Source organism: Emys orbicularis, chromosome 3, assembly GCF_028017835.1.
Source record: "Emys orbicularis isolate rEmyOrb1 chromosome 3, rEmyOrb1.hap1, whole genome shotgun sequence".
Lineage (NCBI taxonomy): Eukaryota > Metazoa > Chordata > Testudines > Emydidae > Emys > Emys orbicularis.
Window position 1 is genome coordinate 215,722,007 of NC_088685.1, and position 207,411 is coordinate 215,929,417.

A 207,411-nucleotide genomic window follows, 5' to 3' on the forward strand; every position below is an offset into this window, starting at 1 on the left:
CACAAATGAAGACAAGTATAAGGATCTGAAAACGAAGTTATAAGAAAAACATAAGAACAAGCTATAGCCTAGACTCATTACCAAGTTACTTTCCTGTCTAATAAAGTACGTCTCCCCCAAAAGCCAGTTCTTGCAGTGCTTGACCAATCCAAAGAGCTTTTCCCCTCCCCCAGGACAGAGAGTCCCCTCCTGGGTCATTTTTTGTGCTCCTAAACAGTCACAGACTATTGTCTCTTAGTCCAGAGGTCCCCACTTCCGAGAATTCTCCTGGGGTCCATTTACCTTTGTAAATCTCCAGCCTGCATCTAATCCAGACAGTAAACATGGGCTGTCTCCATGGATGTCCATCGTTCTCCCTGGGAACGGACACAGTTTAGAGGCCTGCCTTGCCTCAGGTGACAAGGTTAATTCAAGAGTTTCGAAACCCAATATCCTAAATGTTCCAGAACTGAGATTATTTCCCGTACAAACATCTCACAATAGCCAGGGTAATCAGCTCCTGCGTAGCTTTTGGCAGAACCCACGCACCGCCCCCTCCAGTGAAATATCGAGAAGACGATGGTCTGACACAGGGGTAAGATGCCTGCCTGGGTACACCTGGGGATACCTCTGACCCAGGTCTGGTCTGGTCTGACACATGGCCGATGGAAGTGCCTGCAGCATTTCAGGACATTTTTCATCTCCTCCCTGTTCAGCTAAACAAAGAAAGCGAGAGCAAGATATTGACAAGTTTCTTGTCTATTCTGCAGGCAGAATAACCACACTGCAAATAACCAAGAATTATTGACACAGAGCTGGAGTCAGATTCTCTCTGTGGCTGAAGGGGGAATAGTGACATACTCTTCTCGTTTCTTTCTCCATTAGGTTCCTGATGATTCCTGCAAAGTTATTGCTGGATCTCCTGGCCGGGAGCTCTCTATTTGCCCACAGGACAGAGTCAAGGGTTATTTATTCACCAACCAGGAACTATATTAACATAAGCAATTGCCATACTTCCCCTCAGAGAAACATGGTGCTTCTGTCAGAGACCACTGCGACCAAACCCTCGGGATCCAAGGGAACAGGCAATTCAATGCGTTCCAAGAGAGGTATTTCCACATCCAAAAATATCATTCTTGGGTTCCTGAGCTACCTGGGCTCTGAACCGTTCAAGATCGTTTTCCAAGGGTGGCTTATGCATTTATCGTTGCCAGTTTGACACTTTCCAGACGAGCCGACCCAGCCTCACGCTAGCCCGTGCGGGGGCCCGACACACAGCAGCGTCTCAGCCGCTAATAATCATCACTTGCTCTTCTGCAGCACCCAGCTTTGGCCTCTCCAGCTAGCTACATTTGGATCATCCTTCAAGTCCCACTCGTGACGCAGTGCTAAGGGAGTGCTGTGCTGACAGAGACCCTGGCCCTGGTGGTTAAAATCCCGGGGGACTTTTGTCCTGCCAGATCCTAGCCCCTTTCCGCCGCCAGTCGCTTTGCACTGTCGTCTCCCTTAATGCCAGCATCACGCCTGGGCCCCACCAGCCTTATGTGGCTGTACACCTTGTCAGACCAGTCATGCTTCACTAGTGTCCCAGTTCTGAACAGGGATCCAGCACTGACCCCAGCGCCCCGGCCCATGGGTCTGTCTTTACTCCTGCAGCCCCTGACCACGCTCCGCACACCACAGCACGTGTCCTCACAGCCCTTCTGCGAGCAGAACAGAGCCAACATTTTTGACCGAAATAAGTTTCCTGCCGACAAATTGGGCTGGATTGAAAGTGATGTTTTTTGGTGGGACAATGTTGCTTCTGTTCACATTGTTTGATGGGAGATTTCAAATCAAACAGGAAAGTCCATTTTGATCTGAACTTTTTATTTCATTTTGGTTTTGACAACTGTTCAAAAATTTCAGATTTGGGGGTTATTTTTCTTTGTTTTGTTTCCTATTTCTCCCTCTTTTTTTTTTTTTTGCCATTGTCTGCAATCAAATGAGTGATGTTTGAGGGGCTATTTTTCTGCTATTTTTCCATTTTCCGCCCCATGTAACTTTTCCAAACTTCCCCGACTTTGTAAGAGTGACGAGTTGGCGAAAGGCTCCATGAAGTTCTGTAACACAGCCGCCGTTCTGGCGCTTTCCTGAAGGGAAGGTTTGAAAAGTCAGAGAGTGAAAAAAAGAAACAGGAAAAGGGGAGAAAGACCCCAACACCTCTGGATGTTAATCACTTTACTGCACTCAGTGGCCAGGAAAGGGGGGAAATGAAATTTCAAAATCTCAAAAATTCAAAATTGTTTGGAAAAAAAAAAATCATATATTTTTTTAAATTAAAAATTGTTCTTCTTCAAACCCTACAAACTGGAAACATTTCCATTTGTTTCCACGCAGCTCTACCTGTGAGGTAGCCGAGTATTTCATCCCCGTTTTCCAGAGCGGGAGGCCGATATGCACCTGGCCCAAGGTCACACAGCAAGACTGTGGTAGACCTGGGAGTCGAACCCAGCTACCCTGAATCCCTGTCTAGTGCGTTAATGACAAGCCCAGGAGCTGTTCCCCAGCTGGGGGGTCAGCGGAATTACTGACCCCTGAGCCTTACAGAGGCCGCTGGGTGAGGGGCTCGGTCAGCAGAAGCCCACGTCGTTCTTATGAAGCAGTTTTCCGCTCCCTGCTCTCCCTGTATCCCCACGCTGTGTGTTCGGTGCGCTCTGCATCCCGATCATGCTGCACCAGTGGGGCTGAATGCCAATGAGATCAAAGCTGGCCCTGCCTCCAGGGATGTGCTCTTTGGAAAACCCTGCTATGCACCGTCCTCTAGGATACCCATCACACAGCCCCTGTGCAGGGCTAGAAAGTTCAGTACCACACCCCCGCTCTCAAACTAACCCGCAGGGTATTTTACAAGAGCTGTAGCCCTCCCTGGAATATTAAGTGCAGAAAGCACAAGCTACTCTACACTGATTCTTCCCGCTGTTCCATCTTCTCTGCTCTAGAGATCTCCCATCTGTTTGCTGCTATAAATCCTCACTCCGAACGCTCAGTCATTATTATCATTTACTCTATCTGGTTCTGCAAGCCTCTTATTTTTCCCCCCCCAACTGTGTGGTTTGATTGTGAGCAGTTCAGAGGTATTTAGTGTTCACCACCCGCTTTCCTTGCTGAGAAACCCCTGCCTGGGGGAGCACAGCAGTTATAACCAGGGAGGGCAGGGCTACTGGAAGCCAATGGGGCTTTGAATCTCTCAGAGGGAGGGAGAGGGAACAAATAAGGAAGATCAGAGACGTTTTCATCCTGGTCTGCCCCTGGCCAAGGCGCTGTGCCCAGACACACAGGGCTCCTGAGAGATTTATTGGCTGGCACAGAGTTCACATTTAATTTTCTCTTGTCACATGCAGCACAAAGTCATTGCTTGCCTGGTCCTAGTTGCAAAGGACGCGATTGGATTCTTGCCTGGCTCATTCACTCACCATGTGGCTGTCGGACGGGGGGACCCAGCCTCCCCCGCTTCACCCAGTAGCGAATGCACCACAGCCAAGTTTAACATTGACGCCTCATGACAGCTCATGTGGGCAGCTTAATCTGCCCTTTCCGCCAGCACCTGCACAGGGAAGTCAGCCGGAGTACGAAGACCCCCTCCCCTCTTCATCCCTACACAGTTTGTTTGGGCCGTGAGTGTAGCGTGGGGCAGTAAGCAAAGGGCTGCCCACTCACTCACGACTTCCTCAGTCCATGAGGGTGGGGAATGGCTCACCCCCCACTCACTCCCCGGCACAGCTGTGGCAATTTCCAGCTGGTGCAGGCCTGCAGCAAATTCCTACCTCTCCACCGGGGGGGGGGGGGCAAGCAAGGGAGACAGGGCGACTCAGAGGGGTGTCTCTGGAGCTCTGGCTCCTGGGACGGTGTAACTTATTTGCCTCCCGTTGCGGAGGGCTGGGTATAAGGGCATCATCTCTCCCCAGATGCAACCGGATACTGGTCAAAATGTTTATGCTGCCCGGAACTGGTGAAACTGAGTAAATCCCTCAAGACAAGGCCTCCTGGGATTTCTGAGCGGGAAACACCACGTTACTTTGATTGCCAGCTCTTAAACTCTGCCTTTCATTCACTAGATCCCATCAGCATTGTCCGAGCCTTCGCCATTCAAAGAACCCTTCACAAACCAGCCCTCCCGCACTCACACTGCGTCTTCCATTTAAATTCACCAGAAGATGCTAGAACATTACGTTGGCTTACATGTGCCAGAGAAAATCCTCTGGGTTACTGACCTCGGCTTCCCTGTGGGTCTCCGGTGTTGCAGCCCAAGGCATCCTCGCCACTCAGACACATGGCACTACTGATGGTGATTTACGGTCTGGCGTTAATTTGCTATCACGGCAGCTTTGCAGTAAAACCTGCAGTTATGTTAGCAGGAGAGTCACAATTTGCTCAGAATCCCAGCAGTTCTCCTTCACTGCTGGGATTCCAAAGCAAACTGCCATCCCAAGGAAAAGGGGCCGGGGGCCTTCAGGTCAATTAGTGACAGATAGCAGCACGCTTCTATCACCAGACCTCCCTCAGCACCACGTAGTGGGATCTAGTGTTTGACAAGTATTTACCATCTTCCACTTCTGCAGAGAGACCCCCGCTTGTGGGTCCATCCAAGCTACAATTTCAACCATAGGCACTGGAGATGGAGGGGCCAAACAGCCACCCCCCCCCCATTTTTAAACATGGGGGCCAGACCCCCTTTTTGAGAACCTGAATTCAGAAGGGGCACAATGTGGGGGAAGGTGGGTCTTACAGAGACGAAGATGATACAGGGAGAAGAAAATATACTGAGGAGAACGTCTACCCTCCCTTTGCCTGCCAGAGTGCACGTGGGAGAAGTTAGTGAGGAGATGAATTTGGGACTCTCAGTCAGATCAGCTGGAGCGCACATGTGGACATGTGGCAAGAATGGGAGAAGGTGACCAGCAAAGAAAGCATGGGAGGAAAAGGACAGCAAGAAAGGAGGTGGAAGACCAAGGACATAATGGAAAGACCATCAAGAGAAGTTTGAAGGGAAAAGAACCGGAACGCCAAGACCTATGAGCCTGTGCTGTGGGCTAGAAGGAGTGGGGAAGAAACGTGGGCACCTCCAACCCCAGGTAAATGGGAAAAGGAATTGAGAAGTGAAGTTGAAATTAAATGTTCCATTTTGAATAGTTTTTAAACTTTTCATTGAAAAATTAGTCAAAACCGGCACGTTCCTGTGAAACATTCGTTTTCAATGGCACCGCAGTTTGTGAGGGAAAGCTGTTACACCGGAAAATTTTCAACCAGCTCTACTGAGAATCAATTGGTGGAGGAAGCAAACCCAGCACAGGGAAAGCTTTTTAATCTGCAGCAGTTTCTTCATTAGCTCAATAGGATTAAGGGCTGCCCATATGGCTTCCCACAGCCTGGCACTTTCCATCGAGGAAATTTTTGGATTATGCAACATTATTTCACTTCCTTGTGAGCTCCCACAGTGCATCAGGGGAGTCTGTGACTGCAATGCATCATGGGAAATGGGGTCCAGCCCATAGTGGAGAATGTCTGCATGAGGTACCTAAACTACAGTTCCCATTAGGCACCGCGGCAGCTCAGGGATGCAGAGATTAGGGTTGAATCTATTCTATATAAGTTTTTATACCACACTCATCACCACAGTATGTGAGAACAAAAATGTTTTGTTTATTTTCCCAAAGGAAAACTGAAATTTTTTGGCAAAATCTGAGGATTCTGATCTTGCATAAACCACATTTTCCATCAAAAAATAAATCCAACAGTAAATTTCCAACTAACTCTGGAACACAGGAGCAGTCAGACTGGCTCAGACTCCTGATCCAGCTAGTCCAGGATTCTGTCTCCGGCAGTGGCCATCACCGGCAGCTTCAGAGGAAGGTGAAGAAATCCTGCAAGAAGCCATGATGGAGTAAGCTGCCCCGAGAGAAAATTCCTTCCTGACCTCCATTAGCTAGAGGTTAGTTTAGGCCCTGAAGCATGTGAGTTTATATAATACTACCTAGCTCTTATAAAGTGTTTGCTATCAGTAGATCTCAAAGTACTTCCCAATCAATAATGTATTTATCCTCACAACACCCTTCGGAGGCAGGGCATTATTCCCATTTTACTAATAGGAAGCAGAGGCACAGAGAGACTAAGTGACATGCCCAAGGTCACTCAAGAAGTCTGTGGTTCAGCTGGAAATTGAATTCAAGTCTTCCAAGTCCTAGGCACGTGCCCTAGCTACTGGACCAGGCTTCTAGAACTTCTGAATTATTTTTTAATTCTTATTATTATAACTCTTGATGATCCTCTTATCAATATAAATACCCAGTCTGTTCTGGAGGATTTTCCTTCTCTTGCTAAAACGTTTTATTTACCAGACAGACATTTTAAAAAGCAGGTTCCTTCTACAACTGACATGATGTGAGGAGCTACATGTTTTGAGGGATGGTGTCTCTTGTCTCTAAAAGCTCTTCATGAAAGGAACCCCCCCTAGTCATCCTTGTCTCTTCCTTGGGTAGACACTGGATCTTAAAGGCTGGTTTCAGCAATGCCACAAGAGGGATGTTTTTTGTTTGTTTGTTTTTTCCAATGAAAAGCTGTTAATACCCCCTGCTAGCTGCATAACAGAACAGCCACAAGCACAGAACTGGCAGCTTTGCTATACACGTGATTTTTTTTTTATTTATTTAATCTCCATGCAAAATTGCCCCTATTATGGCTGTGTAAAGTTTTGAGGCAATATATTTATTCCTTGTTATGCCGATCAATTGTTGCTGAAGGAAAAAGACCAAACGCAGTTAGAAGATTCATCTACTCCCTCCAAAGGGAAACTAGTATTGACAATCACATGGAAGATAATTAAGTACAGATTGATTCTTTAAACTCTTCTCTATAGAATGCATTTAATTAAATTTCTTTGGTGATGTATTTCAGCAGCTAGCGTTTTGCTTTATGAACTTGGGGCTGTGCTGTGGCTTCTAAGCCACAGCCTGAATTGTTGGCAGTGCAGAGGGACTATGTAGCAGCTGGTGCCCTGGGTTTGGGGTGCATATACTGGCGTGGGTCCAGCAATGCCCTTTAAAGAAGAGCCACCGGCCATTATGACACCCACGGCCCCAGCTGTGCGGATGCTACTGGCAGTACATCATGCAGCCACGAGGTGTCTCTGTGGGAGGCTGCAGTACATCATTCTAAATGAAACCCGCTTCCTGACTGAATGCACCTGGAGGGCATGTGCATGGGATCCAAAGCTGCCACGTTCGGGATGTCTGGAGCCAGAATTTCTAGACCCTCTCCATTGGTTAGATCCCAGTTACCCTCTCCAGCAAAACACACACCCAGGCCCAGCTCAGTTGTTTACTGACACGCTGCTGCTGCTCCGTGAAGTCCAAAGAAGGCATAGGGAAAGGGAACCCGTGAGGTGACCATCTGTTTTGTACAGCCTCTATTGCTATAGTATCCAAACACCTCACCATCGCTAATGTATATCCCCTCACAACACCCTGGGAGGTGGGACAGGGCTATGATCCCCTTGTACAGATGGGGAAACTGAGGCACAGAGCGGATAAGTGACTTGCCAATGGTCACACAGGAAATCTGTGGCAGAGCAGGGAGTTGAACCCCACTCTCTAATGCCGTGGTAGCACCCTAACCACGGGACCCTTCTGCCTCTCTCTAATCTGAATATAAAACTCAAACATGACCCTGACGTGGCAGAGCAGCGAGACGTGTGAGTCACTGCTCCAATCCCAGGCCATCAGAAAGATGTTGCACATGATGCCCACAACACTAATAAATCCTGGGGGAGGCGTGGCAGGCTGGCTTCTGGAACGCATGCATGCGGCATGAAGAATTCCCTACAACCTTCTGGTGAGACTCCAGCTTGTTCCACGAGAGAGAGGACAGCAAGAAAGCTGCCTTTTGTATCGTCTTAGCTGGCCACTGTCCCTTGTTCAATTGCTGCCGTGGAGAGCTTGTGCATAGCCAGACTACTCGCTGGCTAGGTCAGTTATCTTAGCTCTTTGCTTCATCATCCTGGTTATTAGTGCGCTAAGAATACGAGCTTAGGGGAATGTCCCTCTACAGCATCTGTTCGGTGAGAGTGAATAGTTCCTCCCCCTGAATGTCTCCTAGATACAGACCCTCAGCCTGTGTAGACTGGGCTGACTGACTCCAGCTGGCCCAGCATCCTAGCTATGCAGTCTCCAGAGCTCCTGATGGGGTGGCCGGGGTACCCCGCCAGTGTAACCTAGTTCTAAGCCAGCCTGGAGAGGACAGCGTGAGGCTGGTCCTACAGGGGCATAGAGCTGACGTAGCGCACTCTGCCGCTGGCCTAGCAGGGGGACGAGGCAGTGGCTGGGGGAAAGGAGGCATGACAGGACGCTGATCTCCACTTGCACTTTCGGCTCCCTGTGGCTGTTGAAGCCCAACTGAAACTAGAGCAGCCCTTGGGCTACTCTAACATAGCACAGGGGGACTGGCCCCACCCCTCCTCCCCCCAGACAGGATGAAAGGGGAGTGCAAAGCTGCTGTGCTACGTTTCCTTTGTGCGTCCCCGCAGTCCCCCCATCTACTGTTCAGCTGTAATTGAGGAGCTGTCCCCAGCAGCAGAGCGTTACAGGGTGGGATTCTCAAAGTCAGTTAGTGTTGGTCTATCTCCCCCAGCTAGGCAGGTGGTGAGATGTCCCTGCGGCTCCTGACAGGCTAAGAATGGTGCTCATCCCATGATCCTGTTTCTCCCACCCCATCCCACTTACTCGTCTCAGCCTAAAAAGTTACCCCAAGCTCAATTGTGAAAAGTATGTGAAAGTTCATAAGACGTTGCAACCAGCCTGAAAAATAGGTCAAGTTTTTGACAAGGATCAATGTTATCACAGGTGCAAGGAAACCAGACAGAGAAACTGCACTAGTCCAAACAGAGGGTTACTGACATAATTCAAGGACCAGATGAGCTCATACTCGGTAAATAAGAAAATGTGGGAACTAAGTCACCTCTGCCAAATTTGGCCTTCCAGAACTGGATTTAATTGGTGAGCAAAATGATGCGGGGATGGACTATCCCACCCCAACCCCTTTGGGGGTTCTTAGAAAGGAAACTTTGAAAAACCCTGGCTTCTGACCCATCAGCTTCTCATCCCAGCTCAACTCATCACAGCCCAGCTTCGTTCATCTTCCCCGAGCCCTAAACGGAAGAGCAGGTGGAGGCTACTGGGGTGAGTTTCACCACCATGGCTGCCATCCTCCCCATCTCCTGGGTCCCCAGACCTTCTCCGTCCTAACCCTGAGGGATGGCCTGACCAGAACGGGCCAAAGAGGGGACCCAGACGACATCTAAATCCCAACCACCACCTGAAATAAAACAGGATCAGACTTTAACAGCAGCAACAGATCCAGCCCAACTCAATTCACTTCTGCTCTTTTCCCCAGAGGACAGTTATGACCGTCTTTGATACCAGCTAAGAGACTGTCAGACAAGGGGGGTTTTCCTCCTAAAAACGCTCTCCAGCTAAAGAGAAAGGGAGTCAGGGACACTGTTCAAATGAAAGCCTGACTACACACCTCACATTTCAAAGGCTTGAACTGTTTTTGTTGAAGATACAGGAAAGAAGGAAAAAGTTCAAAGGCTGCTGAGTGGCGTTTGTGCCAAGCGCTGAGCAGGTGGAGGTCTCTGGATACCAACAGCCCGGCCCTGGCTTTACACGGTTTAACGCTGGACAGTGACTGGGTTCTGTTAACACCTTTGGCCCATGTATTCCATCTAAATTAACATGACAGGTCTCGGCCCAACTTGTGGAGAGTTGGCCATGTCACCACGTGCCCCGGCCAGGCCTCTGGGTAGATAATGGAGGCGCCGGAGGTGGAAGCTCCTGCAGAAACTGCTGAGAGACTCGAGGAGACAGCCCAGGAGAAAGGACAGAAGTGGTGTCCTGGGGAGGGAGGCTGGGAGACTGCACCACAGCAGAGACCTGGGAGCAAGGGCAATGGCGAGGAAAGTTTTGTTCTGGTTGCCAGCCTGAGTGGAACTGCTGGAGGGAAACGGGAGGGACCAGAGAGTAGCACAGCACCAGAGCCACTTGGAGGGCTGTGGGATCCCAGATCCAAGAGGGAAGAGCCACTGGAATTGGTGCGTAAAGACTCAGTACGTTAGACCCAGAAGGGGAATCTTATTTTCAATGCTTTGCACTGTGGAAAGTGACAGGGAGAGCCAGGGGACTGAGGGTGGGACGGCCACGTCTGGAGATGGCATCCCAGTCACACCAACAGACTGTTTCTGAAAATCCCACCCGCAGACGACCTTCATTTCCAGAGAGATGAAGGGACTGTCTCTGGAACTAGAACAGCTCTCTGACATCTGATCCCTTCCTCTCCGAACCACCTGCTTCTCTACACACCGTCTGATGCGTTCGGTTGTGTAGATCTTCTTTAAAGGAGTTGGTGTTTCCCAGTCACGTACTGTACTGAATGTACCAGTGAACTGACATCACATCTCTCCAGACTCATGCTCTCTGCTGTATCTATTTCTATATCCCAGCCGGAAGATCCCTCCATCTCCACCCTGTCAACAACAGCACCAAATAATCCCAACTGTCAGCTGGGCTCGATAGCCGGTCGTTTCAAGCAATGCGCCCATCAGAGCACAGCCCTGCCCTTCCCGCTCACGTGGCATTATCTTGGCCTCGCCTCTCAAGCGCCGAGGGAGGTACACTCAGTGAACGTGTGGTGTGGAAGGAAGGTGGGTGGGACGAACACAGCAATGTCTCAGGGTCAGCAATGCCGGCTGACAGCTAGGCCAGCCCATGTGCTGACCACCCTGCTGAGGAGCATGTAACAATGGGGCTGCTCGTCTATCTAAAGGCTGAGGGATGAGGCTCTCAGGACAGGCTGTTCCCATGGAGGTGGCCATAGGCACTGAGAAGAGAGCACTAAGCAGCTGCCATGGGGTTAGCGCCATCCAGAGATGCCAGGGGACTGGGATGCCCAGAGAACTGTCTGTGGTGACTGAGACTTGGTTCACCTAAGGCGATGCTTCCTAAATCACTCCACACCCCCTCCCCAAGGAGCAGGTGCTGGTCCAAGCCAGCCAGCCCAAGGCACAGCATGCTGACAACGCCCCTTTATAACTGAGCAAGCAAATCACAAGCCCTGGGTCCATGGGAATTAGATGCTATTTAGCTTTCACTTTTCACACCCTTTATGAACATCTGCTGCCTTGTGGGGACAGTCCTCGGAAGGATGCACAGCTGGTCTCTGTCAGAGATGGGATGCCAGGCGTGGTGGACATCAGGTCTGATCTAGTCTGGCAAACCCTCTGCTCTTGTGTCTTGTCCAGAGGCTGAACTGGGGGCCTAGGAGGAGATTTCAAAGGCACAAATGGGAGTCAGCTGGTGCCTTTGAAAAATCTCCCCATAGCTGTAACAATCCACCCATCTGCATCAGACCTGGGCTCACCTCCCAGACTGAGTCCCTCGTTCCTCAGGACGAGCGGTGACCCTGGGTGTGGGAGTAGCTCACAAGCACGGTGCTGCTCAAAAGTGACCCCCTGCTGGATGTCCCCCAGGCTCTAAAGACAGCAGCACCTTTCAGTCTTCCCGTCAGAGGTCAATCGCTGGTGAGCGTGCAGGACCATCTGGGGGAACGGCTGAAAGGAGGTGAAAACAGAATGGGGCAAATCTTTGGTTCTGAAGCCGTCTCTGTTCTCTGTGCTTTCGCCTGTACTCATCTGGAACTGGAAGCTCCAGAGCACTGCTTGGCCACAGACGTGTGGCATTGATATACTGTTATTGGTTAGATGCTTATTTTTATACTGTCACTTCTGAGATTATGGGAATGGCTGAGCCATCTCCCCTTGTAAGTATTCTCACACTTGCTTCTTATCAAACTGTCTGTACTGAGCCATCTTGATTATCACTTCAAAAGTTTTTTTTCCTCTTACTTAATTGGCCTCTCAGAGTTGGTAAGACAACTCCCACCTGTTCATGCTCTCTGTATGTGTGTGTATATATATATCTCCTCAATATATGTTCCACTCTATATGCATCCGAAAAAGTGGGTTGTAGCCCACGAAAGCTTATGCTCTAATAAATGTGTTAGTCTCTAAGGTGCCACAAGTACTCCTGTTCTTTTTGCGGATACAGACTAACACGGCTGCTACTCTGAAACTTCTGAGATTGTAACTAAGGCACTAGGCTCAGACTTGGGAGGTCTGGCTTCTATTGCAGCTCTTCCTCAGAGTCCCTGCATCACCTTGGCCAAGTAATTTAACCCCTCTGTGCTGCTATCATTTCTATGCAGATTGTAACCTCTGGGGCAGGTACTGTCTCTTACATTGTGTGTGTGTGTGTGTGTGTGTGTGTGTGTGTGTGTGTGTGTGTGTGTGTGTGTGTGTGTGTGTGTGTGTGTGTGTGTGTGTGTGTGTGTGGCTGGTGCTCAGTGGATGGAAACCCATGGCTGTTGTATGTGTCCCATGCCATTAAAATGTACTGCTATTAACTACTTGCACTCTATTAATTTGCATTCATGATAAAGGATTTGCATTGATTTGCTCAGATTTACATTTTGCCTAATTAAATCCAGCACGGAGTCCTTCAATTGCAATGCCCATGTTGGACATGTACTGGATTGGCTAATTGGCTAGAATGTGAACTTACTGAAGTGTGGGGTGTTTATTCAAATGAACGGGAAATTGAGCTATGGCTCTTAATGGAAATCTCTTTGCTGATTCAGAGAAACCCCTTAACTGATGGAAGCCTGGTAAAAGTAACTAAACCCAGTACGCTAGAATACACGTACACAAGAACTGATCAGATAAGAATATACCTGATGTAGGAACACAGTCCCTCATTAGACCTGGGTGAACTATGGTTTTAAATTGCATTGGTCTATTAGCATGAGCAATAGGCCCAAAGCACATGTCCAAAAAGAATGAGCTCATAGGAAAGAGGAGCTGTTGTGTTAAACTTGTAGTGGTCCTTCAAAATACCTGTGCTTTTTTATTTACAGTGTGGGCTAAAGTAGTGGAAACAAAACATAGTTAACTGGGCACCAGGCAGGGTCAATAACTGGCTATGTAAGTTGGTTTCATGTATTATAAAAAGTTGCTTCATCCAGACTTCGCTAAGGTTTGATAATTGGCAATGACATCACTTGTTTGTTAAAGGGTATAAAAAATAAACTCTGAAAAGGTTCATTGCCTGACCATGCAGGAACTGAGCAGTTGGCTCTAAGCACTCCTGGGGTTAGCCTGTTTGTAAGTATCTTGATCAAATGCTTATAAATGTTTTGTCAATATTTGGATGTAGTAAATTCCTTCTTATTTAGGCCTTTTCAGCTTGTTTATAGCAACTGTATAAATATCATTGGGCCTTTGGATTTAATAAAGGAATTCCTGGTTAAATTAGTGTCATGGCAGTACACAAATAGTGCTAATTCCAGCACTTGAATTAGTTAAAACTAAAAGCTACATCACACAATTCAGCTGCAGTTGAAGTCAATGGAAAGACTCCTGCAGATTGCAATGGGAGTTTGACTGGACTGGTTGAGCACGCAGGGTGCCCATATGCTACAGCAGGGGTAGGCAACCTATGGCACGCGTGCCGAAGGCGGCACGCAAGCTGATTTTCAGTGGCACTCACACTGCCCGGATCCTGGCCACCAGTCCGGGGGGCTCTGCATTTTAATTTAATTTTAAATGAAGCTTCTTAAACATTTTAAAAACCTTATTTACTTTACATACAACAATAGTTTAGTTATATATTATAGACTTATAGAAAGAGACCTTCTAAAAACGTTAAAATGTATTACTGGCACGCCAAACCTTAAATTAGAGTGAATAAAGGAAGACTCAGCACACCACTTCTGAAAGGTTGCCGACCCCTGTGCTACAGCATTAATAACTTACTGTAATGAGTCTTGCTAGTTTGGAAATGTAGTCAGATTCGTAGCAATGTGGGGCTGGAAGAGACCTTAAGAGGTCACCAAGTCCAGCCCCCAGCCCTGAGGCAGGACCAATAACCCTAAACCATCCCTGACAGGGGTTTGTCCAACCGGTTCTTAAAACCCTCCAGTGACGGGGATTCCACAACCTCCCTTGGAAGCCTGTTCCAGAGCGTAACTGCCCTGAGGGTTAGAAAGCTTTTCCTAATAGCTCACCTAAATCTGCCTTGCTGCAGATCAAACCCATTTCCTCTTGACCTTCCCTTGGTGGCCATGGAGAACAACTGATCCCTGTTTTCTTTAGAACAGCCCTTCACATATCTGAAGACTGGAATCAGGTCCCCCCTCGCTCTTCTTTTCTCAAAACTAAAAAAACTGGACTTGTTTACCTTTCCTCACAGCTCAGGTTTCCTAAACCTTTGATCATTTGCTCTCCTCTGGACTCTCTCCAGTTTGACCTTTCCTGGAGTGCGATGCCCAGAACTGCACACAGTGCTCCAGCTGGGACCTCACCAGTGCTGAGTAGAGCAGAACAATTACCACACCCCTGTTAATGCATCCCAAATTATTATTCTTTTTTGCAGCTGAATCACATTGTTGACTCATTCATCCACCAGACCCCTCAGATCCTGTTCAGCAGTATGACTGCCTAGCCAGTTAGCCCCCATTTCATAGCTGTGCATTTGATTTTTTCTTCCTAAGTGGAGTACTTTGCCCTTGTCTTTATTGAATTTCATCTTGTTAATTTCAGACCAATTCTCCAATTTGTCAAGGCTGTTTTGATTTCTAATCCTGTCTCCAAAGTGCCTGCAACCCCTCCCAGCTGGGTGTCATCCGGAAATTTTATAAGCGTACTTGCCACTCCATCATTCAAGCCATTAATGAAAATGTGGATAGTATTGTTAGACCATGCACAGTATCTACCATTCCTTGGTATTTCACACTAACCCACTGATCCTGCAGACACTTGCCCACATAAGTTTGGGGCAGGTCTCATGTATAAAGTTACTTATGTGCATAAGCATTTGCAGGACCAGGGCCTTAACGAATCTCACTCCGAGATCTACTCTGAATTCGTAGTAAAACTCCCAACCTTCACATTCTGAGCAGAGAGACTGGGTGTGGCAGTGAACAGAGCACTGGACTAGAAGTCAGGAAACGTTCTGCACTCTGGTTTCTGCCCCCGACTCGCACTGTATCCTTGGGTAAGTCACTTCACCTGTCTGTCCCCCCTCTAAAAGAAGTATAATGAAACTTACCCACATTGTTTCAGTGCTTTTCACACACAAAAGCTCCAGGAGAGGTCAGGAATCCATGGTGCTGGGCACTGCACTGATGCATTGTAAAAACGGTCTCTGCCCCCAAAGCGTTTACAATCCAAACAGCCAAGAGAAAGGCTGGGAGTGGAAACAGAGGCTCAGAGAGAGGAAGTGATTTATCCAAGGCCGCCCAGCAAGTCAGTGGCAGAGTTGGGAATAAAATCCAGGTCTCCTGAGTGCCCAATTCACTGTTCAGTGACCTCTGATCTAGTCTAATCCCCCTCATTAAAAAGGGATCCACAGATGGAATTCAATACAAATTGCTAATTTACATTTAAGATATCCTTCGGGAGGGAGCAGATGGCGCTGAGGGTTATTAATGGGCTGAGAAGTTTCCTAAAAGTGGAACGCTTCATCTCACCGAGCTGCTAAAAGTGAACATCGGGATGAAATGAGTAATAGGTGAACCCAGGTGCTACTGTAAAACCAAAACCCGCACCTCAATAAAATAAATGTTTCCTTTTTAATGCCACCACTGTGGCTGGAGACAAACTGACTGTCACTGTAGTATACATTTAAAATGCCTGGGAGAGGGAGTGCAGGGGATGTGCAGTCATATAAAGAAGATAAAAGGGGCAAGCCAGGAGTGAAATCTGTGTATCCTACAGCCCCATAGAGGGGAAACAGCAACACAGTAGCAAACAGTTGAGGGGCCCTGCTTCCCGCCGTCCCCACACACAGATGTGATTTCGCTGCAGAAAAGCTGTGGGGGTTTTACATCAAGGCAGGTGGGGGGACAGGGCTGGCTTGGATATAGTTACATCAGTGACCTGTGCCTGGGCTCCAGGAGGATTCACGGGTATGTCTGCAGAGCCATGCGAGAGCAATTGCACGACCCCTGGGGACTCAGGCAGCTAGCCTGGGCTGCAGCAGGGGCCGCCACGGCCACCCTGTTATTTCTAGCCGGCTCTCTCAAGCAGTCCCCACGCCAGGACTCGCACCGCCCAGCTGTTACGCAGACATACGCCTAGATCGATACCTGGAGGGAGAGAGCTCCAGACCAGGCAGCAAAGACAGAGCCCGAGTGTTTGCTCTTGCAGGGCCCGGCGCTGCTGCTGTGGGAGACAGGGAACAACGTCTCCCGTGGAGCCACCCCTCCTACTTCAGGGCTGGAATGTCTCCACCGCAGTCGCTCCGGCTCCAGCTCCCGGGGCTGAGGGATGGAGTGAGAGCAGGAGGAAGCAGCTCTAAGCGGACAGGACTAGGGGTAGGCGAGAGGGGTGGCTCCTGGCAAAGGAAAGTGGGGACAATCATCTCCGGACCCAGTTCCTTCTCCCAGAGGCCCTGGACTTTCCTTCCTCCCCAGCACAGAGCACGCAGGTGGCCCCACCAAACTGCTGAGTCTTAGCCAGTCCTATGGTGCCAGAGGATGTTGTGACGGCCAAGACTATAACAGGGTTCAAAAAATAACTAGATAAGTTCATGGAAGACAGGTCCATCAATGGCTATTAGCCAGGAGGGGCAGGGATGGTGTCCCTAGCCTCTGTTTGCCAGAAGCGGGGAATGGGCGACAGGGGATGGATCACTTGAGGATTCCCTCTTCTGTTCATTCCCTCTGGGGCACCTGGCTTTGGCCACTGTCGGAAGACAGGATACTGGGCTAGATGGACCCTTTTTGGTCTGATCCAGTATGGCCGTTCTTATGTTCTAAGGCTGTCTACACTGCAATCAGAGGTGTGATTGCAGCAGGTGTCGACACACCCCAGCTAACTTTGATCTAGCTCGCTTATGTACCCTGAGCCCAGGGCGGGCGGGCCTAGCCCGTGCTGCCGCAGCTTCACTGCCAGTGTTACTTGAGCTACGTGTCTACACCTGCTGCCATCACCCCTCTGACTGCAGTGCAGACGTATCCTGGGTGCAAAGGGTGAGAACTTGTCCCTTCCTAGCACTCTGCTGAACCAATACATGCTTTTTAAGGAATAAGTCTGCCAAACACTGAAATTCAGCGACTTCTACATTGAAGCCGGTAACCTAATCCTCTACACCGTCCAGATCCTTCATTAAAACAAACCCATCTGAAGCAGTCACCCTGGGGACCCCCGTGAAGGCTTGGTAATGTGAAAAAGATTAAAAACAAAAAAACTATTGACACTGGCAAATGTGTCTTAATTAAAACTTTTCTAAGAGTACAAGTGCATCCACTAGCTCCTTTCACTCTCCAAATGCATGCAAAAATTAATGAAATGTATTATTCTTGCAGTCCCTATTGTTCCATTAATGCAGTCGGAACATCTAACATCACAAATGAAAAATGAGTTAATTGTCTATACGGGACCAAACTCTGGTCTCATTTACACCGGTGTGAATGTGGAGTAACTCCCCTGATGTCAACAGGCATCATTCTAGATTTACTTTGGCAGCTGAGAATCGGAGCTGGGCTGAGTTCTTCAAAACCACATTCTACCTGCATGCAAAACGGCATGAAAAATCAGACTTATGTACTGCATGCTTTGCTTCTTCAACAGAAAAACAAGATGAAGATAAGTGCATCGTTAGATCAGTCCTGCATAGATAATAAGGAGAGTGGTTATTTTTTTTAATTATCAGATGCTACTGTGAATCCTCGCATCCAACAATCCATATCAGTAGAGACAATCGCATAGGGCTTGTGATAAATATCAGTTGTTCAAAGGGAAGTAAACAAGATGATTCTGTAGTGCTAGTAATTCACCTCTATTTAATCTAGCCCAATGCAGAAGACTCGTAAGTTAGTTTTAGAGTAGGTCAGAGAGAACAGTTTGTTTATACCAGATACAATGTTTGTCTACGGATAATAGGTTCACCTTTCTTTTTCAGTTAATATTCAGCCCTGTGTCGGAGAAATAACCTGGAAGAGCTGTCTCTCACAGAGATGGATGTGAGAAAAAACTATTTACTCCACTGAAAAATGCCCATTTGTGGAAACCAAAACTGCTCATAAAAAAAGGTCAGTTCTGACAAATCTCCTGACTTGAAATATTTCTGGAGGAAAAAACGTTTTGAAATTGACAGAACATCCTCTTTTGACATTTTCAAAATAAAAAGCTTTGTTTTTCAAGTCAAAGTGACTTTTCCTTTTGAAATTTTAGCTAAGGCAGACACACACAAATAAACATTTGTAAAAAAAGAAAGAAAGAAAAAAGGTCAAAATTGAAACAAAACATTTTGATTGACCCCCAAACCGAAAACTTTTCTGAAGCAACAACAACGCAGTTCAGTTTCTTGTCCTGATTTGGGACAGGAAAAATATTTGTACTCTTGAAAATTCTCACAGGGCAGGAAGAGAATTTCCCACCCAGCCCGGGTCCCATTCAAGGGATCCCTGCACCTAAAGAAACTATTACAGAATGTGATATTATGGAGCAGAAAACACCCCTTGGGGCACCCTGTGTGCTTCATAGAAATCATAGAACCATAGAAATGTCAGGCTGGAAGGGACCTTGAGAGGTCATCTAGTGCATCCCTCTGCGATGAGACAAGACCAAGTGAACCTAGACCATCCCTGACAAGTGTTTGTCCAACCTGTTCTTCAAAACCTCCAGTGACGGGGATAGGGGATTCATGTTTATCTACAGGAGACCTTTTGCACTGGTTTCAGCAGTTAATATTTCCAGAGAAGGTGGGCCAGATCAATGTTAATGGTGCCAGAGGGGTTGAAATAAGAAGAGAACCTGACTCACTATTTGAAATTGGTCTTACCTGACATTAGGGTGACCAGATGTCCCAATTTTATAGGGACAGTCCCAATATTTGGGGCTTTTTCTTATATAGGCGCCTATTACCCCCCATCCTCGTCCCGATTTTTCACACTTGCTATCTGGTCACCCTACCTGACACGTACGCTCAGATCAGGGACAATACTGTTGCACTTTGCATTCCAAAATGAGAATGCCACATGGAAACAGTTGGAGTATTTCCTTAGAATACTATAGGCCAAATTCCACCCTTGGGTACATGCTTGTTACTTCCAGTGGAACCAGTATGAGTTGCAAAATGCCTCAGAGAGCAAAATATGGGTCCAGCTGTGATCAAATACATGATTATTGTTGTTGTTACGCTGTGCGTCGGTCAGTCACACTGCCTCATTGAGTCTGTTGACCATAGTGGCTGTCATCCATTCAGGCTAAATGAAGGAACAATTAAATGTCTCTATGGTTAGTACTAGCGGATACAATGGGAAACCACTGCCCAAGGACCAGACCATATACAAACCTGGACAGTGGCAGGGCCATGAACTCCAAGGGATTTCCTGGGTTCTGATAACAAGCACAGGGGCAGGAGATATTTTGTACTGCAGCTGTGTGAGAGAGAAGCAGGGCTGCAGAAAGCCAAAGAGACAGCCAGAACAAGCACTGGCAGCGTGGCCCTGAGAAAAAGCCTAGGTATAGAGTTTTGGGCAGAGTACTAGCTGGAAGAGGCTTGGAACTGTGAGCAAAAAAACTAGCTCCTGTTGTTCGATATAATCCTGGTCATTTACAAAGAATGTACAAAGTCCTTTTTCTCTGAACACAGTAGGCATCAATGAAATACCTGAGTCCTCATCAACTTTGCCTACTAACACACACAAAAAACCTCAACCCTAACGCCGCCTTGAATATGGCTAATCCTTAGGCCTAAACACTCTGATTATAATGATTACTGTAACTCTTCTACCAGGTATTGTCAGCAGCAAAAACAGCCAGGTCCAGCTTTCTAGGAGCGCTTTCTCAAAAACCTTAAACAACAAGTCACACCCCCATCCAGAAACCTGCAGGCCCTTGAGAGACAAACTTCCCCATGCACAAGCACTGAGTCCAGGGGCTTAAAACAAATAATGTTATTGAGAGGAAAGGAAAAGGGGGGGGGGGGACAACAGACTAAATTTGGGGAAACCAGAGGCAATTAATAAATTAACATTATTAGGCAAGACTCTGCCCTGCCCCAGGCTGTCTTAACACTAGCCCCAATCTCAGTTGTCTTCTGGTGCTTGTGAGTGGCTAGTGCATTACAGCCATGTCCCTCCCCCCCAGTTCCCCACTCACAGTTTGTACTCTTGGGTTGGTGGAGTCCAAGGACGCTGGAAGGTCAGGGCTGCTCTGAAGGCTCTACCCAGCCGGCGTGATTTCAGCTTTCAGCGCCAGATACATAGACCGGTGCTCTCTCTACACCACGGCTCACCTGGAAGCTCCCTCGGACATGCTGTTTGCTAGCAGTCTCAGCAAAGCGTACACAGCAACATCTAAGACCCTTTTCTCTTTCTTCTCTTAGCCTTAGCCAGACTCCCTTACCCACCTCTTCCTGACGTTAGTCTCGGTCAGGGTGACCCCGGCACATGTGGTGTGTGCCTCTTGTCCCTTCACTTCCTACTGGGGTCAGTAACAGTTTATAAGCCCCAAACTCAAAACTTCCCTGGATTTTAACCAAAATGCCCCAAACTGTTCCATAACTGAAATGCAAATGAGGCCTGGCCCACTCAGTCACCTCCCCTTGCTCTCCGGCAGAAGGAAGCAGAGAGTTCCCCTTTGGAGTCCCGGCCCCTCTGCAATTCTCAAGCAGCTCTGGGCCACTCTTCTTCCTGTTCACCAGCAGTGTCCACAGAGCTCCCTGTTCTCCAGGGCTTCAGGCCCATGGCCTACATGACAGCAGCACCTGAAGCACTGTACCTACATAGCACACAAGACAGTGCCTGCTAGGAAGAGCTCGCAGTCTAAACAGCCAAGACAGACAGAGAGCAGGAGACACAAAGTATTGCCTCCGTTTCACAGGTGAGGAACTGACACACACAGGAATGAAGTGACTTGTCCAAGGGACACATGGAGTCAGTCGATGGCAGATCCAGGAACGGAAGGAACCCAGGAGTTCTGGGCCCAATGCCAAAGTCCCAACCACAGACCCGTCCTTCTGGTGTCACTTAAGCAAAAGCTGCCCAATAAAAGAGAAAGAACAGGTGGGTGAGTCTGGGGGTGAGATTAACACGTTATCTGCAAAATTAATGCTAGCACTGGTTGATTTGGCTGTTGCTTCCCGGGGACAAGCACTGGAGAGACTGATTCAGCGCAGTAATAAACAGGTCACTTGGATGAGATGATCATCATCATAAACTGTAAACTAGCAATCTTTATGTAAAGAGAAGAAAAGCCATGTGTCGGGGGCTCTTCGTAAGCACACCAACTCTGCTTCTTTATATCCTATGGAAAGAAAGTCCTTATAAGGAACGATGGAGACCTCACTCCACAGTGTAAGGATAGAGAGGGGTTCCGGTGCCATACCAGACCAAGAACGCAGACCAAGAAGTTGGTTCATATCACCAGCCCTTGGGTATGGCCAGCACGGACGGCAGGGTCTTCTATAGATAACCAGCCCAACCTGCCAGTAGAGTGAAACAGTTCAAAAATCTCTGCTCCACTCAAAGTTTGCTCTTGATTCTACATGGAAGGCGAATGGAGGCTACGGTGAAGGGCATCAGTGTAAAATTCTAAAGAGAGGGACTCAAAGCCTGGAGCACGACAGGTTTACAGCATCACAAGGCGTCCTCCCTCTCTAAACACAAACCTCATCATTAAATCCGACCGTCTGTAGTAAATTGCCCTCTAGCTCCCTCAAGTGGGTCATTACTCGAGACAGTTTATTTCTAGCTCTATAACAAAGAGAAATCAAAAGGAAAAAGGTCTGGTTGCTTCAAACTTCCTGCTCCTCCTCTGGACCCAAACCAGACCTGTTTTGGCTTCATTGTTCTGTAGGGATGTTCTCCCCCGGCAAAAGCCTGAGAAAAAAGATGAGCTATAAACTGTGCCTCAGAAGTCTAAGAAACAGACTCAGGCTCTCCGCGGAGAATGCCTGGCCCCGGCTCCCTGAGTCCCAGTCCTGTGCACGGGCCACTAGGCTGCACTCCCTCACCTGGCAACTGATTTCCAGCCGCCAGTTTAAAATGAATGTACACTCAGAAGTAGTGTTGCCAGTTCCAAGCACTCAGAAATAAGGCCTCCAGCCCCAAAATATCATGAGATGAGCTTAAAAATCATTTAGTTTTTTAAAAATAATTTTGTGGGGCTTTTCATGTTTTTTCCACAACCACGAGGACTAGAAACTTTAGATATATATAAATGGAAACTGGGATTCTCATGTCATCCTCAGACTCCAGCAGCTGGAGCTTTAAGGAAAACTCCAAGTATCATGAGATTTGTGATAAAATCACAAGAGTTAGCAACACTCCATAGCCCCCCGATCCTACGGCTTACCCTGCGTCAGCAGGCCTTGGCATGGACTGACTCTCAGGACGGGAGCTATATTACCCACTGACTTTGGAGACAACTCCCAGAACCTCACAGCCCTGACTCTACTGGTTCTCTGCTGAGAAGTGCCCAGTTAACTCATTTCCCATTCCCCCACCCCAGCTGGCATGCTGCCTCCTTCCTTTGTGCCTCACACCCCTTCCAGCTCCCCAGACACCCCCGTGAATGTGGGGAACTCCATACTCCCTGTCAGCTGCAAGTCTCCTCTGCGGCTGCTGGCTCAGCTGTGTGTGATGGGGCTCAGGACACCCTGTCAGTTCCTGCCCCGCCTGCTCTTCACTTCTACTGAGAGCAGTTTTACTTTTTCCATATGCTCACATGGATATAGGGTTTATACCCTCTGTGCATTTGTACCAGGTGAAGGTTCAAAGTAACTACCTCTCATCCCCTGGGGGCAGCCGTGCTGCCCAGGAGTCACGGATACAGCTTGACAATTGCCATTCAAAGTGTCAAGTCATCAACAGCAGATAAAGTTAATGATAGACCTGTGGTCAATTTGTGTGTGTGTGTGTGTGTGTGTTCCTCTAGCAGCCAATGGGAGCTCTCAGACAGGCAGATCTTCCTCCTGGGGGGAGCAACCAGTTCTCTGACTGAAATACTCTTCACTTGCATCTCTGCTGAGCTGGGAGCAATGAGTTTTGGCTGGGGCTTGGCTCTGTTTTGCTATTTAAGTCTCTGGGACTTAGCCAGGACCTCTAATGGTAAGATCAGAAAATAACTTCAGTCTTCTTTAAGCTTAAGGTTTGCTGACCTTGTGTGTGCATCTACATATATGTGATGTGTGTGTGAATAACAGCTGCGAGCCAAGTCTTTCTCTTTCTGAACTCCAGTGTGTCGCAGCTATGGTCTGAGTGCAGGTTTCCATAAGTAACTTCCACCGCTCCATAGCATTTCCCTACCTATATCAAACAGTGTGAGCTGGGGAGACTTGTCTACTAATTCTAAAGTCAACTTGTGATTTTAATTTATATCTGAGTCTAAACTCTCCACGACCTTGACTATTAACTGTAAAGACAGCATGTAACAATTACAGGCTGGCAGTGGAGTGATTAGCAGACTCTAATGAAGCATTCCTTTGGCTCCTTGCATACTCTGCTGATCCAGGAAACTCTCTTGATTACCGCTAGCCTTAAATCTTTAGAGTGGTAACTTCAAAGGCGCTTTGTTTTTTAGGACTTGTATTTTTATGTTGATATTAATGCAGAGAAAAGGCGACTGGGGCTCCTATGGTTTCTGGTAACGTGTTGCTAGATGACTTGATAGCTCTCTGCTTCAGCTGTGGTTTCCTTCTGGGGTTGAAGAGGGCTGCAAAGAGGTCTGCTTCTTTTTAAGCGTCTGAATAAAACGTGGCCTTGTTCCTCAAAGTGAGAGGGGAATGTTGAAAATTGGCTGCTTCTTACAAATCTACCTCTGCCCAGATCTTCCCCAGCGAGGAACACATTTAATGTCTATCTGAGTTTGCGCCTCTGTTCTTGTCACCAGTGCACAAAGCTTAGTAAGGTTAGCTTCATCTACCAGCCTCTCTCCACCAAATAAGAAACCACATCTGGGCCTCAGCTGCAGAATTTGGATCTGAATTTTATGAGGCCTGACGTTTAGGGTGCAAGGATCTGATGGCCTCATTCTCAGTCTGTGGAAACAGCCCCTGAGGATGACCTCTGTACAGAGGGAGGCCCCTGCTGGCACCAGGGCTTTGTGCTGGCTCTGCTCTTGGGATATGAGTGGGGCTGCAGAGCACTGGACCCCTTTTCTGTATTTCTCAGGGCCTGTGGGGAGGAGAGCACCAGTCAGGGTAGCCCCAGGGCTGCTCTAACTTACCATGGTGGACAAGGCCCACACCGTCCCTGACTACGGAGAGCACAAGGCTACTTCAGGCCGTTTCAATGCACCCAGTCAGGCCCTGAGCACTTATAGAGATGGGCTATCTGTGGCTTAGTACGGGGTGGTTGTGTTTAACTCTGGCAAAGGAAAAGTGGCGACCTTACAGCTCGTACCCTCTAGCTTTTGTCTTTGAACAACAGGTGTTTAGGGGGTAGGGACTGAGGAAGGCAAGATACAGTCACTCTCTTCCTGCTCTCCCATCTGGGAAGTAAAAGCTGACATGGATAGAAGATGGAGACTGAAATACAAGCATTTGATTGCTCAGGTAGGGCGACCACCTGTCTGTTCTAGCCTATGTAGGTTTTTCTACCATGCTCATCACTGCAGTATCTGAGTGCTTTCCGGTCGTTAAGCACCGTGATTAACATCTGCCACATATCTGTTCTCTGTTCCTCTCCCCAGGGCGAGAAGTGGGGCTAGAACAGTCAACTAGTTCCAGCCAGAGTGTCATGTGTCTCGCTAACGCCTAGGAACAGAGGTGTCCGTTGCTTTGGGGGAAGAGGGACAGTTGCCTGACCCCAGATTGTGTCCCCTCCCCTCAACTTCTCATAGGTCTGTGTGTCTTCCACTCTCCCCTTGCCACCGCCCCATCCCAGCTGTGCAGGATGTAACAGAATCACACAGCATGTTCTATATGCAAACTCCACTTTATCCCCCCCGAATCTTTCTGCAATGACACCCCTGCCCAGGACAGGCGGGACCGGGATTACACTTTCCCCCTGCAGCCATCAGTGAGGCTATAACCTTTCCATTAAAACTGCCGTGGAGCCTGTCACAGCTAGCCAGCAGCCACAGGGCTACACAGGAAAGACGTGGCTATGTGTGTAGAACCTATCAAGATGTCTTTAGCCTGTTGGCTAAAATCCGACTGGGCTGCAATCAGCTCCAGTACACAGCCCTTGTAACTCTCGTATCTGAGCTGCACCTCACGATACTCCTGGGAGCTTATTTCCCTTTCACAGGCTGAGAGAGACTGATCATGTGGGCTGACCTCCAGGTCTCCCAGAGAGTCTGTGGTACAGCAGAGACTGGAAGTGGGGTCTCCTGAGCCCCACCCTAGCGCCCCAGCCACTGAGTCATCCTGCCTCTGACCTGTGACTTGGTATTTTAGGGAACGCAGCTTCAGTTGTGCATCGATGAACAATCCAGGCCATCGGGAGGACCTCCCCGGTCCCGCACGCCCCCTCTGCACAAAGGAGAGGAGACTCCGCTTGGGACTGACCTTGCCAGGAAGGTTGTTGTGTGGGACTCATAGCTATGGCTGCATCGCTTGACATGAATTATGGGCTTTGGGCTGGGCAAACTGGTTCCGATGGAATAACTGGCCTGCTGGGTGACCTTGGGCAAGTCACTTCACCAGCCTCTGCCTCAGTTTCCCCATCTGTAAGGTGGGGATAATGATACTGACCTCCTTCATGACGTGCTTTGAAATCTATGGATGAAAAGTGCTATATAAGAGCTAGGGATGACGACGACTATTATTATTAGTGCAATTAACTCTGCAGTTGCCCTGTGCCTTGGGTTGAGATATTTATGACACACACACCAGCCTGCTCTAGTGAGACTCCCAAGAGATCTGATCAGAATCAGTCTGCTTGAGGTTTGCCCACCATCACTGGCAAACCATAAACTTTTAGTACAAATCACTTTTGAATCATATGAAGATACAATCTCTCTGCGTCCGTCCCACCATGCACCAAGGTTACTTATGTGTTTCTAATGTGCCCACTGCTTGGGGTATCCGGGCATCCTTCCTTCATCTGAAAGGAAACTTAATCTGTCCAATATGATCAGTTAGAAGCTGGAGTCATAGTTGAGAGACTTCTTCTGACACTGGCCTCCCCTTTTTTCAAGGCAGGACATTTAAAGCTCTTCACATGCCTTTTGTGTGATTCCCTAGCCAGGCAGAGAGCTGTTTCACCACTCTTACAAGAGGCTGTGACTCAATAGGTGTTAGTGAGCGTTAAGCCACAATGGGGTCGCTAGCTATGAACAAGAGGAAGAGGTTATCAGGTTCCTCCTACAGACACAGGGCTAATATTAGCTACACCAGCCCTGAACAGCATCAGATTTTCCATGCAGAACTTACCAAATAACTGTAGCAACCACCCAGGGCCAGTGACGTTTTGCCAAAACAGCTCAGAGCATTGCTCCTGCCTCCAGCCTTGGGCAGTGGCCTAGAAATGATGCCTCCAGGGACCGTTAATTCACATACCCCATTGGTGGCGCTAGTTAACTCTGCAATGCTGTGTCCGGGAAGAGCATTGCTGCCTTAATAGCGTGAAGGGGAGGAAGAGTGGCCTAGTAGCTAGGGCACAAGCCAAGTCTTGTCAGACCTGGGTTCAAGGCTCTGCTCTGCCATGGATTTCCTGTATCCCGTTGTCTCCCTGTGCTTCAGCTCCCCATCTGTAAAAATGGGGATAATGCATTGCCTGAACTCACAGGGGTGGCATGAGGTCCAGTAAAAACTGTGAGGTGTTCAGATACCATTATACTGGGGGGCTATTAAGTAGCTTGGATAGATCCTTCTACTCCTTGAAGGTGAGATTACCCTTATTTTAACATGTATTAAGAGCTGCAGCAGCAGTTTTACAGTTAAGGGCTTAATCCTGCAAATACTTATTATATAATAAGTTTACTCATATACATAAAAGTTACTCACATAAGATGTTCCCAAGGCTGGGGCCCCAGATTATAAATCTGTTTCCATTTGAATCTGGATTTCTTCTGAAAAATGGAAAGGTGTAGAAGGAGTTCTTCCCAAATTTGAAACAGCTGCCTGCAGACCGGGTACTTGGCTGGTGGCAGATGAGAAATAGTCTCATGAGGGGGCACTGGCAGTTAATTGGACAAACAATCTAGAAGTTATGAGGTGTAGCAAAAAGGTGGAGTTTTTCATCCTTTTTAATAAAAGTTTGGTCTGCTCATAACTCAGACGGCTGCAAGCTTGTTTCACGTCTTGATCCCCAGCAAAAAAAAAAAAAAAAAATTTATTTATTTATTTTGGCATCCCTCAATTCTTTTGTTATGTCCCCATCAGCAGCATAAACTCATGCTTGATTGGAAGAAGGGGAAGGTAAATTGTGCCAAGAATCTTAAGAGCTGGGTAGGCAGATAAAGGAGAATTCGGTGTCCTCTTTCATATGCATTTTATGTGCATTCTAACGAGTGCATGTTCACTTCACGTGCATTGTCTCTTATGCTTCACAGCAATGTGATCTAATTGCGTTCTCAGTGTAAACTGTTTTAATAACACTTATTTTGCTCTGTGGCTTGGTGCTGATGAGAGACTTGGGTGTGAAAGATAAATTGGAGACCCAGACTTAATTTTTACAGTAAATCAGCACAAGCTGTGTATAAGAGCAACTTACAGAGCCAGATCCTCAGCTGGGGTAAATCAGCATAATCAATAGAATTGTGGTGATTTACACCAATTAAGGATCTGGCCCTTAATTTCTTTCTCTCGCCCTTGCTCATGCTACAAAACTCTCAGGAGCCCTGGCAAACAACTGGAAATGTTGCATTTTCCCATATTTTAGAAATAAGTGTTAGTTTTGCAGATACACTATCATAAAGGACTCTTCGGCAGAGAGCTGTTAGTTTATTTGTACAATAACCTCTCACTCACATGCATCCATCTGTCTGCTTTGAACAGTGGATGTTACCAAGTGTAAATGCCTCTAAAATTGCTTCAAAAAAAGCACCCTCCCATTAAATCCACGGTGAGACAACTGACCTGGGATCTTAGATAAGTGTTTTGAACATGGAGCTAAGTAGGATATTTCATAAGCTTCTAGAAACCAAGTATGATGAAACAGCACCTTTCAGCCGGCATCTGCAAGCTAGCAGCCCCGGTACAAGAAAAGTGCCCCCTCTGAGAAGGTTTAGTTTAATCTAAGGGGGCAGATGTCCCACTGGAGTAGTGGCAGAGTGGTGTTAACCTGGAGACATACTGTATTCTCTGACCCTGCACAGTGTTTGTAATGGAGCATGTTTCTGGCATTCTAGTTCTCTACCTGGAGAAGCCGAATTCAACCACCAGACCTGGATTCCCCAGACCCATGAACACCAATGACCCCGGAGTTCGCAGAGCCGCTCGCTTTGGGGTTTATCGCTATAACAACAGCTCAAACGACATTTTTCTATTCAAAGAGTCTCGTATAACCAAAGCAATGGTGCAGGTAAGCACAGCTTGGTCATATAGAAAATGTTTCTGACTCAGCCCAAATAAGCGAAGAGTAATGAGCTCTTCTTCTGCTCTTGCCAATACAAGCGGGAGCATTCCTATTCCTCACTCAGCAACTGTAACTCGGTGCAGTGTAGCTCTGCTGCCTTCAGTCAGAGGTCTGGCCCCTCAGGCCTAGCAGCGAAATAGCTCATTCTCACGTCAACAGTTAGAAGTATTTTGACTCTTTAAAAGGGGATTTTCCCCCCACCCCTGGGGGACAGATAACAAAGCAAAGTTGATTCGCCAGGACTGCTGCACTGAGTTTCCTCCACGGCAGTCAGTGAAAGAAGCCACAGGACCAGGTGCTGGCCTGTAACTCAGGCTAGATCCCACAGTGTTGACAAATAAAATCTTGTTTTCCACCTCGCTCCCAGCAGACACTTCCCCAATCCCATTGCAGTGATCAGTTTGTCCTAAGCACCTGCTTTTCAATGCTGTATTTAGACAGTGTAAGCTCTCTGGGACAGGGCCTCAGACCTATGTTTGTACAGCACCTAGCACCATGGGCTCTGGCCCCAGGTTCCCCCTCAACCCCAAAGCCGCCGAGTAACAGCTTATTCTCCCAAGGGGCATTGTTTGACACACCTAGAACACACTGTGTAGTTGATTTAGATCAAGTACCCAGTTCTTGTTCCATAGCCCAATGCTCTGACTCCTTTTGGATACATCTGATCTCTTCTCCCTGCCCTGCCCCTTCTCCCCTCTATTAACTAACCTGGAAACTGCTTCCTCTAGGTTGTCAGAGGGCTGAAATACATGCTCAATGTGGAAATTGGCCGGACGGTGTGTGACAAGAGGGGACACTCCAACTTGGACAGCTGCGACTTTCAGAAGAAGAAAAAGCTGGAACAAGTAGAATGAGTTTCATTTTCTCTTTCCCTCTCCCTTGGGGTTGCTTAGTAGCTACATTTTTAAGTTCATGGGAGTACAGGGCCTGAAATCAAGGGGAGTCTTTTGACTGGATTCAACAGGCATTAGATCACAATCAATAAGGCCCCAAGCCTGCAAACATGCCTGTGCATCACTCTTGATTTGCAGTGGGACGACTCTCACCCGTTCATTTATATACACACGATAGCCATTTCCATTTCACACCCTTCACAAAACTCAAGTCGACAAGTTTTCGAGACACCGTGTTTTATCAGTTATGAGAGGGATTTTTCATTGACTTCAATGGGAGCAGAGCTGGCCCACTGTGGAGCACTCTGGAAAGTTCCACCCAAAATCTGTAGGGAGGAGGTTTCGTGGAGGACAGATGCAATTTTATTATGCATGCATCCTTCCCCAGCCCTCCTGGAGAGCCATTCATGGTACACAGACTTCACCAGCAGCAGGGGAAAGAATTGCTACATGCTTATAAGCAAGGATTCTGTACCCCCTCATATACTCCTGCTAGGATACTGGTTAAATGGTCTGCTGAAAGGCTAATGACCATTTTGTAAGGCCAGGAACCTGGCTCAGCAGATGCTTTAACCATCACTTAGGGCACAGATCCTCAACACGGGGCCCAGGGGTCATGTCTACCCTTCCTTTCCTTATAGCTAGAGGGGAGGAAAGTCCCCAAATTTTTCTGCTGTAACATGGGGCCACAGCCTGAAAAAGGCTGAGAGTCAGTGACACATGGGTTGAATTTGGAAGCCTTACGTGTTCTTTTCTGCTTGCAGATGTTCAGATGCTATTTTGAGGTCTGGACTGTCCCCTGGCTACAGCGAGTCCACGTGCTGCTTGCTCTCTGTCACTGATCCAACTTCCCCGGCCACAGCCACACCTGGCCTCAATGCACTCGCAGTGAGGATTTCGGTACTGTCTGTTTTCTGTTGGCAGCAGAGACCAGTGAAGAATTGCTGCAAAGAGATCATTCCAATGAATGGCTGTTTTTCAAGTATGACTCTTTGGGAAGATAGTTGAAAAGTCTACACCACAAAACCCACCAAGCGACAGGATCTTAACGAATCAGGTTATTGTTTACTGCTGTCCAGCCTAGGCATTTTGACAAATTAGCTAACCTGTAGAGGACAGCTTTATTTCTCCAATCAACACTGGCCCACCAGTCAGATGGAAAGTAAACTAGATTCTTGCTGCATTAGCTGAAACATTCACATACAGTCTAAATGGACCATGGTGGCCAGCTATCTATGATTTCAGCTGCTGTATGGCAGAAGTGACACAAACTAGGCAGCACTTATACATTATCAACAAATAACCTATCCATGCACATGCTGAGAGATCTTAGGGAAAATGTTGTTTGCAATTCTAAGAGGAATAAATTGTCAATCATTCTGTATAAAGACGTGCAGAGTTTTATTTTACTGAACTCGGTTACTTGATTTTTTTTTTTTTTTAATTCATCTGGGAATTAAGCTACACTCTGTTCAAGGTCCAGTTATTCACCTTTTCCACTTTAAATGTTGGTTGACAAGAGCTCAAGTCTAAGAGAGTGAATCAGCTCCCAATGGCACTCAATAGCCCTTCATAGCTGACTCTCTTCTCACCTGCACTTCACTATAAATGGCCAAACCCACTTGGGCCTTCAGCCGGAGTCAGACCCCACACCGCATACACTGATCCCATGAGTCTCTGATGCCTGAGGTAAGGGACTAAGGCAGAGGTCAAAGGTATTTAGGTGCCTAACTCCCCTTGAACTCAATAGGAGATAGGTGCCTAAACACCTTTGGAGGAGCTCAGCCCTATATCCTCTAGCTGTAGCAGCCTCCAATCTTATCTAGACCAGGCACAAGAGGGGGGGGACAAAGACCCACTCTCCCCTAGTGTGACGTTCTTCCTTCTTTCAAACACTTCCCTGCATCCCTAGGGCAGCCTGTGGCACTCATACCCCTTTCAGGCCGCAGCAGGAGCGCCTGTCTTGGCAAACAGCTGCACTTTGACAAGGGCCTCTGCCTCCAGCCACTTCTACAGCCACCACTTAGACCTGGCAGACCCCACAAAGCCAGTGGAGACTGAGTAGGGACAGGAGGGAACCCACATCATGGCAGCCTGCCCCTAGTGTAGTTCAAAGGCCTCTGTTCCCATTAAGCCCTCGTGAGCCCTGTGGCAGGATGCCCACCCTAAGCTGGTCACAAGTGACCACCAGACATGCTTCTCTCAGTAGCAGAAGATGCATGGTGCAGCCCAGATAATAGCCAGTAAGAGCTGCAGGTCACCAGCTGCCTACATCCCTTGTCTCTTGTAGTTGGAAAGGAGCCTCATGCTTATTTCCCATTAGCTGGTACTTTGCATGGAGGTAGGGCTCAAGCTATGGTGTTTCATGCCTGGCTGTGATCTTGGGAGGAGGTGGCTAGAGTGGTCTGGCACTCACCCAGATGTCTAGCTTCCTCCTCCAGCTTACTGGCTGGGTGATATAATAGATTGCACCCAATTAAGTTAAACACCAATCAGCACTGTGTGATGTTGTTCCTAGAAGGAACATATGGAAATTGGTCATGGCTGTGACACAGATTCAAGTGTGCAGCTAAGCATGTCAGTAGAACAAGATTTCTCAGCTGTCAGCTTTCCACAGCCTGTAATCAGAGTTTAAAAGCTTTGTCTCTCAGCCTTGTCAGTATGAGTTAGTACCTCATTTGTTAGAGAAATAGCTGTTACATGCAAAGGCCCATGCAATTGCCAGAGAGTTCTGATTCAAATCTAATACACATTTGGTGTGTCTTTGCTCTCTCTACAACATTAGGAATACAAGGCACAGTCAGGTTCCAATAATCAGGGTTACTGACTATATACACACACACACACACACAGCTTCTCTGGCAGGGGGCTGGCGGCTTCTGCAGCAGAAGACAGGGCCCATTCCTAGAGGGCTCCTAAGCTATTTAAAGGGATATCACCCTATTCCTATATACCACAGCATTCTACCATGCCAGGCTATGCCTGCAACTATTGTCTGGTGTAGGTATCAATACACAGACATGGAGACCAGTCTCCCACTCAGACAGCAGGGAAATCCTCTCTCTTTTACAAAAAACATTAAGATCTGTTTCAGAGTAGCAGCCGTGTTAGTCTGTATCCGCAAAAAGAACAGGAGTACTTGTGGCACCTTAGACACTAACAAATTTATTTGAGCATAAGCTTTCGTGCGCTACAGCCCACTTCATCGGATGCATGCAGTGGAAAATACAGTAGGAAGATTATACACACACACACACACACACACACAGAATGTGAAACAATGGGTGTTACCATACACACTATAAGGAGAGTGATCAGTTAAGGTGAGCTATTATCAGCAGGAGAGAAAAAGAACGGTTTGTAGTGGTAATGAAAATGGCCCATTTCCGGCAATTGACAAGGAGATACGAGGAACTGAGGGGGGGAATAAGCATGGGGAAATAGTTTTACTTTGGGTAATGGCCCATCCACTCCCAGTCTTTATTCAAGCCTAATTTAATGGTGTCCAATTTGCAAATTAATTCCAATTCAGCAGTCTCTCGTTGGAGTCTGTTTTTGAAGTTTGTTTTGTTGTAATATTGTGACTTTTAGGTGGCCACTCGATTATAGACCTAAAAGTCACAATATTACAACAACAAAAACTTCAAAAACAGACTCCAACGAGAGACTGCTGAATTGGAATTAATTTGCAAATTGGACACCATTAAATTAGGCTTGAATAAAGACTGGGAGTGGATGGGCCATTACCCAAAGTAAAACTATTTCCCCATGCTTATTCCCCCCCTCAGTTCCTGGTATCTCCTTATCAATTGCCAGAAATGGGCCATTTTCATTACCACTACAAACAGTTCTTTTTCTCTCCTGCTGATAATAGCTCACCTTAACTGATCACTCTCCTTATAGTGTGTATGGTAACACCCATTGTTTCACATTCTGTGTGTGTGTGTGTGTGTGTGTATATAATCTTCCTACTGTATTTTCCACTGCATGCATCCGATGAAGTGGGCTGTAGCCCACGAAAGCTTATGCTCAAATAAATTTGTTAGTGTCTAAGGTGCCACAAGTACTCCTGTTTATTAAGATCCGTTGTAACCCTGGGGAACCAACGGTTCACCATTATTCACTTAAACTGATGTAATGTGAAATAGGCAGCATGTGTCTTCTCAAATAGATTCCATTGTTCCCCAAAACAAAGCAGAAATGAGCAGCCCCTAAGGTAGCTACCACTATGTGGCGGAGCAGAGGTCATCTTTCCACACAATGGGAGGGCAGGTTAGTGTAATTAAAAGCCTTGCAGTGAGAGGAGATGTACAAATGTTGGCCCTAATAAATGCTACATGGAGTTTCCTTAACATTTGAGTCATGCAGTGTCACTAAGAGTGCTCCGCCCAGGGATGGGTCAGACACCACCCACGGCCGGGGAGTGTATGTCTGCCCAAGAGGTGTTAGCACAAGCTTAACGGTTGCCAGTTCACTCGGGCTAGTTACTATCGTTGTACAGCTGGTCTGGATACTCCCCAGACGTCTGTTCCACGCTACGATCGTGTGGATTTCACCCTAGGGATCAAAAAATAACTTGAAGAAAACCTTTAAAGACAAAGCATAGGGCAGGAGGCAAATTGGCCTTGCCCCAGCTGCAAGACACCAAGGCAGCCGCTAAAGATGGAACATTCCACTGCGCAGCAAAAGTTTCTGGGGCAATCGGAGCTGCTATTTCCCACACCTCACCTCCCCCGGAGTGTGTGAATCAGTAGGTGGAGGAGGGTTTGGAGTGGCACATTTTTTTCTTTGCTCATTTTCCATATCCCCCTTGTTTCCCAATTGAAAATGTGTTAGGCATCAGTGGTGCTACGCAGCCCCTGCACACAGCCCATTCCCCACTTGGCTGGCCTAGGGCATGGCTCAGCCAAGTGCAGCAGGCCCTGTAGCCTGCCAGGGAGGGAACTTCTGAACCTGGCAGAGGCTGGAAGAACTGAAACTGGGAGGTGGTGGAGCGCCGCCCCTTGTGCTGATGGGGTGTGTGGGGTGGATGTATCTGCAAAGGCAGAGGGGCGAGGCAGCCTCCGCCTGTTTCACAACAGTAATGGTGTCCAAATATCCCTCAGCCTAGGCGCCTACAAACCCAGCCCCCCACAGTACAGAGAGCAATTAGAAAGCCACACACGTGGTGCCCCTTATCTCCCAATACTGCCTCCCCCTGAATCAGCTCCGCTGATGTCATCTCCAGGGATTGGGACTCTCTGAAGAGGTCCTGTCCTATGATCTCAGGGATCTCTGGCATCCTTGTCTCAGCTGGGGCCCGTGTGCGGGTTTCCCCCTCCGGCTGTTCCAGGGCCATGACGTTGAGCGCCTCTGTTCTGTGGAGCAGCGTCGTGGCTTGTACAGAAGTGCGAGGGCTGGGAATCGGGTCTGGTTCACCACAGAATGGGCAGGTTCTCCTCCCTCTCCTGAGCTGGCTGCGCGCATCGTAGGCCTTGTTACATCACACCTTGAGACCTTTAACCATTCCCCAGGGGACCAAGTGATGCTCTGCAGACACCTGCCTGGATCTCCTCAGCAGCCCAGATGCCAGTGCCAGCACATCTGCCTCTGGCCACTCCTAGGAAGCCTTCTTCTGGGACATGCTCTCACTCAGCTATGCACCATTAAGCAGCCAGTATGGAATAGGTAGGCCAGGCTGCTGCCAGGGCAGGAGAAGAGCAGCAGAACCCAGTGCAAGTGACTCGAGCTCTGAACAGGGTGAGACCACATCATGGTAGAATCACCTGTATCCCGTGTACTTTAGCACTTCTACTACTGATGGAATGTACCTGCCACCGCTGGGAGACATGCTGGGGATGCTCCATGAGGATAAATGAGCTACACCTCTGCAGGGAGAAATCGAGTGTGATAAGACTCAATTGCAAAGAGCTGCCCCAGGATTTACACCTGGATCCAAAGGCCATCCAAGACAATGGGATTTCAGTGGGCTTCAGATTATAGACACCCAAGCATACCATGGGAGTGACAGTGTGTTTCAGCACAGAAAAGCCATGAGGAAAATGAAGCAATTGTATGATACAAACTAGCCCTCAGTCACAGCTGAGAAAGAGACCTAGGTGGTCTGAAAAAAAGCATGAACAGCAGCAGTGCAACTAGCAAAGGCTGCGTATACTCTGTGCTGGCCTCAGAAAGATTTATGAGGGAGCCCTCCCCTCATCAGATCAAGCCACCTGTTTTAACAGACGTTATGTTTCTGTGCAAGGTCCTGCCATGCAATCTTGATCCCAATCCCACCCACGATGAGCAAATGGACTAGGGGGGGCACAGGTCCTGATTCTCCATTGTGCAGTCATTTAACACAGTGCAAAATGGGTGCAGAAACACCATCAACCCACTTTGCAGGGCAGTCAATGACTGCACAATAAAGAATCAAGCCCACACAGCACCAGACCAGTCAAGAAATAACAGCTGCTTAGCAGCAGTCTCATTTTCTCATGGCTGGTCATGATGATCTGCAAACTCTTACACCTGTAGCATTAAGATCGAGATTTGCGTTTGCCCAGTGTAATGATTTTTTTTGGTGTGCTGTAAATTTCTCAGATAGAAGCAGCTCATAGTGTAGTAGCTGAACCCCATCCAAAATGAATGACGACATAGTTATGACATCAGATAGCAGTGCTATTTCCTGACTATGTATGCCCTGTGGTTCCAATTTGCACAGGAGTCAATCTAGGTGCAATCAAAACAACTGTGGTCTTTCGTTCTACTTCAGGACAGCATCACCACCTAGTATTTAATGTCCCTACATGGCAATCACCTCAAGATGAAGAACGTGGCTGGAAGTAATTTATAAGCCCTTGTGCAATCCGAGTTAAATCCATGGTCTCGCCAGGTAACGCATGAACAGTCTGGGGCATGGTGCATGTGGCTACATGTTTTGATTCTTGGCAGCAACCAGATGAAAGACATGACTTTGTTCATTAATGAGGCATAGCTACTGCATGTGTATGGGTTCTTGTGCCCATTTGTTGATAAAACTACATAAAAAAAAATCTTCAGTCCACTTGAGTCCTGGTTTAAAATTCTTCATCAGCTACAGGACACATAGCAGCAGTATTGTTTGTGAGACACTAAGTCTCCTACTTGATGCTTTGGGGGTGGGGGATTGGGTATCAGCCACAAGTAAAGGTGGTTGGGAACGGGATTGACCATGTTGGGGAAAAAGTCCATGATTTCAAAAAATCTGTTCCAAAGCAGAACAAACCCAAAAAATGTGTTTCCTACAAAACAAAATTCCTCCTCCTCCCCACAAAAAGTTGATTGATACAATCAAAATGTTTCTAAATGAAACATTTCATTCAGATTTTGATTGAAAAGGAGAAGGGTTGACATCCGGGTGGCAGCCGACCATAAAACTTTGGCAAAGAAATCCAAAGAACACAGTCCTTCAGTGAACTAGGGTGCTCCCCGGAAGCGATGGGTAGCGCCCTCATCTGAGTGCATATTGCAAAGGCTACTGCATCACTTTGGATGCATGCAGTCAAAGAAGAGAGTCCAGAAAATAAGATTGGTGTGACAGAATATAGGGACATTAACTGGAAAAAGTGAAGAGCTGTCTGAGTCATTGATGAAAGGAAAGTGCAGACTGCCTGCATTCAGGAGACCACCTGGAAACGAGCAAAGGCCAGATACACTAAGGAAGGCTACAAGCTACTATACTATGGCATGTCAAATAAGAGAAAGAGAGCTGGTATAGGTTTAGACAGTGATGCAGGAATGTGTGGTGGCTGTGGATAGGGTGTGGCAGGATAATTTCAGTTAAGCTCCCTCTTGAAAATGGCCCCTTAAACATTATATGTGCATATGCATTCCAAGTGGGATATGACGAACAAGAAAAAAAACTGAGTTCCATATTGACCAACCTATTCACCTTCAGATTTTCCACCCTAAACCTCACCTAAGCAAAGAAGAGGCACTGTTACACACACCATGTCAGGAGAATCCTGGCTTTCTATCTTGACAGGAAAAAACCTTTCAGAAAGACTCCCAAATTATTTTGTCTCTGTGGCAGATAGATCAGAAGGGTCCACAGTATCTAAACAAAGACTTTCCAAGCAGATATCTGGCTGCATTAGTTGTTGTTACCACTCCTGTAATCTCCAAACACCTTCAGACATACAAACTCACTCTCTGAGGTCTATTTCCACCTCTACAGCCTTCCTCAAAAATGTTCCCATCATTGAAATATGTAGAGCCACGGCTTGGACCGCTCTACATACGTTTGCTGAGCACTATGCAATAATCATGACTCTGCTTCCAACTCAGCTGCACTTTATATTTTTCCACAGGCAATTTTAATGCAAAGATAGCATCCATTCTTGACTTGCCTAGCACAAATCCAAACTGACTGTCCCTGACCTTTACTTCTCTTCACAGTCTCTTATCAATAACTTTCTCCCAGATCTTCATGTGGCTTATGATTTTAATGCCATGGATGTCTCTTCTCTTAAATATCAGTACTAATGTATTCTCCAGACCTCTTCTCAGTCCTCATTATGAAATTAAACTTATGTGGATATGTTCCTGCCTACTTGCCCCAGGCATTTCCATACTTCTGCTGGTATGTCATCCGAACCAAAAGCTTTAAGATTTTTCATGTTGCCCAATGCTGCTTCAATTTCTTCTAGAACTAGTGCCACCAGCCCAGCCCCTCTGGTTATTTTCTCGAGGGTCTTTGCCAGTCTATATTTTTCTCTCTCACCTTCCTTCGTTTCAAGATGGACAGATAAGCCTTCCATGGCTTTAGGCTTAACAGCTGCCACCTCATTCTTTGCTATGTTTTTGGCTTTTTTATACTCCTGAAGATGTTGCGGTTTAGGTGTCATTTGCCAGAATTTTAAAATGCTTTTTCTTTTCCTTCATGGTCTCTCAAACTTTCTCATTCCACCTCCAGCTCTCATGGGGGAAATAGACTCTTGCTTTTGTTTCACCAAGCAGGCTCTTTGCACATTCTTATATTTTGCTTGCAATATGATCCCACCATTAATTCATATTTTCTTTAAACCCTTCTAAAGAGATCTTCTTCACTACTTTCATTTTAAACTCTTACAGTAGAACCTTACGAACTAACCGGTCAACCACACACCTCATTTGGAACTGGAAGTACACAATCAGGCAGCAGCAGAATCACACACCACCCATTCCTGCGCTCACTGGGCTGCGCCCTTCCCTGACAAAGGGGTCTTGCTCAGCTCGTCCCAGGGCTTTCTTCCCAGGCAGCAGCCAGGGGGGAAGCGATGGACTCTGCTGAGCACCAGCCACAGGCAGGTTTGCAGCCTGTGAAGGCATGTACCCGCACTTACTTCCTTAACGGCAGCCCCACAAAGCTCCCTGGTGCTCACTGGCAACTTTTGAATACCGCATATACTCGTTCATTAGCCCATTTGTTTATAAGCCGATCCCCCAAGATGGGTAGGTAAAAATAGCAAAAACTATATGACCCTTTCATAAGCCAAGGGGTTGGCAGACTTTGGCTCCCGGCCCGTCAGGGTAAGACGCTAGCAGGCCTGGACGTTTTGATTACCTGGAGCGTCTGCAGGCACGGAGCCCCTCAGTTCCCAGTGTCCGCGGTTTGCCGTTCCCAGCCAATGAGAGTTGCGGGAAGTGGCGCCACTTCCCGCAGCTCCCATTGGCTGGGAACGGCAAACCGCGGACACAGGGAGCTGAGGGGCTCCGTGCCTGCAGACGCTCCAGGTAAACAAAACGACAATGTATTAGATATTCAATTCAATGATTCCATAGAGTTTAAAATCATCAAATTTTGGTGTAGACCCGTTTATAAGCCGACCCCCGCTCTTTGATGCGTCACTTTTTTATCAAAAATATTCAGCTTATGAATGAGTATATACAGTACGTTTTTGCTAAGCAGAATGCACTGTATTCCCATTTTTAAGACTATCCAAGCTCCTGAAGTTCTGACCTAGACACTTCTCTTGCCAGAGGAGCCAGCTGGGTTAACGCTTTGCTAAGCGAAGAAGGGGACAGCTTCTGTAAGATGAGCAGTACTTATTAAAGGCATAAGGCCAAGAGTTTGAAATCCATGTAACAGACTATCATCATTCCACTGGGTAACAAACGATGTAAACAACTGACACCTTAATATCCATTGGAGGATTAGAGTATCTCCTTTGGTTAGCAGAACTTTAGACATGGCCTACATAGCTGGTAACAGAGATAAGTTATTCTCTACTTCATTTCCTAAAAAACACAATTGCAGGGTGCTGCTGTAGGTGTCTGCCTTTCAGGAGTGGTCAACAGTAGCAGGAGAAGTGACATTACATAGAGAGAGGAAAGAGGGCCTTATTGTTAAGGCCGTGGACAGGGACCCAGGAGATCTGAGTTCTATTCCTAGCTATCAGACTCCCTGTGTGACCTTGGCCAATCTTCACATGGGGCTAATAACTCTTCCTTTGTCCGTCTGGTCTATATGGATTGTAGGATCTTCAGGGCAAGGACTGCCCATTACTATGTGTATGTACAGCACCTAGGCCAATGGGGCCCTGATCTCCGCTCAATAAAAAACAGAATACATGATGGCTTGGTGAGATAAGCAATGCGTCAGATGACCACAGTCTATTACATTAATACCATACCATAATGTGATCCATACTTTACACATCAAATTTTGATGCGTTTGAACAGTCTTTAAAAAATTAATCTGTATTATACTTGCTCTCAGAGGCTAGACAGGCAGATTTTACACCATGTAAGTAAATTGTGCAAGATTATGCGCTCATGACTTTAGTTTCCTTGCCAAGCTAAAGCATAAAGGCTTAATATCTATATCTGAAGAACTCTGTGTATTTCAAAAGCTTGTCCCCTCCGTCAACAGAAGTTGGTCCAATAAAAGATATTACTTCACCTACCCTGTTTCTCAGTATAGAGAAGGATCACCCTAGTCCATTAGCTCCACTGCATGAATAGCCGTTTCTCTGGGACAGAGCCCAGACACACCACCTCCACAAGCCTGATCTGATATGGCAATTCTGTTTCTAGTCCTGCTATATTTAATCTCTCCTTCCCATCTACACTTCTCTATATTCCAATCCCTTGCCCAAAAAACAGCACAGGAGATGGGGTAAGTGTTAACTTTGAAACTACTGTGTTTCATACACAGCTCAGAGAGAACCAAGATGTTGCCAGGAAGTTCAAATCACTTCCATTGGAACCGAGAACTCTAGGGAGATTTGTGCAGCTATCAATTCTGCCCCGTCCCTGCCCCTTCTGAACAGACCAGGGGGCCTGGAGAGAACAAAGTGAAGAGTCAGAGCTCACAACTACAGAGCACAGCTCCTAGACCCATTCCCCTGGTAGCCAATCAGGATATGTCCTACTCTTTGAGCTGGAGGTGTGACTCTTAGTTGAAGGACACACAGCATGCTAGCTTGATCAGAGCTTGTATGGGTAAAAGTAATGGCAAGGTGAGCCGCTCGCCACCCCAACTACATGCCCATGGTTTTCAATGGGTCTGTCCTTGGAGTGGCTAGCCCCTTCCACTGCTTCTCTACTGTTCGCATGTTACCTTGATCAGAGCTAGCACAGGTATGTCTCCTTGAGCTGGGAGTCGCACCTCCAGCTCAATACACAGACGTACTCTGGGTCTGCACAGCATGCTTGAGTGGCTACGAGTCAAGCTCAGCACACAACAATCCAGCGGTTGCTCTATAAAGCCAAAAGGAAACTATTTTTTTTATTTTAGGCTTTAATCTTGGTGCCGGACACAATCACCCTGCAGGGATACCCGTGATCCACGTTTTACGTGGATCCTCCCTTCCACCGCCAATCCCCCATCTGCCCAAGCAATTGTTGAGAATTTTGGAGTTTCAAGAAAGGTCTTTCTTTGGGGAGATGTGTCTCAGGAAACCCTTGAGTATACAACCTCACAAATTTGCACCAAACTGTACCCTGGGCCATGATCTGGAATACTAGTGTTCAAGCCAATCACAACATACATGTGGATATGTCGGATGGACTGAAAATTTGACTTTAAACAGAAACTCTGGGCTTGCCTACACTGTTCCATCATGCGGACCACGTGGTGTAAATTCCAAAGCACACCGAAATGTTGAACTCTAACTGCCACATGTGAATACTATTGGCGTGAGCTAAAAGATACTTAGGTTTTGTTAACTCAGCCCTGTCAAACCAGAGTGAAAGGCAAGCACAATGAAATAATTTGCAGTATATGCCTGTGATATTGTACCTCTCAGTAGAACAATCAAGTAAATACATTATTTCATCCTTTGTTTGGGAAGTGCAGCAGAGCACATAAAAGGCACTACCTCCATATAAGTAATGAACAGTAATTTAAATACACTATTTAAAACCTAGTTGAACCAATCTTCTGTTTAATAGTGTATAAAATGTAACTACCAGTCATTGTCAAGTAACTACAATACTATAAGAAAGAGCATTCATGGACAAAATATCACAGGTAAAATATTTTATGTCACTTAACAGTCAAGTATAGTTTCATATTCTCATTATATAGATTGAATTGAAGAAATCTAACTGATGTGACTAGATTTCTAGGCATGTTCTGGTGGTTACTGCATCTACCACTGAAGTATGGTATGACATGTGAACGTGCATAATTTTTTTTAAACCATGCCTACAGAGTAGGATCTAAATTGGACGTAAACACATGCAAGACATCCTCTCTTCAATATGGTTATTATTTCACTAAAACCATTTACCTATTTCCAGTGTAATATTTTGAACTCAACACCTATTAAAGTTGACAGATGCCTTTAAGACAGCTCAAAATTAAGAGAAGCAGCTCTGTGATTGTAATGAGTGCAATAGGTTTTGTTTAACAAAAGCGTTTGGTTGTATTTACTTGTCTCTTTACTCCCTACAGACATTAATTTTATGCATGCCATTTTAAAGACATGAAGTAGTTAAACCAAGAGGACAAATACAGCAAACCATACACATTTTCCTATAGCAATACAGTAGCATAGGATTTCCCTGCTGCACATAATGGATGCATTTCCATCTCTCTTCCTTGGTCAAACATTGCCGCAAGTGTCCTTTTTACAATTCTAGAATCTTTCAGGATAACAATGGTATTTCATTCTGTATGGACAGTTAAACATGCTCAAGGTTAAGTCTGCAAATAAACGGAGACCGGAAGGAGCCCAGGTAAAGATACCCATTGTGTTCATGTGCCTCGCTAACATAAGTTACCACCATTCCATTGGGATCATGAAGGCTTCTTTTGTAAGATCCAGTTTCGCTAAGTTCTACGACAAGGCTATACTTGGGTACAAACTTCATCACCGTTTCTTGACTTAGCAACTAAAGAAAGAAAAACAGCAAGAGTAAGTTGTCGTATACAGTTATTTAACCATGAATTACATAAACTGATCGTATATTTCAAAGCAATCAAGGATCATGCCAAACCTTGGCAGTAATCAGTGAACAAAATAAGTCTTCAGATTTCAGGTGAAAGTTAACTGCATAGATTTAACATCTTAAGAACACTGAAAAGTCAACTTTAAAAGCATGTTTGATAGAAAATTCACTCCAATGTGGAGCTCTGGGATTTACTCAGCATGACGCTGATGCACAAAGCACTAGTGTTCTCACACACTTTCATGATGTGGTTGATGCCAGTGGCCAAAAATCAAACAGATTTTGTATAGCGCTCAACAGTGCTGCTTATTTGTGGTCCCCAAGCATGGCTTCCTCTGTTGATATTCTTTTACCACACCCAGAAATTTAAAAAAAAAGTTGTAACGCATCATGGCAACAGAGTTTAACTGAGCTGGTATTTCTATCTTAAATGCCTATTGTTAGTCAAGATTGATGTTTTTCTGAGAGATAAATTTGGGGCTAAAAAAAATTTTTTTTTTTTTTTAAAGAACATCTGTTAAAATGTCTGAGGATCAAGAATTCTTAAAGTCATGTTGACAAAATATTTTGTACTTTCTTTTAATTTGATTTTAATAAAAGGCAATCAAATGCCAACACCTTATGCTGACGCACCAGTGAGGCTGAGAGTTTGATAATACCAAAGAAAATATATGTACAGTTAAAAGAGACAGTGGATTTGAAAGACTGACTTTTCATTTGAAAATTGTGTACTTACTATTGGTAAGAGCAAGCCTTAGTTTTGCTAACTATAAAAAATGTGGATGATGCCTCCAACTAGCATCACGTGGCTTACCTGTAGCTTTAATCAGAGCACCATGATATCTTCCAGTGAAAAAGAGCGAAAACAAAGTATTTTCTTTACCTTAATTAAAGTAGTAAACTGTTTTTCCCTTTATCTTAAATACATTTACCTTAAATATTATTCTTTTAATCCATGGTTTTTCAGATATAAAATCCACCATAGAAAATCCAGGATTGGGTCGAACAGCTGACATGGCTACCCAGTATCCCCCAGAGCTGCTTAACCGGATATTATCTGGAAAGCCAGGCATATTTTCTACAAACATATCTGCTCCACCTTTCATTAATCCAGAGACATAGTATCTGTAAAATCACAACAGGATAATCAGGACAGCCTCTTAACCTAAACAAAGTTCATACAATAAACAAATTCAATGCATTTTCTACTAAAAACAGCTTTTCTTACTGCTAGCAGAGTGAAGTACAATATGACCACATTCTTCTGTCTGATATGCGCCTAGCAATGACTACAGCTTGTGCCACCATGTACAAGGATCCAGCTGATGAAAGGAAGAGACTGTAAACCAGATGTCTCCAGTGAAGGAAAAAACTGAGTAGAATAGGAGTTTTTCGCCTTGCTGCTGAAAACCTCAGAGAGGAAGATTTAATCTCTCTGAAAGATATTAGCTAACCTTTATGGTGTAGACAGAGATCAAAGTAAAGCCATAAGTGGATTATGAGTCTGGTTTGGGAAGCCAAATATGCAATGATTTAGCTGAAATACCAAGATTTCAGATTGTCAGTGTAACACAGCTGCAATATCACTGACATTGTAAGAGTTAGTGGGACATATTCTGATGGCTAACATAAAATCAGAGTAACTCCATTGCCTTCTATGGAGTTATTGCTGATCTCTGGTATAGCAGCAGAATTTGCCCCACATCATTTATATAAATTGTGGGATTGAGCAATTCAACTCAGTTTACCCATAAAAAACAAGATAAAGATATGGTGCTACAGTCTGTCACATCTACCCTATGAACTATGGTAGAGGAAAAGATGTGGTGAGAGCACCGAGTAGAGTGAAGAATTAATTGACTCAAGTTTTACAGTCCCCCTTAACTTGTATGAGCCTTTCCTCCCAACTGGGGTCAACTAAGTTTTAATTTCAAAAGAAATAAAGCCTATTTGAATTTCAGCTGCTTGTGTAAGTAAAGCAGAGATGCTCTGTGGCTAACTGGAAGTCAGGTTAAATAGTCTGAAGCCTGAAAAACCTCTGAAACCTCTATCAAGCACACTTTTTGAACCCTGCATTCCCTTTTTCCACCAGTGTCACAATAGTTTTGACTTTAGCTCACACTTTATTGCGACCAGAAGGCAAGAATATTAATCTTTTCTTCTTAATGCTTAAAAAACAACAACACACAAAACAGAGACCAGTCCCTGCTGACTGGAGGGCAGAGAGACACAATGATATTGTTGTATGTCCATTTTGGAGAGTGGCAGGGATGTTCTGCTGAATCACACTGTTAACAGGTATTCAGACTCTGCAGAGAGCTACTGAAATCCTACCAGTTCCTACCCTGTTCACACTAGGGAGATTTTAAAGTTCCCCACCCTTACTGTTTATCCCACCAGTGTTGACAGCCTTAATGGAGATGGACCACCAGCTGCAGGCACTGTTTTAAACACCACATTGATTAGCTTTGCTCTGAGCAGGCCAAATTAATTGATATGGTGCATAGAAAGTGTCAGCAGCTGTTGACCCATTTCCACTGACTTCCCTCCAGAACCCCAGTGGACCTGGACCAGAGAAAGCTGCACCAGGGTTAACAACTGCAGGAAATTTTTCAAAAATGTCTCTAATGTAGGCAGGGCCATTGCACGACACAGAGCTTGTTAACTCCAGCTCGATTAAAAACTAAGTGGGGGCGGCTGCCTAAAGAGAAGCAAGGACCAAGAACAGAAGAGGCTCTGGATGGAAACCCTAACGACAGCCAGACACAGGGAGAAGGGCTACGGCTAAGGTTTGTGTTGGGTTATTATGCTTTGAGTTACCAACACAGCTAAACTGGGGTGAATTTGGATACTAATGCAGTGTTTGTGCACTTTGAAGTCAGGGTAGGGATTCGGCCTATTCCCTTAATGACTGAGAGGCACCCCTATGCCACAGCGATGGGAATCAAATACCTAGATAGGTCCATGAACAAGACTAAAATCTGCCTTGATTACACCCTGTGGAGCCCTACTTGAAATCAATAGGGTTGCATGAGTTGTAAGTCAGGGAAGTATTTGGCCCAAGATTTTCTTTTATGCTGTGTAGTCACATTGCTTAATGCTCTACTGGAAAGGGCTCAGATAGTGATGAGGCTGGTATAAAAACCTATATAGAATAGAAGAGAAATCAATTTAAAGTCATTTGATAAAGTAATGTATCCCCAAATGTCACACTCACCTCCTTATTCTAGCTAAGGTTGTTTCTGCTACCAACACAAAATCTTCAGCAGGAGAGAGCTGGACTCCATTGGGAAACCTCAGTCCTACCATTAAGACTTTCACTTCTTTTGTCACAGTGTCATATTCAAGCAGGCTAAAGACAGAACATTACATATGTACTTAAGTGAAGTGGGATAAGACAGTTTGCTCAATTGCATTTTGCTTTGCCAGGCATTTCCCTTCCTCTTATTCCTCCAGGTTTTATACGCAAAGAATATGAGGAAAAGCGGAGCACTCAGGGCACATTTAAGTTTATTTATTTATGACCTGGCGAGTGGGGCAGAAAGACACCAGCTTTTTAAGGTTGCTAGACAATTGTCCATGACAGAATTTGGGTAAAAAACGTTAATTCCTTTAATTTTAAAAAGCACATTCCACTAGAGAAGATTTACACAAATAGGCTTTTTGAAAGAGAAGGAAATCTCTTACATCTGTTTCATTTCTGCACATGCCAGCTTCTTCCACACATTCTCCCCTTGCCCTTTTCAGAGCAGCATTATTTGCATGGTCAATAAAGACTCAAAGGTTTAGTATTAAACACAACTAAGTTATCCTGACTATTCCTATTGGTTTGATCTGCTGTAGGGTAGATGGATTGCTGTACGTAGATACTTGCCGTCCATCATCTGTGCCTTCCATAACCAAGAGTGAATAATCCCTTCTTTGCCATTTACTGCTGGAGTCTGTGAAGAAGATTTTCCTCCCATCCCGAGTCAATGTGAGGTCATTCAAAAAGGACATTTTCTGACCCTCAACTGGTTCACTAGTTGATAATAGCATTTTCACGTCACCTGATTACAAAAATAAATAAATAAATAAATCTGCCCATCTTTTATCCTGCCATTCCAATAATCTGAATCTTAACACAGTCAGGTAGGTGTTAAATTGGCCCAGTATCTTTTCTATCCTCAGAAGAGCAGCTGTCAATGTTATACACCATTTTGTATGTGTAAAATTTTAAGGTATCAATCCACATCCATGGCGTGCATAGAAATGGTAATGATGAAAAGTGTTAATGGTTGTGTTTGCCTTTTTAAAAATTAGCTTATGCATGAGATTTTGTTTAGCTCTAAATGTACTTAAAACATAGCCATTTTTACATTAAAGGGATCAGATACCACTGACCAAGTTTCACAAAGGAGTAGGTTTTCAAATCCACTGAACCCCTAATCTACTCAATATATTTACTTGTAAATTTCCAAAATGAATAGGATAAATTTGGCTGTGATCAACATTTCTGGTGGAGTGTAACAAAGGGAATATAAATCTTACCTTGACTAAAAAGCCAAAAACACAACCTTAACTTTGAAGTCACTGCTGACATACCTAAAATATGCTCTTATTTTGCAAGAGAGCTATATATTTCATATATGTAAATCAAATTACAAAAAGTCCCAACTGACAGCAGATTGAAATCTGTTTCTTTCCAGAAATTCCCTCCTCCCTCTCCACTAAAAACGTAGAGATGTGTTACTGTAGATCACGTGTTGGGTTTTGGAAGCTTTTCCCATATAACTTTCACAGCTCTTACTTTAAAAAAGGTTTCAGGTTTTGGATATGATACATAAGGGAGTTTATTTTAGTACTTGTGCTATTTAGAGACGGGACAGTTTATTCAGAGTGGAATAACTGTACTTAGGCTGAGGCACCCTGTGCAGAATGTCAACACAGAACAAAAACTTAGTAACAGTTTTGTATCCCCAGGGGGAGGAGGAGGGTTGTTGTTTTTCGGTTGTTTTGGGGGGGGGGGGGATATTGACTGAAATACAGGGTAAAACTAGTATCACTACAAAACCTTTACACAGAAGAAGCTTCATATTGTACAGAGCCATACACTGTAAAAGCTTTTAAAATGTATTTTCATTTAAAGTATAAACTCAGGCCCTGATCCTGCAATTGGATCCATGCAAGCAGACCACTGCGCCATCCTGCAGTTGGCTCTATAGGGGAGAAGAACTGTCTAATACTTAGGGCACTGGCCTGGAACTTGGAAGACCTAGGTTCAAGACCCTGTTCTGCCATATACTCCCAGTGTAACCTTGGGCAAGTTACTTTGCCTCTCTGCCTCAGGTCCCCATCTGTAAAATGTGACTAATAGCACTTCCCTATCTCATGTTGGGGGCAAGGGGGATGCAAGGATAAATACATTAAGGATTGTGAAATGCTCAGATACTATGGTAATGGGGGGGTATAGCAGTACTTCAGCTAAATAGGCTTTTGTTTGGACAAATAAAGCACTTAGCTCTATGGATAAAGAGCACTGGGTAGAAGTTAAGTGCTTTCCAAAAGTTAAGCATTGGTAGCCCTCTTTATGGCGACGGAAACACAGAGGCAGGCAATGGCAAAGTGACTGGGCCAAAGCCACAACTCAGTGCCCAAAGCCGGGGGGGGGGGGGGGGGGGGGGGGGGGGGGGCGGCGCGGCGGGCGCGCGGCGCAGGGGGAACCATACCTGTGACAGGATCAATTTCATATAGTCCGCAATATGCATCTGCCACAAACAGGGTATTATTTGGCCCAGCTCTGATGCCAAGGGGTCTCCCGCAGGTGGGCTCATCTTCCCTGGTTCCTTTTGAGACAATTTTACAGCTGTTTTATAGGCAGAGCAGTTTGTATATAAAGGTATTGAAGCCACTCCAGAAAAGAAAGCTCAAATATAACAAGACTATATTGCCAGCTCCCCACCACCACCACCACCCTTATAAATATATCATGCTCTCATTTTTCCAACGGGAAATGAATTTTAATGATCAATGAATCAGAGCTGCTCGAAGGTTAGCGTTAACACTGCCCTCTATTGACTGGCCTAGCAAAAAGCATACCTACCCTAGTTAGGGGTGATGAATATTTTCCGAATTTTTTGTTTTGACAGAAGTTTAGAATTTTGATTAAACAAATATTGACACAGAAAGTGGCTGTTCTCAAAAGTGTTTGACTTTTTTTAGTCAGAAAACCCCAAACCAAAAATACTCTGGTTTTCTGATAAAAAGTCAAAAATTTCTGCTGAAAATAATAAAAAACAAAAGACTTTCCCCCAACCAGCCCTAACCTCAATACTTCCAACAGCTAACAGAAATCCTAGTTTAGAACAGGGAGTAAAGAGCTGTGTTTTCAAGCCAGATATTTAGCACTACTGCCTTTGCTGTATCTACATGGCTTAGCCCAGGGGTCGGCAACCTTTCAGAAGCGGTGTGCCGAGTCTTCATTTATTCACTCTAATTTAAGGTTTCGCGTGCCGGTAATACATTTTAATATTTTTTAGAAGATCTCTCTCTACAAGTCTATATATTATATAACTAAACTAGTGTTGTATTGTAAAATAAACAAGGTTTTACAAATGTTTAAGAAGCTTCATTTAAAATGAAATTAAAATGTTGATCTTATGCCGCTGGCCCGCTCAGCCCGCTGCAGGTCTGGGGTTCTGTTCACCTAGGCCGGCAGCGGGCTGAGCGAGGCCTGCGGCCAGGACCCCGGCTGGCAAGGGTCTGGCAGCCAGAACCCCAGACCAGCAGCGGGCTGTGTGGGGCCGACGGCCAGGACCCCAGACCGGCAGCGAACTGAGCGGCTCAGCTCACTGCCGCTCAGGGGTTCCATCCGCCGGCTCCTGCCAGCCGGGATCCTGGCTGCCGGATCCACTCAGCCCGCTGCCAGTCTGGGGTCCCGGCCCTCCCCACATACATTGGGTACCTACCTTCTCCCTGGTTCTGGCCATTCTCTTCCTCTCTCTGCACTGAGCTGAGGGTGGCAGTGCACTGAGCACAGGGCTGGGGGTGTAGGGTCTGGCCAGGAGCTAAAATGAGGGAGGGGGCTCAGGGTTGGGGCAGGAGGTTCGGGTGTGGGGCACTTACCTGGGCAGCTCCCATTTGATGCGAGGGGTGCAGATGGGAATGTTGGGGGGGGGTGCAGGAGCTCCCGTTTGGTGCTCCGGGTGGAGGTGGGGAGGTGGCGGGTGCATGGGGTGGGGGGTGGGGGCTGGAGATGTGGGGCGGTGCAGGTGTCAGGGCAGAGGGGGGGCTGGGGATGTGTGGGGGTGCCAGAGTCAGGGCTAGGGTTGTGGAGGTGGGATGAAGGAGTCAAGCAGAGGGCTGGGTGTGTATGAGGGAGGTACAGGGCTCAGGGCAGGGGTCTGGGGTGTGTGCGGGGCTCAGGGAGGAGGGCAGGGTGTGTGTGTGGGGGGGTCAGGGGAGAGGGCTGGGTGACTGCCCCCCTAAGAACTCCCAACCCCCCAGCTCCTTGTTCCCTGACCACCCCCTCCAGAGACCCCCCCACCCTAACTGCCCCCCCCCCCAGGACCCTTCTGGCTCCCTGTCCCCTGACTGCCCTGACCCCTATCCACCCCCCGCCCCCTGACAGACCCCGGGACTCCCATGCCCCATCCAACCCCCCCTGCTCCCTGACCGCCCCCTCCAGAGACCCCCCCATCCAACCCACCCTGTCCCCTGACTGCCCCCATGCCCACCCCTTATCCAACCCCCCCGGCCCCGGACCCCTTACCATGAGGCTCCACGCAGAGCCTGATAAGCTGCCCCGCAGGAGCGCGCAGCCTCGGCCCCCAGAGCTCTGTGCGCGCGGCAGCAGGGCTCCGGGTGAGCGGGGAACGTCTTTCACTCCCCGCGGAGCTAAACACTGCCCCGCGGGAGCGCGCAGCCCCAACCCCCCGAGCGCTGCGCGCGCGGCGCCAGAGCTCCAGGGGAGGGGAGAAGGCGCGGGAGGGGCCGGCAGCTTGCTGCGCTCCGGCCCAGGAGCGCGGACCCCGCGGCTTGCCGTGCCGGGAGAGTGGGGTCATTTGCCCACCCCGTGCGCACGGCTATGCTTCTGCTCCCTGCCCCCGCGGGGGGAGCGGAGGGCAGAGGAAAGCGGGCCGGGCTGGGTAGGATTTTTAATGGCACGCTGGAGTCCCGGCAGGCTCCAGCGTGCCATTAAAAATCGGCTCGCGTGCCGGCTTTGGCACGCGTGCCATAGGTTGCCGACCCCTGGCTTAGCCATTGACTATAGTGATTTCATATGCATATACAGTTGAAATCATTGCAGTTACCATTATAAATTCTACTAACTCAACTACTATATTAGCTGACAAATAACAAAGACAAGCATGGCACTAGTATTGTGTTAGTAATAAATGGCATTTACTTAGTCACCTTCAAACAACACTGAAAAGGTTGTGGACAAAGAAGGAGTGTGCCAGAGGATACTTGGCACATGCCTCAAGTTTCCCTTCTAATAAAAGATGGAGGAAAACTATTACAAGCAAGTAACACTATCTATTTTATTAAATTTGTTTTTCAAAAATGTCCACAAGGTGGTTGCTGCTGTTTAATGTTTATCCTGGGACCTCTTCTACTTATTTACTCTAACAGCAATGCTAATATCTCAATCACTGTTTGAGTCATCTCTCCATCTACTGCAGAAGTAACATTTGTTTGCTAAAACTCCATAGATAATGTCAACTAGATAGTAGCACAACAGTAATAGTTAAGGATCTATGCAGAGATTCCATTAAGATTAACAGTGGGTATTGAGCTTTGGGAGAGTTTAAATGCACTTCGAAACATCCCCCAACTTCCTGGCACAGGCTGGAAAACAGCTGCCTGACTATTCTTTGGGGTGTGTTTTTAGTCCTTAGTTTTACTATGAAAGGAAATTACATATTGGGCCAGATCCTTATGTGGTATAAACTGACAACTCTATTGATGTATATCGACATACACCTCTACCCCGATATAACGCGACCCGATATAACACGAATTCGGATATAATGCAATAAAGCAGTGCTCCGGGGGGTGGCGGGGCTGCGCACTCCAGTGGATCAAAGCAAGTTCATTATAACGCAGTTTCACCTATAACGTGGTAAGATTTTTTGGCTCCCGAGGACAGCGTTATATCGGGGTAGAGGTGTAGCTTCACTGACAGCAATGGAGCTGTGCCATTTACACCAGCTGAGGATCTGGCCTGATGCATGATAAAGTGATGTAGAAAGGCTAAACCAAACAAATTAAGCACTTTAAAGTAGGCACTACAGTACATTTAGGTAACATGCAACTAGTCCAATTACCAAAAAAAAAGGGGGGGGGGATTTTAAATTCACAAATGCATGCCTCACCCAACATGTAATTGTGCAATTATATGCCTTACTGAACATGCAATTGTATGCCTCTAATCTGGGTCTATTTTATATGATGGGTATCAGATTTTTAATAAATACAGGGAAAAGGTAACAAGGAAAAAATAATTACAGTAATTACATGCTGATCACCGTCATCTTGCTTAATATATAGCAATTCTAATTTATGCAACTCTTTCTGCATTCCTCCTTCAAACAATGTGTCCTATCCACCCAAAAGAAGGGAAAAACGATGATAGCTTGTTTAACTGATGGAGACAAGATATCTTAGCTACACCTAAATATTTTTTTGTCTCCAAATCTCAAAATCTCAAAAAAATCTCATCTATAAAACTCTGAAATAGTTAACATTCACAGTATAAAGTTCCTTTAATCCTGAAGACTATCTAAGTTCTTCACAAACTGCATGCAGCATTACTGAGATGCAAACACATTTGGGAAGGATGACAGCAAGCAGGTGGATAACCAGCAAAGCATAGCCTTCATAACAGAGTAGAGAAGAAACTCTGGCCAAGGGAGCCAGGGCAAGCTGTTATTTGTTTTTACACAAACGATCTTTATAAAAGAATTAACACATATAATCTCTAATGGTAAAAAAGGCCAACCAGGACCTGCATCTTTCATATAGCTTCTGAAATAGCCACAAATTAAGCTGTATGGAACTCCCACTTCTCTGCTTGAATGATAGAAGAACTGAACCTTTTGCCTATAGTTCCAAGATATTTTCTCTCTTCTCAAGTTTCTATAGATTGAGAGCTAGCTCATGCCACTTTGGTATATCCCAGAGTAAGGGGAGGAGCTCCAATGCCCCAAGGGAGCACAGTGAGGCATCTCCCCCCCTGAAAATCACTGGTATACAGGTGAGCATGCTCACTACACCACCCTCAAGGGGCACAACCCACTCTCCCAAATGGGGCAGAGGGTTTAAGAGCATGGTCCAACCTCCTCGCTGCCTCTTTTGCTGTCATACCCCCCAGGGAGATGGAACAGTGCAATCCTTCAGTTTCCCCAACCACAAAGAATGCAGCACTGCCTGGGCTACACACAGGCTGCATGAAGTTGAGCAGATGAGCAGGGCAAAGGGATAACCCATGCTCCTGGTATTCCCCCAGCCCACACCCCTACTCAAGAGCCACATGCCATCTTGTCTTGTATTAAAGAAGGGCAGATCTAATTTGTCATCATAGTCAAAGCTCTCTCACCAGGTGTTATAGAAGCATTCGAATGCTCTTAAATAAGTCTTACTGTAACTATGCAAGCAGCTACATGTGGACATGAAATCTGACAGCCAAACCATAAATGCATGTGAAACCAGGAAAGCATAGCCCCAAGCTTGCCTAGGCCAGCTGTGCTCTCTCTGGCTATGTCTATACAGGCAAAAATCAGAAGTGAAATATACTATTGATGCAGGGCTACAGCAATACTATACTAATGCTTTCACTATGCTGCAGCTGCATTACTGTTGTAAACAAGTATCGACAGGTGCAAGGGATGTTAGCCAAGATTTTCAGACCTAGAAACCTAAAGTTAGGCTTTTGAACTGAAGAGGCCTCACTAACAAAGGTTATAAATATATACAGCTTCCACTAACTTTGTGAAAGATCATGAGAGAGGCATATTGTCATGTACATATTGTTAATATTCTCATGAACATTAGTTTAACATGTTGGGGTACATGACATTCAATGAGAAATCATCAGCTTTGCATAGGTACAACATAGCCTATGAAATCAAGGAAATATTGAGCATACATGTCAACTAAGCATGGACATGTTACTGTCGTCTAAAATCCAGCTACTGCACACGTGCACTATGCTGTGAAATATGTGAAGATGTGCACCTGCAAAAGAGAGCAAGATTGAATGCTAACTTATTAATCATTACAAAATTATCCCATGGATTTTCAACTGAATGATAAAAGTGTGTAATGGTCAAGAATCATTATTTACTTACTGCATGGACCATGGCCAAGTATGGCTAACGTTTTTATTTCCCCATCTTCAATTTTTAGAATCTTTCCATCAGCTGTACCAGTAAACAGCACATCTGCATAAACAAATAGTATGATTAGCTTGGCTACAAAACTGCCGTAATATACAAAATCTTTTTATAAAGATGTAGCACAAATGTCAGCATTGAGCCCACATTCCTCCCACACAAAACTAATGCACTTCGAACACATTTAGTTAAAGATAAATTCTTCCCTATTTATTCTTGCACTTCAACTGAAGTGAGTGGAGAGAGTGTCCAGGCAATTAAATCATTCAACTAGTTAAGTTGGATTCATTCAGATAAAAAGGAGGAGTTGAGTCTCAGACCAGGTCGCTGGTTTGAATCTGACCATGGACATTAGTGATGGTTCTGTGGCCTCATCTCAGTGAGCAGATTTCCACATCACCAAAAAAAGAATCAGACACCACCATATAAGTCACCCTTGTTATTCGTTTCAACAGGGATGCCACCAACTGAATTATCCTCTCATGCTAGAAATGGTTCCTTCAGGTCTGAAACACTCAAACAGGGATGTTTATTATACTAATACTGCTTAGGCTGTACCTGATCTGTGAAAAGATTACTTCAGTTCAAGGGATGAATCCAGCACTAAGTCATCCAAAACCAAAAATGTTGCCAAGTCAACATTTTGATGCCAAGTCACATGACAGCAATGGGACAAATTAGTTCTTAATACGCCATGATGAGCTCAAGCCCCTCTCTGAACTTTGCCATCGTTCTTAAGAAGTACATAGATGGTGGGTTAGAAGAATTACTAAACTGTTTGGGCTTTTAAACCTCCAGTTTAGGTGCTTGAAAGTGTAATGGTTTACTCCACAACTGTAAGAGGAAAAACTATTTTGATCTTCAAGGAAGGAACAGCTTCTATTTCCTAGAAAAGTTCTAAACTTCCAGCCAGGTCAGAGGTTTCAGCCATCTGAAATCCAGTAATCTTCCTGCAACCACCACCTAGAGAATAGAATCTGAAAGACTAACTAATTGAGAAGCAGCAGACAGCATCCATACTTTGACTAAACACTTCAACACACATTTGTGGAGACAGGCAGTAGTAGCAGAAATTAGAGAATGAAGGACTGGGGAGGGATAGCTCAGTGGTTTGAGCATTGGCCTGCTAAACCCAGGGTTGTGAGTTCAATCCTTGAGGGGGCCACTTAGGGATCTGGGGCAAAATCACTACTTGGTCCTGCTAGTGAAGGCAGGGGGCTGGACTTGATGACCTTTCAGGGTCCCTTCCAGTTCTATGAGATAGGTATATCTAGGACTTTGGTAATGATTTACTGGGCACTTTCCTGATAAGGTTAAAGATAACTAGGGCTTTAATAGATCTTTCTAGTTAACCAGGAAACATGGCAGCAAGAACTGAGCTAAACATACTGTTACTAATCAATTCCCGTCTTTAAATGAAACTGCAGAGAGACTGTCTCGGATAGAAAACTGCAGCTCCAGCTCTTTGTTTACCGTTAGCATTGAAACACACAAAGATCTGATTCTATGGCTAGGCCTGAATCTCACCACTTTCAGGGCACACTGCAAAAATCCACCTGTCACAAAGGTACTTTCGTAAGAAATGGGCACAGTGCCACCAACTCCACTTGAGTCTGGCCCTTCTGATAAGAAGCTGCTCAGTAGGAGACAGTGTGGAGCTAGTAGGGGCTTTCTATGTAATGGGACAAATTTATTTAAAAGCACCTCCAACGGTTGTATACAGCAATAATAAAATTCAATGTTTAGGCATCTGATTTCCCATTAAATACAATTTATTGACAGTACGTTTTATCTTATTTAAATAAAGCTTCATACTCTGAGAAACTCAATTACATAATCATACGGGTGGATATTTAAAAAGGCTCTCTAACCACTGAGACCTAGTTAAAAAATTACTACAAGTGAATGGCGGAACAATAGTTTCTACAGTTAGGACCTTGACGTCATTAAAGGCCATGTTTCAGAAGGGTATGGATTTCTTGTGAGACCTAAATGACTTACTCCTGGGAAAGGGGCTACATGGAGATATGTAGCTCTGAGTTGGTGGTTGCTGACCCAAGACAATGTTAAATTGCAGACACATGGAAGCCTGCACAATTTGGTATCCAAGAGATATGTGGCTGAATCAAACTCTTAGCAAAGAAGCAATAGTGAAAAAGCCACCCTAAATCCCTACAGTTTTCCAGTGCTTACCACCAATATTGGCAATGGATTCAGGTCCAATAAGTTGGTTTTCAAATATCCTCTCTGCTTGTCGCAACTTAATATTTGGCTCTAACACACCGGTCAGGAGGGGAGGTTCTTTGAAGCTGTAAAATCAAAATGCAGGTCTCATGATTTTATCACAGAATAGGTACAAAGTCAAATGCTCTTGAGCAAAAAGTTGAGCAATTGTTCCAGGTTGCCAACTAGACTGCAAACATGACAGCCGTTTTTGAAACAGTATATTTCATTTTCCTGGACATCAACAGACTTTTCTGATGCAATATATCAGCTCTAGCCTGCATCAAGTCTTAGGAAATAAGAGAGTTTTACAACACTAGCGTCTTGATGTTCATTTAAATACAAGTCAGTTTCAAAGATGTGGTTCAGCAGTCTTAAATAGCTGAAATAAAATTCAATTCAATGTTGCTACTTAGCTAGTTGATAAACTACTGTCCCAGTTATTATGGCCCAAAACCTTCAACTGGATCCATGCGGATGGATGCTTGAGCCCAAACAGATCTGATTGTAGGTTTGATGCCAGTAGGAGAGAGAATTCATCCTAGAGAATTATATTCTATACTCCTGAAAGAGCCTTAATAATTGTGACAAACACCTCACTTCAACCCTGATTCTGTGCTTATTTACACATGTGAGTAGTCTCCCCACTGAACGTACATGCGTAGTTACGTAACAGCTGCAATTTTGGCTTAACCAGGATCTCCACAGCTAAAAGTCTCTGAGCTAAAGAGCTATGCTTTCTGCCTGGGACCATAACAGACTCTCAGCCTCTGTAGATTGGGAACAGAGGGGGCCAAGTAACACACAGTGACCAGTAGGTTACATTTACTTACATGAATAAGCTTTGAAGCATTGGAGCCTATAAGCCTGACTGATGTGACTAGTAGCAACTGGGAAGGTAGAGAATTCCAATTTCTGTTAAAATAACCTAGATTCATGCAAGTACAGCATTAGTAGAGCAGTGATAATTAGTTTGGCTTTGAGGGTGTTTTTTTAAAAATCTAGTAAACAAGTTTGCAGAATATGAGCCTAAGAATATTGCTATCTGATCCATGGGGGGGGGGGAGGGGGGTCTGTGTTCAATGTGGTTCCCCACTGACTTCAGTAAAACTCCATGCAGGCATAAGGGTTCCCTGCAGCAGATCCAACTGCTGGACTACAGCCTTGGATTGTAGCACTTTGCGACAGAGACTGTGGCCTTTGTATGTATTTATATAGTGCTTACAACAATGGGACCCCCCAACCCTGCTTCTGCACACTACTGCTTGATATTAAACAAAATATATAAAAACTCTGTGAAATTGAGTCCTGCCCCAGTCTGTCACCTTCAGGCACGGGGTGAGGGGAGAACGGCTGCAGCTGTGAGCCCTGCGTGGCTGTCGGTGCCCCCACTTCAGTTGGTGCAAGCGCTCCTGGTGAGGACACACACCACCGACAGAAGAAGGATAGTGCGGACACCAACAGCTGATTGAATTACTGTGGTGGCTGTAGGTCGACCTAAATTTAGTCTACCTAATTTTAAGTGTAAATTAACCCTCAGTAACTTCATAAAAGTTGACTAAATTTTATCCACCAACATAAAATCAGCATTAAAAAAGTTACCTTGCAATAAAATTCAGTTAAAACAAAACACAGCTCACCTCAGAGGTTGAGGGTCTATTGGACATTCCAGGAAAACTATTGCTCCAAGCAAGGGAATAATTAGAGAGACAGCCAAAATCATGAAGGTCACACGGAACACCTTGCTGCTGTAAGTACTGCCACCACACAAAAACAAACAAGTTAGGATTACAGCATAAACACAACTTTAAGATTTTAAGAATTCTCATTACAAAATTTTGTTTTTGAAAAGTCCACTTCTTTCTGCTTTCACCCGCACTACACACACACTTCTCTTCATGCTCAACCACCTGCTAAATCATGTAGTCAGCATAAAATCAGGTCTGTCATCTGTTTGACTACAGTAGTTATGATACATTGTATATGTATAATAGAGTATCCATGCATTAGAAATACATATGGATAGACTACTGTCTACCTTCTAAATTAACTTTGAGTCCAGTCTGGAAACTCCCATTCCAGTAGCTAATATTGCTGCCAAGAATAAGTTACCTCAAGTAACTGGAACAAAAGAGATATTGAAGTACTTTAAAGAAACACTTCCTTAATTTAAGGAGACTTATCTTGAAATTCATAACATAGGGGTGTGACGTTCTCCTCTGGTGTTACCTGGACTGGTGATCTGCTAGGTCACTCCAATCTTTGACTCTGGGACCCAGTCTTACCCTGCTCTGCTGTGAGAACCCCCACTCCTGGGCTGTTCACGCACAGCCTCTGGCATGTAAGCTGCTCCCAGCTACTTGCAACCGAATGACACTAGCCAATATCTCCAGTCCCAGACACAACCCTAGGAACTTCCATCTTGCAGTGTCCAGTTATGACTGCTGGACACTGCAAGTTTATATGAGTTCATCAATTTAACAAAGAAATTGATATGTACCAGGCTTGTTTTCCCAAGGGGAGTCTCTGCCAGGCTTCAAACCAAACGCACTACTTCAGGTAGAATAAACAAAGAGATTTATTAACTATGAAAGATTTTAAGTGATTATAAGCCAAAGCATAACAAGTCAGATTTGTTCAGATGAAATAAAAGCAAAACGCATTCTAAGCTGAGCTTAACACTTTCAGTGCCCTTACAAACTTAGATGCTTCTCACCACAGACTGGCTGGTTGCTCTTCAGCCAGGCTCTCCCCTTAGATCAGCACTTCAGTCGCTTGGTGTAGTGTCTGTAGATGTAGGTGGGAGAGAGCATGGAAAACGTCTTTCGCTTTTATCATGTCCTTTCTTCCCTCTTGGCTTTGTCCCCCCCTTCCCTTTCAGAGTCCGGTGAGCATTGCCTCATTGCAGTTCCAAACTGACCAAAGGAAGGGGGTGACTCACTTGAGAGTCTAACAGATTCTTTTGTTGCTGCCTAGGCCAGCGTCTTTTGTTCCTGTGAGGCTGGGCTGGGTTTGTCCCATATCTGCCCTGATGAGGTGTGAACTACCTCTTTGCTCTTGGAGAGTTTTTGCCTGGGCTTATTTTAAACCAGGAGGATACGTTTTCAGCCTCATAACTACATACATGAAATTATAACCTATAATATTACTATAACAACCATGCTCAGTGCATCATGAGCCTTCTGAAGACACCCAACATGACAAACTTTGCACTGGATACCACACAATCATTTTATAAAGATGAACATGGGGGTGTAGGGTGTTCCCCCAAGGTACAGAGTGTCACAAGGGTGACTACGAATAAACCCTTCAATTCACCCATACAGGACACAATATCCATCAAAACATGAAACAAGACACTGAACTCTAAAGTAACAAGTCTAAAACTGAGAATGTGTGAACAGCAAGCTGATCATGCCACTCAGAAAACAATACAGATATAGTACCTTCCCAAACCCGGTTGCAGAATTTCACCCTGGGAGTACAACAGACTTTCGGTAGATATAGTATAGTAAGGCAGCCCATCTGCGGATAGTAGCCTGTGTTCTCCATATTTACCATGAGAACCGTGTTCCTCACTCTTGAAAAAGATCATGATCGTGACAGTCTGTTGCTCTCTGAAGTTGGCCAGAACTCTTCCTTGGAGTTCAAAGGTGTAAAAGCAAAGAATTATCCCCAAGTGTCAACCGAGAAAATTCAAGACTGAGTACAATGACCCTGACAGGTCCCTCAAGTCCTGAAATGGATTAGATGTTACACATTTACATGGTCCAGCTAGGAAGGAAAACATATACTGCTTTTCTGTGGAGGCACACCAGGCACAACCTTCCTCGATGCAAACAGGGTCATCTTTTGGGAATGGTTCTTGCATACATTGTTTTTGACTGTAACAAGCCCAAAGAGACAGACTGAGCTTCCAGAGAAGAGAAATGCAAGGATTTTTGGAACATTTATGGTTTGAATTGGAAAGGCAGCCACTGAGACTTTCAGCTGCTCTCTAAAACATCCATTGGCATACCCGATCTCCTTGCAGTATCAATTAAACCAACAGCAATAGTACCTTGTGATGGCATGCATTAATCCTTGGAACCTTTCCAAGGTATTGTCCTTGATCAGCCAATCATCCAAATAGGGGAGAAATGTGTGTTGCCGCCCTGTGTACAAATATCACTGTGACCACTACGCAGTTAGCACGTACACAAGGTGCTGACACCAGGTAATCTTTGGGGTTATTAATGCTGTTCCCTATGTGAAAAATCTAAGTAGAACTGGATTTGTTCCTATTTGTGTGTAAGCATTCACAAATTTGAGCAGGCAGCTGGTCATGTTCCTTTTGCAGAGGCATGATTGTTGGCAACCCAGTTCTGACTGCAACTGACAGGATCTATTGTTGTGTTGAGCCTGGCCACTCTAGGCAGGCGCTGCCTAGTAGCTGCTCATTCAGAATGGGCACAGCACATAGCAGGCCTTTCCAGGAGGTGTTGCACATACTGAACTGTAGGCAGCAGACTACTTGTGGTAGCGCTGAGCCAGACTGAGTCCATGATACTTGGCACAAGGCTGCCCCAAGGCAGCAGACCGAGATCAGGCCAAATGTGCCATTATCACTTCTTTGGTTGTTGCCATGAAGATCAACCCTTTAGTGCTCTTCCACAGTTCAGATGCTTTCCAAGAGGACCACCCTATGGGTGTCCCCCTCCTGCCAGTTATCGTCTGAATTTTAAAACCATTCATCTGAAGCTGTGTGTTATTGGTAGCAATTGCTCCGCTCCCCCCTCCTGTGCACTACCTGCACCAGGCCCCTCATGCTTCTGGGTAACTCAGGGAGTTACAATGGCATTCCCCTTACCAGCTCCTCCATCTTCCTCAGCTGCACTACAGCAGCAAGCCCCATATCCAATCAACACCACCTAAACTGAGCCATTCTGGGAGCTGCCTTAAACCAATTCCTTCATCTCCTCCAAGTCAAGCATCTGCTGGCCCTGCAACAATCACCATGTTTAGAACTTGCACCTCAGAAGCTCCAACACCAGCAGCCTTGGAATTGAAAGCTGGGAGCAGAGAATAAGAGGGAGGCAGGGGTCCTGATTAAAGTTGGCCTCTTAACTCTACATCTCTATACACCAGTTAACCAAGTTTCACATCTCTTATCTACTGCGTCTCAAAAGATAAAGGCTCAATATCTTCAGAACTGTCAGAAATTATTCTAAGAGCTTCAACCAAAACCTCTTTATAACAGCTGAAAACTACTTAAAAAAAGTGAGCATCAGAGCGAACTGAAACTCAGCTGCTGAAGCCCGCTTAAACTTCAGTTAAATCTTGCTTTCCAGGGTAAAGGTTACATTTCTGACCCCAACTAAACAATGGACAAAAGACAAAGAAAGGGTGCAAAAAGGACTTGAAACCTCACATTCCAAGCCAGCAAACTACCGGCCCTGTGCAGCCTTTTTCTGTTCCTCGAGCTGCCAGGAGCTGCTAAAAATCCCTTTAAAAAAAAAAAAAAGATAAAAAGACAGAATACAGACAACTTCCTATATACCAAACAGTGGGCAATAAGGTGAATCACTGGAGTTAAAATTTACTAATTTTGATAAGCAAGATGTGAATCCTTAGATAAGATTGGACCTCAAGAAGCCAACATATCTGGAATCCAGCTCTAGAATCCTAAAGGACAGATAAGGTTTCCAGCAAGCAGCACAGTAATGGCCCCTCTTTCTGACTGAAGAGGCAGAGAGATACTTCTAGAAGCAGGAAAAAAAGATCAGACAGAATCTGATGGGTGCAAGATTCTGCTGTGTCCTAACCTCCAATGCTGCCTAGCCAGATAGGTGCTGAATGGGACTGGAAATGATTTTGCTAAAGGCAGTGCAGCTTCACTCCTTTTTCCAACAAAACTCTCAGTTGTCTACTAATTTAAAAAAACTACTTGTTTTGGGAGGTGAGCTAATTTACACTTGCCATCTAAGATAAAAGCAAAATACAAAAAACACACCGTAAATGAATCACACCCCTTTTGTAATTGGTGGGCAGAGTACATATCCACAAACATCCCAGGCTATTCAAGCTAGATCTACAACTCAGAGGTTGGAAAAAAATACATGTAACTCTCTATAGTTGCTTTTTTGTTAGACATTGTTGGTTGAAAGAAATCAGTGTGTCTGTTTTTCTTTATATTAAGATCACTTGAGCTCAAGAGCACTCCATAAGTGTATCCTATCACATTACTGAAAACAGTAAATTTTATTTTAAAATAAGGAAGGAGAGCCCTGGCAGATGGCTGTACCAAGCCAGGAAGAGGGGGCTGCTGAAGCTGGCTCATTATGTTGGTGCAGGAAGTATCAAGACAGGTTACCAAAGCAACCATCCCTAATATTTCTTCCACAGTGTCAAGACAGGAGGAGGGAGATTGGTGCAACAAGTGGTCCCAGCCACTGGACTAGTGCAGGACATATCAAGGCAGGAAAAAGAAGTTGTCAAAGTAACTGAGCCTGGCTGGCACCTCCCGATACCTGGAAAAACTGGTAGAACCACCAGTCCTTGCAGCCACAGCCTCTTCAGCCAGGAAGTGTTGAGGCAGCAAGAGGCAAGTTACCGAGGCAGGAAAGCTTGCTGAACCTCTCTGACAGAAGATGTGCCATATGTACCTTAGAGGTGTACATCCTCAAGCTGAAGGATCAGAGCTCCTAATTAGAGAAGCATGGCGGCCAGGTATACTATTGGGCAATACACAAACAAAGCCACCAGTGGCAACTACTTCCTTCTGATGAACCTGAATGACGAAGGAAAGAGGAAAAATAATTTGCAAGACATCAGAATGAAAAGAAACAGAAAACAAATATAATCCAAGGCTGTGCAAATCACCAACTGCCGAATCCAAGACAAAAAACAATTAAAAAGGTAGAAAGTAAAAATGGCCACAATCACATTAATCAATTATAACTATTACCATTAGAAATGTGCAGTTTATTCCATGGTTATGCAGATTTACATGAAGCTTACTGAATTAAAAAAAGAGGATAGTTTAAAATGAAATCCTTTAATCTAATTGTGTTGAAGTAACAGTTTAAAGCTATTGCATTATATAGCCTAAACTTAAGTATGAACTGTAAATTTACACTGCTGCAAAACAGAAATCCAGTACAGAGCACCAAAGAATTGAATATATCTGTGCAACCTCAAAACAGTCAATAGGACAACACAAGTACAACCAAAAGCAGAACTTGGCCCACAGAAATGCATGAGTAACTCTGGCCTGGTTAATGTGTATTTGTGTTGTTTCAAACATAGGTTTTGGCATAAAAGTCTCAAAAGCACAAAATAGTACAGTTCAATTAAAAACCTCTTCTGCCAGAGAAATCTGTTAGATGTATAAAATACGGGAAAAGCCCACCACCTTTAGACTCTGATTATCCAATCCAAATATAGAGTGAAAGTCTGATGTTCCCTGGTCCCTAAAGCAAGTGCGATGTTGACCAAGAAAAACACCAACAAGAGATGTTGCAAAAAGGGGAATAGCTGTAGCATAAATACTATTTACTCCAGAAGGGATCTGGGGATGAAGTGCCACGAGAGGCCTAAGAAACAAGAGATCTGAAATACTCCACCAGGCCAATGCCGCCTGTACCCCCCAGATATATCTCTTCAGTGTCCAGCCACCCCTTTTCATGTAAAGACCCCAGACACCCAAGCATGAGCACCCCACAGTGTACCCCAAGCACCTCCTCCCTCCCACTACTGCCCCCAGTCACTAACCCCACGCAGAGAGTGCCCCAACCCCCCTTTCCAGTGCACTAAAACTAAACCATGCCCCACTCACCCCTCCCCACCCTCAGCAAGGTCAGCTCTTCCTCCCTCCCCACCATTCACCCCCCCCTACTCACTCCCAGCCCTCAGCAAGGTCAGCTCTTCCTCCCTCCTCCTCCCCTCACCTCTTCCTCCTTCCCCTCCCCCCCACCTACTCACCTCAGCTCTTCCTCCCTCCCCACCATTCTCCCCCCCTACTCACTCCCTGCCCTCAGTAAGGTCAGCTCTTCCTCCCTCCTCCTCCCCTCAGCTCTTCCTCCCTCCCCCCCACCTACTCACCTCAGCTCTTCCTCCCTCCCCACCATGCGCCCCCTCCTACTCACCTCCCAGCCCTCAGCAAGGTCAGCTCTTCCTCCCTCCCCTCCTCCTCCTCACCTCACCTCAGTTCTCCCTCCCCCCTTCCCTCAGCAAGGTCAGCTCTTCCTCCCCAGCCCAGCTCATTTCCCCCCTCCCTCTCAGCGAGGGCAGCTCGCTCTCCCCCCACCCAGGGGTGCTGGGTGCGGCCCACACCTGCCATCCTTGGCCGCCTGGGCCGGGGTGTCCTCCGTGATGACCTGGGGTCGCACAGCGCGGCGCTGCCGCAGGCCCTCAGCCTCATTCATGCTGGTCAGCGCCTCAGCCCGCCCCGGGCCCACACAGGCGCGCCGCGCCCCGCCCCCCACTCAGTCCCACCCCACAGCGTCGCGCGCTCCGCTCAGCCCTGCCCCACAGCACCGCGCACACTCCAGGGCCCCGCTTAGCCCCGCCCCCTCGCTCAAACCCGACACCTGAGCAGCCGTAGGCCCCACCCACTTTCTCGGCTCCTCCCCACAGGCAATCACAGGCCAGGCCCCGCCCCTCCCTTGCGTGTTGTTCGGCCAACTGGCGGACACAAAGCCCCGCCCCCTTCTCCCACAGACACCCGCGCACCCCGCCCTTTCAAATCCAAGCCCGCCGCCTCACAAGCCACGCCCACCGTCCTGGGAGTGGGAACGGCCATGTCGCCGCCCGCGCAGAAAGATGACGTATGCGGCAATTAGCCAATAGCCGCCGCCGGCTTTTGGCGCGAGATGACGCGCGCCGCTATTTGAATCTCAGTCTCAGGGCCCCCGCGGTCGCCAAAAACCCCTAACCGCCAACGAAAAGGGGATTGATCTGAGGGAAATGGGAGGGGTGAGGGCAAAGCCAAACTGCTGTGTCCCCACGTGCTCTCAGGGGCAGTGCCACACCCTGCTCTCCATGGCTTTGCCCCTGCGCATCATAGGAAATAACTGTGGGAGCTGACCTCGCTCTCTGGCGTAATGACTATTTACATATTTATCCCCAGGCCCTAGTCACTGGGCCAGAGAAAGAGAGCGAATGGGGGCACCCACCTGGGAGGTGGGAGAGCGAGGGTCTAGCCCCCTGTTCTAATCACTTTGTCATTTAGCCTCCGGGAACAGCTTCAACAGGTGACACTAAGGGAGCCCCACATCAGAATATCCTACAGCTTGGTTGTTCGAGCCCTCTCCTGAGAGGTAGGATTTGAACAGGGGTCTTCCTTCTCCCCTGCTAGCAGAGAAAGGGGAATTAAACTTGGGTCCTCCACATTCCAGGTAAAAGATATAAGGTGGGTGCTGTTCCTTCCTCCTCCACAGTGCCGTAACAAGGGCGAGGGGCGCAGAAAAAAGATGGCAGTGCGTTTGTCTGCAGACACAACAAGTCATTCGAGTAATCGAGTTCTAGTATTCCCAGTGAGCACACACTTATTATATATTAGGACTTCTCGGATCCGCTTAAGACCCACCAAATGGTGAGTGCCTTTGTTTATCATTCCTTATTTCTTATGGAGATCACAGATTGGGAATCTGCGATTTCTATAATATATTAATTTTGTTTAATTTTTAGACCAATTCAATACATTTATTTATGTATTTTTAATTTTTATTCCAGTCTATTGAACAAGACCCTGCATTATGAATAGTATGAATTCTAAACGTCTGAGTGGGGCAGAATACCGTAAACGACAAAAACACGCTACAGTAGAAAATGAAAAAATGATAATGGGGAAATGGCTAGTGAAAAATGCATCAAACGATGGGAATACGCCAATAGCTGAAGTCTCTGATGTCATAAGTTCGGCACCGCTATCTAATAGTAACAGAGAATTATACAACTTCAGAAAATATTGTTGCTATCGACCAGCAATTGGATCGTGAGGTTACAACGTCACCTTCAGTATCGATTACTGACAGTGATGAGACACTAGACACCTTCGATATCATGACTAAAACTAATGTGAATGGCCGCGATCAGCAACATAATTCCTCTGCAAGCCAAATCATTGAAATCAATTTTAACGACCCACCATCTTGGCCCTGTATAAACAATAAAATAAGATGCCACCTTATTGAACATGGACCTGACCAGGGAAAATCTGCAGATTTCCGTGAATCAACATCGGAAGAGGGAAGAAAATTTTCAGGAGACTGGTTTTTTAAAAAGCTTTTTAATGGTGAAACCGTAGAGCGTAATTGGCTTATTTACTCGGAAACTAGTAAGTCCATTTTTTGTTTTCCATGCATGTTATTCGATCAGCGCTTTACCAAACCTAATATTGCAAATCAGAAAGTAGGATTTAATGATTGGTTGAATTTTCATGTTCCACAACACAGTTTAAATTTTTCCAATCGTGAAAATTTCTGTAAATGGAAATCCTTACAAAGAGATTACTAAGCGGAGAATGTCGATGATGCACTACAAAAAGCTATTGAAACTGATAAACAAAAATGGAGACAAATTCTAAAAATAATTCTTGATGCCGTGATGTTTTGTGCCAAAAACAATTTACCACTTAGAGGATCGTGTAGCAGTATAGAAAACCCTAATTCAGGAATATTTCTTAATCTAATAATTTTTAAGTCATTATGATCAACTAAAACAGCATATCATAACTCTCAAAAAAGGTTCAGTGAGTTATTTTTCACCGGCTATACAAAATGAATTTATTGGCTTACTAGCAAACCAAGTTCGTAATGAAATTATATCCAATATTTTAAAAGCTAAATACTATTCTATCCTTCTGGACTGCACATCAGACATCTCATCGAGAGCAAATGTCCCAGATTGTGAGATACGTGAGAATCGATAACGGAATTGTATCTATAGAAGAAAGTTTCATAGACTTCATTGAAATCAAAGAAAAAATGGGAAGTGGATTAGCTGAAGAAATAATAAAGAAGCTTGAAAATGATGGGCTTGATCTTCAAAACGCAAGAGGCCAAGGCTATGATAATGGCGCAGATATGTCAGGTGTGTACAAAGGCATCAAAGCTGTCATTTTGCAAAAAAATAGATTAGCGAATTTTGTACCATGTTCAGCCCACTGTCTAAATTTAGTCTGAGTATGTGCGGCTTCCATAAATTCTTCTATGGTTTCATTCTTTGCCACTGTACAAAAGTTATACACTTTTTTTTTCTCATTCAACCAGTCACTGGGATATTTTAATGGGTATGTTAAAAGTATCACTAAATGGTCATGCTGATACTAGATGGTCATCAAGAGCTAATGCAATTGAAGCCTTAAATTCGCAGATTACAGAAGTGACCAAGGCTCTAAAAAATGTCGCTGTTGCATCGAAATGTCCAGAAGAAGTATCAACAGCTAATAGCCTTCTTAAAAATATTAATTATGAATTTTTGTGCATGTTATCCATATGGCACAATATCCTAACTCATATGGACAGAGTGAATAAAGCCCTACAAGCAAAAGGTGTCACTGTTTCTCAGGCTTGTAAAATGATCAACGGATTACAAAATATTTTACAAGAGATACGTGAAAGCGATAACGATATGGTCAATATTTTTACAGATTGTAAAAAAAGGCTGAAAATATAGAAATACCAGCAGAATTTTTATTGAATCCAGAAAGCGAAAAGTAAAAAGGCAGCAACTTTGAGTGTGCAGATGTATCTTCTAATTTATCAGCTGAACAATCTTTCAAAGTACAAATAAAAAACGTATTTGACACCATAATAGTTGAGTTAAATTGGAGATATGAAACTTTAAATGAGATATTCTGATTTCGATTTTCTTTCGGGTGATTCACTTGTTAAAATGGACACTACTAATCTTCAAAAAGTAGCAGTAGATTTAAGTCTCAAATATGACAGCGATTTGAATGCCTCCGAAATTTCGTCAGATTCAGAGTTTTAAACATCAGGCGTTAGCGTTGTTTCCAGATGTTTCATGCGCAACTGGTTTGGACCTTCTCCAGTTAATTCATGAATATAATTTGGCCGAATCTTATCCAAATTTAGAAATTGCATTAAGAATATTTCTCTGCTTGCCAGTAACTGTGGCTTCTTGCGAAAGAAGCTTCAGTAAGCTCAAATTAATTAAAAACTACCTTCGAGCAACCACGGGTCAGGAGAGATTAACAAATATGTCCATCTTGTCAATAGAACATGAAATAGTGAATAATAATTTTGATGCAATTATCGATGAATTTGCCTCATTAAAAGCGAAAAAGTACAATTTTGAAAAATCGTTAATCGTATCTGATATGGTTCTACAGCTAAATTTTATTTGTGATTATTTAAATAGTATGTTACATGCACTATGATGCACACCTTGTATGTATTAGTTGATTTTGTACGCTGAACTTATGATTAAAATGTTCTATTATCGTTATTATTCTTGTTATTTATGTATTTTTCTGGTTTTTACAAAGTAACTACTATAAAATTATATGGAGGGGGTAGGGCACAATTTTATATTCTTGCCTCGGGCGCAAAAATAGCTAGTTACGGCTCTGCTCCTCCATGTGGATTTTGGGTGGGACTTGAGCTAGTAGGTGTGCTCAGAGGCTCAAGCTCTAGGGTGCCTAAGTTTCATGCAATGCCTATCTTCCCTTGGTTAGTGAATCACTCTGAGGCTTAGGGAGGCAGTAGTGTGAAAGCCCCAGGAAACTTTTACAGCCGAAAGTTAGGTGCCGAGTGAGATTTAGGTGCCTACAGGTGCAGGGAGCAGCCAAGCAGGAGTTTTGTGGCTTGCAGTGGTGTGTAAAACTGGGACTTAGGTGCCTAAACTCCAGAGCTAGGTGCTTAAATTGCTTTGATCACACCCAATAATTGTCAGGACAACTATGGCCCTGATCCTACACCTTTACAGTCCATGAGAACTTTGCCATTGACTTCACTGAGCAGAGGCTCAAGCTGTTAGTGAGAGAAACCTGGTTAATGGAGAACTTTTGTACAGACATTCTGGTCAGGTGTCAACTGTGAACCGTGCAAATGAATCTCAAAAAGCTGGCTGGCACATAAAGAAAGACTTTATTCAAGAGATCTTCACTGTATTGTGAAACTTTTTGTACCCACTAGATGGCACTAATAAGCTGTACTGATGGGATAAAATAACCCTGTCAAGCCATTGGCTGGTTTCTTGGCTACAAAGGAATACTCGGTATAAAGGATCACAGTTTATAGAGGAGGACTGAAATTCTGGCTGTGTTTAAGCCAATGGGAAAAGTCCCATTCACTTCAAGGAGGGGGACTGAATTTCACCCCATGTGAGTTAGATGAATAAGACCTGGGCAAGAGGATCCCTCACTTTTTCAAATAAAGGCAGACAACATTTGTAAATTTCTGCACCAAAAGTCTTATTGGACTTTGGTGGTACCCTCATTTATAAATGAACTGCTTATGGCCCTTGGCAAGTACCTGAACTTTCACCTGGTGCCTTTGGTACACAGTGCTTGCTGCAGAAGGGTGGATTTATGAGCACTGGGTCTACTGATGACCTCCAATGCCTGTAGTTTCCCATTAGTGTGGCCAACCTGTTGCAGATTGAGATCTGAGTTAAAGACCTCTTACCAGGTGTTTCAGCAAAAAGATGCAAACAATGCTCACCAAAAGCCTGGCATAGCAGTTTGCAAGATATAGAGGCACTACAAAACTCAAGGGAGGTAGGCAATGCCCTTTCACCTAATGTAGACAAGGCCTCAACTTAGCTCGTTAGTCTCCCAACACACAGTGCATGCTCAAAAAGCTGACTGACAATATAGCACAACACAAGCTCCCTTTCTATTCTGTAACTTTATCTAATTCCTGGGGCCTGATTTCCCACTGCCTAGCACAGCAGTTCTCAAACGGGGGGGGGTGGGACCCCTCGGGATCACAAGGTTATTATGTGGGGGGTCGTGAGCTGTCAGCCTCCACCGCAAACCCGCTTCACCTCCAGCATTTATAATAGTGTTAAATATTTTAAGTGTTTTTAATTTATAAGTGGGGGTTGCACTCAGAGGCTTGCTGTGTGAAAGGGGTCAACAGTACAAAAGTTTGAGAACCACTGGCCTAGCACCATGAGTTGTCATTCGCACCAGTGCAAATACATGGGAAAAGCCCCTCTGAGGTAGTAGCATTTTACACCCATGCTATGCTTGCTTTGCACAGATGTAAATGATGACCCAAAGTGCAAGGCAGGAGGGAGGCAGGCCTCTTGTGTCCTTTTTCTCTCTCCCTTTCCACCGCATTTTGTTTCTCATAGACTCATAGACTTTAAGGTCAGAAGGGACCAATATGGTCATCTAGTCTGACCTCCCGCATGATGCAGGCCACAAAAGCTGACCCACCCACAACAGAATATTCCAGCCTGCGAGCCCTGCCCTATGCTGCGGAGGAAGGCGAAAAACCTCCAGGGCCTCTGCCAATCTACCCTGGAGGAAAATTCCTTCCCGACCCCAAATATGGCGATCAGCAGTACCCCGAGCATACAGGCAAGATTCTACAGCCGGACCCTCATTTTACCCGCGATGGCACGTTAATGCCTAATTGACTAAAATCACGTTATCCCTTCAAACCATTCCCTCCATAAACTTATCAAGCCTAATCTTGAAGTCAGAAAGGTCTTTCGCCTCCACCGTTTCCCTCGGAAGGCTGTTCCAAAATTTCACCCCTCTGACTGTTAGAAACCTTCTTCTAATTTCAAGCCTAAACTTCCCCACGGCCAGTTTATATCCATTCGTTCTCGTGTCCACATTACTACTGAGCTGAAATAATTTCCTTCCATTCTTCCCCGGTTCCTCCTGGCTACTTTGTTCACAAGCTGCCTTTGTTTCCTCACTACTCATGTGTTGATTTCCTCTTGCACCTTCTTACACCATTGCAAGCACTGAGCTACAGAAGATTAAGAATGGAAAGCCCCTTTACTCCCCCTGCCATGTGACTGCAAGGTCCTGCTTTTCAGCAGACATTCCTAGTAAGGTTGCTCTAAGGCTGTGCATTTCTAGTATTTCATTACCCTGGGTGGGGATGGATGGCAGGAGAGAGATCACTTGATCATTACTTGTTAGGTTCACTCCCTCTGGGGCACCTGGCATTGGCCACTGTCAGAAGACCGGATACTGGGCTGGATGGACCTTTGGTCTGACCCAGTATGGACAATTATGTACCCTACGGAGGGAAGATTGGAGATGTCTACACTGGAGCTGGATGTGTAATCTACAGCTGAGGCACACATAACGGTGCTAGCTCTGATTGAGCTAGCATGCTAAAAATTAAAAAGGACCCATGGTGATGGGAGAAGCTAACTGCTCCAAATACCTTCCTGTCTGAGCAGTGGGTAGTCCAGCCAGCTGCTTGTGCTGCCGCAGCTACACTTCTATTTTTAGTGTGTTAGCTCGATCAGCACCATGCAGGTATGTCTGCCTGAGCTGGCAATTACACCTCCAGCCCCCGTGTAAACGTATCCTTAGTTTCCTGCTTTCTTTCAGCTTTCTCAATTCCCTTAGAAGCCCTCAATCTGACCAAGAGGTTTTACGACTGCTAAAGTGTTAAAACTTCATTGGCTCCTTCTCCGTCCTTGGGAATGAGGTGGTGATTTCTATAAAAAATAGAATGCAGGGGTGTGGTGGTAGCCAAGGCATTGTTAATCATCCTGAAGCAAAGTTTAACTTTTAGATGTTTAGATCAATAGGAAAGCAAGCGCCAGAAAGGTGAAAGGTCCATACCAACCAGGTTTTAGCATGTATTGACAAAGAATCTATTAACATACTTCTGAACACTATAATTTTGATAATGTTCAAGGAGAAGGGACTTTGCTCAGGAGAATGCAAATGCGATGTGGAGCCTTTCACCATTTTTGGTTTGAATTCAGTCAGCATTGGATAGTGACTGTAGGTTGACTGAGTTATGGGATTTCAGCCTAGTTCCTAGTAAACATCTGTCCACAGAAATAAACACCACAGCAAGTGGCAGATCCTTTCTTTCTTGTACTAACCTGGCTCCCATTACATCTCACAATCTTTAGTATATTTATCCTCACAGCACCCCTGTGAGGTAGGGAAGTACTATAAGCCCCATTTTATAGATGGGAAACTGAGGCACAGAGAGACCAAGTGCCTGTGTCCCAGCCTGAGTGGTAGTTACTTGGAAACTGTAATCTATACAAATCATTTATTAATAGCTCCAAAAGTCACCTATTATATACCCCTGATTAGTGCTTCTCAAAAGTAGTACTAGATTACAGGCTGCTTAGAGATGCCTTTTGCCTTGTGTGTTTACACTGCATGGTGATACCAAGGCCGTGCCCAGGACTGTGACTAACATCCTCACACTCAAGAGAGGACTGGCAAGAAAAAAACTGACTTTTTGAACCTGAAAAGTTAAGTTACTTCTCAGGGTTACAGTTAAATAACAGAAATTCATTGCTGAAACCAGGATGTAACTTGCTACTACACCCATAATTGCTACTGTAATAACCCAGAATAGCAGGGGAGGTGTGAGCTGAAGACACATCCACTCACCCATTATACTATACTGAGAAATTGTGCCAGGAAATGAATCACCAGGTCAGCTAAAGCACAAAACACAGTAAGGAGGGGAAATACATTTTAACTCTTGAGAGCAGTTCACATTTTCAAGGCGATGCTTGTCAGAATGGATGTAGGAGCATTCATGAGCTGCAAATGTGTTTGGATGCTTGTCCAAGTGAGTTTGCTGAGGGGGCAGTTGCATTCTTGGGGGGGCCAGTTAACAAACATGCTACATACTCATCTGTATTAGCTGAATGGTGTTATTAATCTGGTAGTCTAAGGCTTAAATAAAATCTTCACTGGACTTTAGGAGACAAGGAAGGCCCTTTGCAGAGATGTGCTATCCGTACTCTTGACATTTGCAGATAGTACTCAGCACCTGGCAAAATACTACCTCACTTTCATCTGCTAAAGCAGGGGTTCTCAAACTGTGGGTCAGGACCCCCTCAGGGGGTCGTGAGCTGTCAGCCTCCACCCCAAACCCCGCTTTGCCTCCAGCATTTATAATGGTGTTAAATATATTTAAAAGTGTTTTTAATTTATCCGGGGGGTCGCACTCAGAGGCTTGCTATGTGAAAGTTTGTACAAAAGTTTGAGAACCACTGTGCTAAAGCATGACTTTTGGATAGATGCAAATTCTCTTGAGATTGAACATTCCCTCCCATTCTCCAAAAAGTCAGTTTTCGTCTTTTTCATTTGTGCATCTCACTTTGCAACTTGTGATACCATCTGGGCTCACAGTGATGCAGCTCTATGGCTGAGTTGCCCGAAGAAATTAACAATGAAAACTGCCTAGAAATTTCATTGAAGAGACAAGTGGGTAAAAAAAATCTCAGAAATAGGATTCAAACTAGTTTGCTCTTTGTAATGTGTTGTACCTGCCCAGGGGGCCACTATCGAAATAATTCAGTTTGTTTCTTCATTAGGAAGAAACAGTGCAACCCAGAACCCCCCCTTCTGTAGCTCTGTTTTGTGGTGGGAGTTTTACAATGCAAATGCAGTGCTCCTTAATGGGTTATTGTTCAGTGAGAAGAGTCTTAAGTAAACCTGAACAATTTTGGCACTGTGTTTGAATCCAAGAGTGAGATTTAACTCATCTTGATCTAGGAAATTCCTTTGATTTTGAAAAGTAAACCATATGTAAACAAATCACAATAATCAGTAAAGGCAGATTTGAGTCTACGGAGCTGAATAAACCCATACCTCAAAAACTTTAAGGGATAGGTGGTTTATGTCAAGGCTAAGGTGCATAAGCTATGCCTGGCATTGAAAAGAAGACACACTGTATATAGGGACAAGGATTTCTTTTAATGAAAATCTGAATACATATATTATTCCAGAGTCCAGTTTTAAGGCACTTGTGCCCAGATCTTCAAAGGTATATAGGCTCTGGTGCCTAAATACCTGTGAGGATCTGGATCCTGGTCAAAAAACAAGTTTTTACTTAAACCATATGATTACAAGAAAACAATAAAATAGAAGTTCAAGGTGCTTTGTTAATTTGTTCTATATTTATATCCCACATCTACAAAACAATGACCTTAAATAAAATTAAGAGAATCATGGCCTATGTCCACAATATTTAACAAACATGCATATCCACAGAGGGGGGGAAAGGCAATATGGCTAAAAGTCATAGGTGGGGACAAGTGGAGTAATGAAACAATGTGCATGTTAGACATGTACACAAATCTATACAGAAAGCATTTGGTTCACTACAAGACTGTGGCAATAGACAAAGAGAATTTGTAGTCAATGCAAAATCTTATTTCCCTTTTTAAAATTTTCTAGTAGCCCTTCAGTTAAAAAAAGAGTATAAAGGTAATTCAGGATGCTATATCAGCTGCAGGAAAGGCAAATGTGATCTGGAAAATACAATTTCACAAGCTAATGTTGGCCAATAAGATGTTTGGAAGATTCCATTACCTTTGCTTTTGTTCTTCATTAATGAAGCCAACGTCAGTAAATCTGTTCCGCCCCCCCTCTTTCAAATGTTTTGCATATCTCTAGCTCCTACGTGACCAGCTTGGGTGAGGAGCAATTTCAAGAGGAGGAAGGCCTATGGCTATTTGGAAGCTACATACCCTCCAACGTTCCAAGGAAAGAAATAAGTACATTTTAAGGCCAGCCCTGCAAGCCGAGCCACACAGCCAGGTCCCTATGAACCCGTAATGATTTCAGTGGGGCTTGTGAATGTGCCTGCCTGCAAAGAACAGCTTTCAGAGCGGAGCCTCAAGAGTGTTCAGTGAGTGACTCTACTTGGGAGGACTATGGTCCCTCATCCTTGAAGATGTTTCATTAATGTCTTACTACATGAGTGCCTGCAAGCTAGAATGTACATTTTTAATTAGGCACCAAGATAATGGTGAAGTACATAGTATTAAGTGCAAAACACAATTCAACCTTACTTTGGGGCTGCAGCCAGTGCCTCCATAATCTAATAGGAGATCAGAAAAAAATATTGGTACTTTACCTATTATTTGGAAAGTTTCATCTTGGCAAAGTCATCTATGAGCATATTTCATTTCTTGCACGATGCAAAAGTAGCAGTCCTGGCCCTGCCAAACTGAGGTTCCCTCAAAGCAGCAATACCTACTTAAGGACACGTTTTCAACAGCTTGACTAACTTATGGAAATCATTGCAAGGAAGAAGAAGCGCTGAGGATTCACAGTTAATTGCAATACTCACTGGGCATGAAGTCTTCTGATCTTGCTTAATGGGTTACTTTTTAAAATGGTTTTAGTAGAGTTGTTTACGTGACTTTAGAAATTCACAAGGTTTCTGGCTCATTATGGCTGAAATACGAGAGTATGTACATACTTTGTATGCTACCACTACATAAGGGTTATTGCTATGAATTTGGCCCCTTCTGGACTGAACAGTTACCTGAATAAATCTGTATCCTTTCTATCAGCTAAGTTCCCTTAGTACTTTTATGTTAAGACACACATTCTATACGAACAGAAGATATGGCTTTGCCCCACTCACTCACCAGAGCAGATGATGAATGAAGAGACTGTAGCCCCAAACCATCAAACCCTTACCCACACACTTAACTTTACTCACGTGTGTCATCTCAGACAGACTGCTCAGGTGAGCAAAGAAGTGCGTGTGAGAGTGTTTACAGTATCAACGCTCATGTTGGAAAGTTGAGGTTACTCCAATACAAAAAGTCCATTATTTCCACAACATAGTAAATAGTTTCATTGCTTTTATGTGACTTGTGCAGTCCTCATAAAAGGTTGTTTTTCTTTCCCAACATCAATCTTCATTACTATGGAGGCAATTTTACAATTGTTTGAACAAGTGAGTCTGTCCCCTCTGTAAAAAGCATTTCTGAATGTTTTCTGTTTGAAGAGCACTTTAATGGTTTTGTTTAATGGTGGTGGAAGAAAAATAGGATGGGCATCTCGTGGAGTTTTAATAGCCTAACTACAAATTTGTAAGGGAGAGAACTTCTGGATCTATGGTCCTGGGACACCACAGGACCCCCGCCTGGATCTAAGGGGATTACAAGGGAATGGGGGGGGGGGGCTCACACTGCTATTTTTGCACAGGAATGTGCAATGCACTGGAGCGATATGGAGGAAGCTCTGAGGATTTTCCATGGAAGAGGAGGATCCTGCCTATTGTATTTCATTAATACTGCAGCCCCTAGTGACAATAAAAATGACAGATTAATCTAATATACATATGTACAAAGGTCACTCTCCTCTGTAAAGAATGCAACACAGGCAAAGTGTGATCTAAGAACGCATATGTCTGAGGAGTCAGATTATACACAAACAGTTTGAGATTTGCTTCCATGTTTAGTGACCTGGCATCAGACTCTTATGGCTCAAGAGCTCATAGCTACCCTCTGTCTAGGCTATTGCTTTAATACAGACAGATAAAATATGCAATTGTGCCTGCAACTCAGGTTCTGATTAGTTACTCTGATCCTGGGCCAAATCCTGCAGCTCTCTGAAGCCCATAAAGTTTAGCCTGAGTTTGGTTTGCAGTAGGATTGCAAGTTTTGGCTCAATGACTCCAAATGGTGCACAGTAGTGTAGAAATTACTGTGGCAATCACTTAACTATTTGATGTAGCTACTGCTTGTGAAGCACTGACCCATGCCCATAGAGAGGATGATCAGGCCCAATTACGGTACCAATAGAGTATATTCTAACCTCCTAATACCCAAAAAGCAGCAGGGAAATCTTTTTGTACCAATCAGTCCACTTCCAGGTTAACACTCCTGAATGCCTGTGGCCAAGGTAACATACAAATTAAACAGTAATAATGTAAACTTTAAATCGTTATAAAAGACAATGAATATTTTTCTACAACTATTTTCTGTTCCCCTTATTTTTTTCCTATCCTATCCTAATTATTTTCCTTAAGTAGTTTAAAAGTGATTTTCCTTCCCCTTGTTCCCAGTGCAACAAAGCTCTAATCACACACCTTGCCGAGAATTCTTTCAATGGGAGTAGAATGGAAAGACAATTTAGCATCACTGTAGCATTAGAAAGGGAGGGGTACTCCTAAAGCATGATTTTAATTAGACAAGCTTTCATGCTACACAGAGCTCTCTCTCTGTCTGTTTGACTCTGTCTCTTCCACCAACAGATGTTGGTCCAATAAAAGATATTGCCTCTTTCATATCCTGGGACCAACATAGCTACAACACCACTGCGGACAAGGAAAATTATTGTCTATTCAGGAAGCCCATGCATGGAGTCTGCATCCCCTGCCAGTAAAATTCAGCAGGGGCGGGCCCTGTGTCCACATGTGAAGAGGATATTTGGAAGTGGGGAAGCCATTCCCTCCCTGCAGAAAAAAAGGCGGGGATGCTTAGCAAGTCATGTCAGCACCGAGATGGCAGCAAGAGAATTACACCTCTCACATCGCCCCCATTGCTGCCATACCTGAGCCCCTGTGAGGCAGGGAAGCACAATCGTCCCCGTTTTGCAGATGAGGCTCTGGGTCACAGGGCGGTGAAGTGCCTCACCCAAGATCACACAGAATTCATTACAGTGCAACAACTCCCAGATGTCGCTCACTTTTTCTGTTCTTCAAAAGTGAGAAACCCTCAGTGCTGATGAGCTGTCGTGGGGCTGTTCACCCCACACCACTTTGAAGGGATTAAGGTGGCTACTTAACCAAGTAAGCTGCACCTGAGAGGAGACCCGGGTTTGACTGACAAGCACTCATTGAATATGGAGTCCACCTAGGCAGGAGTGTGCGGGGGGCTTGTATAAAGCCAGGAAATGAGGGCAGAAGGTGCCGCAGTGTGGAGGTCTGCAGTCACTCTCTGGGAGCAGAGAGGTGGTGAGGAGGAAACCCAGGGGTGGAGCAGAAGCCCTGGGATCCTTATCCTGACCCTGAAGGAAGGGCTTACCCAGAGAATGAAGAAGAAAGCCTGTGGAAGGTGAGTAGGAAACGGCAGCAGGGGATGGGGCTGTGCAGACCTTGGCTGCTGCTGATAGGGTTCCTGGCTGGAACCTGGAGTATCACCCAGGTTCCCCTACCAGCCACTGGGAAAGTGACAGTCTGGAATGGGAAGACTGCCTGGAATGGCATCCAGACAGCTGGTCCAGTGAGACTTTGTTACCCCACAAGGAGAAAACTAGTGCCCTGAGCAGAGCACCAAGCAACAAAGAGGAAGCACTGCTACAACTCGAGAGCAAGAGGGGCTGCAGCGCGAAGGAAGGAAGGAAGGGGAGGTCAGACCAGGCAGAGCTACTCCACAGATGCAGCCACAAGGAGACACCCCAGCGGTGAGTGAACCCTGGTACAAGCCTGTTCCCTAAGGGTTTCAAAAGATCCTAGGGCTGTTTCAATGTTACGTCCCTGCTCCATTAGGGAACAGGCTTGTTTAAAGTTGTGCAATGCTCCCTTATGATGTCGTTTGGCTGCCTGCTCTGTCTACTGCTTGTAGGATTCTCTGGAAGAGCAGCGCCTTTACAAGGGAGCATTGCACAACTTCCTCTTCTCCACTTCCTCCCCCTCCCTCCCAGAGCTTCCCCTGCCGCCAACCAGCTGTTAGGACTGTCTGGAGGGTGGGGGAGGAGCAGGGACACCGCGCTCAGGGGAAGGAGGCGGCGTGACAGGGGGAGCTTCGCTGCTGGTGGGTGCAGAGCACCTGTTAATTTTTCACGGTCAACCGGGACTGAACTCTGCCAGCATTCAGGAGGCTGGAGGGGAGGGGAGAAGAGTTTCACAAACATCATTGCTGAGTATAGTATTAAATTGTTTGTTTAAAACTTATACCTGTATTAAATTGCTTGTTTAAAATTGTTTAAAACGTATACTGTTTATGTATATAATGCCTTTTATCTGGCAAAAAAAAATGTCCTTGGAGCCTAACCCCCCATTTACATTAAATCTTATGGGAAAATTGGATTTGTTTAACATCGTTTTGCTTAGTCGCATTTTTCAGGAACATAACTACAACGCTAAGTGAGGAGTTACTGTACTGGATTTCAAGTCCTGCCTCAGCCACAGACTCCTTGTGTGATCTTGCTTCTGTTCTTTCCTTTTCCCCAGTTGCAAGGTGCTGGACTGAGGGCCTGAGGGGCATTGGTGGAAAGAGAGATGTAGTTGCTGTAAAATGTAGTATAAGTGACAGCTGCAGGCACCATCCCTATCCAGCTGGGACATGAGGCAACATGGGCTTAGAGGTGGCTAATCAGCTCCAGGTTCAGATGGGTGCTGAGACCCATGTTACCTAGAAGGGAGTAGGTGCTGATCTTCAGAGGTATTTAGGTGCTTCAATGCCACTGATTTCAATGGGAGTTAGGGACCTAAAGACCATTGAGGATCTGGGCCTAGGTTCGTTGAGTTTGGGGAAGGAAAGGGAAAGGCTGGGATCCTTTGGACCCCAGATTGACTGTTTTGAGCCAAGTGTGGTGAGGCCTAAAACCATGATCAGGCACCAAAGCAACTGTAATGAAAAGAATATGGCTACTTGATCTGTGATCCATTTCACACATAGTGCACATGCAATATACACTGCAGTATATAGCATTGCTAAAAAGACACCACTGTTGCAGCTACCTGAACTGGGATAACCAAGTTAGATTTAAGTTGTGGCTTCCCCATCATTGGATGTGTTTAAGAACAGGTTGGACAAACCCCTATCAGGGATGGTCTAGCATGGTCCTGCCTCAGGGCAGGGGGCTGGACTTGATGACTCCTCCAGGTCCCTTCCAGCCCATTTCTATGATTCTAAGTGAAATGAAAAATTGAAGATATGGGTTCTCTGACTATTCTCCAAAATGGCAAAATGTATTATAAAATCTCTCCCCATGAGTGTCTGGGAGCAGAGGGGGGAAAAGTATTGCTTCAAGCATTAAAAACATCACCTACCTCAACAGTCATAAACAGTTTACTAGCTGTTTATTTTTAATGCAGCTAGTGGAAACCTAAAAAGGCAGCTATACACTTTCCCTAAAAATAGTGTGAAAACACTTAGTTTTGGCAAATTCAGTCAGGCACTTGTTCAGAAGGTTCTTAACATACGATGCTTCACAGTGTGTATTCCATGGTTTCCAAGGAAAGAGAAGGCAGCTGTATACCATGGTCTATGATAGATTATAGTATGTTGTGAGAGGAAGCATAATTTTGTTCTCTTAGGAGTGAGCAGAATTTGATGATAGTCCATGAAAGAGCAAAGTTATCTGAATGGTTGTTTATGTTCCTCTGAATTTCTTTTGGAAAGAGACTCAAGACCTTCCTATGAAGATGCAGACTGCTCGGTTTTGTATTTCTGGTAGGCATCTAGTATTTCTGCGACGATGCTTGGATCATCCAGCGTGGTGACATCTCCCAAATCACTGGATTGGTCAGCAACAATTTTCTTCAGCACCCTTCTCATAATTTTCCCGGATCGCGTTTTAGGAAGGCGTTTCACTACCTGAAGAGAAGGACAAATACACTTGCCTTAGAACTTTGATCCTGATGAAACTGTTTGAGTGAACCCAGCCTTGAAATGATCCCACTGCATATCCCCAGTGAGATTCCTGGGAACTGTTTAAGAGCAAGGCATGGTGGTCACAGTCCAGGAAGAAGGAATATGGTGATGTTTATTTTTTTATTAGTTTTTAACTGACTTTTCTCCTTTCTTTTTCCAGTTTTGGCCCAATGGGAGATGCTAGGTGCTCAGCACTTTTGAAAATCAGGCTATTTATTCAGGTGCTAAACTACAGAATTAGAAGCCTACCCATAGGCACCTGTGTCTAGAAACCTTGGCCTCAGCACTCACATAAATCTCAACGTGGCTTACAAAAGCGGGTAGGTATCATCATCCCTATTTATAGATGTGGAATCTAATGCCCGGAACAGTTAACACCTGTTAACTGTTAACACCTGCTCAGGGTCACATAATACTGTAAGTCAGTGGCAGAGCCAGAAATACATCTCAGGTCTCCTAATTCCCAGTCCCATGTCCTATCCACTGTAGTCCGCTACCTCCTATGTACAGGCAAGGGTTAATGTTAACTGATAAGGTCATAGGGAAGGCCATAGCAATGGACCTGAAGGGTTACTATTTGTCTACACTGGCAATTGAACGACAAAACTTTTGTCTTTCAGAGGTGTTAAAAAAAAAAAATCCCCAAAGACAAAAGTTTTGCCGGCGACAAGTGCCAGTGTGAACAGCGCTTTGTTGGCATGGCGCAAACGCCGCTCTTTGGGGGTGGAAGTTTTAGGTCAGCAAGAGGGCCGACAAACAGCGGCTACACTGCGTGACTTTTAGTGGCACAGCCATGTCGCTAAAAGCTGTGTAGTGTAGACATAGCCTTTGTCTGGCTTCTGTAGGATAGCTCCTTTGCACAGACAGGCCACGCAACCTGCCATACGACTGCTCTGTTTTTGGATATATATGCTGAAAACAGGCCAGTGGGTAAGAAAACTGAAGAGCATTAACTGCTAATCTGTAGGGAAAGGGAGCAGTATGATCAGCCATGGACTTTACTCTGGGACTATCTGGGAATCCTGGGAACACCTGATGGCTCTGGGAGTAAGTCTTTCAATGCCTGGGTGAGATGAGCATCAGTTGGTGGTGCAAAGTATGCGTTACTTCATCTTGGGTTGTACTACAACCATAGCTTTGCTCTTGTATGTTCCAACCTTTCCCTTAAATTTTGATATTTTTTTTAAAACACGGGGATATTCCATATACCTCTGTATTCCCATCAGTGCACCCTCATTCTGATGAACTGTACTGTGGGTCTAGCAGACACAGAGGCATATGAACGCAGCAGGGATGCTGTATTAAGATGGAGGCAGAAAACATCAGACATTTTAAGCAACTTGGCTGATTGTACATGCTTTAAACAGGATGGGCCAGATCCCCCCTGTGCGAGAACTCTGCTTAATGTGGTTTGGAGGCGGAAGTAGAAAAGCTGGTTTCTTTGTACGCTCCAAATTCCTAGGGTTGGTTCAGTCCTTGGCATAAGTAGAACAGCCTCAGGGCTACTCTAAATTGTACACCGCTGCAGTAGCCCCCCAGGAGGATGCTTTGCAACCAAGGATTCCCAGGTGCACTAGCACTCCAGCCATCCCCCTTTTCCTGCAGCCATGCCTTTGGTATACTCCCGAAACCAGAGCCTGGAGGAGTGGCTTAGGGCTTCTATGCCAGTTCTGCACTACAGAGGAATTCCTCATCTATCTGGTGAACCTGGCTTTAAGGCTGCTCTGCCAGGGAGGAACAAAGCAGCGTTACTGGGGGCAGGATCAGGCCTGTTAAGTGGGTTATAGACAAGATGTCTTGCAATGGTAGCCCCCAGACACCTACCAGAACGTGATCAGGCACAGCATACTTTGCAATCTTGGAAGCAACTATAGATCTGAGCTCTTCTTTAACACGTTCTGTATGAGCTGTGTCTTCTTTTAACACTATGAAAGCAAAGGCACCTGGAAGGGAAGTAAACAGAGGGCATGTACTGTACATTAAATCATTGTTGGGAAAGGCATTCATTTCAGTTGGACTGCGTGCATAGGTGCTGTTTCAAATGCCTGTAGCAACTGTCAGGGTTAGGGTCTACCTTGCTCATTCTGAGTAATACCTCACACTGCAGGTGCTTCCAAGAATACCAGCAGCTTATTTACACAGTAGTGGTGAGTAAGGATGGCAGAATCAGGTCCTTAACGATTAATGTGCCTTGTTCTGGAGTCCCTGGACCAGATTCTGATCTCAGTTACAGTGATGGTAAATCTGGAGTAACTCCACTGAAGTCACCAAGCATAACTGAGATTAGAATCTGGCCCATGGAGGTCAGGGTTCTGGATCCTGTTTCAAATTATTTTCTTGAGAACAAACCTTTATTTTCATTTACTAAAATGGAGTCAAACACCACAGTAAAACACTATCCCCTTATAATGATAAGGGTTTAAGGGCTTGTCTACACAGGGACAGCCAGGAAAATTAATCCAAATTAACTAAAGATGTGAATTTGAACTAGATTACTTAAACCGAATTAAATCCCTCTGTGAACACCCTCATTTGGAATAAAAGTGGCCTTAATTTGGTTTAGCTTAATTCAATTACAAAGTGAATTAAGCAAAACCAAGTTAAAGTCACTTTAATTTTGAATAACAGCATCCACACAGCGATTTAATGTAATTTAATTAACCTACTTCAAATTCACACCTCTAGTTGTTTCAGATTAATTTTCCTAAATGTTCCTGTGTAGACAAGCTCTTAGATAATTTCTCCCTCCCCACAAACTAGGAAATTAATGCACAGTGAAGTTCCTTCACTTAATCCTTAACTCATCTTTCTGTGTCTCGGTGTATGGGACATAAGACCCATAAGGGGAATCTGGTATCTAAGATCCCTGCACCCTATAAGCATGAGTTACGGAAGCATTGCTATTCTACTGGCCCAGATTTAGTTTCACTTACAGGGATGCAGCTCCCATTAACTTTAAGGAAGAGTATGACTTAGGTCTGGGTCCATGCTACAGACCTATATCAGTATCACTATGTCACTCAGGGGTGTGAAAAATCCACACCCCCAAGCGACGTAGTTATACCGACCTAACCCCTTAGCTTCATTAGCGGGGGTAGGGAAAACTGAAGAAAGAGATTTGAAGGTGGCAAGATTCAGGGTCTGGTGCTTGTCAGTTCTAGAGCCCCCCACTGAGAATGCCTATCCCTACGCCTTCTGCAGGCTTCCCTCTGGAGACTTCAAACTTTAATGTCTCTGTTGACATCAGCTGTCCCAGTGAGGTGCTGAGAGAAAGCTGGCCTTTGATTAGCTAGGTTCTTCCCATTAAGGGCTTTAAGTATCAAGAGCGGATCGTTGAAATGGATCCAGAAGTGCACAGGGAGTGAGCAGAGAACAAAGTATCAGTGTGATGTATTGAACTAGCCAATCTCCCTTTCAAACTGCCTGCTGCTCTGTGTACTGGCTTGGCAGAAAGTTGAGGGAAAGGTTACAAAGGAAATTAGCCATCTGTATATTTCCATTAAGGACACTATTTTACACACTTACCTTCTCCTTTGATCTCATGGGGGTAACCAATCACAGCTGTTTCAGGTACAGCGGGATGTTCATCCTTTAAAAAAAAATGTAGCAAAATATAACAGCCCCCTATTTCAGGCCATGTTAGGTATGTCTACACTGTAATTAGACACCTGCGGCTGGCCCATGCCAGCTGACTCAAGCTCAAGGGGCTGAGGCTAAGGGGCTGTTTAATTCTGGTGTGGACATTCAGGCTCAGCTCCCCGCACATCGCAGGACCCGAGCCCAAATGTCTACACCACAATTAAACAGCCCCTTAGCCCAAGCCTGAGTCAGTTGGCACATACCAGCTGCGGGTTTTTAATTGCAGTGTAGACATACCCGTAGTGTACAAGAGCCTATGCTAGCTCTTCTAGGAATTGTAACAAGTTGCTAACTGTGTGTGAAGTTCTTAATACCTTTCCTACTTTTCTGAGCCTTCGGTAAGTGCACAGTACCAAAAGGTCAACTTCTGCATAAGAACAGCCACACTGGGTCAGACCAAAGGTCTTCCGACACTGGCCAATGCCAGGTGCCCCAGAGGGAGTGAATAGAACAGGGTATCATCAAGTGATCCGCCCCCTGTCTCCCATTCCTAGCTTCTGGCAAACAAAGGCAAGGGACACCATCCCTGCCAATAGCCATTGATGGACCTATCCTCCATGAATTTATCTAGTTCTTTTTTTAACCCTATTATAGACTTGCCACATTACTGCTGTGCTTAATGAAATTAACAGGAACCATGTGTGCCTGTCTCAAAGCAGCATTTAACCCATTAGTTCTGGTTCAAAAGGGCCCTGTTTTTAAACAGCTGAATAGTATTTTCTGACATCCCTTTTGGCTAATAAGAATAAATCCAGAAAAAAATGCATTCTGTCTATACTTGGGATTAGCCCCTCTGCAGCCAACCACTACCAGTGACTGGAGCAGCTGCCCTGCTACAAACCCCAAGTACAGACGACGCTGTGGTTTGCACTAACTGAGCCTCTCCTTGCTGGAAATGAGCTTTTCTTGCCTACATCTGGATTGATGCAGCCCCACTCACTGCTGATCCGCAAGTACAGTCAAGGCCTTGAGCTTCATTCTCCACCGCTGTGCACTTTGGGTAGTCGTCTACACCAAACCAAGTGCAAAGCATCTTTCTTATATCCACTTTTCACTGGTGTAAATCTGTGCAAGGTACAGGACAAGGCAGTGGAGAAGTGGGCCTCAATCTTCCAACAGATGGAAGAGGCACTGCCAGGCTGAATATAGATCTTTATTATTTATTATATGGCTTCATAATACTGACTTATTCTGCCCATGATTCGTAGTTAATATTGACAGTCTTTCTACACTGATAGAGCAGATCATGTGTACAGGCGGATAGAGCATATATTCATCGTAAACCAAAAATGGGTTATGCTATTTTAAATCTGATTAAAATATGGAAGAAATCTTTCTCTTAGCTGGGCTTCTCTGAAAAGGAACCTACATGACAATATATAGTTGTAATCATATTAGGTCTTCAAAAAGCTATCATCAAAAGTTTGCACTAATGTCGCTAGGAGAGTTATTTGTAGATATGATATTACAATCATTCCTGCAATGTAAAGATGATTTTGGTTTATCAAATTTCACATCTGATTAATGTTTGCAAGTGAGGCACATAACATGCAAATAAACGCTCAGGTCAAGCTGTATATAGAACTGCTTTGAGAGACGGTCTGTTCAGTTCTGTGGCTACCATGACCTCTCATCTAGATGATGGGCCAGATCCTCAGCTGTTGTAAATTGCCTTTACTCCATATTCAATGTTGGAGAAGGTTACAAAACATGCTCAAGTAGTATAGATAGGCCTGAGCCACAAAGCTGGGGAAAAAAACATTAACTCCATCAAAGCTACTGGTGGGAGAAGCTAGAGGGAAGTTTTGAAGCCCCCACCATCCAAAAGTAAAACTGCAACGGTATGAAGTCACAGATGTATCTTGAAGAGATGAAATACGATTTAGATCTTATCAGTTCAAACAAAGGAATTGCATGTAGCCCTTCACTTTGATATCCTCCATAAAAACTATCTTACCCCTGAATGAGCTTCATCCATATGCCCTTCCATGGTTTACATAACAAGATTGTTTTCTTCAGCATAATTACTGCCTTGTGTACTTAGTATCAAGGGTGTGTAGGTGAAACACATACGAGAAAGATTCAGTGGCAGCAATGTTAACTCTTACACATAAACCGATGGGCTAGATCCTCCGGCGATGTACAGTGCCACAGCTCCTTTCAAGTACTTGGAACACGTCTGATTTTTACCAACTGAGGATCTGGCCCCATGCATGAAAAGCTTTTCTGGGGTATTGAAAATTACCATGGCATCTTCAATCTCTGCAGTTCCAAGCCTGTGACCGCTGATATTTATGACATCATCCATCCGCCCTGTTATTTGGTAATACCCCTCTGAGGATCTATAGGCACCATCCCCTGTGAAATAATAACCTGTAGCAACAAAGAACACCATCCCCTGTGATCAACAGCAGTTAGTATAATAATTCATTATCAGTATTTGTGGTTATTATTTTTATTATTACTGTATACTTTTAGCCCCTTTCAATCACAGATCTCAAAGCACTGTACAGGCACCAGTTAACTGAGCCACACACCACTCCGGAGGGCAAGGTTTTGTTACACCCACTCCACAGATGGTAATAGGAGGGCAAGGTTTTGTTACACCCACTCCACAGATGGTAATAGCCACCCACTTCTAATTAGGAATTTGTATCTTGGATGAGGCACTGGACTGGAATGCAGGAGATCTGGGCTCTATACCCAGCCCTGCCACAGCCTCCCTGTATGACCTGAAGCAAATCACTTATTCTCTCTGTGCCTCAGTTCTCGGATGTAAAATGAGGATAACACTCCTTCTTTTCTCCCAGTGAGTGATCTGTCTGGTCTGCTTAGGCTGTGGGCTTCAGCACCACGGGAATACAAACAATAATGATAATCAAGCATTCTGACAAAATCCAAGGACTCCTGCTGTCTCTCCAAAGGAGAAGTGAACGGCCCCCTCGCCAGCATCCTCCTCCCAGGGCCCCACAAGGCACTGACACCCTTAGCACTCTGCACACACTTGGCTTCCCTTCACACACACTCCTACAGGGGATCACAGTTTAAGAGCCAGGAGTTAGCCCTTAAACCCTGCTTAGGTGTTAAACATACATGGGATGTCCATGACATCATGACATGATGTCCATGATACCAGGATTTAGCTCCAGGAGGGGCCACATGGTTCAGTGGATAGAGCACTTGAGTGGGACTCAAGACACCTGGGGCTTATCTACATGGCAAATCAATGTGTGGCCAGCCAGGGAGTGAATCTATAGCACACTAGTTTGACACACATTAACTGGCCATGTAGACAAGCCCCACGTTTCATAACACCCTTGAGAGGTAAGAAAGTATTATCAGTAAAGGGGATTGATCTACTCCAGGTCACACGGTGAGGTAATGACAGAGCTGGGAAAAGAATCCAATAATCTAGAGTTCCAGTTCAGTGTTCTACCTGTTAGGTCGCACTGACTTCCTGATGGTTACTTTGAATTATTAAAAAAAAAAACACTTGTAAGATTGTTTGAACACACAACCTGTGCCTATCATAATGCACACAAACAGGTTTGCTTGGGTGTAAAACCCCCCAGCTTCAGAACTCTGATCAGTGGCAGAAAGACTGTCAGAGGAATCTTTTCATCTTTATGTATTAAAAGAAATACTACTTTCAAGGGAAGTGATTTTGAGGACGTGGAATTCTGACACTTGGAAACTGTCTGCTGAAGAGAAAAAGGTTAGCTGGTTCTGACAAATTCAGGTATTGCCGAACACATGAGTTTTCGGACACGTGCTGTGGAGATGGGTTTTTTCCCCTGCTCCACTACCAATCCATCAATGCTTCTCCACATTTCTTTGGGTCATTCCTGCAATCGTTTCTAGGCATTACAAGGCAGCACTGGAAATGATGGGTGAAATTAGATGGTAGTGTTTGCCAGGATGAATTAACTCCCAGCAAGACAATGCAAGATGATCACAGAACAAAGATATTTTTGGTGGCACGATAATAAGAGGATATTTTTGGTCAGTCTTATTTTTGCAACAGAGAAAAACAACTTTCTAAGCAAAACAAGTTGGTTTGTAACAAATTCATCCCTCCCTAAGTCTTCATTATTATAATTGTGCTGCAACCCATGGTCACTGGAACCTCATTGCACCAGCTGGAAGAAGACCAAATCCTCTGGCTCTAAGAGTACGTCTACACTGCAGAGAAAAACCCACGGCTGGCCTATGCCAGCCGACTCAGGCTCATGGGGCTCAGGCTGTGGGACTGTTTCATTACTGGGTAGATGTCTGGGCTTGGGCTGGAGCCCAGGCTGTAGGACTGTGGGGTGGGAGGGTCCCAGAGCTTGGGCTACAGCCTGATCCCAGACAGCTACCCAGCAATGAAACAGCCCTGCAGCCTGAGCGCCAGCCACGGGTTTTTCTTTGCTGTGTAGACAGACCTGTAAAGCACAACTGCATTTAAGCAGTTTTGATTCAATCCAGTAGAGGGCGGCTGTAAAGATACACAGTAGCCAATTCACTAGAACAATATCTTGTATAGCACTGCTGAAAACCTGCTGGGTACTAATATTGTAGTCCCTCATTCTTCCCTGACACCGTCCTTACCTGGATACAGTTTGAAATAAGTATCTATAAATCTCTGATGATCTCCATAGATGGTTTTCGCCAGGCCAGGCCAGGGCTGTGCAATGCACAAAGCACCAGAGACGTCATTTCCCTCTATAACTCTTCCCTGTTGGTCCAAGCACAGGAAGGATCATCAGACCAGATGGGAAACATCCCAGATTAAAGGAAAGTAGCTAGTTAGTACGATCTAGCTATGTGGAGCCGGATTCTGATTTTACCCCAGTTTTACATTGACTTCAAAGGTGTCACTCCTGTTTCACACCAGGGCAAGTGAGAGCCCTTCACATTCTGCAGATTCGCAGACTCGGTGTCTATTATTGCAATGGTTAATTCTTAATGTTTCCCACTCACATTTTGGCAGCAATTGAACATGGGGAGGGGGGGAGAAACGTACCGGCTAGAGGAATGACTGTGCATTGTCTGTGTCATGCTTTCATCATTCGTGTACACAAATAACAGAGCATGTGATTCTATGACTAATACGCTATTCAGACAAAAGGAAAGACAGGTGACCCCTTGGAGTGCAAAGAACAATACAAGATTCACAGAATCCCACTCTTCAGCATTATGGTCCATATGCTGGATTCAAACTGGTGCCAGAGCAGAGCCCAGCTCAGTGGCAGAAAGGCTGGCACCTTCTTGATCCCAGAGCTGCCACGGCTGACTCTGTGCCCAGTACAGGCACGAGGCAGCCCTGAGTGTCCTTGCAACAGCACCACATCACCACTCTCCATCCCACCCTCCCAACTCGCACCAACACGTCCCTGGGCCACAGCCTCCTGTGGGAGGGCAGCGTCCTTCCTAAGCCACCTGACAGCCAGGCTGAGAGGACTGCTAATAGCTCCAGAACAGCTGTTGGCTAGAGAGGCCAAGGCCCCTCAGAGCAAAGATACCGCCAAGCAATATGAAGAAAGGGACACAGCATCAGTAACTCCCACGACCCAAACCACAGTAGTGAACTTGATTCCCTTCCTCTCCCTCACTTAGGAAGTTACTGCAGCTGTCACATCACCAATTATCTGCCTGCCTCAGACAGACATTGTGAAGAGGAGTTAAGTATTATTCTTCCTATTTGATAGCTCAGGAAACTGAGGCAGAGGCTAAGGGTTAGGTTTTCAAAGGTATTTACATGCCCAAGATACAAATAGGTGCCTAGCAGGATTTGTGAAAGCATCCAAGCAGGTTTAGTGCCTAAGTCTTGTTGATTTTAATGGGCGTTAGGTGCCTAACATGCTTAGGTGCTTTGGAAAATCCGATTAGGCATCAAAACACCTTTGAAAACCCGGTCCTAAGCAACTTGCCTAAGGCTACACAGCAAGGCCCCAAGTTTTCAATCAGGCCTGTGTGGGTGGGCCCCTCAGCCCATGCCAAAATCCACTGCAGCCTATGGGGCACTGCCCATACAGATCAGGCCCCAAATCAACAATACAGACTGGCCTGGAGCTCATACGTTTTGGGTCTTCACCCTGTGCCCAAGGTATTAGACAACACTGCCTCACCACTGGGCAATGAAAATATTCTCCCTGTGGGAAAAGGGGCCGCTAACAACGGAAACATTTTGTCTAAGGTCATGTACCCAACTTTCAGAATATATATTTCTCAGCTGCATCAATGAATGACCACAAACAGACACGCCGAGCCTGACTCTAGTGGAGACTGCGTAGGGCACTGGTTATACGGAGATCACAGGGGGGTTTCATTGGCTACAATGCACATTCAGCAAACATTGTTAAGGAGAACAATTCCCTACAAAGCTGTAAGTTGGCTGTGTTCCCAGTGCACTTCACTCACGCCAGTCCCGTTGGCTCCAGCGAGACTATGTGTGAGTAAAGTTACACACCTGTATGAGTGTCTGCAGCACTGGCACTTAGGCCTGGTCTACACTAACCCCCCCAATTCGAACTAAGGTACGCAACTTCAGCTACGTGAATAACGTAGCTGAAGTCGACGTACCTTAGTTCGAACTTACCGCGGTCCAGACGCGGCAGGCAGGCTCCCCCGTCGACTCCGCGTACTCCTCGCGCCGAGCAGGATTACCGGAGTCGACGGCGAGCACTTCTGGGTTCGATTTATCGCGTCCAGACAAGACGCGATAAATCGAACCCAGAAGTTCGATTGCCTGCCGCTGAACCAGCGCGTAAGTATAGACAAGCCCTTACATTACACAATCACCACTATCACTATCATAGAAGCCAGTCCAAAAACATTACCTTGCTACTCGCCGTTGGCTTTCTAACTAGAATATTTAAATATGCATGAATATGGCTTGATTCCCTACTGTATCATTGGAACAGATGAGGCACAAAACATTTTCCTAAATGCTTTTGGCATGAAATAGGGGAATTAGCCGGACAACCCCAGGGCAGCATCTCCGGCAGCTCTTTTCCTGCCTTTGCACCATTGCCCCCAGTGGCAGAGCACAGTCCCAACTCACGTTCTCATCCATCAGTGCCGGTATAATCCCAAAGAACGGTCTCATTGCCATAGCAGGAATGATGTCAGCTCCTTCCTCCGAGGGCCGGGGAGCAATGCAGATGCCGCCTGTTTCTGGAAGAACAATGGGAAAGTTAAAGAGGCTGGGACACATTGGAATGGCAGGTGAGGCTGGATAAAAGCAAGCACCTACTTTTCTCAGCTACACAAGACCAGCAAATTACAGACACCCTCCCAACTAATAACACTTGGATTGTTGTAGTGAATGTGATGGTCCCAGGATATTAGAGAGACAAGGCAGGGGAGGTAATACCTTTTATTGGACCAACTTTTGTCGGTGAGAGAGACAAGCTGACACCGAGCTGACCTGAAGAAGAGCTCTGTGTAGCTCGAAAGCTTGCCTCTCTCGCCAACCGAAGTTGGTCCAATAAAAGATGTTACCTCACCCACCTTGCCTCTATAGCACTTTGAGGCAGAGATACTGCTTTGCCAAATGCTACCTACAGTATACACCAGGGGTCGGCAACCGGTGTGCCGAGTCTTCATTTATTCACTCTAATTTAAGGTTTCACGTGCCAGTAATACATTTTAACGTTTTTAGAAGGTCTCTTTCTATAAGTCTATAACATATAACTAAACTGTTGTTGTATCTAAAGTAAATAAGGTTTTCAAAATGTTTAAGAAGCTTCATTTAAAATTAAATTAAAATGCAGAGCCCCCCGGACCGGTGGCCAGGACCCAGGCAGTGTGAGTGCCACTGAAAATCAGCTCGCGTGCCGCCTTCGGCACGCATGCCATAGGTTGCCTTCCCCTGGTATATACAATACATTTCCTCTCCATCTGCTGGATAGTGCAGTGTACGAAGTCGGGAAAGATCTGAGCTCAGAAATGATTTTGAGAATCCAAACAACAGCTGCTACATTATCATATTCTCCTTTAAACCTCTCCTTTAAACCCACCTGTGCCATGATGCCTACAAAACACTTGGCAATGGTTAGCCACTGGTGAGCTGTGACTACTGCTTGTCACACTGTTCATACCTGTATCACTGTTACCTTGTGCTCACCCCATCTGCCATCCACCTGTTTGTAGCTCAACAAACTTCGATTGTAAGCTCTTTTGGACAGCGACCACCTTTCTGTTCTGGTTGTGTAGAGCCTAGTAGAGTGGGGTTCTGGTCTCTAGGTGATGCCATAACAACAAGACTGGAAGAATAATTAATATATGCATTCCTTTCCTCCTCTTTTCTCTTTGACTTTCTTTCTGAACATTATTTTCTAAACACTTCACCACTAAGTTTGCTCTCCTCTGAACTCGCTTCACATCTATGTCTTTTGAACACCAGGGTGCCCAAAACCATGAACTGAAGGTTGGCTGACATATCAGTGCAAAACATCTGGATGTCTTGGCCCTCATAAGCCACACAAAACCAGACGTCCATCTTTATAAAGAGACGACAGTCAGAGATAATGCGGCCCAGGTAAGCAGCTGGCTTCAGGCGCAGGGCAGCATCACAGTGCACTGCATCGGGGTAACTGACTCCCAGGGCTTGGTCCTGTGCTCGCTGACACCAATGGCAAAGCTCCCATTGACTTTAAAGCTGCAGGAGCAGAGGAGCGTGGCCAAAGCACCATGCAGGAAAGGAAGCAGTGGCCCATATACTTTGTAGTAGCAGCTGTGGTCTGGATGCACACCAGCATTACAAATGGGGGTAAGGACTGCATGCCTTAGTCTTGCACCTAGCGAATACACTTCTAAGAAGGAGCAGCCCATTGATTCAGCCTATGCACTCTCTTCCTAGAGTGTGATCCTAAATTAACACACACACTCCTAGAGTTATCCAGGGACTAAATTAATTCCATGGAAATCAACAAGAGCTGAATGTAGTGAGCACTAATGTGGCACTTACACATTTTCAGATTCTTTTCTTATACATGATGCTACCTGGAAAATGCTGTTCAGCCCCATTTCCTACCCCACAAGGGATTGTAGCAGTGGGGATATAAGCACAAAATATTAGGGGATTTATTTCCTTGTGCTGTTTTTACAGCACTTTGAGGAATTTGTATGCAAAGCGCTTTGTGAGACTAAATTACTATTATTACACAGTATTAGAATAGCCCACCCATTAGGGGCATCCTGAGATTATTTTCCATTCTGAACTGAGCCTCTTAATCATTCTTTCCTCATTTCTGCTGGGATGAATGTTAAATCAGATCAGAGATTTCAACCTTAATCAGATCTTTTATATCCTGACACTAATTCAGATGCACAAAACAGAAGCAAAGGGACAGGAATGTTAGGCTTTAAAAATATACGAGCTATGTTCTTGACTGGTGTAAATCCGCATTGCTCCACTGGCTTCAGTGACTACATAGACAGAACCTATGATTTTGCCTCTAGTCTCTTCTCTATAACTAGGAGGAGAAGAAGTATCTCTAGGTGGAACCATAGAGCTGAAGTATCACTCCACTGAAAACAGGCCTCAGAGCTGGCTTATATATCAAATGGAAAATGATTTGGGAATTCTCTTCCTTCAGGGACAGTGTACACATCAGAAACTTCTGTGCAATGTGCCATGATTGTCTTAAGGCTTGCCAGCACTTTCCTATTTCAGAAAGCATACACCATCCTCTACTAGCACAGATAGAATCCAGGAAGAACTGCATCTAATATGTCACGGTAATGAAGGTGACAGAGTACGAAGCTCATGCTGCATGTACAATATGTCTGTTTAGCTGCGTTGTAGTGGATGTTCTTTACAAGTGAACATTAATTAAAATCACAGTACTGTAAAACAACATTTAAATTACAGGCCATGCCATCTGCTACACAGCACAATGACTGACTACATAACAGCCAGTAGAGCAGTGCAGATCCAAGGGGGAGATGCACGGTGGTAGTGGGCTGAATGGGGCAAAATCCCTGAAGAAAGTAAAAAGATAAAACAAAGGCAAGACAATGCAAAGAGTGGGAGGAAAATACAACTTTCCACCCTTATTCACAGTGGGCAGTACCTTAGGCAGAGCCGACGCTCCAACTTGCACTGATGTAATTAAAGGGATGTTTTTTTCCATTGATCTAGTTAAACCAGTGCACATTTCTGTGTGGACACTATTAAACTCAGCAATTTAGCTTATCGTGGTAAAGAGTCAACTTCAGCTAAGTTGACACAAGCCAGATTTAAATCAATGTCAGCGTGTCCATGCAGGGGTTTTACAGCAGTTTAACTAATTTGGTCTTTAATTAAGAGAAGGCAAAGAACTCCAGAAAGAGGAAGAATCCACTCCAAAGTGGCACATTGCACAAACTAAATCTATTCAAAGCTGAGAAAGTCAGGTACCCTGGTGTGTGGGGACTTTGAATGTGCACACCTTGCATTTGCTTGTCACATAGTCCAAGCTGACAATGACCTTGATAGAATCTCTCAGCAATTGTCACTCAAGTCTTTGAATACCTCTGCAATGTGTTAAGCACAAACAGGCTTTTGCTTAAATATCACACATGCATGCTTCTTGTTTCACCTATTTCCTTAAATATTTCCTGTTGACAGTCACCAAAACCTTCTCTCCTCCCCCACCCATTTTGAGTGCTCCTACACTCCTCCGACAGAGTTTGTAGCACTGCAATGAAGTCAAAGCCACAGCTGTTCTATTCTGTACTGCCCAGTAAATTCAGTACTTTGGAGACCAACACAGATGTTCTTGGTCTTAGAAACAAAGTGTGCTCCTTATCTACTTTCTGCTTCTGTCTTTCCATTCAATAAATCTAGTAACTTGTGGAGCAACTCACAATCCATTCTTGGGTCAAACTTTACTTACAAATTAGTAGAAAAGAGTTAACTTTTCTGGGTCACTACTTTTTGTTAACACATGATTCAATGTGAATATGTCTAGCTACCTGGCAAACATTCATAATCTTATTGCAACTGAAGCTGATGAGAGTTTTGCTGGGTTTTTTTAATGGGAGCAGGAGCAAGTCCATAAGCAGAAGCCATATACCCTTTGTGTGACTGAGAAAGAAGAATCTAAGCACTGAAATGCCCTATTAAGAGATGTGTTTCTAAGAACAGCCCTTATTTATTCTATAAAAAAATTTAGTGCCTCTAGAATCATTTACAACAGTTTACCTTTGGTGTCACTCTAATTCAAAAGCTAAACAGTCTAGTCTCTATTCTACATCATTTAAAACTAGACCGAAAATCACACCAGCTTTGAATCATATTATCACTCACAGCACAGACACCACTGCCTAATATTAACACTAAGGCCATGCCTCCACTACGACTTACGTCACTCAGGGCTGTGAAAATAACACACACACACCCCCCCAAGCGACATAAGTTTTGCCAGCATAAGTGGTCGTGTGCACTGCGCTATGTTGGTGGGAGAGTTTCTCCTGCTGACGCAGCTACCACCACTCACTGGGGCTGGTTTAGGTATGTCGACGGGAGAGCTCTCTACCGTCAGCATAGAGCAGCTACACAAGAGATCTTACAGCGGCATCGGTACAGCTGTGCCACTAATGTAGACATGGCCTAAGAGCTACCTTAATTTCTCTCTCTCACACACGCACACACATACACACACACACACAAATTCTCACTCATAATCCCTCTCTCACCTTATCTACTCACCCAAATACTTTCAAATGGATTCTTAAAGTATGGTTTGCTAATTTTTATGCCCGTTCAGTTTTATTCTCTGGTGACATACCGCTGCTTCCAAAGACAATGTTCCATAGAGGACAAAGGCCAATTAATAATGTAAATTACATTGATTGCGAAAGGTGAAATGTAGCTGACACTATGGTCATCAATTCACCTGCTGCATCGGCAGTGGATGGGAGGCTAGGGAAGTGGGAGGGGTCTCCTTTGGCAGAGGAGAGGGAGAGGGCCGTGTGAGGATATGTGGACTATTTCTTTAAGTCTGTAGCAAACAGTCAGGCAGGAAGGGAGCTGGGGAAGGTTCAAGGCCGAAGCTGTAAATCTTTGTGAAGCACAGAAAGGGAGCCAGAACGAACGCTGGCTTCCTCACTGTAACGGAATTCCTTGTTCAGTGAGAGAAGAAAGTGATTCTTTCCCACCATCACATGACGGGGAAGAACAGGAGCCGGTTGTTGGGGTAGGAGCAGGGAAGGGTCTAAAGGAGGATTTACTTCAGTGAAGTCCTTCAGTAAGAACAGTCAAGATTACTGCGTTTTTCTTTAGTGACCTCAGGGTATGTCTATATTGCAATTAAATGCCTGCGGCTGGCCCATGTCAGCTGACTCAGGCTCACGGGACTTGGGCTTGCAGGGCTGCTTAATTGGGGTATAGATGTTTGGGCTCGGGCTGGACACCGCAAGGGGGAGAGTCCTAGAGCCTGGGCTCCATCCCAGATGCAAACGTCTACACCTCAACTAAAAAGCCCCTTGGGCTCGCGGGGCTCAGGCTGAGTCAGCTGGCACGGGCCAGCCACAAGTTTAGATATACCCTCTGGGACTACACATAGCCAATCCAGGCAACAGATTAACAATATGGGCCTGACTGTCACTCACACTAAACCCACCCTAAACCACTCTGATCATGTAAAGACACCTAAGGAGCAGATTATATTTACATCCAAGTTAAGGCACCTTTCCATTACTAGAGCATTGCAAATTGGCCTTAGTGCAGAGGTGGGCAACCTACGGCCTGCAAGCCACATCCAGCCCACGGGCCCATCCTGCCCAGCCCTTGAGCTCCCGGCCGGGGAAGCTAGCCCCCCTCCCCCGCAGCCTCACCTTGCCGTGCCGCCAGCGCTCTGGGCAGCGCTCTGGGCAGCGCGGCGGCGTGGCTGGCTCCGGCCGGGCAGCGCGGCTCAAGGGCGGATTTACCAGTGAACACAGGGTGCACTGGCATGGGGCCCCCCAACAACAGGGGGCCCCAGGGACCGGCACTCAGGCAGCTCAGCACCGGCGACCCCCCATGGGGGGGGGCTGCACTGTGGGGGCAGTGGAGCAGGGAGGGAGACTCACCTGCAGCCTCAGGGGAGCAGGTGGGTGGTGTGGGTGGCGGGAGCGCGGGGAACGTAGCCGGAGGTCTCAGGAGGACACCGGGTGGCGGCGTAGCCGGCTGGAGAGAAGCGGCGCTTTGAAGGGGAAACTGCTGCTTCTCTCCGGCTGCGCGGCTGCCCCTGCTCCTCCTGAGTCCTCCGCCCATCTTCGCAGGGCCACATTCCGAAAGGGGCTTTAGAGGGGTGGTTGGATAGGGGGTGGGGTCCCGGGGTGGGCGGTTGGGGGTGGGGGGTCCTGGGAGGGGTCGGTCAGGGGACCAGGAGCAGGGGGGGTTGGATAGGCGTAGGAGTCCCGGGGGGGGGGGCATGTCAGGGGGCGGGGGTGTGGATAGGGGGCAGGGCAGTTAGGGGACAGGGAGCAGGGGGGGTTGGATAGGGGTGGGGGTCCCGGGAGGGAGCGGTCAGGGGACAAGGAGCAGGGGGGTTGGATGGGTCGGGGGTTCTGAGGGCGGGAAGTGACGGATAGGGGGCGGGGGCCAGGCTGTTTGGGGAGGCACAGCCTTCCCTACCCGGCCCTCTGTACTGTTTTGGAACCCCGATGTGGCCCTCAGGCCAAAAAGTTTGCCCCCCCCGGCCTTAGTGTAACTGAGAGACAAGCCTCACTTCATTAAGATGGGACGCACAAGAACCAGCCTAAGCCCACTGACGAATAACAGACGTGCACTCCTGCTTTCTGCGAGATGGCTCCGTGCAAAAGCCCCATTAAGTCGCAACATGGCCACCCTTCCGTTACTGTCAAATAAAGCTACTTCATTCACACGGGGAGGGCTGCAGACAGCAAACTGCAAAACAGCATAACAACTTCTCCCCACATCCCTCCTGAAACAAAACAAAGCACTTTTAACTGTCTTCTCCTATGAACTCTAGTAGCAAAACAAATACCCTTGGCTACACAGTTCTATTTTCCATAGGGAAAAAGGACAAACAAATACCTAGGCACAATCTGTGATTCAATCTTATAGTTTGCTGTACCTTAAGTTGTTTTTCATGATAAAAAATGTTCAGTTTCAGTTCAATTCTCAAAATAACTACTGTGTGGTTTCCATTTCAGACAGCAGCCTTTCAGTTTCAACTGAACAATGAAAATTGTTTTCTGCTTCTAGAGCTGGTCAAAACTTTCAAATGTTCAAAATTTCAATGAAAATGTTTCATGAAAAAACATTGCTGGGTTTCAGCCAGTTTAAAGAGCAGATCATAATTTGCTGAAAACTCAAAATGTTAACAAAATGTGTTCAGGAAAAAAAATCTCCGAAAGGTGGCAAAGTTGTCACCACTTTCTAACCATTCCATGATAATTCCTCGTGAACATGTTTTTCCTCCCGATCAGTGCTTTTTACCTGTTTGCCACCAGGTGTCAACAAGGCTGCACCGGCTGTCTCCCACTACATTGTAGAACCATTGCCAAGCTTCATGGTTAATTGGTTCTCCCACTAAATCCAAAACAGTAAAGAAATAAGGGTGAATTCTGGTGAAAGGATTTGTATGCAGTGTTCTTTCCCTTCAATATATTTAGGCTTGGAAGAATTAGATTTTATTGGTAAATGTCGGTAGGTGTCAATATCACCATAAACACCAAACCATCCAAAAATATTTCCATTGATCATAATTGAAATTACAGATAGGCAAAGTAAGAAAAATGCTGCTTGAGAACTTATTACAGTTTGATTTAAGAATATTTGCTTTGCATATTTTGACATGTGATTTTGACAATTTGTGTTTAACTTTTTAAATCTCAAAGTCTGTCACTTAATAATTATTGTCTAATTCCCTCCTTAATTTCCCTCAACTATGAAAAAGTAAATTGATAAAAATTGGAAAAAAATGCTTAAAGCCCATAGTTTCGTGCAACTTTGAAAATTTAAATAGATAAAAAAAATTAAAATGCTTAAAAATAATCAATATTATCCATTGAAATTATAAAAAAAAAAGGAAAATCGAGTTCTGCCAAGCCTAAATCCATTGCATGCCTACTGCATGATCTCAGGCATTTCTGAACATAAATAATTTGTCTACACCTACTAACTACTGATAGCATTTTGCTGAGACATGAGAAGAAGCTTAATGTACCTGTGTAATATGATTAGGGCCCTACCAAATTCACGGTCCATTTTGGTCAATTTCACGATGATAGGATTTTAAAAATTATAAATTTCATGATTTCAGCTATTTAAATCTGAAATTTCACAATGTTGTAACTGTAGGGGTCCTGACCCAAAAGAGGGTTGTTGGGGGGGGGGGTCACAAGATTATTGTAGGGGGCTCACGGTATTGCCACCCTTACTTCTGTGCTACTGCTGGCAGCAGTGCTGCCTTCAGAGCTCGGCTGCCAGAGAGCGGCAGCTGCTGAAAGCAGAACTGCCGCCAGCAGGAGCTCAGAAGTAAGGATGGGATGGGATGGTATTGCCACCATTACTTCTGTGCTGCTGCCTGCAGAGCTGGGCCCTCAGTCAGCAGCTGCCGCTCTCCGAACGCCCAGCTCCGAAGGCAGCAGCGCAAAAGTAAGGGTGCCCTGGTATGGTATTGCCACCCTTTCCTTCGGCGCTGCTGCTGACGGGGCGCTGCCTTCAGACCTGGGCACCTGGCCTGCAGCTGCTGCTCTCTGGCCACCCAGCTCTGAAGGCAGCGTAGAAGTAAGGGTGGCAATGCCACGACCCCCCCTACAATAACCTTGCGACCCCCCTGCACCTCCCTTTTGGGTTGGGACCCCCAGTTTGAGAAAAGCTGGGGTCTCCCCCATGAAATCTGTATAGTATAGGGGAAAAGTACACACAAGACTAGATTTCACGGGAGAGACCAGATTTCATGGTCCGTGACACCTTTTTCATGGCTGTGAATTTGGTAGGGCCCTAAATATGATGAACCTCACAATTTAAGACATTCCTTTCCTAGGACTGGTGAAAAGCAAAAAGGAATCTAAGGGAAGGTAAGTACTAACTGGAGGTAATTTGGGGGGTATTTAGAAAATCGAAATGATGCTGATGCAAGGGCTGTCTAAGCATCCCAAGCCTTAGAATTATTAATGCTCTATGATGCCACAAGCACAACTGAATTTCTTTGGCATCTTTTTCTGGAGAATGTTATTCTCATAAAGGAATCTAGGAAATGGGGGATAATTCCAAGATATTTATTCAATTGCCCTGGCATTGGGCTCTTCATTTTTTCTACATAAATAGTAACTAAACAACTGTATGTGAAACCTGTATTTGAAAGAACATCCATTCTTAGCCATTCCAAGCCAATCCTCCACTGGTGTAAATTGGCATAGCACAACTGACTTCAACTGAGCAACACAGATTTCCATGTTTCAGAGTAGCAGCCGTGTTAGTCTGTATCCGCAAAAAGAACAGGAGTACTTGTGGCACCTTAGAGACTAAGGTTAGTCTCTAAGGTGCCACAAGTACTCCTGTTCTTTTTACAGATTTCAATCTGTAGAGAACCTGTCCCTACAATTCCCTTCATAAGAACGTTTAGTTCCTCTCACCTGATCCCAGGGTTTTTAAGGAAGATCTGTCATACTTCTTCACCCACTTATCTCCATACTTCAGCAGCAGGCGTACAGCAGTAGGTGCACCGTAAAACTGATTAATTTTTAACCTCTGTACAGTTTCCCAATAACGACCTGCAAAATCCCAAATATTCTTCTTTAGTCTGTCTGGTTACGGAACAAAGCTACTGTTACAAATGCTGCACACTTAAGTAAACAGTAAGAAAAAACTCTACAGCAACTATTTGCTGTATCTATAGTATAATACTGATGGCACCTTTATTACCCTGGGTACATACACATTCCTGGTTTGTATAATCACATCCTCAAAAGAAATGGGACCGGTGATAATAGGAAAGAGAATACATCCCCTAAGGTAGCCAGGTCACACTTGATAGGCTCCTAAGCCATATACATGTGCAATTAAAACTGCGACCATCACTCCCTCACCTGGGTCAGGATACAGCGGAGTGCTTTCAAACAGCACAGAGGTGCCTCCATTACAGAGTGGTCCATATACAACATAGCTATGTCCCGTGATCCAGCCAATATCAGCCACACAACCAAAAACATCGCCTTGCTGGTAGTCAAACACATGCTGCAAAGATAAACAGTGAGGCTGTTTTCGTAATGCTGAAAGAACCAATCTATGCTGCACGGGATGAATTATTTCATTCAGCCATGTAAAGCTGATACACGAAGTAAGCCTAAACAGACAGAGGAGATATAAGTGCACGGAGGCAAGGCTGGCCTAAGGACTGGAGGCTACAATACCTCTCATACCCAAGGAGTGGGCCAGATCCTGTGCTTCTCAGTCCTTAAATCGGACGAACTCCCGTTGGTGACAGTGTAAACCAATTGCAGAGTAAACACGAAGGACGTGACCCCACACTGTGTAGGAAGCCGCCTGTGCCTGCACGGTGTCCCACCAATGCCAATGGGCTCCCCAGAGAGGCAGAGCTCATGGCAGGTTGCTCCTCAGGATTTAACCAACGCTACAGTTACAAAGTGTTCTGTTTACTTCCCGTTTAATACCCTGGGTATTAATGAAGGAAACGAGGTATCCGTAGGAGACTCACTGACGTTCAGCTTGCCCTAGGAACTCCTCACTCCAGTCACACACATACAGCCTTTCACATTATATTTTAGATAAAAGCATCTGGGGCTGATTATACTTCCTCAGCTATCAAAAATGTTCTGCCTAGGAAATCTACCTTCTTGCACCAGCTGATGCATGTTATCAGAGCGGGAAAGTTACAGCTAGATTTACCTTTTAAATAAAAAAACCTGAGAGTTCCACAAAAATCCAACACTCTACTCTGAAATCAAAATCAAAGGGTCAGAGAATGGAGCGGCAGGAAAGATCTCATCAGTCAGCCAGTCAATGTCCCTACCAGTGCTGGATTATTCCTACTGTACACTTTCTAGTGCTTGAAAGGCAGTACATTTAAGAGGAAAGCATCTGTGTAGGAAGCAAGACTCTCTGAATGCCTAGACCAAAGTTGGGAACCTTCTTCTTGGACTGAGAAGCAAACAGATTCGTGGGCCCCACCTTGCTGCTGTTTGAAGAATAAAAAAAGCTGACTGGTGTGACTCCACCCCATTGGAGAAAGGTTTAACAGCTCACCCCATCGTCTTGAATGGATAATCCTCAAATGTTCTAAAATTCACCTCTGAGCTGAGATTAACCCAAAGACGAGTATCTCAGAAAATTACAAGTGAGTGAGAGGCTGGGACTAGAATTGAAATCTCATCTAGAAACTTCAGTATAATATATGGATTTCTATTACACTCTTCGGGAGGGGATCTCAAAGCAGAAACTGCAAGAAGTTAAGCCTCACAACACCGCTTTGGGATGGTCGCGTTAGCCCCATTTTGCTTATGGGGAAATGAAGGTCCAGTGAGGCTAACGGGCTTGCCCAACATCACATCACAAATCAGTGGCAGAGGCAGAAATACTGAGTGTTAATACAATTTGTTTGCTCTTCAACAGACAAGCGTCACAAAAGGAGGTCCCTTGTTCGGAATCCAGCACCTCTCTGCAGTAAGAGCAATCAGTGCAGTACTGGAGTGCAAAACTAAACCAGTAAGTGACCAATGAATTCAAAACGCTCAGGTGGAATCACTGCATCATTTGGATTCTTTACAACCCCCGGGATCTGATTCTCCTACTAGTGTACTTCCTGAAATCAAATTGATGCTATTTAATTATTAAGATGCTCTTGTGTACTTTTCAACTCGATTACACAGAATATGCCACATAATTTGCAAACACTGATGGAAGCAGCCTTGTTAAACAAACAAATGTCCCACATTAATACTGATAAAGCACCAGTGGTCATTTTCTGCAAGTAACATTGCTGAAGTACCTTGTGTGTCACAGCAGCATAAAGCAGATACCCAGCCTGAGTGTGAACAATCCCTTTGGGTTTTCCTGTGCTCCCGGAGGTGTAAAGCATGAAGAGCATGTCTTCACTGTCCATGCTTTCAGGAGCACACACAGGGGCCTCCTTGGCCATCTCCTAAGACGAGAGAAGTTGCAAAAGAAACACGTTAGCCTCACACAGCAAATCCTTTCATAACACTTCAGTGTTTCACCAGGGTCCTAGCTACGTACAGAAGAACTGTCATTTCTTCAGCTGATGCCATCTTTTTCTGCAGAGAGACTGGCAAGAGCTGAGTATTTACTAAAAGAAAGGCAACGAAGCAGATGAAGAATGACCTGGCATGGATGCTCAAATGACAGGCACCCTCTGTTCCCCTGACTCAGAAACAAAAGAATGTGTGCAGCACACCCCACATAAGCGTTCATGTGGCATGTATGCAGCACCCATTCTCTAGATCCACACTTCTGAGAGTCTCAGGCGTTAGAAGGAAGTGGGTTAATAAAGCCATCTATAAAAACAGCAGGGACTCTCATAGGTTTCAAGACCTTGGGAGGATAAAAGTTGCAGAAAATAGAAGTGTGGTTCCCATAATGAGCCACACTTTGCAATAATAGAAAGGTCTTTAGGGGACAAGTTCCATTAGGGAGTCTTCTTTTTCTAATTTACACTTCTCAGTTTAATTTTAAGTCACATTTAGGATTTCCCAATGCCTGCCTCCACTTCCTGGCTAGAGAAGGAGCTGAGAGCCACTGCTGATGACACATGGCATAGACTTGACTTTTTTTTTTTTTTTTAAAGAGAAAATCCACGTTTTATTTTTCCCTCTCCAAACACAGACCCAGCTAACTTCCTAGCAAGAATCCTTTGCTCCCTACTGGACAATGTAACCCACAAGGCACAGCTATCGGTAGAACTCCCAGCAGGGCGCATTCAGGATGCTATGGGCTCAATTCTGACACAGTGCAGGTGCCAACAAAAGGGAGTGAGGGGAATAAGCTCCTTATATCCCTACTCAAGTTACCCTGACCGTGGGCCTGGCATGCAGGAGTATGTGGGGTTCCTGGCCTGCTTATTCCCTCCCTAGCACAAGTGACTGGAGAGAGGGTGAAGGCTCAGCTTCAACCCTCACCCCTCCAGTGGGGGAGAGTAGCTGGTCCAATGGTGGGCAGTAGCAATTTGCTGCCAGTATAGGTCAGCAGTAACTCAATACCCCAGCTCACCTCTGGAATATGGAGAGAATAAGGGTGGAATTAGGCCTCAGCAGGGGTATCTGAGTCACAGTGCCTCCTAGAGCTACTCCCGGGATGATGCAGTTTACACACCACTCCTTGCTCAGGCCTGGGCCTATATTCAAAATACAGCCCCATGAGGCTGACTCCCTATTGCCTTCCACCCAGTGGTGTCATTTACGCCTGTGCAAAGTGGGTGTGAAAACATCTGCTTTAACAGTCTTACATCCCCTGGGCCCAGGTGCACCGGCCCAAGGTGCAAGGCAGAGGGGAGTGGGGTCACTGTGCACATATCAGCACTTTATGCACCACCCTCTGAAATCAGAAGTCCATTCCGGTGGGAGGCTGATGAATTAGTCCTGGCTACAATCTTTCATCCTCAGCAGACTCCTTCCCTCTTTCATCTTCGAGTTCACCCAGAGCAGCAATCAGATTTTCAGGTTCATTCAGCACTACTTTCCTGCCAGCCTTGTTTACGTTGAGGAGTACCTTACTCACACAAGTAGTCTCATTGACAGTAATTAGACTATTCACACGGAACTTGATGGGACACTGAAGACAATGGGAATTTTCCACTGACTTCAACAGGCTTTGATCAGGTTCCGAGTGCGGTACAACTCAGCATGCCGAAGGGCGGCAGAACCTGGCCCTGGGTTAACAGAATCCAGAGGCTGGCTAGTCACTTCCCTGGATACTGAGTTGGTAACAGCTGGCTCTGTGGTAGGTGAAAATGGAACTTCCATAACCTCAGAGCATTAATATAATATAATTAGGGGTGTCAAGCAATTAAAAATATTAATCGTGATTAATCGCGTGATTGAAAAAATTAATTGCGATTAATCGCACTGTTAAACAATAGAATACCATTTCTTTAAATATTTGTAGATGTTTTCTAAATTTTCAAATATATTGATTTCAATTATAACACAGAATACAAAGATTTCAGAGTGGTAGCCGTGTTAGTCTGTAGCAGCAAAAACAACAAGGAGTCCTTGTGGCACCTTAGAGACTAGCAAATTTATTTGGGCATTTGCTAGGCTCTAAGGTGCCCCAAGGACTCCTTGTTGTTTTTACAGAATACAAAGTGTACAGTGCTCACTTTATATTTATTTTTGATTACAAATATTTGCACGGTAAAAAACAAAACAAAAAATCGGATTTTTCGATTCACCTAATACAAGTACTGTAATGAAATCTCTTTATCATGAAAGTTGAACTTACAAATGTGGAATTATGTACAAAAAAACCTGCATTCAAAAATAAAACAATCTAAAACTTTTAGAGCCTACAAGTCCACTCGGTCCTATTTCTTGTTCAGCCAATCACTCAGACAAACAAGTTTGTTTACATTTTCCCACTTCTTGTTCACAATGTCACATGAAAAGTGTTCTCCTGGCACTGTTGTAGCCGGCGTCACAAGATATTTACATGTCAGATGTGCTAAAGCTTCATATATCCCTTCATGCTTCAACCACCATTCCAGAGGACATGCGTCCATGCTGATGATGGGTTCTGCTTGATAACAATCCAAAGCAGCGTGGACCAACGCATGTTCATTTTCATCAGATGCCACCAGAAGGTTGATTTTCTTTTTTGGGGTTCGGGTTCAGTAGTTTCCACATCAGAGTGTTGCTCTTTTAAGACTTCTGAAAGCATGCTCCATACCTCGTCCCTCTCAGATTTTGGAAGGCACTTCAGATTCTTAAACCTTGGGTCAAGTGCTATAGCTATCTTTGGAAATCTCACATTGGTACCTTCTTTGTGTTTTGTCAAATCTGCAGCGAAAGTGTTCTTTAAATGAATATGTGCTAAATCATCATGCGAGACTACTATAACATGAAATATATGGCAGAATGTGGGTAAAACACAGAGCAGGAGACATACAATTTTCTCCCAAAGAGTTTAATTTAATTAACGTATTATTTTTTTAACGAGCATCATCAGAATGGAAGCATGTCCTCTGGAATGGTGGCCGAAGCATGAAGCATATGAATGTTTAGCAGATCTGGCAGGTAAATACTTTGAAATGCCGGCTAAAAAAGTGCCATGCAAATGCCTGTTTTTTTAATCACGATTAATATTTTTGAGTTAATCGCGTGAGTTAACTGCGATTAATCGACAGCCCTTAATATAATACAACGTGCTGCTCACAGTCCAACTAGTTCTGAAGAATGTTTACCCTGAAATGTCATTAGATGGTCAAAATGTACTTTACATATTCCAGATCCAATAAAAACTAGATGTATTAAAAGACTCAGCCTCTTTCTGCTGGTTCTAATTTCCTAATTCTTTTCCTCTCCTGGAACAATCGTACCGTCACTTTCTCACTGATTTTTACTTCTGAATTATTATACCATACCCTAGGCTTCTTGTCTCTCTTGCTTTGTTTATACTGATTTGAGCAGATTAAGTTTGAGAAGAGTAAATCTGTTTCTTAACCATCATTTCAGAAATAATTCAGCAGCTGAGCATCCAGTAAGTGTCCAGAGTGAACTGGTACATGAGAAATAATTTGCGGATCAGGCTGTAAGCATATGTTCTGATGAGTCATCATGTTATCAAGCACCTGAACCCTGCATGAAAGTGTAATGAAATAACTGCTGGTTCATACTAGCAGGTGGATTCAGTTAGTTCAGCTGGGATATGGGAGAGGTTGAGGTCTCTCTTAAGGGCAGAGATCTGGAACAGATGTCCTCCAAAAACAACTCCTCTAGGAACAGCTCTTCTTGGAGAGAAAGTTTAGACTGAAATGTATGTTGTTGTAACTTAAATGACCAGTTAAGTCAAACCCTAGGAAGGGGATAAGCTTGGACTATATCTAGCGTGTGTAAACTCTGTTCAGAACAGGGTACCTGTTACAGGATCATTTCATTTTTACTGGCTCAGTACTTAGCGCTTGTTTCTTCAGTGCCCATACTGATCTCTCTATTACTGTTTCTTTCCATCTGAAGAGGAGGGATGTTTTAATTTTCTTCTATATAAATTGCTGGAGTTCTTCAGTAGTTACTTATGGTCCATTATCAAGCACCATCTTCCCAGGGAGTATATATAATGCAAATAAACTCCTTAGTGGTTTTTGCTAAGGCTGTTGTGGATGCTGAAGTTACTTCTTACTGCTGCTGACCTATACAAGGAAACATCATTTATCTTTCTCAGGAAAATTAATATGAAGGCACTGCCATACTCAAGTCAGCCATTTGCCCAGATGCACAGGTGCTAAGGTTAGAGTGTTCGTTACTATCATATGCAAACTCCACTGCCTTTTGCTCAATCTTAATCAAATCCTGAACACAGAAATAGCGTCTCACTTCAGCCACCATGTGACATGTCCCAGAATGCTCTCTGTGCAGATCCTGTCGCATTCTTGCTCCATAGCATGGAGAGATTATCAAATACATTCCCCTGAGGTAAACCACCTTGTTCAGTTGGGAGACTATCCTTTCTCACTAGTGTTCCAAAGCCTCCTCTGCCACAACATTTGACTGACCATTTATTGTACACCTACTCATTTGGGAGGGAACAGGGTCTTTCCAAGCCTCTTCAGCAGTATTCTCCAAGGACACAAAGCAGTTAATCAGTGTATGAACCAGAGAAAATGTCCTTTTTTCCTATGGAACTCTCCCAAAAATTCAATGCAACTTTAGTAAACCATTGCCATTACTAAGTCCTGCTGATTTCTGGCCTTCAGTATTGTAACAATAAATACATAAGATCAATGCCCAGTGTTGCATGTTCAGTCATCCAGTGTTGGTACAGCTGACTCAAGGGGCTGGGTACTGTAACTAAGCAAAATTTTCAATTACAGTGATATTAGTGGAATTGTATCATAATAAAAGGTTCATTGTTATAAACAGAGATTCTTTTCTTATTTAGGTCTCCCATTGCTCCCTCTAGAACAGTGGTTCTCAACCACAGTTACACGCATACCCCTGGGGATATGCAGAGGTCTTCCAGGGGTACATCAACTCATCTAGATATTCGCCTAGTTTTACAACAGGCTCCATAAAAAGCATTAGCAAAGTCAGTACAAACTAACATTTCATACAATGACTTGTTTATACTGCTCTATATACTATACACTGAAATGTAAGGACAATATTTATATTCCAATTGATTTATTTTATAATTATATGGTAAAAATGAGAAAGTAAGCAAATTTTCAGTAATAGTGTGCTGTGACACCTTTGTATTTTTATGTCTGATTTTGTAAACAAGTAGTTTTTAGGTGAGGTGAAACTTGGGGGTGTGCAAGACAAATCACATTCCTGAAAGAGGTAGAGTAGTCTGGAAAGGTTGAGTGCCACTGTTCTAGAACAGTGTGTTTCCACACTGCCTGCAGCATAGGGTTGTGTCTAATTGGGATGGTAAAGACCAGGCAGGGTGGGGACAAATCCTTTTAAATCTCTGTAAAGTGCCATGCAAAGTTAGGGCACTGTATAGACCACAAATAAAGGGGGGGGGAGGAAATGGGGACACTTTGCCAGGATACGGTCCCAGCCAGAAGGCCACAAGCTCATCACCATGAAAAATAAATTCAGACTAAACTGTGGACATTTGAATTTGATTAAATGTTATTTATACAATCTCCGTGAGTATGTTTATCTCTATGCATCTATCCATGTGGGATGGGACGGGGGCCCAGGTTACGAGTGTGCCCCGGGTCCAGTGCCATGTTCCTTGGGGGTCTGCTTTTATGTAAAAAAATATTTAAAATATAATACATTAATAATTAATAAAGACAAACCATCTTTTCTTGCCATTTTCAGCCATGTGCAATATCACAACTCCTACTCTTTATGGTGATACATCTAAGACTCTGTGGAGTGGAGTGTGTCATAATACCCCAAGGCATTGATTGTTCTTGCTTTTGTTTTCATTTTTTTGAAGTACCATCACACTTCTCTAACTATTTCCATGGCTTGTCACTCTGCAACAACTCATGTGAAGATCTTAACATGGCTGAAAGATCTCCCCAAAAGGGTCGTAGAAATGTAGTAGACTTGAAGATGATCATTCTTCAGAAAACATTTCTGAGCCTGGCTGCCAGGACTACAACTGCAAGCTCTTCCTCAGGTGCATCAAATCTGTGGCACAGAGCATATTCCAGATACTCCACATGGGGCTGGAAAACTGACAGGTAGCCTGCTTCCCTCCTTAAACACTGTAAGGAGACCTGTATTTACAAGCAAATATGCCTCAGAGCCTGCATCTAGTTCCAGTCACTTCTAAGCATTTGACAAATCAATCTTACCAAAACAAGCGCCCAATAGGGTCAGAAATAAATTTTACACATCAGGCAAATGATAGATCTCATCATGTCATGTATTTATTGTGACCTTTAGTCAATGCATATTCCGACGGTCATATACCCAAACCAGGCAAGACAAAGTTCCCACGTGCTGCACAGCAAGATGGACTTAAATTTTACAGCACAACCAACTGGTACCTGTGACACTCCAATGCAGCAGCGTAGGTTCCGTTCAAATTTGGAGTAATATTAGTGAATTAAATATGAAAATGAATAATTTAGTCTGTGTCAGGATCTTGGGCAAAGGTAGGTAGGACCTTGAGAGCCAGGAACCGAAGCCAAGAGTCAGAGCCGGAGTCAGAGTCAGAGACAGGCTGAGGGTCAATCCCAGGCATCAGGGTCAGTGTTGAGGTTCCAGGGGTCGACTGGGAATCAGAATCCAAGTCAGAGCCAACATCAATCCCAGGAGTTCAGAAGCAGGGCAGTCATAGCGACCTCTGTGGACTGTGGGTCGCAGGGGGCAGCCAGGTTACAATTGCCACCAAATGACAGTGTGGGGATGTTGGTTGCCTGCAGGCCTGGGTTCAAGTCCTGCTGATCCGTACGGTATCCCTGTGTCATTTATTTTAACACAGAGTTCAATTTCTTTCACACTGTCCCCCTATTTTCAATGTGTCTCAGATTTCTGTATTAAAAACACACAACTACACCACAAAAAAGAGAAGCTGGAAGTTTTTGTCAACTACTAGAGAAAGGAATAGTTAGGGCTTTCGGTACCTTGGATTGCATGGAAGGCAGTTTGGGATTGTGGGATAAACACAGTACCTGAATGTTTCTACTAAAATGATCAACAAGGAAAGACTTAATACCACTGATAATTATGATGATATTAAGCTTCAGGATTAACTGATGCCTGGTCGGTTTACATCTCTCAGACCAATAGTTTCAGGTTATCTGCAGACTCAGGGAGACATCACTGCCCCAGTTTATACAGGTTCATGGACTAAGATAGTTTCTGACCAACAAGGCAGGCTTGTTCTTGCTAGTGTTTATTATTAGCTGTACCTCCTATTTAACTGGGACATACTTGGCCCAGTACATGTATTTTCACTCCTGAGTAGTTTTTTAGCTGCAAAGTAGGGATTTCCAGTGGCAAAAGTGCCAAAGTTGTTTATTGCTTCTGGCAAACTGACACAGCTACTCTGCATCAAGCTGCATGTTCCCGGTGTAACATCTAAACCACATTTTAATGGTCACTCCTTTCTCCCCCAGGCCATGTAAACTGTAAATATTCCCAAACAATCATTCTCAGTAGAGATGGGACAATTACACTGTCCTTTCCATATATTAAGGCCTCTCCTGTGTCTTGTTTATTCCTTCAGCTCCATACAGTACGTCCAGTTTTGGGAGATAAATGACGTTCTACAGAGCCTGACAGAACCATCCTGGCATGTCCAAACACAGCATGGCTACGACTGTAGTAGTAACGATATATTCTGGAATTCCTGAAGCACTTACTCCTTGATGCTTAGCACTGTTGCAGGGAGAGAGGATTTGGGGTAATTTCCAAGCACCAGGCATTGCAGTCCACTGTGGAATGGAATTCAAAGGGCCATCTTCTCAATTGATGCAGCTGCAACATTTAAGGTTCCTGTCCACACTGGGGAGAATCTGTTGTAGTCTGCTCTGGTTCCCTCAACGAAAGACATTGTTCTGGTCATTGCAATTAACTAGTACGGTCAGTGCCTGTTAAACATCTAGGACACCTGTTGTGTGTAAATGCAAGGCTTTCTACAGGCAGCAGAAACTCCAGACACTGTAAGTAACACCGGGCCAGGACCGGCTCTAGGCACCAGCAAAACAAGCACCTGCTTGGGGCAGCACATTCCCAGGGGTGGCACAACAGCTGGTAGCAGTTGTGGAGGCGCAGCTGGGCCCGCATGGCCTCAGCCGCACAGTGCAGGGCGCAGGACATCTGCAGCACGCGGGTGCCGCTCACCACCTTGGCCAGGTTGTCGTGGCGCACGTCGCCCATGCCGGCCCTGTCGATGAGCAGGCGCAGCGCCCCGTAGCTCACCCCCTTCACCCGCAGGATGTCCGGGGACTTGGCTGCCAGCAGCGACTTGTGGGCTCGGATCCACTGGCGGGACACTTCAATCACCAGGTCCGGCTCCTCCGAGACCAGCTGCTGCGGACTCCAGGGCTGCGCTCCAGCCTGTGGACAGTAAGTGCCAGGCGGCGGCCGGGCGATGTCGCCTCCTCCCGCCTCAGACTCGGACTTTGTTGTTAATCTCCCGCTGGCTCTTCCCCACCCGGCTGCAGGAGGAGGCTGCTCCGGGATCCTGCTGCGGGGCTTTGTCCCCCGCCCCGGGCGACGTGAAGCACAAGGAGGAGCTGAAACCGCTGGGAACTTGCAAAGGGAGCGCGGCGCTTTCCCCACCCCCGCTCTCCTCTTCCCCAGCTGATGCGCTCCCTTCCATGGAGCCGGGCTGCTGCTGGCTGCCCTTGCTTCTCTCCGCTTCCCCCAGAGCTTTCCCCGGTGGCCCTAACTGCTGCTCCGCTTCTCCCGCAGAGCCTTTCTGGACAGGTCTTTGCCTCGCTGATATTCCCATCACCCAGACAAAGGACACAGGATAGGACTGGGCTCTCCATGGCTCTAGCAGAGGCTGGACCTGGCTAGTGTCCACACACACACTCCCAGCTCAGCAGTACAGTCAGCCACCCCTTCGCCTTCCTCTTCTCCCCCCTCCCTTTTTACTTTTTCTTCCTTTGCGGTATAAGGTTGAACGTTACTGTGGGTTTTCCTTGCTCAACTCTCCTTCTTGGCACATGGTCAATTTCAGCCTTGTTTCCAAGCCTGGCCTCCTCTCACATGCTGACAGCAGAAAGAGGTGTGGCAGCCATCCCTGCAACCACTCGCTGCTGAACTTTTCAACTCCACTAATTTCAACATCGGTTAGATATCTGTAACCATCATGTGTTTGCTGCAGCTTGATTGCTCAGACTTTCCGTGAGTGGCATTGACAGATCAATGTATAGTAACAAAGTATCTCACTTCCTGTTCCTTGGGGGAGTTTGATTTTTTTTCCTGGCACAATTTAATTTTCTATGAGCCATTTTCCTATTTTTTTTTCTTCAGAGTAAGCGACACATGTTCTTTAACAAGTGAAAGATCACTGAGTTTTAACAGTTTTGATTTACCTAGATGTTCGTATCAGCCTGCATGCATCTCCCAAGATCAGTTTGACTAATTGTACTGTTTTATTTCAGCTCAAAGAGGAGCTAAAGATTTTCCTTGGACTTCCTGCTCTGAAATTTGCAGCAGCAGAGTCAACTAAACATGCTGATGTGTGATTATATCCTGCGATTATTGCCCCAATATGCAAACATGTGTAAAAGCCAAAAAAAGGGGGGGGGGGGGCGGCCAAAATTTGTTTTGCTTGGGGCGGCAGAAAACCTAGAGCCGGCCCTGCTTAGGGCCCAGATTAGGAGAAGGGTGCCGTAACCACTACTCTGATCTGGGGGAGGAGGTTAAGTCTAGGACGGTAGAGGGAGCCTTGGAGTAGGGATGTAAAATATTAACCGGTTAGCCAGTAAGCATTTGTCTTACCGGTTAACCCGCCTTAACCGTTAACCCCCGGGCCAGCCAACTGGCCGGCCCCAGCGGCCCCGCCGGGAGCAGCCCCAGACTCACCAGCCCCGGCCACAGTGGCTCCAGCCCCAGCCGCGCTGGCCAGATCGGCCCCAGCCACACCAGCTGGCCCTTTAATTGGTTAACCGTTTAAACAAAATATTTCTTAATCGTTTAAACAGTTAACTTTTTATGGTATTTACATCCCTACCTTGGAGTAAGCAAAATTGGTGATTTAGGATTGAGGGTACACGTCTACAGTGGATAAAAGCCCAATGGCATAGCTGCGGCTGGCTTGGGTCAGCTGACTTGGGCTCAGGCTGCAGGGCTAATAATTGCTGTGTAGACATTCAGGTTCGGACTGGAGCCTGAACTCTGGGACCCTCAAGCCGTAGTCCGAATGTCTACACAGCAATTTTTCAGCCCCAGAGCCCAAGCCCCAGGAGCCTGAGTCAGCTGATCCAGGCCAACCATGGGTTTTTTATCCCTGTGTAGACATACCCTTTGTTACATGTGTCAGAGAGGACAGACTGAAGCCAGCAGTCTGCATTTGTAGCAACCAGATCAAAGAAAAAAACACTGAGGTTTAAAATACTAAAAGGAGAGAAAAGAAAATACGTAATTGCTTCAAATTCTTTTAATCTACCACATTTATAAAATGAGAATACACAGACCATATAGATATTCCTTGTCAGGATAATGCACAGAGACTACATAGCAACAAAGGCCAATATAGAATAGTCTGAGTTATTTACAAGTGTGTCCATTCTAGATTAAGCTGATTGTACTTTCTCCTTAGCTCTGCCAGCAGGGCCCTTACATAGGCATTTTAATAATACAGGTTCTAGCCCTGCCTCTGACTTTCCCTGAAAATGTGTTTGTTAATTGGCATGGGGACCTGCTGAGATATAAACCATCACACCCTGTAGGAAATAGCTAGATAAAAGGGCTACATTTAACAAAGTCAACATACTTCTTCAAGAGGAATGTCACGATTACCCATGTGGACTGTGCTGTCTGTTCTCTGAGCCACGAAGACATGCTTGACACTTGGACAATTCTTTACAGCTTCATCCACAGTCTTCTTCAGCTCTACAACTCGTCCTCCCCTGACTCCCTGGTTGTAGGTAATGACAGCTTTGCAGCCAGCTAACAAGAGAGAGATTTTGCAGACCTATCAGTTTGTTTTTCACTACTGTCACCCTGTGTCACACATAGGGATGTTAAGTAGCATATTACAATGGAGAAATTCTATCAGACGGTAACAGCCGACATCACTGACAAACGCTCCTTGTAATCCTGATACACTGAAGGCAGGATGGCCTTTGCAATCTCTAAGGTAGAGGAGGACAATTAGGGCCTGATCCGAAGCCTACTAAAATCAATGAATCTTTTCACTGATTTGAACAGGAACTGGATCAGGTCTCTTAGTGAGTAAACACCATCTTCTTCCACACAGCTCTCATACCTTTTCTATGGAGTAGATATTACAGCCCCTTCAAATCTTCCATTAAACCCCAATCCCAAGCAAATTCAGTGTCCTTTGTTTTGTTTGTTGTTTTTAGAGATGCCAGTGGATTTCTAGCACCCAGTTAGCTCATGTGGGGTTTTCAGGATTTCCGGATTTTCCTGGGAGCCATATCACAACTGTACCAATTCAAAATAGCACTTCAAATTGCAACACACATTTCATGCTATGTTATTTATGGAGCAGATATATAGCTGTATAATAAAAGAATGTTTACCCATAACCCCTACACTAGTTACCAGAGATAAGAGAGAAGCCAAAACCTTTACTTGCCCCTCCTAGATTACCTTCCATTCAAAATACTCTGAGACTTAATTCCTCGTGCTAGCCATACAGAAAGATGACTTTTTAAAAGATGTATTTGTAATAATCATAGCACCTAATGTTATGTATTAAACCTCTGCCTTTCGATACTTTGTTTCTGTGTTGTCTATCACTGGTTTATCGAATTATATTATAAGCTCTTTGGGGTAGCAACTGTCTCTATATGTTTATACCGTGATTAGCACAATGGGGCCCTGCTCTTTAATTGGGGCCGTTAGGCACTTCAAAAATACAAATAAATAATTATACGCTGCAGAGTTAGCACTTCACAAGAATGCACTAGGAAACTGTCACTTCACTGTAAGAGAACATAACCAGCCTCCCCTTCCCCCCCAAGAGGTCTCAGTTTTCCCTACGGTGTAAACATTATTTGACAGCAATTTAAAACTGATTGAATGTTACAGTGATTTTAAAGCTTATTAAACCCACAGGCGTTCATGCCAATCAGGAACACAGAGAGTCAATGCAGTGATAGTACTCTGATGCTTCTGCTAAGGAGAGAACTGAACTTCCCAGTAAGATGACAATAAGCCAGCCATATTCTGGGTGTGCCTTTCTTTGAAAGCTGAATGTTGAATCTGGATCAAAGGCTCAAACCTCCAAGGAGCAGTGCACTTTCCTAATATGCTTGTTCATCATTTTAAAACTACTTACAATCAATGATCCTCCCAGCTAAAGATTCTGCACTGAATCCAGCAAAGACCACTGTATGAATAGCACCAATTCTGGCACAAGCCAACATGGCAGCCACAGCCAGTGGAGTCACAGGCATATAGATTGCAACTCTGTCCCCTTTTTGTACTCCATATTTCTTCAGTGTGTTGGCAAGACGGCAGGTCATGGCCAGAAGTTCCCTGCAGCATAGAAAGAGAGTTTCTTGTCATTTTCACCTGCAAGCTGCTTTACATTCATTTACTCATAATGAAAGATTTAGGTCTACACAGAACAAACGTATGAACCTGAACCCAGAGGGTCATGATGGGCAACTGCTCATCCACCTTCAAAGCTCTTATCTGTATAGTCCCACAAAGTTCAATCTTCTCCACCATACTTTCCAACTTCTCTGGGGATGGCTATGCCACATGGTAAGACGTGATTGTATCATGGGTAGGCATACCCAAGCTACCTTTATATCTAGCTAGCCCAGGTAATAACAGTCATAAAGGTGGTGGCATGGACTTCAGCGGAGGCTAGCAACCCCACCGAGTAGGTACCCAGGGTCCCCGGCTGGCTTGTACTCGGGCAGCCAGCCTGTGCTGAAGCCCATGCCACCCTGTCTTCACTCCTATTGTTACCTGTGCTATCTGGATTAACACCAGGAGAGGTATGCCTACCTGTGCCACAATCACATCTTTGCTTGCAGTGTACATATACCCTATATGAGGCCACTGGGGAGCTGGTGAGATAGCACAGGCTGAAGTGCCAGCAGTTCTCAGTCCATGCCCAGATCTGTATCTCCTTTATATTTGATGTAAACAGTGCAATCTCCCAGCTTTCTCAGCTCCTAGCCAAAATCAACACTTGCACATAACCAATGCAGCACTCAGAAGAGAAGCTGAGGAGACAGCCACAAAATAATGAAGAGGAGGCTATTCAGAGATATGTGGAGGCAAGAAATGGATTGGTCTTGTGATCACAGGGTTCATACGGACACAGATTATCTTTAAGGATAGGGTAACATATTTAGACTTACAGATTTTAAGGCCAGAAGGGACCATCATGATCATCTTAGTCTGACCCCCTGCACATCAAGCTACTAGAATTTTAATCAAGCTCATATGTTTTTATATGAATTTTGGTTTATGCTAGTTCACTTTTCCAAGCTGCCCACTCATTTCTCAATCCAATTCACCATCTGGGTAAGATAATGATTTTTTTTAAAAAAACAATTGTTTGCCGAGCAGCTAAATTTAGTCCCCACTAGCATCTGCTCTTCTCACAAACACCTTCCATTTTCTGCAGAGGCAGAACCCCTGGCCATGTGACTTAGGAGAGACACTCCCAGAACAAGCTGCCTTGGTCTGCAACAGTTCAGGCTGCCTCCATCTCTCTAGAGAGCGCACAGCAGCCCTTCAATGAAGTTCACTGGACATGCTGTCATCAGAGAAAGCATTATTGTATACTGTCTTTAATCCAGGTGGGCATCTGTACTGATGATAAACAGGGCCGGCTCCATTTTTTTTGCCGCCTCAAACGGCGAAGCAAAAAAAAGATAAAGCCGCGATAGGCAGGACTTCAGCGGCAGCTCCACCATGCCGCTTCATTCTTTGGTGGCAATTTGGCGGCGGGTCCTTCGCTCCGAGAGCGACTCGCCGCAGAATTGCCGCCAAAGACCCGGACATGCTGCCCCTTTCCATTGGCCGCCCCAAGCACCTGCTTCCTTACCTGGTGCCTGGAGCCGGCCCTGGTGATAAAGTCAATGGGAGCTGCATATGCAGATTAAGTATATGGTCCTAAGCATCCAAACTGCATTAAGAGACAACAGACTGTGAGTAGTTTTCAAAATCACCTCAGGGAAGCAGAGACTTAATTGGGACAAAAACAAAAGTTGAAACTCCTCTGTCTGTATAGGGTAGCACACTGCTAACGTAGAGACGCTTCAGAGAAGAGCCATGAGAATGATTAAAGGATTAGAGAACATGCCTATAGTGACAGACTCAAAGAGCTCAATCTGTTTATCTTAACAAAGAGAAGATTAAGGGATGACTTGATTGCTGTCTATATGGAGCTACCTGGGGAACAAATATTTAATAATGGGCTCTTCAATCTACCAGAGAAAGTTCTAATGTGATTCAATGGCTGGAAGTTGAAGCTAGACACATTCAGAGTGGAAATAAGGAATACATTTTTAATGGTGAGAGTAACAGTGGAGTGGACAGTGAGTAACAGTGGAACAATTTACCCAGGGTTGTGGTGGATTCTCCATCACTGACAATTTTTAAAAGACTGAATGATTTTTTCTAAAAGATCTGCTCTAGTGATTATTTTGGTGCAGTTCTCTGGCCTGTGTTATACAAGAGGTGAGACTAGATGATCACAATGGTCCCTTCTGGCCTTGGAATAGATGAATGAACCTATGAATAACGTTAGTGGAACAATGTAGGTGGCAGTAGAATGGACAGTAATGTGTCTTTGTGTTTTGCCAGGTTGCCTAAGCCAGTGGTCTCCAAAGTGGGGTGCGGAAGAGGATCCTTGGGGGTGCGCGGCAGCAGGAGCACTTTTTTTTTTTTTTTTTGCTTCAGCACGGCAGGGGGTGCGTGCTCAAAAATTTTTACTGATGGGGTGCGCGATCAAAAAAGTTTGGAGACCACTGGCCTAAGCAATGCATCAATTGCAGTAGCCGCATGCCTATTACTATATTTGTCTCCTCATATTAATGGCCTGATTTTCAGAGCTGCTGAGCAGCACAGCTCTCATTTACTTCAGTGGAAGCTCTGGCTGCTCAAAACCTCTGAAAATCAGGCCATACGTTCACTGAAACAAAACAACTTTGGCATCTTGGAGCAGAACTGCAGTAACTACTTGATGTTTCAGCAATGTCTAAGCTGCAAGGATAAACACTGCATTTATTTTACATGTATGAGAGCAGAGGCAGAGTGAAATATGCCCGAGAGACTAGTCTGAACAGTATATTTTACAAGAATGTGATCAACAACTGGGTCATGCTCCTTACGATGTATAATTTCATTACAGTATGACATTATTTGGAATGGTGTTACAGGGAGTCATTGTCACAAGAACAAAACCACAATCCAGTTCCTTGTAGAAAGAAACCCAAAAGCACTGAATAAGAACAAATGGACTATTCACACTGCTTGTCCATGTGACACATTGGGTTAATGGCAGAAATGTTCCTCTAACAAACAAAAAAAGACAGCACTGTGCACTTCACAGATTGCAATTTCTCGTACATTTCCTTCAACATCTGTATTGTGGAAAACAGACCAGAACTGCCACACCATGGGGCAAGATATTGTCACGTTTCACAAACAAAACAGGTCTAAGCATGGTTTAGTGCTTGGACTGAAGAACTCCAAGAGCAACCCAGATTGCTCCAGGATATGGTATTGGTAAAGGAGCTAGCATGAGCCAAGTAGCCAGAGGGGTAGGGAAAGCTCTGGGGCCCCGTGAAGGCAGCAGGAGCTTCAAGCTGCTGATGCCACCACAGCCCTGGGGCATGGCAGGGAGATCACATGTGAGGAAAACTCTCTCCTAGGTTCTGAAATTCATTGGATCTTGGTGTCTGTGGGTGTAAAATATCTTATCTCCCCTAGCACCACACTGGTACATTGGGGTCAGTACTGACTCAGACAGGAAAATACCCTCTAGTAACTCACCCACCCCCATCTCTGCAGCACAGTGCCCCCTATCACCACATTAGGTCCAGGGATGGCTTCAGGATTTTTTTGACAGAAGCTCATGATATTTTGCATCCAACCATTAAAAAGAAAAATTGACTCTGTCCTACTCTCCCTTGCCACTCTTCCACTCGCCAGCAAAAACTAACTCACTCTTGTCTACACAGACCACACCGCATTATGAATTAATATGGCCGAACCACACAACCTTGCTAAGGGTAGGTCTATACTATGGAGACTATGCCAGCCCAGTCCAGTAGTGCAGTTGCAGCCTACACCTGCTCACACAGCCTTCAGCATGCAAATTCGCTCCCAGCTAAACACATGAGCACTCTGATCAGTCATTCATGAATTATACACGGGGAGACACCTGCAAATTCTTGATCCCAGGCTTGTCCCCCCAGAAATGTGCGTCTTGTTCAGCAGTGTGCTGGACAGGGCAAGCTCATAGAAAGTCCCTCATTTCATCAAAGGAAAATGCTACATGCACCACCCTTGTTATTCCAAATGGAGTTTCCCACACTAGTCCAAACACGCTGGTTAAGATAAAACAATAAGATAAGTTAATTAACTACAGAAAGGTAGATTTTAAGTGATTGCAAGTGATGATGCATACAAGTCAGGATTGGTTACAAAAGAAAATAAAAGAGTAAAATGGAGCTAATATTTAACTGAACAAGCTATGTGAACTTAAAAGCAAAGGTTTTATCTCACCATATGCTGCAATAAATTTCACAGGCTGGGTCTCCTTTCAGCCTGGGACCCCTCCCCCTTAGTTCAGTTATTTGAGAGTCGTTGATGTCATGAGCAGAGATGAAGGAGGAGAGAGGTCATTTGTGTTGTGTGTCCTCCATTCTTATACCCCTCCCCCCACCTTGAGGATTACCCCTCCCCACACTGGGGTGCAAGCAACGAGTAGTCTCTTGTGAATGTGAGGGTTGAACTGTCCCTGTGGTTAAATGTAAATTTCTTATTCACACCTTCCCGTTACTGGAGAATGGCAGCTTAAGCAAGTGATAGCTCTTTAACACCTGGCCGGGGTGTCAGTGTGTCTTTGTCTCTGAAAAACTGGTTTGGGCCTGCTTTTCTTAACGTTGGAGCATGTTATAACAATGCTACACAGCAGAATCTTATAACTTTACATACAATGTTGATACACGTATTTTACCAGGACAATAATGTTCAGCAGATTATGAATTTTCAAATGATACCTCACAAGGCATACTTTGTACAAAAATATATCCTAGTCTTGTAAAAGTGGTCAACATAACAGTATAGACCAGCAGATGTGGGGTAATCTGCCCCTTACATTAGGTCTCATCCTGATCTCTAATAGCTAGAGATTGCAAATAGCAGCTGGCTTAAATCTGAAAGCATGTTTAATATCCCTTCCAATATTTTTGATAGCAATAAGTTTTCTAACTCAGAATATTCTTGTTATCCATATGAATGTCCAACTTTTTCCCCCCTTAATCTTGCTATATTCTTACTAAACCTCATTGACTTCCTGTGCAATGAGCTCCCATATTCTTTTTACTTCTTGTTCTACAAGGTAACATAACAGGAATAAATAATCCTATCTATAGTTCACTTTATGATGCTCTACGCCAGTGGTCACCAACCGGTCGATCGCAATCGACTGGTCGATCCTGGGGACTCTCCCAGTCGATCGTGATCTTCGGTGCTGCTGCTGGGCTGCCAGTAAGGCAGGCTCCCTGCATGCCAAGGCCTCACACTGCTCCCGGAAGCAGCCAGCGTGGCCCCGTGAAGGAGGGCAGGGGTCTCAGCGTGCTGCTCCTGCGTGCAAGCACTGCCCCCGCAGCTCCCATTGGCCAGGAACGGGGAGCTGTGCCAATGGGAGCTGAGGGGGTGGTGCCGGCAGAGAAGGGACACAGTGGTGCATTGTCCCCTTCCAGGAGCAGCGTGGGGCCGGGACAGGTAGGGAGTCTGCCTTAGCCTCGCTGCGCCACCGACCGGGAGCCACCCGCAGTAAGTGTCGCCCAGCGGGAGGCTGCACCCCAACCTCCAGCCCCCTCCCGGAGCCAGCATCCCATACCCCCTCCTGTACCCCAAATCCCCTCCTGCACCCCAAGCCCCAGCCCTGAACCCCCTCCCAGTCAGCACCCCAAACCCCCTCCTACACCCCAAGCCCCTGCCCCAGCCCAGAGCCCCCTCCCAGAGCCAGCACCCCATACCCCCTCTTGCACCCCAAGCACCAGCCCTGAGCCCCCTCCCAGAGCCAGCACCCCACACCCCCTCCTGTACCCCAACACTCTGCCCCAGCCCGGAGCCCCCTGGTGTACCCCAATCCTCTGCCCCAGGCTCAGCCCAGAGCCCCCTCCCACACTGTGAACCTCTTGGCCCCAGCCCAGAGCCCACACCCCCTCCCAAAATCCAGTCCCAGCCCAGTGAAAGTGAGTGAGGGTGGGGGAGAGCGAGCGACGGGGGGGTGGGGGGGAAATGGGATGGATGAGCGAGGCAGGGCCTCAGGGAAGGGGCGGGGTAGATCCTGGGTTGCCCTTAAATTCAAAAAGTGATCTTGGGCATAAAAAGGTTGGAGACCACTGCTCTACGCAGAAAGGCCCCATAGAAATGAGAGCTATATAGGCATACAGTGCTGTGTGCAGGTGTGCCCATGTGGACACAGAATGCAACCAGTGTGCAGTTTGTTTAGTCAAATCATTTGGTTTCAGAGTCTTTGTTTCAATGTAATTTTTAAATAAACACAATCATCAGGACTCATGGCACAACTTACTGTTACTCTAACATTACGTCAAAACATCACCTCAGGCTTCCAGGTACAGTTCAGATCTTCTTTAACACTTGAGAGTTATGATAATGAATCAAACATAAAATGTAGCAAGACAAACAGAAATTGTTTTTGCCGATCAGCTGGGCTGTACAGGAGGAAATTAGTCTCAAGCAGATGGTTGTGAGCAAGCAGGATGACAACCACTTAACCACAATGGAAAATGAAAATAAAAATATGTCTGTGCTTTTTAGTACACTACCTGCTTGTCCTGGATAGAAATGCCAAACAAAGCCCTAATTCAGAAGTTATACTCTAGTTGTTTAAATGCTTGTTTATTTACTTCGCTCTCAGGAACAGCATTTGTAGAAACACACAGGAACTCTCATGTCTGACCTTGAGTTATGTGCTCAGTGACTGAGCTTGAATGAGTTAATAAGCATTAAGACACAGTTACAGAACCTTAGGCTCTTTTTTCCATTGACCTATTAACTTTACATCCCCTTTGCACCTTAAAAGCACAGCAGAGGAGGACAGACCCATGGCTGCTAAGCCACTTGGACGTGGGGTCCATGATGGAAGAGACCTGGAGGGGAGGTGGCTATTAGAAGGTGGGGCAGCTGGAATCTACAAGGAAGAAACTTAAATAAAATCCCTGTCCGGCAGGAAGCTACTTCTGCAAGTCTTGTGTTTCCCACCTAGGCTACACAGCACCTGCCTCTTCCCACAAGCAGACATCCTCTGTGGGACTGAAAAATCATGGAAGGGGAATAACTTACACTGTAAACCCCAAAGGACTTAAAGGCGGAAAAAAAGCTGAGTAAAGTAGCTATTTCCGTTGCTGGCAACGTCAACCTGCTCCCTCAGGCTGTGCAGACCAGAGTTCCATCACAACAGCCCTGGAGAGGAAAGAGGCATCTATATGGGAGAGTGGCTTTTACCCCAGAGCTGCTTTTTCCCATCTGCACACAACAGGAGTACGGGAACCAAACAAGAACCACCCAAAGCTAAATAAAGTATGAAGGTTATGAGGAAGTGGGCATAACGGAACCCCAGTAGGAAGAGTCTCGTAAGGAAATGTCCATACAGATGGGTATGATATTTATAGAGGAAGAAGGGAGGGAGGGGGTGGAGTTTTACATCAAAAACTTTTACACTGCAAGGGAGATAACTGACAATGCAGGGTGTGGTGGGGACACTGTAAGATCTACTATAAACCACCAGAACCAGAGGAGAATGAACAATCTTGGAGCAACTCGCAAGGTTTTCTCATCTGCAAGACAGTGTATTTGTAGGGGAATTTGACTCTCCATCGGCCAGTCAAACATCTAAAATATTCCTATGCAGAGGGAAGGCAAGAGAAGCTGTCTAGATCTATGGAGGAAGTGACAAAATAATACGGAAGCTTGGGACTCGTGATCACAAGCGCCTTGAATTCAGGACATCAAAGAATGGGTTTATGAAGAAAGGGTGTTAGATTTTGGGGAAAGTCAAACATTTAGTGAGTATGGTGTAAAAAGTGGAAGCATTAATATTCACCAATCTTAGAGAAAGCTGGGGAAACCCCCCTTAAAGACACTCCAGTTTATGGGACAACAGACTGCAGTTCCTCTGAAAAAGCCAATTCCAAGAGTTAAGAGCTGGACAATGAGGCTTCATAATAGGGCTGCTCAAAGCTCGGTAGTTAATAAAAAAACCCTGTACTAGAAATGAGAAAGGGGGAGGCAACCAAATTCACAGAGTCAGTTGCAGTCTGCAGAGCGAAGATAAGGACAGCAAAGGCAAATGAACTCCTGCTAGCAAAACGGGCTAAGGGGAATATGAAGGGCTTTTACCGATGTAAAAAGGAGAAGACCTGGGAGACAACAGGTCCATTAATACATGAAGATGGAGATAAAATTAATGATGACCCTAAAAGGAATGAGATTCTGAACTCTCTTTTCAAAAATTTGTCTTTAGCAAGAAAAATAGAGACAAGAAGTTTGAAAAATCAGTTGAAATGAAGGATTGACACCAGCACAAAACTGGAATAACGGTCTCACAAAATGTTACTTGAAAAATGAATTGCTACTAGCCTGGATAACAGCATGGCTAACTGGCCATAAACAAACGGTTACATGTCCGTTTGGGGGAGGGTATCGCTAGTGGCTTACCTCAGGAACCCGGGCTATGTCTGGTCTTATCTAATATCTGCAATAACGATCTGGGAGAGGAAGTAAGCAACTTCTTACCCCAACCACTGTCTCTAGTCTCAGGCTCCTTCTAAACCACACATACACTGTTCAGTCTCTGGCAGAGGTGAAGGAATTGGGGGGAAATCAATTCAATTTAAAAAAAATTAAAAATGGACCCTGTCGGAGTTGAATCTATAACTGAAGAGCCACGCTAGCAACACTCTGATGCTCTCCGCCAGGGTGCTGCATGGCTAGCCTATTCTTCCGTTGAATTTGACATGGCACTATTAGGAATATTAGCAGGAGGGAGCTAACGTGCACATTCCTGCCTGCTAAGAAGCAACAGCACTGCTCTTGCAGCTGGCTCCGTGGCCATGGGCCTGGTCTAAAGCCCACTGAAATCAATGGACTTCCGAGTTTTTCCATTGATTTCAAAGGGCTTTGGTTCAGGCTTCATGTGTGGAAGCACCATGCCAGAAGGAAGCAGGGTGCTGGGATAATTGTCACTTTCTTCTTTGAAAAGTTATTGTTTGCTTTCCTTTTCTTCTGAATGCTTGACGAACGCTGTGCAAGCTCTCCGAGCTGGCCCTATTAATCACAGCAACATCTGCTGGCAAAAGCACAGAAAACTGTTGAACTCAGCCAGCAAGTCATTATCTGAGCCAATGCTCCTGCTAAAATCATAACCTAATGAATGCAAACGTTTTTCCTCTTCTCTCTATGGTACCTCTATTAAAAGCTCCTGAATCACATTTTTCCATTCCTTCCCCTCCCAAAGACAGAAGCAACAAGGTCCTCAAAACCCACCGCCCAATACCTGGAACAAACGGCTGACAGAGCCACCAGTGCTAAGGGCTCCTGGAAAAGCTGGCTGTTATCAGCATGCGGCTGTGTTCTCACCATGGCTATGAATGTTCTCCTATCTTACTGAAACATTTCCCAGTAACTCTGGTGTTATCTTTAACTACAGCAAGATCATCTACAGTTCTCTAAAGGAAAGAGGCTAGTTATTTTCACATAAGAGACCACATCAAATACTCTTTCCGGATGTGGTATCTTGCAAAATAAATGTATTTAGATCATTTTCCTAATAAATCTGATCCCATATATAGTCACATTACTGTAGTTTGGAATGTTATAACACTAACTTGTTAGTCTGAATCATCTTTAGGCACAAGCTACACAAGCCACCTTCTTGGGACCTGAACTTTTGAACCCAAACTGGCTCAACATCTCACATGCTGACCCCATCTTTCCATGCAGCAGCAGGATTTGAGCTGAAGGAAATTCACCACCCAGCCAGTTCCTCCACTTTGAAATAGGACATGGATGGGAATGTAATACACAGCCCAATGTCCCCATTCAGGATCTAAAGGCTGCCAGTACTTGCCTGAGGATCCACAGATTATAGTCTTGGTTTGAGTCCCAGGTACAAAGTTAATAAAAGGAAAAGCAACCTGTTAAATCTTTGACAGGTTTCAGAGTAGCAGCCGTGTTAGTCTGTATCCGCAAAAAGAACAGGCGTTACTTGTGGCACCTTAGAGACTAACAAATTTATTTGAGCATAAGCTTTCGTGGGCTACAGCCCACTTCATCGGATGCATAGAATGGAACATAAATTGAGGAGATATATATATACACATACAGAGAGCTTGAACAGGTGGGAGTTGTCTTACCAACTCTGAGAGGCCAATTAAGACAACTCCCACCTGTTCATGCTCTCTGTATGTGTATATATATCTCCTCAATATATGTTCCATTCTATGCATCCGAAGAAGTGGGCTGTAGCCCACGAAAGCTTATGCTCTAATAAATTTGTTAGTCTCTAAGGTGCCACAAGTACTCCTGTTCTTTTTGTTAAATCTTTGTTTTAGGAGGGTAATTCTGGTTCCTAACCAACTGCCCTCTGCCACTGTTTTTCTTTTACCTGTAAAAGTTTGTAATTGGTTATAAATCTTTTTTTCTTAGACACTAAAAATGTAATACTCCCAAACATCACGGCATTTGTCAAAGGCAGGTGTCATTATAAGCAAAGTGCTGCAGAATTATCCCACATCTGTTCTTAGGAACATTACAATAAGTTTTGGGCCCTACCAGGGAAAAATTCTGATTTCACATGTGAGTGAATTCAGCAGAAGCAATGTGTGCAGAGCTTTACCCTAAATGATCAAACTTTGCAAATGCAATTGGTCAGGTGAATACATTTTTAGTACAACATCAACTGTTGCGTATTTTCAAGTTAGATCACTTGAAATAATGCCCCCAAATTTGCCAGTACAGAATGGCACCACAAATTAGCCTTCATTTGTTTTAGAGTCACTACAGTGAAGCTAAAATGCCTTCAATTTTTAATAATGCATAATAGCTCTGCGTTACTGACCTTTGTGATCAGCAAAGACAAACTGAAATGGAAATAAAACTCAGTAACAAGACATACTACTGTTTTAAATCTGACTTTTTGGAATGACAGCCTCAATCTAAGAACCTAATTTAAAAAATAGGTATGTAGTGCATTTTCACTTTAAATCTTTATGGATTTCGCTTTAAAGATGAAAACTGCCATAACACTCTCTAATGCCAACTCATAGAGAATGTAAAGAGTTCCATAATTTGTTCAGTGACGAGATTGGTACCAGGTCTCTAAAGTGACACTTTTCACAGTAGCAGCCGTGTTAGTCTGTATCCGCAAAAAGAACAGGAGTACTTGTGGCACCTTAGAGACTAACAAATTTATTAGAGCATAAGCTTTCGTGGGCAACAACCCACTTCTTCGGATGCATATAGAGTGAAACATATATTGAGGAGATATATATACACACATACAGAGAGCATGAACAGGTGGGAGTTGTCTTACCAACTCTGAGAGGCCAATTAAGTATGAGAAAAAAAACTTTTGAAGTGATAATCAAGATAGCTCAGTACAGACAGTTTGATAAGAAGCAAGTGTGAAAATACTTACAAGGGGAGATAGATTCAATGTTTGTAATGGCTCAGCCATTCCCAGTCCTTATTTAATCCTGAGTTGATTGTGTCTAGTTTGCATATCAATTCCAGCTCAGCAGTCTCTCGTTGGAGTCTGTTTTTGAAGTTTTTCTGTTTTAAGATAGCCACCCGCAGGTCTGTCATAGACAAGACACTGTGAGGCTAAAATACTTATTTATTAAAAAAAAAACTCCTTTACTTGGGTTACTACTACTATGTTAGATAATTAAAACTGAAAGTTTTGTAAAATGCTATTTACTTTTGTGCTATTAATCCTGTTTATTTGTCTTACTCATTCTGGTCAATGAATATAAACTAGAGAGTTTCACTTTCATTTCTAGTTAGTTTCAAGTCAATTCAGCCCAACAAGGAAGTGCTCAGTCATAAACACCACAAGAAAATTAACCTTTAAATACAAAACAAAATGTTTGTTTTAATTTTTATGTTAACATGAAAAAAATCTGGTAATACTAGATTTTGTAAACCTTTTTTGTTTTAAGCAAAAGTTCATTTTTGGCCCAAATTAGCTGAAAGTATCCCTTTAATCTCTGTAATGTGATATGTTTCTTTGTACATCCTGTGTAAAAAGAGAATCTTTTTATACCATTTTTAAGCGAGACCTTTCCAGGAGGACACTACAAAGCTTAATCTGATGTATTACAAATGTGTGTTTCTGTTTCCACCTTTCTGTATTCTTGCATAAAACAGAATGCCCCTGACTATACATGCAAAAGGCAGTGCAGCAAGTCAACAGGCCACTCTTAGCTGCATCCGACCACTACAATAGGGATCCTGCTCTGTTGCTGTACAGAATTCCATGTCGGCCAGCCAGCATGCTGCAGAAATGCTTACTGCAACTGATCTCAGGAACAACTTGTTCACTACTATTGCTGGCTACTTCTCCTTGTTTTGAAAAGCTGAACGTGTACTAGCAAAGTTTCTGTTGATTGCATTTTTTTTCATGAAGCCACACCCCTTCCAGTGAATTGGCTGGCCTGTGACTTTAGCCAGACCCTTTTTCACTGTGTTAAGATTCCATCATTACTTAAATACGATGCACACTGCAGGGCCACACAAATACGATGAACCCCGACTCCCCTTGGTGAGTGGTTACTCAAACAAGTAGTCCCATTCAAATCAATGGTACTACTCAGGTGAGCAACTCTGCACTAGTGAGTAAAGTCTCCACAATCTGACCCCAAATTTGTGAATTGTAAGTGTTTTTATTTCTCTACCTTACAGACCTCCCTAGGGACATATTTTTATTTACTTAGAACTAACTAGGTTGTGACTCAGACTACATAACCACACAAAGTGAGCAGGAGGGAATGAGAACAAATGCTGACATCTGTTTTCAAACTTTTTCCATAAACATTTGAGCCAATACACAAGAATGTTCTAATGTTTCCCCACCACAAAAGGGATATAAACATGGCCTAAGAAGTGGATTCATTTAGAAGTTCTAACGAGTATTCACAGATATTTTTTGTAAAAGCAGCAAAGAGTCCTGTGGCACCTTATAGACTAACAGACGTATAGGAGCATGAGCTTTCGTGGGTGAATACCCACTTCTTCAGATGCATGTAGTGGAAATTTCCAGGGGCAGGTATAAATATGCAAGCAACAGTGAGTAAGGCTAGAGATAACGAGGTTAGTTCAATCAGGGAGGATCAGGCCCTCTTCTAGCAGTTGAGGTGTTGAGATATTTTTTGGTCAGCTCTACTCCCTTTTACTCTGTATGAAGAACAAAACCAAAAACCCCAGTTTTACTGAAGTGTCACCAGGAGGCTTTGCTCTAAATTTACAAGTTAGGAGAAAAGCAGTTAAACTTATGACTCATCCCAATGGTTGACAAAAGGATTCAGCCAATTAGCAAAGTAATGTTTGTTAGACATGCATCATCAGTGAGCTGGTCATTCTGACCTCATGTAGATGGGATTTAAAGGTGTGAAGTTAATATATTTGAGCTAATTCATTTTAGAAGTCTAGTGTAAACAAGGACCCCTATGGGAAATTCTGGCCCCATTTGAGCCAATGGGAGTTTTACCATTGACTTCAATGGGGCCAGGATTCCACCCTCTGCCGTTAACCTATGCTGAGCTAGTCGAGTTAACAAGACATTGATTCAACCTACTTAGCATGTGTTAAAGGCAGTGTGCCTTCCCTACTCTAGACTTTTATAACCTGTTTGCTAACACATGCTAACATCACATCTTTAAAACCTAATCTATACAAGGCCTTTGAAAATGAACATGCAAGGTGCTGAGCGCTCTCTGTACCCAATGATCTCCATGGGAGCTGAGGGCGAAAAGCACCTGACCGGATTGAGTGCCTTACCACAAACATGCAGTTGGACAGCTGACAGCTGGCTCTCACTACACTGGCTTCCCTCCCCAGCGAACATCAAGCTGTCTCTCTCTTGCTCCTGATGCCTTGTCTCACTCTAACAGCCGGCTTCCTCAGACAGGCTATTGCCTCTGACAACCAGCTTCAGACATGTCCCAACAACGCTTAGCTCCTTTACAGCACTTTCCATCCATCTACCTAAAAGTGCTTCAAAAAAGACAAATCTCATTATCCCCATTTTACAGATGGGGAAGCTGAGGCACAGAGCAGCTTAGTGACAGTGCAAGGACTAAAACCCAGGTCTCCTAACATTCAGTCCAGTGCCTTGTCTACTGCACCACACTGCTTCCCCGAGGAAGCAATGCTCTCCAGTGGCCTATAGGACAGGACATGCTCACCACTGAGAGATCACTTATAATTCCCGTCCTCTGTTTCAAATTCATCACTCTGTCTTTTGTCCCCACTCTCCTAAGTTATCTTGCTTGTCACCTGCTATCTCCGGTAGCTCAACAGTGACAGCTTGTCCCTCCTAGCAACAGTTGGGCATGGGCTAAGGTCCCTCTTCAGAGGAGTCAATTCATCTTTATGGCAGTTAGTTTTATTAGATGATATAGGACTATTTAAATCTAGCTGGTAAGGGCAGAGATGAAAGTCTGCACAAAGCTGTTTGTTTTAGCCAATTCCTTCATCGATCTTTTTGGATAAAGAAACATTTCAACTAACTTCCAAGAAAAAAGTACTTACCTCCATTGTTATAAATACAATCCACTTTGCTGATAACACTCCCTTTTGCATGCCTGACTCTGTATGTCCTCATGCTAACTGGAATGCAGGCTGCAAGCAACAGCCACAGTAGAGGGACCACGTGTGCTGTGGGGCCTTAGTTCAAAGTAGGATGAGGAATTGGTAACGTCAGGCTGGATTGGCACATTGCAATCCAGCCTGAGTAAAGGCCAGCGTGTCACTGCACTGCTCCAAGAGCAGAGCCGGGAACAAACTGTGATTCTGAGAACCCCAATTCAGTCCCTTGCTCCACAGGGAAAGTAATCTGTGTCAGCCCTTTTCCTGGTGCAATTTACTTCCCTCTCTGTGCTGGCCAGCATATCGGGGTGGGAGTAGAGCCAAAGCTGTGCCCACCCCTCCCCTCCGCCCACCCATTCCCTGCCCACCTGAGTGAAGAAAAAGTAGTGTCCTTCCCTCCCAGGCACAGACTGGCAATCCAGATAGGTGCTTATACTATGTCCAGGCGGCTTATGCAACTCATGACTGAGCCCAATAATCCTTCTATCCTATAATACACCTCTACCCCGATATAACGTGGTCCTCGGGAGCCAAAAAATGTCACCGTGTTATAGGTGAGGCCGCGTTATATCAGGGTAGAGAGAGGAACCGCTCCCCGCCCCAGCTCACCTCCTCTCTGCCTCCGCCTCCTCCCTGAGCGCGCCGCCGCCACTCCACTTCTCCCTCCCTCCTTCCCTCCCAGGCTTGCTGCGCCAATCAGCTGATTGGCGTGGCAAGCCTGGAAGGGAGGGGGGAAACGGAGCTGCAGCGTGCTCGTGGGAGGAGGCAAAGCGGAGATGAGCTGGGGCGGGAGGGCCCCGGGGAGGGTCGCAGCAAGTAACGGGGGGCGCAGAGGAACCGCTTCAGCTCATCTCCGCCTCCTCCCCTGAGCGCGCCGCCGCCGCTCCGAAGGCAAAGCCTAAGGGGGTGACTAAGACAGCCTAAAGCTATGTTTGTGCCCTCCAAATTCTGGGCCAGCACTCAACCTCTGGGGCTGCTCTAACTTAGAGAAGCTTCCCAGAGCCCTTTATAAGCTGCTTTTCTGGCTAGCACACAGAGTTGCACAGGAATACGTATGCTATCCTATGCCACCCAAGGAACATCTCCACTCTGGGAGAATACCTGTCACAAGGCAGGGGGAGGTCTCCCTGGGTTCTGGCACAAAGGGATGGAACATGGCCCAGAATCAAGGTCAATGTGTCTAGCAAAAATCAGTCAAGGTTTCCTTAACATATCGTCCTTGTGCTACAGTTACTCACTAATCATATCAGAAAGATGATAATGCACCTGCACAACTGATCGTTTAGTAATTCCATGATCCAAACTAATCTACTTCTTCAGCAATTTTGTAGATGCTATAACTGCCTCATTATGATTACTGTTGAACAGCACTATAATTCTGCATTGCCATAAAAATGTATTCAGTTGCAAGTCCTGTTTTTTCTACTGACCAGCTCACCCACTTGAACCAGCCCTCTTTTAAAGCAACACTAACAAATCCTGAAGTTAAGAAAGACTATAGGAACCTACAGGTGTGCAAATAAATTCAAGGAATCCCAATCATCCATACCTTGTAAAGAATATTCTGTAGACATAAAGGTCAGATTCCAGCACACACCATGTGCCCTACACACTACTCAAGAGAACAAGCAAACTTAAAGCTGCCTTGAGTGGGTTGCTGAGGATTGCCCAAAGGTGGGGGAATCCTTAGCTATCATAGAGACAGTGTAGCCCTCACCCCTCCCTGCATGTAGGGTCATGCCAGCCATGAGAAGGGGCGTGGCTGAAGTTTACAGTGCTCCACCAATCCCCAGCTGATGTAACTGTCCCTAGGGTCATTACAAACTGGTATGGTTTAGAGCACCCTTGAAGCTACTCTAAACTACACTGGGACAGTGTAGGTGTAGACAGGGAGCAGCAAATGGTTCTTTTGAGATTCCCCATTTCAGATGCACCCAACTGGGTGTGCCTTGAGTGCAGCTGACGGTTCAGCCCACGGCTACATTTTGAATACACAAACAGCTCAATATTGTTTTGCATATTTAGATAACCAACACATTTGCTACTGTTCTGAAAAATTACATGTAAAATTCAAGGTTTGCCATCAGTGAAGAAGATTGCTTTTTTTCCCTGTCATTATTATTCACAGTACAACTGTGCTGGAAAAACTGGAAAATAAAAGCTCTCTGTAACAGTGGGTTAGCATCATTAGTCCAATTCTAAAATGGGGAAAGTGAGGCACAGTGAGGCTAAGGGAATAAAACCAATTTTCCCAGCTCCCAGCCTGACGTGGGATGTCATCACAGTTTCACAGGACAGAAGTGGGTAATCTGACAGCATCTCCACATTTTAATTGACTGAAAGCCTCCACTTCTAGTACTGTTCATGTTAGAAGGGGTACTTAGAGTGCCCAAGTTTTGCATTCTTCCCACAAGTCCCAGCTTTTTCTAAAGGGCAAAAAGGAAAATTGACAGATTTGAAAATAAGCTGGATAAAAGAAAAACACTGAGCCTTTCAGTCCTGAAAGTTTCCACTCAGGCTAGGTCTACACTGCAGCGGGGTTCCGACCTAAGATACGCAACTTCAGCTACGTGAATACCGTAGCTGAAGTTGCGTATTTTAGGTCGGCTTACCTAGCGGTGAGGACGCGGGAAAGTCGACCGCTGCCGCGCTGCCGCCGACTCCGCTGCCGCCTCCTGCCGAGGTGGATTTCCGGAGTCGACGGCAGAGCGATCAGGGATCGATTTTACCGCGTCTTCACTAGACGCGGTAAGTCGATCCCCGAAAAACCGATTGCTACCCGCCGGATCGGCGGGTAGTGAAGACAAAGCCTCAGATTATGGGCAGTTCTAGCTAAAAATGTAACAGAAATTTAGAGCCAGATTCTCATCTAGTGTAAATTGGCAGAATTCCTTTGACAGCAACGAGGCTATGCTTGTTTATACCAGCAAAGAGCTTGCCCTTAATATTCATGTTAAAATATGCTCATTCATGGGTGTGTGAAAGCAGGGAACCTCGCCCATCCCCATGCAAGAGAGAGAAATAATTGCCTGCCAGGACCCCGAGTGCAAAGGAAAAGGGGCACATAGTTCTGTCCAGAGCTCTGACAAGCCCCAGGCAGGGCCTCATTTCTGGACAGGGGCATGGCTCCACTTCCCATGCAACAGAATGACTGAAGGAAACATGCCACACCTGTTAAATGTAGGATAATGCATCCAGGTAACAGTGCTCCTGCAGTGTGTCCATTCCCATCCCCAACACTGCTCTGCCTCTAGAGGAGGCAGAAGATTTAATATAGATAGAATAATATTTCAGTGCAACAGCTCTGTAACTAGCCAGTACAACTGCCATATTGGTATGCAAGACCCATTTTACAGCAATCCAAGAGAATGTGCCATACCTGTATGTGATGTTCACTTCAGTGCCAGGCTCATCTTTCTCCCAGATCAAAGCCACTCTGTCTGGAGATTGATGGACATGTTGGTCTAAACAGTTTACTGTATGAAAAGAAATATTTAAGAAAGCATTTTATTTGTTTTGTATTAAAGTCAAAGATGTTTGCAATTTGGCTAACTTAGCTCCCTGGTCATACATGCATGGAAATGAGTATGAGATGAAATATCAGAAGTTAGCTAAATAGACATGCAATCATCTACATTATTTGGAAAGTTTTTATTTAAGCTATTCACAGTGATGCACTGGTCGTCATACCTCAATTTGATCAGTAAACAGCCTTATAGAAGGGCACCCACATGAAAATCCTTGAGCCAGATCCTTGGCTGGTTTAGATCAGTGTAGCTGCACTAATTTCAAAGGAGCTATGCCAACATAAACCTGCTGAGGTTCTGGCCTGCTGTGTATGCAAACAGAAGAACCGAAATTGCCTGGTGCCACTGATGCCACTATTGTCTTTTTTGACCCAGAGAGGAGTGTTTTATTGGACAGCATCTTCACGCTCTAACTGGCCAACAGACTCCACTTCTGGTATAAGGACAAGTGCAGAGTCCTGCACTTAGGACGGAAGAATCCCATTCACTGTTACAGACTAGGGACCGAGGGGCTAGGCAGCAGTTCTGCAGAAAAGGACCTAGGCGTTACAGTGGACGAGAAGCTGGATATGAGTCAACAGTGTGCCCTTGTTGCCAAGAAGGCTAATGGCATTTTGGGCTGTATAAGCAGGGGCATTGCCAGCAGATCTAGGGACGTGATCGTTCCCCTCTATTCGACATTGGTGAGGCCTCACCTGGAGTACTGTGTCCAGTTTTGGGCCCCACACTACAAGAAGGATGTGGAAAAGTTGGAAAGAGTCCAGCGGAGGGCAACAAAAATGATTAGGGGGCTGGAGCACATGAGTTATGAGGAGAGGCTGAGGGAACTGGGATTGTTTAGTCTGCAGAAGAGAAGAATGAGGAGGGATTTGATAGCTGCTTTCAACTACCTGAAAGGGGGTTCCAAAGAGGATGGATATAGACTGTTCTCAGTGGTGGCAGATGACAGAACAAGGAGTAATGGTCTCAAGTTGCAGTGGGGGAGGTTTATGTTGGATATTAGGAAAAACTTTTTCACTAGGAGGGTGGTGAAGCACTGGAATGGGTTACCTAGGGAGGTGGTGGAATCTCCTTCCTTAGAGGTTTTTAAGGTCAGGCTTGACAAAGCCCTGGCTGGGATGATTTAGTTGGGATTAGGTCCTGCTTTGAGCAGGGGGTTGGACTAGATGACCTCCTGAGGTCCCTTCCAACCCTGATATTCTATGATTCTAAGGTTCCTGTTTACACTGAATGTGAAAGGAAAGTTCCTGTTTCGTGGTGATGTGGTTCTTTAGCCAACCTTAATACTGATTTTCTATTAATTTTACCATATGGCTCACAAGGACTTACAATTCTCAGTGGCAGGGCTGTTAGGTGTACCTTAAAAACCATCTGCACTTTTGGCGTATCTGAAAATTATGCAGTGGTTATTCAACTCCACTGCTTTGGGTGTTTCACATGACATAGCCCTTTAATACACCCAGCCTGCCTTTGAAAAACAATCCAAATGTTTGTATGCTCTCTAGTTCAGCAACATAGGCTCAAAGAGTTGGATACTTTTCATATTTTCTGCTGCTGTGCCCCAGCCACACTCATCGAGAGCTGATTTTGTTTGTATAAAGACCAATGCTTAAAATTACTTTCAAACTTTTATAAACATTATCTGATAAGTTATATGGCAGTGGGAACTGGCTGGGTCCCTTCACTGTGCATTTCCGGACTTTTCAACATTTGAAGTATGTAACTTAGGTATGTAGCATAAGCTACATATTTTTCTTAAAATTCAATATAACTTCTGACAAAATGTAGTATACCTGAGGTGTCCGAGCGCCAACGGATACTTTCAGCATAAAAGTAGTTGTCCATATGCTCCCTCCCCACTCCTGTTGCATAGTGCAGAGAGGAGCAAATTTGACAGAGAAAACCACAAGAAGATGCTGGCCAGGGGAAAGTCACATGTGGGATGCTCTCTCCCAAATAACTGCGTGAGCCACATGTAAAACCAGTCAAGAATTAATGCTAGTAGACCCCGATTCAGCAGTCCATTCCTATTCAGCAAAGCACTTAAGAGCATGCTTTGGTCAGTTGGAGTCTGAAGGTATGTCTACGCTGCAATGAAAATCCCTCAGGCTCAGGCTGTGGGGCTGTTCGGTTGCAGTGTAGACTTCCAGGCTCTGGCTGCAGTCCAAGCTCTGGGATCCTCCCACCCTGCAGTGACTTAGAGCCTGGGCTCCAGCCCAAGCTCGGAAATCTACATTACAGTTAAACAGCCCGGCAGCCTGAGCCCCTGGAGCCTGAGTCAGCTGGCACAGGCCAGCCGCTGGTGTCTAATTACAGTGTAGATGATATACCCTGGGGCAGCAGTAACTCCCACTGAGTGCTCCATTACCCCCATCTGTGAGTCAAAATGTTGCTGGGGCAGTGAGTCAATGTCAGCATGACCTTCTGGTGCTGCCGTGCTCCATGGCTGCATGTGAATGGGTGCTGCAAGGTACCCGAGCACAATGCACAGATTTGGGGGCAGCGATTCCCACAGGTCCCTGTCCCTCCACTTCCCCCTAGTCCTGTCCCCTCCCCCTCTGCATGCTTGCAGATTTTTGGCTCACTTCTAGAAGAGTTTATAAAAAGAATTCTCTGTACTCGAATAAATGGTGAATGATCTCTGAGCCAAGTTTAGACTCAGAGTGCTTTTTCTCAGCAGGCTTAACTGTGTGCAAATAATAATAATAATCATACCTAGCTCTTATATAATGCTTTTCTTCAGTAGATCTCAAAGCACCCCACAGTCTTTTAACCTGCCTTTGAGGGAGGGAAGTACTATCATCCCCATCTTTCAGATGGGAAACTGAGGCACAGAGAAGTTAAGTGACTTGCCCAAGTTCATATAGGAAGTCTATGGTGGAGCAAGGAATGAACCTGGGAATTGAATGTCTACAACAGAAGTTCTCAATCTTTTTCTTTCTGAGCCCCCCAACGTGATATAAAAACTCCATGGCCCAGCTGTGCCACAACAGCTGTTTTTCTGCAGATAAAAGCCAGGACCGGCATTAGCGGGTAGCAAGGAGAGCAATTGACCGGGGCCCCACACCACAGGGGGCACCACAAAGCTAAGTTGCTCAGGTTTCAGCTTCAGGCCCTGGTGGTAAGGCTCGGGGGCCCAGGCTGCAGTCCCATGTGGTGGGGCTTTGACTTTCTGCCCTGGGCCCTAGCAAGTTTGATTCCAGCCATGCTTGGCGGCCCCCCTGAAACCTGCTTTTGGCCCCCCAAGGGGCCTCGGACCCCAGGTTGAGAACCATTGATCTATAGCATCCCTGGCATATAATGAGTTAAGCTATAAGAAAGTTAGGGCATAAGAAGATAAGTTGAGATTTCTTTGGTTCAAAAGTTGTGTCCACTGTTTGTTACATTTGCGGCTTTGGTGCAGTCAGTTAAATACCATAAAAAAACCAAAACACACTAATTTGAGTGAGTGATGCTGTGAACTGGCACCACTCAAATTTGGCAAGGCTACGCCTCTGTCATGACAGGCAGGTGCAGGTGTGTGTAGAGGTGTCCCCAAAACAGAGGTGTGAGGGCGTTGCAGGGCAAGGGGGCCTTCAGGACAGAGGTATGGGTTCCCTCTGGGCAGAGATGTGGGGAGTGGAGACCTAAACTCTTGTTTTGTAATTGACAAGATGTGGAGTTGGCAGCAGAGTCCTTTACCCTTCAACAGGGGCTGGAAACCTGCCCCCCATTCCTCCAATCTGCAGGGCAGGGCAAGCCCTTGAGCCAGCCCCAGAGACCCATGGAGGCCTTGTGCGGGACAAGCATCACCAGGGCTCCCTTGTCCCAGCCCTGTGGGATGCACAAGCCCCAGCCCTTACTCAGACACACTCACTGGGGCCTCCCTGAGCTCCTCCCTGTAGTAAGCGAAGGCCCTAATAAAGGCCCAGTATGAGGCCTAAGGCCTGAACTAAAGTAATGGTCAAGACTTGGCTAAGAAGCAAAGTCAGGCTGTGAGCTGAAGGCCGGCTCGGTTCACAGAAGCTGGCAGGAAAAGGACTGATGTTACATAAATATATTTACCTAGCAAAGTTAAAGTACAAACATGGTACCAAAACACACTATACTGGAACATTCCACAGATAACATGCAACAGGCCAACCCATCCCAATGACAGGGACAAAAGGGTAAAATGATGGATGGAGTTGTTTTGATCGAACCAATCTGTACAAGGTGAGAGGCGGCACCTTACTACGTAGTGGGGTTGTACCTTGCTGCGTAGAGGGGTTGCACCTCAGTACGTCAGGAGTGATGTGTAACTTGTTTGTACCTGTGTATAAGAATGTATCCCTGGGGTGGTGTCTTTGTCCGGCCGAGGGGGCAGTGGAAAGTCCCGCCACTGACTGAGCCCCTTTATAAAGCAGCGCACAAACGACCAGGGGCTGCTAACAGGGAGTTTCGCAAGGGAGTTTGGAAGTGGAGTGGGAAGGGGGCGAGGGTCCCTTGCCGGTTCTATCTGTTTTCCCTTTATTCCCCTTAAAACCTAAACTTCTTGCTTAAACAACCCTTTCAGCGGACAGGGGGCTGCAGACGGGAGTTTGACAGAGGGAGGCTTACGATGGTTAGGAAGACCCGCTACACCTGTGCCAGCACTGTTTCTGTCTCCTCCACCTGTGCCTGTAGCCAGACAGAGCGCCTGAGCATGGATGCTTCTACCCAGATCCTGGTGTGGTTTTGCAGAGACTGTAACTTGCAATTTCCACTTACTGATATCCAGGCTGGGGGGACCATCCAATGTGAAAGGTGCCTGCTGATGGAATCTCTCAGGCAGCAGGTGGGAGAGCTACAGGAGGAGGTGGCTAGGTTGAGGACCATCCGAATCCACGAGCAATTCCTGGACAGTGTCCATGTGGAGACAGCTGAGGTAGCTGTCCCAGTACACAGGACTGCTGATACACCACTGGTGGAGGAGGAGATGGCTCAGGGTGGACACTGACAGCTGGTTACTTCTGGCAGCAGGCAGTGCTCCACCCCTGCTCCGAACCCTCCCGCCGTGGTAATAGGTAACCGTTATGCTCTTCTTGATACAGGAAAGAAGGAATCACCCCCTACAGTAAAGGAGGAGAAGCCTCGTACCCCTAAGGCTGGGAGGTCTGCTGCCACCACTGCGAATAGGAAACGTAGGGTAGTGGTGGTCGGAGACTCTCTGCTGAGGGGGACGGAGGCGCCCATCTGTCGCCCTGACATTTCATCTCGGGAGGTATGCTGCCTGCCGGGAGCCCGTATCCGAAATGTTACAGAGGCATTGTCGAGGATTATCCAGCCCTCTGACTACTACCCCATGCTACTCATCCATGTGGGCACAAATGATACTGCGCGGTGTGACACTGAGCGGATCAAGAGTGACTACAGGGCTCTGGGAGTACGGGTGAAGGAGTTTGGAGCACAGGTGGTATTCTCTTCAATTCTTCCTGTCAAAGGTAGGGGCCCGGGCAGAGACAGATGCATCATGGAGGTGAATGCCTGGCTGCGAAGATGGTGTCGCCAGGAGGGCTTTGGCTTCCTAGACCACAGGATGCTATTCGAGGAAGGACTGCTAGGCAGAGATGGCGTTCACCTTTCGAGGAGGGGAAAGACCCTATTTGGACACAGACTGGCTAACCTAGTGAGGAGGGCTTTAAACTAGGTTCGACGGGGACAGGTGAGCAAAGCCCACAGGTAAGTGGGGAACATGGAGACCTGGGAGATGGGTCGGAAACGAGAGGGAGTGTGGGCTATATTGGCAGAGAGAAAGGAGGGTCAGGACAAAACTGGGAGGAAAGATCAAACCAGTATCTTAGATGCCTATATACAAATGCGAGAAGTATGGGTAATAAGCAGGAAGAACTGGAAGTGCTAATAAATAAATACAACTATGACATTGTTGGCATCACTGAAACTTGGTGGGATAATACACATGATTGGAATGTTGGTGTGAATGGGTACAGCTTGCTCAGGAAGGATAGACAGGGGAAAAAGGGAGGAGGTGTTGCCTTATATATTAAAAATGTACACACTTGGACTGAGGTAGAGATGGACATAGGAGATGGAAGTGTTGAGAGTCTCTGGGTTAGGCTAAATGGGGTAAAAAACAAGGGTGATGTCATGCTAGGAGTCGACTACAGGCCACCTAACCAGGTGGAAGAGGTGGATGAGGCTTTTTTTAAACAACTAACAAAATCATCCAAAGCCCAAGATTTGGTGGTGATGGGGGACTTCAACTATCCGGATATATGTTGGGAAAATAACAGAGCGGGGCACAGACTAGCCAACAAATTCTTGGACTGCATTGCAGACAACTTTTTATTTCAGAAGGTTGAAAAAGCTACTAGGGGGGAAGCTGTTCTAGACTTGATTTTAACAAATAGGGAGGAACTGGTTGAGAATTTGAAAGTAGAAGACAGCTTGGGTGAAAGTGATCATGAAATCATAGAGTTTGCAATTCTAAGGAAGGGTAGAAGGGAGAACAGCAAAATAGAGACAATGGATTTCAGGAAGGCGGATTTTGGTAAGCTCAGAGAGCTGATAGGTAAGGTCCCATGGGAATCAAGACTGAGGGGAAAAACAACTGAGGAGAGTTGGCAGTTTTTCAAAGGGACACTATTAAGGGCCCAAAAGCAAGCTATTCCGCTGGTTAGGAAAGATAGAAAATGTGGCAAAAGACCACCTTGGCTTAACCACGAGATCTTGCATGATCTAAAAAATAAAAAGGAGTCATATAAAAAATGGAAACTAGGCCAGATTACAAAGGATGAATATAGGCAAACAACACAGGAATGCAGGGGCAAGATTAGAAAGGCAAAGGCACAAAATGAGCTCAAACTAGCTACAGGAATAAAGGGAAACAAGAAGACTTTTTATCAATACATTAGAAGCAAGAGGAAGACAAAAGACAGGGTAGGCCCACTGCTTAGTGAAGAGGGAGAAACAGTAACAGGAAACTTGGAAATGGCAGAGATGCTTAATGACTTCTTTGTTTCGGTCTTCACCGAGAAGTCTGAAGGAATGCCTAACATAGTGAATGCTAATGGGAAGGGGGTAGGTTTAGCAGTTAAAATAAAAAAAGAACAAGTTAAAAATCACTTAGAAAAGTTAGATGCCTGCAAGTCACCAGGGCATGATGAAATGCATCCTAGAATACTCAAGGAGCTAATAGAGGAGGTATCTGAGCCTCTAGCTATTATCTTTGGAAAATCATGGGAGACGGGAGAGATTCCAGAAGACTGGAAAAGGGCAAATATAGTGCCCATCTATAAAAAGGGAAATAAAAACAACCCAGGAAACTACAGACCAGTTAGTTTAACTTCTGTGCCAGGGAAGATAATGGAGCAAGTAATTAAGGAAATCATCTGCAAACACTTGGAAGGTGGTAAGGTGATAGGGAACAGCCAGCATGGATTTGTAAAGAACAAATCATGTCAAACCAATCTGACAGCTTTCTTTGATAGGATAACGAGTCTTGTGGATAAGGGAGAAGCTGTGGATGTGGTATACCTAGACTTTAGTAAGGCATTTGATACGGTCTCGCATGATATTCTTATCAACAAACGAGGCAAATACAATTTAGATGGGGCTACTATAAGGTGGGTGCATAACTGGCTGGATAACCGTACTCAGAGAGTTGTTATTAATGGTTCCCAATCCTGCTGGAAAGGCATAACGAGTGGGGTTCCGCAGGGGTCTGTTTTGGGACCGGCTCTGTTCAATATCTTCATTAACGACTTAGATATTGGCATAGAAAGTACGCTTATTAAGTTTGCGGATGATACCAAACTGGGAGGGATTGCAACTGCTTTGGAGGACAGGGTCATAATTCAAAATGATCTGGACAAATTGGAGAAATGGTCTGAGTTAAACAGGATGAAGTTTAACAAAGACAAATGCAAAGTGCTCCACTTAGGAAGAAAAAATCAGTTTCACACATACAGAATGGGAAGAGACTGTCTAGGAAGGAGTACGGCAGAAAGGGATCTAGGGGTTATAGTGGACCACAAGCTAAATATGAGTCAACAGTGTGATGCTGTTGCAAAAAAAGCAAACATGATTCTGGGATGTATTAACAGGTGTGTTGTGAGCAAGATACGAGAAGTCATTCTTCCGCTCTACTCTGCTCTGGTTAGGCCTCAGCTGGAGTATTGTGTCCAGTTCTGGGCACCGCATTTCAAAAAAGATGTGGAGAAATTGGAAAGGGTCCAGAGAAGAGCAACAAGAATGATTAAAGGTCTTGAGAACATGACCTATGAAGGAAGGCTGAAAGAACTGGGTTTGTTTAGTTTGGAAAAGAGAAGACTGAGAGGGGACATGATAGCAGTTTTCAGGTATTTAAAAGGGTGTCATAAGGAGGAGGGAGAAAACTTGTTCACCTTAGCCTCTGAGGATAGAACAAGAAGCAATGGGTTTAAACTGCAGCAAGGGAGGTCTAGGTTGGACATTAGGAAAAAGTTCCTAACTGTCAGGGTGGTTAAACACTGGAATAAATTGCCTAGGGAGGTTGTGGAATCTCCATCTCTGGAGATATTTAAGAGCAGGTTAGATAAATGTCTATCAGGGATGGTCTAGACAGTATTTGGTCCTGCCATGCGGGCAGGGGACTGGACTCGATGACCTCTCGAGGTCCCTTCCAGTCCTAGAATCTATGAATCTATGAAAACATACAGAGCATGAAGTACAGACATCTAAAGAAATCATCACTTTCCTATGGCTAGATTGAGAAACTCTTACTCCAAGAGTGGTGCCACTGAAGTCACCGGGACTACTTGTGGAGTAAGGACTACTTGTCATGCATAAGGGGGTCTATAGTTATTAAAATGTCAGGGTCTGCGGGACGATGCCAGGAGAGCATACGTCTCCCTTACATGGGCAGTTTTTTGCTTTCCACTCACTGGTACTCAGAACAATCATGACAAAGTATTTTCTTTTTAAAATGTTAACAAAGCTGAGTGAAGAGACCAGCAATCAGCATCTCATTTGAAACAGAAAACAGAGTGATGATGCCTACATTCTTTATCACTTTTTCATTTTCCTCAAGAATTTAACAATAATATTTTACATGAGTAATAGGTTGCCCTCGTGCAGATATTGCAGAGCCCTTTACATCACCAAAGTGCAGCCATCTACGAACTAGCGTACAGCATGCTGCACAACAATGGTCAGAAGAGAAATTATGGTCAAGAATTATGGTCATGGCAAACTGTACAATTACGACAAGCAATATAGTATCCCTTAATGTCATTGTGCCTGTAAAATATACAGCGAATCTGAATGCACCCACCCAACAACCTCTCTCTAATAACTATCTGAAAAGGACTCCAGTATCTTTTTAAGAACAGCTTTCCTTAATTAGAAAATTATATATATATATATCTGACATCTAAGGTTTTATTTCTAAAGGTGTGTGACCAGGTAGTAAAACATTACCTCAATAATGCCTATGCAAGAGAGGGCAGAGGTAAAGTCACTGAGGCAGCCTTAACTTCGCCACTTCTTGATTCTGAGTATTAACCTTCATAGTCTTATAGTGTTTTCTTAATTGAATTTCTTAGTCTTTAGAGGAATAAAGATAAAAAAAATTCCAAGATGTACAACTATTTGCTCAGCAGCGTTGGAATGCTCTGTTCAATAAGGGCAAGCATGATCCCTGCACATCTATGTTAAGGACCTCTATAAGTGGCCCTTCGTAGACCCTGCACAGAAGGCTGTGACAGGTTAAACCATGGCAGCGCTAGAAGTGAAGAAAAGAAATCTGTTTTTTCATGGTTCCAGTGACCCAGTTCTACATGCTATTGGTATAGAGTGGCTGCAAAGGAACTCAGCTGACATAAATAAAACATCTGTGATAATACTTTTAAATGAAAATGGACAAACATTTTCATCTATAAGTCTCAAAAGCAATTTGCATAGATGTAATCTTATATTACAGATGGGGCTACTGGAGCAAAGAGTTTTACAAGTTCACAAAGCAAATTAGTGTCAGATTAAGGACTTGAAACAGGTATTTTGGCTATAGACACCAAGGGCTATCCCAATACTACACAAATGTTCTGCCTCCAATTTTTTTAATTTGTCAAATATGCCTAATAATGAGAACTTTTTCATGAAAACCCCCAATGCATTTTGCAAAGCTAAGCACAAATTAGAAGCCCTGGTTGGCAGATGGATTGACCAAGGCACCAAAAAAATTAAGTGATTTACCCAAGTTCACACGTACATTTTATAAAGTGAAACTTACTTTATTCACTGTGCACTTTAAGAGAGACATACATTAACTATGCAGCTAACTTTGACACCCACACATGTGCTTCAGAGCCAGCCTGCACTATGAAAACTGGTCCGATGTGCCAAAAATAAAACAAAAGATGGTGTCTGCAGCAGCAGTAGGAAGAGTGCCACCTACTTAATGACCATTACCTATTCCTGCAGCACCTGTTTTCTGTGCAGGTCTCTCATCCAAATACTAGCAACTTCACACCTGCTTAGCTCAAATTACACCCCAGGTGAGAGAACATCCCAAATAGCAAGGCTATTATAAACTATATCATTTCTGAGACATATAAAAGTAGATTAAAAACAGACACTTGAAGCGTCCCAGCCTGTCTCCCTTCTCGCTAAGAGCAGGGGAAGTTTCCAGCATTTGTTTATGTGGCATGGGCTGGGCTTTGTGGTGAGACAATGCCTCCTTCTCCACCAATCAGCCCACCAGCATGAGCCCATCCCACGTGCTGCTTGTGAATGGAGAAGTTGAGGAAACAGAAGCAGCAGACACAGGCAAAATAATTAAGAACAAGCACCAATAGAGAGGGTTGGTGGGAGACTTCTCAAGGGGCCGGAGGTCAGGTTGACTGGGAGTTAGAAAAAGGATATGTGGGTACAGGGAAGCTAGAAGACTGGAGGGTATAGGACTTGGGTGGATGGCCAGGAGGTTACAGGGACTTGGGAGGATATGGGATTTGGGGAAGATAGAGGTTTAAGGGGTTGGATTTCAAGGGATAATAGAGAGGGACCAGGGATTGAAAGTGCCTGGAGATGATATAGGGAGATTGATGCAGGGTTGAGGTGATGGGAGACTGATGAGAGAAAGTGGATGTGGAATTGGGGGGACTGGTATGATGAGAGTGTAGGGAAGAGTGGTGTGATGGGAGTTATATAGTGGATTATATGGAGTTGGGAGGGTTGGGGACAGCAATGATGGGAATGGGAGATAACATTGGTGTGCAGGTGATGGAGGGATTATGAAGGGGTATGACCAAGGATTATATGATGTTTGGGAGATAACGGATGCAGGGGGGTTGGGATGGGCTATGGGGAGTGACAAGGATTTGGAGGTGAAAAGGGATTGGGGATGATGGAGGATTGGGGGAGAGGGTATATAGAGAGAGATCTAGAATGCTGGGGCATTAGGGATGCTACGGGGGTTGGAGATGCCTGGGAGTGGGGGGGATGAGGAGTGGGGGTGAAAGAGGAGGTGGATGGGGATGACTGGGGGAGTGAGGGTGCCCAGGGCAATTGCCTGTGAGCAGGGAGCCTGGGGAAGGATGATGGGGAGCCTAGGAAAAGTCCCAGGGATGCCCTAGGGTCCAGCAGAAGGTTGGGGGGTCCTGGCAGTCCAGTAGGGAATGCCTGGGGGTGGTTGAGGGTCTGAAGATGCTGGGGGTGGAGGTTGGCAGGGGTCAGATGAGAGATTGGGGTTCTGGGGGTCCAGCTGGGGATGTGCAGGAGTAAGGTAGAAGGCTGGAGGTTAGCTGGGGATCCAGGAGTGGAGGTCTGGGTGTGAAGCCCAGAGATCCAGGGTGGAGGCTGTGGGAGGGGGTTCCAGGTTCCAGTTGTGGGTTTGGGGAGGCTGGGGGTGCCCGGGGGGGGTCCAGCTGTCAGAAACGCAAATCTGGGGGGGCCCAGGGGAGGTTGGGGTTCTCAGGGAGAAGGCTGGGGGGCCTGGGGTCTCAAGGCTGGGGGGACCAGGGGGAGGTTGGGGGGCCTGGGAAAAGATTGGGGGGCCAGGGGCCCAAGGCTGGGGGGGCCTGAGGGGAGGCTGGGGGCCCGAGGGGAGGTTGGGGGGCTCAGGGAGAAGGCAGGGCAGGTCCAGGGGAGGTTGGGGTTAGCGGGGAGAAGGCTGGGGGGGCCTGGGATCCCGAGGTTGGGGGGCCCAGGGAGAAGGCTGGGGGGGTGGCGGGGAGGTTTAGGGGCCCAGGGAGAAGGCTGGGTTGCCTGAGGGGAGATTGGAGGCCCGGGGAGAAGGGTTGGGGGGCCCAGGGAGAAGGCGGGGGGGGGGGGCGGGGGAGGTTGCGGGGCCTGGGGGAGGCTGGGAGAGTGCCCGGGAACACAAGGCTGGGGGACCCGAGCTGAGGTCGGGGGTCCCAGGGAGAAGGTTGGGGGGGCCCGAGGGGAGGTTGGGGGGCCCGAGATCCCGAGGTTGGGGGGCCCGGGGGAGGTTGGGGGGCCCGGGGCCCGCCCCCCGCTTACCGGACACGTTCAGGCGGCCGCCGGGGAACCAGCGGACGCGGTCCGGGCCGAGCTGGCTGTCGCAGGCCGTGTGGTAGGGGCTGTCCCAGTGCAGCGCCTCGCGGGCCAGCGCCCCCCAGAAGGCGGCGGGCTCCTGGGCCGCCCGCTCCCGCAACTCCTGGTAGCTCGCGGCCGGCAGGGCGGCGCCAGCCCGCTCCCGGGGCCCGCCGGGGCTGCCGCTGGCCGGGCGCGCCGGGGGCTGCCGCAGGGGGGCGCCGCTCCGGGCCCAGGGGCTTCGCCGGCTGAGGGCGCGCAGCGCCCGGCCCCACGCTGCGGCCGCTGCCATGCTCCTGTCAGCCCGAGCGCCCGCCCGCCCGCCGAGCGCCGCTGGCCCCGCTCCGGGGCGGGAGCTGGGGGCGGTGCGGGGCGAGGCTCCCGCCCCGCGCGGGCCCAACGGCGCCGCCTGCTGCCAGCGCCGCCCGCCCGGGACCCCCGAGCGCGGCCCGGCCCCTGCGGACCCCTGTGCCCCACACACCCCACAGCCCCGTCCGTGTCCCGCCCGCCCTCAGCCCCTCCGTGCCCCACACACCCCACAGCCCCGTCCGTGTCCCGCCCGCCCTCAGCCCCTCCGGGCCCCACACACCCCACAGCCCCGTCCGTGTCCCGCCCGCCCTCAGCCCCTCCGTGCCCCACACACCCCTCAGTCCTGTCCGTGTCCCGCCTGCCCTCAGCCCCTCCGTGCCCCACACACCCCACAGTGCCCCACACACCCCACAGCGCCCCTCAGCCCTGTCCGTGCCCCTCACACCCCACAGCGCCCCACACCTTCCCTCCCTCAGTCCCTCCGTGCCCCACACACCCCACAGTGCCCCACAACCACCCTCCCTCCCTCCCTCAGCCCCTGTGTGCCCCACACACTCCACAGCCCTGTCCGTGTCCCACCCGCCCTCAGCCCCTCCGTGCCCCACACACCCTTCAGCCCTGTCCGTGTCCCGCCCGCCCTCAGCCCCTATGTGCCCCACACACCCCACAGCGCTGTCCGTGCCCCACAGCGCCCCTCAGCCCTGTCCGTGTCCCACCCGCCCTCAGCCCCTCCGTGCCCCACACACCCTTCAGCCCTGTCCGTGTCCCGCCCGCCCTCAGCCCCTCTGTGCCCCACACACCCCACAGCGCTGTCCGTGCCCCACAGCGCCCCTCAGCCCTGTCCGTGTCCCACCCGCCCTCAGCCCCTCCGTGCCCCCCACGCCCCTCAGCCCCTCTGTGCCCCACACACCCCACAGCGCCCCCCACACCCCTCAGCCCTGTCCATGTCCCGCCCTCCATGCCCCACACCGCCCTAACGCCTTACACACTCCCTGGCAGCCTTGTGACCTGTGCCCCGTACATTCCTTTGTAATCCCCCAACCACCCATACACCCCCTAAAGCCCTCAACACCCCCACATACATCCCCTAAACTCCTCTATATGCCCTGTACACTCCCCTGTACACCCCCTAAACCTATATACATCCTGTGTACTCCATCTACACACCCTAAACCTCTGTACGCCCTGTGCACTTCCCCCATATACCCCCAAGTCCTATATGCACCAAACACTCCCCCATACCCTCCCTATATACCCCCTAAACCCTCTCTTCCCTGATACACTCCAGATATACTTCCTAAACCCCTATGGGCCCCATACACTCTTCCATATGCCTTCTAATCCTCCTTCTAACCTCCCATGCCCTCCCCGATACACCCAATATATTCCCCCATAACCCACTAAACCCCACACCCTCCCTTAGGATCCCCTAAATCCCTATCCAATTCATAAACTCCACCATATGCCACCTAAACCTCTACACCCTGTACTACCCCTGAAACCTCCATACCATCCCCTATACAGCCCCTAAACCCCCATATAACCCCTAAACTCCTGCACACTCCCCTATACCTTTGCTAAGGCCCCAAACACTCCCCCATCACTTTCACAGCGCTCCCGGTATACTCTCCATAGCCCCTATATACACCTCTTACACTCCTCATTAGCCCCATACATTCTCTTGAACCCCTGTGCACTCCACCATCCTCCTTACAGCCTTCCCAATCGTCCCCCACCCAATCCCCTATACACTACACATCTTCCTCACAGCCCTTCCTATACCCTGCACATCACCCTCCCCAACTCCCACACACTTCTTCCTCACCTGACCCTATCCCTAATACCCCATATAAACATCCCTCCTGCGAGCCGTCAAACATTTGGCATTGCCCAAGGTGCAACTTATTCTCTGGACAACCGTTTCTTTTCCAGAGATGGTTTAGAAGATTATTTTTTTAAGCTGACTTTTTTTCCCTAACATCCAAGGGGAGGTTGAAAAGACAGAGTCCAACCAGACAGGTAGTAGATTCTGCACTAAATTACGCCAGTGTTAATTTCTTCTGTCAGTGAGGTTACACTGTTATATTACCAGTGTGAGAAGATAATCAGGCCCAAGAAGTCATTTCATACATAGAGAAGACATTACACTGTGGCAGATTAGCACAGGCAATATTTACACTGCAGGACCATTCGTGTGACAGTATACCACAGGCAGTAGTTTTGACACATATCTTGCATCTGTGCCCTCCTTTTTCTTATCTGCATTGTTCTGATGCACCCTCACCATGGTATCTGGGCACATTTCAGACATGCAGACAAACGAAAGAAAGGTACATGTATTGTAGTGGAGGAGAGCGCTGTAGATGATAAAATTCTCAGATCACTTCTGTCTAATAAACATAGTTACTGTTTGTCCTCACTGAAGAGCATCTTGGTTAACATAAAGAATGGATAACTACAGCTTTGATATCTAGAGCTGTACAAAACATCTTTATTTGCTTGTGTGGTCTATATCCATGCCCACTCTCCTGCCCCTCAACAAACACACTTACAGAAATGGCTGCATTACTGGTTTCTGATATCTCAACAGCACCATTCACAAACAAAAACGAGCTGTTTATAGAGGCAGTTTACCTCTGATGTCATAATCCCACCACTCAACACTGACCGGTTCATGGGGCAGGGTGCCGAAGGGGAATACACCAGACATTTTGGAAGCAATGACTTATGAGTAACAGTTTGTTTTAAGCACACATTTGGCCTGACAGGGCTGTATAGTCTGTGGGGTTCATGTGCATCAATAAGCAGTGCAAAAGCATTGGAGTGATACTCAAATTCGGTTTACTCTTAGAACATTTACTATTAAAAGCGGCTAATTTATCTTCTCAGAGTAACAGGCTCTAGTCCTCACCTCCCGGATTCAAGTCGAGACTTTCTCGGGTAGTAGTAACAGCAAATATAATTTTATTTAAATTTTCCCATTCTAGAAATGTTCCCAAACAAATAAATTTTAGTTTGATGATTAACCTGGCTTTTCTCAGGGACCTGCAAAGTAGCTACAACATCAACACCTTTGAATTCCTGACACAGTAGGAATCTTCGCCTGTATGACAGGACTGATGTCTGAGAACAAATACACTTTTACATTATATATATATATATATAAAAAAACAAAGTCTGTTTCTGCAGTGCTAATGTAATTCTCTATACCCTTCCTGAGCACTAGAATATTAATATTTCTTTTGGGTTAGTTACTAAGTTATTCCCTTTCACAGCAGCCTGAGGGATCTTTCCACCTGTGTGGTGTTACAGGAACGCTATGTGCTATCTATATGTATTTGTATATGTAGATAGTTAATAGAATGAGTGCCACCTACTGGCATATAAGAATATGTGTCGTTCATAAATTAGGAGGTTCAGTTAGGATTGGTCAGAACTTTCCCATCAAAACTATTTTTAATGAAAAATTGGGTTTCCAACTAAGCAACATTTTCTGAGAAAAGTGTCTGCTTTCCCTGGAAAAATTCTATTTTTGTAGGAAAAAAACCCCAAACATCTGAAAACTGAAATACTTTGGCTGAGAACCAAATATGTTGATTTGGCTATGCTGTCACAATACCTCATGGGAGTTGTAGTTCAGTTGCCTCATGTCCCATTCTGCTTTATGAGCTGGGTTTCCTGGCCAGACTATATTTCCCATGATGCACCCTGGGCAGGGACTTCCATGATGTACCACCTCCCTTCTTCAAGAGCAAAGACCTTGGTGCATCAAGGGAACTATAGGAAACCCAGCCTACAGAAGAGACTGGAATCACAGAACACCCAAACTACAACTCCCATGAGGCACCGTGACAGTATTTTCTAGTCAAAATATTTTGGTTTTAATCTGAAATATTTTGGTATTTGAAGTTTCAACAAAAAAAATTTTCCATGGAAAAAGACTCCATTTTCAGACCAACTCTAGGTTCAATAAAATTGCTTTCCTTATGCACTGGTCATGGTTTCCTGCTTGAGCAGGTGGTTTGTTTCATCGTTTATCTTCAAATTCAGAGCTTTGGAGATCCAAAGTTCAGTGAAGGAAGCTGGGTCAGATGCTTTGATGTCCTTCTGTACAATAATTTTAATCTTTTCATTTAGCTCTGGTTTCCCATCTTTTCCAAGACAAACGGAGTTTTGTTTTCCTTTATCCGGAAAGGCTTGAGACTTTTATTCCTGTTAGATCTTGTGCTTGCTGCTTTACCTCTGCCCCCAGGGCCAAAGCTAACCTGTCTGATTTACTCCATTTTTTATTAGCGGTTCATACATTTTCATAAAGTCACAGATTTCAAGGCCACATGGGACTATTATGACCATCTAGTCTGACCTCCTTCTTAACACAGGTTGGAGAACTTGGTTCCTGATTCAAATCCATGGGGTGCTGTCACCCAGCCATCCTAGACCCTGAAACCAGGGCTTCTGACCCCCCTAGCTGTTCACACATGCCAACCCCTGTACCCCAGGGCTCTGCTGAGGTTGTGGGCACTCGGCTTCTAGTGTAGGGACAATGCAGTGGAAGGCAAGTACTCGAGAGCTACAGAAAACAACAGAAGTCCTGAGACTCATCCTCCCCTGGTCTGATCTCTCCCCTGTTGATTCTGCTTTTGTCAGCCTTTCTGGCAGGGCGGCGTCCCTGCTGTGCTCTCTCCTACTAATCCTGACAGGTGAGTCTCTGTCTCCCTGACACTGGGAAACTCCAACCCCCTCCAGCCACACACTCCTCCTCCTTGTGGGCGCCCATGTGGAGAGACCCTTGTTCCAGGGGCCGGTCGCTGGGAGATAATCAAAACTGAGGGGCCCAGATTGCAGTCTTGATGGCTCCTCTGTGATGTCCGTTCAATGAGGTGACAAGACCCTTTCCTGGCCAAGGCAGCTGTCTGTGGGTACATCTGCACTGCAGCAGGGAGGGGGGATTCCCAGCTCAGGTAGATGTACACGTGCTGGAGCTAGCACCTGAAAATAGCAGTGTCTCCATGCGCATGGGCTGTCAGCCCAGGGACGTACTCAGGGAGTTGGGGGACACTGCACTCTGGCAGCTAGTCTGTGCCACCACAGCCAACCCACCCCCCGCCTGCAGCTGGAAAAGTGCCTGTCCATCTACCCAGGCTGGGAATTACAGCTCCCCGCTGCTGTGTTGACTTACTCTGGAATGCAATCCAATAGGCTGCCCACAAGCAAGTTAAGACATATTACAAATGGAGTTTACAATTTGCTACAGGCTTATCCTATTCTGCCATATATTCAGCCTCTGTTTATTTCTGATGAACACAGCTGTTCTCAAAGCAAAACACCAAGTGGGGAAGGAGTTTTGCAAATCGATGCAATCTGCACCCAAATACTCACATAGTCCCTAGCAAAATACAAACACCGAGCTTCACTCAGCTTTAACTGCAGGCTCTGTAGAAGTTCTGTTGGCACCTTGCCTCCCTGTTACAACTGCTCTCCGCAGACTGACTGAAGCATCACAAGCAGCTACAGAAAACAATAGCTAACTGGGTGGGTCCTCGGGATGTGCTGACCATGGTTCTTAGTAACCACAAGCAAAATTGGCAGGTGTTCAGTGCTAGCAGCACACCTTCCAACTGCCCTCTCTTCAGCATTACAACTTAGCTCTGTCCCTTGTTTAACTAGTAGGGCCAAATTCTGCTTTCCGTTAACTCTTGTGCAATCCCATGGAAGTCACCTAGCCTGACTCGCCTCTCACCGTCCCCAGTATCAATCAGGAATTCGTGCACTGAACTCAATGGCGCTTCATCAGCATGAGTGAGGTGAACCCATCATGCTTGCAGACTTGCTTTGTGGCCCCTCCTCCCTAGCAGCCAACCTGGCCCCTATTCACTGTGGCCCAGCACATGTCGCCATCAGCCCCAATGACGAGTGGAGGTAAAACATATACCAGCAAATGACTACACCCATTTGTCCCCCAGAGCAAGGGGCTAAGCAGGAAGGTAACTGTAGGGCCCAGAATCTGCTCTGTGCTTCTCCTGGGAGATCACAGCTATGCACTGCCGAGGCTTGTGGTAAAGCCGCAGCCTGTCCCCTCGGTGTTTGTCTTCTGGAGCTGGAATGTTCTTGCTGGCTTCTTTGACTACTGGCAGCCTTTGTGCCTTTCCTTTGTTCTAACATCAGGCAGGTCCCTTCTGTGGCTTGGCAGGAACAACAAGTGGGAACAAATAGTCCTATGAATCAGCTGTCTTTGTCTGCTTTGTTCACACTCCTTCCTGCTTCCCCACGAGGGGACTTTTCTTGGGAAGAAAACAAGTTCTCAAGTGCTGTCCCAGATCTTTTCCATGTAGCCCTTCAGCATGCAGAGCCAGCTGGAGCTGTGCTTAGAACAAATGGGCCAGATCCTCTGCTGGCCTAAATCGCCATCGCCCTGGGGAAGCCAATAAAGCTACATCACTTTGCCTGGCCCAAGAGAATTCGCTCTTTGGTTCCTGGAAACCTTGCCCCGGAGTTACCTCTAGAGTCCAACATGGCTCCAAAGTATTACGGTGAGGAAAATATTCCCACTCTAGAGGCTCCAGTTCTTTGCTTCATCTTATTCTCTGTTCCGTTTTATATAACTTCCCTTGTGTTCATTTCTTTTTCTCCTGCACGTGGTGCTCCCCTTCTGCAAATTAGCTTTAATGATAACATCACTTCTCTAGAGCGGTACGGTTACATCTCCAAAGCACTTCTCAAACAGGAAGTCACAGCATGCATAGGAGGCACCAGAAACTATCCTTGAGCAGAGTTAGCTCACCCTGACTGTCCAAGGGCTGCTGAGCTCCATTGCTTCACTCTCTGGGCATGTCTACACTGCGATCAGAAGCCTCGGGTCAGCTGACTGGGGCTCCTGGGGCTTGGAGAGCAGGGCTATAGAATTGCAGTGTAGGTGTTTGGGCTCAGGCTGGATCCCGGACTCAGGGACCCTCCCCCTTGTGGGGTCTCAGTGCCCAGGCTCCAGCCTGAGCCTGGACCTCTACACTGCCATTTTATAGCCCCGCAAGCCCGGGTCAGCTGCCCCAAGCCATCTGCGGCCGTGCTGCAGGTCTTTTCTCGCAGTGTAGACATACCTTCTGAGGCTCAGATTGGCACCTCGCTCCCTAGCCTGGCTTTGGCTCTTCGTAGATTACTAGGCCGGCAGTTTTAGCAGCCTGGCTCTAGCACATCTCTTCTGTCTGCAGCAGGAAGAGCTCCCTCCTGCTGGTCCCGCCATCTCTGATCCCTTTACTGCTGAGGATCTGGTGCTGAACATAAAGAAGCGGTGTGGATCAGCTCCCAAAGGAGCCCTTTCCAATCTTCCAGGCACAGAACAATGGTGGCCACAAAGTTATCCCTTAGGCTAGGGGGATAAAGAAGAGAAAAAGGGGGAGCTTCAGCCGTGACCTGGAGGATTCCCCCTGGGATCAGGGGAGGGGATTCTGTTCTGCCTTTTGTGTTTTGGTAGAAGGGGGGATGAGGTGGGGATAGACACCAGCCAACTCAGCAGCATAGACTCTGCGCCCGGTTAAATCCCCTTTGTGCTGGTCCCATCCTTGCACACCCTCCTTCTCAGCCCACCCTCGCAGAGGGAGGGGTACCAAGGATGGGGGGGGGGGGCTGGCCAGCCTGCCCTGTGAGCTGGCAATCCGTGAGTGGGGTTGCAGCCCCTTTAGACTGCTCTGAATGACGCCAGGGGCTAGGTAGGTCTGGAGTCAGAGCTAGGCATAGGGTGAGCAGGAAGGTGGCATACGTTATTAATCACGGGGTTACGGTAAAGCCTCCTGGCCAACCAGAAATATTTTTTCCACACAACGCAGAGTCAACCTGTGGAACTCCCTGCCAGATGATGTTGTGAAGGCCAAGACTATAACAGGGTTCAAAAAAGAACTAGATAAGTTCATGGAGGATAGATCCATCAATGGCTATTAGCCAGGATGGGCAGGGACGGTGTCCCTAGCCTCTGTTTGCTAGAAGCTGGGAATGGGCGACAGGGGGTGGATCACTTGGTGATTACCGGTTCTGTTCATTCCCTCTGGGGCACCTGGCACTGGCCACTGTCGGCAGACAGGATACTGGGCTAGACGGACCTTTGGGACATTCTTATACCCCATCCTATTCCAGTGCAACAGTCCCAGTTTCAGCTGCTCCTGGCAGCTTCTGTCTCTCGTTGGCTGGCTGCTCCCTGCCCCTTCTCTTCCTGCCCCTCAGACGAGCCAAGACCAGCTCCCACACATCTGAGGATAAACGGGGGGGGAGGGGGTTTCAGAAGCAGCTAAGTGACTTAGGAGCACGCATTCCCTGGACTTTAAGCAGGACTATATAATACTGTATCCCATTGACATCCAATGGGACGTGTGCTCCAAAGTCACAATGGGCTAGACCCACAAAGAGACTTAGACACTTAACTCCCGTTGATCTGGGCCTTCGACTTTTATGAAAAGCTCATCCTCAGCCCATTCATTCACACGTTACAAACGTAAAAAGTTTGATAACCAAAAAGAGGCTCTTTGATTTTTCTGCACAAGGTCTGTGCTCCAGTGCGTCAGCCCCCAGAGCCCTAACCCTGCCAAGGGTTAACAGCAAAGCTGAAAGGTGTTGAACTACACCAACCCCAACACTCAGGTGTGTGCACATGGGGGCGTGGGGGACTCGACATCATTTCTTCAGCAAACTCTCTGTCCGCTCTGGGGCTGTGGTAATGAAAAGAAAGGAACATTGCCACCTTGTGTTCTGTAGTAGTGCCTAGCACTGCTTTTTAGGCAACAGTGCTGAAGTCCTTGTGAGCTGCCGTATTCACCACAGTCCATGCCCCACCTGTTCCTTGGTGAGAAAATGCGGCGATCATGGCCAGGATTTTCAGGGAGGGCTAGTGATTTGAGGGGCCTCGATTTTTAGATGTCCAACTTGAATTGTGTTCGAGGGGCCGGACTTTCAGAAACGGCTGAGCAGCTTCTCTCTGAAAATTAGGCCTCGTTAAGGTGTCTCAAATGCACCACCCACAACCACTAGTCATGTCTGAAAATCTCGGCCCATGATCCAGACTGTACCCTGAGGTGAGAAATGAACGGAAGAGGAGCCGTGTGTGCAGCTGAGGGCGGTGTGCAGCCCTGTACATCCACGATAGGGGCTGGAATAAAGCAATGGGAACTTGGGCCCAGATCCTCAAAGGTATTTAGGTGCCTAACTCCCATTGATTTTAATCGGAATTAGGGGCCTAAAAACCTTTGAGGATCTGGACCAGAGAGCCCAGTTCTGAAACATCTGTGCACTGAGCCCCTCCAGTAATGTGTATTGAGTTGGGTGAGGGCTGCAGGGCCAACCCACCAAGCAAAGGAAGAGACAAAAAGAAGCAAAGATAAGTGGGAGACTAATAGAATGATGAATCCCCCTTTATCCCTGCGTGTGCTAGGCACACAGAGCCTGGTAAATGGGCGCTGGGAGCTTGCTCACTCCGTGTGCCCCCGGAGCAGGTGGGAGTGGGCAGGGAGAGATGAGGAACAGGCAGGGGCTTGGTTCTGCCCTGTCAGGATTCCCTCCCCACTCTGAACTCTGGGGTACAGACGTGGGGACCCACATGAAAGACCCCCTAAGCTTATTTCTACCAGCTTAGGTTAAAACTTCCCCAAGGCACAAATCCTTTTCTTGTCCTTGGATGGTATTGCTGCCACCACCAAGTGATTTAGACAAAAATCCAGGGAAAAGGGCCACTTGGAGTCCCTGTTTCCCCAAAATATTCCCCCAAACCCCTTTACCCCCTTTCCTGGGGAGGCTTGAGAATAATATCTTAACCAACTGGTTACAAAGTGAGCACAGACCAAACCCCTGGGTTTTTAGGACACTGAAAAACAATCAGGTTCTTAAAAGAAGAATTTTATTAAAAAAAAGTTAAAGAATCACACCTGCAAAATCAGGATGGAAGGTAACTTTATAGGGTGAATAAAAAGATTTAAAACACAGAGGATTCCCCTCTAGGCTCAGCTTCAAAGTTACAAAAAACAGGAATAAAACTCCCTCTTAGCACAGGGAAAATTCACAAGCTAAAACAAAAGATAAGCTAACGCATTTCCTTGCCTTTACTTACAATTTCTGTAATTTTAGATGTATCATTTCAGGTATATTTTCAGGAGATGGGTTACCTGCTTGGTCTCTCTCTCTCTGTCCAGAGAGGGAACAACACAAAGAGCACAAACAAAACCTCTCTCTCCTCCCCCCCCCCCGATCCCCGATTTGAAAGTATCTTCTTTCCTTATTGGTCCTTTTGGTCAGGTGCCAACCAGGTTATTTGAGCTTCTTAACCCCTTAAGGTAAAGTGATTCTGTACCTCTGGCCAGGAGGGATTTTATGTTACTGCATACATAAAGGTTGTTACCCTTCCCTTTATATTTATGACATGCCCCAACCCCCAATGCACAGCCCAGTACAGCTCAGTTGGCATGGCTGTTGTTGTACTATACTGCTGGTAATGACCAGTGGCAAACTACAAGCGCCCCCTCACCCCGAGCAAGGGGCAAATCGGGGGAGGGGGGAGACTGTGCCTCCGAGGTGTGTCTGGGATGCTGATGACAGCACCACCCAGGGCTTACCCAGGCTAGCCCTGGTTGTTTGGCTTTCTCCGTATTCATGCATGTGCTGTTCTGTGGGACCTTCGGTGGCAGGAAAACTGAAGGGTCTGCATGTGCAATGATTCCTGGTGTCACACATAAAGCCAGGGCATGGGGCTGATCAATAAACATTGTAATCTTCTGTGCTGTCTAATTATCAACAGCCATGTGATTATATGGAGTCAGGGGGCTGGAGCAGTGTGTACAGTGGGGGTGCTGAGAGCCATTGGACCAAACTGTAAACCCTGGACATGATGGAAACCACTTCAAGCCAGGGGGTGCAGCAGCCCCCCGGCCCCCAGTTCCCGCACCTATGTATGGATTGTAGGACTAAGTGGAGGATGGGAACATGGGCCCATTGAAAGTGATGGAAAGACACGCTGACTTCCGTGGACTCTGGATCAGGCTAGATCAGCACTTTCTGGAACCTCACAGAAAATAACAGCATCTGTTTCTGACCGGTGCTGCCGTACGAATGACACATTTTCTCCGCTGTCCAGTCACCTCCGTTTTACAGTGGGGGGCGCTCTGTTAAAATCTTCACATTTGCTTAATCTTCCAATCTAAAAGTCCATCAAGCAGCTTGACAGGATAAGCCTAGATAAAATGCCAGTTAAAAATGAATATTACTAAGCCATCCAGTGACGGCAGAATGCAGATGTTGCTACAAACAAAACCCAACTGCCTTCATTTTACAAAGTCTGGTTTTGGTCCATTCCAAGAAGACCCCTCTGTCTCTGTATAAATACTCAAAAAACATTCTCCACAGTCAGTCTCCGGGACCCAACCTGAAATAAGCTCATTTTGTTCACTTTTCTTTTTTTTTCTTTTTTGCGCATCCCCCTCTTTGATGATTAGTTCAGCAGATTGTTTTAAATCCCAGGATAGAGCTGTACATCTGGCACAGAGAAAAGATGTAAATGTGGCAGGAAATGTTGCAACCTAGATCTATGAAAGAGATGTTGTGGAATTTGTGTCATTCTATACCTTGGGGGAGCGCCCTGTCACCCCTATATTCCTCACTTATATATCATTGTGATATTGCATATAAAGCAGGCCGTGTGAGGTATCAGGGGAAAGGTTATGATCTGCTGAAAGTCACTGTTCTATCTAAATATGTATATCATTAATGCATATGAAATTATGAGAATTGTGTTGTGTGGTTGTCTGCTTCCCCAGGCCACTTGCACAGTGTGTTGGGAGACATTAGATCCACAGGGATGTGGATCCCACGGCCCCGCTGCCCTGCCTCCATCATTGCTTTCTGTCTATCAGGGGCCAGCCAGGGACCCTCTCTGTGGCATGGAGGCAGTGTACAGGGAACTCTTCCTGCTGCTGTACCGACTCACCCCAATGTGAGCCTAAAGAGGCATATGGAGGCCTTTCTGCTTGGTCCCCACTCCAAAGGGAATCTTACCCTGAGAGACCACATCCCTGAGACATGCTTTGTACTGCTGGCTAAGGCAGAAGCCCCTTGGTGGTGTATTGGCAGCACCTCACTGCTTTACAGTACGAAATACCTGAGGTCAATAGGAAGAGAGCCCCTCTATTACCAGACGTCCCCCACAAGGGCAGTTTCTCAGCGGGTGTACAGCTCAGGCTCAGACAGGCTGTTATCCTACAGGATTGTCAGTGAGCCAGATACAGCCCGCATGGCACCTGCAGTCCATTTCAAGTCATCGAGGACAATCTCTGAGCATGCGCAGTGAAGACACTCTTGCCCATGCCATCAGTAATAGCCCCACTGTTGCCATATGTGTCAGTAACCAAGATCCACCATCTGCATCCGTTCCAAACACGGGGACATAAATATAGGAAAATCCCAGTGCCAGCACTCCACAGCCCAGCTCAACCGTTTGCAATTGCTGCCGAATCAGGATTAGGCACCGAATGTGCCAAGTCTCAGCTATCATAGTCCTTAATCGTGGATGGAATGACCCCTCCCCCGTCATTGCGGGGCACTATTTCAGCTGTACAGTTTTCTTGTACAAAGTCCGTATCTGAGACACTTACTCTCAGTGCCACTACTCCCCTGACCCTATCGCCTTTTCTCCCTCCTCCCAGGTAGGCATGGCCATCCTGACAGTGTTCAAAAACATATTCGTCTAGAAACCCTGGAGAGCTGTTGCTGCCAGTTTCCTAGTGCCCCTATGGCCAGGGACAGGTAAACCATAATTACAGGGCCATTTATATGCTGATCTGTATTAGGAATGTTTCCAGACTGGAATTACCCAGATTTTAATAAAGCCTTTTGATCATTTTCTGTTACATTTTGGCAAGCAGATAAAACTGGAAATGTTTCAATACTGCTGTTACAACATACATGTGGGCCAATTCTGCCTTATGCACAAGCAGGAGCGTGCTAGGTGGCATATGTACAAAGGGTATAAATTACAGACAAAAGTCAATTTTGGTGACATGGTTTTAATATCTGGCTTCCTCCCATATTTCAGAAGAACACATTTCACCATCAGTTTAGGGTCTTTGGCCCTGTAATTAAAGGGGAGTTTTGAGTAATGACACCATTCTGACCCCTTAGTACTTTATGACTGCCATCCTGGATACTCTGATGGTTAGAACTATGAAGCGGGTTTGGGTCTGATCTTTCACCCTAAAGAAGTATGAGATGATAGCATTCATGTGCCAAGGAGACAGGGCAGTGCATCCACTGATATCGCACTATTATTTGGGGGGAGGGGAGAATTTGAAATACATTTGGCTTTGTACATTACCATTTGTTTCTCATGTTCTATCTACAGAGGCACTCAGACAAAGGGCCCAAAGCTGCCCCACTGAAAACACCAGGAATGGGTGCAGGCCTAAATGAGGCCATTACATCAATACCACAGCAAGTTATTGGCCCTCTACCTGCCATTGATCTGCTCACAAAATCCCCTGCAAGTTCAGTGGAGTTTCCTGTACAAAATAATTAATGGCAGGATAACTTAATCAATACCTATCCCTTATAAAGTGGGCCCTTATCTCCCTGTGACTTTCAATGGGAGTTGGGTGCCTTTCTCCTTAAGGCACTTCTGAAAGCCCCCTCTTCAAAACGACTTACAACATTAATTACCCAGGATGCCCCCTGCCGAGTCTGTTTAGGCCCCAACCTCTCAAAGACCTATGCATGTGTTTAACTTTATGCCCTAGAGTAGTCCCATGGATTTCAGTAAAACTGCTCACAAACCACTATTCTAGGCAGGATCAGAGCCATAACACTTTCTGAAGACATATCCAAGCAAAGCTACTATGAAAAATACAGATGGAAAAGCAAAGATACCCAAAACTTTTATTTAACAATGCATAATAAATAAATGACAAAACAGGAAGAGCAACATTCAGAAAATTCAGATAACTAAAGTGCTTTTAGACAAAAATATAAAAAGACCAAGAAACAGATCTGACATTAACACTGTTTTACGGACATTTAAGAATTACAAAATAGTCTCCTATGTCAATTCACAAAATAGCATAAAATTTCTTAGGGGAGCTATGGCTTGATTTTCATAAAGGTGTGAGTTCTTTTATGCATAGTATATCAAATAACATTCAAAAGCGTACAAAATTATTGCATAAAATATCCCCCCACCCCCACCCCCACGCACAGATACAAGTTCTAAGTAAGATACACAGTGTAATTCATTTATAAGGCTGTATTGACTGATACACAGCTCCTCTGCTGGTGTAAACTGGCCTGGCTCTCTTGAAGTCAATGGCACGATGTCAACTTACAAGAGCTGAATAACCCGTCCACAGCTTAAGACCTTCTGCTTCTTCTTGAGGCCGAACAGTTGCATATTTTGAACACTGAGAATTGCCACGTTGGTGCTTACCCAGTACATCACAGTAAACGTTGGAATGTAACTTTGGAAATAAGGTTTCTGTTAAGTCCGGCACCATCTTTGCACCCAACAGGTTCCAGAAGGAATAACTCCACTCCTGTTTAGCTGGCAGAAGTGTCTTTCCGTTGCTTGTGTGACAGAATGAAAGGGAGGTTTTCCTGATTTATCACTAGAGCTGCCCCAAAACCAGGGACATTTTCACACCATTTTAAAACCTTCCCCTCAGCCCTGTTTATTATAAACAAACAGCTTTAAAGTTGGGGGGGAGGGAATCTTGGCTGGATCCAGTTTTAAAATGTCTCAAATTCATGTAAAATTGTGTATTAATTGTTTGAAAAAATAATTAATAAATAGTCCTATCTTTCCAAAGTGTTAAGGGGGCTCATTTTCCTAACATCCCACCCTCCCCTGCTCCCTGAGTTTAGTGGCCATTGTCCTTCCCATCTGTCTGGAGGTCTCCTTTGAGACATTGCCTCAAAGCACTCCTGTTCTCTTGCTTTGCTGTGCTAGAGAGGTCAATCGCTGTATCTTCTGAATTGTCCATAGAGCTGAGTTTGTCACCAGAGCTTCTCTGGTGTTCTGCTGGCTTCATTTTTAATTCCTCCTCAGGACCTTCCAATCTCCAGCTGCCTGTCATCTTCTCCTCGCTCTCTGGCTTTCTTGTAACATCCATGGATTTTTTATGCATCCCTTCAAGAATGAAGAAGAGTAAGTAAATATAATGCATTGCTTAAATCCACCTGGGACAACTGAGAGCATTGTGCCTACTAATTAATTCAAACACACCCAGCTCAGCTGTTACCTTGTCCTCGTCTCCCCTCATTTGTCCATGTCTTCCCTTAGGGACAGATCCAAAGCCCAGTGAAGTCAGCAGAAAGATTCCATCTGACCGCAAAGAGTTTGGGTACCTCAGTTGCCTATTGTCTAAATCCTAGATTGTGAGTTCTCTGGGGTCTAGAATCTATATTATTTGCATGTACGTATGTAGCAAGATAGAGCTCTATTCCCTACCTGCGGCTCTACGACACTATAATAAATTAAGCACCTATTCAAACATGCACTTAAGCATGTGCTTAACTTTAAGTGACACTTAAGTTAACTTTAAATTAAATATGTGCATAAGTATTTTCCTGACTGGGGGCTAAAATCATAACAAATAATAATAACACAATATATTATTACTGTATAGCAATAAAAGGGTCGCCCACCCTAATCCGTTCTTTAACACACCCTTTTCGAAACACTTTAACACAAACTCTGAAAATTACCACCTAAGGATTTGTTGTTTACTTTAAATCCCACCGCTCCCCCAAAAAGACTGGCATGTTTGTAAGGAAGGGAAAGGCTGAGATTTGTAACAGATTTAAATATAAAGCAAGCCAGGCTCTCCCTAGCTACCTGGCTGTTCCCTCAGCATTGCTTAGCAGGACGTACCCCATCCTGGACTATGTGCTGTCTTACCAAGCAGCCAAGGAGCACAGGAGCCCACCAGCCCACTTTTGGCTGAGTTGATGATTGACTCAGGTAGAGGGATGGAGTGCCTCACCATGGCCCCATAGAGACCGTACTCGGCCATGACACTGCTCCTGCCCCAGCACTTCTCACGCTTCCTCCACTTGGCTCTTCGGTTCTGAAACCAGACCTTTGGGGGGATAGGGGGGGGGGGATCCGGGGGCAGGGGTGAGTGCATGTGTCCAGGGGTGTGTGGGTGGGGGTTTATATGTGTTCATGTGTGATTATGTCCAGAAGGTGTTCAGGGGGGTGTCCCCAGGTGTGCGTATGTGTGAATGTGTGTGTTGGAGGGGGTGTTGTGGGGTGGGGGGTGTTGAGAGAGAGAGAGAGAGAGAGAGAGAGAGAGAGAGCATTACATGAGGTTTATCATGACTGGACGGGATCTTTAGTTCTAGGCCTGTGCTGGGGATCCCTATTCAGATGTTTCCCCAGTGGATGTCCAGAGGGAGTCAGGGAACACGAACCCCCTAGGAACAGCTGCCTGCATGGCCATCTCCTCTGTGCTGGGCGCACTGGAAACCTTTTACATTCCCCGGAAAAGGCTGCCCCCTCCCCCCAGTCATTGTGCACAAACGAGGGCTCTTGGGCAGTGAGCACCTGGTCCCCCATAACCTTGTGTTTGCAGCCCCAAAGGGCTTGTTATAACTAGTCCTGGCTCCTGTCCGTCTGTCCTGCTCTTAAGGAAGTCAGTAGCAAAAGCTCAGGGCCCCACTCTAGCCATTTTGGTTGCTGAAGTAACTGGGCCACTTGAGGATAGGCAGGAAGATTTGGCCCAATCGCTATTGAATTAGGGTCCTACACAGTGGACTCCTGCACAGAGCCTAGACTGGTGTCTAGGGGAGGGAGACTGGAGCAGCCCCAGTGCCCCAGGCGGTGCCATTGTGCATCTCCGCGGGCAGCAGGCTCCTTCCTGACGTGCTGTGCTGTGCCTGCGGCCAGCTGGGCGCAGGAGTGTATTAGCATTGTGCACGTTCACTCTTGGGGTGTGTAGGTGACAGCGGAGACAGCCAAGACAGCCTGGCTCTGGGCATGACAACCTACCTGGATCCTGTCCTCGGGCAGCTCTGTTTTCATAGCTAGCATTTCCCGGGCATACACGTCTGGGTAATGAGCTTCATTGAACGCCTTTTCTAACTCCTCCAGCTGGTGAGCAGTAAACACCGTCCTGGGGAAGGAACAAACAGTTACTGGCCACCTGGGGAGCCCCATTAGGCCTGCAGGGCCCCCAAGCACTCCCCCAGGCCGGGGTCTACAATGACTCTGGCCTGCAATCAGGTCTGTTTACACAGGATTTGCCCCTGAGCCGCACTAGAGTTTTATTCCTGGTCAGGGCAGCTTTGCTCCTGTCTCTCAGGACAGCCCCCTTTGGCTGCCCCTGCCCATTACTGACACTGCTTCATTCCCACCCCTGCGGCCACATCAGTTACTGTGGTGTAGACATGCTCTAGCCCTGAACCAGCCCTAGGCTGCCGTGCGGGAGGACAGGCAAGCCCAGGCAATGCCACGGTCCCGGGGATCCCTGCTGGGAAGAGCGGAGCCAGGGCTCCCCCAAGGCCCGGCCCGCTGCTCCTAGCTGGGCTGGTACCTGTGCCGGCGCTTCTTCCTCTTGATCTGGGCAGTCGATGTCTTCAGCTCGCCCCTGTCCCCGGACAGGCTGTCCTCGTCTGTGCGCAGGGGGAGGGAAAGGACGTTCAGCGAGCGCGGGGGGAGGCTGGCCCCGCGCCCCGAGCCTCAGAGGGAAGTAGCCGGGGTGACTCGGGCTACGAAGCTGGCTGGGACCGAGGGGCCTTCCCCCGGGAGCCAGGGCCAGGCTGAGCTCAGCCCCGGGGACAGGGGCGCGTCTCCCCCCCGCGGGCGGCGGCCCGGGCCGGGCGGTTCAGCACCACGCGGGCGGACAGAGCCGAGAGACAGCGCGGGGCCGGGGTTACATCGGGTGCGTCGCGGCCGCTCAGGGCTCCGGCGCTGGGGCTGGCTGGGGGGAGCCCGGGGCAGGGCCCGGCTGGAGGTGGGATCCCGGGGCAGGGCCGGGCCCGGCTGGAGGGGGGAGCCCGGGGCAGGGCGCGCCCCGGGGGCTGCGGGGCAGGGCAGGGCCCTTACCCGAGACGTTGTCCTGGCGCCCGCCGGCGGGAGGTCCGGGGGGCCGGTGCAGCTCCGGCCGGGGCTGCAGGAACGGGACGTGCGCCGGCAGCAGGCAGGGGGCTCCGGCCGGGGGCGGCGCCGCGAAGCCGCAGAGGAAGCCCAAGCCCAGGGGCAAGGAGCCGCCGCTCAGAGACACCCCCCCAAGTCCGGCCCCGGCGCCCTCGCATCCCGCGCCGGCCACGGGGGCGGCCGGCGGCTGCAGCTCCGCCTCCAGCCCCAGCAGGTCGGTGATGGCGAAGCCCTTGGAGCGCAGGGCCGGGGCGCCCAGCCGGGCCGCCTTCTCGCTGGCCTCGCTGGGCACCAGCGCCTTCCCCTTGGCTCTGCCCTCGGCGGGCTCCTCCCGGCCCGTCATGCTGGCCGCTGCCTCCCCGGGATGGACGGGGGCAGAGCCGCCCCGGAGCCTTTTATCCCGCTGCCCGGCTCCAATCAGCTCCGGGCAGGGCCCCGCCGCCGCAGGGGGGCCGAGGAGGGGGCGGGCCTGGCTCCCAATCCCAGGGGATTAATTGCCACCGAGCCCCCCCCCCCAGCCCCGGCGGACACGTTTCACTGCGCCCAGCCGCGGCCCCGGGGGCTCGCTCCGCGCAGCGCTTAGCGCAGCCTGGCCCGTGCGCCCCGGGAGCGCAGGGCACTGGCCAGGTTCGGCTAGCGGAGCGCCCCGGCCCGGCCCGGGAGCTTGTGCCCCCCGGGGGCTGCCCAGGCTGCGCCCTAGCGCCTCGCCCCGCCAGGTGCCGTCACAAGCTACCTGGCGAGCGACTGGATCTGCAAAGCTCGCTCCGGCCCGCCTCGCTTTCCGGGCCCCGTCGGACAAGGGGGATCCAGAGCCAGGGAGTTTCACACCCCCTGCGGAAGCGCCCCAGACTGGGGGATTCTGGGAGGCGGGGGGAGGGAGGAATCGGGTTAGCAAGGAAAGTTTTGTTCCGTCCTTTCCCGTGGAGAACTGAGCTCGGGCACGCGGGCCCTTCCAAGGAGCAAGGTGCAGCTCGGTTTAGCGGAGATGGACTCGCGTCCTGCCCTTGGCGCTGGCAGGGGCTCTGGGGCGTTACAGGAGAAAAGGCGGCTCCTTCTTCAGCTTCGCGGCTGGGTACAAGACAGACAGCACTTTCCTTGGCCTTGTAAAGGCCAGACACTGAGCCCAGTTCACCCCCCGACCCCAGGGCAACGTCATTGTTTAGCAGCATTGAACCTGGCCCTGCTAAAATCGTGTGGGGCTGTTCCTCGCCCTAAAAGAACTGGGGGAATTCCTGTGTCTCCCCGGAGCCACGCTCTGAACGGGGGATTCAGTCATTTGTTCGTCTGAGTCCAGATCTTGCACCTGGATTGCAATTCCTTGCTTCAGCTGTTTATGCAAACGATTTACAAACAGCTTACAGCAAGTGCTTTAAAGCAGATCTCTTTTTGATTTGGTCCTTTTCTGCTAAACATGCAGATTAAACAAGGGTCTTCTGATAAAGATAATTACAAGGGGACTACGTATTAACTTTACATTATTAAAGAAAGACCCAAATCTCCCTTTGCAAGCTGTTCCTGGGATTAGCAAAACAATAACTTTCATTTAGGATAATTGTAGTTTGAATTGCTGGGGCTTTCTGGTTTTGCTTTGGGCGATTAGGAGGTTTTCCCCTGGGACCGAAAGGAATCCCGACATTTCTTAGAAACCGGGTGAGTCAGGTGTGAAGAGAGGACAGGAAGTGTTTCCCTCACGCGGGCTTCTGACCAACAAGTAGAGCCGTCTATCGTTTTATTAACAGCTTGTCCACACAGACACCCCCATCCCCACCCCAATCAGGCAGAAATTAAATGCAGTACAATTGTGTCTTGTGTTTAAACAGTCGGGTACCATGGTAATGGGCGACTTTATAAAACCCTGGCCAGACAAGGCAGGGAGGTGGGTCGGTAGAGGCTGAGGCCCGGTGGGTCGGAGATCCCATACACCATTATTCCCATTAAACGAAATCTCAGTGACCTGGCTTCCGAGAACACAGAATTTGCCCCCGACTTGTTTGTTTTGAGCTGCGTTTCGCACCTGAGTCAGCTCCGTGTGCTGGGGCATTTCTAACCCGGGTCCCTGTCCGGTGCGCGCCCACCAGAGTACGGCAGCGCTGTCACTCTTCAATTCGAATCGATCGCTGCTCCAGCCCCAGAGCCGCACCTCTAGGTCAGAACCCAGGGGACTTACACTCCTCGCCTTCACTTTCCCAGGTTTGCTGCAGTTTTGCTGAACCAAGAGACTTTCACTGCGAGGCAGGGAGCAGATCTGCCGGAGTAATTAGACGCGGTAATCCGGCCTCCGCCCACAGCAAATTTCCTGTCCCACCAGCTATTAGTGGATAAAACCCTAATTTTTGACGTCGCCCCCGAATCAGTTTAATTTCAGCAGTTTAGGGGAGGCTGAGCGGCTGCTGGGGATGATGAAGCCTTAAATATGCATATGGCCAAGTCATTTGGAAAGTTGGGGGATAACGCGGAGATAATTGCTCCTAATCAGTTTATGAACCATAAAAGCTCCAGCCCGAGAGAAAGCCGCTAGATGGAGGAATAGAAATAGAGTTTAAATCTCCGGCTCTCTGGAGAGCGGCCATTACCCCCCTCCACACACAGGGGTGGGGGGTCCTGCCCGCTGGCCACGCGGCACTGGGGGCGAGAAACAGCAATGGCGCAGGCAGTCACTGGCACTGTGAGTCTACAGCTCTGCCGCGCTATGCGCTATGCGCACCTAACACCCGCGCGCTTTGCGCACCTAACACCCGCGCGCTTTGCACACCTAACACCCGTGCGCCTTGCACACCTAATATCCGCGTGCTCTGCAGTCCTAATATCTGCGCGCTTTGCACACCTAACACCTGCGTGCTGTGCACACCTAATATCCGCGTGCTGTGCACTCCTAATATCCGCGCGCCTTGCACTCCTAACACCCGCATGCTGTGCACTCCTAATATCCGCGTGCTGTGCACTCCTAATATCCGCGCTCCTTGCACACCTAACACCCGCATGCTGTGCACTCCTAATATCCCCGTGCTGTGCGCACCTAACACCCGTGCGCTGTGCACACCTAACACCCGTGCGCTGTGCACACCTAACACACGCAAGTCTTGCACATTGCACTGTGCACACCTAACATCCACGCGATTTGCACACCTAACACCAGCGCATTGTGCACACCTAACACCCGTGCAGTTTGCACACCTAACACCGCGCGCTTTGCACACCCACATGCATTATGTGCACCCACGCCCTCTATGCAGAGCAGAAATCTAGGGTTCCCGACTGAGCCTTTTGACAATAAATCAGTTAAAGGATATCTCGATATATGCTCATCAGAGAGGATGATCCGGGATTAAACTAATCAGTAAATGTTTCTCTGCTCATTATTTTCCAGGGAAGATTTCCAGGCGATTCTCCGACGCCAAAAGATTATTAATCCCGTAAAGAGCAGAACATCAAACATCGCTCCTGGCCTCCGGTGCAAAGGCAGAGCCCCTGGGCAGCTCGCGTGTCTGCGGGGCCCAGGCCCCGGGGGCAGCCCCATGTGTCATTGGGCGCCAGGATCCAGAGCGCTCTGGCCCCCCTCCTCCCACCAGTGCCCTGCCCCCCCGGCCCTGGCCCGCTCACACCTGCCTAGCAGCCCCCAGCCAGCGACCCCCAGCTCCGCTCAGCCCCGGGACACGGTCCCTGGCATCGGCTTAACCCCGACCTGGGGGACAGAGCCTTGGATCCCCGCCGGAGGGAGGGACCTGCCTTGGCTGGGACCCCGGGACTGCAGCGCGGCTAAGGCAACATCCCCTCGCCGGTCTCTGTCCTGCCCCCCAGGCTCAGGCAGGGGGGTCCCTCGCTGCCCTTTGGAGGAGACGGGGCTGGTGTGACTCTCCATCGCCGCCTGGGGCCAGCGGGAGGTGCCTCTCGGAGCCTCTCCTCGGCGCCCTGACCATGCTCTTTGTTATCCATATACACGCCGGCCAATCCCCCTTGGATCTGGCTGAACACTTAGGCGGGCTGACGTCTTGTGGCAGTGAGTTCCAGAGTCCAATTCCACGTAGTTCGAAAAAGCGTCGGGAGAAGAAGTGCTGGGGTTGCGCATTCTTCCTCCAGACCGTCACCACCGCCAGGGCCAGTCCGTCTGTTAGTGGGACCCTTGGCTCCATTTGGGAGAGGCCCGTGAGGACACGGGACAGGCCTCTCTTACTAAAGGTGCAGAACAGCGCAGGTAACTGGCTGACTGGCTGACTGGCCAGCCGAGCAGGTTGAATATTTCTCTTTCGAGGGGGAGGAGGGATTTCAGCAAGGGGGGGGCAAGTTTTATGAGTTTTCATTTCATTTTATTTTGCAAAATTCCCCTCCCTCCCCCCCCCACACACACACACACATAATTTGTGGACTAGCCCTTGAGGTCAGGCTGACAATCTGACTATGCTCCTACCTCACCTGTTCGCCATAAGATGGCCGACTGACGTTCAATGGAAATTTAAATCAGCACATATGATTCTAGTTCCTATTTTCTTTGGCTTGCAAACATCTTGGTAACATCAAGCACTGACTTCCAGCGTCTCTTATTTTTAAATCTGTTTCCTTGTTTCCAGTCTCAGTTAAATACCACTTGCCTTCCCACAAATATAAAAATATATTTATAACCTTGGAAATATCTTCACTTGCCTGGAAATTACCTTATGCGTGAATCAGAGAGGCTGGATAAGAGAATACATAGATATTGGGCGGGGTGGTTTAGGGGATTAGTAATAGGATAAGGAAGCTTTCACCTCCAAGACAGTGGTTTAGATCTGAACCAGGTCAGCACCAACTGATAGCTCCTTGTTGGCCGGTGTGAAATGAGCTGGTGGGACTAGCTGAAGTCCTTGTGAAGAGACAGCCACCTAAATAGCCACCATTCTCAGCAGAGAAGGCAAAGCCTGGATCCACAGGAGTTCCCCCCGCTCCCTCCAGGCATGAGCTGTGAATCTTTTCTGCACCATTGCTGCAGACAGGACTGCCATGGAGAAGTTTGAGATTAAGCCAGAGACAGGAAAGGATGTGCATTATGGTCTAACAAAGCCATGCCTTGGTGGCTGATAGGTACCAGGTGATGGACAGCTGACTATCACGAGTGGCCATGGCCCATCACCCCCAGACCATGATCTGAACCCTAGAGCATCTTGGTGAACTCAGATAATGATCCTTACTGCAGAAAAAAGTGTAATAGGAGAGGGGATCATCGCTGACCTGTAATTCTGCTTCCCTGAGGACACTATGATGTCTGCGTCCCTGCTCTTGGATCTCAGCTCCCCTGGCAAAAGACCCACCCTCCCCTCATCGTCGGTGCTTTGGGGATCTTTAGGGCACCCGCATTTCAGCCCCATTCTGAAATCAGCTGCCATCGCCTTCGAGTCCTCTCCTGAAACTCCTTGGTGAGTGGGAAACACAGAGCTTCCCACGTTCTCCATGGGGGATCCGGACCAGCACCCCGGAAGAAGGAGCTGGGCCACACGGGGATCTCTGCCTTACCAAAAAGTCCATAATTTAAGAGCCATCAAAGTTAAGTGAAGTGAGTCGAGGGGAGCCAACGCTGCAGACTGGCGAGCCATCGAGAACTCTGGGCCCAGCACACACTGCAAAGCTTTGAGACGCTGGCTGCATGAAGCTTTGAGAGGTGATGGGGTCCAGTGGAGAGGGTACTAGCCTGAGACTCAGGTTACCTTGTTCTTGTCCCAGCTCTACCACTGACTTGCGGTGTGACCTTGGGCAAATCACTTCGCTGCTCTGTGCCTCAGTTTCCCCATCTGTAAAACAAGGATGATAAGAAGGTTCCTTTTCTCCCACCCTCTGTCTGTTTAGCATGTAAGATCTTTGGGGCAGGGACTGTCTCTTGCTATGTGCACATACAGCATCGAGCGCCATGGACTCAGATCTTGGATGGGACTTTTAGGTCCTACTGCTACTAAGGTTTCATTGTCCCTCGCTGAAGCATTTCTTCACTCTCCTATCAATGCTCTTTGTTTATTGTATTTATTGACTGTTCCATTCTAGTTGGTTTATTTCTGATACGTGATGGCCTAGCCCGCACTCGGGGCCCGGGCACAGGCAATTTTATTAAAACAGTGACGCACACACAATACAATCCCTCCTGGACTCTTGTAGCACACACCATCCCCAGCTCACTAACACCAGTGGGAGGGAAGAGGAAATTCTTCCATTGCCAACCTGCTCACACCCACCTCTGACTTCAGCCCTGCCTCCACTAACTCCAGGGACAATAGCTGAGCCATGCCCCAAAAGCCAGTGCATCCAAACGCTGTCAAACAAGGGGCAGGAGGAGGGAATTCCAGAGGCAAGGATTATTTACTGCGCATGTCCTTGAGATGCACAGGTGGGGGGAATTTGCCATCCGTGCATCTGGCCACCATCTCCCCGGATCTCTGGACCGTTCTAACACAGCCTGCAAGGCGCCCAGCTGAGCAGCAGCGGTGGGTGAGCCCCGTCAGCAGAGGAAGCGTCTAGAGTAAGGGAGAGAAGGATATTTACTTATTGTCCTGAAGCCATTGTTCTCGGGGTTTTATCATCACGACTTCTCTCCACTGCAAATATACTTGGGGTGGGGGGTCCAGAACTGAGCAATAATAATAATACACCTCTACCTCGCTATAACGCTGTCCTCGGGAGCCAAAAAATCTTACCGCGTTATAGGTGAAACCGCGTTATATCGAACTTGCTTTGATCTGCCGGAGTGCGCAGCCCCGCCCCCCCAGAGCACTGCTTTACCGCGTTATATCCGAATTTGTGTTATATCGGGTCGCGTTATATCGGGGTAGAGGTGTAATAATAAAATACTGCAACTAAATAGCAGCCCATCAAAGAACTTATTACTAATGTTAATGCTCAAAAGTACGGTGCTGCTGTGTTAATAAATGCTAGTGTAGTAGGGCCAGCCAACCAGTGCTAAGGACAGCTGGGGATGGCCATGCCAAGGGGATTTTAAGTGAATCCAGGACTATTTGGAAACAAATCTGGTTTCCACCCACACCATCCAGTACAAGTATTTGACAAACCTGTCAGGGATGGTTCCGGTACACTCAGCCCTGCCCCAGTGCCGAGGGATGGACTAGATGCCTCACACGGTCCCTTCCAGCCCTAAATTTCTAGGATTCGTTGACTCTAAGTTAGAGCAGCCTTCTGGCTGCTCTAATGTGTGACACTGTCAGCAGCTCCAAAGAGCTGTGGTAGGATCCAGGGATCAGCCATGCTGCCGTTCCCGAGCCACACTCCCTATGCAAGGAGTAAGCTGTCCCCAGGGCAACTTTCACTGGTGAAGCAGCATACGACTGCCGTGAGTTAACCAGAAGCTACAGGCCACAGCCTGGGCTAAGGTCAAAGGTTATAGGACAGCCGTGTGTGTGCAAGGGTGCATGTGAGTGAGTGTGTGTAAAATGTGCAGGGTTGGTAGCCACAAAGAGACCATTAACAATCCTGTGTCCTCTAGTTCTATGATAAAATTCTTTGTAATGTCCTACCAAGCCAGCAATTCTTGGCCACGTTGTTACTGCTTCTGTAGCGTTCAGTGTTGGAGCTCACAGCTCGTAACTGACCGGAGATGAGCTGTGCACTACGCGGTGCACTAGCCACAAATAGCAACAGAGAAAGCTCAGCTCTAGTCTTTTTATGACAGCAAAACTCCCTCCCTGACTGCAGCCCAGTGCCTGTTCCACCATTACTAGCTTTGTTCCTTAAAGCAGACAACTGGCTCTTGAGGACGGACAGACAAGCAGACACAGAAGAGCAAGTGTGGAATTTTCAGAGGTGCTCAGCATTGGCCTAGCTCTGCTCCCACTGTAGACAATGGGAGGGCAATTTAATTTCAGCTATTATAGAAGATGAAACATGGGTGATACTTAAATACATGGCAAAAAGGCTTCACTCCAAACACCACTCTGCAAGTGTTGCAGAGGGTTCCACTTAAAGTTCATTCCCATGATGCAAAAACACATCTGTCTCATATTAAATGTTAGCTGTAAACACATTAAATTGGTCTTGATAAAAATCTAGTGGGAGTCCTAATTCTGCATCAGCGAGTTATTTTCCCCCTTACATTCAGCATGCCCACTAGACATCCCTGCTAATTCCTGATAATAGATTTCTTTCTTAAGACGTTTGATTAAAAACAGAAGAGCAGTCATGATTTAAATGGACTTTAAGAGCAAACCATGTGTTGATACACAGGACTTTTACATCTGGAGTGTCACAGATTAATCAAACTCCTGGAAAGTGCAGTAACAAGACAGCTGTCACAGCAGTCCTGAGTAGATCTCCTAATTAATTCCTAGCGGAAAACAGGGCAAACAAATGAACATCCAGCCATCACACCTAACCTGGAAAAGAAAAAAAGAACCCAAAGAATGATATTTATTTATTTAGATGTATAAAGACAAGAAATAGGTATCTATTTCACACTCTGGATGTTGCTAACAATTATTTGTAATCACAAGAGGAACTGGATGCAATCCAGCTGGGTGACAATGTGGTCCAGTGCTATTAAATCAATAGGACTGCTCCCTGTGCACAAAGGTAAGTATGTGCATAAGCTTTTGCAGGAAAACGCAGCATTGGCTGAAGCGTTAAATGCCTTTTTTGTTTCAAATTTCACAAAAAGGTTAGCAGTGATCGGATGACTAAGATAGCAAACATCAGTGTAAATGGGGTAGGATTTGAAGCTAAAATAGGAAAAGAACATGTTAAGAATTACTTAGACAAATCATCAGGGCCTGATGCAATACCTTCTAGAATATTTAAGGAACTGGCTGAACAGATCCCTGAGCCATTAGGGATTATCTTTGAGAACTCGTGGAGGACAGGAGAGATCCCAGAGGACTGGAAAAGGGCAAATATAATACCTGTCTAAGGACAACCCAGGGAATTATAGACCAGTCATCTTAACTTTGGTGCCCAGAAAGATAATGGAGCAAATCAAACAATCAATTTGTCAGCACTTAGAAGAAAATAAGGTAATAAGTAACAATCAACATGGACAAATCATGTCAAATCAACCTAATATCCTTCTTTGACAGGCTACCAAGCTTTGTGGGTGGGGGGAAGCAGTAGATGCGCTATAGCTTGACTTTAGTAAGGCTTTTGATATTGTCTCACATGACCTTCTCATAAACAAACTAGGGAAATATAGCCTAGACCTAGATGAACCTTCGATAAGGTAGGTGCACAACTGGCTAAAAAAACATACTCAGAGAGTAGTTATCAATGGTTCACAATCAGATTGGAAGGGCGTGTTGAGTAGGGTCCTGCTGGGATCTGCCTTGGGTCCAGTTCTGTTCCATATCTTCATCAATGACCTGGATAATGGCACAGAGAGCACACTTATAACGTTTGCAGATAACATCAAGCTGGGAGGAGTTGCAAGTGCTTTGGAGGATAGGATTAAAATTCAAAATGAAGCTGCAAACTGGATAAATGGTCTGAATTAAATAGGATGAAATTTAGTGAGGACAAATGCAAAGTATTACACTTAAGAAGACATAATCAGTTGCACACATACAAAATGGGCAATGACTGCCTAGGAAGGAGTCCTGCGGAAAGGGATCTGGGGGTCATAGTGGATCACAAACTAAATATGAATCAACAGCGTAACGCTGTTGCAAAGAAAGCAAACACCATTCTGGGATGTATTAGCAGGAGTGTTGTAAGCAAGACACGAAAAGTAATTCTTCTGCTCTACTCTGCGCTGATTAGGCCGCAACTGGAGTATTGAGTCCAGTTCTGAGCGCCACATTTCAGGAAAGATGTGGACAAATTGGAGAAAGTCCAAAGGAAAGCAACAAAAATGAAGAAAGGTCTAGAAAACATGATCTACAAGGAAAGATTGAAAAAAGTGGGTTTGTTTAGTCTGGAGAAGAGAAGAGAGATGGCGGGGGCAGTGGGGGAATGATAACAGTCTTCAAGTACGTAAAAGATTGTTATAAAGAGGAGGGTGATAAATTGTTCTTAACAACTGAGGACAGGACAAAAGTAATGGGCTTAAATTGCAGCAAGGGCGGTTTAGGTTGGACATTAGGAAAAACTTCCTGTCAGGGTGGTTAAGTAGTGAAACAAATTACCCAGGGAGGTTGTGAAATCTCCATCACTGGAAGATTTTAAGAGCAGGCTAGACAAACACCTCTCAGGGCTGGTCTAGATAATACTTAGGGAATGTCTACGTATAAGCCACTACAGTGGCCCAGCCGCACTGCTGTAGCACGTCATTGAAGACACTACCTATACCGATAGGAGAGATTCTCCACCTCCCCGAGAGGTGGTAGTCAGGTTGGCGGGAGATTTCTCTCTAGCACTGTCTGCCCTGGGGATTAGGCTGGTTTAACAGTGTCGCTCGGGGTGTGGTTTTCACTCCACCTAGCTCACCTACAGGGCCTGACCTGGCAGGTGTTCTTAGAACACACCTGTGTGGCTGCAGCCCTTAGTTTTTTTGCTCAAGCAGCAGAGGCTTGTGCTTTTAATGCTGTAGATCCCAGCTTCAAATCCCGCATCCCTAAGCTTACACTTGTGTTTTAGGCTGCTTGGGTATTTCACTAGCATCCATGCTTAGAACCTAAGGCAGAGCTACTCAGAGTCAGTGTCACCGCGAGCTGTGGCGCTAGCCCAGGCTTATGGAGGAGCGAGATTCAAATTCAGCAGTTCGTTTTCCATCGCAGAGTCTGTGCTAGCCGATAAGTTACAGACGTGACATGGCACCGACCACCCTAACAGATTGCACTCTTCCCTGCCTTCTAAAAAACACACGCATTTCCCTCCTAATGTAACCAACAGTTACTGGGGACCTGATCCCGAGCTCTCTGAAGTCAGTGCACAGACTCCACTGACTTCCGTAGGCTTTGGATCAGGCCCTAAAGCTCTTGCAAATATAGTTAGTGGAAAAACTAGCTCGCTTCAGACTTAGTTATCATTTGTGCTAGCTTACAGCTCATTAGAGCTAATTGCAGTGAGTGCTTGGAAAGTCTGGGGCACAAGGCAGAACTGGGCTGAGGATATCCAACTGTGAGCAGCCGCAAACTAGCTGCAAGACTGTCCACTTCAATTACCTCCACAACAGAGCTATTCTTTTACTGCAATATGCTTGTCCGATTACCTTATTTTATTATTTTTGATCACTCCTCCAAAATGTGCTAATTAAACAGAAATCATCAAGTCAATTAGAGAAACTCTCATTAAAGCAAAAAAAGAGAGAGAAAAAACAAGCAGGAGAGATATGGCTGTGAGGCTCCCAGCCACATACAATAGCTGCCAAATTCATTAAATCAACAGCCTAGGAAGAAGCAATGTACATCTTCCCTTTGCAGATTCCTAAAATACAACTTTCTAAGCACCAGAGTCACATTTCTTCCATCTAAAGATAAAATAAAAACTAACCAATCATCTCGAGAATGAGGGGAACACACAGTAGCCAGGCCTGACTCTCAGAGCACCTTTTCCACTTGCGAGAGCCGAGATTTTCTTGTTTGTCCCAAAAAGGGCTTGATCCAAAGTGCATTTTAATCAATAGAAAGATTCCCATTGATTTCAGTGGGCTTTGAATCAGGCCCAAGACAGCACAGTCCTATTTCTTTTCACTGGTATTTTAAAGATCTTAGGCCAGTTTATTTACACCAATTGGGGACCTATTTGGATAATGGATGGGCTTCAAAACCGTTAGACTCTTTCGGAGCATGAACCCAAGTCCATTGCAGTCTCTAGCAATTGATTGGAATGGACTTTGGTTCGGGCCCTTAGGTTTTCCTTACACTCACTTGTGTTATTATTTTAATATAACAACTCAGCAATGGATGGCTGAGAAGTTTAACTGGTAACAGAGCCTGTCAGCCTGAGGTCTCTGCTCTGAACTGGTCTCCACTGAAAGGCTGTGCAGTGGTCCAGGAGAAATGAGCGGCTAGGAGGGAGAACAAAGATGTGATGTGACTTTCCCGAGCTCACATCCCAGGTCAATCGTAGAGCCGGAGTTTCTTGGGTCCTACAGCAGGACCCAATCCCCTGGTCCCCGAGATGGCATTGTGACAGACTGACAATGTCCTGCACTATCTTGGACACACCTTATGGACTAAGATAAACTTTACTGAACAAAGTTAAACCTGATGGAGTGAGGTTTACTACCTTTGGGGTCCAAGGTATTAACAATACAGTGGTATGTGTTGTTGAGGGATTGTATATATTTCTCTAGAAAGGTAAACAGGAGAACAGCAGGGCGTGATTAGGCAAATTCACGCAGGTTGCGACACCTCCAGAGAAACACTCCGCCCGGAGAGATCCACATATCCTGGTTCAGATGGGATTCTCCAGGCACCAGCCGACAAAGAAAGGATTTTTGGATAAACAGCCTGGTTTTTAAACTGTCTTGGGGCTTCTTCCTGATCCAGCCCACAGCCCGGACCCCGGGTTGGAAGGACGGGGCTTATTGAAGCCCCATATGACTGGGAACTTGTTCTGAGCTGAAGCTGTGATGAACTTGAAACCACAAGGAAACCCCGTGGGTGGGGACTGAAGGACTGCTCCTGCCAGAACCCATAGGGGTGATCTCTGGCAAGCTTGTTAGCAGCTGTGTCGGTTCTTTGCTTGGGTTTAATGTGGTTTCTCTGTAACGCTTTTCACCCTAAAAATGAAGTAGGCTGGCTTGGAAAGAGCCGTGTGTCCCGTACACTATGTGTGTACCGGGAGCACCGTAGGTCGGTGCCGGGGCATTGCTGTTTGCACCCGGGAGCTGTTGTCTGAACAGCGCAGGATTTGCTGGGGGTCCGTTCAGCGTCCTCCTCGCTAGCAGGCCGTTCGTCTGTCGTTTCCTGTTCCTGACAAACAAAACAAGAGAGTTCATTGTTGCTGCTGACTGTGAGTGACCACACATCTTCCTCCCCACACCAGTACAGCAACTTCCCTCTGTGGGCAGTCAGACTGTGAGCCGTCTCTGGAAAGAAAGCAGCAGGTGCGCGGGGCAGCCTGGAATACCCCAGTCAGAAGGGAGAGAGATGCGTATCTCCACCCAGGAAAGGCAACAGCTGGGCTGCTGGAAGCCTGAGGGGAAATACAGATACAAGTAACTTCTGAGCTACCTTGTGATTTAACACAAGATACTTTGAGTACAGTTAAAGAGATATCGAATAGAGCGGGTTAATAATTTATAAGGAATAATTTAGTCAGCAAATGTCACCTCTTTTTCTGTCTGTGGTCAAATATATTGGTTATTCACAATTATTTACCAGTTTATTCGCTGGTCTGTAGATTGTTCATGAGCAGTTCACAGCTGAAATTTAAGATCTTCGTTTTGATTGGTCATAAAAGCTCACATGGCATGTTTATGCTCCCTGACTGGATAAGCTTACCAGATTTCTTGTGAAAATACTCATGTTCACTCATTCAGAATTCAATAGTTGTTTAAAGTTTGCGGCGTCTGTGACTATCTCTGCCATTGCATTCATTGGCTGGTATGTCTGCAGAAAGGAGACACTAAAAAGGCACAAAAAGAATCCATGTGAATTGGTTAAAAAATTCAAGCCAATATTCATGGTAGGTTTTTAACAGTATTCACCCATCTCAAGTGCTGAGTTTAACAGACCCTGTGTGGTCCAACTTGCTACAGTATCCCTGGTGTTCCTGTATGGCAGTCCAGGGCACACGTTCACGTCACTTTATGCAGCAGAATTACTGCAGTGAGTGACATCGTGTGACAAGACCGCAGCTTGAAAGTTAACGTGTCTCACCACTGTCATTAAAAACGAGCTAGCTGCTGTGAAAACAATACCTTCGTGACAAAATCAGCTGCTCACATGAGAGACGCAGCATCAATTCCAACCTATCCAAAAGTTGGTGAATTCAGCAAAAATGTCCCGGGGAGACTGATTTCCAGGCTGGTAGAAGAAGTGTTGCATTGGGGACGCATGGTTATTTTTCTGGTAGCCGAGTCACTGACTGAGAAGGCAGTTTTATGTTTTCTTTTTGACCAAAGAGTGTTTTGGGGAGTGTTTGTTCCTGGTGACTCCGCGTCGGAATCACTGGCTTTGATCATTCTTTGTCTCATTCAGATTGGCAACCCCCTGTCAAATTGCAGCAGGTTGTAAAGAGTTCAGGCCTTCCCTATTGCACTGTGACATGATCACATGTCTGAACCGTTCACTACCCCTGCCTGATACATACTGGACATACACTGCATGCACACTGGAAGTATTCATCTAATGACATTCAACAATGTCAAGTAACCAGTTAATGGAAAATTAGGGGAAAACACCGTGTTGGGTTTTGCAATAACATTACCCTCCCCGTATGAATCAGACTGAACCTAAAATAAATGAGCAACGTCTAAGCTGTGCCAGTGTAAGTGATGGAGAACTTCTGGTGGTTTGGATGTTCACTTCGCATAAACCCTGAACCAACTGGATACGTCTCCGATGCTTATGAGGTCTCTTTTCTGCTGCCTTCTCTTCTTCTCTCTCTCCCCACTCCCAACCCAGCCACCCAACCACCTGTCTTTCTAGGTACTTACATAGGGGGACCAGATGTCCCGATTTTATAGGGACGGTCCTGATTTTTGGGTCTTTTTCTTATATAGGCTCCTTACCCCCACCCCCGTCCCGATTTTTCACACTTGCTGTCTGGTCACCCTATACTTACATTGCCTCATCACTGTAGCATCTGAGCATCTTTCCTGAAACACCCCCCTCTGCATCCCTCTGACCCCTCCGACTTCCTTTCTCAGCCTCCCATCTGGATGATATTCCACTGGTAGGGCAGGTCTCAGGTCCGACCCTTTCTCCAATGGACTCTGGCTGCCTGCTTCACCTCTATTCATATGTTGTGTGTCTCTAAGCTTCTCTAGGGGAAAGGTGACCCAGAATGCATTACCCCCTCAAGCAAGCTTGCAAAGTTTGAACAAGCAGCTGGCCCTGTAGATAGTGTAAAACATGTTGAGAGCCCAAGACCGATTTCAGCCTCCATAACAACACTCTCCTTATTCAAACCTAGAAATGGTAGAGAATTCAGTGAGGTGTGCTCGAGTTCTTACATTTCCAAACCAGTTCATCCATCTCTAATCAGCAGGCAGAGTATTCTGAGACCGAACAGAATTATTTCTCCTTTAATTAGTCTCTCCGTTTGATATCTGTGTAACACACCATATGGTATTGATTTTTCAGAGGGATGACCCTACAAGACTACACTTGAAGTGAAAAAAGCTAACCTAATTAAAAACTGAAATAGACATAAGCATATAGGCTATTCTAGCTCTCTCGCGAATTCACCCATACAGATCATGTCTTCTAAATGCAAAGTGATACTGGGATAAGAACAACACTTATTGTTTAATTGTCTTTAAAGGACTAAATGCCTCCAAGTAAGGGCAGCTTTGATATGTTTCCTTTTTGAATGTAAATGAAAAATGGCTTTTCTATTTGTAGGAGACTGAGGACAAGGACTCCTGGGTTTATCCTCATCTCTGCCACAGACTTACTGTCTGGCCTTGGGGAAGTCTCTTAACCAAGCTGTGCCTCAGCTGACCCATCTATTGCATCACATCCCTTTCCCTGCGGACCTTAAGAGTTCCATGGGGGCTGGGGAGTGTCTGAGCTCTGCCCTTTGCAGTTGACAGTGTCTAGGTCTAGCCATCAAACACCTTGGAGACTGGGGCTGGTCTGAGACACTCCATGGCAGCGGGAGTGGACTTCACAATCTCTACAGCACTACGCGTGGGGACTCTGAGCGCCAGGGTCACCCCTGGAGGGCGCTTGCATACGATGTGCAGAGGGGAGAGTGGTTGACCTTCACAGGTGCTGTGCAAGAAGGAGGAAGTGGGGGACACCATCAGAAGTGGGGTTCAGGGGAAAGCTGAGGGGGCTGGCAGCACACACCTGGAGGGGCTGCTTGGGAAGCTTCAAAACTCCCTAAAATCTTCTGAGCTCCATCCCAGTCCATGCAGAGTTTACAGCTTCTGCGGTAATCAGGACCTGGATTACAAGCCCCACAGACACCGGGGCAGGGGTCCCGTGATCAGCAGCTGCCTCAGTGCCAGTTCTGGTACAGTTTACCGTCTCTGCTGTGGTCCACCTGGGAAGTGCAAATTGTGCCTGGACGGAGCGTGCATTCTCCGTAGCTGAGCAGGAGGGCGCCCTTGCAGGGGCTCTGCTGGGGAACTTGCAGGACACGACAGCAAAGGCTCCTTTGGAGGTGTTGTAAGTACTGCAGGGACTGGGGAGACTGTGGAGCTTCTGGGGGCTCTGGGAAATTACTGAATGGGATTCACAAGCTGCTCCCCCAGGGTGTCTCTTGCTCCAGCTCCCAGGCGAGCAGCCTGGAGAGTTGACTCAAGGCCCATTGAAGCCAATAGAAAAACTCCCGTTGACTCCAAATGGCTTTGGATCAGGCCCTTAATCTGTTTACGAGAGACAAGAAGCCGTCCGCCAAGACGTCATTATACAGCTTCTACTCGGCTAATATTTTTACTCTGCAGCAAGTAGCTCTCTGCTCATCACTGAATTTCCATCTACAGAAACCCAGAACGTGAGAGGAATTGGGCCGTCCAGTAACACTTCGCGTTCAGGTAGTGCCTTGCATCCAATGAGCTCAAGGACTTACCAACATTTTTATGGAGCCACACTAGACTCTTCATAGTGCAGGTGGAATAGAGACTTCCGTTGCAAGCCTGATTCTGATGCTTCCTGCTTCCACTCCCAGTTCCATCAAAGCGACGCCAATCTGGCTGAAATTCCAGAGACATGCGTTTATGGCAGGATACAGTTTTTCTGCATATTTTGAGGCAAATCAGATAAGCCATTAAAGAGATTCTCAAACAAAAAACATAGGGCTCAATTCTCCGGGATTGTAAATCCAAGTCTGACCCTTACCGGAAAAGCCTGAAGGTTGAAAATGTGTTTCAATGGAGTCCAACTAACGCCACAACAATAACTATTACACCTCTTTTTACAAAACTGCTACACCTCTTAGAGACACCAAACTTCAGAATGCCTGAAATAAAAACTGAAGGTGGCCATTATGATAACTGGGCCTAACTCTTTACCTTCACTGTGAGCTCAACTGTAAAAAGTGTGTGAAAGTTCATAAGATATCACAATAACCTATAGGCCTGGTCTACACTATGAGTTTAATTCGAATTTAGCAGCGTTAAATCGAATTAACCCTGCACCCGTCCACACAACGAAGCCATTTATTTAGGAATAAAGGGCTCTTAAAATCGATTTCTGTACTCCTCTCCGACGAGCGGAGTAGTGCCAACATCGATATTGTCATTTCGAATTAGGGTTAGTGTGGCCGGAATTCGATGGTATTGGCCTCCGGGAGCTATCCCACAGTGCACCATTGTGACCGCTCTGGACAGCAATCTGAACTCGGATTCACTGGCCAGGTAGATAGGAAAAGCCACGCGAACATTTGAATTTTATTTCCTGTTTGCCCAGCACAGGAGAGCACAGGTGACCACAGAAAGCTCATCAGCACAGATAACCATGCAGGCCGATAATCGAAAAAGAGCACCAGCATGGACCGCACGGGAGGTACTGGATTTGATCGCTATATGGGGAGAGGATTCAGTGCTAGCAGAACTTCGTTCGAAAAGACGAAATGCCAAAACTTTTGAAAAAATCTCCAAGGGCATGATGGAGAGAGGCCACAATAGGGACTCAGATCAGTGCCACGTGAAAGTCAAGGAGCTCAGAGAAGCCTATCAGAAAACAAAGGAGGCAAACGGTCGCTCCGGGTCAGAGCCGCAGACATACCGCTTCTACGCTGAGCTGCATGCAATTCTAGGGGGGGCCGCCACCACTACCCCACCTCTGACCGTGGATTCCGAGGTGGGGATAATCTCATCAGCCACACCTGAGGATTCTGCGGATGGGGAAGAGGAGGAGGATGAGCTTGCAGAGAGCACACAGCTCTCCGTTCTCCCCAACAGCCAGGATCTTTTTCTCAGCCTGACTGAAGTACCCCGCCAAGCCTCCCAAGCCAGTACCCAAGACCATGACCCCATGGAAGGGACCTCAGGTGAGTTTACCTTTTAAAATATAAAACATGGTTTAAAAGCAAGTGTTTTTTAATGATTAATTTGCCCTGAGGACTTGGGATGCATTCGCGGCCAGTACAGCTACTGGAAAAGTCTGTTAACGTGTCTGGGGATGGAGCGGAAATCCTCCAGGGACATCTCCATGAAGCTCTCCTGGAGGTACTCCAAAAACCTTTGCAGAAGGTTTCTGGGCAGTGCAGCCTTATTCCGTCCTCCATGGTAGGACACTTGACCACGCCATGCTAGTAGCAAGTAATCTGGTATCATTGCATGACAAAGCCTGGCAGCGTATGGTCCCGGTGTTTGCTGGCATTCAAGCAACATCCGTTCTTTATCTCGCTGTGTAATCCTCAGGAGAGTGATATCGCTCATGGTAACCTGGTTGAAATATGGGAATTTAATTAAGGGGACAGAGGTGGCCGTTCCTACTGGGCTGTTTGCCTGTGGCTGAAAAGAAATCCTTCCCTGCAGTTAGCCAAGGGGGGGGGGGGGGGAATTGGCGCTGAGATTTTCGCCTTTGGCTAGCAGGGATCTTCCCTGATACCAGCCACGCGGTGGGGGGAGGGGTACAGCGATCATCCCAGATAATTCATGGCGGGGGGGGGCAGGGGGTTAGTTTGGTTTCTGCAGGGATCTTCTCTGATACCAGCCACGCGGTGGGGGGAGGGATAAAGCAATCATCCCAGAGAATTGGATGGGGGGCGGGTTTTAGTTTGTTTTCTGCTGCTGAAGGTTAACAGGAAAACCGCAGCAGTCAACGGGCTTTGCTTGGTATGTGGGAAAGGAGGGCGCAGAAGCCGAAAGACAATTGCTTACCATGGCCGCATGCAAGCTGAATTCTGTTGCCCAGACCTGCGTCTGTGATCTCTAACACCAAAGCCACAGGCACTCAATATTAAGATGGAAAATGCGACCTTGTACTGAAATCACATGTGCTATGTAATGTGAATTGTGTTTTTCACTGTGAAAGAGTATAAGCATTGTTCTGTAAAATGTATCTTTTTAAAAACTTCTCTCCTTTTTTCCATCCCTCCAGCAGCTGCAAATTTTTCAAGCCTCCCTCCCCCTTCCCGAAGGCTATCTCAGATAAGGCGGTGGAGAAAGAGGACGCGAGATGAGATGTTCTCGGAAATAATAGAATGCACCCGCAATGAAAGAGCTCATTTGAATGAGTGGAAGGACACGGTATCTAAGTACAGGAAAGATGCCAGTGAACGTGAGGTCATGAGGGACGCTCGAGATGAGAGGTGGCAGGCTGCAACGCTGGGGCTGCTGCGTGATCAAACGGACATGCTCCGGCGTCTGGTGGAGCTTCAGGAACGGCTGCTGGAGAACAGAGTGCCGCTGCAGCTTCTGTAAAACCTCCCTCCCCCCTCACCATGTTCCATAGCCTCCTCACCCAGACGTGTAAGAACGCGGGGCGGGGAGGCTCCGTGCACCCTCCCACTCCACCCCAGTGGACAGCCCAACCAAAAGGCTGTCATTATATTGAATTTTTTCAGTGGCCTTTTACTTCCCTCCTATCCTCCTCACAAACCTCATCCGGGTTACCTTGTCGGTTCTCTCCCTATGTTTATAATCAATTAATAAAGAATACATGATTTTTAAACGATAGTGACTTTATTTTCTTTAAAAGCAAGCTGTGATTTAAGGGGGGAGGGTGGTTTGCTTACAGGGAATGAGTCAATCAAGGGGGCGGGTTTTCAACAAACAGAACTTTCACACCGTAGCCTGGCCAGTCATGAAACTGGTTTTCAAAGCTTCTCTGATGCGTAGTGCTTCCTGGTGTGATCTTCTAATCGCCCTGGTGTCTGGCTGAGCATAATCAGCAGCCAGGCGATTTGCCTCAGCCTCCCACCCTGCCATAAAGGTCTCCCCCTTACTCTCATAGAGATTGTGGAGCACACAGCAAGCAGCAATAACAATGGGGATATTGGTTTGGCTGAGGTCTGACCGAGTCAGTAACGAGCGCCAGCGACCTTTTAAACGGCCAAATGCACATTCTACCACCATTCTGCACTTGCTCAGCCTGTAGTTGAACAGCTCCTGACTCCTGTCCAGGCTGCCTGTGTATGGCTTCATGAGCCATGGCATTAAGGGGTAGGCTGGGTCCCCAAGGATAACTATAGGCATTTCAACATCCCCAATAGTTATTTTCTGGTCCGGGAAGTAAGTCCCTTGCTGCAGCCGTTTAAATAGATTAGTGTTCCTGAAGACACAAGCGTCATGAACCCTTCCCGGCCAGCCCACGTTGATGTTGGTGAAACGTCCCTTGTGATCCACAAGTGCTTGCAGCACCATTGAAAAGTACCCCTTGCGGTTTATGTACTGGGTACCCTGGTGCTCCGGTGCCAAGATAGGGATATGGGTTCCATCTATCGCCCCACCACAGTTAGGGAATCCCATTGCAGCAAAGCCATCCACTATGACCTGCACATTTCCCAGAGTCACTACCTTTCGTAGCAGCAGCTCAGTGATTGCTTTGGCTACTTGCATCACAGCAGCCCCCACAGTAGATTTGCCCACTCCAAATTGATTCCCAACTGACCGGTAGCTGTCTGGCGTTGCAAGCTTCCACAGGGCTATCGCCACTCGCTTCTCAACTGTGAGGGCTGCTCTCATCTTGGTATTCTGGCGCTTCAGGGCAGGGGAAAGCAAGTCACAAAGTTCCAAGAAAGTGCCCTTACGCATGCGAAAGTTTCGCAGCCACTGGGAATCGTCCCACACCTGCAACACTATGCGGTCCCACCAGTCTGTGCTTGTTTCCCGGGCCCAGAATCGGCGTTCCACGGCTATAACCTGCACCATTAACAGCATGATCTCCAAAGCGCTGGGGCCCGCGGTTTGATAGAATTCCATGTCCAGGTCCTCATCACTCATGCCGTCGCGCTGCCGTAGCCTACTCCTCGCCGCCTGGTTTTGCAAGTTCTGGTTCAGCATAAACTGCACGATAACGCGCGAGGTGTTTACAATGTTCATGACTGCTGTATTGAGCTGAGCGGGCTCCATGCTTGCCGTGGTATGGCGTCTGCACTGTTCACCCAGGAAAAAGGCGCGAAACGGTTGTCTGCCATTGCTTCCCTGGAGAGGGGGGAGGATGTACCCAGAACCACCCGCGACAATGTTTTTGGCCCCATCAGGCATTGGGATCTCAACCCAGAATTCCAATGGGCGGAGGAGCCTGCGGGAACTATGGGATAGCTATGGGATAGCTACCCACAGTGCAACGCTCTGGAAATCGACGCTAACTCTGGTACATGGACGCACACCGCCGAATTAATGTGCTTAGTGTGGCCGCATACATTCGACTTTATACAATCTGTTTCCAAAATTCGAATTATATAAATTCGGATTAATCCCATAGTGTAGACATACCCATAGTAACAATTGTTGCTGGGAAAAGGTACAAAAAGGAGCCAGACTAAACTAGTCTAAACAAAAGGCCTCCTGCTATAACTCAAGAACTGTGTTAAGTTCATGCTTGGAAAACAAGAAAATGTGGGTCTGGAAATTAATGAACCAAAATTAGTGTGTCAGATATTAGGCCTAATTAGTGGATAAAATAATGAAGGGATGGGCTATTCCACCCTTTTGACCCTTAAGATCAATACAGCAAACCCAACCTGTTCCTTATTGCTGTATCATCCTTCACCATTCACTCCCAGCCCAGCTGATTTACCCCTCTCACACACCCTTCACTGAGCCCCCGGATTTCTATAATGGACATATGCTGATGAATATATACTGTCATTTCATATGTCGCTTACTAACGCCCCAAACTTGAAAAGACTTATGCACATGCCTAACTGTGAGTGGTCACAAGAGACCAAGTACACTACTCAAAGCATGTAAAGTTAAGCACGTGTGTCTTTGCAGGATCGGGGCCTAAATCTAAAGTAAAGATTTTGAAAGGAATGTGTTCTCAGGGTACAACCCTTTATGTCAGAGTCTGCTAACATCTGATGATGTAACATGTTGTTAGAGCAAGAGACTATTTTTATGAATCATTATGAATACTTTGTGGTGGGACAGAGTGACTTTGTTATCCACTGTATGTAGACCTGGTTGGAAAAAAGAACTATCACTTAATGAAAAAATGTTGATTTTCTTTTTAAAAAATCCAAAATTCCCAAATTTTCACATTTTCAAAATCCAAAGCATTTCAACCAGAACTGTAGATGGTCAAAAAAATGGGGAAATCAGAGGGAAATGTGTCAAAATGTCATTGAACATTTTTTTTAAATCACCCAACTAGAATGTATTTCTAGGTGTAAGTATATGTAGTGCTTGCAACTTTGTATCTTTAACTGTACAAATTATATGGTGTTGCAAGTAACGTACGTCGGGATTGTCTGTAGTGAGTAATAGTTTCGTATATGTTAGTATTATAGTGTATTGGAAATGGAACCCTTGAACAGGAAATCAGTTTTTAGCATCTCCTAGTCATTCGTTACGTCGGCTCAGGAACAGAAAGGCTCTGTAACTCCTCTGAATCATTTCTTGATTTTGTCCTTGTGTGATTCCAGTTCTCGGTGGTTAATTTGATCAAGCCAATTAGCCAGTAGTGTCATCAGCATGTAATCTTCCACAGCTTCCTTCAATTGCTTCCAGAAAGCTAGTGCCTCTCTGCACAATCCGCTGTGGTGCAAAATATGCGTGCTGTGTTTTGATCAATGTACTCCTCATACGCTGGGCAAAATCCGCTTATGTCATTGGATGCAAATGTAGAGAAGCAATCTTCTTGAGTATTCCATTGAGTGGCATGGGGAAGCCAAGGTATCAATCCTCCTTTTTCTATCAACCGACCCTGGGGCTAATGGCAACTGTGGGAGAATGTTTGAACTTGCACAATATGCTTTAGGGCTGTTTTAGGTTTTACTCTTTTCCCAGTGAGGTTTAAGCAGAGGGCTGCCTACCTGAACTGTCTCTCAACTTAGGATGACTTCACCTGAGACATTCTGCCATTTTTTCCATTGTATTTTCACCGTCTGAGCAAATGACAAAGACCCCCATGTTCAATTTTCTCTTCATTCCTGGATTGCATCCTCAACCACCGGACATGGTATTCTGCAGCCTCTTTTCCAGATGCAGAAATAATAGCATGAAGTGTGCATGTGCTTTTCCCTTTGTGGATGTTGGTAGCCATTATCAGGGCATTTCTCATGTTCAACCAACCATCTTGCATTAATGTCAATCCTGATTCATTTAGTTCTTCCTTTAATGTTTCCTCTGTTTCTTCACTTGCAGTATCTAATGGTGGGACCTGTGACTTTAAATTTGTCTGGAGGAGCATATCCAGGGCAAAGGGCTTCTCAATTATTTCTTCAGACTGTTCATTTTTTCCTACATTGAAGTCCACATATTTAGTGCAAAAGAAGGTTGCAACTTTCCTATCAAGCTCAAGTCTTTGCTTTGGCTACTATTTTTATGGGATAATCGCCAGCTGATCTTTGCCATTTTTGGTTGCTGAAAATGAACAGAGTTGAATAGTGCTGATGTGGAAGAGCAGCTAGAAGACCTGGAATGGGAACTTAAATTATTAGCACCATGATGATGCTGTTGCTGCTGTTGCTGATGGTGATGATGACATAGAAAATGTTTCATGTTCAGATCATCAGATTCATCAGTGTTCCGCTCTTTCACTTCAGCAAAGTTCCATTCAGTGACACGTGATTTTGAAGAATCTGAAGAAACAGATTTTCTCTACATTTGGAGATGAGCACAGATCCTTTCTGTCTCCATTTTACTTTAGAAGAATTATCTATTTTCTTTATTTCAGTCCACTCGGTTGCTTGTTTCTTACCTCTTCCTTTAACGTTAGGCACGTTGAGTCAGATAAATTCCACCCCAGGTATTCGGTAATCATTAAACACCAGTCACCCATTTGTAGTATTGGTCAGCAGCTTTCACATTCATCACAGTCAATATGGCAAACACACATCTAGAGAATCCAGTGCTTTGAAAACTGAGAAATAAATGAGCTAGCCACGTATATAACCACCATGTTATCAGATGCTCTGGCCAACTTCCTAAAGCTTCTAGAGTCTAGCAAAGGAAGCCCTCCTAACAGTTTACTCCTCTACCTACTCTTCTCTCTTCAGCATCCAATGACAACTGACTCCACCCACTAGCCATCCATCCCCTCTCTCCAATCACCAGTGATTTCACCCATTCCCGTTCTCCTCTCAGCTTCCTGATTTTCTATAACTTTCTAATTATTACCTCGCAGGCATAACAAGACACTTAATAGTTAATATGAACAGAGAAATTGAAAGAGCCAAAGAACACCATTGAAACCCCGTGGGTTGGGGATGGAGTTTCTGATAAACAGGCTGGGGAGGCCAGGGCAGAAGGGGGAGAGATGAGAACAGTGATCACAGAAAAATATCAGGGACTTACAATCCTCATCCTTGGAGTCTTCACTCAGGCAAAATGCCCACCTGCTGCCTGGAAGCTGTGTGTAACCCGGACTCCATAGCTACTGAGGTAAAAGAGGGTAAGGAAGCATTTGTTCTTAACAGCCGCATCACACTGGACTGCTCTGTGGTGTCACTGTCTCAGGCCTCTCATGTCAGATCGTAAAAAATGTCCTGACTGCACCGTCGGGGGGACAACGGTTATCCCTGTTCCTCTGGTGTGTGACAGACAGTGCAGTCACACGGGGCCTGGGTTACCTCCGTTAGACCAGTGACACTCACACCTGAGTGGTTCAGGAGCCAAATTAGCGATCAGCATTACCCACAGCAGCATGGATTCATTGTTTCAGTTACTACAGTGCTAGCGATTCATATTTAAACAGTATGTCAGGGGAAATCTTTAGTTTTTATGTATTTATTATCCTCACAGCAAAATGACTGACCAAGTATTGTTATTTTATCAACTACAATTGGTTAATAACATAGTAAAAGCCTCCTGATTGGTTAATAGATGGGTTAATAATTAAATCTCACCGGGTTTTAATATCATGTGCTGTAAAGAGCTGCATTGAAGAGCCACTTGTGGGTCATGAGCCTCAGTCTGGGTACCCACGCACTGGATGGTCGATAGCTCCACCTTACTCTAGTTGTCACGACCCACAGATCTTGGACCCAGGTCCACAGGGACACTGGGAGCAATCACGCTCCAACCCTCTGCCTGGCAGCCTACTGGCTAGGACTTACCTGGACCCCACGAAGCCCAGCCTGTGATAGAGCTCCGCCCATGAGGTATGATTGGCGGAGTCCCCGACTCCCGGAGCAGGTGATTGGCCCACTGGCCCTACTTAAGCCAGCAGCAGGAACAGGACAACCCAGCTCCACCCTGCTCTGGACTGTGTGTCTTGTGCCTCCTGCCCCTGCTGCTTGGTTTCCTGGCCTCCTGACCCTTCTCGACTCCTGCATCTGACTTGTGCTTCCAAGGCTCCAGTCTATTTCCTGCCTCTGACCCCTGCTATCCTGGCTCTGGTTCCTGACTCCTGGTTCTGATCTCCCTATACCTGACTCCTGTCTCAGGATTGTGGGCTCCGACTCTGGCTACTAGGCCTGGCTGCCCATTATCTGGCTGTGACATAGTGTTGTGGAGAGTAACCACCCTTGGATCATTTCAGAGAGTGTCCAGGAAAGTGCCCGAGAACTCCAGGGCCCTTCTCTCAATGGCAATGAATAATCCAATGAAGAATGTTTTTGCGTTGCCCAGAGTTGGGTGTTAGTACACTGTGTGCATTCCCTTTCACAGAGAAACTGTGTTTTATACAAAACCACTATAGCATGAGTATAGATCCACAGCCTGTAAGTCCTCAGGGACCGTTATAACCATCTAGCCTGACCTCCTGTGTAACACAGCCCAGAGAACTTCCCCCGTAATCCGGCATCGAGCCCATCACTTCTGGTTGAGCTACAGAATCTCTTTTAGACAGACATCCAGTCTTGGTCTAAAAACTCCAAGTGATGAACGCACCACTTCCCTGTGTAAATTGTCCCGCAGGTTCACCACCCTCTCTTAAGAATTTGTACCTTGTATCTATACACAAGTATTGCTGCCCTTGACATATGAGCAGCAGCGTCTCAAGAATGGACTGGGGGCTATGAGGGTTACTTAGGTTTCTCCCTTCTAGGTGGCCGCCCACACCCCATTATTTCCTCCCTTTTTAAATGATCCCTTCTCTGTTTCTTTAACCCGCAAAGGAAGGTATAATGAGGAACCCTATGTCACCAGTGCAGTCATGGAGTGCTCATTTGTGCAGCAAAGAAAATGTTGATGTTGGGGGGAGGGGAAACACAAGAAGAGCACAAAGTATGTGCCGCATGCAGTGTGTCGCAGAGCGGGGTAATGCTAGGGAGGCACCCTCCAGATATAACGTGAGAAAGAAGGCAATTATCCAACCCTCCCCCAACGCACCAGGAGCAGTTCCAGGGGAAAGAATGGCTGAGCCCTGGTGGTAATGAGGTTTTTCCACATGGGTAGATGCATTGATCGATAACAAACAATACCAGGCATCGCTTCTGAGCAGAGTGGGTTTTTTTCTCCCTGCAAAACAACAATTTCCCGCAAACTCTCTCATGCTAAGTAAGTGTCTGGGTGGTTGCAGAGCGCCAGGCCCTGAATTAGTATCAGCCTTTCTGTGACTACAGTTCACAAGCCTGTTTCTGCTACAGCTTCTTCATAGAGGTGTCCTCTAGAGAGTTCAGCTAGACCAGTGCTGCAGTGTCCCCTCACCCAGCAAAGCCCTATCAGTGAATGAACTACAGCAGCAGCACCGCGCAGAGATGGAGTAGCGGCTAAGGCTCCCTCAGTCCCAGTGACACAGCTGGGGTGGCATCGATATCCCTCATCTTGAAGGTTGGCAGACCTGGGCTCTTCCCTGCCCACACAACACACCCAGCTTCTCCCAGTCAGTGATTTCACCTGAGGCCCAGGCTCTCCTCTGGTGTGAGCCGGCAGAGCTCCGTTGAGCAGCTGACACCAGCTCAGGGGGCTGGATCCCAGAGCTCCAAAGCCTTGCTTCCTACATGAGCATTACCAGAGAGGTCAACTTTGTGCAGCCCAAGTCTGAGTCTGCTGAAGAAGGGCTCTCCCATGCTCTTCACAGAAGGGCCCTGACCCTAGTAGCAAGCTAGTCCGCAGGGTTTAATACATATGCCTCTGACAGTGTATTTGTCTATTTAATATTCACTTTATGGCCCAGATCTTCAGTCGGTGTAAGCTGGCACAGCCTTGCTGAAGTTAACAGAACATGCTTCACTATTGAAGTCGGAGAGCGGGATGCAGAAAGAAAGATGTTCCCGTGTTTAAGGCAGTAGATGACTGGGGCTCAGGAGAGCTGGCTCTGCCATGGACTTCCCCAGTGACCTTGGGCAAGATGCTTACTCTCTCTGTACCTCTGCTTCCCACCTGCGAAATGAAGAGAATAGTGCTTCCCTCCCCTGCAGGGATGTACTGAGGAGAAACTCATTGACAGCTATGAGGTGCTCAGACAGGAGCCGGATAAGAACTTAGATAGAATGTACACGAGGGTGGAAAAAGAACACTAGGTGACACGTTCTGGAGTCAGAATGTTTCTAACACAGAACAGCAGTTTTAATCATCATAAAATAATTTTTTAAAAATGATAACATCTTTTCACAACTAGCAAAAAGTGTATTGCAGCAGACCTAGGAGCAACTGACGTAATCTCCTCTGTCCCTAGTCAAAAAACAGCCAGGGACTGAGAACGCTTGTGCCTTTTATGTTTGCAGTGTTGTAGCTGTGCTGGTCCCAGGATATTAGCGAGATAAGGTGGGTGGGGTAATATCTCTTACTAGACCAATTTCTGTTGGAAAGAGAGACAAGCTTTCCAACTGCTTCAGGGCTGGGAAAGGTACGCTGAGTGTCACAGCTAAATAATACAAGGTGGAACAGATTGTGTAGCATAAGTATTGTGACAAAGTTCTGTCCTTGACTCTGTGGGTCCTGCGTTTCCTGACGGATTTTGCTAACCTCAGAGGCTCACTGTGACCCTCCACATAGCCCTTCTCTCTCTAGAGGCAAGGGTCACAGTCTACTGAGCCATTTTCATCATAAGCCAGCAAGGGAGGTGAGGAGAAACAACCCTCCCTCTCACAGTCTCTGTTGTCTCCCAGTATCAGTGATTAATCAGGGAGGGGAGGGGGGAGCCCGGGCCCGCCCTCTACTCCAGGCTCTAGCCCAGGGACCCTAAACTTAGCAGCTATGGAAGCTGACTTTTTGGAAATAGGACGTGTACAATTCCCTGGGCTACTTCCCCACAGCAGCCCGCACCCAATATCTCCTTCACCGTTACCTCAGGGCCTCCTTCCTTGCACCTGATATGGATTCGTACTACTTCGTTCCTCCTATAGCTCCTGACACCCACCCCGCACTGACTAACTGGGAGGTTTTTAACTAGTTCCAGCCAGTCCTTGATTGGCTTCAGGTGTCCCAATCAATCTAGCTATCTCCACTGCCTTCTAGAAGGATCTTAATTGGCCCCAGGTGTCTTGATTAACCTGGAGCAACTGCCATTTGGTTACCATGGTACCAGGGATTTGTTTAGCCTGGGGCTAACATACCTGTTCCTCACTACTTTACTGTAGCCATCTGGCCTTGCCCCATCACAGTAGTTAACACATATCTGCAGTCATAGGACAGAAGAGCGGGGTTAGCGGGTCACTGATTGTTGTAATAAACCATAAATCCAATGTCTTTATCAAGACCATGATTTTTAGTGTCCAGCAAAATTATGAATTTAAGCTCTCAGACTCGTCTTTCAAAGGTGTTGTGCTGGTTTCCTTTCAGGATGAGGCCTGAGAGGTCAGTTAGGGAATGATCCTTTTGTGAAGATTGTTTGCCCATGGGTGACAGGGTGTTTTTTGTCTTTTATTATTTTTCTGTGTGAGTTCATTTGAGAGCGCAGTGATTGTCTGGTTTCACCCATATAGTTGTTACTGGGGCATTTAGAGCACTGGAAGAGGCACGCTACAAGTTGTGATAGGCATGTGTAGGATCCACTGACCTTGAAAGGTGTGTTGAGGTCGGGGGGTGGGGGGGACTGATCATTGTACCAAGATATGTCTGCGGGTTTTGCATCTGTTGTTCTGACAGGGTCTGGTGCTGCTTTGAGTTGGTGTGTGCTGATCTATAGGGAGCTTGCTTCTGATAATGAGCTTAATGAGGTTGAAGGGTTGTTTGAAGGCCAGAAGAGGGGGTTCAGGGACAATTACTTTCAGGATGTGGTTCCCATCAAGTGTGGGTTGTAATTATTTAATGATACCCCATATGGGCTCCAGTGTGGGGTGATAGGTGACAAGTAGGGGTGTGTGGTCAGAGGGTTGTTTTTTTCCTGTATTGAAGCAAGTTCTCTCAGGGTATTTGGATGGTCCGTGCCATGATCTGCTTCTCTGGTGGAATGTCCTTGTTTAGTGAAGGTGGTTTTAAGTGTGTTAAGATGCGTATCCTGGACTTTCTCCTTGGAGCATGTTCTGTGGTTCTTAAAGACCTGGCAGTAGATAACAGACTTCTTAGTGTGTTTGGGGTGGCTACTAGATCTGTGAAGATAAATGTGATGATCCATAGCTTTCTTGTATATAGTCGTCTGTAGGGTTCCATTGTTGAAGCTAATCATGGTGACCAGGAAGTTGATGCTGGTGCGGGAGGTGGTTGTTGAAGTTCTGGTGGAAATCTATGAGGGAGTGTAGGTCGTCTGTCCAGAGGATGAAATATCATCGAAGCATCTCAGGTATATCATTAGTTTTGTGGTGCCTTTGTCCAGAAATTCTTCCTCAGAGTGGCCCATGAAGAGGTTGGCGTATTGGGGAGCCATTCTAGTACCCTTGGCTGTTTGCGTGGTTGGACAAAGTGTTTGTTGTGGAATCTAAAGTTCTGGGTGAGGATGAAATGGATGAGTCTGGCAATGTGTTTGGGGTGGAGAGATCTGAGGGTTGTCTATTGCCTTGTCCATGCTTGAGACAGGCAGTGATGCCGTCATTGTGAGGATGTTGGTGTGTAGGGAGGTGACATACAAGGTGGCCAGGGTGGTGGTCTGAGGGAGATCGTTAATGTCGTGGGGTTTCTGGAGGAAGCCAGTTGTGTCCTGGAGGCAGTCGGCCCTTTGTGTGGTGAGTGGTTTGAAGTTGGCTTCTAGGAGTCCTGACATTCCTTCAGTCAGTGCCATGGCCAGATACGATGGGTCTGCCTGGGCTCCCTCGCTTGTGTATCTTGGGAAGCACGTAGAAGATCCCTGGGATGGGTCATGGGGGATGAGCTTGTAGTGTTTCTCCTGGAGTTTGGGGAAGGATTTGGTGACATCCTTAAATTCCTGGGTGAATTGTAATGTGGGGTCTTCTGTGAGTTCTTCATAGTAGGTGGTATCAGAGAGTTGTCAGTTGCCTTCGCTGACATAGTCATCATGGTTGAGAACTACTCTGGCACCCCTTTTGTCTGCTGGTTTGATCGCTCTCTGGTGGTTGGATTTTAGGGAGTGTATGGCTGTCCTCTCGGCGGTGGAGAGATTGCAGTGGATGAGATGTGTGTTAAGGATTTCACAGTCAATTCTTTTCCTGAAGCAATCGATGTAACGATCAAGTGTATGGTTTGGCCGCCCCACAGTGGACAAATCAGATGATTCTTTTTTCTTATGACTGTCGGTGGGGATGTGGTAATTGTGGGTGGTGTCGTCATTGTTGTGAAACAATTCTTTGAGGTGGAGTCACAGAAAGAATTCTTCACATGTTAGTTCTGTGGTGGGACAGAAGCTCAATCCCTTGGGGAGTGCAGATAATTCTGCTCCAGTTAGGGGTACTCTTGATAAATTGATGGTGTTGGGGTATAGTGCAGTGTCCATGTGAGGGGCCTAGCACCAGGGTTTCTCCCGGAGGTGGTGTTCTGTGAGACCTCTGTGCAACTGTTCCCATTGGGAAAAAAAGGACTCAAAAATCCAGGTTTTCTTTGCATTGACCTAGAACATACTTTCCCAAAGAAGCTGAAAAGAGGAAAAGAAAACTCCTCAATACAGAATGATCATAGAAAGCCTACCAAAGGATGCCAACCATTCATACAAAATAGGGTCTGTTCTCAGATGAGTTACAGCAGCTGAAGATCTGGCCCATCTTTTCTAGTAACCTTGCCAAAGGGTATGACAGAGGTTTGGATATGAGCCATATAAGTCTCTGTCACATCAATTAGACATGCTCCAGGTGTCCTTAAAAACTCTGGGTCCATGAGCATGTCCTCCCAGCTCTTTTCCAGGGTCCCTGCATTTCCACGCTCTGGAACCCTGTGGAAGTGGGGTATCTGGAATGCAGTTCTTTCTATGTTAATTACATGAAAGCAGCCTGGCCATTTATGGATACTCGATCTGACAGCAGAGATTTTCCTTCATGTGTCATGAAGAATTGGCTATTTTAAATGGAATTCTAATATCCCGCCTGCATGATCCTTGCCAGGGTTTATACTCTCTCAGACCAGCTGTCATTTTGGTCATTGTACACAGTGGCTGAGGAGTGTGAGCTGTTGCAGAACACTGCTACCCCAAGCCAGGGAGAGCAGGGGGCAAGTTCCCCCTCCTTCAACCCCCAGCGTGTAGGAGTAAATTCCTCTGTACTAGAAACTTGTACTCTAGGGCCCAATTCACCACTGGATAACTAGAGTCTTATACTGGTGGGACTCCACCAAAGTCAAGGCAGCTATTCCGATGTAAGGGGTAATCGGACCCTTAAGCTTGTCTGGGCAATGCATATGTAAGAACAGCTCTGGGAAATTCTTGCTCCCCATTATTATCTGGGGGGATGAGCCATGTCATGGAGGTGCAGGAGGGTTGCTCTCTCAGGGTTCCATTGCTAGCATTCTCAAGGCCCTTAGGCTCTGATCCAAAAGCCACTGAAGTCAATGGAAAGAGACTCATTAATTTCAGTTGGTTTGAGATCTAGTTTCTAACCAAGTGAGGTGTTATGTTCATGGCATACACACAGAGAACTTGGTAGAAACACAAAATACTCTTGTTGGAAGCTGCAGGGTAACACGACTATATTTCTTAGAATTCGGACCGATAACGCACAAGAACGCAAAACACAGAGAGACAAAACAGGCTGCTCCCTAAAACAGCGAGCCACAGCTCAACACACATTGCTTTAGGCTGGCTCGTTGCAGACTGACTGCTGATAGACATGATTTTTTCCCTTAAACAGGTGCACACTCCACCCTTCAACATGTATTACTGTGAATACAGCCAGTCTGATTTTTCTTTCGAAATGTGTGTTCTTGTTGTTGTTTCAGGCTTTTTTGTCAAAACAGACATTTCTGATTTCAATTAAATTTTGGGGTTTTCAAATTTTGCATTTTTGGGCTTTCAACAAAATCCCAAAAACTTTGTAAGAAAAATGTTAATTAAAACTTTTGTTTTCATTGAAATTTTTCACAGGAACAAACCAACAAGCTCTAATTCGGAGCCCGTATCCATCTAACCTTGTTATTTATTATTTGTGATACAGTAGCACCTGGGAGTCCTGGTCATGGACCAGAACCTCACTGTGCGAGGTGCTGTAGAAACAGAGCAAAAAGACCGTCCCTGCTCCAGAGAGCTTGCAGGCCTTTCACCCAATGCCAATCTTCCGCCCCGACTGCAGACTATTCCTTCTGTAGAGATGGGAGGCAATTGCACTAAAAATGCACTGACTGTGACCCGTCTCATCATGATTTCCTTCCTGCCTGCCTCTTTCCCAGCTCAAAGATGGGCAGAAAAGTATACTGCTGAAAATATAATTGAGCCGTTGCAAAAAACCCCAAACCCCCAACCCCCACAGCCATGTTTTTAAATAATAATAAAAAGCTTTAAGTATTTACTTTGACTGCTTGTTCTTACTGTTCGGGATCAGCCTGATTATTCAGGGATTCATTTTTATTTCTGAGTGTTATTTTTTTTTCATTTAACAGCTGCACATTAATAAAAACTCCATTTATTGCAGGATTTGGTTGGGATTGCTATAATAAAATATAAGGATTTGTGCCAGCCACTAAAAGAACTCTCTGCAAAAGTAGTGTTTTGGAAGTGATTAGGAGCTCCCGAACATATTGTTTTGCAATGTAGCCTCATCACTGCTGAGTATGGTGACAGATGTCTTGTGTTAATGTTGAATGATTAAATGTCATCTCTGAAGCCACTCCCCATCTATGTGGCACTGGGCTGCTTCAGCCACACAATCTGTCTTCAATCTGTTCTTTTTGCTGAAAGCCTCTAGTGTCACTGATTGTCAAGAAACCCACATCACAGCCCAATCTGCGGGCTATGTCCTAAGGCCAGCCTACGTCCAAACAATACTTCCAATTAAGGGAAAGGCACCATCACTTTCACATGGAAAAAGCATCTGACAACATCTTTACATGGCTTTTAAAGCAGGGAGCGTGTGATACCTCTGTGAATAAGTGAAGTTGCAATGTCTGCAATGGATTTTATTAACCACTGTTTAGAAGCAGTATTACAGTCGAGCCTCAGCGCCCACACTGAGCTCAGGACCCATGGCACTAAGCACTGCAAGAGCACTCACCCCGGGCATGTCCACACTGCAACCAGAGCACAGGAATGGGTTCCCTAGGGAGGTGGTGGAATCTCCTTCCTTGGAGGTTTTTAAGGCCCGGCTTGACAAAGCCCTGGCTGGGATGATTTAGTTGGGGATTGGTCCTGCTTTGAGCAGGGGGTTGGACTAGATACCTCCTGAGGTCCCTTCCAACCCTGATATTCTAGGATTCTATGAGAGGTGTGACTGCAGCATGTGTGGACAGCCGGAGTGAGCTCTGATCTAGCCAGCCGCAGCAGCATGGGCTGCATAAGCCCACCTGGGTCCCTGGTATGTACTCAAGTGGTTAGCTTGTCCTACCACAGCTTCACTGCTATTGTTATTGGTGCTAGCTGAATCACAGCCAGCTGAGGGTGTCTATGCGTGCTGCACTCACACCTCTGACTGCAGTGTAGACACACCCATAGTAACAGACAGTCCCTGCCCCAACTGGTTTAGTGTCCAAACAGACAAAGTGACTTGCCTGAGGTCACCCAGCAGGTTGGTAGCAGAGCTGGGAATAAAATCCGCATCTCTGGATTCATTGGACCATACCAATGGTTCTTGTCGATTCATTGTGTGGCAGACTCAGACCAGACGAATATAAGAGAGTGGTCCTTTTGAGCACCGGGACGTGGGCCTTCGGAATGAGCAGGATAGCCAAACAAAGGCTACTCCAATTAACTAGTTAAGGCCGTTAGGCTAATGGAGACAGCTGGAACCAATCAAGGTCCCACTTATACTGTTTAAAAGCTCTCCTTCCAGTTCCCTCCGGGAAGCCCTGGTGAAAGGAGCTGGAGGAGAGGAAGCGTTGCTGAAGCCTGAGGTAAGGGTGAAGCTAGAAAAAGGGGACCACGGGGAAGTGGCCCAGGGAATCGAAGCAGCTCCAGCGGTGAAGGGGAAGCCACCAACAGCTGCTACCATTAGGGTCCCTGGGCTGGAACCCGGAGTAGAGGGTGGGCCCGGGTTTCCTCCCCCCCAATGCTCTACAGAGACCCCCTGGAGAGGGGAAGCAGGCCTCGGTCCGGGCGGGAGGCTGAACTGCGCCTACTAAGCTCAAAGGAGTAACAGAGACTGTGGGGTATCCCCCTCCTCACCTCCCATACTGGCCAGTGATGAAAGTAGCTCGGTAGGCTGTGACCCTTGTCGCGACACTGAGAAATGGAGGTCACATTGAGGGCCTTAGCGAGTTTCTGAGGCCATTGAATCCGCCCGGATGCGTGGGACCCACCAACACAGGCTCGGAATTTTGTCACAATTGTTATTAGTGACACTCATTATGTCATTATTACTCAGTCGACTTTTAATGGTGCTTTTTGTGTAGCTGACAATTATTCAAACTGTGGCAATTTATGTGAGACTTTCACATGGTCATCCACACCCTGCCTTGCAACAAGGAGCAATATTGTTGTAGCCACTTTTCTTTCGTCTCCACAAGTTTCCAGAAGGGCTCTTGCTTTGTACCTCAGGCTTCTTCATTTCTTGACATTCCCTGTCTTCATCCTCTTTCGCCTGGTACAGACACTGGGGTTACACCACGGTAAATCTGGAGCAACTCCACTCAAGCCAATGGAATTCCTCTGGATTTGCACTGCTGTAGTGAGATCAGGACCTGGCCCCGTGCTACAGCTGGAATGCATTAGCCACAGCTAGGTCATCCTGCTGTAAGTCACTTTCATGCATGGTTTGTCCTTATTTCTAGCAGAAGCTTTAGAAAATAGTAATGTTCCTTTTACACCCACCCGCCCCTTCCTCTGCAGGCACAGCCCTCCCCTGCCCAGAACAGCTGTATTATCCAGAAGTATATGGTTCTCAGACCCATTATCTGCTTGGCATCTGTTGCAATGACCTATTCCAATGACAAGTCACACGCACAAGTACTTCTAGCGCACACACATATAAGACCATATGCAGCGCAGAGGTCACATGAGTTGGTTTCCCCAGCGAGGGGTGCCGTGGCCAGGGGAGGGGAAGGTGGCTGGTGAAGATGTGACAGTTCACATGCTTTTGCACATATCCATTCAATGCCTATAAATGAAGAAGGAATCATAATAGAGGGCACTTAAGTGAGTAGGATGCAGGCCACATTGTAGCAAGGGGTTTGCCAGTTAACACACTCTTCTATGAGCCTCCACCTGACACAGCATGACTCTTCCCCCGTGGGCGCAGTGCCTTTGCCAGAACCCTTTTACCTTTCCCAGGCACACGCGTAACGGGAAGTAATGTCCCCTTCCCAGGGCCTTCACCCTCGCCCTGTGTTATAGAAACACGTCAACACAAGGCCTGGCCCTTACTCAAAGCCTTGGGAAGTCATTGTCAGCCCAGAAGTTAAAACCAAGGGAGAACGCCTAATGGAGTCAAGAGGACGTACAATAGGCTGAAATTGACTTAGTTACACAGCCACTTTAAAAAAAAATAGAACTCTATTGTCACCGGTTAATCCATTGGCCCAACAGGTCAAGTAAAAGCAGGTTCCCCACTTGCTTTCACTTTTCCTGTGTACTAAATTACAAGCTGATAACGGGTTCCCATTAATTATTGATTTTTCAGATAATACTTGTTAAAGTAGAATTAACGCTATTGTTTCTGAACAAATACTGCCCAAACACTGTGTTTGGCGGGCTTGTAATCAGCTTTACCCACTTCTCTGCTAATCTGATTGAAACAGATTTCCTACCAAATCTTTTTTATTATTTTGTTGATATTAAAAGGTCACATATTTGTGCCTGCCCGAAACTTTAATTTAAGTTGCTGAGATCGATTTATCGTGTTGCGTTCGCAGATGAACAGCAAAGTCCCAATCGCCGCACTTTTAATTAAAAACTGAAAATGAAGAAGGGAGGGGAGAAAAGCAGTGCATCTCTAATGGAATTCATGGGGTGATATTAGGTACTGTATTGCTGAATACATTTTAGCCTATTTTCCCAAGCCCTATATTATGAGTCTGTTCATCATAATGCCTTTTGACCCTCTGCATTTACTCCATCATAATTATCCTTTAATACTCTTATAAATGAACTTTTAGCTTATCTTCCATTAATTCTCAGAACAAGCAAAGCACCAACGTAACGAACAAAGCCATCTAAATAAAGTGTTTAACCCTTTTGGGGACTTTCTCTGATTATTCAAAAGAGGGACATATTTCGAAAAGGTAGGATGCTTACAAAGTTAGATGGCTTAACTACGCTCACTACTCAGGAGGCTTATAAAGAGTGATGGAATTTCAGCCAGCTCCAACCATGAATTCCTATGCTGAGAATTTTGTGCAGAAAAACCCAGGCAAATAAAAAATAAATACATAAAGAAACAAAAAGGGTTCCAAAATTCAATGTGAAGCGAATCTGGTATTTCTGTGGTTTTGTGAGCAGCAGCAGATCTGTAGAAAGATCAGATAAAGTGCCTAGCTAGGTAGAAAGAGAGGAAGGATGGTTCTCGGTGAAGGCCTGGACTGCGATTTAGGAGAACTGGGTTTGATTCCCAGATCAGCCAGAGGCTTCTGCCGAGAGCTTGGATGTCACTTATCTCTCCAGGCCTCAGTACCCATCTGTAAAATGGAGCTAGCGCTTCCTTTGTCTGTTTAGAGGGCAGGCCCTTTGGGACAAGGACTGTCTCTTACTACATGTCCGTCCAGCACCCAGCACAATGGGATCCTGCTCTTGGCCGAGGCCATTGGGCAGACTGTTATACGAATAATAACTGGAAAGATTTATCCAGACAGGTGGGCGGGGTTACCCAGGAATTTGTAAGGATAGTTGCTGGTGGCGGACAAGGGTGCTGTCTCCCCTGAGCTCCCGGGCTGCGATGGGGCATGGCTTTGGGGGATGATCAGTATTTTTACAAGCAAGGACTCTTGGGGAAGGGGAGTCTCACCCGTCATAACTCTTTGCCACCTGTCCAAGAGAAATAAGTGACGCCATCCAAGCAGCATCCATCTTCCTAAGTTTTGTATGCGAGAGTGCCACAGGCTGCTGAGAGATCCAGTCATGTGAGCATGGATGTTAGCCCCCCGTTCACACCCACCAGTGCCACCACGGCTGGCTCTGTGCCATACGCTGATCATTCCCAGTCCAGGGTATTTAGTTCTTGTTTTCATTTTGATTTATAACCTATGCCAAAAAGCACTGCCTCTCCAGGGCTGCAGGCACCCTTGCCAAGTGGTAAAAGCAGAGTGGAGCCAAAACTCAAATTTGGAGAATCATTTCTGATTATTTTTTTTTTAGGTGAAACGATTCTCCAAACTCGATCCAAATTCACAAATTTCAGTGCCACAAAAATGCATTTTGCTGCAAGTTTACAATTCACAGAAAAAAATCCAACCAGCTCTACTCAGAGTCAACAAGACCATCTCAGTTTGAGTCAGGCTTTTCAATGAAGTGGAATGCAAGTTCCTTGCCCTCAGGGGTGCTTCATCCTGGAGGCTGTGGGAAGCAACCCAGACCCACTAGCCACTCCATTCCTCGAAGGGGTCACACTGCCAGGGCCGTGGAAAACCCGGATTGAGTGGCCGCAAAGGGGGGAAAAAAGGGAAAACCCGATTGAGCGGCCACCGAAGTGCTGCTGAAGAGGAAGAGGGAGTAAAGGACCCGCCGCCGAAGTGCCACCGCAGACCCGGACGTGCCGTCCCAACAACAGACGGACTGTCGCCCCTTTCTATTGGCTGCCCCAGGCACCTGCTTCCTTTGCTGGTGCCTGGAGCCGGCCCTGCACACTGCCCAAGATTTTGTGGATGCTACAGCAAAGGAAAAAGTTCTTTAGGCTTCCTACAGAGCAATGGGCTGTCTCGGAAGGTCTGAATGCCTTGGGGTGCTGATGACTGGATTCAAAGCAGCTTTATTCCTGCCATTGTTCTAGTTTTCTTCTTATTATTAATGCTCTGTATGGTTTGTATTACAGGCTATACACCTGCAGCCGGCCAGAGACAGTCCCTGACCCAGAGAGCTTGCAATCTAAATAGACAGGACAGATAAAGGGAGCTTTATTTACCTCATTTTACAGCTGTGAAACTGAGGCACAGAGAGATTAAGACTCTATGTTAGAGCTGGGCCTTGAACCCAGAGCTCCTAGGGCCCAGCCCGGGGCCTTAACCACAGGATCATCCTCACGCTGTGAAGGTTCAGATGTGGGCAAGAGGAACTGAACGCCCAATGAGACATGCACATGCCCGTTTGGCCAGTGCAATCTAGACAGTCAGCCCTGGAGTCCAAGTGTCACATGGGTAAATTTCCACATATGGAGCCAATAATTAATCAGACTGAGCAATTTAATTAATTTTTCCATCCGAAAGTGAAGTGCAAATGTCTGTTTTGAAGGTGAACATAGTTCAGGTGAATGATTCCTATTTTATAACAAAGAATTACTTCATAAGCCTGATTCGTATGTAACAAAAGGACTGCTCATTCAAGACGGTTTTGATCTTTCATTTTAATAGCCACTCCAACGAGGAGTCCCATGTAACCTGTCAATGAGCGTCAGTCAGATTTTCATGGAAATTTGGTGACATTCAGTGAAAAGATATTAGTGCTCATAATGAGAAAATACCTAATTCTCCTAAAGAAGGTTTTATGTCCATAAGTGCGTCTACAATAACCTGGAAGAGTTAGATTATACCTAGTAATGCCCTACAGAGCTCTAAAGAAGATTAAACCAGGAGGTTTGTTATTAAAGGTGTACTGGTCATGATTCCAGCCCGTCTCTAGTAAAAACGCTGAATAAATAAATAAATAAATAAACGTAATAGCCTTGAGCTGGGCTGTAACTCAACTTTCCCAAATTGGAGCACTTTCCAATCTAAACAAGTTTTAATGAATGACAAATGTAACAGGCTCTCGCTCTTGTCCCTAACCCACCTTATTTTCTCTTTAATATTATTTGCCCTCACAAAATCCTGTTATGCTCTTTTCCATGATTTCGATAGCAAGCTGATGACTCTTTCAAAGCAGCAGGGCCAGATCCTTAGCTGTTGCAAATAGCTCTGTTAAGTTAACGGCGCTACCCGGACTTACACCCACAGAGGAGGTAGCCCGTGGTGGGTTTCACGTGGAACAGCCGCATAAAGATTGTTATTATTTAGCTTTAAGATGACGATATTTTTATTGTAAAGAAATCATCCTAAAAGCATTTTTCTCTATCCCATTTTTAAGAATCCAATCCTCCGTTTTAGCTTAAGGACAAACGATTTCCTGATTACCACCAACACAGACAAATTGAGAAATTTGTATTTATTTCCTGATAGCATAATCCTAATTCCAGAGAATTTGCCATGTGAAATATATTCCGTATAATACCGAAGTGTTAATGGCACAGAATAAAATCACAAGCTGGATTGAAATGTAGAGATTTTGGTGAAAAAAAAATGCAAAATTGCATAATACAGCTACATAATCATCTGACAATAAGCGAGCTGTTCAGCCGATTATTATTTTTGTTGTGTGTCAGTAACAAAATAGTTACAAGTCTTCTGAAAACTGGTGCCACAACCAGGACTGAAGAGAGCTGACCAATGTAAGCGCTTCAGGGCAGAGCCTGATTGTTACAATATGGCTGTGCAGTGCCTATCACCATGGGGCACAAAATGGTTGAGGCATCTAGTTGCTATTGTCATAAATAAAGAATGATAATAGATGGCAAAGATTGTCCAGATTTTACAATTTTGATTAAATTTTGAAAATTGGGAATGGAAATCAGAAAAAAAAATATATTTTTTTCAAAATCCCCTCCCCCATTTCACAACCAGATGTTATAACAATAATTAATAATCTCTTATGGATTAGTCACAGCCACCCGGGAGCAGTATTACCTCTTTCATAACCTGCCAGCCTCACCTCCTGAGATCTTGGGAACCAGGCTCTTCAGGAATCTGTACAAAAACTTGATATGCTCGAGTGCTAATATGACCTGTAAATCAGCATATGTCTGATTTTCAGAAGGGGCCAGCACCCGTAACTCCAGTTAAAATCCACCAGAACTGCAAGTGCTCAGCGGCTCTGAAAATCAGGCTCTAGGCATCCATCCAACTAGTCTAGTGTTTCTGTCTCTCTTCTGGTGATAAAGATGAGATCCTATCAAAGATTCAGATGTTAAAGGAAGAGGGGCTGGAGCAAATTAACACATTTCCAAGCAAAAAGTCCCAGGCCCGGATGGTGGACACCTAAGAGTTCTGAAAGAACTTCTGAGGGAAGTGGCTGAGCTCTCATTGAAATCAGTAGACAATTGAAGGGGTAGCAAATTGTATCTCTATTTTAAAAAAGCATTACGGATGAGCTGGAGAATTACAGACCAGGACATTTTATGTCTGTGCCTGGTAAGTTAGTTGAAATTCTCATTGAGAATCGAATTGTAAAACATCTAGAAGAGGATGATATGCTAGGGACTGACCAGCACGGTCATGCAAAATCAGTAACAGGGAGAAAACTTGCCAGCTGGGGCCTTTTCCTTCTGAGTTCTCGGATTGTAGCAACAAAAGCCAAGACATTCAGAGTTACGCACCTAAATCCCTATTTAGACACCTAACTATGTGGCGAGATCTTCAGAGGCGTGGAGAACTCTGGCCACTTATTTACATGTTTTATGATCCGTTTAGATGCCTAACTCCAAGTTTGAACTTTCTGGCCAGAGAACTTTCTCTATTATTTTTCCTTGTTGGTATTGACTCATTACCAGTAAGCTGCATGCTCTATTTTCAATGAGACGAGCTACACGCAGTGTAAAAAATGGGCCATATTCCCTCCTGGGGGGCATGTTTACACGGCAATCCCAGGTGTGATTATTGCAGCTTGGGGAGACATGCCCACGCTAGCCTGGGTAAATGTAGAAGAGGCAGCACGAGCTTCAGCAGCCCAAGTAGGTACTCAGGGGTCTGGGTGGCTGCACTGAAGCCTGCACCACTGCATCTAGGCTTCACCTGTGTGAGCTGCAAGCACACCTTCAGTTGCCCTGTCGACACTTCCCGTTACACTAGTTTTACTCCATGGACGTCAGTGGACCTACAGAAGCATAAAACTGGTGTAAGCGAGTGAAGAATCAGGCGGAAGAGGTTTTGACTGGCAATTGGATGTCAGGGATTGGGAAGCATGACACTATCGGCTCCATCAGTTGCTCCAGCCATGGAAGTCCTGTTGAAATTAATGAGCATTTTCGAGTGCAGTTCAGTTACAGGACGGGGGCCACGTTACAGAGCGTGCAGTAATAGACATCACTAATAGAGAATTAACTAGCAGCTGTGAGACCGTCTTTCTCTCTAGAAAAATCATGTTACTAACTGAGCAAAAACCCTCAAACAACATGTGTCACCATTATTCCCAGCCTCCATTGGGAGACTTAGAAACCCAGACAGCTTTGAGGAGCATTCTTCTACCCAGTCTCTGTATATTTCCATTTCCTCTTCTGCAAGGAGGTAACGACATGTTTGGAAGAATGAGCCCAGGCACGTTACCCTATTTATTCATGGGGCTTCCTTAATAATA

At 46.3% G+C, this 207,411-nt stretch overlaps 4 protein-coding genes across 4 annotated transcripts; 1 reads left to right on the top strand and 3 right to left on the bottom strand.

The window, feature by feature from the left end:
* The first annotated feature begins 23,111 nt into the window (after positions 1-23,111).
* CST7 (cystatin F) lies at positions 23,112-30,331 on the top strand. The gene is made up of 4 exons (XM_065402165.1): positions 23,112-23,181; positions 28,370-28,542; positions 29,325-29,441; positions 30,254-30,331. The coding sequence occupies exons 1-4, from the start codon at positions 23,112-23,114 to the stop codon at positions 30,329-30,331; spliced, it is 438 nt and encodes a 145-aa protein (XP_065258237.1).
* Positions 30,332-41,961: 11,630 nt separating this feature from the next.
* APMAP (adipocyte plasma membrane associated protein) lies at positions 41,962-64,890 on the bottom strand. The gene is made up of 9 exons (XM_065401523.1): positions 64,799-64,890; positions 58,126-58,242; positions 56,456-56,571; positions 54,218-54,310; positions 48,596-48,712; positions 46,762-46,936; positions 46,105-46,239; positions 43,820-44,012; positions 41,962-42,830 (listed from the first exon to the last, which is right to left on the bottom strand). Exons 1-9 carry the CDS (start codon positions 64,888-64,890, stop codon positions 42,621-42,623), a joined length of 1,248 nt encoding a protein of 415 aa, XP_065257595.1. The 3' UTR covers positions 41,962-42,620.
* A 15,532-nt stretch (positions 64,891-80,422) lies between these two features.
* ACSS1 (acyl-CoA synthetase short chain family member 1) lies at positions 80,423-147,280 on the bottom strand. The gene is made up of 14 exons (XM_065400819.1): positions 146,956-147,280; positions 134,352-134,448; positions 116,217-116,416; positions 114,684-114,859; positions 103,585-103,737; positions 101,666-101,813; positions 101,213-101,350; positions 99,069-99,161; positions 91,698-91,810; positions 89,243-89,369; positions 86,898-87,025; positions 84,539-84,602; positions 82,834-82,956; positions 80,423-80,952 (listed from the first exon to the last, which is right to left on the bottom strand). Exons 1-14 carry the CDS (start codon positions 147,278-147,280, stop codon positions 80,777-80,779), a joined length of 2,061 nt encoding a protein of 686 aa, XP_065256891.1. The 3' UTR covers positions 80,423-80,776.
* A 14,884-nt stretch (positions 147,281-162,164) lies between these two features.
* VSX1 (visual system homeobox 1) lies at positions 162,165-165,746 on the bottom strand. The gene is made up of 5 exons (XM_065401994.1): positions 165,347-165,746; positions 164,841-164,919; positions 164,297-164,420; positions 163,205-163,385; positions 162,165-162,433 (listed from the first exon to the last, which is right to left on the bottom strand). Exons 1-5 carry the CDS (start codon positions 165,744-165,746, stop codon positions 162,165-162,167), a joined length of 1,053 nt encoding a protein of 350 aa, XP_065258066.1.
* Between the last annotated feature and the right edge of the window lie 41,665 nt (positions 165,747-207,411).

Excerpts from the sequence above, each read along its gene's own strand:
- APMAP (XM_065401523.1), bottom strand. The coding sequence starts at position 64,890 with ATGAATGAGGCTGAGGGCCTGCGGCAGCGCCGCGCTGTGCGACCCCAG. Across the intron at positions 46,240-46,761 it reads GAAGGCACAGATGATGGACG|CCTGCTTGAATATGACACTG; the intron begins GCAAGTATCTAC and ends TTCTGTCTTTAG. Across the intron at positions 42,831-43,819 it reads TTAAAAGAATAATATTTAAG|TTGCTAAGTCAAGAAACGGT; the intron begins GTAAATGTATTT and ends TTCTTTCTTTAG.
- VSX1 (XM_065401994.1), bottom strand. The coding sequence starts at position 165,746 with ATGACGGGCCGGGAGGAGCCCGCCGAGGGCAGAGCCAAGGGGAAGGCG. Across the intron at positions 164,421-164,840 it reads AGGAAGAAGCGCCGGCACAG|GACGGTGTTTACTGCTCACC; the intron begins GTACCAGCCCAG and ends TTCCTTCCCCAG. Across the intron at positions 163,386-164,296 it reads TGCCCGAGGACAGGATCCAG|GTCTGGTTTCAGAACCGAAG; the intron begins GTAGGTTGTCAT and ends ATCCCCCCAAAG.
- CST7 (XM_065402165.1), top strand. The coding sequence starts at position 23,112 with ATGAGTTTTGGCTGGGGCTTGGCTCTGTTTTGCTATTTAAGTCTCTGG. Across the intron at positions 23,182-28,369 it reads CTTAGCCAGGACCTCTAATG|TTCTCTACCTGGAGAAGCCG; the intron begins GTAAGATCAGAA and ends CTGGCATTCTAG. Across the intron at positions 29,442-30,253 it reads AGAAGAAAAAGCTGGAACAA|ATGTTCAGATGCTATTTTGA; the intron begins GTAGAATGAGTT and ends TTCTGCTTGCAG.
- ACSS1 (XM_065400819.1), bottom strand. The coding sequence starts at position 147,280 with ATGGCAGCGGCCGCAGCGTGGGGCCGGGCGCTGCGCGCCCTCAGCCGG. Across the intron at positions 84,603-86,897 it reads CAGAGATTGAAGATGCCATG|GATGAACATCCCGCTGTACC; the intron begins GTAATTTTCAAT and ends TTTTTTTTAAAG. Across the intron at positions 82,957-84,538 it reads CCATGAGATCAAAGGAGAAG|GTGCCTTTGCTTTCATAGTG; the intron begins GTAAGTGTGTAA and ends CTTCCCTTCCAG.